We start from the raw sequence: 288,358 nt of genomic DNA, 5'->3' as shown, positions 1-288,358 counted from the left end.
ATATTGAATGGTGAACTATTTTATGATTAAGTAATTGGTTGGATACTCACAGCCAGAGGGTTCTGATCAGAGGCTCTAAGTCTAGGTGAAGGTTATCTCTGAGTGGTGTCCCCTAGGAATCCATGTGGGAACCAGTGTTCTTTAACATCTTTCTTAATGACATAGAAACAGAATCATTTGAGTTGGAAATGACTGTTAAAGGCCATCTAGTTCAACTCCCCGACAGCGAACAGGAACACTTAGAGCTCAGGTTGCTCAGGGCCCCGTCTGGTCTGACTTTGAATATCTCCAGGGACAGGACATCCACCACCCCTCTGGGCAACTTTTTCCAGTGCCTCACCAACCTTATTGCAAAAAGCTACTTCCTTATATGCAGTATAAATCCTTTCTTTGAGTTTGAAACAATTTCCCTTTGTCCTGTCACAACAAACCCTGTTAAAGAGTTAATGCCCAGTTAATAGACAGTGGCATTAACAACTACCTGAAGGGAAGTTGTGGAATGTTGTGTGTTGGCCTCTTCTCCCATGTAACTGGCAATAAGACTAGAGGGAATGACCTCAAGTTGCACTGGGGAGATTCAGGTTGGATGATAGGGAAAAAATTTTCTGAAAGAGTGTTTAGGCACTGGAGTAGGCTCCCTGGAGAAGTGATGGGGCTGCTGTCCCATGGGATCATTCAAGAAACATTTATATGTTGTACTGAGGGACATGGTTTAGTGGGACATATTGGTGATAGGTGAATGGTTGGACTGGATGATCTTGGAGGTCTTTTACAACTTCAGTAATTCTATGATTAATTGAAGCCTCAGTAAGTTTGCAGATGACACCAGGCTGAGTGGTGCAGTTGATACAATGGAAGGAAAGGTTGCCATTTAAAGCAATCTGGACAAGCTTGTGAAGGAGGCCCACAGGATCCTAATGAGGTTCAATAAGACCAAGTGCAAGGTCCTGCAGTTGGGTTATGGCAAGCCTGGGAGAAGAACTTCTTGAAAGCAGCCCTGTGATGAAGGACTTCGGGGTTCTGGTGGAAGAAAAATGGGTCATGAGCCAGCAGTGTGCACTTACAGCCCTATGACCAACTGGGTCTGCATCAAAATAGGAGTGGCCAGCAGAGCAAGGAAGGTGATTGTCTTTTTCTACTCTGCACTTGTGAGGCTCTGTCTGCAGAACTGTCTCCAGGTCTGTGGCACCCAGAACAGGAAAAAAGTGGAGCTTTTGGAGTAGGTACAAAGGAGGGCTTTAGAGATGGTTCGAGTGCTGAAGCACCTCTCCTACAAAGTGAAGCTGAGGGAGCTGGGCTTGTTCTGCATGGAGAAGAAAAATGACTGGGGAGATCTCCTTGTGGCCTTCCAGTACTTAAAGAGAGCTTTTAAGCAGGAGGGAAACCGATGTTTTATACAGTCTGATAATGATAGGACAAGGGGAACTGCTTTAAAGTAAAAGTGAAGAGATTTGGGTGAGATTTTTGGAAGAAATTTTTCATCCAGACAGGTGGTGTGGTGCTGGAACAGGTTGCCCAGAGAAGCTGTGGGTGTCCTGTCCCTGGAGATGCTCAAGGCCAGGTTGGATGAAGCCCTGGGCAGTCTGAGCTGGTGGTTGGGACTGGATGATCTTAAAGGTTCCTTCCAACCCAAGCCATTCTATGATTCTATGGTGCTTATGTGATTTGCAGCAGACTTGCTAGATGGGTTTGTACTGGCCAGCATTTAGGTACTTGACCCAAATACCACAGAGATATTTGCAAAGCAGCTAGCTAAAGTACATATGTGCTTAAACTTAAAGAAATAAAGCTGTCATATATTTGATCAAATATTTTTAGAATTTGCACTTCTGAAGTGCTAGAGCATGGATTCATGATTAAGGTGACTCTTTCACATTTACTTCATTTCCTAAAATGACCCCAAACTAAAATAGAAATAATTCATGGAACCTGCAAGTTAACACTGGAAGGCAAAACCCCGGAATATCAAAATCCTAACAAAACCATGGCTTTTTCATGCAGATTACTTCACAAAGAATTGCTGTCTTCAGAAGACTAAAACATCTCAGCATACCTTTTGTCCCTGAGATGTAGAATAAGAATTCAAGTAATGAGAGAGAAGTCACATAAAAAGAAAAGCCTTTTATTTATTAATTGAACCAAGAGCTTTTTTTCCCCCAAAACCTCCCTGATCTTAAGCAGTTATGAGTCATGTGCAGATGGTTCATTTGTGACACATTTACAGCTGCATCCATCTCTCACATCAAGGTGTCTCCACTTGTATTTCCTATCTAGACACCACCAGCAGCCAGAACTGTGTGGGAGGGTATCCCACACATATGCCTGAGACAGAAATAGAGAGAAAAACAGACTAGACCAATTTATGACAATACAGTTCTAGAGCCTGAACAATTACTGCCACATCCCTCCTGCCATGACTTTGAATCACTGATGAATTTCGGAGGCACAGGTTTTACAATGCTTTGTGCACACCAGCTGTAAATGTCTTTAACTAGCACTGTTTCTGCTGCTCATCTCCTTGGACAGAAATTTGTATGTGCACTCAGATCCAGGAGCACAGAGCCCTGTTGCAGTTCGGGCAGTGTTGCTTTGATCGATGGATCCAAGTGGAAGTCAAGAAGGTAATACTATTAAAAACATTTCAGTTTGGCTAGAAGTACAGTGCCTTCTCAAGTGGCATCTGTGGGCACCTAAAGTTTTTTTTTGCCGTAACAGTTTCCTGGTTTGCACAAGTGCAGACTGTCAGATTCATGAGAACCATGAGTGGGAGCTACTTAGACAGAAGGTGCAGAACAGGAACGCAGTAAAAAGGCTTTCCCAGAAGAATGTGGAGTCTTTGTATTATTTAAATCTCTCTCCAATAATGGCCACTGGTACATGTCAGACATAGCAAGACAAAAAGCTATTGCTATTTTAAATTTGTTACATAACTAAATATTTCCTTTAAAGCTTCCTCCTGGTAGATTAAGCAATTTTATTGTTTTCAAGAAAAAAATGCAAAATAGTATTTGTCATTTCACTTGCCACCTTCCAGAGCTGGTTGCACCTCCAGGGTTCACAAAGAGGGCTCTGGTCACACTGAAGGAATTCCTACGGAAGCTCACAGGAGGCTCAGAATAAGGAACCAGTGACTCAGGAGAAAGGGGAGCAAAATCAGAACTACTAAGTGATCATTCCATTTAATTTTAAGAGCTACATTTAGTCCTACAAATTTCTTGCTTTGTTCATCTGTTCCCTTTCACTTTTCCTAAATATAGATTGGAGACAAGTTATCCATCACTTGCATTGATTTGCTTCTCCTGAAAGGGCTCCTTTAGAGTATCACGTTCCTCCCTAAGCAGCTTTCCCCAAGATAATAAGTAGGAGCTGCTGGGTGATTTATCTTCCTCTTTCTTCTCTTGATGTTCCCTTTGCAGTAGCACTTCCTTTTCCCATCTCTTCTATCTCACCTCGCATTGTATGAGGTCTTGCTGCTAAGGGAGGGGCAGTTTCCTAAGGCAAGCATAGGAATCTCTAACAGTTCATTGGGAACAGATTACTCACTGGTAGAGACAAGTGCAGTTCTCAAATGCAGGAAGCACTTAAGAGCTTGAAGAAAGAACTTCAAAAACATAATTCAAAGTATGAAACTAGATACACATCTATTATTTCAGTCAGTTAGAATATGGGAATTAAACAGTAACTACAGAAAAGAAAAGATGTCTTTAAATACTTTCAAACTGATTCCCTTTCTCCTATTTTTGTCCCATTGAACTATATTTATCTGTAATACAGGAGGTTCATTTTTTCCTTTGGTTATTTAAGAAGGACAAACAGACTTCCACCTTGATAATGTATCAACTAAAGCAGAGCAATACATCATCTTGCATGGAAGCGCAAATAAAATATACTTGAAAATTTAACAAATCAATACCAATGATCAAAATTCTGCCTTTAGGGAGTAGGACAGAAAGACCTTTCTCAGTACAAAGAGGCATATACTTCATTTCACACTTTATTTGTATTTCACACTTAATTTCTTTTCACTGGCCTTATTGACTACAGTTCAAGACATTCAAGAGCATCTACATGTAAAGGGTAAATGAGAGGAGATCTAAACATTGTGGGTAAATGCAGCCTTGTGGACTAGACTCTTCTATTGCAAGAATGCATCTAAACTGTCTAGCCATCATGCAACATCACGTATGTACTAAATACTATGATTACATCCATTTAAATTTAGCACATTTGGAAATAGATATGTAGTTAGCTAGACCATCAACCCAGTTGTCATCTTGAATAGGATGTTATGAATCATTTTCCCATTTGGCTTTAAGAAATACAATCCCTGTTACACAGACACCATGTGACAAATATATTTCAGAGAATAGTTTGAGAAATAGAGAAGGATGGACCAACTTTCTTTCTCTTTCAGTAAGAAAAGAATATTAATTGTCCTTTTGTTATCTCTTTGTTTTAAGAATCCCAAGTAAATCTCCCAGTTTGTTTTCAATACCCATAAAAAGATTTTGGTTTGGAAGCTGAAATGCGCCTCCAAGCACTGAGGAAGTACAGAGTGAGCCTTTGTAATATAAATGATCTCTTAAGAATCTGAGTTCTGTGCCAGAGCTCAAAATAGTTATTACCCAAAGCAGGAACATTTTCTTCCCCAAACAGGAGCACTGAAAAGGACTCACATCCAATCTATGCATGCTATTATACACCAGTTGAATTGATAAACTGAAAAGACTATTTCTATAATCTTCAATTTTTAATTCTACTATGTTGATACCTAAAAGACTTAAGAAGACAAACATAGCAACTGAAGATGGAAAGAGAACTCAGCACAATGCTCCTTTGTGTGCTTTGTCTACAGTATATCAAAAAGACTGCTTCTTATTGAAAAGAAATCGCTCCAATTATCGTTGATGTAGATTTCCATGAAAACACAAGAGGTAAGAACAAACAGAATGATGAGAATAACATGAGTTGAAATTTCTCTCCTTAATGTGCAATCATATTAACAATTGAAATTTTCTAGAGATGAAAAATAAAATGCTGAAACACTGGAAGCCTGAGTTAGTGATCTCAACTAATGGATTGTAATTCATTTTAAACATTGCCATTACTTCAAGATCTCTGCTGTTTGTTATTTAAGTCTGTGAGATTTGCTACTGAGCAGTACAAAGTACTGTATTAGTTATATGGAGGAATGAGACTCTGGCAGTTATTAGCCATATTCTCTTTGCAGATATTTGGGCACTTTTTCCACTTCCACCTAAGTTTTATGAGTTCCCTATATTGATCTTTCAGACTGCAAAGTCATTTTAATGAAGATTTAAGTACTAAACTCATGAAAATCTATGGCTTCAAAGACTTCAGTGTTCTGCTCAAGGAAAATACTTGCTTATAGGTGTACTATCAAGATTGCTTCATGAGACAAAATACCAATTTTGTATGCATGTAAAATTTTCTGCCATTTAAACTGCATTAAAAGGCTAAGATATGTTGGGTGGGAACAGTTGGAAAACAGAGACCTTTAAAATAGCTCTACTACAGAACACTATGCTACCCTATACCATAACATTTCTCATTAGCAAAATAGAACCGAAATAAAAGGGTAAAATTAGCTCCTCTAACAGAAAGAAATTACAACACCAAATGACAACAACAAAAAAAAACAACAGGACAATACATATTTTCCTAGCAAACTTAGTGAAAAGAAATGGGTATATATAATATCAGAGCAGTGATGGCTCTCTAGTTACAATGAAACTGTTCCAATGGCCAACTCCTATTACCCTCTCCAGGGTCAGTAGCAGAGGGCCAGGTAGTATCACATGGTGATCCTGCGAACCACCTGTCACTGGAGAATAGCTTGACCCCATAGTGACCCAGGTTTTCTAAAACAGAAGTATTAAAGAGAGAAATAGTAGATTTCTGTAGTTGCTCATCAGTCAGTCAAAAGGAAATAAAAACCTTTGGCAGATAACATTTTCAGCTATTTCAATACCGAGTCTGATAAAAAAAAATAAATAAATGACTGTAGGTGATTCTAGTTGCATAAGTGAAAATTGTACCTCACCAGGAATGCTATTCTCCCTATCCAGGGTCTCTAGCCAAGTTTCACGACCGCAGAGAGCATGCGACACTTTAATGTGTGCTATCTCTGTACAGGAGATAGCCTAGGGACAGAGGATGCCCTGATGATGGATGCTGATGATGGATTTAGCAAGAGCTATAGACTGACCATCTTTGCAGAAGATTAAGGCCTCTTGCCTATTATAGAAAATGTGTTTGGAAAGGGGGCTGTGGTGGCAGACCTCCCCTGTCTCGATAGCATTATCATAGAGCTGACAGCAGCTGCAGCCCCAGGTAGCAGCCCTGGTTCTAAACGGATCCTATAATCATCAAAATCCAGTTAGACCAACAATATTATCTTGTTTAGAATCATCTGGGCTAAGAGAATTTCATTTTTATTCTTATTTATTATTTCGAGTTTGGTAACAGTAAAAACACCTGAAAACAGATTTATACTAGGAAACATCATGTGGGGCTAGCACAGAGGCAGAACTGGGATTGAAATCTGGCATTTGACAACTTGTCTGTTGGCAAAATGTCACTTTGGTCAAAAATGTGACCACCATGCTTTGGGCAAATGTAAGAAGACATTCAAGCCTTCATAGAAACACTCATCAATAGCTTCAAGACTAATCTACTGCTCACAGTGAGCAGTCTTGCATGGAGACAGTACTGACTGCCCATGTGTATTGAGGTGGATAAATCTGAAGGAACATTAGTAAGATCAAACAGGTAGGTATTTTTCTGCTTCAGTCCAGCTCAATCCATCATCCCTTCGTTCTGTTCTGAGAGCAGATGTAAAATTATGAGGGACTGCAGTTTCCAGCCACAAGCCTTGAACAGCCCTTTTCCAGACTTACCTGACATTTATCATAAACGACTGACCATAAAACATGTTTATAAATCTCTGCTTTTCCCAGTGTAGTTTTTGTGTTATTCTCTTGTGTCTCTTCTCAGTGCTAAGTTCCAAAGCAGCTGGCGATGGAAAGAGTCAAACTAGGCAGCTCTCAAGAAAACCAGAAAGTTATATTTATTCATCAGGTGCAGAGTAAGGGTCTGGCTTCTGTCAGCCCCTGTTTTAGTCCAATGAAGTTCAGAAGCTACAGTAGAGGATAACAAATCTCCACTCCTCATATTTTCTCCTGAGATCAATTTCTTTAGATCTCTGTCCCTTTTCTCTTCTTCACACTATATGGCTTGTTCTTCTGATAAAGATCACAATTCATATATGTGTGTTTTTGTGCATGTACAGAAGTGGAGCAGCAAGAGGAGGCAGGGGTTAGCCAGAGACTTCGAGTCTCTCTCTTCAAAATTCTCCTTTGCTCACTAATAGCAGCCAGGAGACTCTCTGATGTCCCTCATATATAATTAAAGAGATGTGCTAATGACATTTTAAAGTAACAGCAATTGACATTTTTCCCACTTTTGAGTCTGACAGACAAGTCTGGACTTCATTAACCTTTTGCAATTTAATAGTGGTTATGTGATTTAGGAGAGCTGACAAAAAGGCAGGAACCTCCTTCCTTCTGTGTGAATTCTGCAAGCCAACACCATATCCGGATAGCTATGTGTGGTCAGGTATAGCAAAGAGATATTCTCATTAAGCTTCATTAAAAGATCTAGGAAAAGTGAGTTAGGTCATATATAACTGAGTACAAAAATATTTCTGTAAGGTGACCTTTGGCAAACATGAAGTATGCAGAGTCAAAGTTTTAAGAAAAATGGAATTCCTCTAAGACCAAATAATCACAACACGAAAATCAAGTTTGATTAGAACAGATTTCTTTTGGAAAAATGATCTCTAAGTACATTATTTAGATGAGATTTGGTCCTTCTCGGGAAGAGATCTGGCAACATGCTGAGTAGTTCCTAGGGCAGGTGGAGTCACAGATCACGTCATTCAATAGAAGAGCTGAGCAGGTCAGGCTGTACTGTGATATACTCACAGCATCACACAGTTGGACACTGCAGATTTTGTTGGCTCTCAAAGGAAGGCTGGCAGGCCCTGCAAGTTTCGGTCACATTTAGTGACCATAATTATTTTTTACCTTCAGTTTTACTTTCAGTTGTCCTTCTGGCTAGGATTTCTCTTATGCTGAGATGAATGGCAGAGCTGCCTTTGGGATTCAGAGGAGATTTTTGAGTGTGTGTCCCCTGTTCATGGTCCACCGACAGTGCATCAATGCACTGGGCTGCTTTTCTGCTGGAGGAAACTCCTCATGTCTTAAGAATTCTCTTTTGGCTCCCAAGGCTTGGATAAAGATGAGATTTAGCAATTTCTATTTCACTGAAAATCTGAAAAATTCTCGGTTTGCACAAAGATATGTAAAAAGAGTAAGTACCTGTAGCTTTTCTTTTTTTTTGTGAGGGCTGATGATGTAATCATCTTCAGAGCAATAAGCACTAATTTAAATGGGTTTAATTCTGCTATCCTGTTGTTTAGTGTTCTCTGTTTAGGTTGCTCTGTTCAGAGCTCTGAACTGTCAATCAAACAGACAGGAAAATATTGATACAAAGCATCTCTCTATTGCTTTCTTGTCAACTTTTCCGGTTTGGGGCATTTTCCACAACTCTTAATTTTAGTTACCTCACTGACCTTACTGAAGTTATTAAATTGTTCAGGCTGTGAAACACAGTGCATTCATTTTTAATATCACAAAGGAGAAATGATTGATGAGTGTCCCCTAACTCCAAATCAAGCCTTGTGAATAAAACACAGCCTCTCTTGCAAGGTATTTATTATACACATTCAGGCCAAACACAGACCAATTTAAAACTGGCAGTGGAAGACCTCTACCTGCAGTTTCCATTTGTGTAATATTAGTGCTTTTCTTTCCATCAACTGTGAAAACAGGTTTGAAAGCAGATACTGTAATACAATCAGGCCAGGACTTTGCAACCAGAACCCAGCAGGGAAAAAAATATGTTGTAAAATGGGTTTTGTTAAATAAAACTGCATTAGTTGTTAGGGTTTGCATTGTCAAAGGGCTGTAAAGGAGTTACTTTCCACAGGAGTGGGGCACCTGCCTCTGAAATTCCCCACCTAAATAAGAAACACAATCAGCTCTGTGCAAGAGGAAGCTCTGTACAGGTTGGATTACAGTGTTATTTTCAGTGCAATAATATTTCTCATTTCCTTCTGAATTCATCAGTGTTGTGTGGAGTAGATCTGGTGGCCTTGCCTGATATCCAATACGTAATAATTTATATATGTTCCCTAGCTATATGGCTACCAGTAGAACAGTAGGTGCCCATTTTGCTCCGTGCAATTCTTTTCTTCTCACCTGATTCTGTTCACATACACCATTCAACACGGGCTAATAAACCCAGTTTGATTTACTCGACAATTTAAGCTGAACTCTTTCCTACCCTGAAGAGATGCCTATCTGAGAGAGAAGTTTACTACCCAGCACTTGAGGGGTTTATTTAAAACTGATGTAGAAATGATGTCCCATGCCCAGATCAATTACTGGCTGTGCCTCAGATGTGTCTCCTACCAGAGATTCCAGTCTTTTTTGGGAATAAGAGATAAAATTCTAGTTCTTAGACACTTCCTGACCACGTGCAAATTATTTCTACTACCACATCAATCACATTTTATAATGAGAAACCCAAAGTGCCTTTTGTTTGAAACAGGTTGCACGTAAAAATCTGGTTTCTCTTCCTTATTAGTGAGTCGTTGATGGATAGCTGCTGTCTCCAGTGTACCTATAGCTAGAGCTCCTAATAGGAAGTATCTTCACACTTCTCTCTCTCCATTTCTTCAGCTCCTCACTTTATAGCTATTGATTACTTCTAAATGACTCTTTTCTTCTTTGCTTCTTGCTGTCATAGCTGCAGCTTTCCCTGCTTCACTACAGTTACTGTTTAAGCTAGTTGTACTCATGCCATTCCTACACTACTTCTGTTCCATTCAGACAGTTCTTTAATTCTTTCTTGCTATTTTTTAATTGATTATCTTTTACATACAGGTATACAAGAGAAGGCATTCAGCTCACAGGACAAAGAACCCACAGAGAACTCCAGGAAGGCAGAACAGTCCCTCTCTAAAGAAAAAGAATGAAGTCCCACAGCCTGTGATAAACTATGGACATTTGCATTAAGAAGAGGCATTTTCCCTTTGATTTGGAAACAAATCCATGACTTCTTTTATCCCTGGTGCAGATGCCTGTTCCATTTCCACCATGGCTGAGCTATGTAATGGGGAGACACTTCCAGCAGAATGGCTAGTGTTGGGTGCATAATATGAAGCACCTCTTCTTTCCCATTATAGTGTTATCAATCTCAGAATTAAGCATTAATTACTCCCAAAAACTGGGTGCATTTCTTTCCTGAATAACCTGCAGCCCGACTAACAAAGAGTTGCTGTATTTTATGCTGTAACTAGAAAATTATGCTTCATCCTTTAAAGAATACAGATGTTTAATGTGTTTGCCATGCTAAGCACGAAGAGGTCAAAATGTTTTGTGTATGTTTCTATTCTAAGGGAAAACAGAAATTTCAAGTCTCAACACAAAGAAAATGTGTTTCTTCTTTCAGAAAACATCCTTGGACGTGGTAATCATTTTCAGGTTTCATCTTCAGTAAAGACAGGGGAAGCAACAGAACAGTTTTTATATCCACACTTACTTCTTCCAGAGTATTTCAGGTAGTTCAAGCTAATCTGCTCTATCCATATGAAATACCGAAAGTATATTATTTTCAATAAATTTCATCCAACTGAAATTTCTTTTCTCAGCTAGAGTTACCACAAATTACTTTAAATGTTGGAATGGCCATGATCATCTAAGTGGTTTATTGATGACTTTCATGCAGCATGAACCACTTCAGCGACTTGTTCCCAAGTGTTATGTTTCACTGTTTGCAAAAACAATATTTTAGATGTGTAAGGCAATGGGGTAGGTGGCTGCTCATGCTTGTCTGGCTTCTTTCTTGGGGACAAATCTCCACTGGTTTTGAATCCAGGAAGCTTTAATGCGGTACAGACTTATTTTCTTTTGTCGCTACAGAATTCAAACAGTTTTCACACTTACAACACCATATTCACAAGATTTTTTGATATGTTTCACCAGACTAAGTCTTTTCTTCTTCCACAAACTCCAAAATCTCGGATAAAATTCCAGGCAAGGTATCGTAACAGCTAAAAGCAGCCTTCTTTTTATGAAGAAATTGGTCCAAATCAGAATTCTTCCTCTGGAATTCCATAATTCTTACTTCTTTTTCTTGTCCATGACCATTTAAATCTGCGTAAACTGAATGTGAAATACTGAAAACAGGTTTTGATTTTGAGCTCTTTTGTTTTCTTTTTCTTTCCTTTTTTTTTTTTTTTTTTTTTTTTTCTTCAAATAAATATTAGCAAAAATTCACTTTTCCATCTCATATTTGCTAGGAAACTTTTTTCCCCCACAGATGAAGACCATAACAATCCATGTTCTTGCCACCTTCAGTCAAACATCTATCACGTGTTTTACCCAAATTTGCTCATGATGGCTGTCCCTGAAGCTGGAGAACAGCTTCAGGGAGAACAACACTGGAGAAGAAGTTGCACTAATGGGAGCCCAGTGTGACTTTCCAGTGTCATAATTTGTATGAATGAGGTTTGGTGCATAGAACAGGTGAGGCACAGAGGACAGATCGTCCTATGGGCATTGTAGTTGTTTCTCAGAAAGAGGGAAGGGTGGTCAAAGGAACAGAACGTATGTGAGGAATGACTAAATAAACAAAGTCTTTTTGGTTAGGAGGAGGCAATGACAAAGCTCTGTAAAATGGGAAAAGAAGAATCAGCTGTTCACTGTCTACTCCAGCATCAGAGCCAGTGGACAACAAGCAGTGCTAGGAACAGGCAGGTCCCAGCAAAGGGAGAGAGATCATTCTTTACACAAGGGAACAAAGGTAAGCTGTAGATCACCTGGTTCCTGGGAACTGAAAATGTTTAGATTTTACATAGGTTTATAGGGTACTTCATAGCAGAGGATTCCAGTGAGGTCTGTAAAGATACAAAAGCCACATTTTCTTTTAGGAAGACTTCAAGTTGCTGAAAGCCAGATTCTAGGAGAATACATATACTGTCCTCATTTCCTCAGGCATTCACTTTAGTCCACTGTCTGATGCTGGTTTTCACAGTTCACAGAAACATTTAATGTACCGTGATTTTATTTTTCTCCTTCTAATGCCTTTATGAGAGTGTGTATCCACAACCATTTTGTAGAGGGACAAAGATGTCCCTAATTTACAAATCTCAGTTAAAAAAAACTAGAAGAGGTTGTAAAAGTGTGTTCCCAAATCTAACAGTGCCTTGCTTTCTTAATCCAGTTGAGAAAGTATCCAACCCCACCTGGATTCATAACAGATTCCCACACATGTAATCCCTTTGATATTATTATGGCAGGCTCTGTATTTAGGTGCCTTAGTTGTCTTTGTGCCTTTGCTATAAAGAAAGAGGGGAAGATATTATAACTTGAACTGTTATGTTGCATCTCACAAAAATACTAATCAAATGTATGCAACACAGCTTTTGAAAATACCATCCTGACCTATTTAAGATTTGCTTTTATTGCCTTTTACACTTTTGCTCTTTCAAGAGGGAGAAATCAGACCATACCAAGACAAAGTCACCTGCAAGGAAAAATCTGGTTCCAAAATTCTACTTATTCTACTGGCAGCTTGGAAATGGTTAAAAACAGAATATTGCTTGTAGCAATAACAACCAAATTATCAGTTTGTAAAGTTATGAATATGCTAATTATATTTTCAGTTTAGACAATCCATGTTATATCCACTCTCATATTTTTTCAAAGAAAATGATAGTTTGATATTTTCAGTCTATGTTTCGGGAGATTGCAATAGAGGTTTTTTGACAGTCACATATAAAGATTTAAGGCTATAAAGGATATAAAGATTTCAAAGGCTTTTATATTTCTGAATTTTAAGCATTCTCCCATGCTTTTGAATTGTCGTCTGGATAGCAATAGAGATAACAGGAGGCAGAGGGGAGCTGTTTGAGTATCCACCAATTAAAAATACACTGTTGCAGATATGGACTTTACCTGGAATAGCATCATTCTTGTTTCTCTTCTTCACAAAAGCATTGTGACATTTCTTGTTTGTACAGTTTGTAAAGGAACACCAAACAAGTGTGTGTTTTATTAGTATACTTATTCATTTTGTAACGCATGGCAGGAGTTTATCTTGGCACATCCTTGTGAAAATGGTAGGTACTATCATTAACAGTCTGATCCCGCACAAATAATCTACTGTATGGATCGCTCCATAGGAAGAAAATGCTGTAGGAATTGATTTAGTTGAATAAAACAGTAAAGGCTAATTTTCTCTGAATGTTTTAGAATTCATTTCAAACCTTGCAACTGATCATAATGTCATTCCAGCATAGAGACAACTGCCAATGAAGGCATCATATTATGGTGTTCTTATTTATAAATAGAACTGAATCCTTGTTGATTTTGCCCTTTAGACTCTGTTTCCTACTCTCCCCCTCCCTTTTGCTTTCAGCCAAGTGCCTAGGATCACTATAAATCAGATTATGAAAAAGCTGCCTTCTGAGAATTGTAAAGCTGTTTTAAAGTTGAAATGCACTGACACAGGAACAAGTAAAATTATTGCTATTTCTGGTATTATTATAGGGAAATTTCACTACTGTCTCTTCTGAAATGAGAAGAAACACACTTAGTGGGAATATCTTATCAAAATTCATCTCTACATAAAAACCAAATATTACTATATTTAAGGTTAAATTTATCCTTAAGCTAAGCCAGTAAGCTAAGTGGAATTATAGTAGGAATAAATATGGCCCATTAGGTCAAACTCTATTTTGGTTTACACCAATGGAAATTGGAACAATCTGAGTGACTGCAAAAAATAGTAAATTATTAAAGCTAAGCAAGAAAGGCAGTGTTCCCTTCTGTAGAAATAGGATGTTCTTATATCATGATAACGTACTGACAGCACAATCTCATGGTAGTAAAACATTCAAGCCTTATTAAGAAGAATCTTCAATACTTAGTAGAACCGCATATTTTCCACACAAGGAGAAAGGTTTTCACACTTCACGGAGGTGGAATTCACATTAAGAAAATCTCTGAAAATGCTAGAAGAAGAAAATCATCAAAATATTTATTTTTTCCAGAGATATCAATCTTATTGCTATTGTTTGTTTACTTGTTTCCTTGGTTTTCACCCAAATATTTCAAATCAGATGTAATCTTTGCTTGACATCAAAAAGAGCTAAGATGTTATCAATTTTGGCATGACACAAACATCTTTAAAAGTATTAGAAAGAATTATCTGATAAAACCTACTCATTTTCTTACCACTTTTCTTCCTGATAAGATTATTACATAAGTTATAAGATATTCAGTTATCAGTTATAATATAAGGGAAGCAATGTGCAATGCATTCTCTCCTCATATTATACAGCAATTAAGAGAAGTTGTATCTCAGAGGTTATTGAATATGCTGTTTGTTGTTGCAGACTAGAGCTCTCTCCTTCATCTCCCACTCCGTTTTTGCTCCACTACACCAAGAACACAAATTCCTCTTTATAACTCCTAGGACTGATAGCTGTGCTTGTCACTGCCAGATGCTCTGTCCACTCATAAGACCCAGTGTTTTTGCACACTTGTGTAGGTAGCAGCCATTTCCTTCTTCGGGTCTCACGGAGTTGTTCCAGGAGCCCTTATCTGATTCTGTTTTTTATCTTTCCCTAGTCTCAGTTACAAATTCAAAATCAGCAGAATCTCTGTGGTAACACTGTAGGTATGTATGTGTTTGTTTATTTATTTATTCCTACAACAAGCATTGAGATTTAACAAGTATTCTCTCTTCAAATAACTCTGTCAGTCAGTCTGAAATGAAAAAAGAAGGTGTAATCTAAAAATCCCTGAAAGTCAATGCCCAGTGACAGTTTAACTTTTCCTTTAACCTGCACAGAATGCAGGCCAGCGTCCCTAGGACTTAAAAATGTAGAAAACACAGTTTCTAGGCTTAGTCCTTTCTTAAGCTTGTTTATTCCTGTCCCACTTTTCTAGAATGATGAGCAGTCTTCTGTGCAGACCCCAGATAATTCAGAGAAGTTTGCTGTCTCTTACAGCAGTTTGCCCCTTTGTTGGAGGACTACTGAAAAGCTAGAATAAGCTGCGAAGAACACTGGCATGTTCAGGCAGAGTAAACTTTTGATGAATGTGTGTTTTGCTAGCATTCAATTAAAATGTCATGTGCTTTTGTGCATTTCCTCTTTCATTACTTGTGATGTTCACCACAGAGTTAGATGAAGCTTCCCTTTGTCTAATCAGCTCATTCATCTTCGTCAGCTATTTTAGGTATTCAAGAATCTGAAATTGTTCAAGATGTTATTATTAATATGACTCATTAGCATTCTATAGTATTTTCTTGCAAAAATCTGAAAGACACTTTGTAAACATTAATGAGTTTCTGAGCCTACTAACATCCCAATGATCTGTGTGATTCTAGTTGACTTTAGTACACGGATTTAAGAGGTTAAAGTCTTGTCCTAAAGTCAAATATTCACTTTCAGTGCCAGCAGTCAACACCAGGCTACTGATTTATGGCCATCTGGACTGTTTTAAGAATTTTCCAATGTAATGTTACAATTCATTGTTGTGCATCCAGTTGTGATCAATTATGGGAGAATCTCCACATGTTCAGAAGCTTGAGGCTCCATTTAAAAGATCCATAAGAGGTCTTTTTAGATCTACATAACAATTTATACCACATCAGGACATGACTCTAGTTCCTTGCCCAAACTGTTGCGAAGGTTTCAAATTTCAGACTGAATTGGACTCAGTTATCCAGTCCTCTAGGATGAAAGTTAGCAAAAAGCCAGTAAAACAAACAGAAATATGCTTTTTCAGAGTGGTAGCAGCAATGGGCCTTTGGCAATTAAACCATATAGAGTTAATTAAGCAACAGAAATGAACAGGAGATTCTAACTATCATGCTGTACCTAGGGAGTGAATTCTCAAAAGAAAAAAGGACTGCTCTGTGTACTCTGTGTGTGAGGTAACCTTCTTTTAGAGGGTCACCTGAAAGCATCCTGAATGTGATTAAGAATGTGAGGAAGAACTTTTTCTTAAAAAAAAATTCTTATGAGTTTTTAGATAATATGGGGACATCAAAGTTGCTTAGAAATGCCCTCAAGGCCACATCAAAGCCAAAGTGAGGACTGACTTTTCTTGAGAGAGTAATCCGTAAACGAATATAAATATATTTTCATACTGATGCAGATCTGCTGGTGTCAAGCCGTCCAAAAGTGGTAGCTCTCACACTGTACTGTATGTCTGGACAGGCAGTCCCTTACACTCTGGGTGTAAGAGAATGACCTGAACACGCAAAGCATTGCAAGGGCACTGCGGCCCTTTATTGGGTTTTCCAGATGACCAACAAGGCACTGCATTATACAACTCAGATTTGCCACTGGAAGCAGGGTTTGGTTTTGTAAGGAGGATGAATCTCTGTGTAGGTCAAGCATTTTGTTTCACGTCTCAGAAAAATATGATGTGAATCAGGTTACCTTCACTGAAAGGAATCCAACCAGCAGTTCCTTGGTAAATGGAAACAGGGTGGAGCCGTGAATGAATAATCTTCATAAAAGCATAAAAATGTGTCCAAAGAAATGTCTTCAGTTTCATAGTATTCTGTAATTGGAGATCTGAATACCAGCAGCTCAAATTCTAGAAGATTTTTGCACCTTCCCAAAAACTGGTGACATTCTATTTTCTGTCCTACTCTTCCTCTCCATCCTGCAACTTAGACTGCCTACACAACTATGTGAACAGTTAAAAAATTTCTTGCCTTAACATTCATTTGCAAACACAAACACATGCACACACATGTATATTTATTCAGAAAGGTTTGACAGTATACCACATGTTGAGTCATATAAATATGCTCAGCTCTGCCTTATGTGTTAGATACACAGCAGAGAAATTCAGCCATTTGTGGAGGTGGTCTTGATTGCATGTATAAAACTATTTTTCTTATTTATAGAGCAGCAACAAATATCAAACAGTAAAATATGTACTTTCAGTCAGAGAATGGAGGGTATCAAAATCCTGTCCAGATTTCTAGAATCAAAGTCTTTGAAGTCTCCTCTGGAAAATGTATGGAATTTCACTGATCCAACTTAGAAAGCTAAAAGCCCTGTGCTCACTTTGCCAGCACTTGATCCTATAGTTTTAGGGAGTTCAAACCTGTTAACACTCTACCTTACATCCCAGCATTATACTTTCACATAAAGTTACCTTTCATAGAGCTGTATATGGTTTTTATTTCAAAACAGCTTGAAAACAAAATATTTTCTCCTTCTGAAATTATCTCACAGAGCTACTCTGAACTATTAAAATGACCTTGTAAAATGGATTATTTGTTCATCCAGCTCCTTGTCTTATTTGTTCACATTTAATTTCAGTATTAATAGCGCAGTGCACTGCACAATTTCATTTTAATGCAGATTTTTTTCGTAAGTCATCTTTAATACTTAGTTTTAGCTGTAGGACAGCTCCCATTTTCCTTTATGGCATATGTAAAGATCTGTTTCTGTTCAATATTGTCTAGACACCTTTATAATACAATGTTTAAATAGATATTCATGTAAAATATTCAGTTTCTGGACATGCAAAAAGGTTGGTTCATTTTCTACAAGTGAAAATGTAACCAAAATGGCAACTAAGGGGATCAGACCGTGATTCAAATCCCAGTCTGAAATCATAACCCAGAGAAGTAGAATATCAGTGTCTGCTGCTATGTTTGAAAATACCGTTTTTTCTGTAGCATGTCAGGAATCTGGTCAGATGGAATCAAGTGGAATCTGTTTAAAGGAAGTAAAACTATATTCTATTATGAGATTCTCACCAAAAACAACCCTAAAACCCCCAAACCAGACTGACTCGTATGGATTCTCCCACATCTGACCATGAAGATAAAGACAATGAAATGCATTCTGAATATCAGCCTTCCCTAAATTCCTTCAGTGCCCTGGGACCCCCTGAGAGCTGCATGAAGATCCCTCTGCCCTCTGGCTGCACCAACAACCATGGACATGCCCCGTTGCTCTGGCACCTCTGTAGCCATCCTCAGTGCTGAGGATGCTGGTGCTGGTGCTGCTCAGCATGTGGCTCATGTTTGCAGGCTTTGTGCTTTGAATAGTAAAAAACAAATTGTTGAAAACAATGTTTGTGATGGTACTTTAGAGGAAATTCAGATCTGACTTAGCACTACATTATGAATGCTAACAGAATAAAAAAAAAGTAGCTTTAGAGCAAAACTGAATAAGCTTAGGATCAACTGATTAGTTCCAATGTTTCAGGGCTGCTAATGCAAAAGCATTGCTCAGTGAGTGACTTTGACATTGCTCCTATCATTTTGTAGCACCAAATTTATAGCATTTTTTGCATCTATCATGCATCATATTGAATTGCATAGTGATGAATTCAAACAAATGACAACTGCTCTTGGATAAGAATTTAGTCTGAATTCTAATGATACCAAACTTCCAAGTCATATTTTTCCAGACTGGCTATCATAGGGAAATAGCTTTTGAATGCTTTACACTGAACAGCAACAATAATAACCAAACTGTTGCCAGAAATGGTGAGTTAAGTGTGACTCTTGAGTTTAACCTGCCTTCAACATTTCTTCATAATTCATATGTTTACAAAGATATACAAAGTTGAATTTACATTAAAAATAAAATGATTTTTTTTTAATATATCTCGAGAATGTCAAATGAACCACATATAGCTCAGGCAAATACATGACACTGTCATAAAAATTATCACCAATGGTGAGAATTGTGGAGGAATTTCAGTGGCTAGAAATGTTTCTAGCAATTCTGACATTTCCAGTATAACTTATCTGAGAATAAAAGAAAAATAATGAACGACTGTCTCAGGAATAGTATTTGCTGAAAATTATTTCTGCCAGTTCATAAGGAAATAAACTGATTAGCTCATTAGGAAATCAGATATTCATACTGAAACAATAATGAACATATAACAGTTCTGCCTCATAAATGGTAGAGCTAAAACTTCATCGAATTGGATGAATACTTCTCTCAGCATCAATCTATCAGTTCAGTTAGGAAAAAAAAAACAAACCAACAACATGGTACTGTTTTAAAATAAAGCATTTAAAAATCTCCTTAACAACAAATTAGTAAAAAGTGTTTATCTCTTTAAACCCTCATTATACTATACCTAATTGTTTAGCAGATCTAATTATATAAATTTTAATCTCTGCAATCCCAGCAGTATTTCTAGCAAGGTAAAAATTAAAGGTAATTGCCTCAGTAGGTGATGGTGGATCTGTTCTGTAAAAATTATAATGGCCAGAGGAGGTATTTAATGTGTCACGAATGACAAACAGGACACAACTAACTCTCCCATATTTTCCTCTGATCATTGTTTCCAAATGTGACTGCCCAGAGATATAAATACACTTGAGCCAGCAAAATTAGACTAGATATTAGGAAGAAATTCTTTACTGTGAAGGTGGTGAGACACTGTTACAGGGTGTCCAGTGAGGTTGTGGATGCCCCCCCTGGAAGAACTCAAGGTCAGGCTGGATGAGGCTGTGAGCAACCTGGTCTAGTGGGAGGTGTCCCTGCCTATAGCAGCGTGCTGGAACTAGATGGTCTTAGAGGATCCTTCCAGCCCAAAACATTCTATGATTCTATGAAAATGATCAGCTTACACCTAAAAGAATGATCTATCAGTATATGTTGAAATGTTTAAAACATTGTTTAAAAGACATTGTAAGATCCTTTGTTTCCTTTAAAAAGAAATCATATTGCTAAACTTTCATTTGCATAATTATACCCTGAAACCTGTACACGTGGGTATTATATCCACGCATCATTTGTGATCCTTATACAAGAAGATACAAAGGTGTAGACATGGACATACGTAGAAAAGTGGATAATCAGAGTACCATAGGATCACAGAATGGCCTGGGTTGAAAAGGACCACAATGATCATCGAGTTTCAATCCCCCTGCTATGTGCAGGGTTGCCAACCAGCAGACCAGGCTGCCCAGAGCCACATCCAGCCTGGCCTTGAATGCCTCCAGGGATGGGGCATCCACAGCCTCCTTGGGCAACCTGTTCCAGTGCATCACCACCCTCTGTGTGAAAAACTTCCTCCTAAAAGTGTCAGTATGAGCATGCACAGTATGCTAGTATGTATGCTAGTATGTAGCATACACAGTATGCTAGTAGTATGAGCATTCACAGCAGTCTTTTCAGAATGCTAAGCTCTGCTGCCCTAATGCAGCCCAAGAAACACTGAGTTTCCCCAATAGGCTGGCTTCACCGGACACCCTTCTTCATGACCCATTGGGATCTTAGCCACAAACTGAAGGTGAGTTAGGAGCAGTAGAATTAAATATGTGTATAAATAAAAATGAGCATAATTACTTTAGATAGTCCTAGGTGAAGGTTCAAAACTCTGAATTGCTAACAGCAGAGCAGGAGAATAGTCATGCTGTGCTGTGCTATTCCTTGGCCATTGAAGTGGATCACCCTGTTCAGTGTCAGAAAGAGAGTAATGACACACTGATACCATTCATCTGTTTTAAGTTATGCAACTCATGTCTTGCCTCATTACCAAAGCATTTCTGTCTAAATTAACGGTGTAGGTGAGAAGTAAATCAGATTTAATTTGGAAAAATATGTGTAGCAATTAGTTTTGGCCTTGTGAGTATCCTATTTGCATGTTTTTACCTTGCTTGTTTTAATATTTGGGATCGGGGACACTGAGTCTCTCTTCCCCATGAAAATCTGCACTCCAAGTCATCTTAGTATCCAAGCCATTAAGAGGAGTAAATATATAATTAAGGTTTAGGAATAAGCAGATACAGGGGCAAATCTGCACATGGACATTTCACAGCTGGAATTTATTTCTAGACGATCAGATCATGTGATAAATACTACTGAAACTATAAGACCTGATGGTTTTGTCCAGCTAAAAAACTATTTTTCCTAGTGTTTGCTTTTATAATTGGCTATTTTTGCTGTTTGTGTAACTATCTATTGGCTTCAGTACTGCTTCAGTTGTTATTTAGAAATGAGGGCTCTAGAAGGGATAAAGTAAACTGATGTATGTGCGTAAGCCTCGTGTACCAGAGGGCATGAAAAGAAGTACTCAACTAATAAATTCCTATAAACCTGACTGTGTGTGTTATCATTCTATTGTCCTGCATCTTAGGAAGCCGTACCTTTAAAATCACTTTGCCTGAAAAGCTACAATTGCAGAGCCAACTCAAAGAAACTCTTCTGTTTATTTTTCAGTGCTCTTAGCATCCTCTCAGAAACCAGAGGACAGAAGTACTGATCCAGGACAATCATTTCTCCTATATATTTCGTTTATCCAAAAGACAATAGGAAGAAGAATGTTTCTCTTTTGGCAGAAAAACATTCATGATATTTTCTAATGTACACCAAGATCACAGCTAAAATGGCAAGAGCTGGGGGACTCATCAGTGAACCAAATCAGAAACTGCTTGATAAGTTGGTAAATACTTTCTTTGCTAATACCTTCTGCTGTCTTCTCAATTGCTCCAAGCTCGATACCATCAACATCTAGCAAGCCACTCATTAAAGCTCAGTACTGGCAAGGATTTCTGATGACCTCAGCCGAAATACAGCTCAGAGAGAAACCAGAAAGCCTTTAGCTCTCTCTTCAGCCCAAAATAAAGTGACTCTGTTAGTTTTTGATTCAAAAGACTATTAGTAAAAGCATCTCTTTTGTTCAGTTCCTTGAGATTTTTTGACTCCTATTTTTCTTCCTTGTATATATATATATGCACATGCACAAGTCCTTACACATGCATGTAGGCATGTACCCAACTCTGCTAATGCTTGAAATTTGTCAGATTCTTTTCCCTTTATAGTTAGACATTAAAAATTATATCGTGCAAACTTCTCATAGAAGATACTCAACCTTTCAGAAGACAAGACTGTACAGACATGATAATAATGGGAAACCCAGACTTATTTAACTGGTAGGTATTTTTCAAAATCACATTTTTTATCTTATTTTCTGCTGCTTATGTTTGCTTTCTCATTTTTTAAGCATTTTTTTTTAGTCCCTTGTGCTGCCTTTACTTTAGATCATTAAAATTAACACAGTTGTCTTAACTCTCCTTTTAGCTTTCCTGATGGCAGCTCCACAATGCCTGGTTGCAATGATTGCAGACAAGTGCTATTTCTTCAAAGCTACATTATTCTCTGGGAATACGTTTTTTTTTTCTATATGTAATACATGCACATATAAATACATACATATACTGAAAATACATGTAGATACACGTGTTTATGTTTATGCTAACAAACATTTAAATATAGGTATATAGGAATGTGTGTGCATCTGTGTGTGATTGCATGTTTCCATGCACAAAATCTCAATGCTGAGCCTGTTTTGAATGGAGACTGTCCACTGGTCAAGGGACTGAGTTATTTTCCAAGGATTAACAAGCTTAATAGAGTCCTTTGACTGTAAGCGGTAGATCCATTTCAAGCTTCAGAGTATTCTTCTGTGTCTCTAACATGAGTCGTAGTGAGAGACAAACTGAGATGAGAAAGTGAGGTAATTCACGTGCCATTTTGCAGCATCATAAGATATTTTCCTTTTTTGGCTTGTTTTTAGGGAGAGGCAGGCATTCCCTGTCAATCTCATGCAAATAACTCCAATGCATACATACATGAGCAATAACCTTGCTATTTTTGACACTTGAGTAATGCTATCAATGTAACTGAGAACAGAAGTGGAGATGACATGTTGCTAGAAACAAATCCCTACGGCCAAAGGCTCCAATGGGAGATCTGTGTTTGGCGTTCTCATTAAGAAAAATGCTAAGCTCTGCTCCATTCATTTCATCTGCAATGACAGAAACACCTCCCTGTGCTAAGATCAAGCGAATCTATGTAAAGATTAAATAAATCACAGTGGAGTAGGAATACAGTTTCTTTAAATAACATTGGGAACATGTTTAGAAACTGCTGTGCTGCATGAACATAAATTTTCCCTGTACAGTGACCAGGCCAAGATCTCTGCCTAAAGATTCCAGACAAAAATGGGTCTGCAAATATTCTCTGTTATTACTGCAAACATTTGTAAGACTGCCATCACAATATTAGCTGAACACATGCAGTATAAAAGTGATGCTTATCTTCCAAGTGTTGGAGTAAATGCAACACCTATCCTTTCATTCTAGTTGCTTTTTATATACTTTTCCCATGACAGACTCCCACTGTTGGTAGATCCATGAGTCAGATCTATTTCCAAAATCCAAGAACAGTGTTTCACTTGTAACTTCCTGGTAATGCCACTCACAGAGCAGAAGCTGGTATGATTTGATGCACAAACACTGATTGTGCATCAATACATTTAAGTATTATCAGCATATACCAGGAAAGACATTTAGCCGATCATTTTGGTACCTGAGGTGCCAATCATCCCTAACTACCATAAAAACCTGTTTACAGGATGGTGGAACAGCCAACTCGTGCTTAGAATAGGATCCTCAGATGGCAGTGGCAGGGTGGTCTGGACAGAAGTCCTCCTAGCGATGCAGTAGGCTGGAAGGAAGGCCTAGAGAAAGCTGAGTTTTATCCAGTGATCAGAGAGACAAAGAACTGTAGGGGTTGGAAGGGACCTCTAGAAATCATCGAGTTCAAACCCTCCAAAAAGCCTTACTTTAACCTTGCCTGAAAGATCCACCTGCTAAATCATTATCTATTCGTTTCTATACTAAAGCAAGAAATCTGTCTAAAAACACAGTGTGGGAAAAGCTACCTGGCATCACTGAGAATAGTATTTCTCCCAGAGCTGGACAAGTTCTGACATAATCAACAATGCTGTTGCATAAGGACAGATAAAAACAGCAGTAACATTACACACTGATATTTAGTGCATTAGAAACATAAATGGGTGTCAGTCAGTACTTGGAAACAATCTTTCTTTCCATATTAATACTCCTTTATATGATGAAAATCCTACAAGAATCATGAGCAAAAGAAAGAAAACAAATGACCAAGCAAAAATCTCCATGCAAATTTAAAAAAATAATGGGGTACTTGTAATTTATAAGTGGAGCATTTAGCATGCCCTGTTGTTTTCTACAGGTTCAGTTCCAGAATGGTTGTAATCACCTGATCTTAGCAATGAGCAGTGAGTTATTTACAACTTCACTCATGTACATAAGCACAGAAGGCAAGCATTCTTTACAAAAACCAAGATGATTAGGCCACTTTATATCTGATTAAAATTCTAATAACAAGATGTTCACCGATTATTCAAACATCCCAAATCTACAATTTTGCAAGCTTGCACAGCTTCTGTCCCACCAATCTGTGGGGCTGTAGTGCTGACATACCTAGTAACTTGAAGTACCAGGGCACACAGCTACACGCTATGATCATCTGTAGTGAAATATATGAACAGACCAGGGAAGGTGAAACCCATGATCACGAGTGCTAAATAGAGGTCACAAGCCCTTACTTCACTCTTAAGGCACATACTTAACCTCATGTCAGAGAGCATTTCAGGCTTTTGCCTTTCTTTGTTTTTCCTGCATTCTGATGGATGCAGCACAATATTCAGTGGCTCCTGCAAATTGCAGCTCTGCAGTCTCTTTCTCCCTACACAATCTGTATGTAAATTAGCAGTTCAGCAGTATGAAAATCATTGCCAGGCTCGGACCATAACTGGATCATATGGCAGATCTGGATGGCATAACCCTGTGCTTCTTTGTTGAGTGCCTGCTGTTTGCCGAGGAAGGATGCAAGCACATAGTGAAGCAATTTCCAGAAATTTGTGTATGATTAGATTTTGGATACTGAATAATTTATTCCTTGCTTTTGCATGTAAACATTCTTAAAAGCTTTTTGATTAGTTATTTGGGATATATTTAATAAATGGTCTAGACTGACATATCTGGAAAATAACTGAATAACAGATAGATACGGATCTTAACAAAGTAGGCTGCTCCAACTGTGTTTTGAACAAGCACAAACTGTCCTCCCGTGGTCTTCAGAGACAACCAAAAAGCACCCATTGTGAAGAAGCATCTCCTTGGGGAATGGGGTACTGTTCCTTCTTCCAGGCTTTGGCCTTTTTCTAATTATCTCTAATTGTGCCAGTGATCCAACTGAGAGCCTTCTCTGCTAACAGCTGGACTCCACTCCTACATCTGAAGCCTGAAGTTTCGTAGATGAAATAATAATATTGCTAAGCTGGCGATATTTACAGCGCATTCCCCAGTAAGCAAGATAATTTCAAAGCTACCATAGAACTTGGAAAGAACAGGACTCTGCAGCTCACAAGAAAGCTCCGACTATTCGACTTGGTGCGGACTTAAAAAAGAAGTCCAGAACTGCATGTCAGCTTTGTAAAGGTATGGCAGACCGTCTGGCACTCGTCATCTTTCCCTCACCTAGGCCTTTGACACTTCTACTCCCAGCATTAGTCTATAACGAAGCAACATAAGGCAGCAGCCAAGAATAGCTTCAGAAAAACAGCCATTTTTGGAAGCTATTTTAAGATTGCTTTGCAAACCCAAACACTTCAAAGGCAGCATAAACTGTGGTTGTCCTGTGTATCACTGGGAATTAAAAAACATATACCGATGCTTCCCGAAATAGAAATATTTTTATGATGCCCCAATATTTTAGTTTCTATCCTCATCACTTTGATTTCTACTTATTTCATAGGTTATTCTAATGCTCTTAAAAGTGTTTTCAAGCAAAAAAACCTTATAAAAGTGTTTGTTTTTCTTTTTTGGTGGGAGAAAAATAAACTTTTGATACTATGATCACTGACCTTAAGATTTTATTTTAACTTTAGATCTTGATCCCAGTGAAATTGTGTGTGGCAGAGCTCTCAGGTTACCCTTCCAAACCTAATGAAATTCCTTGTGTCTTTGGCATGCTGAATTTCCAGCAAGTCAGTTTGTCTATTATTTTTAAGGAAAGGCTAGGGCAAGGAAATTAATCTTTGAACCCACAGAAAGAAAAGAAATCCTGATTTCTTCAAGAAATAGTTCTCTGTTTTGGCCAATGAACCAAAGAAGAAGAATGAGCACCGCCAATCACTCAGAATCTTGTACTGTAACCAGCTTTTGCTGCAATGCTACAGTTAGATTTTTCAAGCTTGTTTCATTGGAGAAATATTGTATATTATATTTCCTATTGTGGAAATTTTCTTCCTTCATAACTAGACAAAAGTGACAATTCTAGCAATTTCTGATATCAGAGAAAATGAACAATCTCTACGTTTATCAGAGCATATGAAATGAAAATTCAGTTTTCCTCTCCCTTTAATTAATACTAGGTCATGCTGATCTTTTCTTTCAGTGTGGTAAAATCCATGGTGACCATCACTGTGTCTGCTAGAAGCTAATCTGGCATACATTCACTTGCTATTGTCACTTCCCTCTCCAACATACCATCCATTTGGTTACCAGGTAACACGCATTGCTAGGCATTTGCATTAAGCATTGATGCTTGTCATGTTTTTTAAACTTGGTTTTTAAAAATAACCAAGGTCAAAATAGGATTGTGTTATGGCTAGGAATCTTAGATTCATTCTGATGACTTGTCAGGATATCAGTCGTATAAAATCCATCTGTTGACAAAAATATTGCTGTTTAGTAAGCATCAGGCCAAATCGCTGTGGATACAACTGACTTCAGTGTTGTTAGCAAGAAACAATTTGATGGAGTGCCATATCACAACATAAGGCATTATTTTCCTCTTTACTTTAAAAGAATAATGAGCCAAACCCAAGTCCAAGATTCAGTAAGTGAACATCTGAAGTTATTGGAATTGAGCTCATGTATTTTAGAGATGTTCTATGTCCACTAACTCAAAATATCATTTACCTACCAGAATGGAAGTAGCACACTATAAATTCTCTCAAAAAACCATGATCCATAATGATACAAATGCTGGAGTCAATCAGAAATTTTCATTCACAATTTTAAGGGAAATATTCTTTACCTAACATTATATTTCACAATTGCATGTGGGTTTTTTTTTGGGGGGGGTGGGCAACAATAGAAAAATTCAGAATAGAACAAAACAATGAAAACTATATTTGTGGGGTTACATATAGGTATATGTTTTGTTTTATAGTATGGCAATACAGTTCTTATGATGCACTATGAAATCTAATTCACTTTAATTCATCCAAATGGAAGGTTGGAGAGATTTTTTGGGAAGTGGAGTCCATCTAGAGAGTCTCATCATTATGAATGAGACTGTATGTATGAACTGCAACTTACAACTGGCTCTGTAGTAAAATCTTCCAAATTGAGCAATCTGTGTTGATATCAAATCAAAATTTTGACAATGCCTCAAAAAAAAAAAAAAAAAAAAAAAAGTTGTGAAGTATATTTGTTTTTATATTTATTCATAATGCAGAAAATCTACCATGTCTTGTAAAGTATGTATACTAAAATATTATTAATTTTGAAGGGAGACAACAGCAGGTTGTCTTACCTCCAGAAGGCCACAGATGAGCCCATTTCCAGTAATGCAATAAAATCATAGAGTCATAGAATCATAAAAAGGCCTGGGTTGAAAAGGACCACAATGATCATCGAGTTTCAATCCCCCTGCTATGTGCAGGGTTGCCAAACAGTAGACCAGGCTGCCCAGAGCCACATCCAGCCTGGCCTTGAATGCCTCCAGGGATGGGGCATCCACAACCTCCTTGGGCAACCTGTTCCAGTGCATCACCACCCTCTGTGTGAAAAACTTCCTCCTAATATCTAACCTAAACCTCCCCTGTGTCAGTTTAAAACCATTCCCCCTTGTCCTATCACTATCCACCCTTGTAAACAGCCATTTCCCCTCCTGTTCAGATGCTCCCTTTAAATATTGGAAGGCCACAATGAGGTCTCCCCGGAGCCTTCTCTTCTCCAAGCTAAACAAGCCCAGTTCCCTCAACCTTTCCTCATAGGAGAGGTGCTCCAGCCCTCTGATCATCTTACTGGTCTTTCTCTGGACCCGCTCCAAGAGCTCTACATCCTTCCTGTACCGGGTGGCCCCAGGCCCGGACACAGTACTCCAGATGGGGCCTCACAAGAGTTTAGCAGAGAGGGACAATCACCTCTCTTCCCCAGAATGTGGCTAAGTTCTACTCACTAATCAAGAATCTGGGAATCATTATTATTACACTAATTAACAGTCAGTGAAGAAGTGCACCACCTGAAATCCCAAATATTTTTTAGCCTTAACTTTTGAGAGTTAGCCTTAAATGAAGCGCACTCAGAAGTATAATCCTTTATAAAATAATTCTGTGTCTAACATGTAATGGACTACACCTTTAGTTTACTATTCAATCACGTTCGTTCCCAATATCTTTTAATTACTTTCAGGGATTTTATTGTATATCATAAAGACTTAGCAATCTTCTGAACATGTTAATCACTAATGCTTCTATCTGCTTCATCCAGTGCCAACTGGAGGAGTTTCTGTATAACCAATACATGAGTTTTTTTCTTCCAGCGCACTATTTGCATCTCCCAGACAGTAATTTAAAGTGTCAGTTTACTTGCTCAGTGTTAATGGATATATTTGCAAAAACTTCAGCACAAACCAGATAAGACCCAGAGAAATATAAACTACATTGAGTGGCTGATGATGTTTATCCAATGCCACGATATTTGGTGGCGATGAAATTATGCTCAGTGAGTTCATTTTCATATTTGGTGTCTGTCTGTGCCTTCAGAACACTTCTGTACATGAAAGCATGCATGTGTTAAAATAAGAAAACTATTTCCGGAAGTGACAATCATGAAAAGAAGAAGCAGGTGTAAATAAATTATTATTTAAACTCATGGCCTGCTTGAGCAACAACCAGATGGAGCCATTTGTTACCAACCACAACATGAGTGTGTGAGGTGATGGTGGGGACAGTGAAGAAAACACAGTTAAAATGCAGTAAGGCATTCATCTTGAGACACAATCTTCCATAGGTTTCAATGCCCTTTCATTGCATTTATAGATCCTGCAGTGTCCTGTACTGAGAAATGACTCTGAATGGGTGGTATAATAACATTTCCATTCTGTGGTTTCACTGATGGCCTCTCTTTAGCTGCATGTGAAAAAAAAAAGAGTAGTTATTCCAGTTCACAGATTGCTCAAGGGAACGTCAGAATTTTCAGGGTCTTAATTACTGTGCTGCTTCCCTATAGATTTCTCTCGTTATTTCTTCATTTAGATTGCAGTATTTCCCACGGTACTTCTTGTACTTCACTATTATCAAGCACCACAGATGATGTATCAAAGGCAGGTGCTAGGAAACTCCATTTGTCTCCAGACAAATATTTCTGTGTAAACATTTGCATTTCCAGTTTGTAAGGGGAAATTGAGTATTTTGAAGAGTTCCAACATCTATTTTCCTTTGCAAGCTTTCTTCAGACTATACTAATAAATAGCTACACTTACTAGTTATCGGTTATTCCAATGAGTCAATGATAAAGCATGACAAGATTGCAAACAAAAATCTGACGACTTGATCAGTGTCCTAGATATAGAGTATCCCTAGAAGTCACCATTTTGTTAAACTGTTATTTATTATACTGTCAGACAATTCTGGGGACCCGCTGTGCTTCGCACTTCTGTGAAAGCGTTAGGGACAAGGGACAGTTCTGTTTCCAACCATCTTTAGCTATACATAAACAAGGAAATAATATGTGCAGTTTATTTCTCCCTACGTTTAAGGCTTATTTAATCCCTCACACATGTCAATTAATAGAAGATTTAGATCATCCATGATATATTGGCAAGCAAAAAAAACAAACAAACAACGTTCCTACTTAGAATAACTTTGAATGCAATGACTATAAGTAGGTAATTTAGTGTTTTTCCTGTACACAAACTTATTATTTCCTTTGTTTTGTAATATATTTTTTTCCCCCAAGGGATTAAAAATTACATAAAGAAGAAGTAGAGTTGCATTTAATGACAGTGCTGTTCCCTGAGGAAAGTAAACATTCGAAGGCTACAAGTAAAGCTTCAGAACAATGTTTATTTATGAAATGAATGAGCAGTTTTCAAAAGATACGTACATACAGGTCATTTTGGGCATACCAACTTTGCATACAATACCTTCAAAAACAGATTTTAAAAGTATTATGAATTGAATTTGGCATTTGGATGCTACATACGGGTTCTAAAATCTCTCAGCCAGAAATAGATATTAGAAACATACTTAATAATACATAAACAACAGTATGATGACCATAAGAGCCATGACTCAATCAAGAAGATTTACTACATGAAAAAATTTTATGCAACAGAATGCTTAAACAAGGCCTGCAGGATGAAGGCCCTGATCACTGCCTGAATTTTAATGTGTATTTATCTAAATGTAGATTCAGAAAAACTCTCACAGTTTTAAAGGTGCTAAATACTAATTTATTTATTTGTTTTTCTTGGTGTAATGGTTGAATTATGAAATAGTCTAATAGTGCTTGTGTTTACAGTCATCAGCGGTTAGGTCTCTGAAGCTTTCATTGACAATAAAAGAGGCCACAGGTTAGAATTTTTTTAGATATTTTAAAGTAAATACCAAGCCAACTTCAAACTCAGTGCATTTTCTTTGGTAATAGAGACAAATCACCAAGAATATTGTCCCTTTGCACATATGTGTTCTCAGAAGGCTTTAATCACTGAGTGATATCACAAGCAATTAATGTCACTATGGCATGAGTTAAAGAGAATGTTTACCATGAGCTCAGTTGCTATTACCAGTAAATTTCACAGTTTCAACAGTGATTCCTAGTACAGTGTCAAAAGACTATTTCTGATATTTTGACCTCAGAGCTTCAATTGATATTGTTGCATGTTTCATTAAACAGTAAGTCATTCACTTGATGTACTGAATTTTATTACGGGGACAACAGTCCAGTATTCTTTCTCTTACATTCTGAAATCTTGGTTTCCTATGCATTACCTCCTTTCTTTGGAAAAAGAACTAATATTCACTGCAACTAGGAAATAGTATAGCTTCTGAAATCTCTGAAGTGTATCCTCTTGTTGTCAAACAAGAAGGGGAAATGTCCACGGCAAAAGTATCTCCTTTTCTGCAGACTCCCTCCTACATGATTTTCAGCGTTGTTTTTTTTTCTATTTGATCCACAGAACCTGATTTCCAGGCATGCATGAATAATCGCCCTACGTTGTGAAGTGATGGAGTAAAGACATCTTGCATTTTGATCTCCTTGTGTCTTATACAGACACAGCATCTTAAGTGCTATAAATTGAACCTGAATGGGACTTCTCACAAAAATGCTTGCTGCAGAGGGCCTGCTTTGCAGGGGAGCTGGACCTGATGATCTCTGGAGATCCCTTCCAGCCCCTACAATTCTGTGATTCTGTGAAATGAGCCACGAGCACTGACTAACCTCACATCAGCCTTTGCAAATTCAGCTGACTGTCTGCAATCTGACTTCTGGGTTTTAAATTGGGAGAGTAAGAGTCAGAAAAATGTGTTTAACTATTCTCAAGGAGTCACGCAGTCAAAATGGTTAGCTAAAAAACAAACAAACAAAAAGAACCAACCTACATAGAAAAGTCAGCTTTAGACCTGTAACAATAACCAAGATATTAGGACAATTCACTGAAGTAACAAGAACAGCATCAAGAAGGGCACATGTGCAACAGATTCAGCAGTACATTCCCCCACACAGTCACTGGTTATAGAGAACACAGGTTCAGGAGGGAAAAGCTCTGTTTAATGAAATTATTTCCCTTTTTGACAAGTTTACCCATCTAATTGAGCAAGGGAAAACAGTAGATGCGACTTTTTGGATTTCAGCAAAGCTTTCAGTACTGTTTTTCAAAGCATCCTTCTGGAGAAAACATCCAGCTTACATCTAAACGAGTACAGAATATGACGGATGAACAATTGGCTAACAGAACAGGCTCAAAGGATTATAGTAAATATAATAGTAATGTAAATGGGGTTATATCAGGCTGCCAACTAGTCACTGGTGGGGTTCTTCAAGCTTCCAATCTGGGGCGAGTTCTCTTCAATGCTTTAATAAATTATATAGATGCAGGACTTGAATGTTTACCAAGTAGATTTGCTAACAATTCCAAATAAAGAGAAGTTATTGACTCCCTTGGGGGTAGAGAGGCTTTGCATAGAGATCTTGACAACTTGGAGGCTGGGCAGTCACTAACTGCTCAAAGTTTAACAAGAGCAAGTGCTAGATTCTTCATGCGGAATGGGGTAGTCCTGCATATGCATACAAGATGGGGGATGAGAAGCTGGAAAGCAGCCCTGTGAAAAGGGATCTGGGAAGTTCTGGTTAATGGCAAGTTGAGGATGAACCAGGAGTGTGTCCTGACAGTGCAGAAGGCCAACCACACTCCAGTATGTGTCAAGTTCAGCATTGCCATCAGGTGAGGGGAGGGACTGCCCTGCTCTGCTTGCACTGTGTGGCCTCACCTCTAGCACCAGGTGCAAATTTGCGTGCTAAAATGTAAGAGAGAAACCAAAAGAAGGCTACAAAGGTGGTGAAGTGTCTGATGGGCAAGATGTGTGAGGAGCAGCTGAGGTCCCTCAGTTTGCTCAGCTCAGAGAAGAGCAGACTGATAGGAAACCTCATGTTGGCCTGCAGCTCTTCATGAGGGGAGCACAGGGGCAGCTGTGCATGGAACAGGGTCCCCAGGGAAGTGGACATGGCCCCAAGCTGCCAGAGTTCAGGGATCATTTGGACAGTGCTCTCAGATAGAGGGTTTGTTTTTGGGTGGTGCTGTGTGAAGCCAGGAGATGGACTTGATGATCTTTGTGAGTCCCTTCAAACTCAGGATATTCTATGATTCTATACAAAATTAGCCAATAAAAACAATAAAGAGATATCCTGCCAGCATAATGCATTTGTATTTGCATTTAAATGCCCGATTCCTTTTAATACATGTGAGTGGGTTGTGGAGTTTCTTCTTCCATAGATCATGGGGTAAAAGAGAATCAGTCTAGAATTCCTCGATTTGGTGATGGCACCTGGAAGATAATTTGTGTGACTTTTTTTTTTTTTTTTTTTTCTGTTTCAAAGACAAAATAATTTGCTGCTAAACTTGAAGAGATGGATGGGAAGGATGATAATGGAAATGATTCATTACTAGCCTTGAACTTTTACATTATTTGACTAATGAAGTTGACATTTTTATCAGTACCTGCCATTTGACAGATTGCACCTATAGCTGCATGGAAATTACACATGTAAGGGCATAATACTGATAATGGAATTAATCAAAGTATTCCTTCGCAGGCTAGAAGGATTCACTTTCCAAATTAAGCACTATATAATTAAGCCTTTTTTTTTTCCTTGTCATGATATTCTCCATCCATTCTTCAGGTACTTGAGTGTGATACCGGGGACAAAGACTCTGATCCTACGGAGATCTAAAAAATCAAAGTGGTGCTAATATATCTCTTTCTTGAATAAAGAAACAAAACTAAACAAGAATTTTAAAGCAACATTAATGTTTTAGGATATATTTATGAATCATTTAAAATGATTTCAGACCTGATTCACTTTCTTCTCAACATTTCATATATCATAAGCCGTTTTATATATCATAAATTCATATTAATATCTATCAACCATTTCATACATCATAAAAAACTTCAAGTCTTCATGGGGGGCACTTTCTTCTAGTTGACTTTTACAAAATAGTTTAATGTTTGTCAAGATACCCTGCTAATCGTGGTGATCTCAATCCTCAGTTATGTCCAAGGAGTATGCTATATGATTCTAGAGAAGGCATACGTGAGCATGCCAGCATGACTTTAGCAGCTGAAACCTCCATGCTTCCAGTCTCTGCTAATTTAGAGTTGCTAAGAGATGCATGCATTTACATAGCTCATCAAGAACTTCAAGGCACCTGTGACTCATCATGCTATGCACATGTTCTCTGTCCTTCGATGGTGTCTCTAATGCCTATCACAGTGTCCTAAGAGCTTTCCCCTGGTGGAAGCTGTCCCTGTGCTGTGCCTACCTCTATCATTCACTGAACAGCATGCCATGATGCAAGCCAGGCTAAGTATGGTCAGCAGCTCACGCCCCAACTGACAAATTTTTGCACTGATTTTATGTCACTGTCAATAGTGATAAAGTCAATAAACTGGAATAGTTCATTAGGCTGATATTGTAATAAAGAAGCACAAAAGAGTCATAATATATGTAATCTAGGAGTAGAGCCAGATTATGCAGAATTGCTTGTCCAAATACAGCAAAGCATAACAAGTTAGTGTAGGTTAAAGTTTGGCCAGCTCAAGGAGCCTAAAAAATTAAGCATACCTAAAACATATTTACTAAGGGAGATCTTTCTGTAAGAGGGCTGACGCATGTGTGTAATCACTAAGCCTTAAAGAACTTGAGAAAATACATACGCCCATAATAACAGGATACATTTAACGAACATCTGCCAATACAGCATATTCAAAAAGCAATCTTGATTTAATACACAGTTAATGGGGTACTCTCAAAAGCTTAGAAAATCATTAATCATAATGGTGAACTTTTAAGTATATTTAATCAAGGTATTCTTTTGTTCCAGTTTACATGCTTTTCTTGCCCATAAAATTCTCATTTATAGGCATATTTGTTTCTAAACATAAAACTGCTTGGTGGAGTAACCATGCAGGAAAAATGTCATGTTTTCTTCATGTTTAAAACATTTAATTTGCAAAACCTGTGTTAAAAGGAAGCAAGGCAAATAATGCTTCTTATTTAGGAGTTCAGCCACAGACTGATTAATGGCTTGATAGCCCCAGTATGACAAGCAGCGGTGACAGCCTCGTTTACAGTGTCTGTAGTGGATAAGCAGTACCAAATTACACCGAGGACACTCTACTGAAAATCAATTTATTGAATCAAAAGACAAATACACAATCATTTAAACTATGGTTTTACCTTTAAGTCTCATACTGATCCTAAAGCAGTGACACACTCTGGAGCGAGCCTAGAATATAAATGTGCAGTACATAAATTCATACTACATATTGGGCTACAGCTTGATACATCCTCACTAGATAAAGAGGAGGGGAAGAGGGGGCAGTGACTGCTCCCGACTCTTCATGTTCTGAAAGCTGCCCTGCCAGTGCATCTCAGCACTGTGGCTACAGTAATCCTAGCACTTTTGCTGCTCTATGTAGATATATTCCAAGTGGAAATCAGACAATCTGTGCAGTAAGAGAAGGAAAATCTGTGCAGCCCCATCACAGGTGAGTACAGGTGCTGTGAGGTGTTGTGGGTAGTGAAGGTTTCCTCTTTAAAACAGCCCAGTCCCATGAGGCTTGTAGTTCTCAATGCCAGCACCCTGCACATGAGCCAAATTAGATATGTAATGGTTCTTCTGCAGACAAGTGGATGCATTTCTGCTTTGTGTCACACAGAAAATCATGAGTGCTGTTAAATATATTTCTACTTAGAGATTATGTACAAAACAGTAATTGTTCAAACATTAAAACCAATGAAGGCCAATTTCCTAAAGATCTGTGTCTGATACTACAGATTCTAAATTGTAATGTTCACAAAAAATCTTTTCAGTGACTGGGATGTTTATAAGGGCTTTTCTGGGTTGAATTCTCTGGTGCCTAACAGCTCAGAGTGCAGTTTTTTCCATAGTTACAGAATTCTTTTCCACTACCTGATGAAAACCACAAGATTATAAAATTGGAACCAGCTGCTGCCTTAGGGCTTTTCACTCACTAAAGGATTAGTCTGCTAAAAGAAGCCAAATATTATAATGCATATCTGCATTACTCTGAGTGAACCTGCTTAAAATATTCAGATGATGGTGAGAACCATTAGACATATTCAATAATAACTAACAGAAGTAAAGTATTTTCTGGGAAGCATTCTCCTTAGAAAGAGGTTCAAATGTTGCTCCTAATAATGCTAAACAACCAGGATCCTAGAGGTACGAATTTATTCAAGCATCCAAACAGAAGCCCAGTACTATAGACTTTGACTTCAACTAATCCACCTCTGCTTTCAACAAGGATGGACTTTAAAACTACTTCTAGTTTACAGAATTAAAAACAGATCTTTTTGCTCTGCTTCTGAGTCTGCCTCAGGGAGTCAGTCTCTCATGTGTGAAAATAAAGAGATTAAAGCACTTTCCTGCCAGAGAATTGATGAAAATTGTCAATTCATCTTCAGTTAACAGAACAAATAGTTACGCCTTTCAGTGATGGCAGGAATTCCTCTGAATAATGGTCAGTTTCTCTAAATAAGTGGTTTTTTGAGAGGTGTAAATAATAATTCTAGAGTTCACAGGGAGGGCTCTCCCTGGCTCTTCTCACTGGAGTGCACAAGTTCATGACCTAATGGTTTCTTGCTTGGTGGGTCACAAACATTCATCACTCTGAAGGCAACGTGTATCTAGATTGTAGTATCCATAACAAAACTCATTTATTGTCAGAATTATTGTGTTTGCCTACGAAATCAAAGACTCAAGTCAAAGAATCCGTTCTTGTAGTTGAGCCACACTTTACGTAACACATTTTATATTAACGTCTGCCTTTATGAGTAGTGTATTTGGTGTGACAGCCAGGAAAGAATAATGACAGGAAAGCAAAGAAAAAGAGCTATATCCCCCCACAGCTTATTTTTCCACTCTGTATCACAGCTTGTGAGCATCTCAAGCTAACACTGACTTGCCATGCATCTCCTCTGCACTTAAGGAAATAGCAAATATAAACAATGAACAATTAAAGCAACTGTGCACCAGATTAAAAAAAAACATAAACTGAGACATTTGTCTAAGCCATTTGCAAGTAAATTCATACAATAAACAAAATGAAAATAATCACCCAAATCTGCTTTTCATGTCACTAGCAATGTTCAAGGTCTGATTTCCTGCTACTCATGAGCAATTACTTCAATCCACACAAAATGAATGCAGTATTTTTCAAATATGAATTTGTAGCATGTTCCACCTTTTTCAAAGTCACTTTGCAGTGATACAAAAGAGTACTCAGCAGTGAGCAAGAGGGTCCTCATAATACTTCTGCCCACTCAGCTCCGCATATAACAGCTCAGCCTGTCTTCCTGAGGAAAAATCTATGCCTTTACCTTTCAGGTCCATTTTCCTCCCCACAAGCTCCTTCCATCACTTCTAAATCCATTAGCTCATTTCAAACAACTTATCAAGTTTCTTGAAAAACACTGACAGGGGAGGAGAGGGACCCACATTAACATCTATGCTGAGGCTGCAATACACCTTTAATGTTATTTGATTAATTTAGTGGAAACACTGGCCTTCCACTGCATACAGTTCAGAATCACTCTTTGTGCATTAATAACAGCAAAAGAATAGAAGGCAATGAATGGAAGATACTGAAGGTAGTTGTGCAAGACAAGGTGAATTTCAGGAGAGTGAGGTGATAGAGCTTTTGGGATAACCTTTCAACTACAAATGAAGGTGAAAAGAGATAGAGGACACTAAAGAATAAAGCAAGAACCATCCTGAAAACAACTGCTTAACCTGAGAGTTAAGTTCCATGAAGGCTTCCAGTCCTAATCAGAACCTACATTTAAGTCACTATATAAGCTCATAGTCCTTGAGACACTTTCACTGTGGTACCTATGCAGTGTTATTGCATTTTTCCACTGATTTACAAATGACCAACACTGGCATTTGAAGAAGAGGAGATGGGTGTCTGCTTACATGTTTTGTTGTTGTTCCATTTCTTTGTTTTGTTGTCTTGTTTGTTAGTTAGTTAATTTTCTTTTCAGAACAGAAAGAAATGTGTTCCAGACAATTTAGGAAAATGTGAATATGTAAATTTGCACCTCCGAGGGAGGGTTTGTTAAACATAATGTCATCTATCCACTCCACGGGAATTTAATAAACAGTTACAATAATTACAAAAATATATAATGAAATATTTCAGAAGCGATTATAGCATGTAATCTGTTAACTGAGCAGTGGAAAACCTGGGCACTCAACATGTAATTTCAACAAATTAGACTTCACTGACTTACATAACATTCTACGCTATTAATCAAAGCACAAAGAGCCACTATCTTCAAGGTTGCAGAATCTAAAGCAGATCAGCTACACATATTTTTACCATAAGAATCTCTAAAACTCTTACAAAATTATTTCAGAAAATATGTCCCTTACTATTTGTTATTTCTGAAGCTGGCTGTGAACATAGGGCTTCTTGATATGTTCTAGCAAAGCCAGTACGTTAGTAACAAAATGTTAATTTCAAATTATATTTGTTTGGTGAACTTTTATGATCCCAAAGCCCAGCTTCAAATCAGCTCTGTTTCCCGGCTGGCGGTTTTGGAACCAAGAACCATGTTACTCTTAAAGGGCTACTTCATTCAAAGATCAATTAATCAGATCTCAAGTGATCTGCACATTTCTCTAGAGTCCCTCATGCCAGGGCTGATCCCCATATCCTGGTCGATGTTCAGAAATTCACAGTGAAACCCTGGAAACGTGGGAACCATCCACATAAACAGGGTTTTTCTCCAGTTTAGCAGCTGTGAGATAGAAGCCTGAAAGTATTCTCTCTCTCCCAGCTTTCAGGAGCACACAGCAAGGATAAAATGAGGACTGTCCCTCAGGGCTCAGTGTTGGAACCTGTGTTCTTGGATATTTTCATCAACGATATCACTGGTGAGATCAAGTGCACCCTCGGCAAGTATGTGGATCACACCAAGCTATACAGTGCAGTCAACACATTTGAGAGGTGGGATGTCATCCAGAGAGACTTCAGGCACTGTGACCAGGAATATCTCATGAGGTTCAACAAATCCAGGTGCCAGGTTTTGCACCTGGGTTATGGCAACCCCCACTATCAAAACAAGATGGGGGGTGAAAGGATAGAGCAGAATACTGCTGAATAGGGCCTGGGGATACTGATGGGTAGTAACCTGGACATGAGCCAGCAACGTGCCCTCAGAGCTCAGAAAGCCAACCATATCCTGGGCTGCATCAAAAGAAACATGGTCAGCAGGTCAAGGGAGGTGATCCTACCCCTCTACTCTGTGCTGGTGAGGCATTTGAGTGTGGAGTTCTCAGTACAAGGGAGACATCAAGAGAGACCTGTTGGAGCATGTCCAGGGGAGGGCCACAAAAATGATCCAAGGGACTGAACACATCCCCTACAAGGACAGGCTGAGGTCTGGGGCTGCTCAGCCTGGAGAACAGAAGGCTCCAGGACCTAATAGTGGCCTTTCAGTATCAAAAGGGGGACCTGAGGAAAGAAAAGGACAGACTCTTTAGCAGGGTCTGTTGTAATAGGACAATGGGAAATGGTTTCAAACTAGAAGAATCATAAAATCATAGAATGGTTTAGGTTGGAAGGGACCTTCACGATCATCTAGTTACAACCCCTCTGCTATAGGCAGGGACACCACTCTCTAAACCTGGTTGCTTAGAGCCCCATCCAGCCGAGTCTCGAACACCTCCAGGGTGGGGGCATCCACTACCTTGCAGGACGACCTGTTCCAGTGTCTCACCACGCTCATATTAAGGAATTTCTTCCTAATACCTAGTCTAATTTTGCTGGCTCAAGTGTCCTTCTTGTGTTGGAAGCTCCAAAACTGGATGCAGTACACCCAGTGAGGTCTCATGAGAGCAGGGTAGAGGGGCAGAATCATCCTCAACCCACTGGTCACGCTTCTCTTGATGTAACCCAGGGCATGGTTGGTCTTCTGGGCTGAAAGCACATATTCCCCAGCTCACAAGGGAAGATTTAGATTGAATGCAAGAAGAGTTTTTTTACAATAAGGGTGGTGAAGCACTGGAACAGATGAACCAGAGAGGTGGTAAATACCTCACCCCTACAGACATTCAAGGTCAGGCTGGACAGGGCTCTGAACAACCTGATTGAGCTGTAGGAGTTTCTGTTCATTGCAAGGGAGTTGGTCTGGATGACCTTTAAATTCCCCTTCCAACTCAGATGATTACATGATTAAGTGGTTCTTGATAACGCTGGAAGGCTTAAAACCTGACCTGGGCTCACCATGTCTGTGTCCAGGCAAGGCTCACCCTTCAACACCATTTCTGGTATTCCCCTACAGTTTCTAAGGGGAGATGGCAGTTTTGTTAGCAGAGCAGCTGCCACTCAGATTGGAAAGAGTTGTCATAAGCAGCAAATTCTGATTTTCAGACAACTTAAAAAAAAAAATAGTGGTTATTTCCCAAAAACAGTTTACAAATTGAAACCATTGCCTTGTAGCAACTTCATTATTGTCTGTGTGCAATGAGGTTCCACTTGGGCTAAGTGCCCCATCTACACATCACTCAGTACTCCGTTACAGGCATCACAAATGATAGAAAGGCTGTGGGGAGCTGTTGGGGTGAAGGCCGCAGAAAAAAAGCAATTAAGCTACTTTATTACTCTATCAGATTAGTATGAGATCCCACTGGAAAACAATATCTGCACAAACTCTGAAAAATAGCCAAAAGTAATGTGTGGAGCTTCTATCTTGTTAGCTGTGTACGGCAGGCCTGGTGCAGAACAATGTTCAAGGGAACGTGTTAGTCACAATTGAAGAAACATGGACTTAATTTTGGGTCTGGATTTGCCAGAGATATCAAGACATTTCATTAAAAAAGATATTATCCTCAGGTTTTCAGCATCTGAGACCTAAGATGGAATCCACAGGGAACAATCTGAAAACAAAAACAACGATGTGAACAGGAGTATCAAGTCCTAACACTTCATTTGTGAGTAGAATAATTGTTAAACAAATTATCCACCTTTAATGTATCACATTTCCCAGCAGCATAAGTTTATCTGATTTGTCAACCACAGATTCAGCCTAATCTCAGGGAAGCTCACTCACCTTGCTGCTGTTTCTTCAGCTTTTATTACAATGTCATAGCAGAACTGCACTGTTTGTATGTAACCAGTGCTCAGATATCCATAGAATTGCTCAGGTCAACTTCTCTTTTAGGAAAATGAATCTCCCTATAGTTCTCCCAAAGAACCTGTAAGAGTGAAAGATATGGAGGGAGCTCCCCTCTCAGATTCCAGGCCCCGTCTCTCAGCTCTATCTCTATCCTCTTCTGTTAGGCTGCAGGGGAGGAGCGTGGGGATTGCCCTTATAATTAGAAGCTTCATACCTCTCACAACTAATCACAGTCTGATCCTCCTCTCTACAATTGGCTTCTTCTCACTGCAAAATCCTCGGCTCCTGGGTGTTTTATTCTCCCTTGCTAATAAAGAAACGTATTTAGCAAGTAATTTTGCAAGGGTGCTGAACATCCTTCCCTCCAGCTCTTGTCCTTGGCTTTTGTTTCCTTCGGCTTCGACCTGCGCAGGAAAATCTATTATGCCTAAGCTATTATGATAGATCACTTTTAATTAATCCATTATTAAGTCCTGTTTGACACAGAACAGAAAGCAAAAAGTCCCCAAAATTCTCACTCCCAGTTCCTTTCACTGGGAAAAAGAGCTGCCTGTAAAATAAACCCCGAGCAGATACCTCAAGGAGGAGCTTGAGAAGGAGGTGGGCCACATGGGGAGGCAGAGTCCCCCATTCCTATACTTCTGCCTCTGCTGGGATGGAAGAACTGGGCTTCCCCTATAACTGGGAAACACCAGATCATCAGATTGGCAGGATTACATTTTACTTGGCTGCTCTTTTGTCATAAAGTTGGACCAAGCCACTGCAATTTCCAGAAAGCATTGGGGCAGTCTGAACATGGGACATACCCTACCTGGTACTCGTGATCAAAGTTGATTTTTTTCCCAGGCTGTGGCATGGCACGTGGCCAGAATAAGAGATCTCAGTTTAAAAGTCCATGAATAATACTAGAAAAAGTTTTAATTGTCAGAAAGGATTAGCATTCAGTTCGCCTTAAAAATAAAAAACTAACAACTACAAAATTACATTACAAAATATGGTTTGTTTGTTTGTTTGTTTGTTTGTTTGTTTCTTTAAATCAAAACATGAGTTAGAGGAATCCATTGCAGAAGGTTAAAAGAGCACTTCAGAGTTTATGGAAATCATCTCCATCTTACATTACATATAGGAGAGTACTACATTTAAATGCTGCAGGCTGGAGCTCCAGCAGCCATTCAGCAGTCTTCCTGTGTGTTTAACAAAAAATACCAGTCAGTAAATCCTATCTACTTGACAGCATAGGAGAAGATGTCCAAATTTGAAATAAATCAGTTTGTACAACTCTGATTCAGCTATAATCATATTGATATGCCTCTGTTTAGTTCAAATTTGTTTTCTGTTTCTGTTGTGTCTAAAATTGATTTTAGCCCTGACAGCAATTTCTATTTTCTTGTCAAGCTTTGTCCAGAATAAAAAAATTAAATTTCCACTCAGAGAAGAAAGGAACAATGAATCAATTTTTACAAACAGCCAAAAAGAAAAACAACCCTCAAAAGCAATCCAAGTTGTGGCTAATTTGACAATGGCATCTTGCCCATGATCTGTCCTTCCTGGCTATGCTCTTGCTCAGATCCACTGCTGTCTTTGTGATACTCAGCCCTGTAAGTTTCCATTTAGTGTACTGGGGAAGAAAATTTGCCACTATTGCCCCTGTGTCCAGCAGCATGCCATTCCTAGATGTATCTACAAATAGACTTTGAACATTAATGAAATTGCTTTCTCACTGCATCCTATGAAAGAGGTGAAGCCTCTCCAGGATTTCCTTTAGAACCTGAGATGTCAGAGAAAGTGCGTTGGAGTCTGATTCGTGGCAAGAGCAATAGGAAACATATTCTGGTTTTCAGAAATCAGATAAAAGGAAACCAAAACCTGAAAAAGAAAAGGAGGAAAAAGCAACAATCATTCAGAAGCAAGGAAAGATACATCCCATGATTCAGGAAGTCCCTAATCCAGACCAGACGTGGTATGATCTGTGGTGGGCTATGTTATTGCCAGATGCTGTTTTCAATGTGATTTATTTTAAAAGAATATTAGACTTGGCCATGAATCTTCCTTTGTTTGAATTGTTTTATCTGGAGGTTCTGGGTGACAGAAAGTGCACTGGAATGGGCTTTGCTCTTCTATGACAACAGACCCTTTTTCTTTCCACCATTTGTTGGACTCATCGCTATGAAATCAGGAGATAGTTCTACACCACTTGGCATAACATTCTGGCATTGAAAGAACTATGGTGACTGCACTCAAGAAAATGATCATCATTTAGATGGACAGGCCAGTTTTGGTGCTGATGACAACAGCCCTCCAACTGATGGTGTTTTTTAGGAGCAATTCTTGCTCCTACAAGCTGAGGAGTGGCCATAAGCCCAGTCCACTAGAGGACCATTCCCTTATCCACTGAGGGGGAAGCCCTTGGTAATTTTCCACAGTAAAGATCCAGCTTTTGTTTCTGAAAGCTTCTGGGCACAGAGGAGGTCTTTTGCAACCATTCAGAAATTTCTGCTGTTAGGGGAAGGGAAAATCCTAATTGCTTCTGATAGGCAGGTGAGCTGGGAGTTTAAGTACCTGAATGCAGGCAGTGCCCTCACTCCTCACCATGGGGCACCATCCCACAACCAGTGGGCTGAGGAGAATCTGTCAACAATCCAAGACAAAGAACACAATGAACCAGATCCATAGTCAAGTCATGCTTCTGCTCCAGCTGGGAGCAGAATTGACAAAGCAAGCAATGAACCCAAAATCCATCCAGGGCAGAATTGGCATAAGAACTAGAGATAGAGGAGCTGGCATCCTGAGGCAAAGTTGAAATGATGTCCTGGGCCATGGAGCCCAGGGGTGACTGGGCAGGACCAGAAATCCTATTAGTGCGTGCTGGGTTCTGAAAAATGCCAACTGACTCTTCTTTCTTCAAACCAAACCAAACCAAACCAAACGTGAAGGTCACATGATTTCACTGCTGTGGTCAGGATGAACAGCAGTAGAAAAGATAACTCTCTTGTTAGATTGTGATTTGGAATGATCTTTCTTCATAAGACAAGAGGTAATGGTCTTAAGTTGCACCAGGGGAGGTTCAAGTTGGATATTAGGAAAAATTTCTTCTCAGGAAGGATGGTAATGCATTGGAACAGGCTGCTCAGGAAGGTGGTAGAGTCACTTATCCGGAGGTGCTCAAGAAAAGGGTAGATGTAGCACTAAGTGACATGGTCTAGAGCTGTCACAGGCATGGGTTGATGGTTGGACTAGATGATCTTACTGGTCTTTACAATTCTCTAATTGATTCTGTTGCAATTCAGGAGTTAAATACATCTTTCCAAGGGTCTGCTCATCTTCCTCCTCTCGCACCTTCCTCTTCCTCTAAGGAGGCATTACTGGAGGTAATGTTTGGGAAGCTTGGCCTCACTGAGGCCTTGTGAGCTCATCTATTAAAGTAAAGAGAGAAGGAAGAGGTCCAGCATGTTTATGAGTTTATGAGAGCAACCTTTGATGAAAGATGCTTTGAAGAGCATAGCTATAATGAGGGGAAAAATCCTGCAACAGAAAGTTCAGTAGGGAAGAGATTTTTGTTTCATTCCAGCTGTGTCTTTCTTCCATTATCTGACCAGCTGAAACCCAACTCCTCTGAAGTGAATCTTTCCCACACAGTCTGGAAATCACTGGTCATCAATGCATGGCCATACATTTTGATCTTTCTTTTCCGGTAAACAGAGGAAGTTCAAAGTCTTCTCTTCAACTCCCCCACACTGCTGTAAGACCAGAAGCTCCAATGCTATAAAAGAGTGAGGCAAGAACAGTTAGCTTTTGTTTATGAAGAGAAATAGAATAATGTAGATATAGTGAAATAAGTGTCTTTCTTGGCATAATACACTTTGTATGTAAAATTTCTTTCCCAGAATAAAAGTATTTTTACTGTGGACTCACCAGCTCTATACAAAATTTTTGTTCAGGAATAATTCCTCCATTCTGAATGCAGATAAACTGCTTATTGGGGAACAGTGTCTGCATAGTATGTGCGCCAGCACAGCTGGGGAACTATGGGAACTCTCCTATCCTCCCCTCTTCAGACACTTTTCTCCATAAGCAAATCCTTTTAGAGTCTGAGGATGTGTGTTTGAGAAAGAAATAAGAGAATATTTTAAAATCAAAATTACCCAAACCTCAAATATTATAATCTTGTGAAAGTATAGTCTACTTCTATAAGATATGCAGCCCTCCAAACTACTCAACTGCACTGTGAAGAGCAGTAGAGGAGCAGTGGAGCTCCTGAGAACCTGATATTTCATGAGCATCCGAATGCGTGAACTCTTGATTTCCCACTGCTCTGTATCGTGCTTTAGCTACTGTGGTGCCAAAGAAGACAAAGATCCAGTTGAACCTTTCTCATTGATGTGACATATACAGGTAGATCTTCAGCTGTGTAACACCATGTGAACTCCTGATGCCTATCACGGTGACCCTTACAGATTCACATCTAACTTGCTGATGTCCCAGTTTCAGACAAAGTGGAGGTTTCAATACAAATCAGTATTTGCATAGAATACCAATCTTGAAGCTACCACCACTTAGGATGACCAGGAATGGCCCATCTCAAGCTGTGGTACCCATTCAGAAAACTTTGGAAGTTAGGCTGGCAAAAGCTGATTGGCCTTTAATAAAACCCACATATCTCTTCCAGCCTAGTCTGGAAAGCAAATAAAGTGGGGGGAAATTAACAAAGTAAATGAACATTTGAAGTTTAACCTAATTTTTAGTTGGTTTTAATTGAAGAGACAGTGGCAATACTGCCCAATCTCTTTCTTGGATGGCTTTCAAAATAATTAGGAGGTCTTTAAATTAAAAAAAAAAAAAAAAAAAAAAAAAAAAGCAGCTGAGAATTGCTGTGCTGGAAAGCCTTCTTCCCAGCAGAGAAATGTGCAACACTGGAGGCAGAAACTCAGAGCCATAGGGAGAACTGAAGCTTGAGCAACACAATGCAGAGGGCAAAGTGACAGAGGAACCATGATGAAACCCAGGTAAAAGGAGAGACCTTGAAAAGGAGAGCAGCTTTGTAATCCCCCCTACCCAAAATACAGAGGAGCAGCACTGAACGAGAGAGACAGACTTCTTCACATAATCAGGCATGATAAAGGACTTCCCATTAAAAAGCAATAAAGAACAATTAAGCCCTATGGGAAGGCGGAAGAAGCAGTAGGAACAGCAGAAGCCTCGATGGCAGGCAGCTGCCCCATGGAGACGTGGCGATAAAAGCAAGAGCCCATCCTGCAGGGGATCCTGCCCACCTGGGCACCGCAACCTCTGCCGGGGGGCATCACCCTACAGCAAGCCACAGCGCGGACAAGCCGGGGCTGTCAGCCACACGCAATGTGCTGGGTGTTGGTTCTCCGTGGGACTGGGGAGAGGTGGCAGCAGCGTGTGTGTGTGTATCTCGCGAAGGCTCTGTGTTTCTGCTGGGGGGGGAGGGGAGCAGCGTGCATCCCTAGTTGGGCAGGAGATTGGGCTTCGCGTGCGCATCCCCGGCCGGCGGTTAGTGCAGGGCTCTGCGTGTGCACGTGGATGTGCGTTGCACACACACCACCTGCCCGGGAGCTGCCGCGAGCCGTGCGCGCTCTGCTCCCCTCACCCGTGCCGTACGGAGGGGTGTGCGAGTCGCCGGGCGGGGGGGAAGGGAGGGTCGGAAGGGTCCGGGATCTCCCCGCGTGCTCCGGCCGGGAGCGGCCGTGCCCCCCCGCCTCACCGCCGCCGCGCACAGCCGCAGACACGGGCGGCCGCCGGCAGCTCGCATGCAGCCGGGGATTACAGCGGGGCGAGGGCAGCGCGGGCTCGGCTTTTCTCGCCCCCCCGCCCTGCTTCCCTCCCGCTCCCCCCGCTCCGCCCGCCGGCCCCAGCAGCTCGCCGCGCCGCTCGCTCGGCGGCTTCGCGTCTCCGGGGGGTAGGAGGGAGATGCCTTCGCCGTGGTTTTTCCAACCCCAGCCCTCTCCGTGCCGGGGGGGGCGGTGATGTGGAGCCGAGAATGTAGAGCAAAGCCCTCCCCGGGAAGGAGCGACCAAAACAAACGTCTCGCCGTGGCTTTGGCGGCCGCGCAGTGCCCGGGGAAGCCCGAGCAGCCCCTGCCAGCACTGGGGAATCCCTCCTCCAGCCCCCGGCGGTGCCCCGGGCGCCCGCGGAGCAAGGTAAGCGGCAGGGCATCCCTCCTCCCGCCGAGGGCTGCGTTTTGCTTGTATTCTTTTGCATTTTTTTTTTTTTTTCGATTTTTTTTTTTTTTTTTTTTTTTTTTTTTTAAGAACCCGAGTCATCCACGCCTCCCGAACAGCTGCGAGTTGCGAGGGAGGCGAGCGCTGCCCCCGCGGGATGCGTTCCCCCGGGCCGGGGGAAGTGCGGGGAGCCCCGGGGAGCCCCGGGCTGCGGAGCGGGGGGAGCTCGGCGGGGCCGCTCCGGAGCGCGGGTTCTCCCCGGCCGCTCGGGTCAGAGAGAGGATAACGTAGACCTCACTCTGGAGCGCTTTGGAAAGCCTGCCTTGTGTTTTTGTTCCTTCGGCGCTGTTAAAGCAGTGGGAAATGGCATATCGTAGTATTCTGCCTCCTGCCGTGGGTGAGCTTTAAAGATAAAAGGCTCGTCGTTTGTTTCCAATGCTCTGGTGGAGCCGGGGAACCTGATGATAGAAACCCTCGGTGTTCTCAATGGATGGCTGTCATCTGAATTAACCCGAGTGCCGGGTGATTGAAAATCCCCTCTCCCAAAGCTGGAAATACCGGAGCACGGTGCTTGTCTAAAATATACCGGCATACATCCTCTCCATAGATACATCGCATGCTGTCATGGCTTTAAACACCCCAGCATCTTTATAACTGGGCATGTTCGCCGCATGGCTCCTTCAAACCATTCAGTCTACCAGCATTTCAGTGACTGTGTGAAGGTGGACTGTTGTATATCCCCAATGTATGGGCCACATTCATAGCTGGACTTCATTCAATTACATAATGATTAAGATATAAATAAGCAGTGTATGTGCAGTTTCTTGGACATTTTCATTCATCGCAGCTAAGGCCATCTATATAGGATTGCTGCCAAAATTGTCACTTTTTAAATGTTTGGATGAAAAAGGAAGTGTCAGTAGCATCAGGTGGAGGCAACAGTCCTAAGCAAACACACAGGCAGGCAAACCTTGCTGCTTAAAGGACACCTAAGAGAAAGATCTTAGTGACCCCATCCTGTAGCCCTGAATAGGCTGCTTTGGGAGAGAAAGACAGGCAGCAATGCTGGACAGGTTGGGGAGAGAGAAAAGCCTTATCTGCTGATATTTGGTTTTAAAAACAATAAGCTTGCTCAGCTGGCATGTTGTATCCAAGTTCGTGCAGAGCCTCAGGGCTGGGCTACGTGTGAGGAGCTCAGAGTCTGACCTAGCTCAGTGCAGCCTTGTGCCAGGAAGTTGGTAGCGCTGCTTGGAGGTCTGCTTGTCTGCCATCACCCGAGGTGTGCTGTTAGAGCTCTGGAAGTCTTTGCCAGGGAGAGGAGATGCAGCACACGCAGAAAGTTTGTTGTGGGTCCTTAGTGCTGCTTCCTTTCATTCAAACAATTCCTGATGCACAGACCCCTAGCTCAGCCTTACTGCAACTTGCAGCTGCCTTTTTTCATATGGTGCTTCCACATGGAGCCCTCACCACAGCATGCACAGTGCTGTAACCTCCTTTCTCATCTGGACGTTGTCACGAAGCTCAGCAGGGTGGCCTCATTCAGACACACACAGGCAGGAAAAGTGAAAATAACTCCAGCTCAAGATGAAGGAGAAGCAATGTTTGGAGCAGCATGCTTCTTTCTTAGCATCCCCATTGGCTTCAGCATTTTGAAAGGCACTGTTGCCATAAGGATGCCACATCAGATGTACTTATTTATTCATGCTCAGCCTTTTTTCCAAAGTGCAAGTTAATTGGCAAATTTCTGGCTTGCCATTCAAGGCAAGGCGAGGAGTGGAGATTTGCAACAGCTTTCCTTTCAACGTTTGGGATTTTGCCATCAGCTTGCTACTGGGACTTTTAGAAGGAAATCTTGATCTTATGTGACTTCCTTGGGCTTCGTGTCCATACATGTGCAGGTAAACTGTTCTTCAAGGCTCCGCTATATTTAAAGCTACCTGCTGGAGGACACTGCAGCCAGCTCTGGGCTCCGCATGTTGTCCTTACGTAAGCAGTGCTGGGGAGGGGCTGCCTGCTCCCCAGGCTGAGGGGTTGGGGGAGAGGGGCTCGGTCAGCAGGCACAAGGTCTCTATGAAGCAGCAGCTGAGGGGCTGCAGTGCTGGAGGACCTGTCTGCAGACCCTTCCGGAGGGCTCTGCTGCCCGGACCTGCTGCTCCCATAGGCAGCGTTGAGAGGGAAAGTCCAGAGCCAGAAAGGAAAGCACTGAAAGTTTCGAGCTATTCCAGCTCAGCTTTGTCTGGGCAGACATACAGACGTTCTAAGAATTATTATTTTTTGAAATATATTTTGAGGGATTCTTGCATAGTACCTTCTAGGAATTTAATGTCTTGTATTTTGTAGTAAACCTTGGGGACATATGGTTTTAACTCACAGTTTAGCAAGTAGAAGTGAATGTCTACTTCCTAACCATAATTTCAACTGTTAATCAAAATAAACTTTACGATTTTTAATTGCAGAGATCTCTTAAAGATGTACAGTAGTGTTTTGTTACACTGTGCAAACAAATTGCTTGACACATCATAGCCTAACTTTATTCCTGTTGTAAGTGTAGCGTTCAGTAAATCCCAGAGTTACTCTTGCTATATGGAGAGGATTTGGAAGGAATTTCATTATTCTGACTTTTTCTTAAATGGTATATGGCTTTGGATATACGCTGTATGCTGTAATAAATAGACTGCTGTGGTGCCTGAATTCAATTCAAGTAGAATGTATCTATATTCAATCCTGAGATTAAATACTGTAAGTGAGCAGAGAAGCTGAATTCTGGTCTTTTATTGATCAGAACTTGAAAGTTTTTTTTTTATCTCGGGCAGTTCTAGATGTAATGATAGTCCCAGATAGCTTTGTAAGTCACTAAATGCCATGAAAGATTTAGCTATAGTATGCATCAGTCAAGATACTTAAAATCTATTCCGCTTAAAGCTGTCTGTATTCTCTGTTAAAGGTGGAAGTACAGCAAAGGCTATTCTGCTTTTTGTGCATCCTCAAGCTCATTACAGCACACAAAGGAACTTCAGTCTTACATTGACATCTTCCTAGAGTTAGAGTTCACTTATTTACTGAGCAATACATCATCACTTTCTTCCAAGGCTTGAGAGCTGGAGTGAACTAAGTAGTTGTATTGCTGCTTTTTTTCACCAGCACTAAAAATATGATGACATTAGCTATGTAATCAGTACATAATGAATATTATTTGGAATGTGTTTGTTCATGGATTATGGCGACCGCAAGAAACTAATGGAAAAGTCTTAGGCCATTAAAATCTGTGGGGTTTTTAATTTTCTTGTTTTTAATGCAGGAAATCTATATTTAACCATAATGGCAGATCAGCTCTGACTCAGGTGTCTGGCTTCTATATGTTGTAGTTCCCCCTCTGGATGACTGTAAAGAGGAGTAGTAACATCACTGCTGGCAGCAGCAAGAATTAGAACCAACAGTCTATCTGATAATAAATAATATATGTCACACTGGCATAATGCAGCTCCAAGTATTAAGAATAGGCTGTGATAAGCAGCACTTACCATCTTTACAAGGAGCAGTGGCTATCTACCATTTTGCCTCACGTAATACCATGATAGTAGGATCACAGTATATTGTGAAATTGTGCAAGGGCAAATGCAGTTGGAGTCTAAATGAAGGTGCCAAGCAGATCTGTTGTCACATGTGACGCAGGAGGATCCTCAGTGCTGGTCTCCCCGAGAAATCATGCTCTTACGAGATATTCTTTGTGCTGCCATTATATGTGGTTATTACCTATTAGGAAATAAACATCAGCTCTTCAGGTAAAACTGTGTAACAAGGGAGTGAATGCAAAGCTGTACTGATAATTAACTGAACAAAGCTGAAACATAATCTTCTTTGATGACACTGGAGATGAGCTTCTCTCCCTGATTGCCTAACAAGTTAAGAAAGGGAAATCAATTATGGCAGTACAGTCCAAATACATTTACCTCAGAACATTAATAAGACATCTCAAGGCAGTTCATAAAACAGTTTTTTTCCCAGCACCTGATCAATTGTTAACTTTTAGCTATATTTTAAATACATATGCAAGCTTAACAACTCAAATTGAGTCCACAGCGCTGCTTTTCACAGAGGTTTCAGTGGTGTCTTGCCCTCTTAAAGTGTGAGGTTTTGGTTCATCTGTGGAAGTTTATGAGCTTGTCTCAGCTGGCTGTACTCAGATGACTGACGAATCCTACCTTAAATTACTGCCATACGTTCAGTGTGAATTTGAATGTATCAGAGAGATCGTGGGACGGTTTGAGCAGAAAGTGTTGGCAGGCTGCAGCAGCTGGAAAAATCCCGCTAGTGCATTTAAGCAGATGCAAAACAGTGAACTGGACTAATTAGCCTTGAAATAACAAAGCTACGAATGACACTACTGTACGTGCTCTTCCAGTGGTTGCTGAGATTAACAGCACGCGAAGTTGATCTTCCTTGACAGTAGTGCCATCTAGAAAGTCTCGCTTTCTAGAATGTTTCCATTTCGTGCTTTTTCTGCTCTCATTCTTGCTGACATAGAGCAAACTTCTTCAGTGGGTAGGCCTTGTGATTGGATTTTGTACTTAGAACAAGCCTGCCTACCTACAGCTAGTCACTTCAATGCCCATTTAAGCAATTTGTTAAAGCAGTTGCAGTAGTGCTCAGAATCTTCTGCTCCCCATGGAGTAAAGAAGGGATGAAATTGTTTGGCTGCTGATCTCCTTGCTGAACCAAAGATGTCTGGCTTTTGTTCAGTAGTTTTGTGGTTAGGCTACTTACATAGAAGTGGGAAAATGACCTCTTATACCTTTCTCAGGTTAACATGTATTCGCCTCTCATAATGTGAGATTCCCTCCAGGCAAAGGGTTGCTTATACTCTGCAGCTATGGATCCCTTTCTAATGCATCTCACTGGGAGGGTGTTTTCTGTCCACACTGCCATCCTGGGTCTTACTGGTAGCAGCAGTAGCCTATGACATATGAACCAGACAATTAGGTAAATGGGTTGTTACCACCAACCACCTCCTCTAGGAGCATCAGACCTTGCTCAGTTTTTTGTTTTTTTGTTTTTGGTTGAAGGGCTATTCTTTATGTGTCTCCTATAAAAGGAGGCTTCCACTTGTCAAATATTATTCGGGGGAGTTGTCACCATTTTGATCCTGACTGTATACTGAGCCTGGATGGGAATTTAGAGTGCTTCCTTCTGACTGTGTTGATTCTGAGATTCCCGTATCTTTGAATGTCAGTCTTGCATGTTTAACATTAGAAGCCATGAATTAATGGCTCTGATCAAGCAAATTTTTAAGGGGATGCTGTGAAAAAAAAATACATTTTGGCTTGAGAGAGGTAAATAAATACACTTATAGCAGCATTTAAATACAAATTTTCATTTGGTCTTAATTTCAGAATTACAGCAACTACCACTGTTGCATGGTACTGTGCATGATAGCAAGTGCTCGTTTGTTCTGTTCTTATTTCAGTTTAGGGTGTAAAATATCAATACTCTTAGTGTCTTTTGCCCTTAATTTTGATGTTCTGCTTTCCAAAACTTACACTGTTCCACTCATGGTAAGACTAAAAAACACTATGAAATTGAAGTGTCTTCTCTACAGATTTAAAGTCAAATTCCTAGAAACAGCACTCCCATAACCAGACCCCAAACCACCTATACTTTTTTGCAGTATGTAGAACCAAACCACCTTAGATAAAGGTCGGCTGTCAAAGTTCTGCTTTCTGGATGACCACCAGGCAGAACAAGGTGAGAAGTTGTCGCAGGCCTGTGACAACTTTCAGGACTAGATTGAGTTTGTTTTGAGGCACTCTATAGTTTGAGCCGTGAAAATGTTGAAGGACTCTCCCAAATCAAGTCTGTGCTGACATTTGTCTTAATTTTTGATGATAAGAGCTTTTTTTTTTTTTGTGTGTGTGTTGACTTGCTGATGTTATGACCTTGGGGACATGTTGGGACATTTTCACTTGCGTACAAATGAACTTGTCAAAATTGAGTCATCCAGAAATGCAAGCCTTGATTAATTGCTTCCAGATTCATTGCTTCTGTGAAGCACCTGAGATAGGAACATAGGCTGTAGTAGGGTCATTGGATTGAGACAAGCATCTCTTGAATAAATATGCCCTCCTCTCAGTGAAAACTTCAGGCATATCTCTTCTTATCTGTTGTTTAGGTAGATCATGGCCTACCATTTTTCAAGAAGGGATAAAATCTGATGCTTCTCAGTTTGTCTTGTTGCTTCAGACATTGTGTATATAGTATAATATTGTATACTGCATAATATTTTCCTACGTAGAAACCCAGAATAATAGTTCAGTACCTGACTGTGCAAACTTTTATTGGGGAGAACAAAAAGGCATCTGTGAAGTTTTCAGTGCTTTCAGTTAGCTGGCAGCACTGTTATTGATAGGGAGCAATGGAAGATGGAATTTAACAGAAAGATACAAGATTCCAGGCTTCGAGTAGCCCTAAAATAGTTATTTTGGGACATCTGGTTACAACAGTGCCTCTTTGATAGAGCAACAGGAATGTTAAAAACCTCATCCATCATTTTTATGCATGGCAGTGCAATTTGAAAAAAAATAAGCTAGTAAATAAATAAGTTGTGATTCAAAACTCTAACTTATTAACTCATTACTGTATCTTGTATATATCATATCAGTACGTCCTCAAAGAATTGTATGGAAGCACTAATCAAAACTGTAGATCCAAAGGGCTAGCCAGGATATAAATACATAGTGTGACTTAGCCCTGAAGTGAGGATCTTACATAATTGCATTTCTGTAATATCTGGTTGTTTGAAATTAAAGAAAATGATCTGCCATTCGGCCTTGTACTGCTGTGTGACAGCTCATCCACTCTGAAATTTCCAGGGAAGGCTAAATATGCAGTGAAAGACAGTATCTTTGGCAAAAGCAATAACTTAGCTCTTAGCAACCAATTGTAAACATAAATAGTAAAGTGCGGCCATCACAGACAATTACACCCTCATCAAGAGATGCTCTAACATGTACTGCAATGGAAATGCAACTGTTTTTGTAAACTGAGCAGGAACACACCATAATTTTTTGATAAGAATCAGATAGCCACGCTTGTCAAAAGCAAAAACGGTGGAGTATTATTAATAAGGAAAAACAGAGGACTAGAGTTAGTCAGGAATAAAGACTGATGATGATCTTAATTCAGCACCGGGACAGACTGTGAAGCTATTACAGTATATCAGATGCTCTGAAACACAAGGAGGTCACTGAAATTCCTTTGCACTGCCTTCACGAGCATTTTTCATGCAGTGGGAGCAGAAACCAAAAGTCAAAAGAATCCATGAAAAGATGAGTTCTGCTAGTTAGTTAGCTGGATGGATGTATATGCGTGTGGTCCTGTGCTGGAAGAAAAAGTGTAGAATAAGGGTTCATGTGGTATATTTTAGTTGTGATAACATCCATTCATCACTGATACGGTGTCTGAAAGCTCAGTACTTGCCCAACGGGTTAAGGACACACTCAGATGGCCTGTTTTGTTCAGCATCACTTTCTGTCTGTGTTGGCTTTACAGGCAACTGAAGCTGAGCAATAGGTTGTCAAGTCATTCACTGTTCTTCTGAGACCTTAGTCCAGTAAGAAGGGGTGTTCCAAGCCCTGCTCTCAGCTTCTGTGAGGTTCTGCTCAAAAAGAGCACTCGAGGCCCTAAGAATCTTGAGGTAAAATTGCACTGATTGCTGTCAAGTGTTCTGCATTTGGTTTAAAGTTGTCCACATCATCCTTAGTGGAGGCTAGAGCTCCTACAATGCTTTACTGGAGGACAGCTACAGTAAGTAATTAATGATATTAGTGTGTATTAAAATATCAGATAAATCAAAACTACGAAACTTCTGTGACTGCAAAATTTTACAAGTATGTTATCAGTTATGCCCTCCCTCCTTTTCCTGTCTTCTGTCTCCTCACCTATTTCTGTCTGACTTTTCTTATACAAGGTCCTTAAGGAATATATAAAGCCTCTGAGCACAGTGCTCTTCATTAAGTTCAGCTCATCCATCTAAAAGGCACTTCTGTGCTCAAGAGAGTGAGAACAGGGAGCTACCAGACAGACTGATTTCAGTGATTTGAAAAGTTCATCTATAAAAGGCCCCATCTTTTTTGAACATTTCCTGCAGATCTCTGGGACTCATACAGCCAGTATGAAATTCTTCAGATGCCAAAAATAAGTCATCTATGAGGTCTGTTATAAAATAGAAATAGTCATCCTTTTAGACCAGTTAGACATACTAACACCCCAGAGTTTGTTAGCAGGGTTTAGTTTCAGAAAATCTTGCCTTCCATAACCCATAATCCAGTATAGATATAAGAAAAGCCCACAAAGCTAAAGCTGCAATTTCAAATTAGTTCAGGGAAGAACCCAGCTCTTTTAGTCTCTACCATGGCTCTGGTCATGGTCATGGTCTGGCACAAGCCACTGCTTGCAGAGAAACTCGATCACTGGGGGTGATGAGCTGAGGTTCCATCATTGCCCCTTCTGGCCACGTGGCTTTAAGTGGATTCATAGAATCATAGAATCACTCAAGTTGGAAAAGACCTTAAAGATCATTGAGTCCAACCACAACCTAACCATACTACCCCGAATCTAACAGCCCTCCACTAAATCATGTCCCTGAACACCACATCCAAATGGTTTTTAAACACATCCAGGGATGGTGACTCAACCACCTCCCTGCGGAACCTATTCCAGTGCTTAACAACCCTTCCTGTAAAGAACCCTTCCTGATATCCAAGCTAAACTTACCCTGGTGCAACTTGAGGCCATTCCCCCTCATCCTGTCACCTGTCACCAGTGAGAAGAGACCAACCCTGCTCTCACTGTAAGCACATTTCAGGTTTTGGAAGAGAGGTCTCCCCTCAGCCTCCTTTTCCCCAGACTGAACAGCCCCAGTTCCTTCAGTCTCTCCTTATAGGCCATATTCTCCAAGCCCTTCACAAGCCTTGCTGCCCTTCTTCGGACCTGCTCCAGCACCTCAGTGTCCCTTCTGTACTGAGGTGCCCAAAACTGAACACAGTACTCGAGGTGAGGCCTCACCAATGTTGAATACAGGGGCAGGATGACTTCCCTAGTCCTGCTCACCACACCATTCCTGATGAAAGCCAGGATGCCATTGGCCTTCTTGGCCACCTGGGCACACTGCTGGCTCATATTCAGCTGACTGTCCATCAGTACACCAAAGTCCCCTTCCATCAGGCAGCTTTCCAGCCACTTCTCCCCAAGCCTGTAGGGCTGCCTGTTGCTGTGACCAAAACGCAGGACTCAACACTTGACCCGACTGAAACTCATACAGTTTACCTTGGCCCATCGATCCAGCCACTCATCTGAAGGACCTGAACCCTAGTGCAGACACAGCTGTGGACTGTCGAAGCTCAACTTCCTTGCTGCACGTGCAAGCATATGCTCCTGCATATGGATGTGAATCTGAGAAATGCTTAGGATTACTGTCTGACATGTTTCCTTGCACTTCTCTGCCTGCAGCTTATCAATTCTTAATTCTGTGTGATGTGACTCCTATCAGGGTGGGAAATGGAAGTAATGATTACATCATTTGATTTTTTTTTTCTTCAGAGCTTTAGCTATGATCTCAGCAATTTTTTAAAGACTGAATTTGAGGGAAAACACTATTAATTAAGATACCTCAGCTCACCATTAGGAAATTGCAACTCTTCATTTTTTTGAAACAACAGAAAATTGACAAATGTGATGAGGGAAATCAGTGGTTAAGGAACAGTACTCCAGCCTTAAACAAAGCTACTGCCCATTACCTGACATCTCAGTTACACTGAACTTTTTAGATGCATTAGCAAATTATTATTTTCCTCGTGCTGGAGCCAGGCTCTGTTTCCGAAGACAACACACCCCTCTGCCTGGACGTGACTCTCTTTGGAGCAAGGTCATGGACATGTGGGTACAGCTTGGCCAGTGGGTGGAAAAGTCCCAGCGCTTGGGCCAGCTGGCATGGTGACCTGGGTCTGTGTGGTTAAACTCATGTAGACTCCAAAGCAGATGGCTGCATGCAGACTGCTGACTGAGAGCAGACCTTGAAGCATGCTGACTCTCCACCCATCCTTGCAGATTATTTGGGAAAGTCCTAATTGCGCTGTGCCAGGCGGTGCCCTGGCCGTGCAATGGCACAGGCAACTGAGTTCCTCCGCCCGAGGGTTTCATCTGCTCCTGTGGATGTGCCCATCAAATGTGATAAAAATGCTAACGACTCTGAAAAGAAGCAACTGTTTCAATTTGAGCAGCCAAAATTATTGGGTACTTCAGGCATTACTGACCTTCATTTCTCCCTTATAAAGCAAGGACAATAATAGGCTGATATTGATGTTGAGATGGTAAACTCTTGGATGCCTTGGAAGCTCTCAGGTAGGACAGTGAGAGCTCCCTGAGGGAAATACATCACTGTGCACACAGTGCTGGGTTCACAACAGGACGTGCTAAACAACATTAGAGGACAAACAGTGAATGAGAAAGACAGAAAGAAACGGTAAATAATTGCCCATTCATGTAACGCAGAAAGGATTGGTGTGGGGGGAAATCACACCATTAAAGTCTGCATGCATATGGTGTGGGGGAAGAAATCTAACCTTCATTCTGGCTTTCCCTAGGTTCTGAGTAGTAGTCTTCACAGTTTTAACTTTTATTCACTGCAAAGATTTGGTTTTGATTTGGAAGAGTTTTATTCAATATTATTGGTATTTACCTGCAAAGTCATTTAATTAGTGCAAGGAAGGAAACTTAGTTTTACGGAGGGTTGCTCTTAGTATGCATTTGCGGTTATGATTCATGTCCTTCTCTACTGAGTGCTGTGCAGCAGAATGGCTTTGCCTGCCGAGGGCTGGAAGTGTTTCTCACTTTGCCATGGTGGGAAAGGTGCACGGTGGATTTGCATGCAGCCAGAGGCATTAAACCAAAAAATATTTTAAAACCTTCCCAGGATAAAAATTGCAGTAACAGTAACTAAAAGCCAGAATAGTTATTTAATGAAGGGTTAAGGCAACTTTGATTGCATAGTTTTGTTAAAATTAAAGATCTGGTGATTTCTTGTGAAATTCATAACGTGGATTATAAAGTTAAATATGTTTTGCGGTTAAAGTAGAGGCTCTCAATTATACTTTTACTAAAGGCGCAGTTAGAGACAGGCTCTGTGGTTCAGGTTTGTGGGAAAGGCTGCACAGGAAGAAATTTAAAAAGTATATATTAGCAGAACGCAAAAGGAGGTGCGAAGAAATGTACTTAGGAAATAGACTAGATTTTTTTTTAAGTCATATAGTCTATGGGTTGTATATGATGAAATGAGCTCTATAAAAAAGCAAAAATAGCCTTCATTTTTGAAGACTGCATTTGAGGAGAAGCTTTTTTATTTTTGATCTTTCGAAAGTTCTGTATGTCCTGACTGCGAGCATGTACCTTGGTATGTATCTATATACATAGCACCTTGGATCCAGTTTTCTGAACACAGACTAGATGGTGTTTCACTTCTGACTTCCATATGACCACAGTTAGCTAGGATTTTTAAAGCTTTTTTAGAAAAGCCAGACTTCCTCAAGTAGGAAGAGGCAACCGATAATTATACTGTCAGATGAGAAAATGCTTTATCAGCTCTAGACCGGCATTGATGACACTATAATTTTGCACTGTTAAACAAATTTGTGTGGTAACCACACTGCGTAAAAGCTAAAGCAATGTGTACTCTGCCTGTCTTTAGTTTTGTAATCAGAAAAGCAAAGGAGTGCTCAGTTAACCTAAGATTAATCACATCAACCGCTTGACTTCTGCTGTTTTACTCTGTATTGCTAATACTCGAGAACAGATATTAATAAGAAAAGCGAAGATATCTCTGAGATTCAACAATGAATAAATAAGTGAAGCCTTGTAGAAATTGCCTGAAGACTTGACTGATTTCATGGAGAATGACAGAAGCTCTTTACGAATTTCTTTAATTCTTGTGTTTTGTTATGTAAGATGTCCTTAAAGGGAGAAACAGAATTGTGCATTAAAGTCTGAAAACATTTTTTCATAAAAGGTTGTGAGTACTTCTTCCATGTAGAAATACCCTCTTACAGCTGCTTAGTGTTTATGTGATGGTCTCTGTCAGAAGGTGGATAAATGCATCACGGACCACCAGAAGATGCTTAAGTGACAAGACATGATAAAGATCTGAGTCCCCTCATCTATTAGGGTACATGAAAACATGCTATGTTTTGACTCTGAATGAATTTCATTTATGGGGCTCATTGATGTTGCCCCATAGCTTTCAGTGCAGTGGCAGCAAGTCCCCGGGTTCATGGTTCTTGGAGTGTAGGAAGACACCTGTGCTGCAGCTCCAAAGTCCCCCCACCCCCTACACATCTTCTCTTTGCAACTAAGGCAACGAGGAGGAGGGTAAAATCAGAGAAAAAAACAGCCTAAGGGGAAGAAAGCTAAAAACACAGCAGAAAGGGATGCATATTATATAATCCTACTGATGCCAAGGCTTTGGTTTTGATACAACATTTATCTTTGCAAGTGAACTTATCACAGTATTTTTTTTATGAATGAAGGTAAATGTTACAGGCTTAAACCCTTGTGTAAATAGACAGAGAGGTGCACTTGGTAATCAAGAGAGATTTACATTGCAGTGCTGGAGGTAGACTGGCAGAAGGAAGAATCTTTTGGCCCTTATGTGTTTTAAGTAAGTTCAGCTTGACAGTGGAACTGCAAGCAGGGTAGTGGATAAGGATTGTTAGGCTGATGTGCTACAAGATTCCATTACTTGTTGCTAATTTCATATATATTTTTTTTAAAGAACAAAACCACACAAACCTATTTAGCTCACTGGTACAATCTGCTATCATTCTGCTTGTACAGCATCTAAGACTTTTGCTGTGTTTTAAATATGGGTGGCTACTTTGATTTAGTACTTTTTAGCTACTTTGAGTATAGAAATGGGGGGGGGGGGGATGTTGTTATTCTTCTGACTTCATAAATTGAGCTGTAAATACATGCATTTTCCTGCTGCATTTCTGTGTTTTTGGCTGTTCCCAGTACAGAGGTTAACAACACAGAGCATTATGTTGTCCCGCTCCAATTTATAGGAGGGAGATGAGGTTCTTTTAATATCTGTATACCTGGCGTGAGATTAAGAAACAACGGTTCGTATGTTGGTCCAACCAGTTTATTACAAAACCTAATCAGGGAGATGGGGAAGGGAAGGAGGGCGATAGAAAAGATAGGAAAGCAGCAAGAATTGCGTAAATCGGGGATAGTCACCAGCAGGATCCACCAGCGGTCCCGTTGCACGGCGTTTTGAAGGTCCGAGGCAGACACAGCGGGGGGGCGGGGAGCAGCAGCGTGGCCGGCCTTGGGCAGCAAGCAGGTAGCCGAGGCAGTCGCGGAGCCAATCCTTGAGGAAGCAGCAGCGCTCAGGCAGCAGGCACAGGAGAGTCCGTCAGTATGCAGGTGTCACTTCGTGAGGAGTCTGATAGTCATGAAGCCTATGTTCTTCTTCATGAGGAATCTGTTGCCAGAAACCTCTCCTCATGGTTTTCGGTTCCTCTTTTTATCCTCCTTGTTCTCCTGCCTACGTGACAAGGATGGGCCTTGAGCAAGAGTCATTGAGTACCCCCTGAGATGGCAGTCGTCCTGAGGTAAGTGCACACAAAGGAGCACTTCTCAGCTATTTAGCTGCAGCTCATCTCGCTCTCCTTGCCCCTGGCCTTGTCCATCTGCATCCCCCAGACAAAGGATTTCACAACCCTTGCTCGGGACTTGCCTGGACTTGAACAAGTCCATCTGTGTCCCCAGCAAGCTTTGAGACACAGACGTTAACAGAATAATCTCCTACATATGTACTTTACAGAAAACATATCTATAAATGTAAACATTACTCCACTGGGAAACTTTCTAGGGAACTTTCCTTTTCCCTGATGTTTTCGGACTTGGAAGTCAGTTAATACCATTTCTCTGCTAATATCACACAGGGCTGAGCCTTACTATTAGTTTTTCTGTTCGTAGAGGATACCTTTTGAAGTTACTTATAACAAGGCCTAGCAATCTTAGTTTTATACTAGAAACTTTGTCAACCCTGTCATAAGTATGTAAATATCACATTGAAATAATTCTGTGATTTTTCCCAAGTACTTTTGGAAGAGGATTATTTTGGATCCTTACTGCTCTAATGAGGATCTGATCTTTGTGACCTTCTAATTTCCTTTCAGATTTTCACCTTCCTTTCATGGTGAGTTTGTACCCATTGGTTCTTGTGCCATCACACTCCTTTAATAGAAACAGTCCTTTTCCCTTTCTGGTGTTCACTCCTGATGTATTTACAGATAACAATCCCTCATAACAACCTTCATACTTATTCTGCAAAGAGGATCAAATTCTTGTTGTCATCAAATACTTTTTTAAAGCTGCAATTATTGCACTTTAAAAGGAGAAGCAGACTGTTGAGCTGCTGAGTTGCAGAGAACGGGAGGAGACATCAATTCATGGAAATTCCTAAGGAGTACCTTCCTGCTTTGTAAGAGAAGCTGATCAAAGCATTCTTAATATTCTTCCCTTTGGGCCATGATACCATTGCTAGGTTATTATTTAAGCACCGTGTCAGATAATCAACCTTAGTAGGAGTGGTGGGTGTGGGTGGGTTTCCTTCCTGTTTCATACTGACTTTCCAGATTTGGTGATGAACAGCTGCACTTCAGAGTTCTTTGCAGCACTGTGTACAGTAAGTGCGGATTAACTTGAACATGACTAAAACTGAGATTACTGGTGGCTGTCATGCAATCATGTCACTTTAGCAGCTTAACAGGTGAACGAGTGGGATAGAAAAGAGCCTTTCTGAGCCTTTCTAGTGGTTGGTGACCCTGCCCATGGCAGGGGGTTGAAACGAGATGATCTTTGAGGTCCTTTTCAGTCCAGGCCATTCTACGGTTCTGTGATTCTATGATTCTATGATTCTGTGATGAGCTATGAAACAGCATGCACAAAGTCCTTGCCTATGCAACCCATATTACTGTTCAGTTAGGTTCCGAAAAGTTAGGATTCTTTAGACCAAATAGGTCGGGAAATCAGCAGTGTGTGGAGATAAAACATTTGACTTGCCAGGATGGAAATTATTTGGTGTGTAATTTTTGACCATGAAAAAATATGGTAAGTAAAGTTTTGGAGGTTGGAAAGGGAAGCAGTTTCATTCAGTTTCAGACTGCATCTCCCAAATTTGATTTTCAGTAAAAAAGAAGGGAGGCCCCACATCTTTTTTTTTCCTTACAGATATTCCTAAAGTCTTTCTAGTAGCCTACCTCACAAATTAATTGTTAAGTAATCACATTTAGCTGACATTGCTGTATCAGAAACTGATAGAACAAATTCTCTGTACAAACTTCTGATTTTAACAGAAGCAAATTTCTGTTATTTTTTTTCTTTTCCTAAACATAGTGGTCTTACCCATACCAGTTGTTCCAGTGGTTCCGTATACTATCACAAAGGAGTCTCACTGTAAAAAGAGCACACTGCCATCATTGTATTTTCATCTGCACATGAAAGTGTGGAAGGAGAAATAGTGAGCATTTGGGGGAATATTTTCTGCCTTGCAATATTCTAATTTTTTGTCTTTTTCAGCTGCAGGAATGGATCAGTCCATCTGAAGAGGACTCTATCCAAACCTTTGCAGTCTCCAAGCGCATTCTCCTAAAGACTGGCATTACAACTGCACCCTTTTCACAATGGCTGAGAAGGCACCACCAGGGATCAACAAAAAGTCTTCAAGGTCGACCCTTTCCCTTCCTCCAGAACCAGTGGAGATCATTAGGAGCAAAGCTTGCTCGCGGAGAGTTAAAATAAATGTAGGTGGGATCAACCATGAAGTGCTGTGGAGGACTTTGGACAGACTTCCGAGGACACGATTAGGAAAGCTCAGAGACTGCAATACTCATGAATCTCTGCTGGAAGTATGTGATGACTATAATCTAAATGAAAATGAGTATTTTTTTGATCGACACCCAGGGGCTTTCACTTCCATTTTGAATTTCTACAGGACAGGGAAACTACATATGATGGAAGAAATGTGTGCTCTTTCTTTTGGCCAGGAGCTTGATTACTGGGGGATTGATGAGATATATTTAGAGTCTTGCTGCCAGGCAAGATACCATCAAAAGAAAGAACAGATGAATGAGGAGCTGAGGAGAGAGGCAGAGACAATGCGAGAGAGAGAAGGGGAAGAGTTTGACAATACCTGCTGCCCAGAGAAGAGGAAGAAGCTCTGGGACTTGCTGGAGAAGCCCAACTCATCTGTGGCAGCAAAGGTAAGATAAACAGTATGTTTAATGCACAGAAGGAGAAAATTACGTCATCGCTCATGTGTCTGGCGTGTGTTTCACTAAAATATTTAGAGAAAAGAAGGATCTAAACATCTATATACCATGAAGTAAATACACCCAAGTCTGTTCTAAAGCCCACTGAAATCAGCAGAAGGATTCCTGTTGACTTCAGTTGATTTCAGGCAAATGCTGCATTTGTTGTATGTGAACAGAAACATCTGTGCAATTGTTAATGGACTTCACGTTAACTCTAAGATAAAAATGTGTCCAGAGAACACCAATTACTTCTTAGAAATGCACTTGGTTATGAGAAACATGTTCTATTAAGCCCACATTTATCCATGACAGTGTTGATATCTGTTTCATTACAGGCATTGTAATGTAATTGTAGATGTGATATCCATGACTCAAAAGGTGTGCTAGATGTTAAGATAATCAAAGAGCAGCATCAACAGCTGTAGTCTGTCATGGTTTTATATTGGGCGAGGATTGCAGTGTTTTCTCTTATACTGTGTTTTATCAGTCAAGAGTTAATTTATTGAAGTATTAAAGCATAGGTATATAAGCACATGTGTATGTATGTATGCATGTATATTTGTACATGCAAATATATATATTTTATATATATATACATACATAATATGCATGTTATATATTCAGTCAGGTGAGGAAACGTTCTCTTGAAGCCCTGTTCCAGTACTGCTGTCTTTAAACAGGCAAACCGCTGAAAGTGACAAACAGTGGAAAAGTTTCCCTTTGCAGGACTGTGTACACACACGGTGAGATTTTGGTGCTGCTATTTAGAAGAGAGATTGCCTTGCTTCTTCATGGACTTCATTGTTCACTTTGTGACGTGGGGTACTGTTAAATGTGAGGAAAACTGTGGAAGCTTGTCTCCAGTTTGAACCACTCCAGACTAAAAACATTCAGGATATAGGTGTTTGTGTTATGCTTAACTGTGGCTTTGTTTTCTTATGTCATTAATTTTTTATTGGATGCAACTCCATTGGACTAAGGTAAGCATTAAAGTATGTTGGTGGAACGGACAAAAAACAGAGCCATGGCAAGGATATTTTCTTGCAATAGCAATTTCTTAGCATTGAGATGCAATACACAACATTTTTATTTTAGTTTTTCATCGTGGACTGCGTAACTGCTAAGCAAGAACTGATTTTTTTCAAAATTTCATTTATTCAGACAGAATATAAGGTTCATAACCAGATTAAAAGCTAATAGGAGAAGAAAAAAAAAAGTGTGTATTCAGTATATTTTGCAGTGTGATAAGAATACATTTTCTGCTGTGTAGATCCATATTCCAGGCCATATGTTCCTCTCCTGGAAGAGGAGCAGAGGGGAAGCAGATGGGCATAAGGTGTGCCAGGAAGGGTTGAGGGAGGCCGCGTTGCGCTCTGTGATCCCCTGGTACAAGTTAGCCTCCATCAGCACCCCCAGGGTTCTCTGACACAGCTGCTGCACAGCCTGCAGGAGTCAGGGACCAGCTTCTCAGGCCCACTGTTTAGAAGACTCCTGAGGTGACCTGTAGCAGACCTCCCTCCTTCCCAGATGGCTGTAAGCATAAAATAAGAAGCAGCAGCATGGTGGTCATGAATCTGGCTTCTCACTGGTGAGCAAGGGGGACTGAGTTCCTGATGGGGTCACAAAGCTGGAGGAAATTGTGCCTGAGGGGGGACATTCGCCCACCATGGAACAGCCACAGCTGCATCCTCACCATAAGTGCAGGCAGGCTTTGGGGGAGAGGAAATGGAGTGTGTATTTGTAGAACCTATTTTCATTTATTTTTTTTTTTTAACATATAGAAGAAAGCTCAGGACTTCAGACATTAATTTAATTAGTGCTTCCCTAAGACTGTTTTGAGTTAGGAGTCAGCACAGCAAGATGGAATTGATGAATAGAACAAAACTAAAATAGTGATTGTTAGGTTCTTTGTCTGTGATTAACATTTAGCCACTCTTCTGGTTGGTAGATAAATGCAGAAATACAGGACAGTCAAACTTGCATGAGCTACTGACCCAGCTCTTCATGGATCACCATTCCTCATCATGATTTTGCTGTTAGTCCAACTGAGCTTTTAAGAAAATCCCCCTTTGGTTGCTTAGGCCAGATTTGTCCTCTGGTTTTGAAACCAGAAATGAAAGTGGCTGTTTCTTTCTTTTCCCAAGATGATTAAATATGTATTGTTTACCTTTTTATTTCCCTTTTCCCTCATCTGCTTTGATTGAATGTTAATGTTCTACACTTCCTTGCTACAGGGATTTTCACATTGCACTTGTGTACATGTTGGAATGGGTAACTGGCTTGCATTATTACAATTGCCTTCTGTCTAAGTTAATGCCATCTTATGTGATTCCTGTGACTCTAGCAGCTGGAAGTCACCCTGTTATATGCAGTCCATTTCTCTTTCTGGCAATTCTCGGTCTATAAACACATGCACGAGCCAAAATGATAGTCAGTTACACCCGTGACATCTGAAGGAAGGCTGTAGAAGCTTGGCTGAATGATATGGTTACACAGCATAAAAGGAGAGCAAAAGCTGTCACAGCATATTCGGACTTGTGGAACACAAACAAACAATCAGAGCTGCATGTAAACAAGATATGCTGGAGTCAGTCGGATGTGCTCTTTCTGGAGCCATTGCAGGCTGTGTGAGGCTCTGGCCACAGTTCTTATCTCAAGTGTCTGGATAATGTCATTTTCAGATTTCTCATCTATTATTTCATTATGTGGTAAATTGCTGGTTTGTCCCAAAACAGGAGGCTGAACTATTTTCTTTGCTCTGTAGGAGCAAAAACAACCAGCCCCCATCCTGTGAATCCTGTATTGGGCCATGACCTCTACATCCCAGGGACAAGGGCTTCTCTCCCCTAGTACTGCCATCCCAACAGAGCATCTAGGAGGTCTGCTGGGCATAGAGCAGCATGTCTGGTTCAGGACTGAGATGGTTCCTAGGAAGGGAGAGATGCTGGCATTTTTAAACTGGAATGTTGGGAAAAAAGTAGGAAATATTACCATGGAGCCTAGAATTCAATGATAACTGTCTAACTTCTGATGAAACAGATGAAAATGGGGCAATGTACATAGCTGTATGAGAGGTGCCTGGCTTGTCATTCAGGTACTGTGTAGTGCCTAAGCAGTTGACAACAGCAGATTACTTTTTAATCTCTTTCATGTAAAAGATTAGGAATGTGAGGTGAACACTCATGTGTGGTTTGGATATGTGGGTGTGCCTTGTTACCTCTGGGATTCTGCTAAGATCCCTTCTGGGTCTGATCCAAAGCTTACTGAATTAAGGAGGAGTCCCAGTTTGGAGTGGGTATCATAAATTGTGCTTCTGTAAAGGTCAGTGAAGGCTTGCCATTGACTTCACTTACAGCAAGATGAAACACAGCAAGATTGGAGCATAGAAACAGGTGTTATTTTACAGAATTTATGACAACAAATGGGAAATAATGGTTATGTGTGGCAAGTAATGAAAGCTGTAGATAGTAAGAAAGTAAGAAAGGAGCATTATAGATCAAATTCTGTTGTTCAACACAGGTACACTTTACTGTGTGAGTTTTTTATTTTAGTAAGTGTGAGCGTGCACTTCATCTCCATCAACAGTTTCCTCTAGGTATGGCAATTCTCACATAGTCCTCTCTCCAGCAAAGCCTTCCATGATTTCAGTAGAAGTTTTGAGCAGGAAAGGCAAGATTTGTCTCTATTTTCCTGCATTCTCATTCATAAGCTTTTCAAATAGGATTAAGAAAGAGTTTTGTGAGAGTCTGGCATTTGCCTGCAGAGTAGCGCCTGAGATTTTTGACCAGTGTGCAACAAGTATTTTGTGAAAACTGAAGAAGGTTATCTTACCTATTTGTAGTGCAGCAAAAAGAAAACAAAAACATATTCTGAGACATTAAGGCAAAGAAATCTGAAGTGGAATAGACCCTCTCCCTCCCAAGGTCCATGGTACATCCATTTTTCTTCACCAGTGTCTTAAGCACCGTGGAGATTTTCTTTGGGAAGTTTTTTTTAGAAAAAAAGAGAACGACCCATAACTTTGTCTTTTAGTTACAGCTACTAGGCATAAAAGAGCTTCCTTAGAGAAGAAGCAGCTCTGAACAATCCGTCTGTAGTCTGAAAGTACTCAAGAGACACCAGAATGAGTATTGATTTAAGTTGGGTGTGAACTGACCTCAGTTGAATTGCATAGGTGGGTACAGTTCAGCACCCGGCTGAACTGGGATATTAAGGATGAATCTAGCTGAGGTCAAGTCTTTTCAATGATGTATGTATTATAGTAGTCTGTTCAGCTTACTTAAGATCCAGAGGGCTTTACTTCGGAGCAACTGTGAATGATCAGAGGACTGGAGCACCTCTTCTACGAGGAAAGTTTGAGGGAACTGGGATTGTTTAGCTTAGAGAAGACGAGGCTCCAGGGAGACCAGATTGTGGCCTTCCAGTACTTGAAGGGAGCATTGAACAGGAAGGGGAACGGCTGTTTATGAGGGTGTATAGCGATAGGACAAGGGGAATGGTTTTAAACTGAGACAGGGGAGGTTTAGTTTAGATATTAGGAGGCTGCATTTCCCCCTCAGGGTGTTGACGCACTGGAACAGGTTGCCCAAGGAGGTTGTGGATGCCCCATCCCTGGAGGCATTCAAGGCCAGGCTGGATGTGGCTCTGGGCAGCCTGGTGTGATGGTTGGCAACCCTGCACATGGCAGGGGGATTGAAACTAGATGATCATGGTGGTCCTTTTCAACCCAAGGCCATTCTGTGATTCTATGATGATTCTACACGTACTGCTTCACAGTGTTAGCACATGAACTCCTATTTCCATTCTTCTTTGTAGAATTCAAGAGCTTGATTCTTTTCTCACGTTTGTTTTATATCAAATCCTAAAATAAGTAAATATCAAATAAATCCTAAATAAATATGGAATGTGTAAAGTGCAGATGAGATACTATGAATATAGTTAGTGAGGTCAGAAATAAGTAGAATATCTAGGAAAAGTACGGAGCTTATTTCCACCTAGATATTTGACACTGTTTCAATCAGATGTATATGCAGGAGTATTTTAAATTACTTGCAGTGGGATTATCAATAAATAACAGTATCATTTTCCATTTTTCTATGTTTCAGTGTTTTCTATCACAGTTTGGCCCTTTGAATATAACTGCAGAGTAATTGCTTGGGATTGACTCTACTGATCTTTAATGTGCAAGTAATTCTTTCTTAAAACTCAGTATGAATATTAACTGATCAAATACAAAAGGTTGTATAAATAAGTTAAGTCATTAAAAAAATTACTAGTCAGTCACACTCTTATCCCTGATTTTCACATAACCCCTGTTGATGTACATACACAGAAGGGAAAAATATTGGCAGTTGTACCTCTGCTGCATGGGGTTTACCTTCTTTAAAGTTATGTGAAAAGTGGTGGGATTTAAAGTTTATTCTGTTTCTCTCTCTGCATGGCTCATTTGTGCTTATTTTACGATGTTTTATTTACTTATTTATTTACTCTGTATTGCTGGCTGTAGCAAGTATTCCTCCTTTGTGAAAAGCACAATAATTTATCAGCTAACTAGTGAATTGTGAACTGCAGAAGGTGTAATTATCCTAAGCCTGACTGGAAATAGTGAGGAGTTTGTGTGCTGCATTTAGTAACTAACACTCTATGAATAAATAAATAAATAAATAAATAAATAAATTTTATTTATAATATTAATTGCATTTATAAAATATACATATATATATATTTGTTTGGATTTAATTGAAAATAAGAAGAAGCATTAAGTAGAGAGGATTCACAGAATCACAGAATCACAGAATTGTAGGGGTTGGAAGGGACCTCCAGAGATCATTGAGTCCAACCCCCCTGCCAAAGCAGGTTCCCTACAGCAGGTCGCACAGGTAGGCATCCAGGCAGGTCTTGAACATCTCCAGAGAAGGAGACTCCACCACCTCCCTGGGCAGCCTGTTCCAGTGCTTCGTCACCCTCACTGTAAAGAAGTTCTTGCGCATGTTTGTGCGGAACTTCCTATGCTGCAGTTTCCAGCCGTTTCCCCTTGTCCTGTCTCCACTCACCACTGAGAACAGCCTGGCCTCGCCATTCTGCCCCCCACACCTTAGATATTTATAGACCTGGATCAGGTCCCCTCTCAGTCTTCTCTTCCCAAGGCTGAACAGACCCAGTTCACTCAGCCTTTCCTCATAGGAGAGATGCTCCAGGCCCTTCACCATCTTCGTGGCCCTCCGCTGGACTCTTTCCAAGAGATCCCTGTCTTTTTTGTACTGGGGAGCCCAGAACTGGACGCAGTACTCCAGAGGCCTCACCAGGGCAGAGTAGAGGGGGAGGATCACCTCCCTCGACCTGCTGGACACGCTCTTTTTAATGCACCCCAGTAAGCCATTGGCCTTTTTGGCTACAAGGGCACACTGCTGGCTCATGGCCAACCTGTCATCCACCAGGACACCCAGGTCCCTTTCCGCAGAGCTCCCCTCCAGCAGGTCATCCCCCAGCCTGTACTGGTGCATGGAATTATTCCTCCCCAGATGCAAGACTCTACACTTGCTTTTGTTAAACCTCATCCGGTTTTTTTCTGCCCAGCTCTCCAGCCTATCCAGGTCTTGCTGAACGGCAACACAGCCTTCAGGCGTGTCAGCCAATCCTCCCAATTTCGTATCATCAGCAAACTTGCTGAGGGTGGCCATTATCCCCTCATCAAGGTCATTGATGAAGATGTTGAACAAGACCGGACCCAGCACAGACCCCTGAGGAACACCGCTAGTTACAGGCCTCCAACCGGACTCTGCACCACCAACAACGACCCTCTGTGCTCTGCCAGTCAGCCAGTTCTCAACCCACCTCACTGTCCATTCAGGCCACTGACATTTATTTGGCTGCCTCATGCTTTATGTCTCAGCTTGTCACACTGACTTGTTGAGGGAGGGCACTCCCAATATATGTCTGGGACCTGATTCTTATTTTCCATGACTGTTTTACCTGTATTTTGCACCAGCTCTTATTCCTATTCAGACATTTTAGAGCAGCTTAAGAATGATCTTGGGATAACAGAGAATTAGCAGAGTCATTATATGACTTCAGAACAGAGCTGAGTGCCATAGAAAACATTTCTGCATTCCACTGCAGCTCCTTACAAATTAACTCCTAGTCCGTCTTGCTGAGTTCACTCAGGGGCAGACCCAAATGAAGGGCACACTACTGGTCTTTTTAGGTTGATGAACAAATCAAAAATGCTCAGAGGACCTCAGGAAAACTTTAAACTGGTTGGATGAATTGCAAAGTGTTACCACAAATGAGAAGAGTCTGTTCACAGGTGAATGTTTGCACTGGGTATATAAGATAGTGTTCAAAAGAAAGGAATATATTTTCTTATGTTTGCATCCTTTGTTTTGTGAACAAAACACTTTTTCTGTATATGTCCTTTTTTTTTGCTTTAGATGAAAATATTTCTTTTCATCTAGATTTTGCTGTGTTTCTCTTCTTTGACAGCTCATATTTTGTGTGCTTTCCAGTGTATTTGAAGACCAAGGTTGATGATGGCAGAGAATTAAGACTGTCACTTTTAGAGCGTGAGGAATAGCTTTTGTACTACTTTAATTCCCACAAGTATTTATATTGTATGCCTCATAGCATGATAGCATTTGCTGAAGAGGAGTGGTATTTTCTGCTGACATGTAGATTGAACTTCTATTTGACTTCTGGTTTCAATTTATTTTATGGGGACCCTGTTTTACAAGCCTTTATCTGAATGTGCTAACAGGAATGCTACAGTTTGCTTTGTCACACCCAATACTTTAAAAACAAATGGCTGCTGAAACTTAGCTGTGGAAAAAAAATAGGATGGTCGCTGGTCTCCATCTCACCATAATTTCTGGACAGGATACTTATTACCTCTCTTTGCTTTTAAGGGGAAGTATTTTTTTGTGTCAAACAATGAAGTCATTCAATGTGATGTGGGACAAAGAGATTGTATTTGATCCTAGTCATTCATATTTAATAACTAAAGTGTTTTAATGTTTTGAAATATAAGTTAATATATTGTTTTTTCAATACTTGTCATATCAAGCAACACAGTAGACTGGCAGTAGTTAATTGATTTTGTTTTAAGAGCTTGTGTATGCTTACTGCTGAATTGGTCATTAAAAGATTATTTACCTTCTTTACTTCCTCTGTGAAGTATCATGTAACTCATGATTCAGCATTTTTGGTCAGCCTAAGTGTTATGGGAACAGAACTACCATCTGATTCATCCTGCTGCAGACGTTTAATTCCTCAGTTACATGAGGGTTTCCCCTGGCTGCCTGATCTGTGTGTTATGCTGAGAGGTCTTGCTGCAAAGTAGAACTTATTAAAAACTGCTGTTAGGTTAAAATGAGTGAAATGTCCTTTGAACTGACTTGTTTATTATTGACATGTGAATCTCAGTAAATCAGATACTTAAATTATGGAAGCAGTGCCAGGAGCAAAGATGTAGTGAGGTCATATTCAGATAGTCTACCACTGGCTTCATGCTCCAAAGAGTATCCCCATTCATTGCATGAACAGAGGAAAAACATCTTTCCTCCTTGAATATTGGATGCTGGTTTCATTGATGCACGAGAAGAAAAATTAATGAGGATCCATGATGAGCCATATTAAAGTGGGGAGGATCTAGTCAGAGATTGTCTAGGCAAATTTAACACATACCAGTCCATGGGCCTTGATGGGATGCACCCATGAGTACTGAGGGACTTGGCAGAAGTGACTGCCAAACTTATCTCTGTCGTCTTTGAAAGTTTATGGAGAAAGGGAGAGGTGTCTGAAGGCTAGAGGAAAGCCATTGTCACTCCAGTCTTCAAGAAGGAGAGGAAGGAGTAGCTGGGAAACTACAAGCCTATCAGCCTCACCTTCATCCCTGGAAAGGTGGTGGAAAAGTTTATTCTTGAAGCAAGTGGAAGAAGGTTATCAGGAGTAGTCAGCATGGATTCACCAAGGTAAAATCTAGCTTGACGATCTTGTAGCCTTCTATGATTTCATAGCTGGCTGGGTAGCTGAAGGGAGATCAGTGGATGTTTTCTACCTTGATTTCAGCAAGGCTTTTGTTTCCCATGACATCCTCATAAGTAAGCTTAGAAAGTGCAGGATAGATGAGTGGTCAGTGAGGTGGATTGAGAAGTGATGGACTGTCAGAGCTCAGAGTCCCACACCTGGGGAGGAGTAACTGCATGCATCAGTACAGGGGCTGATCTACTCGAAAGAAGCTCTGCAGAGAAGGACCTGCATGTTCTGGTGGACAACAGGTTGGCCATGAGCCAGCAGTTTGCCCTTGTATGTGGCCAAGAAGGCCAGTTGTGTCAGAATGCGTTACAAAGAGCTTGGCCAGCAGGTTGAAGGAGGCGATCCTTCCCCTCTATTCTGCCCTGGTGAGGCCACATCTGGTGTGCTACGTCCAGTCTGGGCCCCTCAGTTCAAGAAAGATGGGGAACTGACTTCTAGAAGAAGTCCGGGGGCGGGGGGGGGGGGCACAAAGATTATTAGGGGCCTAGAGCATCTTCTTTATGTGGAAAGACTGAGAGATCTAAAGGGCAAATGTCAAGTGGATGCGACCATACACTTCAGTGGTGGCCAATGACAGAACAAGGTGCAATGGGCAAAAGCTGGAACATAGGAAGTTCCGTACAAACATGAGGAAGAACTTTATTACTTTGAGGGCAACAGAACACTGGAACACACTAAAACTGATTTTCAACTCCTTCTTATATCCTGCTTTTGCTGTTTGTTACCCTAGATTGAGTCTAATTCAAAATTAATATTTTTTAATATTTGTAGAGCAGTGTTTCTGGTTAGGGTGGTCATATTTTGGGCATTATGCTGTGCCCCTGGCAAGCTGTCTTTTCAGCTGTGACATGTCATTTAAGCTGTGTCGTGCCCAAGTGAACAGACCAGACTGCTGTGCCTTTCACTTACTGAGAGGCAGCTCGTATGTCCTAAAAATGTTGTATTTCCGTTCTGTGTTTTCATAAGCCTCTGGCATTGCATTGTCTTCTCACATTTAAGATATTTGGAAACAGATAGATGTCAGGGAGACATATACTCATAAATTAAATGACACTAAGGTGATGTTATTTGAAGGATTATCTGGACCAAATCCTTTGGAAGCAAAGGGCTCCACTTGCTGACTAGATGAACAAGCTCTTTCTTTGGTAAAGTTGAGAGTATAACAGATCTATAAGCTATCCTGCAAACTGGCCGTTCTGTGTGTCTTATTGTTCCAAGATGCAGAAGAGCAAAAAACAGTTCCTAGGTGAGGAAACCAAAGAGATTCCTGGGTGTTACATGTTTCTGGAAAACAAAAATAACAACAACAAAATGACAGTGTTTATCATGACATATGGCAGACTCATAAATCTTCTACTTGATGAAGATACATGAGTATTTCATGCATAGCACTGAACCCCAAGTCCTTTGAGGGAGCACTGAAAACAAGCATGTGTCACTGGCACAGCTGTTTCAAAGTGACTTTGAGATCCAAACAGTATCCCTATAGAGTCTTTTTATGAGGACACCACTGTCTGCTCTTTAAATGCATGGGTAATTCTCTCTTTGAGAAGGCATGCAATGTGGCCATTTTTTCAGGTGAAATAAGAATGTGTATTCCATTTAAGTTTATTTGATTTGCACTATTAGGAACCCAGAAAAAAAAAACAAAAACACAACAACCCTACATCCTGTTAACTGTACAATATCTTGTCCATGCATTCTTGTGTTCCACATGCCAAGACAGGTCTTCTTCTGATTTAGAGCACCAATGGAAGAGAAAACTGTCTATAAAAAGCACATTTAGTTACTGAAATGGTAAATACAAACAGAGTAGCTCTTATTTCCAGAATCTGTGTTAGGGGTTGCTGGAACTCTTGGTCATGCATTTCCTAAGTGTAATTACGTACAGTTAGGGTGACAAATCTAATTTTGTAACACACAATATTGCACAATGATTAAATGTGTGAGATGATGGAGGCACGCAGGACAGTGGTTTTCTACTTACAAGCTGTCTGAATTGTATTTGCTAATTTTCAAGTCATCTTGCAGTTACTTGCTACAAAAATTCATGCAGAATTGATTTTAAAACATAGAGAAAAGCAGGAGCCAGAACATGGGATGTAAACGTGAAGCCTGAGGAAATGTTTGTCTGGATGACTAGGTGAACTCTTTGATGCCAGGAGAGTCTTGCCTGATATATGAGGCTCAGATTCATTCCTCACTGAGAACAGTTTATGCCTGGTGGTTGCAGGAAATGGTATTGTATTCCACTAAGCTCTTGCCTAAAAACTGGCAATTCACTGGGCTAATAAAAAAAACCTTCTAGGATTAGCTCAGTTTTTCTGTTCTAGTCTCTCAAGGCAAGTTAAATAAAAATCCAACAGGACTGAAATTCTTCACACACACAGAATTTTGAAGGAAGATCCTTTTTCTCCAAGGAGCTCTGCTGCAATGTGTTGGAGCACATGTGTTACTCAGGGGTCAGTGTTTTCACTCATTGAGTCCTTCCTTATGCAACCACCAAAGATAGAGACTGCTTTAGATAGCTCAGGTATGGCACATACCAGAACTGTCCCAAAGGTGCCCATGTTGTAGTGGCAGCTTTAGGCATCTCTGGTCACCTGCAGTAGACCCATTGGAAGGGATGACTACTGGCTTATTTGATGACAGTCAGCCCAGCATGCTTTGATTTATGGTATTGCTAAAGGTATTTTTAGTGAATTCCTAGATAGTCCCACTTTTCAAACTTCTTCCATCAATCACGTTTCTGTCACAGACAGCAGTGGCATCAGGTTTTGTTTCCAACTCACCTTCACATTGTTTATTTCCTGAGCCCTGTAATCTCTTTCTGAATTGCTTGTGTTTAGCTTTTGGGAAGATTTATTTTATTTTATTTTATTTTTTGAGAACAGTGGATACTGCTAAATTATTTAAGGTAGATCATTTGCAGACTGCAAGAGATCATCTCAGAAATGTTACAGGTTTGTTCTGAGGAAGAACTGTGAAATCATTTCCATTTCTATTCTCAAAACTGTTCTATTGCATTTAGTATCTTTATTATATATATTTTGGGTATAAATTCTTTTGCGAATTTAAAAGCCCTTGGAAGAAAAAACTATTTGAGAAAAATCTTAGTCTACATCTGTATGCAAATACATTTTGTCAGATTATAGCATAGGAAAACTTGGCCAGTGCCCCTAAATTCTGCCCAAACACTGGTGTTGACTTCAAAGACACATAGGTACAAAAAGGCAAAACTTTTGATGTAAAAAGAGTATACAAGTATATGGCCAGTCCATTTGATGTAAAATGAGTATACAAGTATATGGCCAGTCCTCTGTGACTGGCCTAGAGCCTCTTTTATAATTCAAGGAGAGCAATGAATGACTTAGACATTCCTTAGTACTGAGGCTGTTTGGTAGTTGGGGTTGTAGCTGCTCTGGTAGTTAGGAGGCCTTTGGGCTGTTGTGGTACGGTGTAACTGTAAGAATGGCAAGCACTTGCAATATTGTGGCTAGAATTATATCTACCTGCTTCAGGATCATATCGTATGAATCCAAATTCTGTGCTGTTTTACAGTCCATTACATGATTGCAGCTGTTCGAAGCTCAGTTTGCTTTGTTTGGCTGTGCTGACCTGAGGTCAGGAGAGTGGCACTGTGGTGGTTCCACGGTGTCTGGTTCCTCCAGACATAAGCTGTGAGGCTGAAGGTCCTGCAGATGAACTCAATGAGTACTTTGTGTGTTGAGAAGAACAAGAATGCTTCTGCAGATGGGATAAGAAATCTGGATTGATGTTCTTTTATTTTAAGAAATGAAGCCTGAAGGCTTGAAGAAGAAAAAAAGAATGATGTGTGGTTTCATGCTAGAGTGAAGTTCATTATGAAGGACAGAATCTGAGAAAAAATACCAGTTATTTTTGACAAGAAATAGAATGAGAAATCCCTGCATTTCTACTGTTTATTCTTTCAAAGGTCAATAAATGATATGGGAAACGGAGCTGAACAGAGCTTACTAATCATTTTAGAAGGCATACAAGCTAAATCCTGTGAGCTGCATGCTAAGTAATAGGTTTACTTTGTGTGTTGAAAATGTTTTTCTCAGATGACTTTAAAAAAGTGGATTTGTCAAAATAGTAAAACAAAGGAAAAGAATTTAAATTGATTTATAAGGCCACAGTAGTGGTCAGATAGGAAATTGAAGCAAGGTCAGTGTAAACACTCATACTTGGTCAGCTCGTAGCTGCAGCAGTTAGGGGATAGTTTGGATGCAGTTTTGGTAAAAAGGGACCATTGACCTCTTAGCTGGATGTTAGGACATCTCAATAACTGCTCAGAATTGAAATATTTTCACCAAAAATTCCACTTCACCTACTGTGGTAGTGAATGTGTGTCCTGCTCCCATTTTAGCCTCTTACACGGAGTTGTTTTCATAAATCTCAGCCAGACATTAAAATGAAGCTGTGAAATTCTGACAAAACAGTAAATGGCAGGGAGATTGGAGGGGGGATATATCCTGCATGGAAAACAACATGTTTAGCTAAATAAAAACATCCAGAAGCAAGTTTCGAACAACTCAAAGTCTGCTCCGGTGTGATCTTGGTCAAGTCACCTACACTTGTTATGGTTCAATTTGGCCATTTCTAAGTGGGAAAATTCAACCAAAGGCATACAGATACGACTAATTCCTTAATTTCTTGACACTTTTTTTTTTTTTTAATGGTGTTATATTTTAAAACTGTTTCTGCTAGCCAGCTCTTAGCCCTCAGGTTGATCTTTGCACATGCTTCAGTGAACCTGATGTGCTCAGGATTTTAGGTGGTGATGTTCTCTGCCCAGCATTGAAATGTACATGGATTTCATTGTAGGCTACATCAGAACGTTAACCCAACACGGTGAAATGGTGAATAATTCCTCCTAGTTTTCAGAACCTTTTTTAGTCTATTCAGATATAATCAACACAGCTTTTTGCAACCAGGTATGCATACTTTTGCATGAGATAAGTATGTTTAAAAGTTTAACCAGAATGGATAATTGGAGGTGAGAGGCCCTGGACTGAAGGGTGTTCTGTGTGATGAGTGTGCTATAGAGAGGATGGAGGAGGGTTGGATGCACTCGTTAGGGAGTCTTCTCAGTGTTTGTTAACACCAGCAGGGACTGAATAGCGTGACAACTATAACCACAATATTATGTCACTGATGTTGGTAATGTCTGTGCGGAGGATATTTCTCTTTTATTTCTGAAAGCAAATGAATTTCCTTTGAAGAGAGCTGATGTGTCTGACTCACAGGTTTTCTTTCCTCTTGGGCTGATTTCTGTCACTATGTGAAAATAAAAGTTTTAGTTTATGGGGTATGAAATTGAAAATGTGAGCCAAATGTTAGAAGTATCCATTATCGCACTGAATCCCTGCTAATGTGTCTGATATTTACTTTCCAGCGATGCCCCATTCACATTAATCTAAGTTCATCATTTATAGTTCCAGCATCATCTTTTTCCTTCCTGATTTCATTTAGAGACCAAAACCTAGCTTTAGCTAGGGCTGGCTTCCAGAAAAAAGGCTGTGTGTGAAAGAGGAGTGGCCAGCAGAGCACAACTGCCCACTGAGTGGAAGTATCCTCTCTCCTTCCTTCCCTCTCTCCCTCCCTCCAGGCTGCCCCAGGCACTGTGTGGGCACAGTTGCCTTCTGCTTGTTCAGTTAGGCTGAAAGTTGGCACACTGCAGGAGAGCTTACCTCCATCACTACATGCAGCAGGCAGAGCTGGAATTCTCTTTCATGCCTTTTTCCCTTTTTAACTGGGAAGATGGGGGAAAACAACAACAACAACAAAAAAAACCTAAGAAAGCTCTGATTTTTTTTCCCAAATTCCAGTTATGTAGACAGGGATGCTGTCCATCATGAGCTGGAATTACTTTAACTGTTCTTTTAACACTTTTCTAAGGTGGAGCTTCCCCTACAGAGGGATGTCCCATCAGTCTCCTAAGTTGCTCGTAGCAGGAAAGCCAATGCCCACTGGCTCTGGTGGACATTGCTGTAACAGGATCCAGTGCTTAAGAAAAAAAGAAAATAAATTTTTCAGTGAATGAAGAAGCCTGATATATTTATCCAATGATGTAAAATATTTTATCATTCACTGTTTGGTGAGTTGTCACAGATAAGGTAGATTTCCTGGGCTTAAGGATGCTATTTTGAAACACAGTTGTTAAAGGAGATTTACAGTACTCAGAAAAAATGGAGTGAGATAAAATATCAAAAAGAAGAAGTAAAACACAGAGTTGGCTTGTATCTAAGAGCAAAGGCAGCTTTTCTTCTCTTTCTACGCAAAGTCATGGTAGCCATTATGTCACTGAATATTGTTTCATTTGCACAACAGCCTATAATATCCAGATGAGTTCTCTGACCACAAAAAACCCTCCAGCCCTCCAGGCCAACATCCTGAGAAATACAGAGAGCCCCAGTTCAGCCTCAGTGCATCAGAAAGATACTGTCTGGGGGCTGAGCATGAAGTCTTCATGGGGAGGTAGCCAAGCTGCAGCTATGTTGGGGGTGAGCTGCCCTGGGGCTGAAGCATGGAATCTGAATTGGCCACACTAAGGATAAACCTGTATCTGCAGCAAAATAGGTGTGGTTGGAATAGCACACATCATTTGGATATCTGTGCCTGTGTCCATTTTGGTAACTCGGTTTCTGAGCTATAGGGCTTACATATAGGGATTTCATATGGTGAGTATGCAAAAAAAATGCAATAGTCATTCTAAGTCATTGGATATTTTCCCCAAGGCTAGAAGAAGTTGACAGAAAAGATCAAATACAAGGTAGGGAGTAAGATAAAAATAATGATCAACTAAATATGTGTAAGTCCTAATGGTTACTAATATATACATACATTGTGTCTAAAAGTAATTACTCAATTCTTAAAAATCCCTAGCTAGATATCTTACATAGTTTTTTAGTTCTGTTGTCAGGCCTTTTAATCAAGAAAGTGGCCATATGATTTCTTAGAAAGGTTCTCCAGTTTGCCATCTCTTAATTTGTAGCACAAACATTCCAGCATGCTGACATCTATCTAATGAGAGGTCTGACAGCTAACCTGCTTGTGAGTAGGCTTCTGTAAAAGCAAAGCAGTGTTTTCTCCACATACATAGCACAGGATTTTAAACTAAACAGGAGACAACAGTTTCCTCATGTTTGCTGACAGCTCATGTATTTGTGTTAGGCATGGGCATATCACAGTTACAGTGCTAGTCTTATATAATTTAGCTGTAAGATAGGCAGTTTGTCCTCCTGTATTATTGCTAATTAAATAATGATTTCATTTGAAAATGTTGGCAGAGATTTTCAGTCTTACAAGACTCCTGGACTCAGATGCATTGGTTCTATTCATTTTAATGGGAAACAAAATATTTTAACTGTTACGTTGTGAGTCTATCTGCATAATGGTGTACATGCTGGTTTATCCTAGAGTCTTTTGACATGTTTAGTTCACAGCTATTTTTTAAAAAGAAAATTTATGGATTGCAGTATGCTTATAGTATTTAACTGCTGCTTATCAGAGTAACCATTTGCTTTTGATCAGATTTCTACAGTGTAGCTTGAAAAGTGGATTGATATTTAATTTGAAGTCGATGAAAAAGACTTGGTAGGTAGGAAAAGGAAAGGAATGCTAAGAGCACAGATGTAAGATGAGAAGGTCTTCAGATACATTCAGATTTTCCTTCAGATAGTTACCCATTGCCATTGATTTGTAATTTTCTTCCAGTCTCTTAACTTCAAAATTCCTTATTTTCAGTTAGCAGAATGAAGCATCTCTGAGAGGCTGAAACCTGCATACTCCTCCAGTGTGCTTTGGACAACCTGACCCTGTCCTCGTGCAGCTCCATGCTGTTCTCTCGGGTTCTGTCACTGTCAACAGAAAGCAGAGTTCAGCCCTGTCCCTCACTCCCCTCTGAGCTCCTCCCTCCTTTGCAGAAGAACCTCAGCTTTTAGGAGTGTCTGACATTGGTCTGACCTCCACTGTGGCCATTTGAGCTGCTTCCATGCAGATGGATTTTAGTGGCACCCAGTCTGGCATGTGTGGTTGTGTGTGGGAATCTTGGCACTTCTTTTCTAAGGGGAGTCAGAGCTCACCATATCTCTCAGTGTGTCATGGATTTGTATTTTAAGTGTGAGATTAGACAACAGTGTAAGAATTTCCAACATTACTGTCTCTCAGTTGCTTTCTAGCCACTGTACCGATAATGTAATAGCACTGGACCCATAAAGCAGCTGTAGTATTCAGGTATGATTGCCCGAGACTAGCTTTTTGCAAGTTATAAAAACAAATGTGTGTAACAAAGCTGAAGCGGTGGCACTCTCACTCTGAGGACAGAGGGGAAGTAGTGAGATTGTATCAGACATTTTGCTTCCCCTGCTCACCAGATGTTTCCAGAAATGCTTCCTCTCACCTGAGGTTCCAAGTGGCCAATTAAGGTATTATTGTCACTACCACCCTTCAGAAATGTGCAAAGCTGCCAGCTTTTCCTTTCTCAGGCAAAAAGATCATTATAATAAAACATAAGCCCTACAGAATTAACATAAGCCAACTAGTTTTGAGAATGAAAATATGTCCTGCTGTTAAGAGAAGAAGCTTCCAAGGTATAGAAGATCCCAAATGCATTTGCTGAGTTGCTGAGAATGTTTTTACTATGCAACAGACAGCTGTGAATTGAGAAGATGCTGAAGCAATTTAACATTTTGTATAGAGGCTGATGCACCTTCAGTGCACACAGAAAGCAAGTCATGTGTACTGTTAGGTCAAGATGGGTTATAAAATAACAAAAGTAAACCTGCTAAGAAGTGAGCTTATGAGGTTGATCTTTTTATTATGACTGTTATTTTTCAAAATTTGAGATGTTGAAATGGAATGCTAAGTAGGAACTCCTAAGCTGATTTCATCTGGTCTGTCCCAGGACTGGCAGCTGAATTGGTGCAGTTCTGGTGCTACCCTTGTATTTATTCACCTCAGTGAGTGATAGGGCTTATTAATTTGGATGCCGGACTGCATTAAGGCACCTGTAATGTTGCTGTGTGTTGTGAACCAACCAGTACACCTAGTGGTTCTTGGATGATTTCAGCAGCAGGCTCCACTGGATCAGGTCTGTGTCTTTCTTTGTGTCAACCATTTGGTCAACATCTTTTGAAAGGGAATAACCAACGTGTGCTGTGTTTGAGCAAGGTAAGAGTTCAAGCTATTGATTATTTAGGTAAGACAACAATACTGACATTTACAATGGCAAATAACTCATCAGGCCTATCTGCAACTGCTGTCTGAACTTCTGGGTGCTCAGCAAAGCCTGACATTTTCTTAGGTAATATATACATATCTTCTGTGAACGGAATTAACTTTCTTAGTTTTCTCTTCACTTGTATGAGTTTCTAAATCTTGAATAACATCTAGATGTTTTCTGAAACTTATTAAAAAAAAAAAAAAAGGAGAAATGCTCTGTGGCTCAGAAGAAGTAGAGCTGAGCATGTCCACAGAGAGAAGTGATGCAGTCGGTAATCTGGGATAGAATCTTCACTTAACATTGCACTTATGTATTTATTTATATTGCAAACAGCTGAACTGAAGATAATTAAAGAATGTAACAAAAAACAACACTGGCAAAGTTGTTATTAAGTCAGATATGTGCAAACAGACACACCAATGTATGTGAAAATGCCGTGCAAATTATATAACCCCAAACCTATAAGGCACACAAAGTGAAATGTCTGATTTTCTGTAAGAATTTTCGGCAGATTAGTTTCGGAGATTTGATGGAAGGAAACTCATCAACCTCTAATATCAGACTATTAAGTATATGTGAATGGCAGATTGTGTCCCACCACAGGAAGAAACGTTCCATACGTTAGGAGTGAAGAGCTCACTATATCAGGATGAACACAGAATCACAGACACAGAAAAAATGAAAACCTATAGCTGTATGACACACTGCTTGTGAAAACTAAAGGAAATCCAAGAGATTGGAAAGGTTAGAAAAAAAAACAACACCATACAATACATCTGACACAAAGAACAGATGTTTAAAACTCCTAAATGAACCCTTCAAAACATATGCGCAGAAAAACTATTAGTAGTGAGTGCATTGTTTGGAAATTCATCACTGTTTTAATATTGGAAATAAAAAGAAACAAGTATATAAATAATTTCATCATGAAGATTCAACATAGCTGAGGAAATGTGTTGGAGTCGACTTTAAAGGAGTATATATAGTGGGAAAAAGAAAATAAAGACATGCAATTACATAAGCAACTATAAGAACAAATAGTGCTACAGCGTGGAATGGTAGAACATTGGAGGTTTTTGTTTCAAATAAATGAGCCGTCAGAGAGTGGAACTCATGTCAAAGCAAGGAAAACAGAACATAAAAACAAGGATAGATCCCTTGAATGCTGCTGCATACAGGGAGAATGGTTTCACCTCCAGCTCTGGAATTCCTCAGTCCCAAGTATTGTGTTTGGGAGAACACAGAGAGAAATCTCACAGAGCCACAGCATAGCTGCAGTTGGCAGGGACCTCTGGGTCCTTCTGGCCCTGCCCCAGGTCCAGCAGGGTCACCCAGGGCTTCTGGAGATCTCTAAGGAGAAGACTCCAAAACCTCTCCAGGCAACCTGTGCAGTGCTCGGTCTCTCGCACAACACGGAAGTGCTTCTGGTGTTCAGAAGAACCTCTTGTGTTCCAGTTTGTGCCCATTGCCTCTTGTCCTGTGACTGAGTGCTGCTGAACAGGACCTGGCTCCATCCTTCCCCTAAGCTCTTCCCTTTTACTCTCCCTGTAAAGAGCTATGTGAGCCTTCACTCCGGCACAGCATGATGCTCGTATGGGAATGCTCATCAACCCCTTTCATGCCCTGCTGCCTTGGTCTGCTAGGACTTTTCTGACTGAGAGGGCATTACTGAGCATGTTTGAGATATTTCAAGGTCAGATGGCCTCTGAGCTGAGTTTTGTGTTTGTTTACTTGTTTCAGGTTAACAGTGCTATTTTGGCTTCTCAACTTTGTTTATTGAATCCCTGTCCTTGTACTGTTCTTACCCAAACAGTTGATCAAACAAAGTGCAACTGTAGGGACTTTTTGTCAATCCTGGGTCTGAAGGTCTGAAGGAGAAGCAGTTACTCCGTGCAGTTTCCAGATGAAGTTAATTAGCAGAAATGTGGTTATAAAAAGACACCCAAGGGAAATGTCAAGAGAAATGTGCCGCCTCCCCAAATCACAGTAGCTGGGCTTATTTGGAGGCTGGTGATAAAGCACAGCTGGGGCCCTTTCCTAACAATGTGGAAGACAATGCCGCTTTTCTCCCTGACAGCTGGTTAGCATCTTTGCTACGTCATTGGATCTACATAAGAAACCATTGCTTTTTCTTGCCTAAGCCAGGTTTTGATCTTTTGAGTCTGTTGTGTTTCCTTTTTTTGTGCCTTGAAAGCATTTAGCTACTAGGCTTTCCCAGGGTCATAAAATATTTGCACTGGGAAATACAGGAGAATGTTTTTCTTTTGAATGCTAGTGTGAATAATTGACAAATAGCAAAGAAATGAGCCCTCATTAATCATAACAGTCCTTGTGGAAAGCAAATGTTGAGCTGGCAAATGTTAGGGTACGTCTTACATTGGATCTGCTTTCAGGAAAGGCTGATGTGAAAATCTTCCCCCTCATATCGTGCTCCTTGTGTCCTACGGATGCTGATTTCATTAGGGGTTAGCTAAAAACCAACACTCATTTGGAAGGCAATTACCCCTCTGCTTGCATCCCTGCAGTTCCTCAGACAGATGTGCGACAATAAAAGCTGACAGCCATAGAGAATGAGTTCACAACTAGAGAAAATATTAGTCCAGTGGTTTCCTTCCTCACTCTTTGTATCATGATGCACACCCACACTTTTCAATACCCTTTCATCAATGGAATTTATATTTTTTGTATTGGGTTTAGAATAAATTCTGTAAGTAGAAATATGGCAATTCTTGAAATACCGTGAGTGAAGCTTGTGTTTTCTGTATCTTGACTTTTGCATTTAAAATCTTCATTCTTCACAACAATTTCATAAAAAAAAAAAAAAAATCTATTCCAACACTACAGAGCTACTGAAATATGGCTGTTGTGGGACTTCGTTATATACGCAATTAGTGAAGCACTGTGTGATTGGGAAATCTGCTGAAGAAAAATAATATCTTAATTGTCTTTCAGAATCAAACATCTTCAGAGCACATTTTAGTTGCTGTGTAGAGATTTTTATAGGGGTTATTAGGGAATATTTATTACCCAGTAGACCTAAGTATTACAGTGTGATGAAATGCAACAGAAATTGAGGTATCAGACAAAAAAGAATAGGCTTTTTTCTATATCTTAAGGCATTTAAGAAAGCCACTTGACATAATGTGCAGTGGTTTGGTTTCTCAAACAATAGGAAATAAGGCGTGAGGGAAAATGACACAGTGTCTGGCTCTTTAGGCTAACAACTCTAGCAAATATAAAGGGACTCAAAAGAACATTTCAAGCGTTCGCATGTCATGTGATAGGAAGTAATCCCATTCACCAGTGTTTTACAATGGCACAATGCCTAGAGGCACTGTACAAAGCCAAAAGGCCTTATATATAATTTTGGTTGACAAAAGAGCTGTCAGAGGCAGGAAAGTTTTCCTATGAGGAGCCCAGAAGCGAATGGTGGGGGGTTAAGCCTAGAAGTCTGAGCACCGTGACAGCAGGGCCGTTAGACAATATTTGTGGAAATTCTTTGCGGAGAGAGTGGTGAGGTGCTGTAACAGGCTGCCGAGAGAGGCTGTGGGTGCTCCATTCCTGAAGGTGTTCAAAAGCAGGTTGGATGAGTCCCTGGGCAACTTGATTTCTAGTGCCAGATCTTGAGGTTGGTGGCCCTGTCTGTGGCAGGGGGGTTGGAACTCTAGTATCTAGTGACCTGTCTGGTAGACGAGGGAAAGGCTGTTGATGTGGTCTACCTAGACTTCAGCAAAGCCTTTGACACTGTCTCCCACAGCATTCTCCTGCAGAAGCTGGCAGCCCTTGACTTGGACAGGTACGCTCTTGGCTGGATAAAGAACCTGGTGATTCTGTGATTCTCTATGATTCTGTGATGCTCGGGGTCCCTTCCAACCCAAGCCAATCTGTGGTTCTTTGATTCTGTGTACTTCCATTTTTGTGTATGTCATGACCTCTCTCTTTTTTTAGATTTGAAGGGCCTTATCCTACAGTCAGTAGCTGGGAAAATATTCTGGAAAATTGTCTCATAGTAAGACCCTTTATACTTCTTTCATTATGGTATTTCAAATGTTTGGTTTTTGAAGGACCTGGAGTGCTGTCTTTTTATACATGTGTGTATAAAAGTTTGTGCTTCTGTATATAAATATGTATATACTCAGCTATAATTCTTGTCAGCAGTTTCCAGCCCTTATCTTACAGTAAGAAAAAGAAAACGTAAGCTCTTCCTTAAGAGATGTTTTTTACATAAACTCCAGCATGTCCTGTTTTGTAATGTTCCTCCTCAAGTGCTCTACAGCTGGAGGTTACTCTGGACTGAACTATTGTTACTGCAGCTTCATCTGAAACAGCAGACCGTGCAAGGAGAGTTTCTTTCAAAGTTTGTTCTTAGTAAAAGTGGAGTGGAGGAAGTAAGGGTGAACCATTTAAACTGGCCCCAAAATTTTTTACATTAATTGAATTTTACTCGGGTATCTAAATCTTGTTCTTGCCTTTAATATTGAGATTCTCCATTTCTTGTTGAAAATGTGGTCTTAGCTGGATTACTTTGGAACATCAATGAAGAAAAATCTGCAGCAGCTGGAACTCAGCCCTCCTGTCAGCCAGAGTCCTGTTGTTGAGGGCTGAACTGGCTTCCCAGCCCTGCAAAGGGAACTCTATAGAAGGGCTGAGGGTTCACCTTGTCTTCAGCACTCAAAACAAGCTGCCTTCGTCAGGAGTCTGGTTGTTTTCAGAGCCATCCCATAGCCAGAGAAATAGGAGCTCAGTGGGACTGAGAACAGCCTTGGGCATCAAGCCCTCATCTGCCAACTGTGAAAGGAGCTGAATACTCAGGCAGGTGCCTTGGTTCAGAGGCATGGACCTAGTGTGGCATGCATAAGGATTTAAGCTATTTTCTGGTGCTGCAACATCAAATACAGCCCCCAAAAGCTTAACAGAAGCAGAGCTGGCTTTAACAGAGGTAAGTGAAAGGGAGGACAATTAAGGTTTTGGTTCCTGCTCAACATCGACTGTGCTTGGGGGACCACTCAGTTTTCTTGTCCAGTGAGGCAGCAGCATCAGCAGTTTGCATAGGTTCTCCCATCCTCCTCTACTTGGATGGAAGCTGCAGCTTTTCCAAAATACCAAGAGAAAAAAGCTGGATTTGGCACAAAGCTTTTAAGTTCCTTTGGAAAGGCCATCTTCAAGTTGTGTCAAAATAAATGAGTTAAATTTGTCTCAGTGGATATCCGTCATCTAATAGGCTACAATGCCTTGCTTAAGTGCACAGCAATAAGCAAAGTACATTCCAAAGAAACTTGGCCAAATACTGAAAGCCAGCAAAAATAACACGCTGTGGAATTTTTGGATTTGTGTTGTTCTGTTTTAAATTTAAGAACAGGTTTGCAACTGGTCACACAGAGGCATGCTCCTTTCCAAGAGCAGCTGCACTGTATTATACCAGCAACACAGTAAGTTTGTGACAGGCACACAACGTATCACTTCTTAGACACTGTCGTAGTTGGTTTCTGAAATTGTAAGAATTAACATAAAAATTTATTATGACACTACAGAATTTATTATGTCTGCAGAAGAAAAAGGGAATATCTTGTTCTTTCCATCAAGTTTTTTTTCTCATGTATTTTTGTATGTGCTTTTTGTACACTGAAATTTAGCATTCAAATTTCACTTATGTTAGAATCAGTTCAGTTCATAGTTCCGTACAGAAACACTAGATTTTGTAATTCATCTGCCTCTAAGGTAAGAGTGTTTCAAATTTCAAACAACTAAGTCAAAGCATGCTGAGTTGTTCTAGGAGAATACTGCTGGTTAATGGTCTCCCACACAATCACAGGTACAGAAATGCAAAGTACATCAAAAGGTTTATCACGTTTTTGGAGAAAATTAAAATGGATTCAAAGACACTGCGATAAAGGGATAATACAAATGTTATGTATAAGGAAAAAAAACATCCCCAGTGCACCCTCAGAAATATGAGTGTCCTGAATCCCTGTAAAATTTTTGGCATTTTACTCTGGTCATTTTTGGAGCTCTTGGAGTGGGTGAGAGGAGGGCCACTAAGATGATCAGAGGGCTAGAGCACCCATGTCCTACCTAGAAGTATCTAGGAGTGTACAGCAAGGTTCTCTGTGCCCTCAGATGGTTTTGATTCAGTGACAGAGAATCTGAAATTAAACTGCTCTATTTAATTGATTTTTTCTGGTCAGTTTTGTTTTGTCTGAGTATCTTGCTAGCTGTTACCACAGCACTGGGAAAGGAGCAGAAGCTTATAGCATTGGCTGTCTGGGAGTCTGCTCACAGGAATAATAAGGTAGCTCAGAGCCTGTTGAAATGCTGGTGGGATAATCAGCAAATCACTTTGACTGCTTCAAGCTCGTGCCAAGTGTTTCATATTTACATCATATTCGTCTGTGGAGAATTGATCTGGTACTCCAGAAGGGTGGAAACTGCTTCAGAATCTGTTACACTGGGTCCCAAACTGCCAATACTGTGGATTTCACTCTTCCAGGAATGAAAGCATATGTGCTCATTTTTAATTCAGACCCTGTAAATATGTCTTCTGCTGTAAGAATAATTTGCTAGTCTGCATAAACTTTTCAACTACTGTTTCTATTAAGCAACACAGGAACAGACAGCGTTCTGTATTTTTCTCAAGTGAATTACATTGCTGTAACGTTATTAGCCATGGGATAGTTCAGTTCAGATGTATTCTCAGCACTTAGAATGTGCTGTGTATTGAACTAGGAGTATAAGGAAGTGTAAGAAACAATTCTATTCCAACTAGAAAGCCCTGGTCTGCTTCTGATGCTGAGACCTAACCTGAGAAAAAAATACTGTTTAAAGGGAAACAGCAAAACAGTAGGCAAAGATCAAAGGACATCTCACAGAAGGAAAGAATGGAAATTGGTTTAACATCAGAAGCAGCTCAGAAATTACATATTTTTATATTTGTGAATAAAACTCAGAAATCATTTCATTTTACCAGTTGTCTTATTCACAGCTGTTCTGACTAGATAAAGGGCTGGGCATGGAACTCAAGCCTTTGGCTCTAATATTACAACAAGCCCTTGTTCAAAGATGTGTCTGAATCAAAAAGCACTCTTCATTGTGGACTAAATTTCCCATTATGGCTGAAAACTATTGAGCTAGATTTTGACTTGTACTGAAATGGATCAAATTCAGTCCAAGTTGTTAATTTGGAGGAAATTAGAAATTCTTGCCAAGGTTTTGTGTAGTAAAAACTAATTAGCCCTGCAGGGCTTTGCCTTGTTAATTTTACTGAAAAGCCATTGTCATGAGCACACACATGCTCAGCCATGCACAAACATGCGCATACGAGGTTGTAGATGTGCACGGAGGTGATGCACAATTGCTGTCATATCTATTTAATTAATAATTTCCTGGAGAAACAGGAACATCTGTACCTGCTTCACAGTGTCTTCATATTGACTGAAAAGTAAGGGAGGAATAACACAGACTGCGGGAAAGTAGGGCTTTCCTCATCCAGAATTGGCCTCATAATGGAGCCTTGCTGTATTCTGGCTTTTAGATTGTTTCTGCTTATACGCTCTCTGGGATAACAGCTGTTTTTCCTTTTGTAAGATGTGATTCAACCTCTTAGGAATTTCTGGAAACTTTCTTACATGCATTATATACACTTGTATGAGTTTAGCACAGAAGTCAGAGCAAATCAAAAGAGCAAGTAGCTTTCAGAAGGCTCATTAGTTACTCTTACGAGCATTTGAGGGATATCATCGTTATGGATTTGTCACAATCCAAACCTGAGTGACTGTGATAGATCTTGAACGTAGGATATCAGATTTCCAGACAGATAGGCAGACATTTCAGGTAGGTGAGCAGGTACTTTGATTTTGCAGGTTGATGGGAAGTAGGCATCTGAAAGAAATGAAGATATTTTCCATTACATTTTAATATTGCCTCACATCCCTTTTTATACCATGAGCTCATAATGAGAGCTCAGTTCCAAAAGGACACAGGGCAGCTGGGGGCAGTGAGGTGGGATCCAATCACGATGACACCGACTGCTTTGGATTAGATGCTTCCATCCTGCCTCTCTGAGTTTACTGTGATACAAAGCAGAGACAGAATGCACTGTGCTGCAACAAGCAAAGCTGCCATGAAAATATAGATCTGAGTGTTAGAAATTAGAATTTTCACTGCTGAAGAGCCACACAAACCATTTACTGAGAACTGCAGTTATTTACTGAGAGCTGCTGTTGCCTCCCCCCATTAAATTTGCTACTGATAGGCTGCAAAGGCTCTGTGCTCTGAGCTTGCTTTGAAGAAAACTGAAGGAACACAGCAAAGCATTCAAAAGTTCAGGCAAATCAGAAAATCTATCAGTCGACATCTAACAAAACACCTCTCAGCGTTTCGTTACCCATTACCTAGCTGACTACTGGAAAGCATATCTGGCAGGGGCTGGAGCAGCTCTCACTCAGAACAGTGTGTGTAGAGAGAATCAGAGTGCTGGGGCTTACCAGCACAGCATGTGCCTTAGCCCATCAATGACGTCTGAGAACCACATCCACGCGTCTGTTTCAGCTAATAGTATTATAAGACTCCAGAGAAGTTAAACAGCAGGTTGACAGATACATTAAATACCTGTATGATATGGTTGGTTACTTGTGTCTCCTCTAGAATTTGTCTTTTCAGCACCTATGTTTTGAGTTCATTAAAAAATGAGTCAAATGCCAAGACTGAAGTTTCTGAGACTTGCATTTATTCAAAATAGTCCTCATCCTTTCTCTATGTATGCAGAGATTATAGGTTTAAACTCCCACAGCGCTCCCAGGATAATGACATAAAGCATAAATGTGGACTATCTAATTTTAGTCACGTGGTGGTAAATTTTGCTGCATAAATGCGGCATATCATCTCTCTTTGAGGAGAAAACAAAACATTTGAATACTTTACTCACATTAACCTCTTTGCTAATGCAGAACATCAACTGCTGCTTGGAAAAGTCTTCTTTAGCTCAGCTTCTTTTCACAAGAATTGATTGGTGGTTATAGACCATACATCCTGAGCAAAGATACGTCCAAGCAAAAGGGATGAAAAAAATAATTTATTGTATTTTTCCACCTCTGCTGTTCAGTACTGTCCACATGTTCTGAAATACTTGAGCAGTCATAGAGCATACACTTTACTACCACCTTTATGTATATATTTATTGCTATTCCTTTTTCTTCACCTGAGATGGGATAACAAGAGAGGGGAGGTACGCTACAGCTTGCAGCATATCTGCTGTAATCACCTTTCCGAGGAAGAAAGAAGTGGCTGTCTGAAGCAAGACAAACACCACTGTATTAACAACAGCAAATTTGGTACCTTATATAATCATGAAAAACCATAATTATGCCTATCTCAGGAATGTGTGTACCTGTATCACCCATCTTGTTTTCTGTAATTTTACAAATGTTTGGCCTTGAACTGTATTAGTAAAAGTGCTATTCTGCCATCTGCATTCATATCTGATTGCACTGACATCAGTGAACTGGTCATGAAATAGAACAAGAACGAAGTAAAATTTGGCCCTTTATATAAATAAGAATAAAAAGATGCTTAAAACAGCTTGTGTAATTATCTTTGAAAGTGGATCCTTTCTTAGACTCATTGAAGGATTATAGTGTATTTTAGAGAGATTTTGGGGTACAGTGAATGTCTGTTCAGATAAGGTGATTTCCTTGCTGAATTAAGCTGAGCAGAGGACTCAGAAGACATGCACACTATAAGTGGCTGTAATCTGCTTTGATAGGTTTAGAAAGTCAACAGCCAAAAATAATACAAGAGGTCATTAAACAGCAGTGTGCAAGGTTTGGTGTCACCAAGATGTCTCATGCCATGTGCTGAATGTCCTGAAGTATTCACTGTACCTAGGTCATGAAACCCAAGAGAGGGTATTGACAACCAAGTAAAGCTTGTAAGATCTGTGTGGAGAGGCTTAGGCACGCTATGAGATTATGTTTGTCAGTTGAAAGAGCAATGTCAAAGCCCTCACATGCATAATTAAATTTTTTGAAGCAGTACAGTGATTTCACAGACTCTCATAGAGTAAGACTGAATCCTAAAGAGTATATTTAAGATTGTTCCAGAATACCTTGAAAATTGGATACTCGAAATCGAGCTGGCAACTTTCTTAGTGTTCCTGCAGATCCTTATCCTATTGGTTTCTGCTTTCAAATGCAGAACGTGAACACGAACAGTATATCACAAAGAGCATCAGATTTTGATAGTGACAATTATGTTTTCTCCCATGAATCAGTGTCTCAAGAGAAACAGAGGATGATTTGGTTCTCAATTTGTCAATTTTTTAAGACTTCTAGGTAGATGTCTTTTGTGCATTTTGAAGCGTGCTCTGTGTAGGAAAGGCATAGCCTTCCTTCGCACTGGAGAGGGAGAGTTTAGAAAGAGACATCCCATGAACCAGCATCTCCCTGTGGCACAGGGCGAATGACCATCCAACTGAGGGGCCTCAGAAAGTTGCCCACTCAAGACAAGTTTCCTGTTTTATATTACATAATTGTAAAACAGAACATGCATGTGTATAAAACAGGACATGTTAAGATCACAAGAAATTGTAGTTCTTCATACAATGAAAATGCATAGCTTTTTCCTGTAATACAGAAGAGTGTATACAGAAAAAGAGTGTTATGAAGTGAAGGCCCAAGGCTAAAACCATTTCTGCCATTTATTCTCTGTCTGTGTCAAGGTCAATGATACATAAAGGTGGATATAAAATGATCTATGAGCTGCAGTGGGTTTTATTTTTTTATTTCCATATATTTTGACAGCCACTCATTGAATGGAAATTGAAATATTTTCCTATTCTGTAAAGCATGTTTTCTTTAAAACTTACTCAGTGTTTATGAGAAGCTCAGAGTTGGGTGATAGAAGCCATGTGAGTAGATGAAACACTCCATGTTACAAGAGGTAGACAAATGTGTTTCTTTCTGTTCTTTCTGTTGGCTTTTTTCTTTCTTCTTTTTTTTTTTTTTTTTGTGCTGTTGTTTTGGATGTTTGTTTTGTTGGTGGTGGTGGTGGTTTTTTTTGCTTGTGATTAGATTCATGGCCATATCTTGTTTATTGTAATGTTTTCTTGATTTTTTTAATGTTTGTATTGAATATGTCTATATACAAACAGGTGTAGCAGAACGAAAAGTTTATTTAAGAAAAAAATGCAAAAGCAAACAAATGTACTGTAAGCTAATCATCAACTTGGACGTAGCAGAATCATTACAGTTCACAGGAGAAAGGCATTAAGGTTGGCTAGACTAATACAGCTTTGAAGTAAATTTTAATCAACTGGGTGGATCTTAAATTGCGTATTTCCTGCTCAAGCTCCATTTACACACAACAGTCTGTGGTTTTCTCCTTTTTGCCCTCATTATGGGTTATAGATGTGGTCATGACAGCCTTGATAGAATTTAATGGAAATTTCTGAAAAATAATTTCAAGGTTTTGGAATTTTTTGTACATTACAATAAATTACTCTTGCCTCTGTGCTCTCTTCTTCCTTTTACAAACCTTTAAGGAGTCATAAACTCATAGAGATCTTGCTACAAAAACTATGACACTAACGTAAATCTCAGGTGCGTTCATTTTTAGGACAGTGATAGACCTGCAGCTCTGGTGTGGCTGGAGGCTGGCACTGGAGTGGCTGACCTCAGGAGTCTCTTCATCATGCTGTAGGCTGGTGAGCCATTTGACATTAGCACATTCTCAGTGACCTCTGAGTATGTAGGGCACTCTTGAGGTCCGTGGCAGGCTTTGTGATTTCAGAAATGTTCTTCAAGCTTTTCAAAGTTGCAGGGGGAAATGTCTTAGAGAACAGGATGACCTTTGCCCAAGGCAAAGCTATTCTTTCAGTCTCTTCCAGAGGTGTGTTTTTTGCTTGGCTCTGGATTGGAGTTTGCTTTGTTTTGCAGACGTGAGGATATACTTAAAGGAGAAAGCATGATGAATTAAGGATCTCCGCATAATCTCTTTACTTTTCTCACATAATGGTACATTTTGATAGGACGGAGGTACTGCTTTTCTCTTAGCAGATATAAACTGCTCCAGAAAAATATTTGCCTTCCTTCAGGCATCTCTGAGAAATACATTGCAAATGAAAAACAGCTCCCTTCTGTGTTCCTAACTGTATGATACAAATCCACCATCAGGAAATGGAGGTGTGAGTACCTAAATTTTATTCTCAACACTCATATATTTCAGGTATAAATTCTGCCTTGCAGAGACGTCTGTCTTCTCTAAATTAAGCAGTTTTTCAGGCTTCTAGAGCACTCCTTCACAAGTATCACAGATTTTATGCATGTTAGTTTTTGTTTACTCGCTGTAAATGACAGATTAGCATTTAAATGCTTTTGTCGCAGTTATATCTGTTTTGTATGTCAAACCAAACAAGCCATTATGTCTCCCTCAAAATAACACTTGCTGTTTTTTGCAATGATTTCCTGCCATTTTCCCCATTCTGCAGGAGCGGCTGAGCAGGGAACATTTCACAGTACATATTGAAATTTAAAGTTCTTCTGCAATCTATCATTCATGGCAAATTAAGTCTAGCACACACTCTGAAAGCAGTTGCATTCACAGAGGAACCATGGAGGCATACTCCGCATAGCAGGGATTTGTCACTGTAATCTTCCCTCATTCTCTTCTCATTTGCTGTCTTACCATCTCCTCGTTCTTTCCTCTCTCTCCAGGTTATACTGACCTTCATCAGCCCACTCTCATCTTTCTTCTGGCACTGCAACTCCTCCCTGCCCCTATCCAAGAGTTCCCATGCCATTTTGGTTTTTTTCTCCCAAGCCTTTACTCAATTGGGATTATTCTTTCCATAATTTCCTTGTCTTGTATCCTGTCTCTGTCTAGTTTCCTTTCCTCCTGTCTGCGCAGTATCTCTGTCACATCAGTAGGCAGTCAGAGGTTATCCAATGTTTCTGTCTCTGGATTTCTAAACTTGCCCCTGGCATGGGGGGAATATTAGGTTGGATGTCTAACGGTGACAGGAGTCCTTACAAGGATCCGTCTGTGACCTATTCCCATCATGGAGGTACATGAGCAATCTGACCTTGCAGGCTGCCTTTATATGCTGGGCACAGTCTCACAGATTTTGGGTAGTACATTGTAGCCAGCACAAGTAATTCTTGGCACTTTTTACTTCTATATAAAAGAAGCTGCTGCCTCATATGCAGCATTCCTCTGGCAACATCATACAATTCTAAAACAACTACATGACGTTTTAAACCACTTGACAGCGCTTTAGATCTAACCTCCAGCAGGAATTTGAAAAACACTTGCTTAACAAGAGTGTGTGATGGAGATGTATATTTAAAATCGGGATCGACAGCACTGCAATGAATTCTGCAGCGGCTTCTCACAGGGTCCTGTGTGAGAGCTGTGTGTGGTTCTGGTCCTTGTGGATGTGTCAGCCCTCCAGCTTCCTCTGGGTTTGCATTTGAAGGAACCATCAAAACATAGAAGGGATGTCAAAGCTGAAAGTCTCCCAACCTCCACTTGATTTGGCAACAAAGAAAGGACTGCTGTGCAATTCTCATAGTGTTTAATAGTCTTCAGAAGGAGCTTTCAAGGTCAGAAGGTCAGAAAAAGGCTTTAAGAATGGTCTTCTATTATTATTATTGGATACAAATGTAAGATTCTGATTAGGTGGAACAGAGATTCAAACACCATCACAGATCTATTTTTAAGTGCAGCTCTCATTCATTAGCCTAATTTGCTACTCAGTGCAAATCCTCATCATCTGTGCAGAGCTTCAGGTTTACTTCATGTCTTCTCCAAACCTGGCCCAAGTCTGATGCTATATGCACACTCCTACAGCATGGCTGCACATGGCAGGTGAACTCTGTCACATCTTATCACTGCATCCTCCCTGCAGAGGCTTTGCTCGTACAGTGGGTTCAGCCTCAGTTCTCTGCCCACCCTCCTCTGGTCCCAGTGCTGTTGGTCCCATAGGAAAGAGTGGGTTGCAGCACCCCTGAGCACGCATGCAGCTGACATGAGCATGCAGGGAGAAGGGAGATGCTGCATGAAAAAATAATGACAACACCAACCCAATTGTGGCACAACACATTAGATGCTCTGACTTGACAGCTTAAAAGTGCTTCTCATGATTGTGCCTTTCCTCTGAAAGAGTGTCCTGCACACGTGTCCTTCTGTCGTGGGATTTCCCCATTCTGGCTTTCCCTTGTCTCACAGACCAGAAGTACTTTCCTGTTGAAGCCTGTGATGTTTTTCAGTGAAAAGTTTCTAAGCCTGCTGCTGGAGACAGAGAGTTAGCAAATCCATTTATCTGTGACTCCAACCCCACCACTTAGCACCAGCCTACCCAGGAGCTACATGTGAACATGTAAAACTATCCCAAAAACTATCCCGAAAAGGATCCCTGCTTTGCCAAGCATAGCAGGAAGACACTGAGGCCTGGCACTGCTAAGCATGTCTGTGGAGCCAACAAAATTTGATGCGTTTATAGCTTTGAGTCTCTGGTCATAAGCATGAAAGTTGCTTACTTAAATTCAAGCCCTCAAACTGAAACACCAGTGTTGGCCTCTGACAGCTGCTATTGGTATTACAACAGGATATTATCCATTACTATTTCAAAGAATATATATTCACAGCGCCTTTCTTGACTCTTGCACTCATTGTTTGCCCATAGCACATTGTTCATTCTCTTGTAAGTCAGTTTCCAGGTTTGTGTTTGCTGCAAAATGGCCCATTTCATTCCCAGGTGCTTGGTATCCGTGACTCCCTTGCAGGCTTGCACTCTCACAATTTAGTAGCAGGCTGTTCACAGTAAATGCAAGGAAGAAGTATCCGCTGTGGTTTTATTCCCATGTGCCAAGTAGTTCATAACAATAGGAGTGCTCTAAGTGCCTGAGTGAACATGAGATAAAAGATGCTGGAAAGATGCAGAATATCATCACATGGGTTTGAGGGACAGCAGTGTATCCCCCAGTAACCCATAGGCACTTGCTCACACCAGTAGACATACTGAATTCACTATTTGTATGAGTCGATGCTTGCCAGCATCAGCACTGAGCAATTTGAGTCAGTGCTTTCTGATATTTCTCAATGACCTCTGGGATCTGGGATGGAGGTAAGTGTGGAGATGTCTCTTGATGAATTTTTTTTTTTTGCCTATTAATTGCCTGCCTGCCCTCTCGCAGGTTCCTAGGCTTGCCACGTTCCCAAATGTGCTCAATGGGTTTCTGTTGGTGAAAGTTCGTGCTGTTTTGTTTGGCTTCATCCATCACAGAGTACCCAGCTGTCTCAGTGGTTTGGAAAAGGGCTTTTGCTCTGTTTCAAAATAGTTAGACCTAATTTAGTAAGTCCCCTGTTGTGATTAAGTAAAAAACTGGCTCTGAACATGATAGTTTTGAGCCATGATCCATGCTCAGATTCAGGAAGAAATCTAAGTTTATTGCTGGCTTTGTAGGAACAGTGATGGGTTCCTGCTCTTAAGCAGATACATTACTGTCTATTTTGTATGTAAATAAATGATATGAAGCTCACAGGCTTGATGTGACAGGTCATAATCTCGAGTAATTAGACTTGAAAATTTTGAAAATTAGAGGCTTCTGGGAAAGAAGAATACTTGCTGTGGAAAAGTCATACTTGAAATATGGAAAATACACAGCATAAGTGCTTTCGTGCAGTCAGCTTTCACCCAATCTCATAATCCTTGCATTTGTGTGATGCTTAAAGCACTGCAGAGTTTTCAGAGGTTCAGTTAGTTCTCTCAGGAATATATGCTTTATTAGAGATTAGAAAAATCTTGGCAAAATATTCAGTGCTTTTTTCTTCTGACAAGAAATTGGGATGAAAAAACTTGTATCTATGCAAATGTATATATATAGATACACATATATATCTATATGTAAATCCATATAATACAGATCTAAAATATTTATAAATTCAAATGGTATATGTGTCAATATTAAGTATACATTTACTAATTTAAGTATATATTTGAATTATATGTATATTAAGTATAATTAAATATAATATAATATTAAATATAATATGTAATGATATAATTAAACAAATATAATATCAAATAAAATATATTTAATAATTTAAATATATATTTATGCCTTTACTCAGGAAACCGCACATCCAACATGCTCATCATTCCTGCTCTATGGCTGGTGAAGACTTAGCTCAGGACAGACCAGCACTCTCCATGCCATCCTATCTATAGGTGCCTTTGCCCTCACAGCCTGCACAAACCTTACAGGGTTTTTCTCCTACTAGCCTGCTTCCAGGCTTGGGGAAAAGGGGCATCAGCCAAAGATTGATTGATTGATTGATTGATTGATTGATTTTGCTGCAGGTAGAGTATGTTTTTGAGAGAGCAGATTGGAGGATTTGCGTCTAGTTGAACTGACTAGGGAGCTGACACCTATTATTACCAGAATTCTGGTTATCAGTACTGCTTCTTCTGGGAGTTTTGCTTAGTAGGCAGTTTACATCATAAGATGATTTACATGATGTTACAAACCTAATGATGTAAATAAATACCCATTGGTTATCAGTGCAGATAAACCCAAATGACAGCACTGGCTGTGGGTGCCTTGTCTTCCACCTGCCTGTTGGGTGATGCCCACCTCATTATGACAGAGACCCAAACCCCTGCACTGTTGGTCTCTATCTTGGAGCAAGGACACTGGATTTCAGCACTGTAGAACCCAGCTGAAGGTACTTCAATGCACACTGGGGCCCTACAGCCCCAGAGGGTGGTAGAAGAGACCTTCCAAATGGGGATGGAGCTCCATACGCACCACTAATAAAGTGACTTACAAATTTTAATTTAATTTAAATTGTAAGTTTTAAATATGATTCGCATGAAAAGGCCTTTCAGAATTTACAACTACCCTAGTAAACAATGCAGTAAAAGTGAAAGATGTGTTTTAGGATAGTAATCGCATAATGCCCGTATAAAAATAGCAATTTTCAGCATTTCTAAGTGCCACATACTTCTCCAGTCATAAAATGTCCCTTCTGTAACTATCAACTAAATTCTCTTGCTAAACTAAAGCTTTATCGCGTCATCAGAAATCTGCTCCATCTCCCTTAGTCTTTCTCCAACCTGCTTTAAATATGTGCTCATTTCCTCTTTATATGCAACAGACAACTGCAATCTAATTTGGAAGGGTATTTTCTATTAGAGAAAAATAATCAAATATACGTTTTAAAAGGTCTGCAACATAAGCAGATATTTTTAAACCTCATTAAACCAAACATTCAAATGCTTCTGTAATTCATTTCCCAACTTCTGCTCGAAGTATCTGCTCAAAGTAACCCGTTTAAATGCTGTAGCGCTGATCTTTCAGATTTGTGAGAACCATTGAGCAGCCAAGCAAAAGCAGACAATATTAAGGAATGGACTTTACCATGCTATTGTTTCAAGATTTATTTGCAATAAAAGTCTGAATTGGAACATGTAGCTGATTGTCATTTTGTCATTGTGTTAGGTACATGATATCACAATCCGGAGGCACTGGGACATTAGGACATCAAATTTAAATTTATTTGGGCTTAATTAGGTATATTTTACGCAGGCATGGAAGCAATTAGTGTTGCAAAAGAAACAAACTAACAGAAGCCAGTATTTTAACCAGCCAGCAAGTGGGCAGGGGCATGGGGGATGGCTCCAGCCCTCCCAGTTCAGAAAACCAAAGAGCATTTCTTCTTCCCCTACCGTCCATGATGGCGAAATGGGAGACTGTCTTGACCCAATTATTCAAGTGATAGGAGAGGGAGGGATAACAGGGAGAAAAAAAAAATCATTGGTAAAACTTTTGTGTTGCAATAATTTGGTCTTATCATAGTTCTTTATGGTAAGCATTTGTTAATGAATCTTCACAGTGGTGTAAGTGCTATGTTATTGTCAAAGCTTGCTGAAATATTTGAAGGAAAAAGGGAAAATGCAAAATGTCAAGATATATATTTTTTAAAAGTTCTAAAGTAAAAAAAATGCTTCAAATGGTCATTTGTATTCTAAATATAGCTCTCAAGTTCAATAGTGAAGTTCAGTAAATTCTGTAAAAAATAAAAGTTATTGAAGTGCCACTGAAAATTCTGCAAAAGCTTCAAAAAAGTTTCGGAATTGCAAAGTATGGCAGAAGACAATGAAAAAAGAGAAGCAGAATTACCTACTGCCTGGAGTTTTAAAGGAAGAAACATCAGTCTCCAAAGCTGCTTAGTATTTGAGGGAAATTAACAAAATCTTTTCAAAAGTAAGACATCTATATCTTTGTGATGTCACTGGCATTTTTCTGAATGCTGAACTCCCATTTATTGTATAAAAATAATCAATGGCTGGTTTGGGGTGGCCCTTTACTGTCAAGTTCAGCTTGTCTGTATTTTTAAGTGAAAAGAAAACTCAGCACTTATGTCCTTTTTAATTTCATTTCTAATTAGCTTCTCCTGTACACCCAGGAGATGAGAGTTGTCAAAACTGAAAGAAAAAAAAAAAAACAACCAAGTAATACAGAAGTGTATAAAGGGGAAGAAAGTGTAACTGCTTACTTAACATATCTCATGTTTTTATTGTAAAAGGCAATATCTTACGATGTCAGAAGCTGAAGGAAGTCTCTCTGCTCCCACCATGCCCACAAAGGCAACATGTGCATCTCATCTATAATGCGAATATTGATATTGATTTGATTCTGCATTTGATACTAGATTTATCTAAGGATTTTCTCATTCAGCGCAAGCCTATCCCTAGGAAAGGAATTATATGTGTACAGACGTACACATTAATGTGTACTGTGAGAGTGGTGGGAAGTGAGTCCCTAATTTCATTTATCCCTACATAGAATAATAGAATCATAGAATCACAAGATTGGAAAGGACCTACAAGACCATCTAGTCCAACCATCCTCCCATTACCATTGCTACACAAGCACTAAACCACATCTCGCAGCTCCTCATCCAGATGCCTCTTGAACACTGCCAGGGACGGCGACTCCACCACCTCCCTGGGCAGCCATTCCAGTGCCTGACCACCCTCTGAGAGAAAAGGTTCTTCCTTATTCTAACCTAAACCTCCTCTGGTACAACTTGCGGCCATTTCCTTGGGTCCTGTTTGTTGCCTGGGAGAAGAAGCCAAGCCCTTCCTCATCACAACCTCCCTTCAGGAAGTCATAGAGTGCAATGAGGTCTCCCCTGAAACGAGGTCGCCCCTGAGTCTCCTCTTTCCTGAACAATCCCAGCTCCCTCATCTGCTCCTCATAAGACTTGCTTCAGACTCCTCACCAGTTTTTTTTGCCCTTCTCTGGACACGTTCCAAGGCCTCAATGTCTTGTCACATGTATGGGCCAGACATGGCACGACCACCATGCATTTCCCAGTGTCTTGGGGCAATGGAATATAGCTGACATCAGGCAGATGGACAGGTGATCCCTTCCCAAATAGCCCCAGATAGTGGGTTTCCCAGCACAAGGTAAAGAGAAACATTTTCCTCAACTCTGGTGGAAGCTAAATCAAATTGATGGCCTCCTATAATCCTGAGTGATCCTATGATTCTATAATCTTAAGGTAACGTTATATTTTAGTCTCTAATAACTAGGAATCTGTAGTGAGGTTCTATTCTTAGTGACAACTGTATTTCCCCAAATACACATGAATGGCACTCATCCAAGTATATATAAAGAGCTTAATTATCTTCTGAAAAAAACACACTTTCTGGGGTTTTCTTGCAATCATTGTGACAGGCAAAAACATTTTGAGTCATTTTGCCTTGTCTTAGTATAAACAGCAGCATCAGGTGTTGCGTAAGTAAGGCACAGTCCCCAGGCTGGGGGCACAACAGATGGCTAAATAAAGGTCTGATTTCCACTCAGCTTGCTTTGAAATACAAAACTGTAGACCTAAGTTTTCAGCTAAGCCTAGAGAGAACAGCAAGGCTAGTTACTATGGTTGTGTTGCAGTCATAATTGCTGCAAATGCAAATGACCAGTTAGATGTATAGCTGGCCATTGGGTAGTCCAGTTGCTATTACTGTGTATGAAATTGCAGCCATTATATAAGATAACATACTCCCTTCTCATAGCTGATCTTTTCACCCTGCACATGCTTTCAGCTAATGCGAGAAATATATTGCATAAAAATATTTTACAGGGGTTTTGATTTGAAACATTTAACTTCATCTCTAAATGGTGCACCGTACCAAATAGCATCATTTGCTGAAATAATGCTTTGAAAATATCCATTACATTGCATAATGCCAAGCTGAAGTGGTGGATGTTCTCTCTTGCCTAATTTGTGGTTGCGTAAGCTGTGATTTGCTCTGTGCACTTCATGGAAATTTAACTGAAAGTGTGCATTTGGGGAAGTGTAGGAGCTCCTGCATATGATACACTCAAGGAGTAAACCAAAGGATCTGTGGACTCTTGAGAGGAGTTCGAGGAAATCCAGAAGTCGTGCTGTATACAGAGGTGCCACATCTTCACAGTTCATTGCAGATCTTGTGATATTTGATGTGAAAATCTCGGAAACAAGTGAGTTTAGTATCTTTGCTGTAATTTTTAAGTGCTTTTCTAGCTAATTTTTGATTGAATTATTTTGTCTTCCCAATCTTTTTCAAAATGTGCTAAAATAAGGAATAGGATAGGCAAGGGGCAGTGGATGCAAGCTGGAACACAGAAGATTACACATAAATATGAGAAAAAACTTCTTTACGGTGAGGGTGACAGAACACTGGAACAGGCTGCCCAGAGGGGTTGTGGACTCACTTCTCTGGAGACATTCAAAACCCACCTGCATGTGTGTGACCTAATGTAGGTGTTCCTGCTTCCTGCTCTGACAGGGGAATTGGACTAGATGATCCTTCGAGGTCCCATCCAATCCCTGACATTCTGTGATTCTGTGATTCTGTGATAAGAGGAGGGGTGACCTGAGGGACATCAGTTGAAGTTTCTTGTATACTGTATATTGAATAATGCAAAGTGCACACAGAAACAATGTGCTTTAAGATACCTACTGATTTTGAGTCGTTCTTTCCTGGTTAGTAATTTTAGAAGCTGGAGAATTTTGTCTGAGGCTGGCTTCCTCTGCAATACTTGCCCCATCTTTTGCTTTCTCCAAATGGAAGCTGTCTTTGGTGAGCTGAGATAATTGCTGACTTTCTTGCTTTCTGTTTGGGGGTTGATAACGGTACAAGTTTGGATTGAAGGTCTTTGCTCACTCATTCATTGTAAACCCTTCAGCCTAGATTCCAGAAACAGTTTGTTGACTCACATTTAGTTGCACGCAGCAGGACTGCCAAAAGCTCAAGGAACTTAGTCTTCGGAGAAGAGCAGGAGTCTCTCCCTGCTCTTGGCTCTTGCTGAGTTGCAAACTGCTCTGGACTGAAGAGTTACCACCTCTTACTGAGGGTCTCCTTGGTGCTTAGCGGCCCTCTAAGAGCTCTCACAGCCTTCCGAGTTTCAGACACTTGGAACAGAAATATTTACAAGCACCATCCTTGGACACCTATTTTCTTATTTCCTTTTCATTCCATGGATCTACGAGGAACTTAGAAACAGGAGAAAGAGATTTGCATTTACGTCCAGGCTGCTTTACCTGTTATCCATATGATAAGGCTGCTTCATAGGGTCTGGGAATGTAGTATGGTCATGGTAAGGAATTCATAATGCTGACTTAGTGACAGAAAGTGATGAGAATTAGCAATGAGAATTAGGCCCATTTTGTTCAGATTGTGACTTTGTTGAACTCAGCTTTTTATGAGCATTGTTTCTTCCTTCGATGGCTTCCAAGCTTGGAAAATCCAGTTCTCATATAAACCACTTAAAGCCTATTATTGTTTTGAAAAGGACTTGCAGACTTTCATGAATAAATTTGTGGAACATTAGTTCAAAGTGATTTGCATGACAAAAAAAAAAAAACACGACACTTCTACTGAGTAAATTTTTTGCAGAAAAGCCAGAGTGGAAAGGGGTGGTTGGTACCATTAAATTAAATAGCAGTCACCTGCACTTCCTTCCCTGTTTTTCTCCAATAATAAGCTCCAGTTTATTGACACTTTTATAAATTAAAATGTAAATATTCCCTGATGGCGCTATTAAGGATATATCAGATAAAAGACACAGCAAGCCTAAAACTACTCACATTATGGAAAACAAAAGCATGAATGCAGTGTAAGTGCTCACATTTTGCATTTGAAACTATCAGTGTTATGGTCAGGGATGTAGTTGAAGAGTTACTTCCTTGCAGATATACGATATGAGTGTATATGTTTCAGTCGGAGATGAGCGCTGGCACATGTTGCCCAAAGAAGCTGCAGGTGTTGCATTCCTGGTGCTCAAGGACAGGTTGGATGAGGCTCTAGATACCTGGTCTAGTAATGGGTGGCAACCTTGCCCATGGCAGGGGACTGGAACTAGTTAATGTACAGTAAAGATCAGAAAAAGTATTTTTGATCTGGCTTACTGTTGGAGGAAGCAATCAAAGGTAGATTAACTTACAGAGCTTAGATCAGCATTGAACTAAAATGTGTTAAATGTAAACCCAGACTAACAAGTTCAGGAACTACAAGGAGTGGAAATCTAGTAAGTCAGTGCTAATATTCTCACAAAGCAAGGTCATCAGGGCCTAGAGACCATTGAATTTAACAAAATCCATTTAAATCACTGTCTCCGTGAGGCTTTGGATCCAGCTCACAGAGCAAGAAAGGCATTTAAGTCTGAGGCTGACGAAGCATTTTGAACATTCAAGATTTAAAAAGAGGAGAAGAGATGGAATTCTCATCTGCTTTTACTGTTGTTTTTTTCCCTTTTAATAAAAAATCTATATCCATTTGATTCTTCCTGCATTTATTTTACAGGTATCCCCTTGCAGTTCCCCACCCACAGCCAGCCAGCCAGAGCCCCCAGGACCAGGCTTTCCCACACACAACCCACATCTCAAATAACTCTTTCTTTTCTCATTTTCATTATAGACTGAGAGAGAGAGAAAAAAAAAGATATTCTGAGGCTTGATCCAGTTATTATCATGTTTATTTTTCTCTCTCCTTGATGCTGTGAATAGTCTTACAGGCAGAGACAAGCTGGAGTGGTTGCCAATAGTGTGAGAAACTCCTCCAGAGATAATGAGGCACCAGAAATGTGAAAGGGCTGTAATGAAATTTCCCAAGCACCAGCCAGATGGGCGCTCTGATTTACCTGACCTAGGAGTTAGCGATTAATGCACTGTCTTACATGTTCTCTGAAGCAAGAGAGAACACCGACCCACCTTTCATATTTTGATCCCTGTACAGTAGTGAGAATCCATGGGTCATTTTGGTTTGGCTCCACGCTGTTGCTAGGTGATGTTTACCCCTCTTAATTTTGTCAGGTGGGCAGTTGTTCAGGATGTGCAGATAGCCATACATGACAGAAATAGAGCTGCGTGTGGGAACCTGTTGCAGTACATGTCTGCTGGTACCGCTTTTGTAGCTCCAGCCAACAGTGCGACTGCCAGTCATTTTGTTTCAAATCCTGCTGTGTTCAAAGCCAAGTGAAGTTTTCCAGTTTTCCTTACAAAGAAAAAGCACTATAGCTAGAGGTGGACTACGTTGTATTCTTTGATGTGTGTCCACACTTGAGTATGCAGACAGTTAAAATGTGTGCCAGTTCCAGCAACTTAGAAAGGTATGTGAATTATATGCTGGTGTTTTAGGAGTTTGCACTTAAAACCATTCATCTGACTGTTAAATATATTCACTTTGGCATTAGTTTTGTTTGTTTCTGAGTGCTGTACTTCTGTTGTACTCCTTGGGAGCAGCCTCCCTTGATCGCTTTTTGAGATGTGCAGCAATTAGTAGCTGGAGCTCAGCAAAAGCAAGACCTGTTCTGGGAGAAAAACTAAAAAGAAAACCTTGGTGTCATTTATAATTTTTCTTTCAGACATTTCTCACGTAATCTGTCTTGTTGGTTCTCAAAGAGTGAATTCTGTTTTGTGTAAAATTCTCTGAATGTGGCCTGGCAGAGTCTTACATCAAATACCATTTTCTGTTATTACTCAAAGCAGTGTTCATGAAGTAGAAAACCTCACTTTAAAGTAAATGGCATTTTTCAAGCACGATAAGGCCTTTATTTCCACTTTGAGTCCAGCTATTTAAATCACTTTTGTCTGATTGGTGATAAATATGTCTGGATGATTCTGTAGAAAGGCAGGGGTGTTCCAAAATGGTGCTATTGAGAAGCACAGAAATTGGCCGTGCTGCACAGGAGTCCCAGTATAAACCTTAACTAATAAATAATAAATCTTAACACTCCACCCTTTCAGGTTTTTTTCTATGACACCCACACATTTTGCACAGATGGAGGGACGTGACAGCGCATGGAATTAAGAAAGCAAAAGCTTTTTTGTTAAATTTTTAATCCACTTCTCACACATTTCCATAGTTCCTTGATTTACAGTTTAATTCAACATGAATGAACTATCCAATCTGCTAACAAGCATCTGTTCAAAGCATGTGTTGGCTTCCAGCCACATGTTGGACCCTCTGATATTTCTTTTATTATTCCTTAAACAGACAGGCCTGCAGCAAGCAGTGTTTACCATAAGACCATCACATCTTCTGGGCATTACTGTAGAAGCGGGCTTTGCTCTTGTTTCTTTAGGTTACTAACAGCACCATCTTTACTTAAAACAATTGTCGTTTCTCACTAAGCAGGGAATGCTACTGGGAGAATGCCTTTGCTCATTTTGTGAAATGTCTGGAATAGTAAAGGCCAAAATAATGGATAAAAAAGATAATCAAGTTAAACTATGCTCAGCCATTTATAACATGTAGATAATTAGGAGCAATATGGCTTCTCGGGTTGCTAGAGTTAGGGTAGTATGGTTAGGCTCAGGTTGGACTTGATGATCTTGAAGGTCTTTTCCAACCTGAGCAATTCTATGATTCTGTGATTTTCACAGTCTTCACACTTCACACCTTCTCTTTACCTATATCTGCCTTTCTCTACATAAGACATCTCCAACTACTTCTCATGTTGGATATTAGGAAGGACTTCTTCTCAGGAAGAGTGGTAAAGCATTGAAACAGGCTGCTTGGGAAGGTGGTGAAGTCATCATCCCTGGAGGTGTTCAAGAAACGTGTGGATGTGGCCAGTGGGGATGGGTTCGCTGTTGGACTGGATGGTCTTAAAGGTCTTTGTCAACCTTAATGATTCTCTCAGCTATAAAACAATTTAACTGGTATCACTTCTGACAAAAAGCAGTGCTGACTACATATAAAAATTCCATCAGATGAAGAAGAGAAGCAAGGAGGATTCCAAAGAAAAGGAAGAAATGCAGGGCTTTTAACAGAAAGAAAAAAAAAAGAAAAAGAAAAAAAGAAAAAGCTGGCAGAACAGTTTTGTCACCTCTGCTTAAGGACTTGCAAAAGTCTCTTAGGGCTTTCACTTCCTTCTGCTTCTCTCCTGTGCCTCAGCTGTGAAGGAGCTGGGACAGGATGAGCACACTGCTTTGCTACTGTCTTAAAGCTATCATTGGCTGCATTGTTATTTTGCAGGGAAGTTCTTTTATAGTTGATTTCTGGACATTGAATTCTAACTCGTATAATTTGTTTATTAATGCATTTTTCTGCGTTGATTCTTGATTTCTGGAGTCAGCCAAGTGGTACTTTAAATGCATTCATTCTTCTAAACAAACCAGAAGTATTTGCTTGTTTAGTTTTTCTCTTCTAGTTTATATTTGTCAATGGTAGGGACATGGAGCACATAATTGAACTATTGAGATAACTACTTTTGTTTTGGGGGATGCTCTTTATTTTCTGAAATACAGAATACCACTTAATGCTCAGTCTTTCTGTCTCATACACCTTTTATTTCACTTACAACTCTTTGCAACTTGGTTCTGGGCCCAGTTTCAGCTGTGCAGATTCAGTGTAATGGCTTTGAAGTAAAAATATTACTGCTTTGCTTTTACACGGATATATGTGAGATTATAAACTAGTAAGGAAATATTTCTGTTTTGCAGAGTTTAAACCTAAAGACGAGATTGTCTTCCTTGTAGAAGTGCCTATAAAGGTATTTTGAGAACATTTCAAAGCATACGCTGTTCTGATCTGTGAGTGTAAAGGGTTCAGTGCTGCCTGAAATGTAAGGGCTTCAATTGCACAGGATTATGGATGTACTGAAAACGTCATTTAAAACTTCACTTCTCTGCTTTGCAGGATGTTTTCTGGACACTCGCTGTTGCTTAATTTTTGGTACAACTTCGGCTAGCTGAAGGCTGCAAAGCCTTTCCCTTCCTTCAGTGACACAAACCCTGATCTTTCACAGTATTTTGAGGCTTTTTCTCAGGAGAGTAAAGCTAAGCTATGATGTGGCACAGGAATTTAACCAGCACAAGATGGATATGACTGCCGGAGAATAAGGACTTGGAGCTGCCAGCCTGGAGGAACAGTACCAACATATGTGTAATCCATGCAGGTTGCTCCTTTATTGGTAATTCTCTGGATTTCCACAGGACAGCTGGTATCTCCTCCTGCAATTCATTGTAGTGAATGTGACGACACCGCTAAGAGGTATTAGATAAATTATCAGCAAGTAAAGTAGCTTGGTTGCATTTAATCTGCACAGAAATTAGAAACCTATTTTGAGAACAGTTTCCGTGCTCTGATGTGGAATATTAGCCAGACAAACTGAGCAGAGTGCCACTTTATCATCCAGGTGGGTGTAATCTCCTAGTTTTGCATCTATCGTAGCCAAGGACTGCCCGTCCCCTGCCCCCACCGTGTGACTGTCATATGTTGAGGCTGAGGAGCAGCAGAAGGATTTTGTGCTCGTGATCTGTCTCGTGGCAGTGGTAACGCTGTCTCAAGGATCAGCAATGGTTTTCGGTTAGGAAATAGCAGCTAGTGCCAAAGCTTTGATACTTTTCCATCTAGCGAACCATTGTGGAACTGCCTCAACTCCAGGTGTCCAGCATTAAATTATTTTGAGCATTCTTTTGACGCATGTGCCCTCCAAGTCTGTGCTCTTAGCTTTTCTTTTTTCTTTCTGCGGCCAACAACCAATTATGTAATTATTCCATGTAATTTGTCATTTCCTAGTTCTCCCTTCTTTCAGTCCCCGTCTTCTCTGCTCTCTTTCTCTGCTTCATTTTCTGGCTCACCTTCATAACCTCATCTATTATGCGCTTCTCCTTTCCACACGATGTGGATCCTGCTGGGAATTCACCTTTCCTTCAAGTCAGGAAAATCAGATTACACAGTCTCCCACATATTAAGTGAGTTTTCATCTCTTCCTCTTCCCTTTGGGGTTGCCACGGCTAATGTTGTTCCTTGTCAGGAAGTTTTATCTGGCTCTTACTCTAAATGTTTCCTTTCTTAGCTACACACTATGATTTCTAGTGTCACTCCAAGAAAATTCATCTCCAGAGTCATGTATTTATAAAGTACTACAGGGTTCCCCGCTCAGCCTGCTTTTAGCCAGCTCCACGTTTCCTCTCTACTCTCTCCCCGTGAGTCAGCGCTTTCCACCTCCTCTTTCCACATGTCTCTCTGTGACATCAAACATTTCTGGCAGCCAGCAGAGCTCAGTGCTGCCTTCCTGGGACAGCCCTGTGTTGAGGACATGTAAAGGAAACACCATGGGGACAGCAGGTCATTTCCTTTGCACCCATCCTCTCTGCCCCCAACACAATTTTGCATTGCAGAATCATGTCTGAGCTACCACCAATGGTGTCTGCAGGCCCTGTAGCCCCCCTACTTTCTCCCCAGCTGAATTGTAGGGCTCCTCATTTTGTTCATATTTCTAATCATTTGACAACCCCTTTGTATTTTACTTTATTATCAGCACTTGAATATTCCTCATTGTTTTGCACTGCATACAAATTTCTTTACTATAACTATTTCCTTCCTCTAGTGTGGGTACATAGCAATAGCCATGCCTTGCAATGGTTCCTGTCATCCTCTCATGGCTTGAAATGTCATCATTCATCATTTCCTTGTGTTTATGCTAGATTTCAGTCTTCCAATCCTTCCAGGATAATTTGCATCAGTTAGGAAAGTAAGACTTCTTTTGAGAGACCCTAACATACATCACTAAAACTGAAGCAGCATCTGCCTTGCTTCCTTCCTTCATTCCTTTTATTAATCTCCCTGACAAAATACTGAAGTCTGTACAAGATTTTTCATCATAATCACGTACTGCGTCTTTCTTAAGGTACTGTCATCCTCTAAACAAAGACTTTATTTTCCTTTCCTACAGTCAGTTGATGTATACCTAAATAGCATAAGAAGTAATTTCCCAGGAAACACTTGCTTCAACCAGTGTAATCTGGTGTAATCGCAGATGACAGCCAGTATGCCTTAAAGGAGTCTGCTGCAGCAGAGTCCAAATTCTGTGTCAGCCTTACATACGGGTGCTTTTAGTAGTTAAGATGGGAAGGAGTGTCCTATCTTGGCACCCCCGCTGATCTGCACTGCCCTTACCATTAGATTTCTTACGAGCTCTTACTTGCACGTCCCCATTAAAGGGAATGAATGCTGTGAAGATGCTTGTGAATTGTCTCGGGGTCAGCCTTCACTTCTGATGAGCATCCACTGATCCCTGATCTTCAGTAAGGAAAAACTGCAAATGCTCTTTCAGTGTTAGCACAGTAAAGCAGAAAAATCCAGGAAGGGCAGGTTTTAATTCTGTTTTCTTGAAGGAGATTTTTGCATTCATGTTATCTTGCTTGTGCTTCTTAAGCAGTCTGGGTGAGGAAATTATTTAATTTTCAAAAACACAAGGCAGAATCATTGAATCAAAGAAGTACAGGGCTTGGAAGGGACCACTAAACACCATTGAGCCCCCCTGCTAAAGCAGGTACTCTACAATAGGTCGCACAGATAGGCGTTCAGGCAGGTCTTGAATATTTCCATAAGAGACTCCACAACCTCTCTAGGCAGCCTGTTCCAGTGTTCCACCACCCTTACCATAAAGAAGTTCTTCTGCATGTTAGAAGAAATTTCTGTATTCAAGTTTAAGGCCATTACTCCTTGTCCCTGTCACTACACACCACCTCATCCATTTGCCTCCCACCTCCCTTTAGATATTTATAAACATTTATCAGATCTCCTCTCAGTCTTCTTTTCCCCAGGCTAAACAGACCTAGATTACTCAGCCTTTCCTCATAAGGGAGGTGCTCCAGGTCCTTAATGATCTTTCTGGCCCTCTGCTGGACTCCTTATAGGAAATCTCTTTTGAACTGGGGAGCCCAGAACTGGACGCAGTACTCCAGATGTGGCCTCATCCAGGCAGAGTAGAGGGGCAGGATTTCCTCCTTCAACCTGCTGGCAATGCTCTTTTTAATGCACCCCAGCATCCCATTGGCCTTCTTGGCCACAAGGGCACACTGCTGGCTCGTGGCCAACCTGTTGCCCACCAGGACGTCCAGGTCCTTCTCTGCATAGCTCCTCTCCAGCAGCTCATCCCCCAACCTGTACCAATGCATGCAGTTATTCTTCCCCATGTGAAAGACCCTACACTTGCTCCTGTTAAACCTCATCAGGTTCCTCCCTGCCCAACTCCAGCTCTTGTTGAATGATAACACAGCCTTCAGGTGTGTCAGTCAACCCTCCCAGCTTTGTTTGAATGAAACAGAAATCTTAGAAGTATGGTTTTCTGTTTCCTTTTGGTTGCTGGAGCAAGGACAAGAATAAGGCAATTCAGATTCAGTAGTCACCTCTAAAGAATAATCTTTATAAAATAATGAAATGTCCTTTGGAAGTATCACTGATTATAGAGAACATTGGTGTATTATCAACACTGTTTTTCTCCTAAAGCTGAAAGATATAATCATACCAGACACTAGGAAGGAAAGATCAACTGTGCCTCAGCTGAATACAGGACAGCAAGATGCCTACTCTTCAGAGGATTAAAGATAGAAGAAATAAGTTAGCACCATTTTTCTGGTCACAGTGTGGTTAGAAGTATTCTGAGATGGCAATAGCCAGAAACTACACTGCAAAATAGTTTTTAAATGAAGGTTCTGAATGTTTTTCTTTAGACTTGGTGAATATAATGTTCTAGCATTAGGTAGGAGACAGATGACAGAAGCATTTGTATATCTTAAAAATGATTGCCAGAGATTCAAATTTCGGCCTTTTCAGCCCAGTGCCTCATCCTTTCCTCATTTCTTACTGCTCTTTTCAGTTGATCCACCCTCAGATCTACCTTCGGCAGTCAAGAAGTACCTGGCATTAAGTAGATATTAATTAATACTAAACTACAGTGAGAAGCTGTAGGATTACATTTCATAGTTACGTGAAAATTAACCTGAGCATGATTAATGGCACTACGGTAAATACCAGAGACACAATAGTGACTGTCTGTCAATATTGGATACATTCGCTATTTATGTACAGAAAAGTGGGGATGCAATTAATTTAAGAGACTGTTAATAGAATATTTGTATCTAATTAATTCTTCAGGGTGCAGTCTGTGAAAATTGATTTCATTGTGTCATGGATTGCCATGTTGGCCAGGTGCTTGACACTGTGGGTAGTGCTGTTTTTTGAACATATCAGTCTGTCATCAGATCTGGTGGCTGAACAGAAACTTGCAGGAGCAGTAATTACCATTGCAGATGATTTTACTTGAAAAGAGGCATTTTGCAGCCATAGGCACTGTAAAGCAGAGCACCCGGAATCATTAAGTATGGCTCCAGGTGCTTGCTGCCTCCATTGTGAGGACAGCATTTGTCTGGGAGGGCAGAAAGAAGTAATTTATTGTGTTGTAGTTGTTGTTATATCTCCTCTCATTTTTGCATGCAGTGCTTGAAATATGCTGCTGAACCTCACTGTCAATGAAAACAGACCAGAGGATGTCAAGGAGGCTACTTTGTTAGCTTCACAGTAGCTTACCATAGTATGAAATTCTTGATAGATGCATGATGAGAAAACTTTCATGGCAAATGTCATAAACACTCCCTAGCACAAGAGGTAGTTTCCTTTTGCTCCGACTGGGTGTTCTATGGGATATCCTGCTGCCCTCCTGAAGGACTGTAATCCTTCAACACTCTTCAGTTCAGGGAACACTTAATCCATGGCCAGTTGTGCCCTTGTGTTCTAGTTATCTCTGTGAAGGCTGACCTGGGTCCCAGTTGCCAGATTGTCCCAGAGAAGAATAATGAACAGGAGCCTGATTGCCTTTTTGGGAAGGCTTTCTGATTGTGCTAATAATTTCCTCAAAAATGATTTCCTTAACCCTTTTGCAGGGGTGAATCATGTTAACCTCATTACAGAATTAAATACACTCAAGAAACACATTCATTTCCCCTTTCTCTGAAGGAAAAATTTGTCAGTACATTCAACTGTGAGAATGTTCATTAAGGAATTACACTGCGTGTGCAGGCCTTGGTTTAATTACATCCAATAGAACTCCAACTCAGATACTGAAACAGATAAATACTTCACAGGAAGAAGATGAAGCAGTGCAAGGTACTGAATCATCTGGAGTGCAAGAGATCACATTTCTGAGCATGAAAGGAGACTTGTTGTCTGGAACTGGAACTGGAACTGGCAGCAGTTGCCTTTATCAGAATTTTAATGCCTCCTTCCCAGGACATTTTCCTCAAAGAATTATGGACATCTTAGCAGTTCTATAGGTCATTTTTTGACTCTTTTCCTTAAATGTGCCCACAAAAGTAGTGAAAAATCAGAGAAATCAAGCACCATATTTGGGGTTAATTTGGTTCTTTTAGATGGTTCTGCCATGGGAAGGAAACAATTTCAAATTGATCAAAGAATTGGAGAACCATTTTGAAATCTCTTTGTTTTCCCCTCCCTTTCTCTTGCCCATCCTTGTATGTTGTTAAATAAAAACCTCTCATTTCAGTCCAAACGTGGATTAGGAATGAGCCAAAGGAAACAGGTGTGCAGGCTTTTCCCTCACTGTCAGACAAAAGCCAGTGGCCACCTTGCTCAGTAGGTGCTTGCCTGCATCAGCAGGAGCATCACATGGCGGGGCTGTTTCACAAATGACTTAGGCACAGAAATAGCAGGCAGGTCACTGAAGGACTCACCGGCGACAGATCACTTAATCAGACTTTACGAGTCGTCTGTCGGAGCAATCCCTTCCTCCAATGCAGCCCCACAGCTTCGGCAGGCAGTGCCCCCATGCTCCAGGCTGCTGATCCGCGGATTGAGCAGTGCAGCCGGTGCGGGACAGAGATTACTGGGCAGGAGGGAGCCTGCCTAGATTATGAGGCATGGGGACCGTGCTGCTGTGATGTGTGTCTTTCCATCATTCCCATCTCCTCTGCAATCCAGGAATACTTCAAGATAATCCTCAGAAACATCTATGCTGACAGAAACGTGTTTCTTTTTTACTTCACTGCAGAAACTCATTACAGTAGGAAAATAGACTGGATGCTTGAGTGGTCGTTAGCATTAAACAATAGTTTGATTGTGACCTTCTCTATTGGACCCACCAGTGCAATAGGGAGTCCTGTTCCCATAAAATACAGCCAAGAATTGGACAGTCTGATTCTGTTTACTGAGATTCTGCACTCAGAAATGTGACGTGGCTGTGTAAAGTTGTACTGACTATTCGTGTGATGTTTATTCACTTAGCTGGATGCAGGGATTTTTGCAGTGGTATGCTGGAAAGGATCCATGTGCATCTAAAGATGCTCTGCATATGATAACACCAAGAAAATTGGCAATCTCGATTGGGCCAATAAAATGCAGTCAGTACATGAGCAGGAACAATTGGATTCACGTGGATTCACGTGTTTTTGCAGCGAATTATTATTTTATGCAATAATGTTCTGTTATCTGCATTACTTTCCACATGCATTATTTATAGTTTTGCACAGTGAATGCATTTATTCCTGGATCAGCTCCCACTTCTGTGATATCTGCTACCCTAGCTAACACTGGGAGTTAGTTTTCAGTGGAAATGCTTGTAAAAGAATGCTCATGGAATTAAAAAGAAAAAAAAATCCTGTTTGAATATATTTATCTTGACATAAAGGCGATTTGCTGAAGCTTTGATGTTGCAAAGATATGTGTAATCAGACAATTCAGAAGGAGAAGCAGTGTCTCATGACAGAGGCCAAGTACAGCTTAGCCCCAGCTGTGTCTCTGTGATGTTCAGGTGTGTTCATCCTTCCACATCGTTTCTACACTAGCAGAAAACACCCAGCAGATGAGGGACTTAGGTCTCCAAAAGAATCCTTCCACATGTGTAAATTGACCATATTATGCCTACAAATAACTTTCTGGCATCGAAGCTTTTTTGTGCATAGGAGCAGTCAAACAGGCTGAATAGCAAACTTCAGCTAAGAAATATTTGGACCACATACTTTGCAAGCTATCCCTCACCCAGCTTCATAATATTAATCTGAGCAGTATGCTGGGGAATCTCAAGAGTCTTCAGCTCAGCAGCTAATCTTAAATGCCAACTATTTCCAAAATACCAAAGGGAGGAATATCACAGTAGGAATAGTACACTAAATTTTCATTAATGAGGGCATCTGTCAGCCGCTTGTTGTCCCTCATTAAGCTGTCCTGATTTGAAGCAGCTATAAAAGAAGTGTGAAGGATGCCAAGTCATATAAATATTATGTTAGCTAGAATGAAGGGCACCATTCCCTGAGATCCTGCTTTATGAGGCAGGGCATTGGATCAGTACCCCAGAAGCAGCACTCACTATTTTTTTCCATCTTTCTCCCCATTCTAAAGGCAGCCTGGCTAAGGAACACGTTCAAGAACTTAGCTTTATATAGGGGCATGTCTGGCACCTGGGCACAATAATTGTGGAAGGAGCTACATAGAAGATGAGAGGAGGAAGGCCCAAGCTAGGTCTGATCTCCTTCTTTCAAGCCTAACCATCACCTCGGGCGTGAGATAGCAATGACCCCTCAGCTCCTAGAAACAATTTTCTGTGAAATGCCATTGAACAGTAAAACACAATGCTTCTTGTCTGCCAGAGTAGCTCTGCTTACTTCTCATCACTTGACTTTTTTGGCAAATGGCTTTGCTGAAGAATATTCACTGAACTTGAGGTCTTAAGCCAATCTGGGACAGCATCACCAGATGACAAATTCCAAATTTGTCTCTTGGCTTTACTCATTGTGATTCCAAATCTACAATATGTCCATGCTGCCAAAAACCATCAACTTATTGTATCGTCTCTTCATCCATGTGAAAAAACTCATGTGTGGAACAGCTAAACTTTCCAGTGAACTGCCTCAGATCAGCCTCATGAAAGAGTTCTTCGGAAACAAATTGTTTATCAATTGCTTCAGATAACGAGAGCAACTGAAAAATAGCAATCTGTTCAGCAATGAAATAAATAAGCTATTTTTCTGAAGCACATTTTTGTGTACATAGCACTCTAGAGCTGTCTGTAAACAGGAGGCTGCAAATTTTGATCATTACGGTTCATTTCAATTTCTTCTTTTAATTATTGTTCGAGGATTTCTTCATTAAGGGACATGGGCTTAGAATTTCACGCTTAGTTAACCACCACTTAACCCTCCTGACACTGTCTGCTTGTATCCCATTAAGTGAAATTTTTGCTAATACTGTTTTGGTTAAGCAGTTGTCATTACCATTCACTATCATTAAGCTAAACAGGTTCTCAGAGACGTATCCTAATAACGCACCATACTGATTACGCACATCCTGATTAAGAGAAGCATGCGCTATTACACTTATTTGTCTGCCCTGGGAGGAAAGGACTTTACATTTCAGAGTGTATCTGATCTTACTTAATGCTATATTCAAGGCATTCATGGATCTGGTGAAAATTTGCTGTGTGCAGCCCTTATTTTCTGCATTATATGATGTTGGATTTATCTTTCCCTAATAAAAAAACACAGGTAGTTTGCCTCATTTCAAGCTTGAAACTCATCTGTGCTATCGGAATTGTCCTGTGGATGGAAATCATGTCCTTAAGGATGCTTTAAAATGTAACCCATATCCTTAACCAATTAATTATGATTTAAATATTGTTGCTTCGTTGTAATTGGTTGCACTGCTTAATTCCCTCGTTTTTAATGGACAAATCAATAGGAATTACCCTTCTCAATGGATACTGTATAGTGCCCCTATTAGATATTTCCAGTTCAGAATGTGTCCACATTTATCTCTAACAGCATTTGTGATGTGTAACAGAGTAATAACTTCTTGATTACACCTTCTAAATAAAACTATGCAATGAAAAGTGCTGGAGTTATCTTGCTAAAATGTGTATCTGCTCTTTTCCTAACATGAGATGATAAAATGGATCCTTCTGTAGTCTAGGGATTACACTCAATTGATCTGATCACAGATTTTATTTGACAAGAAGTCAGTTATGAGTGCTCCGTCCTGAATTCTGCACAGTGCACACAAGTGGATATGTGGAACAGGCATCCCCGTAACAAGTGCAAGGGTCTTTAGAAATGGGAAGAGTCAATGCCATTTGCTTCACTACCTGCAGGCAGGTAGATTTCTCTGAATTATTCCTCGAAATGGCAGGTTATTCTGAAGCTCTGTCTTTTCATCCTTCTGTGGCATAAACCTCTGACTTGGCTCATGTATCTTTCCTGGCCCCATAAAGCAACTGAATGAATCAGCTGTGCTTCAAGTCATTTTTACAATGGTTTATCACTGTGTGCATGGCTTGGCTGTGAATTGCTTATTTCAAGCAAGTCATGAAATACGAAGTGGCAGTGCTGAATGCCAGGCTTACTTTGCATCTTTGCCTCAGAGCTATATGTGTTTGAGTGAGCAATATACAGCACATTTCCCAAACTAAAACCTCCTTTGGTCCATATATGTGTGATCACCTGAGACAAACAATGGCTGAAACCCCTTCAGAATGGGAGCGGTGAAAGCCACCCTCAAATACTGACTCAAATATTTGTGCTCTGTCCATTGCCCTGGAATTACTGGCACTTGAGCCACCACCAGCAATTAGAAGTAGTTGGCAGTCTCTTGGTCAGTGTGAGTACATGAAGCCAGTACCTGACACAGATTTTCAGTTCTGCTGTACTGCAGGAACAGAGCTGTTGGCTGCAGAGAAGCTGAATGTGGAGCTGGTTGCCTGATGGTGTGTGATGTGCTGGCTTACTGCTGCCGAAAAAGACAATCCCACTTCTCTCACTCTCTCCCCCTGTTGTTCTTATTCCTGCTCACAGCCACACTGTCCCACTCCACATAATTCCATTAAAGCCACACTGTTTCATTATAGTCCTCATCAGAACTTTCAGAGAGCCTGGAAGAAACTGCTCATTTTATTTTGCGCTGTTCTTCTGGTTTCCTCTTCAAATAATGAGTGGAATCAGCTTACAGCGAGGCCAAGTAAGCACTAGAACTTCTATAAGAGGAACAGCAGATGCTTGCAGTCAGAAGGAGATGTGGATAAGGAATGGACTAGGATTCCTCTTTTGTGACAACAAGTTGTTAAATCAGTTTATTTGGTGTGTCTCTAGTGAAGAAAAAAAAAGTGTATAAAAAAAATGCAGAAGTTGACAGTGTCTATCTCGTTCCCATGGGAAGAGCTACCCAATTCAGAAATGGAGCTGAAACATATTTATCTCTCCCCTGCTGCAAGGATACATTGGGTATAATGATTTGCAAGAATAATCTTCAGCTTGAGAAGAGAGTGAGTGGGAGCAATATTTCATCTTATGTCCCAGGTGAGCTGTTTACTACTGCTTTGCAGAAACTTTTGACAATACAGTATAGCTTACAGAAACAGCTGGGTCATATTTTTGTTCACTCTCTAGTAAAATGGCATGTTCCTGTACATCAGCTTGCTTGTGATGGCTCATTTTTTCAGACCTTAATTGGAAGCGTCATTTAATTGATGGGTTTTGCCTTGTCAACAAACACTAATTGAAAAAGATCTGGTTCTGTGCAGTAGTGAGCTGGGTATGTGCTAATTAAACTGCCATCATGATATGGTTTACTGACTGCTTCATATGAGACTGACTACTGCACTTCCTAATTCACACACAGTTCAGTGAGAAATACTTAGCTCTGCAACTTACTGTCAATGAGAATTCAGCTTTATCTGTAGGAACCCTGACATATCCAGCATGTAAAAAGTAAAAATGGAGAAACAGATATTTCAGGCAGGGTGGGGACTCTGTGGATGCTTTCAGTTACACAACAGCTGGGGAGGGATCCCCATGAGTTTCCTTTTGAGGGCTGGGTGAAGGGGGGACACAAGATGCGAGGTGAAGGTGCTTGTACACTGAGTTAAGAAGACTGAGTTTCCCATTGTCCCAGTGTTGTGCACCAGGGAACGAGTCAGAGGAGCTAGTGATGCTGGATGAGGAACCCTTGTGCAACGAGATGATGTGCTTGGGGTGGTGGGGAAGAGGACGCTAGCTCAGGAGACACCTTATCCTGAAAGGATGGTTGTAGTGAGGTGGGGGTCAGCCTCTTTTCCTGGGTAACTACTGATAGAACAAGAAGTAATGGCTGTAAGTTGAGCCAGTGGAGGTTCATGTTGGATTTTAGGGAAAATTTATTCTAAAGAGTGGTGAGGCACTGGAACAGGCTGCCCAGGGAAAGATGTAGATGTGTAGTTAAGAACATGGTTCAGTGGATGATATTGGTGGTAGGTGGACAGCTGGACTAGATGATCTTAGTAGTGTTTTCCAACCTTAATGATTCTATGACTGTGAAATGCCTGCTGCCCCAGAGCTGGTATCTCAGTGGGCCTGTCAGCTCTGCTTGCTGTAGATGCCTCCATGTGGGAGAGTATTGGTGCTCTGCTGCAATGGCCAGGACTGCGTATGTTGCAAGGTTGCTAGAGCTGCGACCAGTTAAATGTTTCACACTCATGCATTATGACCAATGTATTAGAAATCCTCCTGAGCGTGTTACAGCCTATAAGTCCTCACTCCAGTCATTTCAACCCACTCTCAGGCTGCTACAGCATCCCAAATTTTCAAGTGCTCTGCATCCTAATACTGAGTGGCAAACTGATACATTTCCATTCCTGAACTTATTAAAAACAGCAGTTGTCACGGTTTACTAGCAAAACTTTAGTGTTAACTCAGAGTCGTGGAAAAGTGCCCAAATAGCCTACGCTCTGCATTCTGTACAGTCTCAGAGTAGTTATCAGTAATTGCATCTCCACCCCCTCCCTATTACATATACTCCATGTACCATCCAATTCTTCACATTTATTATTCAGGGCACTTTTTGTTGGAGATTATTGCAGCTAACTTACCAAGAAAAAGGACAGTGGATGGTTTTAAAATACAGTGTTCTCTCTTGGTTGTGGTGTCTTTCTGCAAGCATACTTTGTGCATCCTGGTGTTGATTGCTACTTCCCCATTCCATCAACACTTCCAAAAGGAAGGCTGTTGTCATGAGGTGATATTTATAGACTGATCCTATTCCCAGGTATGTCTTTGACGGATAATTTTCAACTTCGTTTGTACCTAAGCTCTTGTTACGTGGCAGGAAAACATTGCAATAAAATGCAGTTCAGTTTATATAACAAATCAAATTACTTTTTCTCGCAGATAGGCACTATATGGGAAACTATATGTGACCTCTGATGCTGTCTGTACAAACAGGAACATCTGCTTCTATCAGCTTAGAATATTTATGACATGAGACTAACAGAAGCACTCGGGGTGCAGGATCTCGTGGTTCAGAGTGGTCTGAAATCCAAAGTAAAAATGACAGACTGATGTTTACCTCTGAGCCAAGATATTCTCTCTTTTCTTTAAAATATTTCTTTTCATTCTCCTAGAACTCACGTCTGAAATAGACCAGGGCTAGGGCTTTTTTAAACTCTTATTCAGCTTCTGATTGAGAGAATGGTAACTGTAATAAAGAACATGTCTGTTTAAGAACAATTTAGTGAAATAAGGGGAATGGATTTTCTTTTTGGGAAATTTTCCAAAATTTGCATTTCACTCCTAGAGATGTCGCAACACTAATGCTGTGAATGTAAAGTGGAATTATGGATTGAGATATTTGCCATCTGAGGCTAATGTTTTCCTTAATCCCCCACTGTTAAAGATTACTTAACATTACAATCCGTAGCACCTCTGTGTCTGCTGAAGTAAAAGACAGCTGCACAAGCAGTGGTATAAAAACTGCAACTGCCTCATGATTTAGCAGCTGTATTAAAATTGCAACTGTACAGCGATCTGGTAGAAGACCCACATGTCCCTGTCACTTAGGAATTTGACTGGATACTCTCATCTCCAGTTTGAAATGTCTGTCATAGAGTCAGCTGGAGATCTGCACCACCACAGAATGGATCTGTTAATCTAATCCAATAAACTAAATTGTTGAAATGACCCTGCAGAAAGTGACTTTGAGTATCATCTGCTCCTTCTAGCCTGTTCACGGTCTAGTCACATACATAGACTGGGCAGAGAGTATCTGGAGTCACAGGCATTAAGGTTTTGTTAGCGTTTCGACCTTAGGGATTGAACCTACCAAAGTCAGGTTGTTATTTTGTTAAATACCATTGGATCTCATAAGAACAGACTCTTGCTTACCTCAGAGAGCTGGCAGAACGTAAGTAACTCTGCCCTTACATTAATGAGGAATTTAATGGGGAGTTTGATGGGTAGTTTCTGTAACATCAGTGGTATTTAAAGTACCATAATTCATTCCCCTTGATAAAAATCTCACAATGTGGCACAAAATAGATAAAGCAGAAAACATGTAGGAGAAAAAAAAAAACCAAAAACTTCTGATCTCTTCCCATAGCTGAGAAACTGGAACACAACAATGGCAACACCTCTAACATTGACTCATGAATTCCAAAGCCTCTTGAATCCCCCAAGGAGATGGCTTTAGTTACTAATAGATGCTGTGGCTGTCCATTTTTAGGAGTCTGGGTACTCAGCTTAGGCCAATAAGCAGACTCCAAAACTTTGTTTCATCTTAAAACATCTGAAAAATCTCTTTACAGTGAGAGTGAAATAGGAGCACTGAAGCAGGCTGCAATGAGCCCTGGAACAGGCTGCCCGGATTGGTTGTGGAGTCCCGTACTCTGGAAACATTCAAGAGACTGGATGTCTACCATGTGATCTGCTGTAGGGAACCTGGTTTAGCAGGGGGTTGTGCTAGATGATCTCTAGAGGTCCTTTGCAATCCTTATAATTTTCTGTGTCTGTGATTCTGTAAATCCAAAGTGTTCTCATTTTAAACAGGGTAATTTGGAGCACATCTGTAGGAAATCCTGGCATCAGTCACATTTCTTTCTGGAGTTTTGGTGTCAAAGGCAGGGATGTCTCTCTGCAGACAAACTGAAGTTCAGGGATCTCCCCTGAGAAGAGGGGTCTCTGTCTCTCTGCAAAGACTTCGTGTTCTCTTTCAGAAGTGCAGAGAGCACTACATCCACGTCAGCTCTCCAGGTGGGTTGCTCTGTGGTGCAGAATACATGGGTCCAAGTGCTTTTCACATGAAAGAGGTCTTGAACTCAGGTCCCCCCCTTCCCGGGCAGGTTCCCTACCTGCAATCCATCAATACAGAAGAGAGTACAACCTATGCTTCTGGTTGCTTTTCAGCACAAGCCAGCCATTTGAAGACTGAGAAGAGAAAAGTACCATCAGTGCTGGGTGATTTATTGCCTGCAGACGAGCTGAGGGGTAATAAGGTGTGAGATACCTATGTGTCACTCCATGTCTGCACCACTTCAGCTACTGCTCACAATGAGGGAGTACTGTGTGCAAGAAGGGAAAGTGACTGACAATTATCTTCACCTGCAACATCCATGAAGTGAAACTTCCTGCAGTGCAGTTTTGGAATTTGATAACTGAAACCTCTGTAAATCCTGTTTTGGTTGGACTTGATGATCTTGAAGGTTTTTTTCCAACCTTAGCAATTCTATGATTCTATGGCTAATGCCCTTGCATTCTTCTCTAAACTGGTCCTGAGTTGCAATAGCTATGACGGATGTATGGGATATAAGTTAATACTAAGATGAATCCCTCCTCTTGCTAATGCTGGTATGAACATCCACAAAAAAATGGGGCAATGATCCACCTTTTAAATTTTCCTTTATTTAAAAATTTTCCTTTATTTTAATTTTCCATTTAAGACTGGAAAAAACTAAAATACTAATTTTATTCTGCAGTGTAATTCTGTGGGGAGATTAAGTGACTGGTAAGATGCAAACAATAAGTCTCTGGATTCTCTTTCCTTTCATTGCATTTGCTATTAGCTTTATAACCATGTCTTTACTGTGATGACATTTTATATTAAAGGAAGCTTTTGGATTATAAATTAGATTTAGCTAGTAAAAGCCATGCCATGTCTTTTATTGCATTTTTCATTTGTTGTTATTATTTTATGAGAATTCAGACTGACTACAAGCTCCCAGCAACTGTGGATCTCTCCCTCACACTCACATGTTCAGTATTGTTAGGAAAGCAAGTCAGGGGATAAATGAATGATCATCTGTGGAAGGTATAGGAAAGTTCATTGGGTCTCACATCTTATAATTAAATTAAAAGCCTTGGAGAAAACATCAGCCTGGGGCTGTCTTTTATAGTGATTCCAGAACAAAATTGCCATCACAGGAAGCAGGATTACCCTGCTTTTTGCAAATTAGCTCATACCGTTTCTGTTAAAAGTAATCACTGAACTGAATAAATACAAAATAGTTGCAGCTGCCTCTGTGGTGGCTGTTTACCTCTCAACCAGACACAGCTCTGAATTAAAGTTTCTGTTGGAAGCAGTCATCTAGTTTGAGAGCACCCGAAATCTACCTTCATTGCTAGTTCTTCCTGCAGCCCATCTGTTTCAGGTGGGCAGGTAGCACTGGATTCTGACCTTCCTCATTGTAATTCTCTTGGTGCAGAAAAATGACCATAAGAAAGAATGCAAAAGTGAGAATCACTTCTGTAACTCCTCCAAGTATTAGGGCCCATCAGGCTGAGCTTTTATCCTGGGAGACATCATCCCATTGACAAACTGCCTGCTGAGTAAAGGGGCAGAGCTTTGCACACCATCACACAGTATGTGATCACATTGAGCTCCTGGATAAACTCCAGAAAGGTTTTAATTGCAAGGAAACCTTGCAAAATAGAGCAGAGAAAAATGTGAGAGCAACAACTGAGAAATACAGGACAAAACAATACCTTTAATGCACAGTTGTCCAGCAAAGTTCAAAGTGTTCAAGGCCGTGATGGATGGGACCCTAACCAGCTTGATCTGGTGAGTGGCAACCCAGCCCACAGCAAGGGGATGATCTTTGAGGGCCCTTCCAACCCAAGCCTTTCTCTGATTCTATGATTCTATGAAAGTTACACATAAATATGTGTCATGTATGGATTACTAACATGTATTTATTAGTTCAAGTACTGACACATAGGAAAAATAGCATGAGCTTGTTATTTATCTCTTTAACATACAAGGAACCAGGATAAGTGCTCCACTGTGATTCTTCAGAATAACTGCATTGCCTCTGGGCAATAAAGCAGCTTGAGGAAGATCTGCCCCTGGCAGAACTGTTCTTCTGAGTCCTCCACGCAATGCAGCTACACACTGAGAACAGGGAGATGATGCCAGGGCAATATGCATAGGGCTGCATGCATTAGCTGTGGTTGTACCCACAAGGCAGTTGCAAGGGTGAAAGAAGGCAACCAAGACTTCTCTAATTTCTAGATGAATGAGCAAATACTGCACAGTGATCTGTACAGCAGAAGCCTCCAAAGCTGATGTGAACACAGGCATCTATATAAAAGGTACTTTAAAAGAGAACCTTTGTTTTTCTTCCATTTCCTGTTGATGCTATACAGACCAGCATTTACTTTTAATAAATGACTCCAGGTATCTTTCTCCTTTTCATTTGATTTTCATGCTAAAATGGCTTCAGGCTACATTATTTCTTTTTATGAGTTATTTGTGATCAACAGCACACAAGCAGAAGAAAAGACACCGCTGCATGCTTTGTCAGGGTTTGCTGGATCAGGGCTGTATTGCCAGTATATTAAAGCAGTGTCCAGTATTTCAGCTTATTGGCAGAAGTAACTATTTCTTACACAGTATAACTGAGAGTTTTTTGTGCCTAAAAATCTAGCAAATTGTATCAAAAAAGCCAGCACCAAATGTCACTGTTACTTTGCTGAGATCTATCTTAGCCACTTCTAGATGTCGTTATTTCTGTATGTATTAGAATTAAATAGTTCAGAGGCTCAAAGTGCAGGTTATCAGAGGGAAAGATAAAAAACATGAGTTTACAGTGGAGATCTTAGCGTAATTTTTTGTCTTTTTCAAGCAATTATAAATGGCAGATGTCATCTTGGCATGAAATATTAGGCTTCCCAGTTTCCAAAGACAACCTTCTTGTTAGCATTGCAATAAGTCAAGCTGACAGAGTTTTTTAACAATACTTAAAGTAATCCTTTGGAGAATAAGTATGTAGCATAGATGTCAATATGTATTTTTCAAAGCACTGATTTTGCTGGCAACCCAGAAGAGTTCCAGTGCTCAAAGGATTAAATAACTTTTCAATTAGCTTTTGTTTTCCTTGTGATAACCATTTCATAAATTATTGATTTGTTTTCAGTTCCTCAGAATTGAAAATTTTCAAGGCCACATCATCAGTTTCTCTTAGACTGTCCGACAGCCCACCACTGCCCATAAAAGAATAGTCATAGTATTGTCTATGTTCCTATAAGAAGAAAGCTTTTGCAAGGCTATTTTTAGGACCTGATGCAGAAAACCTGAATAAAGCAGTACGTATGTATATTTGTATGTAGGTGCTGTTTACATACATACACAGTATGAAAATGACAGAAGCTGTCATTTTAGCCTGCTCAGTTGTTATATTCTGCTTTCACTGGGATCATAACTTTCTGCAGTCCGAAACAGGAGGTCAAACAAAAAGCCATTACATAGGCTTCAGAAATTCTACGTACATTACTCTGGCATGAACAGAATTTAGCTTTTGTTCTTTCTATTTTCCCAGTTTAGGTAGAATTATTATCTTTTAATACTAAGGCAATGTTAGAAGAAGAGTAATAAAAGCTTACTTCCTGAAAACTGGTTTCTTATGCAAAGGGCTTGCCCATGATGAAATTTGTCTATTTCAGTCTCTAAGCATAGGCATTCACATAGTATCAGTCTAATGTCGTTGACGCTTTTTTCTTCAGCATAAATATTTAAAGCAGTTCCTTTAATATTAACCCTCAGATTCTACAAACTAAAATAAATTCTCATTCATTTTCATAGAGCTCTGCTTGTTGCATTATGTAAACAATTGGTCATATGTATCTGTGCATTGCCATTAAAATTCCAGTCTCACTGATACAGCAGTAGGTCGTTACATTACCTCTAAAGGCACCAACAGCAGAAGAAAATGTGAGCAAATTGCCGTATTAATTAGACTTAAGTAAGGAAAATGAATGTACAGCTCCCTCTAATTTTGATGAACTTACCTTTGTTTGTTCTGTTGCACAGCAAATATTATTCACAATCTGTTGTTATGAGCTCTTAAAAATCCTCTTCCACGTTGTTATTCCCAAAACCAGCAGTTTGTTGTTATCATTTTTCCCCCTAGGGAATATATTTGTGAAGGCTTGCGTACCAAGAAGCAGTCCAGCTGATTATGTTGTGAACAATTGTTCTAAAACTTGAAGGATCAGATTTTGAGATCCAAACCTGTAAGCGCTGGAGCACAAATATGATGAAATCATGAAAGGAAACCCATTAAATACTTCTATCCTTTGAAAACGATTGGAAGCACACATTTTTCCCTTATAAAACAATCCTTACAGTTCTTTGAATTGCTTTGTAATTTAAATCAACAATACTTTATGAAGGCTTTCAGAGGAGCCTGCGATATCTTCCTTAATCTAAAGAGGATTTTGCTTTATAGTTGTGATTAGATTTATTCTCTAATTCTTTAATTCTTTAAGGTTCCCGTCCAGCTCAAATGATTCTATGATTCCAATGCATGATTCTCTGATTTAACAAGAATAAAGAAGATGTTCAAATAATATTAGTGATGAAGGGGTTCAGAAAACACTTGTTCAGAGGTAGAAACCGGTGTAACAAATTATGAAGAACTCATCTGATTCCCTGGCTCCCAGATCAATTGAATCCAAATAAAGGATGTCCGAGGGCTTCAGGGACCTTTTTGATCCTCTCAATGTACATATTTTAATGTCGGTGCATTCACTTGGTATGATTTCTCTTTTTAACAAAATTGTGAGAGTTCTGTAGCCAACTGAATTATTTCTTTCTGAAACAGATAAATAAGATGACTTGCACTTAGATAAAAGCTTTAAAGGATAACTTCATCCTTGAATATTTTGTTTCACCAAGAAATTTAATCTAAATATATCATTTACTTGAAATCTTCTCTTTAATGCAGAAATGTTGCGTCCAAACTGTAAAGTAGATGGTGATATACTCAAGAATATGATTGAACAAGAAGAGTTTAAGAAGACATGTCCTTAGGGTAGCCTGTGGGATGGATTGTAGATCTCTCCAAACTAAATGTATGGCAATAAAGGCTCTTATATAGCAACTCAAACTACCCAACTCATATTTCAAAATCATGGACATAGATATGTTTGTCATGACGCTAGCTCTGTTGCTGAAACAACTGGTCACAAACTGGTTGGAATCTCAACCACCTTGTCTCCACAAGACAACCTGTTTTGAGCTGGATGACATGATCTGGGGGATCCTTTCCAACCTTAGTGGCTATGTGATTCCATGGAAAGAAATAAAAAGCCTGCTCAACACATGTAAACCATCTTTAGATATATTTCTAAAGCTAACGTGAAAGTCTCCTTTCTAATCCAAGAAGCCACTCTACATACTGGCAGTGTTTTCTGAACCCATAAGAGCATACTAATTGTAAGAAAAAGGTGAGGGGTCTTAAACAAAGAATAATGTAAAAATTAGCCAAGAAGACCTAGATTTATCTTGTTCTCACAGAATTATTCAATCCTTTCTGCTTTAGGGTATTAGTTCTTTGGAGACAAAATCATGTATTTGATTTTTTCTTGTTTTGTAGGAAAACTAGCCCGTACTTCCATACTTGCTACAAGTGTTAGTTGACTTTGATATCTGGCAGTAAGATGTCTGGACATATCATTGTAGTCTGATTATTGTTTACCTTTGTGCTGTTCTTGCTGGCATTGACTGTATAAACTAAACAGTATGGAATATTGAATGTTACAACATTCCACTTGAATTTAACTGATTCTTTACCTACATAAGCATTTGTTTGGCAAAAAGTATAAAGAAAACAACTGATCTCAATATCTCACACCTTTTGTAAGCTTGCCGAAATAAACAACTTTCCCCAGCCTTCCCTTCACCCTGAGGTCTGGGTCTTCAAGTATTTTGAATTATGAGACTTTTAAAATTGCAACTGTTTTTTTTTCATACATCTCAATTTCCATATCAGCTCCTTCATTATCTCTGGTCTTACATCTAAAGTAGCACTAATCAGCATTATCAATGTCCTCCACTCTTTTCATTCCTATTCTGATTGCTGTTTTTTCGTCATCTTCAGCTTCTTGTCATTTATTCTGAAATACCTTTTAACAGTTTTTTAATTGATAATATTAATGTATATTTCTCATAATCACAGTGAGCTCAAAGGCATTATATTCCAGCTTGTATCCCTGTCTCAGATATAAACACTTAATAGTTTAATGAGGCAGTCAATAAATGAGGCAGGTGAGAGTCTATTTCATGCAGCTCAGTTTTCTGATACCTGTGCTTTGCAAGGATATCTTCATCTGCCATGCAAACTTGTGTGGGTCTGCTGATGTGGGAAAGAGCTAACTGTGGGGAGGGGTGCCCTGCAGCCAGCCTGGCTGGTTCAGTCTGGCCAGATGGGGCTCAAGCAGGGAAATCAAGAATATAATTGTGTCCACATGTGCTCCAGTTTAGGACTAAAATTACCTTCTTTATTGCAGCCTTCCTTTGGGTAACAGTCTCCCATTTTTAATGCCAAAGTAACCCACCGTAACGACGTACTTAAACACCAGCTTTTAAGTAAAATGAATGATGAAGAATCTACACTTAAGAACAAATAAGCATAATGTGTTCATAAGCCATAACAAATGAATTAAGGTCGGGATGGTATTAACAGTGTTTGCAGAAATATGCTTCCTGTAACTCAAGTGTAGCAGATGCATTAGTGGCAAAACAGCTCCCTTATTATTCTGTAGACTTTTCACAAAGATGAATCTGAACTGTTGATTTCATCTATCCTGTAAAAATGTCACTCTAACACCTACAGTTTTCACTCATCCAAGGTGCTGTATCAGAGATGATGGACAGAGTGAAAAGGAAACCAAGGACATCTGAAAGAAAGCCCTCCCCTGTAAATACGTGTTGACTAGTATGGAAGTGAAATAAGCCACATTTCATCCCAGTAAGTACTTCTGGTTGGCAGACCAAGCCAAACTTCTCCCACGTTGTTTCTTGTAATTACTAAAGAGGACTGGGGCAGAAGCAACAATAATGACAGCAAAAGGCTTGCTGTTATCCGTGGCAGAAGATCAGATGAGACAAGGAGACCTGTCCCAGCCACATGAGGAGGACAATCAGGACAGATCCTGTATGGGGGCTGCAGAGAGCTTCTGCTGGTAAGAGGCAATGCCAGGGACTACTGGCCACATTCCTGTTACCAGTGAGCAGCTCCATATCTGCAGGAGCCCACTGTAGTGCTAAAGATGTATGGCATCCTCTGGCATGCACAGGGAAAAGGCAATCGAGGGATGATTTAATTCCCTGTATCCCACTTGGCAGCTTTAACTTGGAGCTTCATAAACCAAAAAATGGTTTATCATTCCCAAAACCCAATATAGGAATCCTGCAGCTTTTTAGTCTTGTAAGAAATGTCATTAAAGACCATTATTTTTGAGTGGTTCAATTTGTTCTGTTTTTCATATCAATATGAAAGCTGTCGTAAAAAGCTTATATCTGAAACCTATACAGTGCATTCTTGGTGGTAAAAAGCTTTCAGTGACTTGCAATGTTTATATCCATAATTCCATTTTTGACTGAATGTTTTGGTGGTACATTTGAAAAAAATAAGAACTTTAAAAAAATTCTAGGGAAATGTAGCCTTGCATCAGACTGGATGATGGTAAGTGGTAAAACTGAGTGTGCTTGAGAGCATAGAAGTCCTTCACTGCTCCAACACTATTATTGCTATTTTTAAAAAGAAAAGAAAAATTAAAAAGTAATTACTTTTCTCCCAAATTGCTCAGAAAAAGATAGGCCAGCAACAAAATTTGAACTCAGACACGATGTTATGAGAGCTTTTTTTTTCTTCTCTAATGAATAGTTACAATAAGAGATTATGAAAGTACAAAAACATCTTTGCTGCCATGATCCATGTTTGTCGGCAGGACAACAGTGATTTCTGAGAGCATTTCAGGTGTGCTTTGGAACAGATTTTCTGCTTCCACATACACATGTAAATTCTAGCTTTGCAATGAGCCCGACTGGTTTCAAGGTGAACTACCGTCTCATTTATGACTGTCTTGAATGCCGTTTTTACTGCATGTTAAGAGCTGTGAATGTATGTTTATTAATGTGATCGGTACATTCAGTGAGCTGATGAGAGAAAGGCGACCCTAACGTTATGGGTAATATGCCTGAATAGGTAGAAGACATCATGAATTACTGTGGGATAATTTTATTCAGTGTAGAAGGCACTGATCCTTTATTTTCCTGGAAGATGATGAATGAAGTTTGTACAGCTTTCAAGAAGCTCAATGAAGCTACTTAGCAGGTGTTTATCTTTGCGTCATACTGTGATAAAGCAGAAGAGACATGAAGAGAGTGCTTAGCACATCCCCTGGGCACAGAATCAAATACGCCTGCTTTGCTTCTGACCAACTTATGATCTTTCTTGCTCCTGTGGTAGCACTTTCACAGCACTCCTGGGAAATCTGTTCTGATTTTTCTGCGTGGCCCTTGCTGAAATTGAAGGCTGTTACATGTTGTCATCTCCACCGTAGTGGTGATCAAAGCGGTCTTTCTTCATTTGTCTGATGTAAATTGTATCATATGGCCCCTCAGCCTTATCTCAGTCCAAGCAATTACTCCATATTTCTTCAGAGGTCATGGTTTTTAGACACCCAATCATCAGCTTTGCTCCCTCCTGGGTTTTCTCCAATTGTTTGTGATGGCATCCAGAGCTCGGTGCTGTAAGAGCACTGACTGACTTGAGAAATCATGGCCTCTGCAGAGCTGAATGTAATGGAAAGATTTTGGAGACACAGCATGAAGATGCTCCTTTGAAAGCGAACTTAATGTGTTAGGTGTCATTGGCTCTACATGCACTAACATTTGAATCATACATACAAAAGAATCAGCAGCAAATGGGGAAGGGCCACAAAACTGAGAGCAAGTTATGTTCGTGTATTAGAGAAGGCAGACTGAGGAAATGTGTGTCAGGAGCAGATTAGTCATACTCTAAGTGTTAAGAAATTGCTTTGGTTGTTTTTTTTTCAGTAGAGATTATGATGTCAACCAGAAAAAGAAAGACTTGGAAAGTCAAAAGGGCCCCCAAAACACCAAAAAACAAAAAACATGCTGATGTGTGAGATAGTAAAAACCTAAATGAGGGATTTGCATGGATGGATGAAGACGTATTAGTGAATGCAGATCTAAAGAAAGCAAAGAAAAGTTAAGGGACAGAAAAAGAGTTGAAAGAAACTCTGTTAGTTCTGGCAAATGGGAAATCAGCAGGATTGTTGGGAGAGTGAGAGCAGTTGCAGACTGAAAGTGAAAGCCAATTCACTTAGAAGAAGCCCTCAGAAAGTCAGCATGATATCTTCCCAGGTCTTTGCACAGTTAACCAGTTTTCTTGAACAATTTCTCCAGGCCCTCTGGAGCAGTCAATCCAATGGCTCACACCCAGCCCAAACTTTCTACCTGTTGAGGCTTGTTTACAAACAACTTTACACAGTATTTACAGTGCTTCTGAATTACATTTAACTGATGTTTCTTCCATACCGCTGCATGTTAGTAGCAGTGTTGCCAAGTTCTGTAACAGACTTGCTAGCTAGCGTACAGTCGAGCTGCCACCCACACTGGAAAGCCTCCAAACATTTCAGTAAACATGGGAAAGTGTTGGCAGTCCTCTTTTAAAAGAAGCCTTAAAATGATCTCCTGCTTCTCTAAGGAGGCAGTGTACCCAATATGTGTATAAGCGTAGATTATGTATGAAGGAAGTCCAAGCAGGGGAGCCATCTCTTACTGAGAGTTGCTTAGAACTGGACTTGGAATTGCATTTCTGATTTTTAAAAAAAGGATCTTTCCATTCTTCAGTGAAACTTCTGGGATCTCTGAGCAGAAAGGCTTCATACTAGGACTGTGAAGATTAGTAGGGAACAAGTCAGGGCTAGACTGGATTCAAGCCAATTCTTGAACTGTATTCTGGGTTTATAAGGGCCTCCTTCCCACTTCCTGATTACTTACTAATTTTTTGCCATTGCTGACATCTGTCAAATGACACTGTGTCATTTGACAGATGTCAGCTTCTGGAACTAACAAAAGCTCCAAGGTATGCAAACAGGAATTTATCTGAGCCAAAAGACCCAGGGTAAGTCATTGCACACAGACCTCAAGACACAGAACTTTCTAGAGATGGAAGTCTTAGGAAGTTTGAAGCCCTGCTAGACACTGTTAGGGGTCAAAAGGGAGAAGCAGAAATCCACAGCACCAAAGAATCAGTAATTGGAGCCTTATGGTAAATTAGCACATTTTAAATGTGATGAATGAAATTGCTTTATCTGTTTCAAATTTACAGACCTTCAACCTCAGAAGGCCAAAACTGCCTCATAGACATCTTAGGAGGCAAAGTCTAGAAACTCCAGCAGAGACAGGGAGTGCTGGATGCTTTCATATACTTTCTGATGGATGTTGCAGTCCAGGTCCCAGTCTAACATCCACCTTACTCATGTCCATTATTTTCATGTTAATGGAATTTGTCCTATAACTGAAAAGATCAGAAGCTGTCTCTGAATACCTTTCTCCTGCACCTCTAATCCGCATCATCAATCATTTTAAAATAAATTACATCCAAACAAATGAAAGAGGCTTCCTGAGTGGAAGATTTTTTTTCTTTTTACTGGGCTAAGGACAAGTCCAAACCAACAGGAAATGATTAAATTATGTTAAATCACTACAGAACCCTGCCATAATAATTGTGGCATTAAGCTCTGGGAGATTTAGAATATATGTTCTCTGAAAACAGCAGAATCTCTTCATTTTAAAGAAGAGTCCACAGTTATAACATTCAGTTCATTTTAGGAGAAGGAAATTGTGTTCAAAATGCAGTCATCCTGAAATTGTTAGCATAATACATTATTACTTGTAACATATTCCAATGTTTTTGTGGGAGAAGATGGCAAATCTCTCAGAGTAGTAGGCTAGTAACTCATAAACAGAAAGAATGTTGCAAAACACAAACAATCAGTTTATTCCTCTAATGTGTAGCTGGCTTCTCATAGGATAACCTGGTCTGTTATGCATGTAATTTCATAGTTTATTTACATTAGCTAATAACAGCTGGTTATTTAAGCAACAAACTCACCCAAAACCGCAAACCCACCCTGTGCTTATTTAGCAAGCTCCCCATCTGGATTTCTCTTGATCTGTGAAAGTTTAGTTTATTTCAGGGTTCTCAGCTAAGTGTGGGAGGTTAGCTGAAATCCTCTGTAAAAGCCCTTTAATTTTACTTGAAGTGCATGAGGAACACTCCTGTGCCTGACAGCATCAGCAACAGAGGAGGCAGCAAAAGGCAGGAGGAGGAAGCTGCCCTGCTGAATTTATCATCTGGGCAAATGAGTACTGTTCAACTGAGTTGGAAGAATCATGGCTATTTCAGCTGCCTAGGGATCATGCGGTCTACCAAAACATTAAAAAATTAATTATCAATGTTCTGTTTCAAATCAGTTGAGTGCAGAGATTCAAATCCATGCGTCTCTTGTGACAATACAGTGCTGCATAGGAAGGGTGAGCCATGAAAGCTGGTTGAAAGGAAACCTTTCCTTACACATCCCTCAGCTTTTTGGTGACAAGTTGTCATGACAGTGCCAGAGCAACAGAGTGCAGGAGGGTTTCTTTTGAGTCAGATCATTGAGTATCACTTGGAGATCTAACTCTGGTAATGGTCCAGCAAAAACTGCAACAGAAAGCAGACTACCCCAACATATGTTTTTGTTGCCCCCCACTTTGCCGTTTTTTTTCTGTTACATTAGAACATTCTGTTATATTTAGAACAGTGTCAAACTTGACCTGCTATTTCCTCCATTGAAAGAGCTGTCTGAAGAGAATTGTTGCTTGTCATTGTGAAATAAAGTCCATCTGCACCTTTGGGACATCTGGTTTTATAAGCTGCTACAGGAGAGCAGTTAAGTAGTGGTCATTTGGTTTCTGTTGCCGCCAGATTTTGCAGTCACTTTTTAAAGTCTTGACAGTTTGCTGAAATTTAACCATACAAAACACGATTAAGTGATTCAGCACTGTTTTTCAGTTGCAAGTCAACATCTTAGGGCTGGTCAGCATCTGGGATTTTTCCAAATCACGTCCTCTAAAGTTGACAGTTATTACTTATGGATTACGTCATTAGTGCTATGGTCATTCTGTTGGACCCATGTCTTTAATTTTGATTTTTGTGGACAGCATGAAATTACTGCAGTATAGGCCATTGAATGAATCTCATGCTTTTTACGTGAAGAATCTCCAAAGCTTGTGTACAGTTTTAGAGAGTACATAACTTTAAAGATATTTCTTTACCTTTGCTTTTCTTTCCTATATCGATTTTTTCTACCATTCTGATGGGTTATATCCATTTTATTTCAATGGCATTAACTTAATAGAAAGTTGATGATATTAACTAGTTAGTGGCATTAACTTAATAGAAAGATGTAGTGTCATCATGATGTCTGAAATCCCTCTGAGATACCCCTAAGCTCCCCAGTGTGTTCCATTATCTTTGTTATTGTTGATAAAGCTTTCTGTGTGTGGGGAAAAAATCTGCTCTGCATATTATCAGTATTTATCAGCAAACAGTGGTCCAGCACCAGCATATCCCAACTCAGATAATTTGTAATTCAGACCAGAATTCCTAGAACTCAGACTTCTCTGATCATGTTAAATCCTTTTTGTTCATTTGTAAGTGTTTTCACTGTGCATGTGCCTGGGAAGTTGCCTGATACCCAGTCTTACAATGTGGAGTTGTGTGCGACTGGCATGTCTTCACCAAGGCTAGCTTTCACCTAACAGCAGTCTTAGCAGTGTGCAGTGTGCTTTTGGGATGAGAAACTGTGGTCTTCAAAGGTCATCATAGAATCATCGTATCACAGGGTTGAGAAGGACCTCAAAGATCATCAAGTTTCAACCCCCCGCTATGTGCAGGGTCGCCAACCACCAGACCAGGTTGACCAGAGTCGCGTCCAGCCTGGCCTTGAATGCCTCCAGGGATGAGGCATCCACAACCTCCTTGGGCAACACGTTCCAGTGGAACATTGGAACAGTGGTCATTTTGTTTGCAAACAATGACCAAACCGGCGTGCATTTTGGGGAGGGAACTTCTTATAGAAAGTGAACTCTTTCTCAATGCTTATCTCACACTGGGTTCTCTCCAGGTAAGCCATTGGGTTCTGAGTAAGGTCTGAGGTGGAAGCCTTTAAATGACAGTCCTGTTGACCGCCCCATATGTGCCATTTTGCTGTTATCATTGTTATCCTTAATGGAAGCATCCTTGGTGAAATCTGAGCTTCCCAGACAAAGTGTACAGGACAGCTTTTTGCAAAGCAAAATCACATAGAGTTAAATGAAATGCTTTTGCCTAGAAAGCCTTGGAATTTGTCTTGGCGTGCATTCGTGCAACTGCATCTGAACTTCTGATTGTTATCTCTTAAATCCTAAGCTGCATCTCACATTTGGGTTTGTAAATTTGCAAAATTCAGCAACACTAGAGTGAACTAGGTACAGCATGTTCTGCCTATGCTGCCCCTGAGTGGTGACACTGCCAGCTGGAGTAGTCATAGAGTTGGCAGGGCTTGACCTGATACAACAGTAGGTATGCCTCCAAATCTCATGTTTAAATATGGTGGGTGCTCAGAAATAACTCTGGTATTGTCACTAGATGATAACCTGGTAGTTGTTTTGCAGAGCAGCTGGCAGTGTAGTATAGGGAAAGAGTGCAAACTCCTTAGGCACACTATGGGATATGAAAAAAGACTTTTTTTGGCTGTGAAACCTCCTCTTAGCAATGTCGGAAGTAAAAGCCCAGATTATTTTTAATGTACCTTTTTCTAGAGCATGGGGAAAAAAGCCATCTTGCTGGAAAACATCACATTAATCCTCTTCTCAGCTTCTGGCTTGTGCTGTGGCCAGTAGCCTTTATTAGTATTTACTTATAGCCAGACAGAAGGTGTCTATCCTCTACTTTATTTGTAGCTGAATAACAAGGCCTTTCTCTCAGATGCCTACATTATTGATTATTGATTAGTCTCTGACTGCTGTGAATCTGCCCTCAGCATGAAAAGCCCTGCTTTCAAATCAATTTAAAAAGTATACACTGGAAACAAGAACAGGGAACAAAACTCTGTTTATTTCATGCTTTTCTGCATGTTCACAAGAGTGTTCGTACGCCACAGATATACTTACACAAGCCTATGCCTATGACTTTCTTGCATCAGATCAGTTCCTGTGCTGCATCGCTGGGAAAAAGTGGCTTATTAACATGAAATGGTTCTACTCTTCACTGGGATACTGGCACATACCATCCCATTGTTGCTGGTTCTCTTCCCATTCAGAAAACAAACTCCGGTCTTAGAGTCAAATTGTGGAGCTCTGACGCAGGCAAAATTTCATGTTGTTGCTATTATTTATTAATAATAATAAATTAATAATGAATCATTATTTATGTATTGGCTGATTTCTGTTTAGAACGTGGCAATGAATCTGCAAGTTTCTTATATGCAAAATATGAAAAGTTGTGGTCTCTGCTGAGTTTTACAGGGTGAATTAGCTCTTTCATAAGGAATTTAGGGAAGCAGATGAGACAGGAAACTGTCAGAAGATTGCCCAGCTGAGGAAAACTTGAATAACTTCCTTTAATTATGTCTTTGTGGAGAAAGCCCCCAAAGCATGCTACTTAGGTGTGAAAAAATAATCCAATTAAAACTTTCCTTTTCGTATGTGGTAGATGTTTTTAAAAAAATGAGAAAAACTCATATTCTGCACAATTCTAATTTGAGAAAAATAATGCTTTGCCTTATAGCTCTGTCAAAATTTCATGCAAGGTTAGAGGCCAATTATTCTGATTAAAAAATACCAGTTTACCAGTTTCAGAGTCACTTTGATTGTCATGTCTCTAAGATTTCTGTTTTTGCATTGGGATGTTAGTTTTAATAAAAAAATAATAGTGAATCACTTGTTTAGTTTCCTCTCTTCTGTAGAATAGTTTTCACATGTTCTTCACTTAGGGAAACACTATATTCTCTGATCTCCTATTCCTCCTATTTTTCCTGTTTACTACCATCTGCTTTCTATTGAGCTCCAATAAGACTGCAACCCTGGTTCTGAAATAAACTGGTAGGTAAAAATTAGAATTTCAGTCTGATTCTTGGTAAATACCCCAATAAAGGGGGCCTTGCAGAACTTGATCTGATTGACTGCTTTTCATGGTGTTCCTGAAACAGATACCTATGAGTCTTTGGAAAGAAGGCAGTTTACTTTTAGTTGCCTATTCAGTGTTTTTTTTTCCATCATCAGGCACTGTTATTAGCTCATTTTTTAATCAGCTCTTCTTTTCTGAACATCCAGAATGGCTTATCGTACTGTCATTCTCTCTCAATATGAGGCATTTGAGCAATCAGTTGTATGATGTGAGGACACAATGCCATTTGAACTTTACCTAGTTCTGACCTGAACTAGGTAACATCAGGACCTCACTGACCTGAAAAGTAACTGGCCCAAAGAGGACCAAGACTGTATGAGAGTTTGTGCCTCACTGATATTGTTTGTTTTCTGTTCTCTGGACATCTTAGGATTTCTGGTTGCTTCTTTCTAGACAGTGGTATCCACATACCAGACATCTTCTTTCTACCATGGCATTAATTAGCATTAATTAATTAATTAATTAATTGGCATTGTTCTTCAGCCAAGAAGCCGAAGGGCAAGGCTGAAGAGTCCCACTGGCAAAATTCTAGGTGTCATTGCTTATTTGTCTCGTATGAGGAGAGGAATCTCAAAGCTTTGCACTGCCACCCCCGTATGCCATCCCTTTGAGAGAGAAGTAATTATGCTGAGAAATTAGATCAAAATAAAATTCCCTTGTGCACAATTTAATCCCGAGTTTTTGCCAGGAGTGTGACAAGGAAATGGTAAGCATCAGGTGATATATATTTTTAATTCTGTTTAGGATTTCTTCTAATTTGTGAAGAAAATGGCTATTTACTGATTGCTCTTGCTTTCTGATCCACAGGGGATTCTTCCATTTTTCATTCTTACCATTCTTTCATGCTCAATAGCAGCATTAGCTAGTCAAAGTGCAGATTTCAAGACTGCTACATCATTATGTAACCCTCTATAGCTCATGGTGAACTCCAGTTCTTAAGAGCATCAATGCACGTGTACCAGCTCAGTCTCTCTTAACATGTGACCTTCGCATGGGCTTATTAGAATCATAGAGTCACCAAGGTTGGAAAAGACCTTTAAGATCATCCAGTCCAACCATCCATCTCCCACCAATATTTCCCCACTAAACCGTGTCCCTCAGTACAACATCTAAATGTTTCTTGAACACCTCCAGGATCGGTGACTCCACCACCTCCCAGCGCAGCCCATTCCAGCACCTGACCACTTGTTTGAAGAAGAAATTTTTCCTAATATTCAACTTGAACATCCTCTGGCACAACTTAAGGCCATTCCCTCTATTCCTATTGCTAGTTACATGGGACAAGAGGCCAACCCCCACCTCGCCACAACCTCCCTTCAGGTAGTTGCAGAGTGCTATAACGTCTCACCTGAACCTCCTCTTCTCCAGAATAAACAATCCAAGTCTCATTGCCCTTCTCTGGACGCGCTCCAGGGCCTCAATGTCTTTCTTGTAGTGAGGGGCCCAAAACTGAACACAGTACTCGAGGTGAATCATCATCAGTGCCGAGTACAGAGGGAGGATCATCTCCCTGCTCCTGCTGGTTATACTATTCTGATACAAACCAGGATGCCACTGCCTTCTTGGCTACCTAGGCAAACTGCTGCATGTTTACCTAAACATCAACCAAAAAGCCAAGTCCATTTCCTCAAAACAGTCTTCCACCCAACTGCCACATGCCCGTAGCATTGCCTGGGGTTGTTGTAGCCAGCTCATCAATAAAGATATTAAACAGGACACGCACAGCCCCTGGGCATCACCACTTGTGACCAGTCTCCTGCTGGATTAAACTCCATTCAACACCACTCTCTGGGCCTGTCCACCCAGCCATGTTTTTTACCAGCAAAGAATGTGTTTGTCCAAGTTGTGGGCTGCCTGCTTCTCCAGGAGAATAGCATCAAAGGCTTTGCTGAAGTCTAGGTAGACTGTATCAACTACCTTTTCCTCATTCACCAGATGAATCACTCAATCATAGAAGGAGATCTGGTTGGTCAGGCAGGACCTGCCTTTCACGAACCCGTGCTGGCTGGACGTTATCCCCTTAACCGTTAGGTTAAGTACAGACTTAAATTCCTCTGAAACTAGACACAATCACATGTTGAAATGCTTTGCTAAAGCAGAGCAGCCTGCACTGGGTCCTGTTTACAGGCTGTTGGAACAGACTGTGCCTGGCTATTGAGCATCACAGAGGAGGATATGCACAGACGTAAATCCATCTGCAAAATTTGGAGGATGATTAAACATTGTCTCCCCATAATGAGCCAGCTTTGTACTTAATGATGATAGCGGTGAAAACAAACCTAACAGACCATTTCATCTGTTAATTTTTTACAGCTCATTGGAATTGATTTTAAGACCCTGTCATGTCTAACAAAAATGATGTCCAAAAATGCAAATTTATAGCTAAAAAGTATGCGAGAATGACTGAAGCAAAGAAGATGCTGGTGAAAAAAGTTTTGAGAGGATATGGCTTCTACAGTGGGATTCAAGGAGGAAAGTTAGCATATGGCACCTGAAATTTATTTTATATAATGGATTGCTCAAAGGCACATATGTTTACTCTTTGAGAGAGAAAGCTGGCTGGTGTCTCTTCTGAACTTCAAGGTTTTTATTGTTATTCTTAATTATGCTTTTTCTCTGATGCCCTAATGAAAATGAAAAAGTAAATCATACCTCAGAATTTTAACAAAGTCATAAAATGCCTCACTGTGTCCTTGAATTTATTTTTTTCTAATTGTTAGATGATCCCCAAAATAATTATACTGTAGATTTATTTTTATAGCCTGAAGCTCTGTTCTAGGTCAGTTTCACCTTAGAATTTGATGCAGATGCTTTAGGAAAACTTTTAAGAGGCACTGTTACCATCAAATTATTAAAGATTTCATTTGCTACAGTGGACTATTTTATTCTCTGATGCAGCTCTGGGAGGTTAGTGTAGCTACAGAACAGATAAACTTGATAAAGGACATCTGAATAATAGCATGCTGGAATTTTGGTATTTATATGACTCCTCTGAATATTGGAGAAAAATGTTAAAAATAATATTAGCAATATTTATGAGATAGTTTCATTTCTCTACGTGGCACTATCCATGGGTTCTCAAAGTAATCTCGAGCAAGGGACATTTTCTAAATCTCCATTGTTTTCAAATATCACATATGTTAAATGCACTACTTTTTTAATGATTTCATTAATGTCCTAATTTATTATTCAATTTCTAAGTCTCTTAACAGTTCCCTGACTTATTTTGATAGTAACTATCTTTATGTTTTGCAATATGGGACCCTTTGATCTGTCTTCAGATAGTAAAATGCTTTCTCTGCTCAATTCAGAGGAAACAGCTGCTTTCTTTTCCTAGGCCTGGGGCTTGGATAATATTTAGTAACTTGTTAAATAATATTATCTAAATATTTAATCAATTATATAGCTTAGATCTGTGCACCATTTATACAGCAGACTATCACAAGCATTGGGCAGAGGGAACTAAGCAACTTAAGTATGAATAGCATTTTCCTTGAGTTTTCCAGTCCTCCAAAGTAGCCCATGTGATTTTACATGTAATGGAGTTATGTCTGCAGGATATCCAGAACGCAACACAGCAAAAGAAATTTCATGGTTTCATGTGTCAGAAAAGCTTCATCTCCCCCCAGAGAAATGGTGGCTGGGTACTCATGTGGCAATCAGTCACCTTCCACACCTTCCAACAACACACATGACATTTTAGGACAATTTCTATGAAATCTTTTACACTCATTTTAGTAGTACATGAATCAGGCAAGTCTGTGCATTTATTCCGTTGCTTCAGAAAAGTCTCAGCTGGCAAATCTACCTCTGAAAGAGTGTGAGCAAACTGCCACCCCCTAATTTTTATCCCCCTCTGTGCAATGATTAAGCACATCAGTGTGTGTTGCTCTCGCTCAGAAGAGAGCAAGGTGACATTTCCTCTGGGTACCTACTTGTGCAGAAGGGAGCTGCCTTTGTTTGTCTCATAATCCTTTGGGATACACCAGGACAGTTTCTGAGGGAAACTGCTGAGACTAGCTTTGGTTGATGTAGCCTTGTCAGGTAACGTTACATAATATTTAAGACAACAACAACAAAACACACATATACAGGGGGGAAAAAAAAAAGCCTCTGCAACTGAGGAACTGAAACAATCCCTTCTGAATGATTTAAAATTGTGCATTTACTATTGCGCTTTATGAGAAATGAGCAACTGTAAGAGAATCCTGGAGCTAGAATGGAAAAGCATTGACATCCGAAAGAGAGGTCCAAAGATGGTGAAGGATCTGGAGGAGAAGAGGTATGAGGAGCAGCTGAGGTCCCTGGGTTTGCTCAGCGCAGAGCAGAGGAGCTGAGGGGAGGACTGATGGCAGCTGCAGCTCCTCACAGGCAGCGCTGAGCTCTGCCCTCTGTGACAGCAACAGGGCCCGAGAGAACAGCATGGAGCTGTGTGAGGGGAAGGGCAGTGGGGGTTAGGGAAAGGGTCTGTGGGCATGGAACAGGCTGCCCTGGGCGGTGGGAATGGCCCCGAGCTGCCGGAGTTCAAGGGGCGTTTGGACAGTGCTCTCAAACAGGATTTGGTTTTGGGTGGTGCTGTGTGGAGCCAGGAGATGGACCCAGCAATCCTGATGTGCCCCTTCCAGCTTGGGTTATTCTATGATTAAGCCCAGGATAATACCACATAACTCTTTCATGCCAATGAAAGTACCAAGTACCATGTAGTGCTGAAATACAAATTCTTCATAATATTTATGCCTATAATTTTAAATGACCTCTGAAAATTTTGCTTAGGTTTACAGTCACCTAGGCTGCAGCTGTTTCATGTTTAATCACTGGCAGGAATAATAGTAGCTTTCAGAAAGTGGAAAAATATTTACTAAACTGCTTAATTCCACCAATTTCTGTGTAAAAACACAGAAATAATCCATCTTTCCTTCCACCTACCTAAGCAAGTATGCTTTACTGATTGCTGAATATTTTTGTCCGATAATAAGCAATGTTGTTATTCTGGCTGATGCAGTACTTCCTCCTATATGGCTTACTTTAGTTTGGGTTGCAATTAATATTTCTTTTTTTTCTTTTTTGTGGATAACCTTGGAAAGAGCTTATGTTTTACCTGTGTTAAAAGGGTACTAATCTGTGGCACAGAGTCTAAAAAGAAACCGTATACTGTTAGCATGCAGGATTCAGGTCTCTAATGAGTAATAATTTGCAAGCGTATATAAATGTGAATCCAAGAGATGGGAAAGAAAAATGAAAAACCAACAACTATGTTATGTGCTGGATTTCTGTGTATAATTGTTTAATTGTATAATTCACAAAAAGAGCAGTCACTAAAGCACACAATAAATAATATGAGTAAGAGTAATCATAAAATTGTATAATTCTTGTGTTCACATTTGACTTGGAATTTTTCAGCAGTGCAGGCTCAGAGTGCCATGTTCTTTAGTTCTGGCTAATTTCTACTCTTGAAAGCTCCTTTTAATTTCAGAGTGGAAAGCTAAATGATGCAGAGTTCAAGTCTTTACAAAAGATATGTGGTATATACGCTTCTGCAAAGATCTGAGTAGCCTAGGCTGGAATTGCTCAGGTACTGTAGTATGTTAAGACCTAGACCAAAGTTAGCCCTTGTTTCTGGGATTTCTGCCAGCTAGTTTTGTCCCTTGATTTCTATGCCAGTGTTTGAGAAAATGCTGATAGTCTTCATTTTCAGCTGATATCAGTGATGCCCTTGTCTAGATATGGCTATTTTGACATATTCCTGATCAGAAATAAATGTAACTTCTAATCTACTAGACCAGTCTGTGTGCACTGTGAGACAGCCTTCATTTTGTTCTTACGCAGAAGTAGCTGTTCCTCAGCCAGCTGATCGCAAGCATTTCATTCATTTTTTTGGTCACATCCTTGCTCATTAAATTATAGGTTGACAGGGACAGAAACAGGAGGTAATGGCAGTCAATATTAACATGTAACATGTGGAAGAGGCGCAGTAAAGCGTGAAATCTATACACAGAGGGAGTTTGAGATCTGGACTCCCAGAGAGTTTGAGATCTGCACTCCCAAGAAAGTTGGATAGGCCTTTAAGTACACCATTCACACTATGTATATACACACTTTTCTTTTTCACTTTTTCACTTTTTCACTTTTTCACTTTTTTCTTTTTCTCATCAGCGCAGTGTTTTTCATTTAGTGGTACATAACAAAGCAATGGTAATATTCGTTATGATTAATAGCTATGTATAGGTGCATGCTGACTAGGAAGTTAAAAGGAAAACCATGGATTTTTTATGTTTATTCATCAGTAAAATAGATTGTGAAAGACCCCCTGTATTCAGTAGCCCAACTCTTATTTCTGCCTTAATACTCGTAATTTCATCTTGGACCTGGACTGAGGAGACCTGCATTGCAGTCCTAATTCTTTCAGTGCCTACCTGAAGTGACTTTCAGCACATTGTTTCATTTTCTAGTCTCACTTATTCTCTGCGGAACAGGAGAGTTGATGCTGCCATGCTTTGTTAAATAGTTGCAAATCTACCATGAAACGTGTACTCTAAATTACAGAATTGCATTTCTATTGTACAGAGCTGTTTCTCACAGGCAGAAGACACAGAGATGTTACTCTTGTCTTTCTTAGGATTGAAGCTGGGGTCTTTGCTTGTTTTTAAAACTAAGCATCTTATTAGGGTTTCCCATCAGTGCATACTCACATTCATAAAGTATTTTCATTCACATCCTCATCCTTAATGTTATATATAAATAAAATGGCATCCCTTAGATGTTGTTTCAGTGCAATTGTATTTTCTGTTCCCTGCCCTCCTTTCAAGACTCAGGCTTTGTTCTGCATGAAATACCTTGGAATACATGTTAAAGTCCCAGGTATCTGTTTGGTCTCTTCCACACACTCTGAAGAGATGAGAGGAAGGTCAGCAGCAATTGGGAGTGGGCATTTCCTCAGCGTAGTCTCATCAGAGATCCCTTCTTAAGGTTTGCAGTGCAGGCTCCAAGATGCCAGAATGATGGCATGAGAAAAGCCACAAAGGCTGATGAAGTGGCGATCTAAGCAAAGACTCTTTTTGAGGTGAATCAGACTGGAAATTGATTCCAGTGGTATATTGAAATTTGGGTTCCTCTTTGCTGAAGAATATGAAATGTGGGATTCTAAAGTTTTTTCTTCATTTAATTTTAATTAAAATGCACCTCAGTGTAGATGCTGAAAGAAAAGTTCAGCTGTCACAGTGAAAGGAGTCAAGGGGACCCTGAGCAGCTAACTCCCGGCTGATCATGCGCCCAAGATGAACGGAACTTGCCCTACTGTCAGCCTTTCTAAAAGCATGGGCTCCCAACCATGTGAAGGCAGAGAAGAGCAGGCATAAGTTACCACACTTGTGCATTTCAAATAAGTAGAGAGTATCAAGAATGCGTGACTGTACCAGGACCATCAGAGCCCGTCTGATGTTATTATATACGCAAATAGGGCATTAGGGTCAAATCTTCTGCACGGAAATAATCCAAGGGTCTGGGTATCATATTCTTTTAGTCTCTGCAATCTGAAAGAAATAAAAAAGCAACTAAAAGGATTACAAATAAATCTCACTGGCCTCTTTACTCTAAAGCCCGTTTGTCTGGTCATGTATTAGTATTCAGAATTCCAGTAACAATTCCTGGCAAACTATTTCACTTGACTAGATCAGTGAATAAAGTTGATTAATTGCCAGAACTGCTAAGTTTAGCACAAGCCACGTCTTACTTCCTCTTTTTTTTTTTGAGTATATTCCATGGCTAAAAGCGGATTTCATAAATCCTACACTGAGATTAATCATGTGTTGTGTTCAAAGACAAAACAGAGCCCCAAAATTACAATTGGGGAAAAAAATGTGTCCTGTATTTATATATTTATTAAACTTTATGGTACTATGCATTAGAAAAAGTTCACGACTAAATAAGACCTGCTTTCATTGAAATAAGTCTTGCTTTTTTCTCACTATTTGAAAAGTTTACATAAGGTGTTTATATATGTGCCTGAATCAAGACTAAGTTCCATCTAATAATGTGTGTTGACTGAACTTTCAGGAATCTGAACAGAAAAGCATACCAAGCCTAAGGATGAATCCCTCACAAAATCTCAAATAGTCTTGGACAAATAGTATACATATGATATTTACACATGGAACAGTTTTGGCTCATGATATTTTGGGGGATAGATTTTTTTTTCTGCCAAAGCATTTTTCATCTTATTTTCTTTTCTCTTTTCTCAGGGAGTTATCTCTGGCTTCAGGCAGCTATTTGTCTTACAGGGAAACACTAATGGCCCTGAGAAAGGGATTTTATTTATTTATTTATTTTTGTTGTTGATATTATTGTCCCTTCAGTCTTTCTTGTTTCATATTCTAACTGTTGTCTCTGTGTGGTCCTACCCTCAATCCTCTAATCCCTCCAAATCATTATTAGATATGTTTTCATGCTAAAATAACAAGAGTTAATGCAATTTTCTAACCCAATGTCATGACCATTCTTCACTGTTCTGCTGATAAAACAAAATGGAAATGGTCAGTGAAAGATTTGGCACAAGTACTGAGTTTCTGAAATAGTTACATCTTTCATTTTTATTTGTGAAGACATTGTATACTGTTAAATACAAACACATGAATACGTTCAGTTGCATACATACTCCACATATACCGTCTTATCTCTTTATGTAGCAACTGATGGACAAGAGTTCAAATCCTCTTCTTCCTTCCATGCATCCTTAGATCAGTGTCCTGATGCTGTCTTAGGCAAGGGCTGTCTTGATTATGGAGTAAGCAGGGGTAAACAATGAAAGGGAGTGGGGTTTACAGCAGGGAGCTCAGGCTTTCAGTGATATTAGAACTTAACTCCAGCAGGGAAGTGTGACATGAATAACTTACCCAGTACCCTATTCAATTTGAATATTGTAATTGCTCACAACTGTTGGTATAGTAGCTGCAGTAAGCTTCTCAGTTTACTGTTCTCAGATAGAAGGAAAATCATATTTCTATCCTAAATATATGCAAAATCTAAAAAGTTCATAAATATACGGTAAGATAAAATGATTAAAAGCAGTGAGATAAAAGGGATTTGACATGGTTATTCTTGGTCATTGATGGAGAAAACTATACATGGTATGTCAACTGAATTCATTGTACTGCTTCTTTATAGTCTTAGAAACATGAAAGAGCAAAGCAATGCCAAAATAAAATATTTCTCAAACTAGAAACAAGAATTGTTTGGATTTAAGAGCTATTAGCCATAACAATTCTGGTAGAAAATGATGATACATCTCAAAACTAGATGTATTCTAGTCTCTTTCTGAGCAGGAATAAAATCAGCAAGAGCAACTCATTTTGTCATCAAGTAGTTCTTCATAGCACATACCTTCCTAAAAAATGATGTTGCTTTTCCTTGCATCCTTTCTCTAGGTATAATCATCCTTCAAGTGCGTGTTGGACTTGTTTATTTTCCTGTTTCCTCCTATTGTTTCAGCTCTATATCAGAGACCTATCTTGTCATAATGATAAGATTTCCAACTTTCAGCTGAAGATCACTGGAAGTCTCATTTTCTTTTATGTAAGTAATTAAATTAAATAGAGAGGCTAGAAGGAGAGATAAAACCCAATCTCAAAGTACATTAATAATTCTGTAGGAGATATACAAAGCTCATACTGAAGTCTGCAAGAGATTTGTCTCAAAGAAAGCTTTGAGACTCACTATTTATCTAATATGTGGTAGCTTACGAGTGGAGATGAATAACAGAAAGCACAACCCTTGTTTCAGAGGCCTGACGGTGTCTTGAAGTCGGGACAGCTGCCCCCCGGTGCCCGTGTGTCTCTGGGATCTGCGGGTTGTGAATTCCTGTCTCTTGCCCTCTATGTGGAGCAGTCCTGTGGCAAGGCGTGCTCTTTGTGCCTGGAGATGTAAGGTTGTGCATGGAAGGCATGGACTGGGTGTTACACGCAGCCCACAGTGCAATGTCTGTTCACGGACAGCGGTTGTGATGACAGGAAAATGGAAATGCTCTGCACAGAACAGATTCAGTATTTCTGTGAACTTGACCCTGGCCTTTTGTTCTGAGTTTCCTTCACTGGATTCAAAACAACAGAATAAAAGAGAAAGAGCAAGTACTGCGCACCGGAAACCAATGGACATGTAAGTTCAGTGTGAAATATGCTGATAGAAATCTGGAGGTGTTATATGTCATCATGACACACTGCTATAAAAAGGCTCAGTGGTGCAGAGGGGTGGTCAGATCATTAACATTTGAGGACTTACTAAGGAGGATCCTTAATCTTGTGACACTCTGCGTCATAATGTTGGTAAAGGAAATGTTTGCTCCAGAATTAAAGCAATTTTTGCATTTATAGGATGTTGTATAGTCTTTCAACATAGTTGTATACTGTTGTGTGCCCTTACATAGTTGTATGCTCACTGACATGTCATATGGATAGGCTGCTCTGGAAGTAACGCCTACTTTTTATTTCCATGGAAACTACAATGGAAACACAGAGCACGGGAATGCTATTTGATAGAGCAAATTCTCAGCTGCAAAACTTTAATTTTTTCAACCTAGGAACCATTAGCTATGCATTGTCACCAGCAATGAACAAGATCCTGCATGCTACATTCATTAAAATCTACACCAGAGGTGACCCACTGTTGCTGTTGCCGCTGCTGAAACACATCACCCAAACATCACCTCATTATGTTAACATCCACTGTTTGGTCTCCATAATCACTCAGCAAGCACCAGTGGATGCCAGTGGGTGCCATTATTCCGCATGGAGGAGTTCAGCGACACACCTTTGCTTTAATGTCAGACACCATTTTGTCAGACTGCACCTCTGCTGCCATCTGTCAACAACAAAAAAAAATATAATGAAATATTGGTGGGAAGGTTCAACTTCTACTGCCATACCACCAAGATCCACCTCTGATGTGTTGAGCCAAAATTATAAGCTAGGAGGCATTACTTTCTGAATGACTCTCATATGATCAAGTGAGTTGCACAAGATGTGACCAGATATTTGTATGGAGCGGTACCAGAGAGCTATTTCAAGGAACAGTACTAGTCAGTGTAGTTCAGGAAGGTGAACAAGAGCTGCTATGGTAGGAGTAACTGGCAGTCAGCAATAAGAAAAAAGCTTTTGCTTACAGGGCCGAATCCCTTCCTGCTGCCTGTTGCAGGAGGTCATCGGGAGCAGTAGTTTTTTCTTTCCCCATTTCATGTTGCTTCAACATGAGGAGGGAATTTCTGCCATTTTGACACTGCAACAGGAAGACAGAGAGATCTGTAAGCTCATCTCACCTCCTGAGTGAGCTGACGTTGTCCCCTAGACAAGAGGCCAAGAATTACCATGGAAACTCTTGCAGCAAACTCTTGTGTCAAAGCAAATATCTCCATGTTAGTTAACAGAGATTTATTAAGATGCTGATTGAAAGAGCAGCGCACTTTGTTCCCCTTCTGAGGTCACTTAGCTAATCTGCCCACTAAATCTATGTGCTGCACATGTTGCTGTCTGCTGACCTTGGAAGTTTTTAAAAAAGAGGGATCACAGAGGAATTTAGAAACGGCACAACATACTCTTAGTGGTGGCCCCTGCCTTCACAATAGCTATGAAGAGCGGGAGACCCCAGTGATGAAAACAGATTCACATCAGAGAGTAGTTTCTGAGACAGGAGCAGCTGCTTGTGTCATGCCATCTATAGGGGTCTGTCTGTTTGGGCTGTAACAGTGATGTGCTCCCCAGAAAGGACTTCAGGACTTCTGGACAAAGTCTGTACCTGTGCATTCATCAAGGTCATGGCCAAAAGAGTTCATTGTCTTTGTTCATTATCTTTTTCTTCTTTTTTCTTTTTCTTTTTTTTTTTTTTTTTTTTTTTTTTTTTAAACAGCACTCAGTTCTTCTCTCCATTGTGATTGATATGTTGATTCTTACCCAATGGACATCGCTTCCTATTTTGGTGCAATCAGCAGTTTTAATTAGCACACTACTAAGTCTTGTGCTGCATTTATTAATGATAGTTTTACAAGATGCCTTGTTTTTAATCCGGGGATCATCTTTCTCTCTCCTCTTGTTATTTTTTTCCAGACATTTTGCTTATAAACAATTTGGCAGTAGTAGAGTAACATATGTTTTTGCATGAATAATTTAGTAGTTATACTAAATCACTACCATTCCGTAGATGTCAGTTTGAATATGCTGAATATAGTGGATACTGATTAGTATGGAGAAACTCAGGTAGAAAACACTGTGAGAATGAGTTTAACTCAGGAAATATTTCACATGCAAAATGTTCTCTGTTTTCATATTCACAAGCATGAATAAATATATTGCTTATTTTTGAATGATTCCATGTAAATTATTGCACAACAGCAGAGCAGAAGAGGATTTGAATTTCCAAGTAGTACAGATAGGAAATTTGCCAAAACATGGTTTCATACAGCTCAAAATACACATGTATTTGCCAAGTAGTTTGAAATGCAAACATGTTTAGGCTGTCGAAAAGCAAACACATCTCAACAGAAGGACAGATAATATCCCTTTTGCTCTTTAAGACCCCATGATTAAAGTAGTTGAACAAGATGTGGGAAAGCTGCATTTAGATTCTTCTGTTGCCTGCACTGATTTGGAGTATAATTCTGTCACCTCATTGGAGTGCCTTAACTATCAGAGTAAAAAAGCCCAATGTGTGTTTCCATCGATATTTACAACTCCGAAGCTGATTTTTATAAATACTAAAACATCAGCTGTCGAGTGAGAGAACACTTTCATGGTGGCTAGCTGCTTTTCCAGCAGATACAGATTCAAAGCCCTTCAGCAAAGCAGGGCCCTCAGGCTGGAGCTCAGTCCCAGGAGCATCACAGCTCTTCTGGAGAAGGAACACAGAGGCAGCCTGTTCTTCACTCCCTTTTGTTTCTCCTACGCATGCCACAAAACAAAATGTTTTGTTGCAGATTAAAGAGATGTTCTGATGTTCTGATGCAAAAGTAATCTGATAAGCAAATCTTTTTGTTTTACCTTGCCAGAACAAAGCAGAGAAAACAAAAAGATATCACTCAGATCATTCTAACTGGAAGAAAGAAAAACATACTTTTTTTGGCACTCGCATCATTGGTTTTAATGGGACAGCTGAGCCTGAATCTGTGTTGTTGCTGCTTGGTATGGAGCAACAATCATCCCTTCTCCTTCTACCCAGTGAATAAGCAAAAAAAACAAACGTGTAGAAATTAAGCTGCCACCACCGTGCTGGTGTTGCCTCCAACATGGGATGCAGAGAAAAGCCAGGCAGTGGCTGAAAAATGTAAAGGGCAGAGCGAGCGCTGAGGAGAACAGCTCGTGCAAGGTTGTATATAAGTTAAGCTGCTGCGTGGGACGATGTGCCTGAGGTCCTCAGAGCTGCAGCACTGCATGGTGTGACACAAGTAACTGCTTTTGACTTCACGTGTTTTCCTCAGTGCTAGTGTGCCAGAAAGATAGACAGCCTGGGCTTCGGCTGCTCACCCAACTGTCACTGTCTGGCATTTATTAAGAAGCCACGTTGACGAGAGGTGTACTTGCATGATCAATCTCTGCAGCTCCAGTGGAAATATTTATCCTGCACATACGCTTTCCCGAGAGTATGAGCAGATCAGCCTTGCCCCTAGAGACTACATAAAGAAAAATATGCTAATCAAACATATACAGAATGCCACATGTTATATAGATGCTGAAGAGATTGTATTTATTATGAGGGTATGTTTTGATCGCCTTGTTACAAAATGCCAACAGTCTAGCATTGTTTGGCCTAGAAAAAAAAATTTTTTCTTTGCTGCCTGTCTGGAATTAACAGAATGTCCACTTCTATTTAACAATACTGTTTCATTGCAAAGAACTTAAGAGATACTGTGCCTTGCACAAAAACCAAAACAAACAAACAAAGAAAAACTTCACTACTGCACAGACTCATCAAAAGGGAATTGCTGGAGTGATGGAAGAGGGTATTTCCATCCCATTTGATGCTTTTAATTGCTGTTCTTATGAATGGCCTGAATCTTTCATACCTGAGTTGCAGCGCAGAGCAGTTATTTTTAGCAGCTATAGCCCAAAGCTACTATTGCTGATTTACAGTGGCATATCCACAAATACACATTCCGTTCTGTGGTTTCAGGCTCAGTAGGTAAATGAAATGCATTACCTGATACAGCATCTTTAGTAGCAATTAACAAATATTAGGCAAATATTAACAGAAAGGAGCCAGAAGGAAGATAAATGCAGCCAAATAAATCCCCTCCTTTTGTTCAAGGACTCTGTAGATATCTAAAACCACAAAAGAAGAGATTATTTTTAAAGACAATGTAGCGGAAAGCTCTTTGAGATTTATCTTTCTACTAAATATATACCCAAAAAATGCCATCATGATTTATTTATTTTTAAAGAAAAAGGATTTTGCTGTTTGCAAATGGAGGTTAACTTTTGTTTAGAAAAACAAATTGCTTCTGCTTACATTGGATATTTTTGTGGTTTTCAGTATAAAGCAAAGGGTGAAAAAATACAGAATTAACTTCTCTGTTACAGAGTGCATTTTCATTAGGGTGAACAATGGAGGCTCTTGGTGGATTGTGATGAACAGCTTTATATTGAAGGACAAGTTGCATTTATCCCAAGGCAATTCAGGGATTTAAAACGGGCAGCAGGGCCTTTGTCTTTGGTAGGAGCCTTCCTGTGAATAACTCTGTGATTCATAGCCAAATTATAGCAGCTTCCTGCTATCACAGCCATTCTGATAGCAAGGTTCAAGATAGGTTGTCTTCAAATGTTAAGTGACACCAGTGGGCTTGTATCCATTTTTTCCATTTATTAGAACTGGATTAAATAAATAAGAAAAAGACATATTTTTGATCCACATAAGGATTCTTTACCAGAAGTAAAGTTTAAAGCACAGAGATACTGTTTAGAATACTGTTCCTTCAAATTAAGAATGATAGATGATCTAGAAGAGCTCTCGAATCAGGGATACAGATCTTACAGATGTGCAAATGCAGATAAGCAGTTAAAAGCATATCAAGTGTTATGGTTGATACAGGTATTTTGAGATCCTTCAGTGCAAATTACTGTACCCTCTGTACATGATGACACACATGATGATGGTGCTAGGAGCTGATGAGCCAAAGCCCAGCCTCCATAGCTGGGCTTAGAAATTGCTTTGAGATGAATAAAATAAGAAATTGTAGAATGATATTCACAGTGCTTCTAAATGTTTATCTCATAGTAGCCTGGAAAGCCACATCAGGATTGAGATTATTTTCACAAATGTAGAAAAAAATGGTCTGCACCTGAGATTCTATGGCTTCTTTTTAATTAACCCACTGTTTTTTCAGGTTAATTTGTGTAGTTTCTGAGGGCAGCTTAACACTTGACTAATAATTGGTTCAGTCAGTTATTTTTACAAATTGTTCTTTAATTAAAAGCATGCTCTGTTTGCCTTGGAATATACAGAGGGCACGTATGATGCTGCAGCCTGTTTGCTCAGTAGATTGGCAGAAGCTTTAATCTTCCAGTTTGCTTAGAAGAAAATGGGATTACTACTATTATATGCCATTATATATATATATTCTAAGACCAGCTGAGTTTAAAGTCCAGAGTATTAAGCCTATTTTAATTCGGCTAAGGCTTCGATACAGTAAGTTGAAATTTCTCAAATCTCCTTCCTTTCCACTACGAGATATACTGAAAAGAAGAAAAGACTCCAGATTCTTTATTCTTTGCCTGGACTTGGACACCACTGAGTGTTTTGAGATGAGAATAGCATTTAATTCTGATTCCAATCAGATGAACACTGTGGGAAGTCATTTGCTTCTTTCTAAACTTCTTGGCAGTAACCAAGGGCATTCCTATAGTGCAAGGACAAGATGAGAAAACACAAAACCCCACTAGAGAGTTGCTGAATTGCTTCAAGTGGAGAATTTATTTCAGGCACCGCTTCAGCCTGGCACTTGAGCACATAGTTTTGCAGCAGCTTCAGATGGAAGTGTAATATGATGCTGTGGTCCAGTCTTCTGCAGAGTATTCACATGGTCCTTTCCACTTGGCATTTGTCTCTGCACTGGCATGGATTATTCTTCTGAGCTGCTTCAGTGGATGAACATGGAGGGACAAAAAGACCACAGAGGTCTACAAACCTTTGAAGGAAAGTGCAACTGCTATGGATGTCAGTATCAGTACAATAGCTGCACTAGAGGATATGCCAGATGGAAAACACTGAGTTCCTGTAGAAAAAAAAAAAAAGGAGGCAGGAGGGGTGAAAAGATTTGGTGTCTTCTAGGGGACCAATATTAATTCCCCTTGCGAGTAAAAATGATTCAATAATCGTTTATTTGAACTACCCAAACTGGGTAAAGTTTCCTGCTTTTACATCTTTCTACCCAATACTGAGTAAGTGGAAATGAGTATATCTACTTCTGCAACCACTTGTTGCCTAAGAGCATCTGAGGTTGTAGGTTGTGTGAAAGTATCTGCTGGAGACTCCTCTGCCAGCACCAAGAAACAGATGCAGATGTAGAAAAGACAACAAGTTACATAACTTAACTTCTGACTTTTATTGCTTGTTCTTAGTGACTATCTTAGCAACATTAGACTATAGCCTTCTCATATTAAGCAACAATATATATTTTTTTCCAGTGTTGTCTTTAGGAAGAAAATAATGAAATCTTCCAGCACAAATAGATGAAGAAGACACAGGGTGAGAAAAAAAAGGCATGCAGGCATGCGTTTTTTTACAAAAAGATGTGACGAATAGGAAACACTAGTAAGCAAGAGAAACTAAGTGAGTGATTAGCAGGAAAGCAGGCAGGTAGTTATGGTGTATTAGGGGCTCAGAGTAATGTGGGAATGTCTGGCTGCCAGGTTGTACTGGACAAGAAAGAAGGAGCTGGTTTTTGCACTTAGAGCCCCATGCATAGAAGCGTGGGACTGTTTGCAATGGCAGACAAAAGGAACCTAGCGTAGATAAGATTCCTAGCTTGATTTGATACCCAATGCACACTGTTCATCAGTAGGAAGTGGTACAGACCCAATCCTTGTGGTCCTCTTGAGAGCTCTTCCTCTGTGCATTGTCTATGCAGGATAACTAATCAATACAAACTGTTCTGAAAGTGGTGAGTGCTATGTGCTCTATGGGTATTTGAACCCACTTTGTTACACCAAGACACTCTAGTCTTACTACAGTTGATCCATAAATCTGCATCAGCCATCTGTCTGCCATTTCTGACTGCCTGGACTGCCTAGCATCCAGAAAATTAAAGATCCCTGCACGAAGAGCTCAGGCAGTCAGTATTGTCCCTTCCCTTCATAGTGGAGGATTGGTATCCATGTCCATGTCACTATGCACCATGAATATTCCACACCCCACAGCATCAAGGCATTGCCATTAAACTGAAGTGGTTTTGATGCTGAAATGACACGAATTTTTTTTTTGTTTTTCAGCGTAGATAAGGTAATTGCAAATGGTCCCTTGTTACCCTTAAACTAATTCCTCCATCAGAGATGACAGCATTCACAGGCAAGTTGGGAATTGCTGGGCCTAGATCTGGAGCCAACATGCATCTGCAGCAGTCAATGTCATTTGAGGATGTTTAGGATTAAGACCTCTTTCATTGCTCAGGCTCATTCTGTGCCATTCGTGGAAGTGCAGCTCAATCTGCATATCATCTGTATGCAATAAACTGTATGTTTGGACTAAATTATTAGGGCATCTCACTGAAAAGTGAAATCTGTATCAGATTTCATACAGAAATAGAGCTTTAATAGTGCGTGGTAAACTAGACTGAGCTGCAGGAAGGTGGACATGATTTCATCTTCACAGCTACGCAGGGTCCTATTCAAACCCCAGAAGTTAGAAGTTACTAGACATTAAATTTGGTGAAATTTGGAACCTCTATCACAAATTCTGTGCTCTGGGGGAAGTCTTGTTGGAATCAGAGGAACCATGCATGGATTCATACTCTACCTAGGAGGAACAAAGGCATCAGAATCTGACCTCCTGCTTCAGTCATTGTGTTGTAGAGGAAAACTATCTCATGTCTTAAAATATCCTATCAAAAGGTACGCATAATGAAATACATGAAAACTGAAATAGGGTTGAAATAAGCAATTTTGTCAACAACATTTAGAATGCAACATTTTGCATTCTTGGTACAATTCCCACAGCACTCTGGAAATGCCTTGTTTGAGTGAAATGATTATTTTTTAGAGTTAATGAAATCTTTGATTTAAGGCACCATTTGAATTAAACATCAGGATTTATTCTTTTTTTAATCTGGACACGCAGAAAAAAAACCCAAAACCCTGCATTTTTTCTTTCTAGGAACAATCTGGTACTTCTATCTTCAAAGCTGTTATTTACATACCAACAGCTTTGTTCAGTTCCTCTGTTCTTTGGCCAAGTGTGAGATTACAGTGAAAAACCAGGGAAGGGGGTGGCAACTCAGTCGAGTCAGATCAAGAGGCAGCAATGGAGTAAACAGGGCTATTAGGAGGAATAAGCAACGATAGTAGAAAGAGAACAATTACATAATTTTGTATTTTGTTTAATTTAATTTCACGTTTCTCTGTTAGATGTAAAATCTTCCCAGAAGTTGGAAAATTATTTTTTCCTGGTCCGTTTCCATTTGGCAAGTACACCATTTGGTTTATGTTTCCCTCCCATATGTTGAATGATAATGAAATAAATAGATCCATCACTGCTTTCTGTGTAGGAAAAACTTCTGTACATTATTCTCATAAAAAGTCTTTGTTGCCCCATGGTGGCATCAGGGTTCGTAATAGCTTGCCTAAAAAAAAATGTAATGAAATAAAAATTGAGTATGCCCTGTTTTACTATCAGCTGTTCAGGTACCAGACTAGCATTTGCTCTGTGTTGGTATCATTTTAAAGGTGTTGAATCAGGCTCAGAAATGAATTAAGATGGAAGAAAACTGGGAAGAAAACACAGAAAAATTGAAAGTGTAGTTTTAAAAAAGTAGTCAGAGTCACGCCCATTGTTTTAAATATTACAGATGGAATACGATTCCACTACTTCCATTGGGAAACAAAAAGTAATTTTCCATACATTAGGGCTAAGCATTCTAAGACAGGTAATGGATTTAGAAGCGAACCTCCCTTGGTAATGAAACCTACTTAAGGAATAATAACATTATGACAGAAAACCCTACCTGATGAAAGAAAAAGGTGAAAGTAGATGTCAAATCAAAATAGAAGACTAAAAAAAAAGTGAATAGTGATGAACTGTAAGGTTATTCTTTTATCATACATTTGTCTTGCCCTTTGACTTTCCTTGAGTGAAGGAAATGTACTCACACATTACTTAGGGCTGCTGGCCACTACTTTCATAGAACGAATCACAGAATGGTCTGGGTTGAAAAGGGCCACAATGATCATGTAGTTTCAAGCCCCCCTGCTTTGTACAGGGTCACCAGCCACTAGACCAGGCTGCCCGGAGCCACATCCAGCCTGGCCTTGAATGCCTGCAGGGATTTGGTGCAATTGTCCAGATGTAGTTTGCCTAATGCAGGGGTAAGCTAAGTAGCAACGATGCTACCTAGTACTTGCTCCAGGTCAGATACTGGGCATGCGAAAGGACTGAGGGAAATTTGTTGCCTTTGGGAAAAATAATGTATTTTGAATTTCTGTGCATATGTGAGCTATTCTCTACTTTTTGAAGCAAGCTTGCCTCAAAGACACAAAAGACACAAAAGTTGCCATTATGTTCTTGTGCTCTTCCCCCCCCTCCCCCCCTTATGCTTTCTCATTCTTTACCCAGTCATGGTACTAGCTAGTCTAGTACTAGCTGTCACTCAGGTGATTCATTGATTCTTCTGTGCCTCTCAAAGTTCTTTGCACAAGTGAGTAAGAACCTTTTCCAAGATAGGCGGTATTTAAGTCTGTTCTCTAAAGGAGGGCAGAGTCTGAAAGAGAACACAACACATGAGTACAAGAACTGTTTCAGCTATCACTGAAGTGCAGATGTCTCTGAGACTGGATGCAGCTTTGAAGTAGGCACCACCACTCTACAGTGTGTCAGGATGAAGAGGGAATATATTGATGCTCTGAAAAGAGAACTTCACAGGAGCTAAATGTAATTACTCAGATGGATGTCAGCTAGTGCACCTGGACTTGCTCACTGTTAGCAAAACCTAAATCCTAAAGAGCAATTCAGAATAAATATTCTGTGGCAGTATATAAATTCTCAGAACTGTTTGCATATTTTGTATTTTCATCTTCACTTTCAGGATGATACTTGCTCTTATCTCTCTCACCTAGTGATCAAATACTCTATAACTTTGTCAGAAGTCTGCAGTAAGTTAAACTGAGACACAACGATAGTAAACACTTTTATCCTTTTACTTCTGACATTTCAATACTGGAAAATATAATGGATCAATTGATATTTGTTGACAAAAAATATCAGTTGGTTAATGTTGACATTTTTCCAGCTGAGAATACAGTCTACTGATCTGAAGCATATCACATTGCTGATAAAATTCTGTCTCCTTCTTCTTGGATCTTGGACAGAGATGCCATTCCTGCTCAGATTAGGAGGTAGGGCTGGCTACTCACATTGGTGCAGATGGACCAAAATGTTGCATGCAGCTCATCCTCCAAGCTGGCTAGAAGGATGCCAGCAGTAGATCTGAAGCCAGTGTAGACCTATGTTGTGCTGACAATAGTTTACTGATAATAATAATCCCAGACAAGTAATAAACTTGTCTGGGAAGGGACTAGCTGGCATCTCTCATGTTGGACATGCTCTATATCTACAATGCTGAATTTTCACTTTCTGGACAGGCAGTAGTATCTCATGCCTCTATTGGCTGATCATCTTCATTGCCAGAAGAACCTTCTGAATGGACAGGGTCTTCTCAGCTGCACAAAGGAAGGGCGTTCTCAACTGATAGTTGATTGAGAAAATACCTGAGAGCATTGCCTGGTGGAGGAAAAAGTCGGGACAACAGCTCAAGGAGCTGTTGGAGAGAGTCCAGAGGAGGGCCACGAAGATGATCAGGGCACTGGAGCACCTTCCCTACGAGGACAGGCTGAGGGAGCTGGGCTTATTCAGCCTGGAGAAAAGAAGGCTGAGGATGACCTCATTGCAGCCTTTCAGTATCTAAAGGGAGCCTACAAACAGGAGGGTAATCAACTCTTTGAAAGAGCTGATAACTGCAGGACAAGGGGAAATGGTTTTAAGTTGAGGGAGGGAAGATTTAGGTTGGATATCAGGGGAAAATTTTGGATGGGGCCCTGGGCAGCCTGGTCTGGTATTGAAGGCAGAGTTTGGTGGCCCTGCATGTGGCAGGGGGGTTGGAGATTCGTGATCCTTGAAGTCCCTTCCAACCCTGGCCATTGTGTGATTGTGTGATTCTGTGAAGCTCTAATGCAGCCTGTCACATAAATCTTCAGCATGTGTGCTGATGTCCACTCATTTGAGGACTGATTTTCAGAGCCAGTTATCATCATCAGCTGCCAATAACTTTAGTGAGACAGTTAAGCCTCTAAAATCCAGGAGTTCAAATTCAAGCAGAAGAAATAGCTTGTTCCAGATATAGCCTCGAATATGACTGTGATTCAACCTGATACATAGCAAAGGAATATTGAGATGCAGATGAATTTGTGAAATTCTATTGCTGTATTTATGAAACTTAAGCCAGTGGCTTATTAAAAGAAGTAGAAGATCTCATCTGATACAATGATTTGTGAGCTAAAGCACAGGAAGTCAACTAATGTAAAAATCTTACAACCCTGAAAGTCAATTGAAGGCATTTTTGAGGAAGAAGTGGCTATATTAGCAAGGGCAGCATTATCTCTAATGCACACATTTCCTCCATAATTGAAGTCATTAAAGGACAGATATTTGGACATGTACTGGAGCATCAGATTGGATTTTTAGCCTTTTAAAGTTTTGCCTTTATATATTTTCTTAGGATCAATCTGAAACAATTGACTTAGGGTAAAATATCTTGCTGTGGCTTTTCCCCTACACGGCATCTATAAGTAGAGTTCCAAACTATTTTACTTTCATCGTGTTTGCTCTTGCTGCCCTGGGACTGGATATCTAAATGGGAAGGAAATTACAACAGTTGAGAGGGAAATCTGTCATGTTTAGAGAAGGTTCTGAAAACTTTGTCAAAAAGAGCTCCAACTTCTGCTTGTGTTTGATGAAATTTGTTTGCTATATTTCATCAGCAGGCACTGGGGAATGTACTTTGTAAACAAATCATGCTATAAATTCCGGATACTGAGATGTATAAAAGCAGTTGCATGTCTTCTCACTGTTTTAAAAGTAGATATCTCAATTATTTGGATTTAGATATTAGATAACACCAGTCTTTGTATGTGATAGTTGAATTTAATTTTCTGGCATATTATGAAGAAGTGAGCCTGCTGTCTAGCCCAGAAAACTAAGGAAGATCAATGAACCTGAATCAAACTAATTCATTAAATTGGATGAGTTAATGTGTTTCTTGTGGACCTTGAAAGTAAATCAATTCCTATATAGCATGGCATGTTTTCATTTCAGTGTTGTTTTGCACACAGGTGGACTCCCATAACACTGAACTAAATTCATGTTGTGATGGCCCAAATACATTCTCAGTTATGGCAGCCTCAGTCTGCCAAATTGTATTCACAATTTCTAGAGTTACTTCACTTTTAAATCTGAGTCTCTAAAACACAATGGCTTTTGGTCATTAGTTCTTTTTTATCCATCTTTGACCCACTTCTGACCTCGTAGCAGTTATTCATTGTGTCTTACACTGCTTATATTTGGATTAATTTGATTTATAAGAAAGAAAAATGGAAAATATAAGAAAAGACATTTAGTGGAGATGGCCCAACTAACACTGAGGTCAGTCTCTTTAATTTTACTGAGTTTGGTCAGTATATTTCCAATTTATTTATGTATTTATTTTTAGTGAAATGAATGCGTTTACTCTTCTGTTAATTCATAGAGCTTTCTATCTGAAAATAATAAAACCTGATCTCCGTATATTTAGCCTAACTAGTAATATAGGACCCAACCTTATGTTTCTGTATAGGTATTAATGAGGATTTAACATTTCGGGCTGATGATGTAACATTATGGACGCTGCACTGCTTTCTATCTTAAACGCAGCGTCTCTGAGTGCTATTGATTCTTTTTTTTTTTTTGAAGAAGCTCTCAGCCTGCTCGGTTTCAAGGACAAAACTAAGCTCAAGTATGAGGCTGTTCAAAGTCCAAATGAGAATGTGTTTTCAAGAAGTTACTGTGGAAAGTAATATCTAATGATTAAATTAAGCATTTTTCTTGTTTTCAGCCAATCATTTCTTCATTGTTGACTGTGAGATGCTCAGCATCAGGAATTGATGCTCAGCTCAGGCAATCTGATACATTTTCATATTTTTATTATTTCAGTCTATTTGAATCAGATGCTACAAAGTATCAGATAAACATGAAGTATTCATATTTATTATTCACACTCATGCTGAAAATAAGAAAAATCTGTTGTTTGCATTGGTCTCCTTAACGTTTTGTGCATACCAGCTATTGCAACAGCATAGTTACAAACCTTGTGTTCTCCTGTGTGTTCAGCTGCCTTAAGCATCTCTCAGTCATATCAGCTGGGTATGTGGTTTATGTCTGATGCAGATGTTTGTTCTGAGTGAGCTTAGTACCAGCCCAAACAGCTGTGAGATCCTCTTTCTGTAACGGACTGAACAAAATGAAAGGCCTCACATAATGCTGATTACAGGAAAACCTAGGCTCCAGATCTGTATTTTAAACCCTTGGTTCATTTCTGGCAATATTCTGTGAGATAAGTACAGGATTCAGCCCACTTCAGCAAATTAAAAGCAAAGTCTAAATCATTTGTTTATGGTCTTTTGGTAGTCAGAAGCAAGAGATGGGAGACCCCAGAAGAACACTGTCTCAACCCCAACAGGTATCTCAAAGGGATGTCCTTCTCCTCTGACTACAAGCATGGCCTTGAGGACTAGCCAGTGCTATCTGCTTCACTTCAGACAGCTGAAATGTGTTGGGATTAATCCCTCTCTTTATGATTAAGATGTCTCTCACATGACTTGATAAAAGATGGATAAATAAGATCTGATAAAGAGAACTACCTGCTGGCAGCTGGTAGTTTTGTGAGTCCCAAACCTATACACAGAGAACAAGACTGTGTTCCCCGTCATTGCATTGGAAAGCTTTCTATTTCTAATGGATTTACTTCCTAAAGAAAATCACTGTACACTGGAAAGACTGTTTTGAATTTCTTATCTATGAAAATTAAATTACATGGAATTTGCTATATAGAGTTTATGCCTTTTAATAAGCTCATCTCAATAAAATATATGGCAACCAAAGACAGCTCATGTAAGATACAGAGTAATTAGTCATTTATGTAACCCATCACTGTTCAAACTAAATCAGCTTCTATATAAATGTCTAGACAGCACGTTAGTGCTATGTCCAGCAAATCCAAAAGTATATAACTGAGAAAGATAAATGATCTTTGCCTTCTAAACTTCGTGATAGCACTTGTCATACTCTTCATTGTCATTTGTATTTCACATACAAATAAACTGTTCAGATTCCAAATGTTTCAACTTGTTGCCAGAATATATATATGAGGTTATATTCATAGAATCATTAAGGTTGAAAAAGGCCTCTAAGATCATCCAGTCCAACTGTCTGCTTACCGCCAATATTGCCACTAAACCATGACCCTAAGTACCACATCTACACCTTTCTTGAACACTTCCAGGGACAGTGTCTCATCACCTCCGTGAGCAGCCTCTTTCAGTATCCGACCACTTTTTCAGAGAATAAATTTTTCCTAATATCCAACCTGAAACTCCCCTGGTTCAACTTAAGGCCATTTCTTCTTGTCCTATCACTAGTTACCTGGGAGAAGAGTTTGACCCCCACCTTGCCACAACCTCTTTTCAGATCGCTATAAGGTTTCAGAGCTGTAAGTTTTCCTCTGAGCCTCCTGTTCTCTAATTTAAACGATCTCAGTTCCCTCAGTCACTCCTCATAAGACTTGTGCTCCAGGCTCCTCATCAGGTTTGTTGCCCTTCTCTGGTCATGCTCCATGGCCTTAATGTCTTATAGTGAAGTACCCAAAACTGGAAACAGTACTTAAGGTGAAGTTTCACCAGTACCCAGTACAGAGGGAGGATCATCTCCCTACTCCTGCTGGCTACACTATTTCAGATAAAAGTCAGGATGCCACTGCCTGCCCTTCTTGTCTACCTGGGCACACTACTGGCTCATTTTTAACTGGGCATTGACCTACACCCTCAGATTCTTTACCTCCACACTGTCTTCCAGTGTAGTGCAGAGTAGTCCGGTGACCACTCTGCCCCAAGCTTGTAGTGTTTCCTGGGGTTTTTGTAACCAAAGTGCAGGATCTAGCACTTGGTCTTGTTGAACTTTATCTCATTGGCCTCAGTTCATCAATCCAGCCTATCCGGACTTAATATCATAAATCACATTGAAATCAGTATTTGCACTTAGAGAGATTTCTGCTATTCTTCAGCATGTTAAAAATAAAACTTTATTTACAGTATCAGTATTTCAGATATATTTCAAATTAGCTCATGGTATATTTCATAGAAGACTGCTCTATGGGTGAGGCAATTGATTCAATATACCATTTCATTATGTAAGTGGACAATCAGATAACTTGTGCCAGAAGTCTTAGGTCAACACCAAATTCTTGCTTTAAGCAGCCATCTCTTGAGGGGCTGGCATGCACACTGTGAAGTAACTTTTGAATTTTGCTACAGAGAAAGCAAGGTAGCTGAAGAAGGCCTACCTGAAGGGGATGTGCATGTGAGTGTCAGAATCCAGACTGCCTGTCTGTGTTGCACAGCAAGGACAGCTTCATTTGGGGCCCAGGATTGGGCACTTGCAGGCTCTTTTCTCCTGCCTCTCAACATCGGTTATTTACATGAAAAGATTGGCAGTACATAGTTAGCATTGACCAGGATCCTATCCTGATTCATCTGTATTGCTGTGGATATTGTAGCATTAAACAAATGAAAAATTTCCAGTTAGAGTTGTTCAGAGTCCATGTACTAGACAGATCAACATAATGGATAGAAATCTCAGATCTTTTCATTCTGACAGAATTCTTGATTCTTTTCGTCTTCATCTGAAGGAAAGATTTATTCCAGCCAAAATAAATGCTCTTTCTTGTGCTTGTCATGGAAGTCTGTGGGAAAACAAGCTGAGGTCACTAGAGTCTAAAGACAAAAGTACTGATTTTACTGAAGATCTCACTAATTATGGCCCTTGCAAAGGATGTAGGAGACTGCAGTTCTGTCCTCTGCCCTGCCTCTTGCCCAATGTATTTCACTTCTCACTGTCTATCTAATAAGCAGCAGTTACCCTAATTTATTCTCCTCAAGAATCCTTTGGGAAACCGTTTAAATGTGTAGTATTTTTTTTCAGCAGAGAAACAAACAGAACATAACCCAAGAAAGCATCTGGCAAATGGTAAATATTAAAAAAATATGATCATAATGCAGAGAAGAGATAGCTGCACATCTGTAATTTTCCTCTGCAAATTCCACACAGGCCCGTGCTTTGCAGAATAGTAATCTACCCTCCTGTGTCCTGCTGTGAATAATTAAAATTCATATCGAATGGTTTCTAAAATGCTTCTAAAACTCAGAGGGAATAATGGCAGCTTCATGTCAGTATCTACATATTATACATCTGTCTGTCTTTTGGGGATACAGAGGTCATAAATATTCTGTGAGGATGTCATCACTGCACTGGTGGTCTGAAGTATGAATCTGGATCCAAACTCTATTCTTCAGTCCCATCTCTGTTCTTTCTCCACAGAGATCTGGAGAAAAAAAGATGGTTATTTATTGTGTTACCACTTGTACATCCTATTCCTATTCTGGAAGCTTTTCTAATTTATTTCACAGGCAGAATTTCCTCTTAAGTTATTTGTTTGCCTATGCAGAGACCAAAAAACACACGAGAGGTTGAAACTGTTGTTGTAAATGTGTCAGTTATTTGCTTGCTGAAACAATGTGCTTTTGCTCACTCATTCAGAAAAATACAGAGAGATCTGAAAATTTGGGGAAAAGTTACAAGTCTAAGCTCTCTTATATATTAGTGGCTACATAAGAATAACTAGTACTGCCAAGGACCATTGGTTTTTTAGATTTGATGAACCTTCAAGGGAAAGTTACGTGTTTAGGGTGAAAGGAAAATGGATTAATTAGAACATCGGCCTTCATTTGTCAGCACTAGAACAGAACATCAGTTATATGTTGCATTTGAGAAACATCTCCTGGTGAAACAGTTTCATCAGCGCTCTTAGGAGTAACTTAAACAGAGATCTTTGCAGCAACAAAGCAGCGCTCACCAGCACAGCTTGCTAGCTGTGAGAGTTGTTGCACTGATTTCACAATAGAATGCTCTTGTTCCTCTTTTTTTCTGCAGCAGAAAAAGGGCAATACTCTAGTTTCTTGGCTGTTGACTATACAAAGCTGTGTATTGATTTACTTCCAGAGCTATATTGATCTTATAGGGTAATAGAGCCTCATGTAACTTATAGGTCTAATAAGCTACCAGTGTATTTAGGAAAACACAATGTTTTCAGAAAGATATAAGAGAAAAGCAGCTAGGCTAAAGTACCAAGGCTGGAATTGATTCTTAAGGTTATCGTTTAAAACTAGGGAAGTATGGGACTCAAGCAATAGTTCTACTAATGCTTTGTGAAATTCAGGAAGCAAGGTTAGCATGAGTCCTCAGCTGCTGTAAGTTATTTAAAGAAAAAACAAATTATTTTGTTATACTGAATTTATGTTAGAAAGGTAAAATATATTTTACTTTTGAAATAATGAATTTCTTAGAAGTAAGTGGTAAAATGCACAGGGGTGGATATATCAATTGAGATAATCTGAGTTAATGAATCCAGTGAATTCACCTGGATGAGGCTTGCATCTGCATATATCGGAGATCATACTGGGGAGCTAAAGATACATACTGAAATGGATATATGAACTATACATCTCTTGTTTTTTTCCTGATGAACAAACCACTTAATTCTCCACCTCTACGCACTATGAACTAAATAAGACAATTAGGTCTTAATTAATTACGTTTATTAAAAGACATAAAATACTTTGTTCAAATACCTCATTTTATATTTTTAATGAAAAATAGTTCAGTAGTTTTTGTCAAATTAGTCCAGCTAATAGAATGATCTCAGCAAGGGGATCCTCTTGGACTGTGAAAGCTGAGATGTGCAGTGCGTGGCACAGGGGAGGTTACCGCAGATTGTATACTTTTGTATTCAAGACAACTCTGGACAAAAGAAATGGGATTCTTTCCTTAGTTCCTGCTCCTTCCATTGCCTTTGTGGGTAAGTCACATCAGCCAGACCTTGTGCAGTCACTTAATATATTTCTTGGTATATTAATGCCATTTGTGCCTACCCTGAGAGCAGTATGGTTCTAATTTGGCAAGTCATGGGCAATGCCAGCCACAGGTGAACTTGCAAGCTGCTCTCAGACTATACGTTAACCACTGAACAAATGTTGCCTGTGCTGAAAAGTGCATCTGGGACATCTCCAAATGAAAGCTTAGAACTCTTAATTTTAATCTCTCTTTGACTTGGTTCCATATCTGTGAGCTAGTGCTGATACTTATTCCCTCAACTTACAGGGCAATAATATAAATTTAATTTGCAAAATACCTAGAGTTTTTTTGTATAGCACAGAACAGCTCAGGAGAACATCTATCATATTCAGGAGAGAGCTTCTCTACTGAAGTGTACACAATATGTTGAATAAGGAGAAGACAGAACATAAAGTGCTGTATAATGCATGCACTGAATGAGATAGTAAGCATATGGAAAAAGTCATATGTGCTCTACTTATGAAAAACTATTATAATACTTGAGGGAAAAGGGTAAATTAAGGACAAATTTTGAGTAGAAGCCATTAATTCCATTAATTCTAATATTGCTTAAGCTATATGTGCAAGATATCTTCAAACGTTTGAAATTATTTCAGTGAAATAGGGTGTGTGAATTGCAGATATATCCAGCTTCTATATTTCATTTTCTCTAACCTAGTTCATATTCCTTGCTGCCACTCCAGCTCTCCCACTTTAAGGTAGTTGTATTGTAGCTTGGGTGTAGGTGACCAGTAATTAACTATGGACAATATTTCTGCTCATTCACTGGACTGTGATCTCCCTGCCTGCACCCAATTAACCAACTCCCATGAATCCAGAGAGCATAGTAAAGCTGTATTATAATTCTTGAGTCATTAAAAAATCCCATGAAATTTTTATAAGACTAAGTTAATCCTTTTGTCCTGGAAAAATTCCAGTTTGGGTTAATTACTTGAACTGTGTAAAAAAATGGACAAATATATTCATTGTACCTTTTGCTTAAAATGTCAAGGAACACATTGGAGAGCATATACAGAAGTACATTTTTGAGTGATTCATCTAGGTCTCTAAGCTAGGTATATAATAGTAAGAGTTTTAAAAAAATATTGTACAATTTGTCAAAAGAAAAGTTATCTGATATTAATTAGTTGGCTTCTCTGCACTCTGGGTTTTTATCTGAAAGATATATTTCTTTCCTTGCTCTGTAATAGCTCTGTGGTGTTGGTCATATTGTTCAAACTGGTTATGCTTATCTACATTAAATCTGGAAATATTTCTGTCCCAGAGAAAGCGACACTTACATGGGAGTCTTATCAAGAATAATTTAACAGTTTTGCCTTCATCCTCCTTTATTCTATAAGCAATCTTAAAAATAATGCACATTAATTCTTTGCTATTTGTGCAACTCCTTGCATCTCAATAGATCAACTAGCTTTAAAGAATTCCTAGCTTTAAGCAATGCATCAATTCAAAATTGAGCCACTGACCTTTTAAGATCCCATAGAAGGCCCTCCTTCATTTTCTAAGCATGAGCTGTGTGTGAGCTTGGACAAGCCATTCATTTCTATACAGAGCATGAGACGAGTTTCAGGTTGAGGACTGCAAAGAAGAAATAATTTGCAGTATGCAATCAAGAGTTTTATTGATTTTACAAAAGCCAGAAAATCCACTTTATTCTTAGTGCTTTCTATTGGCATTTTATTAGTTAACCACTTGGAGATATACAGACATTTATAGAATTCTTTTCTAATGTAACATTGGCCAATGCTGTGTAATCAGTGCACTGTGTTGTGCCTTTTTTATGTTCCTACAGACACAGAAGTGGACATGTTTTATAAATGAGGAAAAAATAAATAAAATATTGATCCAGACAATTACTTCCTTTATTTACAACGTGAGCTCTTCATCTCATTTGCTTACAGTGATGGTAGGCATAAATTACTAGAATTGACCAGTCTAAAATGAGTTTTGTGGAAGTCACTGCTCTGTGTAATTGTGGGGTTCCATCTAATTATGTATTTCCTAGCAGTGCTTGACTGAAGCTTAGAGTAACAGTATGGTTTTTCATCGAATGTCTATATAAGTGCATAATAACAAGCACAGACATTTTTTCTTTTATATATAAATATATTTATCTATATATATATGTAACAATGATTGTCTTTATCCTAAACAATATTGCAATTTCAAAAAAATGCATTATCCTTACCTGCCGTTTAGTTTTATCTCTATATCCTGCACCCTGCATTGTTACTTTTTTCTAAAGGATTCTATTATCCGAGAATTAGGAATCCTGCTGTCATTTTCACTGCTACTGCAAAATCATTTTCAGTTTTATAAGGATTATTATATGGAAATTGTAACAGACGATATGTTACACAAAATGTTTTTCACTGCTTTTCTTGTTGTTGGAACTGAGGAAGAAAATGAAGGCTGATCTCTCTGAGAAGAAACTGTATTCTATCAGGTACTCTTTCTTCAAACAAGGATTAAATTTTATTTCTTTTTTATTTAGAAAACAAGAGCAACACTGTAATTTTGACTGGATGTGTGTAAAAATACAGACACAAATTTAAGGAGAAAATCCCTACTGTCATAAATGTATATCAATAGGCTGCAGTGTTCACAAGAGTTCTCCAAAATTCTTATGAAATTCTTCCTGATCAGTATAACAGAAGTTATATGGACCAGAAACAGGATTAAGGCATAAAATTTGTGTATGGATTCTGCAGAAAGGGAGGATGGACCACATCTTCTGTACAAATGTAAAGCAGCAATTTCACAAGAGAATTTATATACATATATAGTGAGTGTACCACCAATTGCCATCCAGTTTGTAAAGAAATGTATCATCTTTACTAGCAGGACTTTTTTGTTAAGATTTTCCTTTATGTCCACATTTAAATGCTTCTGGATTCAATGCAACCCATTGCACTTTCCAGTTTCATTTGCTGTTGTTTTTGGTCATTACTTAGTACAGCCTGTTCAGTGGGGAACTCTTTCTGACCACCTGGTATAGATTGTTCAACCTCAGAATTCAGCTGAATTCAGGTACTGATCAGAAACAGCAAAATGGCCTAGGCAGTAGTGAGGTATACGGAGTAAAAATCTGTGGCTAAGGTGTGATTCTCTTATCTCCATTTCTGCCTCTGTCCTCTTATCTCCATAACAGAAATCCAGCCAACTCATATACCCAGTGTTCTACAGCATAGTGCCCTGGTGAGAGCTGCCCTAGCACGAATATTCAGGAATTATTATTATATTGCTCTGGGAATGTAGCCACTGAGTCAGTGACATTAGTGGTTTAAGAAAAGATGTAGAAAAAAACAGGTTTCCAGTTACTGAAAGGAAATCTTCCTCTTCAAGCCAAAAATGAGACTCGGGAAACCTTAATTCAAAGTGCTTCAAACTTGAATTGCATTTTCCTGACAGATTGCCAAGAAACATTTGACCTCTGTGAAAGCCTCTTCCAAGAGCTAAGTGAAAAATGCATTCTTGTAAATATCATTGAAATTGTTCTCAGGTTCTTCTGATGCTCTCAGCCATTAGTCCCTTCGAGAAAATGGTTTTTAGATTCGTTTTCTCTCCTACAGACATAACAGGTTTTCAGCCTCTGAAGATGTTATGAGCTGTCTTTATAAATCTTTTTAAAATAACTTGGCAGGAGTTATAACATAAAATTTCATGTGGCTGGAGAAAAGTATGCCAGACCATCCTATATTAAGAGAATATGGGTCTAAGTATGAAATATCAAGGTTAAATTGCACCTGAGATTGTTCTTCCATGTGTAGTATTTACCAGGGTCAAATGTCTAAGAATATTTTGCACACTGCCTGTCAAATTCTTCTTATACTGTGATCCTCAGGTGCAAAGGAGAAGTGGAAAGGAGAAGTGGAAGGGCATGAGGGTGTCCCCCTATGGGAAGCAAATGGTAGCTGTGAAAAGTCATTTGTATTTTGGGACTACTCAAGATATGCAGAAAGCCGGGTTTAAATTTAGAAGTTACAAAAATGTGTGAAAGACAGTATTATTTTTGTTTTCTGTCCACATCTTTGGGGTTTTGAATCCCGACGTACTTCTGTCTGTCTGCTAGGGTGAGCATTTCTGGGAAGCTGTACGTCTTAATATTCCTCTGAAAAGAGGTAAATCAAGTAGGATTTTAGGAAGATAGGTATTCCTTCCAAACCAGGATTCAAAGAAACTCCATATTGGGATATAATTAAATATACTTGAGAGAAAATAGAAAATAGAAAGTGATGTATATCTCCTTAGCCTGATTTTATTGACATGATTCTGAGAAATGAGACGAGATCTGTATATTCACTTTATCAGAACTGAGACTTTGATGTGTGTATGTCTATTTACATGTACACACATACACTGATACCCATGAGCTTATTTCTATACAAATTACCACAGCACAGAATATCTTAAACAGAAAGTCTTCTACTTTCCCAGCTTAGCTATCTTCACCAAATGATGGCCTTACAAATGTTCACTTCGTAATTCATATATTCTGTTTTGCATGCATCTACCTAATGGTTGTAGGATGGCATCCTGTGGGAGGGACCCCATGTGGAGCAGGGGCAGAGAGTGATGGCAGAGATAAAGTGTCGTGAGCTGACTACAATCTTCATACCCCATTCCTCTGTGCAGCCTGGGGGGTGAGGTAGAAAAGAGTGAATGGGGAGAAGGTGCTCTTAGTTTTCTTCTAGTTCTCACTGCTCTAGTGCATTAGTAATAAGTAATAAATTACATTAATCTACCTTATTATGAATCTGTTTTGCCTATGATGGTGAGTGTTGAGTGATCTCCCTGTGCTTATCTCAACACTGCATCAAGATTTTCATTGTATTTTCACTGTAGTTTCTCCTACAGTTCTTCTGAAAAGGGAGAGTGAGAGAGCAGTATGGTGGTGCTTAGCTCTGTATTGGTGTTAGACCATCGTAAAGTTCCAATTACTTCACAAATCATCTAGGAATTTGAGCTGGAGACTCTCACGTGCCAGGGAAATACCCTGCTTGCTGTTGGAGAACTTGAGTTACTGAGTATTATAATGTCAGCCTGGGTTGCATAGCTACATCTTCCTTGGTGTTAGAAAGACAATTGAATCTTGCTGTGAAAGCAGTACAGAATTTCCCTACTTTCTTTAGTTTCAAAGTAAATGGTCCCAAATTATTACAGTTTTCAAATATTCTTTTCAAATTGTCAGAGAAAACACAGTGAAAAATGATTGTCTGCATCAACTCAAATGAAAATTTGCAGTTGTGTTTATTTTTATTCAGCTGTGCGCTTTTGACTCACACGGTCCTAGTTTCCAAGGATACTTAATGCCAAGAGCTCCTAAATATGAGATACAATTTTAGCCCAGAAGAGGTTGAGTAAGTCCCTTCATTTCATTTTTCCATGCCCTTCTGTTTCTTTTCTTTCTTTTTTTTTTTTTTTCTTAGGCAGTAAAACATTCCAGCACTGATCTTAACTCTGGTACTGTAGGTCCCTGCCTTACAAAATGATTTGTGACTTTTGCTCTCCCCTTTAGATAGCTTACCTTAGGAACAAGATATGCCACATGCCACCTTCACAACAGCTTATCCAGCCCACCAGCTGACAGGCTGACAACTGGAACTGTCTAACTCTGCCAAAAGGAGAGTTAATCCTCTGGAGAAGTTTAGAGGAGACATACAGTGATGTAACTCTTTTCTTGCAGATCTTTGCTTGCATTATGAATTATCCATCTTAAATACATGGAAGGTTTTAGGCAGATTCAGTGGCGCTGAGATATGGATCGTGGCGCAGTGAGGAACTCCTTGCCCTTATTCTGTTACTTTAGATGAATGCTTACATTTGTAGCAGGGTTTATGTCGGTTTGAAGCAAATCCCCATAACATCTCTCTTAGTATGTTCTTGTTTAATTAGCAGTACAATTCTGGATTTTAAATTTCTTTTAAAGGAAGCTAAAGTGGGAGATTTCCACCAGGTGCTCATTAATGCATGTCAGTTCTGGGTCTGAAACAAGAACCGGCCTTTTAACAGCTTTGAGCTAGAACAAGGTGGGGAATCCCAGTCTCAGGAGCAAAATCTGCTTCAAAGTAAATTCTTCTAACTACTTGTGAAAAGAATGTTGAAGTCTCAGCACTGAATCTTTTAATCTATCAGTCCATTCCTATCATGCCAAATTATTTGCTAATGAGATATAAACACTGTGCTCATTTGGACTTGAGGTATTGACCAGCTATAGAATTTGCATTTTAAGCAAACTGCAGGTCACTAAGTTTTAACCCCCAAAAAGTTTAGATCAAAGTAGATGATCTCTCTGATGATCAAAAACCCCAGAGAACTGCAAACCTGTCCTTAGGAAAATGTTTCATAACTTGGTTGCACTGTTCAGTAATGCCTATTACAAAGATTCAAATAATTTCCTAATTATTCTTGTGTGTGTGCTGCTTTCCCACAGCTGAACAATGTATTTTCCGTGTTCTTTTTTCATCTGATACGAATTATCTCTTCCTCCACTGAAAAATAACCACATACTACATCGTTTCCTGCACTACTTGCTACTTAGTACTCCAGTTCTCCTCTTATCTTGTGCTGGATTTTTCTGATACACAGCCATCATCGCTAACTATTGTGACCCCATCTTTTATTTCTGTGTCAGTTGATGTCCATATTAATTTTTCAAACAACCAGTGTTGCTGCCATGGTCATCCACTGCTGTATTAGCAGCCTATCAATACCTGAAGGGAACCTACACCCAGGAGGGGAGTAAACTCTTCATAAGGGCTGACAATAGCAGGACTAGGGGAAATGGATCCAAGTTGAAGGAGGGAAGATTTAGGTTGGATGTTAGGGGGAAGTTCTTTACGAGGAGAGTGGTTAGGCCCTGGAACGGGCTGCCCAGGGAGGTTGTGGATGCCCCGTCCTTGGACGTGTTCAAGGCCAGGTTGGACGGGGTCCTGGGCAACCTGATCTAAATGTGTATGTTTGGTGGCCCTGCTAGGCAGGGGGGTTGGAACTACATGATCCTTGAGGTCCCTTCCAACCCGGGTGATTCTGTGATTCTGTGATTCTGTAATGTTCAGTCTTTTCCAGTCTTCGTTTATCTTTAAAATTGCAACAGTTAGGCTTGTATCTCAAATCTTTCTACAAGGTCAACTGGGTGAAAGTTTTTCAGGGTTGCATCTTGGAAATTATTTATTTCCTGTACATACTGTCTGCTGTGCTTCCCTAATGTTCTGTAAAGCACTTCACTGTGCTGTTAGAATACCTCATTCTGCTGCTTTGTGAAAAGAGAAGAAAGTATGTTCACACTTCTTGTCAAATCATTATACACCATCTATGCCCATTTGGGTCTATTCCAGTCCTAAATTTCCTCTGTTCCTCTTTTTATTTTTCATCACTTATCAATACATTTTTTCTACACATTACAATAACATCCTCCATCAAGTTCTTGTTATTTGTGAGGTTTTTGAGTTTTGTTTTCCATTCTACCCTGTTCTGTTCCAAATGTTATATGCAATTTGACACTCAATTTGTGCTTTCAGAAATTGTCCTTTTCTAGCCCTTCAGGTTTCATTTAAGTCTCATCCAAGTTCTCAACTTCTAGAATAACAAAGTTCTTATTACATTTCAGTGCATCAGCAAATAATTTTACTGAAAGCATAAGAATTCATATTTTACACTTTGTATTTGATATCCTACTAAACACTATGCTGTCTATACTTGATGGAAGGTAATTTCTGAAGAATCAGAAGGGAGGAATGTTAAATTTCTTTTGCTTTCCTACTGAATTCCTGTGTTTGTCAAACAACTGATGCATGTTTCACATAAATCTTTTTTTTCTTTTTGTAGTTCTTTTTGTAGTTATTTTGGCTGTTGAAGAAGAGGCGTTTGAATAAAACACTTCTTTTTTTTTAAAGATGTCCATTTTCAGATGATCCTTCCCTGTTTTCAGAAAGGTAGGGAATAAAAGGAATATCTGTTGAAATCAACAAGTCAAGAAATTTTTCTCCTAAAATAAATCACTGCCCTGAAGTGAATATTCTCAGTACCACTTCAAACTGGTGCTACTTGCATAGCCACAAGTAATGCTTGGCCTTGCCCCTGTACAACTGGTTCAGCAAAAAGTGTACAAGGCATCCAGTGGTATCTCCAAAAAACATGAATGACAATGGAATTGGGAAGGACTGGCTGATGGAGACCTGGCGGAATAGTGTCCTTTCCTGCATCAGAAGACTGTTTCTCTGCTCCAGAGCCTATCCCTAGCTGCCTTCAGCATGTAAGAAGTGGTCAATGAAAGCTACCTTTGCACCAGCCTTCACACCTTTGCAGTGAGTCCAAGGTATTGAATGAGAACAGATGTGCAAGCTCATTATTATGTTATCTGAAGCAGATGTCACACTTGTCATGCAGTGTAACATATTCCCTTACTGTCTAGCAAATGCAATAGAAAATACGGAGTGAGCATCAGTGTTTTAAGGAGCTACATATCATTCTTCATTTTCAATATCTCCGGTACGCATGTCAGTAGTCAAAGGTATGAATGTAGCTAGCATTTTTTAAGTCAGTTCTATGCTGACAAAACAGAAGCAACCATATTCGCTGGAATAAGAAGAACATAATCACTGAAATTCGTAACTGTTTAAATAGACAAACTCAAATCAAAAGTAGGAAAAGACCAAATACCTGTTATTGTTGATAATAGATATCTTCTTATTAATCATCTAATTACTTAAAGTACAGAAACTGTCGTCCTAAATTTAAGCTAACGGACTCCTAATGCAATTAATGCAAAGAGATACCAAAGATCTTAATTAATCAAGAGCTAGATCCTTCATATGATATCTGAGAAACTTTAAATGTAGTTTCAAAATAGCCTCAACTATCCCAGTTCAAGGTCTCTTCATGACAAAATGTATTATTCCCAGTTAAAGCAGTTAGTTCAATTTATACAAGAGATTGACATAGCTATGTATTTATATCAAGCTGACAAAACTAAGCCCAAAGAAAGTACTTAAGCTTTGGAAATAGAAAACTCAATAGCAGTGAGTCTAACGGGGTAAGCGTAGTAAATGCATGTATTTTTTAATGTTCACCTGCCACTCACTTAGTTTTGCATTTTGTCAGCCTACCATAAAGAAAGTTATTGAAATGATAAATAAGATGAAATGGAGCAGGAAATGCAGACTTTAACACAATTTCTTCTAATTGAAGTAGGTTTTCCCTGAGGGAGGACCGTGCCATTTAATCAGATTTTTTCCTGACATTACATTTTACAAAACTGGAGTTTTATGGAGATTCATGTCATGAATAACAAATGTGCTGTTTTGTACTTATATTTCCATGAAATGTTAAAAATCTTACACTAAAGCTTATATAATTCAGCCATTTTCAACTACATCAATATGCTACCTAATGACCATTTCAAGCATACTGTTTCGTGCAGGATTTCTATAATGAACTTTAGAGGAAACCTGCGAGAAAGAATTATTTGTGAGACCAGCAATGAGGGTTTAAACGAGCCCAGAGCTTTTGTTAGATATTAAGAGGCACACCAGTGCATTTTTTGAATGCTGGCTGTAGCATGGCCTCTTGTAGGAACCTGTAGGAGTATGACGAGGGCACTGACTGAGGGCACTGAAGTGAGAAGGGCCAAAGCAGTGGTGGCAGTGGCATGGGCTAGCCTGCAGGCCTGCTGCCCATCTCCAGCCAGCCCTGCCTGTTTGCAGGATCTGCCAACGCTTCTGCTTTGCCCTTTGCTTCCTTCCAGTTTCCTCCTCATGTTCCTAAAATCCTGCAGTAATTGCCTGTTGTGAAAACCCTCACCATCTAGTGCAGTATGCACTCAGCCAGGCTATGTCAGGTTGTACTCAAGCTAAAGGGTCAGCAGCCCAATATTTTGGATCATTCTGGCAGAATCAGAGGTTGAAAAAGAGTGAGGCAGTGCCATCAACTTCAAGCAGGATGGGATACAGGCATGTATGCATGCACAAATAGAACAGGGATAACCACTACTTTATAAAATACAAACTTTCTGTCAAGAAAGGATGTCTTCAAAACTTTGCTATAAGATGTTGCCACTGAACACTTTTCCAATGTTGCTCACTTTTCACACTGGATTTTTTTCTAGAAATGGAATGGAATTACATGAAGATTGCTCTTTTTCCCTCAATAGAAAATGCACCACTTCTGGCAGAAATAAACAGCAGCGCATGGGCTTGAGTGAGCATTGTTCTGCCATCTCTAACCCTCAGTGTCTAGAGATGAGACCTGAAGGTTGAACTTCAGTGCTACTTAAAGTCAGGTCAATAGGTTACGGCCATTCCTAACCTCACGTCATATTCTTCATTGATAGCAGAACCAGAGAAGCAGCACCTGAGTGGGATGCAATCTGCAGATCTGGGGGACATGCTCTGCTGGGTCCTTTTTGAGGGTATTGCTGAGCAGCTGCAACCCCTGCTGCCTCTCGTGGCTCAGCCTGCCTACCAATATGCTCCTCACAGTACACGTGTTTCTATAGACTGGATGTACTCCAAAATCTGGGGATTAAGTTTACACACAGGTTATCCAGAGGACAGCAGCTTACATGAATCTTGATTCATTTGATTTCCATATGTCTCAGAAGTAAAGTCTTGCTTTGGAGATTCACTTTGGGAAGAAGTGAGGGAAATCCATAGCTGCAAATATAATCTCATACAAGATACATCACTGGTGGGGGATGAGAGACTTATTTTACACAGTACAAAAGTCATCTAATATGCTTCGTGTCAAAAATCTGTCTCTTGTCAATATCTTTTTCTGTTTTCTTGCAACACCCCAACACCTGACAGTGATACTTTTGAGAGCTGTAAGGGGCACACCAGCTGCTTTTCTGACCATCTCTGGTGGCAGCAGCAGTGACAGAAGCCACTGCAAGGGGGCCTTTGGGAGCTGGCCCCACTCCCACACTGTCTGGGAGCATCTGGCATGGGGAAGACATCCAGCAAGCATCACATTTAGTTCTTCACGTATAACACTGACAGGGGACACTGAGAGCCCCATGAAACCCAGGACCGTTCACTAAATAGATATGGTGGTATGTTTCATTTTTCCATAAATTTCTCTTGCTTTTATCCTCCTCTGCCTGCTATGGAGAACTTCATCTGTAGATCTCACAGGCAAAGTTTCATCCTAATTATACTAATGGTAAGGAGCAGGCATTTGAAGGTGAGCCATGTTTTTAAACCATGTGGATTATGTTGCTGTACACAAAGATACAGTAACTGAATCTACTGAAAAGAATTCATTATAGATGAATCTGAAAATAAAAGTCAGTGATGGAAAGTAAATATGATTTGGGAGTGCCTGAGTTGGCTGCACTTGGCTGTCACCTATATTGTTTCTCTTTGCTTTTGAGGCAAGAGGCAGGCCGCTGGGGATGGATCTGAAAAGTGTGTTAAGTTTTATTTGTCTGGTTTGTAGGAGACATCAGTGGGCACAGACATAAAATAGACATACAGTGTAAATAATTTACAGTGTTTATATAAATTATTGCCAGATTTCACTTTGAAGAAAGATTATCTTAGCAGAAGTCAGAGAATTATTCCTACCACAAAATAATGATTGCTGAGTTTCAGAATGAAGACAATCGAAGGCAATAGTTGTGAATGACTGCTTTTCTTATAGGACAATCCTGTGCTTTCTCTCTCCTGTACAGATGTCAGGGCCTCCAGGCATGATGCAGCCCAGTTTTGCCAAGGCAGGCAGTGGCTGCACTGATGGACTGCCCTGAATGTTGCACAGAGAACTGCACTCTTTCTTTATTACTGTATCATTTAAAAAAAAACTTATCCACAAAGTAGCAGTTTTAAATACCTCCAGAGTTATCAGACTGTCTGCAACACTATCAGTTATGCTTTCGCAGTAATTAGTTAAGAAATCTGTTTCTTATAAGGGTGCATTTATACAAGATCTAAGAGCCCATTTCTGCTGAAATTCCACAGATGAACTGTTTTTCAGTAACACAAAATAGAGTTAATTCCATGCTAGGACAGGATATAGCCCAGAGCAAGCATTTGAACTAATGTTCCTGAATATATCCTGATCCAGTGATATTGTTGTTCTCCTGGCATAAATGTAATTCTTTGTATTCAGTTTTTAAAATTCTGTGGTACAAGGACTTGACCCTTTGTTTCTAGTGTCCCACAGGAATGCTCAGACAGCTCTGTTATGAAGTGTGTTTCTTGCAGTAGCATCTGCTGGAGCTACTCCATGTTTAAATAATTAAGCAGTTACTAGGGCACAGCAAGAGATAGTGAGTCTGTAATCTAGTAGTCAAGAATCCCAACAGAGCTGCTAAAATGGAAATGTCTGGCAGAAACTGGGAGCTGATGGAGGTCCAGTCAGGATGATCTTCCACTGCAGAGGAGAATTCTAACCTCTACGTTATCTTGAGATTTGAATTTTCTCTAAAGAGATTTTATTTTTAATCCCGATGGGATGGAGAAAATGTAAAATCAGAAACTCCTGAAGGACAAAAAATGATTTTCCACCATGCATTTGGAGTAATTATAACAAAATTATAAGGGAAGAGAAAATTCATATGTCAGTGCTTCACATTTTTTGTTCAAAAGAGATAATTGCTTGCCATTCCAGTATTTCACAGAGCCCACTGTTAATTATCAACAGTGATTGTACATCACACACTCATTTGATCTGACTTTGCTGATGGAGTGATGCTAATGGCAAGATCAGGCCAAAAGTTTGTGAACTGCTACCAGTTTTCTGCTTCAGGCTGGCAATTTAGGGGACATAATGCAGACAACTTAAGCTAGAAGTAAGTTGCAGTCCCTGAACAGTGACTTAGTTGTGGTAGCTTCTGTAATCTGCTTTAGGTAGACACTTTGGTACTCAGCTCTCATTCAGATCCCCCTCCCAGAAGATGGAGAGCAGGAAGAGGAGCAGGGATTGTCAACTCATTGACAGAGTTTTCTTTAATAGACCCAGTTCAACAACTAAATCAAAATATCATTCCTTTTCTTAATGTAGTGCTGTCTGCTAATAATTTCTCCATTAACTAGGAATACAGAGTGATAGGCTATGTGCTGTGCTGCATGTTAATAAGACTTCTATCTTTACAAGCAGGTTTACAGTACTGCTTCAAAGTGTGGCAGTAGTTTCCTCACGGTAGCTACCATTATATGAGGTGTCCTCTCTGAAAAGTTATGAGAGACTCTCCTGAACACACTCTTATTGGTGACTGAGAGGATCTAGGCCTTGAAGTAATCTTGATGTCCAACCTTAAAATCAGCAGATATGCAAAATGAAGATAATAACACTTCAGCTTGTCTGCAGAGCAGAAATTATCACTAACCCCTGTGAAGAAGACAGCTTCTTCAAAACCACTCTGTTCTGGTCAGAATTCATTCTGCCACGTACATGCTGCATAGTCATCCAAGGCTGAATAACTCATGCAGTGACTATGGGGCATAACAGCTGAGAGAAGAAGTGAATGGAAGGAATCAGCAACAAAACACGAATTCAGAGGCAATGCGCAGCCTGAAAGTACAGTGTCAAACAAGTCCAAGGTTTAGTTCTGGGAGCTTCAGTGGAAAAAGGGAAAAAAAAAACAAAAAATTTTTTAGAAAGCTGAATAAAACTACATCTGCAGTATTTCTAGTGCTGTTGGGAAAAATGTAGTTTGAAAAATCTCTATGTTAGTGTCCTTCAGATGACCTGCAGCATATCAGAATGTTCCTGTTGTGATTGCTCTGCAGCCAGAAGCATCAGCAAGTGTGAGGATGGTGGCCAGAGCCCAACCTCCCTGCTCCACAGAGGACATGTCAAGTGAGTTGCTCACATAGCTCTGGGCAGCAGCACTCACCAGCTGGGTGGTCAGTGCCGTGAGGGCACACTTTGCAGCTTTTCAGAGCTAAAGCTGAAGTTGCAAGTACATTGCTATCAGCACCCTTGGAGGGATGCTTCATCTAGGCAGAAAGCCTTCATCAAGACAAGCTGGTGTTACTACAGGTCCCTCTTACCCACAGCTCCCTGGTTAGCCAGACTTTAAAACTGTCTGTTACAATTGTCTGAAGCAGGAATAGTGGAAGTTTTATGTCTGGTTCAATCATGTAAGCTAGATAGCCTTTGACAACTTCGGGAAAGATTAAATTTAGATACAGCGAGTTAAAATAGAAAAACACAACAAAACCAAACTGCTTCTTGAGAGCCTCTGAAAATTTCTTATGGAGAGGGGTTATTCATTTGTTCTCAGTTATTTTAGATATTTGCTGATCTTTTTTTAAAAAATTGCATGCCATGCTATTTAAACAGCAACCTTTAAGCCGTTTAAAGGAGGAGAGTGCAAAGCACTGGATTAATCTGCTTACAGCCCATATGGCCAGATGTTCCAAGGACTGTAGAGGAGCACAGGTCACAGTTAACCCATGCTCAAATGGCTTTCTCAGCAAGAGGTCTTTATTCCACTTGATGAATCACACTGGATGACATTTTTGTTTTTGAAATTGATTTCAATATCTACTCTGTCAGAAAGTAATATCAAAATGTGGTATGCTATTCATGAGCACATCCTTGGATGACCCACCAAGATAGCTGGGGAGTTGTCCCTTGAATTATTACATTACTAAAAGTCATGGGGGAATCTTGGCAAGAATGCATATTATACTCAGATGTTGAGCAGGAAAATAGATTTCTGCTCCTCTATGGAAGAGCAGGGTACACAATACTGAATTTCAATCTAATGAAAAGAGACAGAAGGTTATGAGTCAGGAAGAATGTTATTACAAATTAAAATGGAAGGCTTCACAAGCTGATAAATAGAGCAAAATAAATAATATTTTAAGCGTTGGCTTATTTAAAAATGGTGCCAAGCATTCACCCCAGCCAATTCTTGCTAATTCTTTTTTCTTCCTAACAGGATTGGCCCTCTGTGTCTGGTTATACAAAATCACCTTTTTAACAAGTGACATCCATGCTGTTTGTATAATCTCATTTGTGCTGTTCTCCACAGCCTCTGTCAAAATATTGATGACAGACTCTTCTGTAGTATAGAACAAATGGTCTTGCTCTTTCTGTGGTCTTGTTCTTTATGGTTGGGATAGAAGCAGGCTATAAAAATTAGTATGCCATTAACTTAAGGGTGGCATAACGCTAATACTTTTGGGATAGCCTTTTAAAAGGAATAGCAAATCAATACAAAGTTATTATTTCTCAACCTACTGGACTTTATAGCATCCCGTATAAAATAGATCAACATTTCAGTCTGCTGTTACGGGAATATCGCAATTTCCAAGTCAGCCAGGGGCACGGAGATGACATCCATGCTGCAGCTGTGGCTCTCTGCACAAGTTAGGTGATATGGACATTTTGGGTGCAAAATTGCTTTTATGGCTCAGACAGTCTGCAGTGGAATAGAAACAACTCAATTGTTGTGGGGTAAAACCACTGTGTTTATTGCTTATCAGTGCAAAGTCCACAATAAATGGCACTACCATGTTGTTACAAAGTCAGTGGGATTTATGAGAACTGATAATAATTACTGTGGTGGCCAAATGAATCCAAAGAGAGGATGAGTAACCAATCAGCTGTGCCCAAGGAAAGCTAGCAAACATTTATTTAAATCAACACATTCACGATCAATAAAGAGTTAATTCTCACTTTCTTTTATGTAGTGTAGGCACCATAGTGCTCATTTTAATCAACCTGAGAAGCATCCATTCAAAATGTTAGATTCCTGGATATCTTTTTAGTCCTTGAATGAGCATTTTCAAATTTCTGACAAAGTGGCAACGAGCACTGGTGAAGTGCTGTCTAAGGATAAACTCATTTAGCAGGGAAACAGAGAGAACTCACAGCATAGGCAGCCTGTGATCACTGGTTAACAAGGTTATGTGAAAATAGATAAACAAGCTTTGAAAATCAGGATCAGAAAAGCCAAGACACTGGGAACAGTTTTAACCATTGAATACAAGACAGAGGTTGTGATAATGAATCAAGACCAAAAAAAATAATAGTAATAAATTGTAAGCTTTCAGGTAATTTTCTGAGGGAAATGGGATTATGATTAAGTGATCTGCTTTACTTCAACATAGTAGGAACGGTAAAGTAGTCATGCCATGCAGTATTTTCTGAGAAAAGAGTACAAATCGCGATGCAGTTTTCATGCATTTTGTCTACCACAGAAATTTCAGATAGAATATTTTTCCATGCAAAAATATAAATTTCACAAAATTGAAAGAACCCAAACTAACTGTTTTTAACCTTTTTTTAAAACCATTTAAAATTAAAATGTTTGGTTTTTTTAAAAATTTTTACTCAATGTTTGTTTTTTTTTTTTTAATTTTACTCAATGAATTGCTGAGAAGTAGAAATGAAAACGGTTTAATTCTCTCAAATCTTTCAAGTGACACTGCTATACTTAGCACAACAACTGCAGAGTCACTATGCAACAGACAAGGGCATAATTAGGACATTGACCCTATCATTGCTGAAATTACTAGATTTTTACAGTGAAATTAATTTGTCTGCAGATAACTTCTAGAAACAAATTTATATAAAAACAGAGCATTCAGGATGCGCATAGCATTTTCAAGATGGAAGACATGAGTGCACTTGAAGACACGACAAAATGTTCCTGATATCCAAAGGAAGCAGATTTGGACACCATCTCTTCATTGTCAGGGTGTTGTAACACACGTCTAACTGACCGAACCATTACTAGCTAAATGGTGCTGGCATAGTGGCTCTCATTTGAGGAGACTCAAAATTTGACTTCTATTATTTTTCTCTCAATCTTAACAAAATGTGTATGTTTGTATGTATGTTCTTTTCCCACTAGTGAAAAAAATTAATGTGTTCATGTCTATGATAGCAATTCAAAGGCCAAGCAAAATGGAAGATTTTATATAGTTAATTTATGAATTCAACCTAGAATTACATTGTAGCTTATTATACTCAAGAGCAGAGCAAAATATTTAAAGAAGTCTAGGCCCCTTTCTGATACTTTATTTCATTACAGAATATCCTTTTTCTTTGGCTGTTGATATAAATCTTTTTCATGCGAAGTAATTGCAATTGAATCTCTTCAAATTTCTTCTGTAATGGTGCTCCAGTAAGTGCAGAGAGTGCAGAATGGTAAACTGTACTGTACTTAATATGCACTTTTCATGATGTAAACACCATTTACAGGAACATTTCTAAGATTGCACGAAGTGAACTTCATCATTAAAAACTTTCTGTCTACAGAATTTTTGTACTTGGTGGAACAATATTTATTATTTGTATTATGTTGCTAAGTGAGACAAACATGATATCATTCTTTGTAACAGCTGACTGAATCGAAAAATTGATCCCTGTTCCAAGAAAGGTAATCTTCCTGCCTCTGTTCTTTTATTCTCTCCATGATCCTTCAGTCATAAGCTGCAGTATGAGATAAGAAATTAATGAAAGATTGAAAAAAATCTTTTGGAAATAGTAAGAACATAGGAAAACTGGACCAGGTTTTGGAAAAAAAAAAAAAAAAAACAGATAAATGAGAAAATTCCATTTGATATTAGTGTTTCATTAAAAGATTGTTCTTATCATTGTCACTATAACATAATGTATTGCTAAATGAACTGCAGAAATTACTATCATATGACCACTGGACAGGATAAACAAATATCAAGAAACAGTGGCCATCTTAGTCACATACTTTTCAATTATAGAAGCTCCTAAATGCTGAAAAGAAAGTCATATAAAGCCATGAGGAAAAAAAAAAAAGAAAAGAGGATTTTTGCACTCAATAGCTTATCCTTTTTCCACACTATTCTGGTTGATCTAGTAAAAGATATCCTATCTCCCCACAAAAGCTGTGCCATGCATCTGTAGACTGTCACAGCAACAGTAGCTCCCCTGCTTCGTCATGTAATGCATTAATGATTTCAGAACTGTAACACCTCAGGATAAACTGTCATAAGACAACAAGTGATTTAACACTGTGGAATAGCAGGTAGAGGGAGGTCCTTTTTATTGCTAGGAATTCTAATAGCAGTAATATTCAAGTCACAAATCATTAACTGGATGGAAGGCCCCTTGGGCTTAACGGATGGTAGGACTGCTGCTCCCTGAATTTGCTCTACTCAGCAGGAATCACTGTTTCATTCCAAAGCTCATTACATTGAACTTCCATTTTGTCTGCCTTAAAAAAAAAAAGGCAATGTTGTGAGAACCAAAGGGGAGGCAGGGCTGAGGGATTTGGCTTTTGATCTTTGGAGGAAGCAGATGTTAAGTTTCTGATTGAAGCCTAATACCCCCTTCCAACAGCTGTGAATGCTGGGACACATTCCCAATGCACTGCAAATCTGCTGAAAGACACTGTCTTCCCAAGCTTGCCTTTTGCGTTCATAGAATCAGAATCATAGAATGGCTCAGGCTCAAGGATCATCATGTTCTACCTCCTCTGCCACAGGCTGGACTGCTAATCTCCATATCTAATAACAGACCAGACTGCCCAGTTCCTCATCCAACCTGGTCTTGAACACCTCCAGGGATGAGGCATCCACAACCTCTCTGGGCAGCCTGTTCCAGCACCTCACCACTCTCTTGATAAAGAACTTCTCCCTGACATCAACCTAAATCTCCCCTCCTTCAATTTAAAACCATTTCCCCTTGTCCTGTTGTTATCTACCCTTTCAAGGAAACTCTGTAGGTGTAAGGTGTTATCTTTGCAGTCGTTTTCGTATTGATTCAGACAAACTTCTTGTGTATTTCAGTGAACAGAGGGCTCGTGCATTGATACCAGAGTGCTTTCTCTAAGAAAAAAATCTTAGAAAATGAAGAGTATACATTTTCCAAGCTGTGTATTAACAAATGTATGAACTGTATTCCCAATGTGCTCGTCATATTTTAGAAGGAGCAAAATCCTCTCTGCTGAAGATGCTTCCCCAAAATGGTTTCAGAGAACAATATTAAAAGAATGCCTCTCTCCAGGATAAAACAGATCTTTCCTGTTGTAATTAGATAGTCCATGATGGTGTAGCTTTCATAGCAACTTTGTAGATTGAACTTTTTTTTTGCTCCTGCAGGTCTTTATGATGCAAACTGAAAGAAACCTGTAATTTTCTGACTCTTTATTGGACCTAAGATGGTCAGGACCATTTCTGAATCACCCATGCGACTTGAAATAGAAAAGATTGATTATTGCTTCTTACCAGCACTGGCTAACGGCATTTGCAGAGCAGTCAGATGGCTGTGGCATGAAAGCATATTGAAAAATCAGTTACAGAAGCAAATGCATTATAATAATCGTTACTTGTTTCTTTGCTCAAAACAAGTTATTACAATTAATAGAGATGGCATAGATCCATAGATATTTTGCAGCAAGTTGCTTACAGTTCTTACTTCTGCATAGGCTGGTATAATCAGACTTCAGTACCAGTTTAAAATGCACATGATTATCACCTCTACCTCATTTTCCTATTATTGCTACTATCTGAAGTAAATTAAATAACAATTTTTAAAAATTTAAAAACTAAAGTAGCATTAGAAAAGTTGAGTGTGATATCCAAAAATGCTTTAGGTCTCTGAGTAGAAGTGTGTATTCTTAATACGGAGTTCTTATTTTACACAGTTGGGCTTCTTTTGATCCATTTAGGTCCTACAGCAGCTCAGAGGACTGCGACAGGGATTCTCTTAAGCCAGAGCAATGTGTATGGCGAATTTAACTTCATGGAGCTGCAGTTGGAATCTGACTTCAAGCTGAATATTTGTACTTTTAGATTCATTCCTGAATTAGGTAGTCAGCTGTTTCTTTATTCCAAACCTCCTACCTCCTGCATCTTGCCTTATTTCTCCAGAACACATTCTCTCAGGAGTTTGCTTCCCACGTGTTCTGTGCCTACATACAAAGCCTCTCTGTTTCTGAAGGTGTGCTTGCCCTCATCTGTGAACAGATGGATTTTCACACAAAGCTGGAAATCGGCAGGATTTATAGATTCTTCACTACATCTTGACTTTATGCCACAGCTATATCTGTCAAAACCCATCACAGAAGTACTTCAGAGACTGCTTTCTATTCTATTTATCAAGTACTTCAGCCCATCGCTGACAAAAGAAGAGAATAAGAGTTTGTTATTCAATCATAAAGAATAGGTATTCCTAGTGTAGCTCAGATAAAATGCCACTGGTTGTGTTATTAGAGCAGACAATTTAGACCAAATTGAGTTCTTGTATTTGTGTTGAGGTTATGATTGATGTAGCACACTCATATCTTGCAAACTTAACATCCCTCAGAACACATATATACTCAGAAGGAAGCATTATATTTTATTAGGAGCATAGTGATTATGATAAAAAAAGGTTTTGTATGCTAATACAATTGCACCTAAAATGTTTGTTGTAACATCTGGTAGATGTGTAAGAAAGAAAAGAAAAAGAAAAGCATTTCATGACACTTGTACTTTCTGTCTCTAAAAAGACCTTTTCAAAAGAAAGGGAAATTAATAATTTACCTCTAGTTAGGAGAAATAGAAATTTCTAGAAATTGGCTCATAATTCAAAATTCAGTTGTAGTTTAGGATTTTTGGTAGTTCATAATTCTTTTGGTCAGATCATTATCAAAAATACAGCTTTTGAGTTTGTTTCTGACCACAGTACAATAACATTACAACTTTTCAATTGGTCCATCCCTTTTCAGAAGTAAAAATGCTTCTGAACTTCATTGTCTTACTCTCAGGGAGTACATTATACTATATAGTGTATATATATATATATATATATATATATATACACTATATAGTATATTACAATACTACATTATCTTACTCTCAGGGAACTAAAGGAACAGGTATACCTGTGCAGTGTACACAGTTAACCAGGAAAGTTAAAATATGAATTATTTTATGCAGAAAACTATATCAGATAGATAAGAAATAAAGTAGATATGTTTTTATATTATTTGATGTACTGGGCGAGTTAAAATTAAGATTAAGGTAAAAGTAAATATGGAAAGTAGGTAAATACAGAAAAAGTAATAGTAGAAAAGATAGCATTGTTCTTGACACGGATTTTTTTTCCAGACTGCACCAGCAAATTGGTTGTATGAGATAAAAATATTCCATGTAAATTCACGTGTAGTATATATATAACATAAAGAAAATATTAATCTACCTATGCCACAGAACAATGTACAGATCCTGTAGGCAGGATTGCACTGCTGTAAGTATGGCAATCCCCCACAGATCTTGAGATCTTGGGAGAGTAGCTGGGATACCGGGTTGCAGTCTTGTGTACACATACAGTAATAAACGTATTCTTTGGATTTGTTCCCCATCCTTCCTCAGTAAATAAGGAACTGTTTCTTAGATTTTATCCATATCTTCATCAGAGCAACATGTGTTCCTCTATCTTCTGTCCTAATGCTTTATGTAGGAAGTACTAAGATACCGCTAGTTGACCAGGATATGGGAGCTGCCATTTGGCATCTCAACTAGCTCTACACTTCCCTGAACAAACTGCCCTGGGGTACAATGTAGAAGCCTGCCAGCAGGAGTCCCAGAGTTTATTTGTTATGCAGAGAGTGTCCAGGCAAAGCTGCTAGTGTCTGCTGTTATTGCTACCATAAACACTCTGTGGAGATGGGTCAGATTACTGAGAAAAATACACATAAAAGGATGGAGAAATTCTCCCCCACTTGGAATAAAGAGGCCATGCAGTTCAAAAGCTGGTGGCCAGAGCTTTGTTTTCAGCAGAATCCTGCACACTGAAGATCTCCTTGTTACACTTTTCCTATTAAAAGATGTTTATTGCTTGTTATTCAGGAAAGCTAATGACTAAGAAGTTTAAAATAGTAGTGCTTTAGCAATTGCATTTGTTTTTTGTTCTCATTAATATTGTATTACATAGGGGAACATGTAACTTCTGCCTTTCCCTTGTAACATATAACTACTCTTTCTGGTAGGGCACCATAAAGCACATTGCATAACTTTGTTATATTCATATCAAATGTGGACTCTGAGTCTAAGCAGCAAGACTGAAAGCCATGGAAAGATTCTACACTAAAGAATTTACATACATTATATCCATGATTCATGCTGCTCCCAGGAGAAAGTCCCATTCAGTACACCAGTCAGGAAAGGACACTGTCAGAGCCTCAGGAAAATTGCTATATTTAGATCTCTAAATTATAGGATGCTGCTATTAGCATGAACTTCGTTATCATTAACATTATGATTAATAGTGGAAGTTAGAACTGCTGAAGAATTTAACTTACTCATCAAGAAGTGTTTTCCCAGTTTCAGCAACTGGATGTGTAAGAGAGCTTGCCTACAGAACATTCTGTGTCGTGACATGGCATTTGTAGTATAATTATAACACTAGAGCCTCCACCAAAGTGAGGTAAGTTATTCCCCTTTCGCCTTACCTGAGGCATTTTGTAGGCTGTACTTTAAGATGTGGATTTTTTATTTTTATTTTATTTTATTGAGCTTTGTGCTGCACACTCTTTTCCTGTCTGCAAAATCTTTGAGCATCTATGATGACACTATGACGTGCTCATTGCACCACAGGACTCCGTTCCTTCACAGCCCCTTAGGCATTATTATAAAACAAAATGTCTCATCAGTCGTGTTTTATACCAAGATCTATATGCCTACCTCATATTTTGTACTTCAGCTCATGGATTTCTGTTTCTGGTACTGCTTTCAAAATCAAAGAGAAAATTTTTCAGGGTCATGGACAAGATGTGAGGAAATGAGCTTTATCCTCGTGGGACATGATTCTGTGCCAAAAATTAGTGATTTGACCTATTGTTATCTTGCCATTTGAAGGAAGGGGAAAAAAAAAAATTTAAAAAATTTAAAAAAAGCTATTTGAAAATCTGCAGGGTCTGGCAGATATTTGTCCACATCATTATTTAATAGCCAGGAGCATAACAAAAATGTCTTTTCATTTAAGCAACATTTATCAGCTGGTGCTTGGTGACTGCCTTGGGCTCCAAAAATTCTGAGTAGCTCATGTTTAATCAAGAGCATTATGCATTATGAAAACAGCTTGTATTTTTAAAGTTAACTTTATCCTGCTCTAAGAAAAGGGCATTGTCCTGCAAAAGTGTGGCCTGATGTATTTCCTTTGTGCATCCCACTGACAAAAAAAACTTCTAGAAATTACCGAGGGAGAAGTTTAAAGCCTTTATCCCTTAAACGCAGTCCTGTGTAAGAAGAAGAGTGTCTCCTGTTCTTAATTCAGAAACGCCACCTCTGCAGCAGCAGGATCATTTCTATTTAAAAAGCCACTTAGGCCAGTTTGTAACAGAGAAATATTTCTTGTCCAGTCCATCCAAATTGCAGTCCTTTTAGCACTGGCTATCTTCAAGAAAAACTAGCCCTGCTGTTTTGCTTAATCTGAGTTATGTGCAAAGCAATGGAGATCTTGAGAAACAGAAATAACTCTCAACACATCAGTCTGCATGTTATTATTATAGAAGTTCCTCCTTTTTAGTCTTCAACGCTGAGCAGGTCCCATGGCAAGGCAGAGTAGGGCTGTGGGGAGCTGGAAGCCAGCCGTTCCTTGGCCTTGCTGGGCCAGGGACTGATGAGCCCAAAGGTTGACATGGGCTCCTGAGCCCTGGTCAGGGTAGGAGAGTCCTGTGGGTGGGCAGGGACAGGGATGGCTGGGGGTACCAATGGGCAGATTTATTCAACCTCTGTGATAAAGAAGAAAGTATTAAATCGGCACAATCTGAAGTAAACAGAAAAGTTTCACTGTGAAACAAGTGAAACAAAGCAAAAAGCAATGCATGTTTTTAACAGTCACAGATAGTAAGAATTTTTATGCATATTTTTAACAGTCACAGATATTAAGAATTTGTATCAAACTGCATTTCCTGCAGCCATTGATATTGAGCAGCTATACACATAGTATTTGTGCAAGAAAGGTATTCGTGCACTGCTTTCCTGCCTAGATTTGGCTAAAGCTCAGCTATGTACTGTTGCTTTTGTAGCCAGCAGTTTGGATTTTTCTTTAAATAAAGTGTCTGTCAGGAGACCATCAGTGAAATTATACGAAGCAGGAAAAGACATGTTGGGGAACACATTAAGAGTGATGATGTGAGCCTCAGCTGCCTTGGACACGGCGATGGCATTTGTACCTGAGGACAAGTGACATACAATAATGTTATAACAGCCAGAGTTTCAGAGATGAATTGCACTCTCTGACAGGGTATAAATGACCAGAGATCCAGGGCAGTTGTAGTTTCAGGTCACATTTGCTTTGGTTAATATGGAACTAGACACTTCTGCTGTAACCTAGTCTTAAAGCAAAGAGCTGGATATTAAGAGCTTTCATTTTCTATACAAGTGCACATTAATGCATGGGCTTGTTCAAAAGAAGTGAGCAGTAACCATTTTCAGAGAATTTCCAGCGGAAAGTTCCTCATAGAGCAGCTGTTGAAATCCATTTCATGGGCACGGACTGGGCTTGTCAAAATATTTTGACAGGAATGAATCTCAATGTTTTGGTTCAGTTTTACCTTATTTTATTTTAATTCAAATCACACCTGTCTCTTTTATTTCAGCATACCTGTCTCTTAAGCAGTTCATAGTATTAGTAAAATAAATGCTTTGCGAAGGAAATCATAAACATCATCATTTTACAAATGAGGTACTCACAACAAGGTAACAAGACTTGCTGAGGGTTTAAAGTTTTGAAACAAGACCAAGTAATGTTTCATTTCAAAAGTCAGATCATTTACTTTTATTCAGATTCTGGACAGCATGAAATGGCAGTGTATCAGAAGAAATGCACCCTAAGGATGCAGTTCAGCCCTTTCATAATATCTGTCTTCAAGAGAAGGCCAGAAAAGCTTAATCCAGCCATTTCTAATACCCTTATGGTAGCTAACTCTCACTGTGTCAGTGAGATGTTTTCAGTGATAAATGAACCACACTAAAAAAAGTCGTGAACCTGGGTCTCTTTCTCTCTAACAAATGGCAGAGCTGCCAAGCTTCCAGCCTGAGTTTATTTTATCAACATTTCCAATTTCTCTTTCAGTCAAAATAAGACTGTGGGACCATCTGAGCAGATAATTGTGTAACTGTGAAAGTTCAGAGCACGCGGAACAAAACAAAATATGTTTTCCCTCATTTATGCAGACTAAACATATTGTCAAGGTTCTGAAGCAGACAGTCCAAATTTTTCACAAAACACTGCAGTTTCCCAAGCAGCCTGATAGTGGAAGAATTGCACCAAAATACTGTCCTCTCTGTAAGTGCTCATCAGAGGGAAGACTGCTGAATATTTCCAGTGTGTAATTAAGTGCAGACATCTGAAAAAAAATATTTTGCATATTCTAGTATTGCTAGCTGAAGCAACTTGAAATCACTGGTGAGCTTCCCATAATTATAATAATTTAAAAATAATTATGTATCTGAGGAATCCATTCTGGATCCTATTGCTTCCATTCTTTTCACAGAGGACTCCATTCAGTTGCCTACATAGAGACATCTATTATTATTTGAGATGCCCTGGGCTGTATACAAGGCATTTGCATGAGACTCACAGAAGTGACAATGCAACAGCAGCTGTTGCTCTTCTGTAGGGGGCCCAGTTGGGATCCTGTAGGGTGTTCAGAATGATACTAGGGAACTCTGTAGAGGTCACTGAATCATAGTCTGACTGTCACATTTCCAAGTTGTTCTTCATAATTGTGAAGGTTAAAAGCCTGTGAAAGCTGAGCTGCAGCTTCGCATCAGATATTTTGAGATGTTTGATAATCCCTGCTGTTCAAAGTAGCAGTTTCAAGAATATTATGACCAAAAGCTGACTTCTCTGAAAAGCTTTCTCCATAGTATACATTTGCTTTTAAATCCTTGTTTTTAAATGAGAGAGAACAATTTAATAGATATGTTTCTGAATTGGGGCTTAAAATTGGTGGGTTTGAAATCCAGACCTGCTAAGAAATTTTTCTGAATCTGCATTTTAAGTGTTCACTTCTTGTATGTTTTGACTTCTGATTGCCCAGAACAAAATCCCCTATTCTAAATTCCAGAGCTGCTTAGGTCTCTTACCTTCAAGAGCAAGATGAAAGTGTTTTGTGCCTGTGAAAATCAGTGGAGGACTGAAAACATGTTTTACGTTTTCAGGTTCTAAAATACCATGTCTTCAGAATGTCAGTCTGTCAGATTACTCTTGGTTTTTGCAGTTTCCATTGAATTACATTTCAACCTTCAGAAAAAAAAACACAAATCCATGGTGGGTTTACCAACTCATTCACCTCCATGCTCCATTATGCCTCTGGTATTCTGATAAAATACGTATTTCAAGGGAGGAGATATTCTTGGTAGTTTTCCATTATCTTTTGATAATAATTCACATGGGAAAGAAAATGAGTTCTTACTTTGTAGCTTTTGCTAATCCAACCCAGAGCATCCAGGGGAGGGCAGAAAGGGCTTCAAGATCTTTGTTTTCCATTTTGTTTATTCTGATATTGTAATCATACTCAAGCTTAAACCAAAACTGAAATGAACACTTAGTGATTTGGTGTTCTTTTCCTTGCTGGTCTTCAATATTCTCAATGCTAAGCTCTGCTACACAATGAAATACAGATCATGTTTACTAACTAAGAGGCCAGTAAAGAGCAAGCTTTTTGGTTGAGTCTGTTACAGAGCTCCTACAGTGCACCTCTTTCATGGCACGTGTATCACAATAGATACTTCCTACAAATTGCAGTCACTCAGTCAGCCTCTGGCTCATAAGATTAGAAAAAAATGAAAAAAAAAATGGGAATTTTAAATCAAGTTATATTATAGTGGCATAATTAGTTGCAGAGAGAAGAGGAAGCCTTGTTAATTCTATTATTCCTTCTCAAGTAGCTAATATAAGTCAGCATAGTCTTTTCCTCAGTATAGCAGATAATCATTATTCTTAATGTAGTGAAATTGGCCTCATTTTAAACACTCATGGGCTTTGACTTCGATGAAAAGATAAGATAATAGTGACAAAAGTAATATTCCTTAAAGGATGTTTAGGAAATTCTGTTAATATGGGGGCAATCTTTTCAAGGCTAAAATATGCCACATATTCAGCTTACAGCCTTCAGTCACAAAACTAATGAACTAACATTAGCACTTCTCTAAGCAATATTCTCTTTCATCTCTGGAGAACTTAGAAAGTTGATATAGATTTTTTACTAAGCCAAGCATCTTAGAAACCAAAATACCAATACATTCATTGGGACTTTATGAATATGTAACTATATGTTTTGATTTAGTAGCTGTAGGTTTTTCAATTTCACGTTTAAAAGAATTACAGCAAAGTGAAAGAAGTCATTCTGAATTAAGAAGACATTTTGCTCAGCATGAAAAGAAGAATATTATTGTGCATTTGCTATTATTTTAAAAAGTAACTTCTAAATTAAATTGGTTTCTTTTAAAATGTCAGAAAATAAAGTTTTCACTAAATGAAAATTTAAATTTTTGCAAAATAGGTACAACTTACCTGAATATTTCAGGAGTCACAATGCTGCATTTTTTGGCAAATAAGAAAACAAGCACAGGCATTTAGGCACGGAAGGGTGTATACTACTGCCCCGTGATGTTTACAAAATGTGTGAATGTTAATTTCCACATAACAATTGCACCTTAGATGGATACCTTTGAAAATTTACTTAGTAAGTCTTCTTTCATTTTCTGCTTCTTTATACGTCTATACTAAGGTCACTTAAAGTCCATCCCAGCCATATGATAAAGAAGCTTTAAAAAAAAAAAATGTTTTCACAATGCATTAGAGATAATCTGAGTGTGAATCCTAGAGGCTCTAAAGAGATCAAACAAAATAGGTCTTTTTATTTTAACTAATACATTATTCTCTTGTGGAGTAGTTACAGAGATACAAAAAGAGACATTATTTTGAAATTTTATGAATTGTGTTAACCAGAACAAAATATACTTGAGGTCTGCTTTGAGAACTTGAGGCAAATGCTTCATCTTTCACTTGGCCTTCATGTGATGCTGTACACTGGGGTTTTTTTTAATGTTGGTGCTTGATTAGTGCAGTACCCTTAATCTCACAGCGTTTTATAAGAGAAAGAGCAGATTTAAAGCTTAAGGGTTTCAGTAGTTCCAAACGTAAATAATGCTAAGCATACGTAGGTCTCTCCAAAAGTAATGTCTTCTATTTATTTCTGCGGAAACTACAACAGATGCAAAGAGCACTGTAGCACTATTTGATAGAGCAAATTCTCAGGTAAAAATACTATTTTTCAGCGCCATCACCACCGTTAGCTACGCATTTTTGCCAGCAATGTAGAAGAGCCTTCATGTGACACTCATAAAAATTTCCACCAGTGGAGGTGGTCCACTGTAGCTGTTGCTATTGCTGAAATGCGCCACTCACACCTCACTGTATTCGCATTCACTGTTGAGTCTCCATAAACATTCAGCAAGTGTCGAGGAATGTCAGCGGGTGCTGTTTTTTCCTCATGGAGGAGTTCAGTGACACACCACTGCTCCATCTGTACTTCCATGCCAGACGCCATTTTGTCAGGCTGCCCCTCTGCTGCCATCGGTCACACGGCAGCGACATGTAATGGAGTATTGGTGGGAAGGTGCATCATCTACTGCCGTACCACCAACAACTGCTGTGGGCCAACATAATAAAACAGGAAGCATTACTGTCGGAGAAGCCCTTGTGTAACAAAACATTATGCACATCTCCATCTGTCTGTCCTTTCTATGCAAGTTCCTTTTCCAAAAAGAAACTTACAGATTTATTGTAACAAACATTGTGAATTATGCCTAATTATATACCTATTAATGCCACACCATGATAATTCCCTTTAAATAACAAGTGTCAAAAATGCTTGGAATTAATAACTTCTTTTTTCTTCTAGAAATAGTGTTGATAGCTAAAAAACATCAGACAAAATTGTCTTACTTCTAGTGTTCCCTCGCCAGAAGAATTTAATGTCAGCACTAATACTAATTGCCTTTCACCCCTGTGCTCTCTAAATGAATCATAATCTCTTGCAACAGAACAGATTGCCTGGATATGTTTGGGTCCTCAGCAGCTGGTGGTGACTGGGAAGGCCTGGGGAGTTGCCTGGGGAGGCTCCATTGGTGAGTGAGGAGGCTGGGAGTGAGAAGGGGCAGAACCCACACAGCCCCCAGAACAGAAACCTGGCCAGGCTGCATGGCTGGGGGCAACCCATGCTGCAGTTTCTCCCTGGTGTTCCTGGGGCTTCTTGACCCTTCTGATCCTCTGCAAAAAAGCCAAAGACCAGAACATGTGCCACTCTGAAGTGTTAAGTTTGGTTATTTGAGGAAATAGCCACTCATTTTAGTTGATATTGATCAAAACAAAGAACTATTGTAGTCTAAAATACGCATGTGCTAAAATTGCAGGTGGGCAATGTGGGACATTTTGCTATCATAAAGAATGATTTTCCAAAAGCCCCACACTCCATTCTTTTGCCTCCAAGAAATTGTTTCCATACATCTCCTGCATCTCATGAGATAAAAAAATATGTACTTAAAAGTTAAGCTACTGAGGTTTTACCTTCAGTTGTCCTGCTGCTTTTTGGAAAGGTTGACAGAAGAGGCTGGTAAATCTGAATAAGGTTAACCAGAATGGACTGAAATGTGCCACGTTGTCTGACACAACTAGATTCTCATCTTGTGCAACCTGAAAGTACAATGTAGGCTTACTGAAGTCTGGGTAAAAAAAAATGGCTATTTTCATCTTAAATTTTGAAGTCATCAGATAAGAGATTGTTCTGTTAAGGTCATCCTGGAAAACCTTTACCTATCATATTTTTATGATACGGTGAGAACAAGCACTTGCAATATAGGTATTTCAGGATCACTGTTATTTGGCTGGTCTAAACATCCAGAGAATCACAAGTTCCACCACAGAAGTTGCTTCTTAAATCAGTAGAATTTGCTCTTTTCTCATCCATATTTCAGTAACTATTGCTCCACCATGATAAATTCTTGTTGTGGAATATCTGTCACTGTAGATTGCATCTGTCCAGTCTTTAGAGGTGCAGTGTAATGCCATAGATCTTTCCAGATGGTGAGATACTAGTCTTCTCCTAAAAAAACATTGAGTACCTTTCTACACAGTCATTTGTAAGTGAATTAGTGATATGCAATAAATTTTAAGTACATTTGCTGCATTTCTATATTGATTATAATAGAATCAGTTTTGAAGCCTACATGGTCTGAAGCCAGAAATCACCTCACATGCCCTCATAGCACAAGATTATGATCTGCCAAAAGCTCAGCTACATAGACGAGCAGGTCTCATCCCCAGGGTGTGCTGTTGCATGGCCATGCAGATGCAAGGGTCTGGGCAGGAATTTGAGTGGTTCAGTCAGAATTCGGCCAGCAGCTATGAGGGGGAATAGTTGCTGTCTCCTTAAATCTCAAGGCTTTTCTCCTTGTAAGTACCATGGAAAAGGCGTTGTATGACCAGTGTGAGTTATTTTATCTTTGCCCATAATGTTAGACTAGCAATCTGCCTTGCTCTCAAAACGAAACACATTCAAGAATAAGATGGAATTGCTCACTGTTTAGAGACATCTGGCATTTTCTTATGGAAGGTGGACTAAGCATTAGGAAAGGAGTAAGCCCTGTTTAATAAGAGAAATGTCAAAAAGCCTATGTACCTGTAATTGATACTGAAAAGTAGAAGACAAACCTAGGTGATTTCTTTAACTTAATACTGTTCAAGGGCACTTCTCTTTATTCCTCCCGTTCCAGAAGTCAAAGGCTTCTTGCATCAATTATAAGAAAAGCTAATGAATGGAGAAAGCATGAAGTCAGAGCAGGACAGGGAAGCTATTTAAAAGTGCTTGTCTTAATCCCTTCCTTCACTCTTTCTCTTCTCTCCCCTCCCTCCTGCTCCTCAGCCTCTAATAACTCTGGATATTATTTTCTTCCACAAATTTTGCATTTTAATCTTCTCTCTATTGGCTCTCTATATGTTTTCAGACTGAATTCATTGTTGTATTGAAATACCTTACTATCTTGCATTAAACACTGTATCTAAAAGCTGACAAGTAGTGTTTGTTCCCCTATCCTTTCTCCCGAGATAGAAATGAGCCACATGTGAGTTTTTTGAAAACTCACATACACTAAATAAGAGACATTGTTAATAGCCATGTAAGAAAGCAAAGTGAAAGAAATGTACTTTTTTATGTAGGCTTGAAGGTGTCTGGTATTCTTTTATCCAAATATATCAGTGTCCCAACTCCATTCTTCATGGAGATAAGCTTTAGCCACATCATTCCTTTCCTCCAAGAAAGAAGAGTTATCAGCTGAATACACTGTTGTATTTTTGTCAATCTTGTGAATACTCCATTTCAGCCAGGAGATGCTTTACCGATGAAGACCCTTCACTTGGGTCTACGCTGTACAGAGAACAGTGTAAAGCACAGTGGCCAGGCTTGACAAGTGTGCAGTGGCCCAGATGCATCCTTCAGTGCTAAAGCTTGTTATGGACGTATCAGGAGGTTTCATAGTCAGAGCCTACGAGGAACAAAGGCCTGGAAGCTGAATTTGGACAGTAAACCATATGCATGGCACTTCGTTCTGTTCTGCACAAATACTTGTACTGATGCAACAAGCTGGAAAAACTGAGCCTGAAACACACTGAAGTATGTTTTTGCTGACAGACTTTCACTGTTTTAAGTACAGCAGATTTAAAATGCACTCTTAAATGTCACCAGTGAATGTTATAGAGGTCTGCATCGGCCATTCCCTTAACATATGCATTGTTTTTGCCTTAAGTCTTTGGTTTCCACGTTGCATTTAGCATTTCTTTTTTCTTGCCGTATTCCTGTGCTGCATCATTAGCAGACTGAATCTCAAGTATTCATTAGTTCCCAGACTGCCGACTAGCCAAGGCCATACTTATGTCCTCATCTAATGGATTGGAAAACAATTACTTTGTTCTGTTTTTCTTTATTTTTACTGCTTTTCAGTTAAGTAAAGGGGATCAGATCATAAAAGAGAAAACTAAATGAAAGTCTCATCTATCTCAGTTCAAGTTTTATGTCAACCTAATTGCCATACTAAAAACATAATGCAGCATTTCAGTGTTATGAAAAGGCTATAGTCTCTCAACAAACTGCTGCTTCTTTTCTTTATCATGGGTAGTTATTTCAAATTACCCATATGGATCCATCATTAATTGGAGGAAAAAAAGGAGCACTGAGCTAATTTCCCCAATATTTTCATTTTTTTTTATTATGTGTCTCTCAAATTCTTTTATTTTTAATGTAAGCATTTTTTGTGCATGAGACTCAGACTTTGTTCATACTTTACAAATTTCATGTACTCTCACTTTTATGTTCTTTAATCGTATGTGAAGAGTTTGGATTAGTTCTATTAATCCTCTTTGTAATGTTAAGTACTCAAATTAGGTATTTTCATATATATTCACTTCCAGTAAATGTAAGCTATCCTCTTCAATCTGTTAATTGAAACCTAAATATTTGAAGCCAGTTACTATTCTAACCATACTATAACTTACCCAGTTAAAACGAATTATGGCACTGCATGGATAATGAATACAGTACAGTGTTACTTTACATGGCTCTACTTTTCCATAGGAATGTGATCTTTAACAAGCTAAAAACACAACTTGCTCGCTTCCTTCCCTTATCTTCAGGATGAATTCATGTGTATTTTTTTCAAGAAATTCGGTAAGCTTATCTTAAAATAAGCTAGCCTTTTAGGATACAAGAAGATTCAACCTGTGACTGTCAGGCTTTAATTCAAAGTTGGTGGGTTTCTTCCAAACACACAGGTGAGAAACAAAAGAAACAGAAAGTAGAACATGGAAAGGTTCCCAAGAACTGAATGTGACAATTCATTTTGACTCTGATAGGGTGTGTTGATATATATACCTTTAGATTATACCTTTAGATATGCAGGGGTGAACTACATTTCTCTTCCTGGCAGCAGGACATAGGAGGAACTAGAGGTACTGCAAGCCACAAGGACTTTGCTACTTCTCTCCATTTTCACCCGTGTTGCTGCTACTCTCTAGCACCTGGGCTAGAGCACATGAGCTGAAAGAGAGGGGAAATTATATACAAAATCAATTATATCTTGTCTTACTATTGAACAGTAAAGCAAATAGGGATGAAAAATATTCAGTTTCTCTAGACCTTGTTCTGCTACAGTCTTCTCTATGACCTTTGACAAGTCTCTTGCTGCAGCATCCTGCCTTTTTGGCAGCATTTGAAAAGAAGTAGTCCTACAATCATGCCCAGTCTTGTGCAGCATGGTCATAAGTAGAGGGCTTCAAACACAAGCTCTAAGCTGTTTATTATACCACTTGACTTTGGGAAGCCTTTGAGCTCTCAGTAAGCACTTCCTTTACTTCTAGGCAATATCCTACAGAAAGCAATGTACTTGAGATTATTTTTATTTTACTAATTTTTAATACCACATTAAAGTTATATGAAGAACTTCTATTCAGTCCCGTACCTGTTGCAGTCTCACCACATTTGACGCAATCTTTTTAAAGCCCTTTAATAAGTCATACTGAAGCATTTATTAAGGTGATTTAAAGGTAATGAGTAACTAACTTTAGATAGAAAATCTGAGGCAGTGTGTTCTGAAAAATCTGAAAGGGATTGAAAAGATCATTGTAAAGGATAACTAAATAAGGAGAGCACAAGAACCTTGAAAAATCTGAACTTTCATGGAGGGAAAGTGAAATTTTCCAGTATTGGGAAGGTGAATAATTCTGAAGCAAATGTTCTGTTTTGTTTTGTTTTGTTCCCAATGGGAAATGTTTTCTTATGTTCTTCCCTGTGGGTAAAACACTGTCATATTTATTTCAGCTTAGTTATTGCTATTGGAATTATGTTATTTGTAATGCAGAAAGTGTTCTTGGTACAATAATTAGCTTTCAGGGAAAATAGCTTACACCTTTTCAGAGCATATGTAATTAGAACGAAGGAAATAGATTCCACACTACTGCTGCCGTTTCATTACCGAGTAATCATTTTTATCTCAGCACACTAGTCTTAGGAAAATGGCTGTCTGTGGTCAGATATGCTAACATCCTCACATTTACATTAGAGTTTTTTAATAGCATGCTTTTTGAGATGGGAAAATAAATGCAACTGAGTTTTGGGTACCTTGGCTTACTGAGAGATTGGCTGAGTTTAGAAAATCAGAGCATTTTGTCAGTTTGTAGATAGGATCACTAACACAGATTTCAACAAGGAGCACACATTTGGTGCTTTATATGTCTTTTTGTCAAAGGAGATGCTTCTTGTTAGACAGAATAAAAGCTGACTGGCAACTTAGCTGTGGGATGCAAAAGCACTGTTCTCAGTCTTGGAAGTGCATCCCAGCTCTGTCCTGACTAATTATCAGAATGAGTCTGTGATGCCATGTATCACAAATCTCCTATGTTTTGATTTCCACCAGAAGAAAATTCTGGTTGTTCTCTCAGTCAGGGCTGGCAGAGAGGCAGAACTGCAGGGCACATTGCAGCACTTTTATCCTGAAGTTCAGACCTTACTTTGCTGTTCTTAAGCTCTGGTCTGTCTTGTTTGTTTAGAGAGAGCTTAGTGCTGCAGTTCACATAGGGTCATTCTGCCCACGTGCAGTCTCTCCAAGGAGACTTTCAAGTAGAAAAACAGCAGGAGAGTTTAGGTATCTCCAGATAATTCTTTAAGCACTGTACTTTTAAAACACTTTTGGGCTTCAGTACAAATATCTATCTAAATCCAGTTGCAGGTACTTTCTTTTGGCTCTGGCCACGTGCTCCAACTCACCTTTAATATCACTTTCATACTCAGTACAACTGATTAAAATTCTTGAATTTCACTCCAGAAAAATCCTTACATCCCATTGATTCCAAGGACTCTCCTGTACCTCCCTTACAGCATACATGCTTGAATTATTATTGCATTGATACACCATTAGTAGTGAAGCCCAATAGCAAAGATTAGGTTAGACAGAAAAGACAAATAACACTTCAGGAGATAGCTATGAGGCTTATGGTCTTCATGAGGTGAGCATAATTTAAAGAGGGTGAGAGGAACATTTGCACTTTGTTTGGAACCTTTTTTCATACACTGAGGTCTTTCTACTTAAAGGGTCCTCTCCTCTTTGCTTGTAATGCTGAATGTCTGCTGTGCACTAATATTATATAAAATAGAATTCAGTGTTTCTGATCCATAGAACTCTTAATCTTGTGCAAAATAGTTAGCTCCACAGGATAGAAAACTTTTAACTTTTTGTGTACTAAAAAGCATAGTGTGAACATGCGAGCGTGCAATGAATAGGAAGCTCATTTCTACTAGAAGATAGATAATTGTGGAGAGATTTGATTTGTGCTATTTTTCTAAATAATGTAAAGGATTCAGATACCTTGTTCACACAGTTGCTGATTCACTTGTAAAAAGTCAGGGGCTAATCTCAGCTGCTTGTCCTATAGCAACTGTAGCGTCAGCTTTCACCAGAACTAATGTGTGTTACTGGTTCCATCATCCAGCTGCTAGATTCTCATTTCTCTGTTGTTGTCACCTTGAGGAATACCTGCCTGCCAAGGAGCAAAGGGGCAATTGATAACTGGGACCAACAGTAAGATATTTTTTAATATCTTAAAAGTAAGTTACAAGTGCTGCTTTCAAAGAAGTTGGAACAATAGATATTTTCTTATCTGCAATGAAAATGGCAAGCTTGTAGCATTTTCTAGCAGATGAGAAAAAGTCTGAAAATCACTGGGGTTAGAAGCAATGTTTCACATATTTTTTAAAGCTAAGATGATAGCATAATTTAGCTAAAGAAGCAAATCTGATTGCACAAAGTAGCTGAGAATCCTTTATACCCACAAAGCGAATGAAAGCAGTGCTTTCTCGGAATAGCACATTTATCACCACCTTCACTAAATAATATTCAACAGTCTAAATCTTGTGTGCAAAACCAGCCCAGAGCCTTGAGTTTCACTTAAGAAATGAAGAGGAAACCTATTAATGAACCAATTCACGTGATCTTGCAGTATTCGTCTTTTATTTTTTGCAGGCAGTTAGGTCAGTTGTTGCATGGTAGCACCTGCCAATAGAAGACTGTGGAGGTGGATAATAAGGCTGTTAAGGACCTTACTAAAGAAGCAGATTAAAATTCTAAATTTCTTTTTAGGCTCCAGATAGGCCAGCAGTAGAAAGCTTCTAAATGAAATTTCTGGACACTGAGGACTCTGATTCCTTCCACAAGCAAGGGTAATTGAAGCAAAAGCAAGAAAGTGTTACTATTATAATAAGAGCAGCAGATAGCCTATTGTACTGAAAAAGACATAAGAACTTCTAGTTTGAACCATGAACAAGCTGTGCTTGTGAACCCCTGACCTTCACCAGCAGCAACAGCCCTCACACAACCGTGGAAGCACTATCCAGGAGGACGATGTGTGGGAGGATGAAGGCTCCACAGCCTATATCCAAGAGGATAAAGTCTGTAAACAGACTTGGAATCTCAGTACTTTCAGAGTTAGCCACAAAACTATACACTCTGACAAGTGAAATCTCCCCATCATTTACTTCCCAAATATGCCTCCAGAGTAAGTGGTTCATTTAAAAAAGATATCGAGGCTCTGGAACATATTCAAAGAAGGGCAGTGAAGCTGGTGAGGAGTCTGGAACACAAGCCGTGTGAGGAGCAGCTGAGGGAGCTGAGATTGTTTATTCTGGAGAAGAGGGGGCTCAGGTGTGACCTTATTGCTGTCTACAACTGCCTGAAGGGAAGTTTGTGGTGAGCTGGGGGCTGGCCTCTTCTCTTATATAACTAGTGATAGGACCAGAGGGAACGGTCTCAAGTTGCGCCAGGGGAAATTCAGTTTGGATTTCAGGAAATAATTCTCCAAAAGAGTGGCCAGGTGCTGGAACAGGCTGCTCATGGACGTGGTGGAGTCACCATACATGGAGGTGTTCAAGAAGCATTTAGATGTTGTAATGAGATACATGGTTTAGTGGGGAGATATTGGTGATAGGTGAACAGTTGGACGGGATGATATTAGAGATCTTTTCCAACCTTAGTGATTTGATGATTCTATGATTCTATTTCTGCCACATACTTTAAAGATCTATTATGAGCTTTTTAATGTTAATGATTGGGAAGTACTTAAGCACTATCAGGATGGAAGACAAAGATGGAATAGAAAGGACTTTCTTTGCTGCAGTTTCCATCTCTTGAGTAGTAGAATTTATCTTCTGACATATGTCTACCATACCAGAAAATGAGAGGAATGCTTTTTCTGGACTCAAAACTCAGTCCCAGACTCTGATCCTTGTTAATGGCTGAACATTATCCATCAATTGTGTGAGTTATATCTTGAGATAAGAAATAACAGAAATCAGATCTGGGGAGAAAGAGGGGATATTTTATTCTAGGGATGATGTACATTTATAAATGATAACTTAAAATTTATACGCTTTCTGGGGAAATTGATGTTGGCTGATCCTCTTTTGAGAAAAGCAGTGACTCATCAGAAGTTCAGAGGTTATCACTTAGTACAGAACTTGGCCCATTATCAGTTGGAAAATCAACATAATGTGCTGATTTACCGCTAGCGCCTTAGAATTAAGCGTGGCCAGGCATGTATTTTAGCAACGTATCTTGATTCTTGAAAAATATTTTAAATGAAACCTCAATTACTTGAATTGAATAACTGAATTCAGAACAAGGATTTTAAAAATGCAGTTTATTGGCGAAGATCGCGTGATGTTTTCTTAACCATTTTCTTAGCCATTCCATCAGAATGGAATAAGGATAGACGTAGGATAGCAGGAATAAGGATGCCTGCCAATCCAAGAAGCATGAAAAATGAGATGCCATTTTGCACACAAATCAATAAGCTAAGTAGGAAATCTCAGTTCTCCCAAACTGCCTGTGAATCTAGCTGCTAATTGACTGAATTAATCTCTGATCCTATTTCCACAAAATTATATGCTTAGATTAGGGAGAGACTGGCAGAATATTGCTTTAATGAACCTCTCTCAGCCACGAACAGTTAACTGACCATTAATTTTCAGAAGGAAAGGAACAGGCTCTGCACTTACAGAGAGAGGAAAAAAACTGGCAACAAAGGAGGCTTTTAAAGAATTGCTAAAAATGTGATTAAATGCACTGACGAACATCATAACTTTTACCCATCTGTGCATGTACTAACATTCCTTCCCTGAAATCTACCTTTGTTCATGAATTCTTCACAGATTTGCTTTCTGAAGGTATTAATGTTACCTGACTTTTTTTCTTTGTATTCTAAATACGAGATCTGTCAATGAAAAATACTCTGAGCAATACTTCAGTTGAGAAAATGTAGCAATAGGTATGAAATAGAGAACTGTTAATGTGAAAGAAAGGTGAGTATAAGGATGAGAATAGTTTACATTTGCTTGAAAATATGTATATGCTAAAAATGAACTGGGATTTCCTCTTCTTTCTATATACGTAGATGAATGCTGTCATCTTACAGTATTTGTCTATGGAGTTACAGAGGACACAGAGAGGAAACTACTATAGGAAGGCAAAGGACAGTTAAGGGTAATTGTAATAGGATTTCTATATATAGTAAGGATGTGAAGCCACTTTTAGCACTTACTCATTCTTTCCTAAAACAGGATGACAAACTGTCTGATGTTTCTTCAAGAGCATTTTAGAAGAGAACCATTTTTTAGCATTATTAGATTATTACTTAATACAATGCCATGCATTTGGTACCAGGCTATTAAAACAAACTTGGAACATAGATATGAGGATGAATTAAAGAAGTACAAGAAATGGAGCCTAAAGGAATAGAGGCAGAGCTAGAACTAGATCTAAAGAAGTCAAATAAGATTTCTGTATGAATTTATTTTTTATCACATTTGGAACTTGAGTGACTTAGGTATTTAAGTCACCTTAAACCTTCACCTGATTAACGTATATAATTCTAAAAAGATTTTAGAGGTTATGGCCTAATCATTAACTGCTAGATGTAATGAATATCTAGGGCTGGGTTATGATATCAGAAAACTTACCATGGAAGGTTTCTGCACCAGCAAAGGGACTAGGTAATTTTCATTTGTCATTTGTGTAGTTCAGGAATACACATGGAGTTCTATACAATGAAGGAAAAGGTCAACTGCTGGTCTGAAGAGGCTAAAACTGTAATGAAGTATAGAACCTGAAAGCCATCATGCACAGGATAATAGTGCTTGGGACAAGATTTTCAGTCATGTCAGTGAACAGAATATATAGCTTAGTGGCTCCTTTTTTTCTACACAAACACATACAAAATTGAATCAACTGATGTGCTTATAAGTAATAGTCAGCATTGTCAATAGTCAGACAGAGGGAACTGTCAAAGAGAGTACTCAAAAGATACTAGAGGTGAACGTTTGCCATTATATCCTATTATACAGGATGATGTCTTCAGAACTACTGAAACTCCTTTATTGAATTATTATCTGCTAAATCATGAGTAAATCATGAGTTATCCCAGGATTTGCTGAATGCAGTTCACAGTAAACATGGAGTCCTCTCTCTGTTTTAGATATCTATCCCTTTGGTACCTAACAGGCTGATCCAGATCCTGCTGAAATGAAATTCCCAATTGGAAAGACTGTGGCCAAAAGTCAATGGGAATTTTGTCAGAGGGCCACATTTCGTCCACTGACTCCTAGTGGAATTGGCCATAACCTCATTCTGTAAGTTAAAAAAGTAGCTTACAATTTATCAATTAATTTCTTGCTGCAGCTGTGCTTCGTGCAAGCCTGAAGGAAACAAAAGTCTGACCTCAACATCTATATGTGCTATTGAGCGACAAAGCTACTCCATAAAAAAGCACCTTTTATTGGCTGTGCATGTTTATCCTTTCCATAGCACAACTTCAGTACTGTTAGTTTTGCATTATTCATTTGTGCTTTTGAATCTCAGTCTATGTGACATAGGACAATACATTTGATTTGCCTGGGCTGTCAAGGCAGAATATGCTTAGTGACAGATAAGTCACATAAAATGCTTCTTCTGGGGTCTGTAGCAAGAAGCTGAACAGCTAACTGGCATTGCGCTGATTTGAGCTGTGCGTGCACAGTGCTGGTACACAGAGATTCAGTCATCAGGCAAGGGCTTAAGGATAAATTCTCAATCAGGACTGCTCATTTTGGCTTTTAATCACAAGTGGAAACAGAATTAAAGCAACAACAACAAAAAAGTTTTGAAAAACAATTAACTTTCATTTGTTAATTCTCTGACGTAAATAAAATGTCAAGTTTTTGTGGTCTCCAGCTTTTGCTCTGTAGCCTTACTAAGTCAACATCCAAATTCAAATTTTTAATGTCAGAAAGAAAGCTTTTCTAAACAAGTGTCCTTGGCCAAATGTTAATGGCGTGGTTCAGGAAGCAGTCCAAATAGCCACCAACCCTATGAGGAAGCTTTCTGATTCATTAGCGTTTGCTGTTCAGATCAGGGAAAGGGGAAAAATCTCATAGGTTTCATGCAAACTTCTCCTCATACGGCTTAGACTCAGCTTTCTTGAGGATAATCCCTTGAAAAAAAAAAAAATCCTATTTTTTTTTTTTTGCCACTCCCTTCCTATGAGGGAACTCTGCAGTATGTTGTCTAATGAGAGAGTTGCTTTTCATACCTGAAACGTGTGATAGAGCACAAAAGTATGAGATATCTCCTGTTCATGAAAGGTGCAACTAGAGGAAGAAGGGACAAGGTGTTTTCTCTGGAGTATGGGAAACAAAGTCAGAAGAGGCAGGAGGAATGACAGCTGTGACAAGCCTATCTTCAGAAGTTCTAATTGGTATGATGGAATTGCTATATCACACTTTCTAATAAAGTCTGGAAATAAACGTGAGCATAATGACACAGATTTCAAAGTGAAAAAAGCATTACACTTTCTAAATATGTTTTTCACCTCAGAACTGTATCACTTAGAATTCGCTTTTCAATCATCCACATCAACATACGTGTTCAGCGACAAATTGTCCCAGTACAGTGACTGCAACTGCAAGTGTAACTTCCTTGCCCAAGTGAATTTATTGCGTTGGGAAGGAATCAGACTGATGGATCTCAAAGTGCTCTGTTTATCCATGGAACAAGTGACAAGCTTCTCTTCTTTGTACCCGTCTTCACATTCTCAATAGGAGCAGTCCTGAAATTCCACCTAGAGCAATGATAAATACAAGGTCAGAAATGTACTGAAATTTGTCCAGTGGCAATATCCTATTCAAGCAACTTTATATCTTTCATATCAGATGATTAATGGCCTTAGGGCTTTAGGTATGTGCTGTAGAATGACAGTTCTACGATGTAAATTTGTTCTAATGTTCAGAAAATTAAGCATATGCTGAAGCCAATGGCAGGAAAGCTCATGTATAAGTCCATGGGGAAATATACTCCACCAATGATAGTTCAGAAAGGACATTTAATTATTTATCTACCCAAAAGTTGCAAAAAGGAGTGAATACAGGGGTAAGCAAGGAGCTTTCAGCCCCGCTTCAAACACGGGATACTTCAATTAAACCCTAAGTTTCTCTAGCAAGTCATGTTTGTACCTCAAAGAAAAATTGCCTAGCGTTTTCTCTTCAGATCTGCATCTGTTCCCAGCTCGTGCCCCTCTCTGCCCTTCAGAAAACACGGTCAAACCCCACTCTGTAGCTGTTATCTGCTGGCATTAACCACTGCTGCTGGACAGCAGGGCTGAAAAGGAAGAGCTTTCTGTGGCTGTGCACAAGTCTAGAGCCCAATTCCTTCCTGTCATGCCTGCACCTCACTGCATAGGCATTCTGAGCAGTTCCCCAAGACCCTTCCCACATGTCTGCATACTACAAATGTTTGCATTCAGTTGATTTCCTCATAGTTGGTGACTTTCTAAGTGTCCTTATGACTATTGCTTCAAAATCTTTTGAAGCTTGGCTATTACTGATTTTCTTCTGCCATATCGATAAAACTTATGAGAAATCAGCATTTCAGAGTTTATTTTATTATCTGTGTTGTCACTTAACAAAAGAAAAATTATGGTCTTCATGTACAATTTATGGTAATTTTGCTGTGGCTTTGTTCTTCCTGTGCTAAAGTCAATTTCTGCCTTATCCAGCAAGTCATAAGGTGTGACTTTCAGTATTTCATAGTAACATGCTGTCCTTGTACATGGAACATAAAGCTGCTCTTCAGAGTAGAATATTTTCAGCACTGAAATAAAAACAAAAATTATCGTAACTGCTTTCCAAGTGTTATATCATTTACTTCTGACCTACTCGTGTCCTTTTATCCATTTGCTGGGGGAACTTTGAAAAGTAGTAGAAAATATTGTAGCACAGAAATTTCTGCTTTTAACCCGGCTAGTTGAGAACTAATGCCGCTGAAGACAGTAGCATAGGATTAGGTTTACCGAAGCATTAATCCTCCAAAGTTGCTGTGAATGTGGGTTGCTGGCAGTGCATCTTCAGTGTTATGCTTCATAGTTCTACATGCAAATCACTGCTGGTAGGAAAAAAATATGGCTTTTCTGACTAATGGCTTCAAAAATTGAGCCTAGAACTTAAGCATTAAGAACAAGTATTTCTAGCCCAGTGACTTCTAGTGATAGACTGTGCAATCTGCATTAACGCATTGAAGCTGCAACCCAAGCCAGCACCAAGGGCAGGTATCTGCCGCATGTTCTTCAGCTTCACTGTGGTAACTGTGAGAATGCCTCTAGTTCGAATCTGATCTGGTACTGCCATGGAAAAGAGAAAAAATGTTAAAATGGGCAACTTTAACCATTCCGCCGTCTGCTGGAGGAGCAACATAACAGAGCACAAGCAATCCAGGAAATTTCTGAGCAGCCTTGGCTGCAGTGATTTGGTGACAGCAGAGTTCAGGATCCTGAGAAGAGAGATCAGTGTAAATAGCAGAACCACAACTCAGTATGTCATGATAGACACTTTGTATGTATATATAAATATATAAAATATATGAATAAACAGCCTGTATTCTTGTCACGTATCATCAAGGAAGGATGAGATGAGAGACAGCCTTGAAGATAGAAGGTGTCAAGTAGAGCTAGTTGATTATTCAAGTTAAAACCAGGAAATTCCACTTAAATATAAGAAAGCCTTTTTCTTTTCTTTTTTTTTCTTTTTTTCTTTTTTTTTCTCTTTCACTGTGAAAATGGTCAAACAGTGGAACAAATTTCCCAGAAAGACCTTGAAATCTCTGATGCTGGAAACAGGTAAAATCTCACTGGACACAGCTTGGAGCAACATGCTTTAGTTGACCAGGTCATGTTGCCTGTTCTGAGTGAAGGTTGAACTAATGATGATAACCCAGAGGTCCTTTCCAGCCTTAATGGTTCTGTAAAATCCTGATTCTAACAGAGCTCGATGAGCTTATTTTTTGCAAGGAGGTGACAATGGAAGTGACTGAACACATCTAGCATGAGGATACTCCACTGAATAATATGAAATCCCTTTGTAACTATAAAGATTAATTATATATTTCCCACATAGATCCTCTACAAGCTAAAAAAAGGTTAATATACTGTATTATTTGATCTTAACTTTTTTTTTAATAGATGATATGCAGATTATAAGGACATCTCATGGACATCAGAATTCAGATTCATTACACCCAAATTTCACACCCTTAATTCTGATGGATCCATTTAAAAGTGTTGTCACAGTTGTGTCCTCCTAAATTTAGTGTAGAGGAAAGACAGACACTCTTTTACAGTGTCTGTGGTGGTACCTCTACATGTGAGCATGTTCAAATGCCTGGAATGTGACAAACAGTAAAGAACTAGTAAAGTATCTCCAAGCTTCATTCAGTATTCTTATTCAATATCCTTATTTTGACAACATTATCTAGATAACTGTACTTAGCAATCAGTCGTGAGACTTTTATTTTGCTTTTTCTGTGTGGGAATGTGGTAAAGTCTAGTAATAATCTTCTTCTTTCCTCTTTCTGTCTATCCTGTTAATGCTTGGCCTTGGTAAAAGGGTATAAAGCAGAGTATGATTTTACATTAAAAACATTTCCATGTAATTGAATTTGCAGCAAATGGACTGCGTTGGAAGAACTCCACTCCATCTTCCTCACAAAGAGAACTGTAGAAAGGAGATCAAGTTGGTGAACCAAATCAGAAAATATTGTGAATTGACTTTTTTAAATAAAAAACACAACAGAACCCCAGAAGGAAGTGATCTGGTTATTTTATCATTTTGAATGAACACAGAATCACACTGTGTGTATTTATTACGTATCTGTCCAAAATCTAACATGGAAGATAAGCATGTTCATTGTTGTTCTCAGCTGTTCTTTCTTGCCGTTTTCCCATAGGTGGGGCTTTTGCAGATGTCAGTGGGGGCTGAGAACACTGATGTAACTGCCAGTACAGGTCTGAGCAGTGCTAGCAAATGTACTTTGGCAAAGCAGTATGCAGTAAAAAAGAAACGTAACAGAACACAATGCATAAAAGACAAAGAAAAAAACACTGTTTTCCAGTAGAGAATTTCCAGCCCAGTTAAAATGTCTGCTGTGTGATCTTAATTACTTTAAAAAGCACTAGCAATCCAAATTAAGCTCCAAGAATATGTTTGACTCAGGCTTCCAGAGCTGACATAAATTCATTAAATCTTCTAAATCAATCCGCTTTGTCATTTTTGGCACATCTGCAATTTTTTGTATAATAAAACATTGCATGAAGGGCTTAGTAAATTGAATTTAGCACCATGCCAGCAGTGTAGCCCAAAACACCAAATGATCCTACATGAAACCTTCTTCTTTTAGACTTGAAAATATTTAATGGGACTCTATTTTGTAGACACTTTGTAGAAGTGTGTGTACATACACATATGTGTTTATATTTAAAATACATGTATTTATGTGTTTGTGTGCTGCATTGGAAATGTGGGTGAAGATAAGCTTTGTTCTTCTCTTCAAACACACACACAAAAGGAAATGGTGGAAAAAAAATGAACTCAAGCCCAGTTTGGGCTTTTGGAGATAAGCTGGAATCATACTGGAAGGATACTTACAAGGAGAGCAAAAAGAGTTCATCTCACTGCATGGAAGAGAAATTAGTTAGAAATGCATTTTCACCATCTGCTGCTCTCATGAAATCTAGGGATTTGTAAACAACAGTTTTGTGTAAGAGTAAATCTGAGATTTGGTGACTGTGCTGCAGATTCTGTAATCTTGAGACAATGTTCTGATGTTTTAGATGTACATTTTGTACATTTTAGATTACTCTAAGTATCTAAAAGACAACTAGAAGTAGTCTGAGCGGATATCTTTGTCCTCCTTATCTGTACGGTACATGAATATACGAACAGCTGTGCACATCTGGAATGTAATCTTGGTAAAAGAGGGAAATGATGAATCAGCCTCTTGCTTGTGATTCAAACTCCCCCTACCATGGCAAAATACTAACACTTGGAGTTGTAAGCAGATGTCTTCAAATTAAGCCCACAATGAGGGAAAGTATTTGACTGTTAGTAGGGACCACCATAAAATCTGGTATGAGATGTGGTTCACTGTACGTGAAGTTCCTGCTTCTATACTAGTTGATCATCTGCATGTACTCTGGAAAGATGCTGCCCATTGTCCTGAACTGCATTATTCTATGTGTTACAAAATGCAAATGCTTTCAGAAGTCCCCCTTTTTTTTTTTTTTTCCATGTACCATATCTATGGTAATGCTGGGAGCAACTGCAGCGGTTCCCAGTTGTATCTTAACTGAGAAGGAAGCTCTTGTATTCCCAGGAACTATTTATGCATCATAACCACTTGGCAGCAGTTAAACATTCTACCGTTTAAGAACCCTTGGACCAAGCAAAGTCATGTAACATACTTTTAACCGTAAACAATACATAATATTTTTATTGTTGTTTTATTCATGACCAGGCAGTGTGTGTTTGCATCCAAGAACCGTTTTAAAACTAGGAAAATCATTCTTAAAAATGTGTTAAGAAAAAGCAGTATGAATAATTCATAAATCCAAATTTCTGATCTTACTGGAACTTCCGTTGGTCTGGAACTGGTTTTATTCTTATTATCGAGTCTTGATTTTTAAAACCAGCAAACCCTGCTCAATAGGTGCTCAAGAGCCCTTCCTTCTCCAAGTGAGTTCACTTCACAGCTGTGCAGATTTGGAAAAAAGAAGATTCTTTGTGGAAGGCCCTGTGCCTTGACCTTGCAGAGTCATAGGTAGCCCAGATCACTTGGGATTTGGTGAATGTTCCACAGAGAAACTAGCAGGGGAAATCTGCTTAAGTGGCCATGAATATTTAATAAACTCAATTCAAATGGCATCTGTCAATCCGACAAGCTTCATGAGCATCTCAGTTTGGCATTCAGTTAACTTTATGTATCTGAGATATGGACCAGATACCAAAGCCCTTGCTTCACTGTTCAACACTATAAATAACCATGCATGCAAGCAATTGCTTAAGCTTTCAGCAATAACATACATGCCCCTATGTATATATATGTATATATACACCCTATATATATGTATATATGCACGTATATATTTGACTTCTTGTCTATCACCATTATATCAGCTGTTCTCACGTTTCAACTTAGTGTTCTGCAGATCAGCTGTAGAAGTCATTAATAAGGCATTTGTTTTGAAAGGATTTAGAAGTTCCTTTCCTGATCACATTAAGGTCAATTTAAGGTCTCTGCTTTTGTAGATGCAGTAGTTAAGATAGATACCCCCCACAGAAATATAAGTTATGAAGATTGTCGTTTCATACAGATTTCTGAAGGGGAGGCTTCTGAATTGCTAAACAAGAATTTTAACGATCTAACAAAATATAGTGAATGAAAAGATGGTGCAGTGAAAATAACTACTAATGCCAGTTTTCCAGCTGGGCAGGCTAGTGGAGAGCAGAGGAAAAAGATGATTTGCAGTTTGTTAATAGGCTTTTCTTCAAGTGGGATTCTTACAGCTTCTTTCTACCAGGGAAGATGCATAAAATAAATACATTCATGCTTTTGTGTTTTTTGCAGAATTTCTGCAAACAGGTGCCTTTCAGGATACGAGGAATGAACAGCCAGCAGAGACCATATGTATATAATCATACGCAAGTCTAATAAAAATAAATTAATCAGTTGTATATTTTTAACCAAGTAAAGAACACTTAATGCTGCATGCTGCTCAGAATCCACTATGCTGTGGCCAGCACACCCTGAGTGTGTGCATGGTAGGACATTAACAATTGCACCCCATCCCTTATCTTGTGTAAGAATGAGAGGGGACAGGGTTTTAGAAGTTGTTTTTGTGCTGTGATTTAAATGGGAACTGACTTTTGAAAGATCAAAATCTGAATGCCAGACATAATTAACTGATTGTCATAAGGGATGATGTAGGGAACCTGCTTTGGCAGGGGGGTTGGACTCGATGATCTCTGGAGGTCCCTTCCAACCCCTACAATTCTGTGATTCTGTGATTCTGTGATAAGACCAATGCAGAGTTGGCAGCTATCACACTTGGGAGTTTATGTAGAATTTTGATACAAGGGGGTAATTATAGCCAGGAAAAATGAGGCAGTAGATATTCCATGGCCCTCCACCAGGAGCTCTTTGCATTTGATTCTCTTGAAAATTAAACAGCTGGGATCCAGTAAGGCTTAGTCTTGCCATCTAGTTTTCAATTTCAGGACCTAGCTGGAAGTTCTGAAAATTCATGGGTTATCAAAAATTAAGGCAAAAATTATGCCGAACAAAAAATACATTTCATAAGTTTATTCCCACAAAACTTCTGACCCATTGAATAATAAAATGACTACATTTTCTATAAGGTATCTATCTGTGTATTTGCTGCTTCTTTTCTAGCTTGTGTTATCTAAATAGTATTTCAAGAAAGAAAAAAAAAAAAATCTCTATTTAAGCTAGATATCTCCCTTACAGAAGTTCAGTCTTGCAGTCCCTTACAGTTCAGTCACTGATTTTAAAATTTTATTGCTGCCCATCATAATTCTACCAAGACACTCTAAAAAGTTCTTTTAGAAAATATGTGGAACCAGGTGTCCAAAATTCATTCACAGCAAGCACGCTACAGTTTAATCTCTCATCACCATTGGACCAAAGCTTATGTTTTTTAAATAATAATATGCTAATTCCAACGTCTGGTACCAAGAGGTTAATATGATGTCACTGCATTAGTAATTATCACTAAGACTGGCTTACACATTAATGGAAAATTGATGAAACTGTTTAGAAAATGTAACGTCCTCTGAAAAAAACATACAGTTCATTCTTAAACTAAATCTGATAAGCGAATAATTTAAGTCATTTGTCAAAATCAAAAGCAAATGGAAACTTCAAAATAAATATGGCTTTTCTTTTCAGCCTCAGAGTTAGAAACTAAATGAATTTTATTGAAAGAACAGTTCTTTGTACTGGGGAGGGGATTCTGGCTTTTTCTGTTTGATAGGACATTTCAGAGCAGTCATGCTTTCCTTTGATATGAAGAAAAATACTTAATCTTTTCAACCCAACTTCCAGATCTGGTGTGCTTTTTAGTGACCCTACTGATGTTGCTTATGTTTAACACTTAAAAGTGATTTTATTCACATGTTTTCATGTCCATGTTGATGCTCGTCATATTGGAAGGCTGACTGTAAGTGAAAAGATGAGAAGATGAAAGTGCATCTGTTACATTCTCTGCTGGCACCATATTACTGTTTGGATCTCTGATTTCCACTGAGAGAGTTTTGGAAGCTGCATTCCTCTTTTACGATTTCTCATGCCTTTAGGGGAATTTCTTACCCAAACCGTGCAGCTCTGAAACAAGTCTCCTGCTGACAAAAATCCATAGAAATTGCTTTTTATCTTGTCGAGTTACATATAGGATGCTTCCCCAACAGATGCATTAAATATGCACAGTAACATCACGCTGTTGCTATATGAATGCTTTCTCTCATAAATCAGATTCAGTGTCAGATTCTAGCTACAATATGTACATTTGAAAACATGTTTGTGATAGTGATGGAAGTGTCTGTTCTGGGTGAGCCTGAGCGTCAAGACAACCATGACTCACATGAGTCTCCGTTTTAGAGGTGCAAGGAGGGCTCTGTGCAGGGGCAGATGTCACAGGCAAGTGTCCTTGTTTCTGCTTATAGATTTCAGTGTTTTGTTCATACTGCTCTTCTGGAGTATATTATCAACAAAATTGGTTTCATTTCAGAGGGCGATGATCACCTGCCTGCAGAAAAAGCCTGGAAGTGAACTGAGACTTGAAAATGAGACAAGGTTTGTCACTGGAGCATATATGCATCCACTGACTGATGTTAGGGGTGGTGGAGGATGGTATATTTCCCCAAGTCACTGCGAGTTAATATTCCTACATGTCAAACTAGATTGTTCCTATATGTCAAACTAGATTGTTCTGAAATATTACCATTATAAGAGAAATTGAGGTATTATAGGGTCTGTTAGAGGTAAGATAAACAAGAGCTCAAAGATGAGGAATGTTTTCTTAGATGCTGACAAATGCAATTCACAACTGAAGATTTTAAAGATTTAAATTTTAAAGAGCACCTCAATTATTCCTATGCTGCATCTTGTATGACAGCAAAGGCAGTATTGCTACTTATTTGCTTTCAGGCTAACATCAACTTTTCTATCAGAATGTCAAACATTGTGCTGAAAACAACAAATCACCTTCTTCTCATTTCTTATCCTTCAGAGGATCACGGAACAATTATAGGAGCATGTACTTCCATGACTGCTAAGATAAATCATTTTGCAGAAAACAAACCACAGCCATGGTGCTGTCGCCATTTTACTATTACTAGCCGTGAAATATATCAATGTCTCTTTGCTTATAGAGTAAAAAAGGTATTTTCCTACTAACAATAGGTTTCTCATTACATTATTTACAAAAATATAGTTGCCTATCAAGGGTAAAGAATAAAGCAGAAGCCATTGCAATCTGCAAGATCAAAAATAATCCTTTTGGAAGAACATAGCTGTATGTTTCATCTCAGATGTATCATTATAAAAGTATACACAAAATATTGCATATATGTATTCTTTATACACAGTGGATGGATCCAGCTTATCCGAGGTATAATTTACTGGGGCCTAAATTATACTGTCCTTTTCAAGTACTGCATGATTCTCTATAAATGACTAAAGTCACATGGTTTTGTCATAGATATTCCACAGTAAAAAACATACAAAAATATTAAATTATTAGTTCTAATGGACTAGTAACCTATTTTTGTATTTATGACTTTCTCATGCAATGCTATCCAGCATCATAAAGATAGTGTAAATTACAGAATACCAATGCCTTTGCAGTAAATTCTTTTTTCCCTGGTGGTTGTTTTGGTTTGCTTTCTTTGTTTGTTGATCTTTTTTTCTAATCTGGCTTTCAAGAAGTGGAAATAGGCCTCTGTATAATTTCTGCTCAGACACAAGCAGTTGTAATTACTCCAGGACCTCCATTCCAAGTCTTTACAATTGTCAGCTGCTGACAGCTAAAAAAAAAATGTATTATGAAATTGTCACATAGGAAAGTTACATCCTAAGGCAGAGCTGGAGTATTAAATATTTGTGCTATACTCAAGGGTTCTTTGAAGATGACTTTTATTGTCCACACCTTTGCTGCTAATAGCCAGGTTGTATCTGTATTATGTAAAAAAAATATTTTCAGATTTATTTCTTATCTTAAGCTTGATGAAGCAGTAAAAACTCTGCTATACAACTAGAGTTTCCTCTGGGGTTTCTGTGGCTTGACAGCCAGTTGAACAGTCAGGAAGACTCAGCAGACACTTGGGTCTTTCTATTGCAGCTATTCAACACTGATTTCCACTTCTGCAATCAGCTCCCTATTGTCCATACATTTGTGGAACACCTGTGTCTAATCATAAGTCATATCAGGGCAAGGTGTTATATTTCCTTCTATTACTTCGTATTCTGCTTGACTTCCAGAAATGGCCACACTGTGAGGAGGTGGAACCAGGGTACAGGACTCATGGAATTTAGACACCAGCCTTCTACAGTTCTCATCACAGTGCATTCAGAGCATGAATGTGGACTAAAACCAACTCACCTATGGCTCCATTTAACAGTCAAAGAAATAGCCACAGTGTGTGAGAATGTGAACATGCAGAACTCAGTAACACTTTGTGCTTCCTTGGTGCAGTGCTTTCTCCAACTGGGGAAGGTCTGTTTCCAACAGAAATCTTGATCCCAATAGCCAGAATTCTTTTTTGTTTTTTTTTTTTGTTTTTTTTTTTTTTAAGTTATAATAATAATAAAAAAACCTTTCTGCTTTGGGCACAGCTATCACCGAAACTAGGCAACATTTTGCTCCTCCAGGGTAGTATGCCTATGCAGTGTAATTAGTATAAACTGCAGTCAAATTCTAACAGTTTCTCAGGGAATTTCAGCCAAGGGAGCAAGATGGAACAACCTGAAGATAAAATGCTCTGATGCAGTTCAGAGCTCAGCACACACTCCGATGAGAGATGTTGTCTCTCTGCTGAACTGATGCAAGTTCTCAAGTGTTAAGATAATAGCAAAGTAGAACTAAGAAGCTGGGTCTTAATATTAAACTGATGGATATTGCCACAAAAGGTTAAAGCAAAAAAAAAACAATAAAAACCTATCGCATTCTCAGACAACTGCTGAAATTCAAAAAATGATTCTTTATGAAATTATATAAATTATTTTATATATACTTTTCTGATATAATCAAATATAATTTTTAAATGGCTGTTGTCTTCAAACAGGTTTCATAATAAGTATACATGCATATCTTAAATATTTCTCAAATGATGAGAAAAATCCAAATACTTGAATAGAATCACATCACTGATTTGCAGTTGGGTGTGAATGTTTCAGATCATTTACAGTATTACTCTTCATGGCTATAGATACTGAAATAATATTATCTTAGTCATTTATGAAGCAGAGAAGATAATTCATCTCTCCCATCTTGGAATTTTCCTGAGGCATTGAGTAAAAATTGAATGCTCCATACTGTTCTCTAAGTCGGTTCAGAGAGCCTTCCCATGCGATAAAGACTGCTGTAATAAAGTTATTAAATTTTTAGATGAACGTCTACATAATCCCATCAGTTCCTCTTTTGTCCTTTTTAAATCCTACAGTACATTTCCATAAGGATGATTTTCAAAGTTGCTTAGCAGCCAGAGCTCTTGCTAAAGCTTCCAGGGGCTTTGGTTGGACAGAAAATCAGCAGGCTATGCCAAGAGCATAAAATAAGTATTTTTATATTCATATATACTCATTCTATGGGAAACAAATGGTTCACTAAATATATGTTTTGAGTACAGGAATACTGTGTCCTTGTCAACAGCTGCATGATAAAACAGAGACATCTACTGGTTAAAATACAGAACAGGATGAAGATTTTAAGTCTTTGGAGGAACACTAGAATAAGGCTTGACAGACTTCCTTCCTTTACTTCCTCACTCTACTACCGAGGCTTAAAATTTGGTTTTCTTCAAATATTCAGTCTTCTTTTCCTTTGGGATCATCAAATTCCAAATAAAGCTTACCAACATACTCAAACTTGTGCACTCCATCCAGTTCAAGGCAATAGCAAAATTTCCTTTGATTTCCTGAGAATAAAACCAGAGCCCATGGTACAAGTAGAACATGAATGTTTGAAGCCTAACATATTTATAAAACCTGTTTTCTCTGGAGAACACTGAACACTTTAGACTTATTTCTGGTCAGACCCCAGGAGAAAATGGACATTTCTGGAACACCCTATTCAGCACCTGCCCAAATTGTTCCTGCTAAAGCTAAGCATAAATTTTTACCTTAATGGAAGGCTTGTGTAACTTAAAGACATATTCCCATCTCATATGTGTTTAGTCTGAGTTCACTACAGATGAGCAGTCTATAGCATAATTATCTAATAAAGCCTCTGTATATCATAGAAGATAATCAAAAAAGCACAATTATTACTTGATACTAACTTCCTGTGGCTTCGTTTAAATACAGGTTATACAGGGAAAGAATCTGCACAGTTTAGGAAGTAATTCAGCCTTTTGTGTGCTATTCATAGTCACTTGGAGTGCCAGGTTCTACCATCTCTGTGTGTCATCCAGTTTGGTGTAATGGCTGTCTTGGCATGGTTCTGTAAGTCTTTTCTGAGACTGGAGCACTTAGTGCATTGCTTAACATCCAACACCACCAAAGAACTGTTCTTAATATAATGCCTACCTTTGCAAATTTTATCTGTGTAGCCACAATAGGAGATAAAACTCCTGACAGCATAGCTTTCAAAGTCACTGGAGGAAATAAGCTTTCTTAACCGTATCAATGACAAACTTGAAAATGAGGGTAAGAAAATCTACTCAAAATACGTAGCTCTGTTCTCAGATTCATCCCATCAATTTTCTCATGATAGCTCTACCAGCAGTGTGTTCCCATGGGTAAAAGATCCAAAATAGCACAGCATCTCAAGCTTCATTCTGAGTAAAGTTTGGCTATCCTCTACAGTTTGTAGTTTACAAAGTTTACAAAGACTCTGACTCCTGCTCCTAATTATTCGGAATTCCAGTAGATGCTGAATTTGTAAGATTAGAAATTAATAAACGCTAAATTCAGTGTCAGTAACAGCAGTAAGATCTGACTAAACCCCATTTAGATTATTTCAATCTGGATGTGCAAGATGAACATTTACTACACTATCAGATGACCTCTGAATGTGTGCCTGGCTTAGGCTTGTCTTAATGTATTCTGTTTCCACCAAACTGCCTAACAGTCCAGAGTGCCATCTTACCTATCAGTGGTAAAACCTGTACTTCCTGAGGTACATCCATTCAAACAAGCCATCAAGCAATCATCAAGCAATGAGAATAAGGCCAAAGTGTTACAAAAGATCCATCATCAAGGCTCCCTAAATGATTTATGGTAGGCAGATTCTTACCCAACTATTTTAATAATCTTTTCAGCTGCTCTGGATTATGGTAAGGAAAATGAGAATTTGAATTCAATGAAGTTATTCAGCAGACTGCTTTCTATTACATTATTCCAAAAGTATTCACTCAAGTTCTCCATTTGATTTGAGATTATACTGATACTTAAGCTTACTTAAGATATTTAAATATTTTTTCTAAGTAACACAAATTCTTTTGTTTGACATCTTCACTGGTTTTATTGTTCTTAAAGGTTTGTTTAGAACTCATCAGTTATATTCCACCTCAGTCTGCAGTGTAGTCATAGTCTCTGAATGCTAGCTTTTACTTTATATTTACATTATACTTTGGCTTTACTAACTACTGGATTTCTTCTCCAGTTTCTCAAGTGGTCAGTTTTGTGTCCCAATAACGTATCTTTGTGGAGTTGTAAGGGTTGGTTAAATTTTTGTGTTACATCTACATCTGACCGAATCACAGAATAACAGAATCATAGAATGGCTTGGGTTGGAAGGGACCTCAAGGATCATGAATCTCTAACCCCCTGCCACATGCAGGGCCACCAACCTCCCCATTTAATACCAGACCAGGCTGCCAAGGGCCCCATCCAGTCTGGCCTTGAACATCTCTAGGGACGGGACATCTATAGTCTCGCTGGGCAGCCTGTTCCAGCACCTCACCACTCTCTCTGTAAAGAACGTCCCCCTCAACTAGTTTTTGTTATTGAATGGATTAAGATTGGAATTTTATTTAAGCTGCTGCATGTTTTGCCAAACCCTAGAACTAAACTTTCTTAATATTATATTTATCCTCCTCTGTTTCATTTAAGAAAACATTCTAGAATTTAAAACTTAATATAGACAAGAGAAATACTTCAAAATGTCAGTAGGATATTGAACAGTTAAGCAGCTCCTTCTTTCAAATGAAAATTAGGTATGGAATATCAAGTGATTATTTGGTGACTGCACTCTTAGTATGCTTTCATAAGATGGTTGCGTACTTAGAATAAGAAAACATGCTGTAAAACAAATTAAAGCATATTAAATATCTTTTTAAATAAAGCACACTGAAAATGTGTCAATTATCTTTTCTATCTGTATGTACCAATATATTAATGGTTGTGTATTATGTAATTATTTATATTAACACAAGTATAAAATAAAAATATAGTGATTCTAAAGTTAAATCAGTGTTCTTTTTAGATACATTTATAGTCAATTTTATTAATTTAATGAGCTAAAAATCCCATGGTGAATTGAGTCCTTTAAGTCGTAAATTGAAAACATATGGACGACAATTTCTCCCAATAAAATTAATTCTTTTCAGGACATGCAAAAAAATGGAAAGCTGGTAAACAGGTGTGTCTACTGTATTCCAGTAGATCTCTTACCTATTTATTTAGTTAGTTCCTTCTTTATTTTTTCGTTTGTTTATATTACTTCAGGCCATAGTCCCAAAGTCTTTGAGGCATGAAATGTATCTAACTAACAAAGTAATGTGTGCTACAATATGATAGCATCCTAAAATTTGATATATGAAGAGTACATGTATTTCTGTTGAAGCTACAGTTATTATTTTTAATGCAGTAAACATGACCTTATCTAATAATGAGAAGTATATTGTGTATATTGTCTGTAGAAGTCTAAAACGGTTATAGGGAAATGGGAGAAAGAAAGGGTAATAGCTTTACAGATAGATAAAAAATGAAAAAAGCTATGTAGGCCTTCAACTACACATGAGGAAGAAACAGACTGGATTCTTTTCCCTAACAATTTCACTAATTCTGCAAGTGTGGGAAATATTGGCATGTGCTTCATACAAAATATAGATTGATGTAGGCATTTTACATAGAGCTGCAATTCTGACATATATATATAGAAGTCATGAAGCCAAGTTAGAAAAACTGTTTTAGAAGCGTGAGTAAAGATTATGTCTGACTTCTGTGCCTGTCGTAATTTCAAATAAGGCTGAGTAGTAAATCTCTCTGATAGATAACAGAAGTCCTCAGGTGGGAGGTCATCTTTTCTCACTGAATTATATTGCTAGAAGGCAGTTCAAGTCAATTATAGAAAGGCAGTAGAATGAGAATAGTGTAACAATAATCTCAACCTGGTTGTCGGCAAATTAGACTGAAGTGTATGCTCCAGGTTAATAATTTGAGGTCTCAACTGTAAACAATTTCTATTAAAACTAAATGGTAAATACAAACAGTGAGAACCAAGAGAATGAAATTCCATTTTTTACAGTATCTCTTTTTGAAAAGTTACACTCAGCTTTCTATTTTAAGTTGATGGTTTGCATCAAAATGAGTAGTACAAAATAAATCTGTATGCTGGATCTGAAGATTCCTCCCATTATAGGGATTGAAAAACCTATAATAACAGTTCTTAAGGCTAAATTATTAATTGTGGGTTCTGTTGTTGTTGGTTTGTTGCCAAGGTGTTATTAATAATTAAATAAGCAATTAAAAATTAAAGCATTGTACCAGCATTATCTTTATTTTCTCCTATATAATATTTATAAATATTATATTTTCCATACCTTCTCGTATTTAAGGTCATAGAATAAAACGCTTCAGCGCTGCATGTCGGTGCACGGCAGTTTGCAGCCCGCAGTGCCCGCTGCCTGTGCTCAGCACCACGGCTGGGGACAGCTCCTCTTCCAACCTCGCTGCGCTCCCTTGGGTTGGCTGCGGAGCGCGCGCTTCTTGGGCCCTTTGTTTTTGTGGGTTCTTTCTTGGCTTTGTTGTTGATGATGATGATGATGACGATGCTGTTTGTTTGCTTGCTTGCTTGCTTGCTTGTCTTAAATGACAATCTTGATAACGGAGGCAATGCTTCGTGCATGCAAGGAGTTCAAAACAGATTTCACAGATTAGTCTGCCAGGAAGAGGTTGTAGAACTGTAAGCCCTTCATCATGATGAAAATTCTGAAGTTTAGTACACTCGTGGAAGTATTTATCATCTGCTCAGAAAATTAGACAGCTAGTACAAAACATAACCTCAGCATAAGAAGCATACCAACTGTGATCATCAAAAGGTTAAGAACACTTGTGAATAAAGATAGGTAGGGGCTTTATTAAAGACATTTCATCTATTGTTTGATGCATCTGGATGCCTTTCCTTACACATAGGCAAATTGTTTCATCTAAAAATAATATTTGGGGTGGTAAAATGGAACCACCAAAAAGCTCTGCAGACAGAATTATTCTATAAATAATGCCTTTTATATGACTATTGAAGTTATTTTGTGTGTGTGTGTATGCCTTTTTTCTGTGCTGTGGAGTTAAATCTTTCCTATTCTTACACACAAGATATGTCATGATATAACTGATTTCATCTGTGTACCTGAGATGGCCTTTTGCTGTTCAACAAAAAATATTAGAACTGGCTTGATATGGCTTTTAATCTATGTTAGCAAATATGACAATTGGTGTGAGGTTTCTCTCCATTTGTGCTGAACTGAATATGTATTATTCTTCCCAATGTAGACAGCCTTCATCTGTGATTACCAATTGTCTCTCATCTTTGCCAGTCTAACAGGTTCTCCACTTATCATCCTAATCCCATGCTCACAGTTATTTATAGCAGGTTTCATCAGGCCTGTGCTGGCTACTGAAGACACAGCTAACAATGAAGACTCATAAACCATTGCCTAGCAGTGGTGTCTAGTACAATCTCTCTGGTCTCCAAGATCTTTGTCACCAATTTTAGTTACATGTTTAGTAAATATATCCTGCAAACTAAACATGGATTTCTATTATATAGCTAACATAGCACTAGTTTTCTGGTTAACTTCATTGGTCCCCGTATTCGGATTCATAAAGGCTCAATCTTTATGATGCTCCCAGAGCTCTTATTTTGCCATATTATCTATCCACTAGAAGACTGCGTTATACAAAACCACTTCCTTACTCAGCCATAATCAAATGCTCAAACCCATATTTTACTAAATCTTGATGCTGAAAGTGGTGGTGGTGCAAACACCAAAGTAACCCTTAAGGGAATAGTAAGTCATTAATAAGATGCAGTTTGCCCACCACATAGTGCAGGAGAGATGTATTCTAAGACTGTTACATTAATAACACAAACACAAAAAGTAGCAATGTAGCTGTAGCAGAATGAAGGAGAAATGCATTTTACTACTGTTAATTTAAAGCAGAAGTACAGGATCGTTCTTGGGTGGAACTACCACTGAACTTCTGAGGATGTGATAGGAAACTTATACGGAGCTAGTCATGAAATCTTCAATGAAAATCTCCCATACACCTACCCTAAGTTTTAAAGGTGACATTCATCCCAATGCAAAGAGACAAAAAGAAAAGGCTGTACATCACTTAGTCCCCAGATAAGTACAACACCAAGAGCTTAGCCTTCACACATAGTAGCTGATGTCAGGCTTAATGAATATCCTTAAAAGATCAATGCAGAACATTTTGATGGATTCATTAAAAATATTAATAATAATGATCCAGAGAAAAGTGGAAATGAAAGGTCAGAATTCTAAATAATATCATCAAGGAAAGAGATGAAGAGCAGCAGAGGGAAGCTGGTCAGTGATTACACATGCTGTCAGAGCCATTATCAGATATGTTCTTCAAAGGGCAATTGTGATAGAGCTGTAAGTTGAATTAAATCTGTGGTGTTCTGTTAAATTATTCCCCTGTTCTCCATCTTATTTTTCAAAAATTAAACGCTATTCTGTGTGGACTCTTAGATCTATTCTAGGCATCTGCAATCAGAAGTTATGCCAGAAAGGTAAAAAGAGATGAAAGGTGTACTCTGAAACAGTAGAGATGCACAAACAGTGCTGTCTTATGACATATTTTTTTTTGCAGTCTGGCCAGGAACAGCAGTGGCAGCTGCTGAAGGCAGTGCCATGTTGCTGAACTGAAAGGTGTTGTTATTGGCTGGTAAAATGTCCTTGTATTTACTCAGTTTGTACAAACATAAAAAGTTCTGGTACTTAGCACTGCTGAAATAAAGAACAAAGCCCTTTCCCCCTTAATATCTACAGACTCATGTTCAACCTTGAAATTCCTTGTAGTATAATGTTTATAGTTAGAAGGTGGCTCCATGTGTAGTGTTGTCTTTGCTGCTTCCATCAAAATCTTGTTTGGATAGTGCCAGTTACCGAGGACCAGACACACACACATTCAGGTAGAGCTCCTATGGTAGAGCTACCTCTACCTATGGTAGAGGTAGAGATTAGGTAGAGCTCCTGTGGAGTGAAACTTTTCATTCCATTGCAAACTCAATACCATCATCTTGAGATGTGAAAAAAATAGAGTGAGAGAGAAGGAAAAAGGGAAAGAGTGTGTGTGAGAGAGTAAGAGCTTCACTTTTCAGAATTATACCATTCTTTCATTTTGTGGTGAGTGGAGTCAAGCTGGATGCAAGCAGGGATCTCTGTTACAAGCCAAGGACACTTATACAAGACGCAAGTGTGGTTGGTATCTCTGAACAGCCTAGACCAACTTCAGCTATCTGCACAAATGTAGATCTAGATACTCCTTTCACAAGCAGACACATCTGAGAATGTGTAGGTAATTGCAGCTAAGTGCTCAGAAAACTCGGTGAGTTCTCCACAAATGGCTGTCTACTTATAAAAGTCTTTAAGGAGCAGAACAATGACTATTTTGCCTGTTTTCCTTTTTCTAAAACCCAAGATAAAGATACTGCCAGAACACTTTATATGAAGACAGTGCCATAAATTTAAGTGCAGAAGAGGGAGAATATGTAGAAGCCTGATAAATTTCAGTGCCTGTAGAGACTGAGATTTGAAAAGTAGTGAAACTATTGCTGTCTGTTATTGAATAGCCTAGATCTTATCCTAGATCCTAACCTGGAATAAAATTAAGGAAACAATGCTGCTAATACCTAATTACAGTTTGAAACCTATGCTAATTATATATATTGCCTTGGCTGTTAGATATGACTCAAGTGATTATTTTTTCCTGAGCAGCTGTGCTTTAGTGTGAACCTAATGTATACTTTTTCTCTGCTTTATATAACAATTACATTGTTATACTGGTTATGTCAGAAGCCTTTTCAAAATGTCAGTAGTTGCAGAACTGCAAGGAGCAATTTGAAGCCTATTCTATTATACCTGTATTTTCTGCCTCAGCTTGTATGCTCATTCTGTACAGAAATCCTTACAGTGCTTGCAATAATGAGCAATGAGATGAAAAAGTGTATTGGTTGGATGCACAAGAAAAAATGCCTTTCATGGGTTTGATGACAACTTAATACTGGAAAACCACAACGTTTTCAGGAGACTGTTACCCTGCCACCCAAAAATCTGAAATGACATATCTGCAGCAGATTGCATCATTAGTTCAAGGAATGTTTTACTATTCATTTAATCAGCAGGAGATTCAAATGCCTCATACGCAGCACATAAGAAAGGACTGTCAACACATCCATTATTTTGGAAACATTTTTATGTTTATAAAATATAATTCATAAGGAAATACTTTTAAGGAGTTGAATTTGTAATGTGTTTTTTGTGGGTGGTTTTTTTTGCTTTCTGTTTTTTAGAACTGCAGCTAAATGACATAAACTGCCAGAATATCTCATTAAAACAGAATAGGGTTTATTTCCTGAAGTACAGATAAAAAAATAATGTCCAGAATTGTATCAATAAGATTTGATTATGGACTGTTTGAAGTGGACAGCATTCTCCAAGCATTTCAGTCCAGAATACATTTCCAGAATCATGTCCAGAATCAGAACACAGGAAGTTTTGCTAGTAAAGGCTCAATTAGAGAGAGGGTGTTTTTACTCTTTGGATGAGCATAGGTAGCTAGCAGATTGATACAGTTTTGGGTAATTTCAGTGCTTCTATAAGTTACTCCTGTGTGTACTATGGGGGATTTACCAGTGTAACACTATTTGCAAGTGCTCTTTATGTAGACTCACAAAAGGGAATCACTTTTTTTCCCATTCTTCTCATAGTTGCTATTGTTCTTTCTATTGATCTTCTGCTACTCTTTGTCTAAGGAATTGTAAAATTTAATCAATTGCAATAATTATAACATACTGCGTGTGAATGATGCACAACTTCAATTACACAGCAGAGTCCCAGACAAATAAAAGTTTGAGATTATTACAGTAGAAGAAGCCAAAATACTTTCTTTTGCTGTAATTTTTTCTCCCCAGTGACACATTCATAATTATAGGTGATATCTAGGGAAGTGATTGTCCTCCTGTACTTGGCTTTTGTGAGGCCCCATCCGGCGTACTGCCTCCAGGCCTGGAGGCCCCAGCTCAAAAAAGGTGTGGAGCTATTGGAGCAGGTCCAGAGGAGTATCATGAGGATGATCAGAGGACTGGAGCATCTCTCCTTCAAAGACAGACTGAGGGAGCAGGGCTTGTACAGACTGCAGAAGAGAAGGCACCAGTACCTAAAAGGGATCATGGGGAGGGACTCTTTATCAGGGAGTACAGTGACAGGACAAGGACTAATATAGCTGTTATATTATAGCTGAATAATAAAGCTGTAGAACACAGAAGAGAGGAGATTTAGATAAGATATTAGGTGGAATTTTTCACTCAGAGGTGCTGAGGCACCAGAGAAGTGGTGGATGCCTTTTTCTTGGAGATGTTCAAGGCCAGGTTGGATGAGGCCCTAGGCACTCTGATCCAATGGAAGCTGCCCCATATTCACAGCAGGAGTGTTGGAACTAATGATCTTTAAGGTCCTCTTTAACCCAAACCATTCTGTGATTCTATGACATGTATAAAACATTAAAAAATCTCAGACTTGCTAATTTGTGCATTTTATTAAATTCAGATTTGCATGTTACAAGCATATGATGTGTGGCTTCAGCAAACAGTTTATTATTGTCAGAAAAAAAAACATGGGTGATAACTCTGGACATGAAAATTATATATTCAACATCTATAAAGTGACCTGTCTTATATGGAATTTTAACACTGTCACACAGTGGGAGAAGGGATGCTATATAGTGAATCACCATTTTCCTAGGATCTTTTATACGCTGGTGAATACCCAGGCATAAAATAAATTTCTTATAACAGACTTTGAAACACTAGTGTTTCCTAATTAAAATCAGTTTGATGACAGACAGACATATTCTCATGATTTTATTTGCCAAGAACTGTGCGTGTCAAGTAATTGTGTCCCTGGATTATGCAGTTTTTTCTATATTATTATTATTTACATGCTGACGCAGGCCAAAATGAGGAGACTGTTGGTTTCAGTGGCAGAAATTGAAAGCTCAACAATTCTGTGCCATGTTTATTATGTGTTTAGTTGCTCTTTGAGTTTTGACAGCATTATTATATTACTAAGTAGGCTAGAGAACTCAAGCATGCGTTACTTTGCAGTAATTTTGTAGAATCATAGAATCATGGAATCACCAAGGTCGGAAAAGACCTAAAAGCTCATCCAGTCCAACCGTTCACCTATTCCCACTAACTCCCACTAAACCATGTCCCTCAACACAACATCCAGCCTTTCCTTGAACACCCCCAGGCTCGGTGACTCCACCACCTCCCTGGGCAGTCCATTCCAGTGCCTGACCACCCTTTCTGAAAAGTAATACTTCCTAATGTCCAGCCTGAATCTCCCCTGCCGTAGCTTGAAGCCATTCCCTCTGGTCCTATCACTAATGACACGAGAGAAGAGGCCGACCCCCAGCTCACTACAACCTCCCTTCAGGAAGTTATAGAGAGCAATGAGGTCTCCCCTGAGCCTCCTCTTCTAGAACCTAGTATACTCTAGTTAAGCTTCAAACCTTTTTGCAGTGAAATCTGATACAGTCAGATTTCACAGACTGGAAAGCAGTTATTGCTCTGCAGTAGTGTTTTTTTTTGTCTGCTGTGCCCTAGCTACAGGCCATCACCCATGACATTATTCAGCCCTGCCTAGGTATTTGAGTGTTATTGCCTTCATTCTGTTCTGTCATCTCAGCAAACACTTTTCCAGTGTTGGTCTTTTTTCTGTTGTGGGCAGCAGTTATAAAGGGGTGTATACCCCCTGCACAGCACAGATTGACCAGAGTACTTCTGCATGAGCTGTACGAAGAATGTAGACAGTCAGCCCACAACTCACTTGGTAGGAAGAGTAAGCAAGTATTACTCTGCTAAGAAATAAAACTCAAAAAAAAAAAAAAAAATATGGCAGAAGCAGCACTAGTAGGGAAAAATACCCATCTGTTTGGAATATTTCTACATACGAAAGGTGCTACCTGTTCTGTTTAAGCTGGAAAAAGGCCAAAGACAGAATGTAAGTACAAGATGGTGCCAAATACAGGCCCTCATATTGTGAGCAGTTCTGCTTGTGATTAGAGAGCTGACTTTATGCTTACTAACCCACAGCTGAAATAGGCTTAGTGCTGTTTTTTCAGAGGAATGGTGAAGTGGTATTTTCATCTCTAGAGCTGTTATCACTGCTGTGACCAATCTCTTCTTATATACAATACATCTGTATACTACCCAGTTGTATTTCACTCTTCTTGGATATCACAGCAATTTTATAGTGTATGCTTGCAAGCACATCAAATATCATGAATGGATTTCACAGTACCATTTCTGACAAACGAGAGCAAATGCTTTTAAGAATGAGATTAAACTAAGCTTTAAAACAGAAAATAATTTTTAAAATAGTTTGTTTCCACGTTTTTAATGAAAACACAGACATAGTTAGGACTTTTAATCAAAGCAATAATGTATTTTTTCCAAGTTGCCAACATTACCTGGAGTATGAATAACTAAACTTTGTAGTAAAATTTTATGCTCTCTGATAGATCGATTTCTTTTCTCATGATGTCAGTTTTGTAAGTGAGAATGAGCAGCAACTTTGGGCAACATGAAAGGGGATCATGCATGAGAGGTGTGATTCTTATCAAAATCAATGCCAATAATTTTATGGAACCTATCTCTTGAGAAAGAACCCAAAGCATTGTTTATAGAATTATTTTTATTTACCTACTTTCACTTTTTAGTGATTACAAGAAGCAAGGCATAATTTCATAATACTGCATATTTTGTAATGTTCTAACTCTCTCTACCTATTTCTACCTTCAATTCTTTTAGCACCTAAAATGTATGCAGACATTGCAACTGGGCAGACCTGTTCCCCAGAGCATTGCCTCTTGTTTTCTTAATTTCAGCTTCTGCCCCATAAATTTATGCATGCTTGGAAGGTCTCTGCACATATTAAATGGACAGTTTACACACTGTATTACCCAATCATTTCTCTGCATTGCCCTAAGTTCTGTATAGTTACATTTAATTCAGAAAACTCATAGATTTATATTCTGCACATTAACAGGAACCTTATATTCTTTACTCAATAATTTGCAGTAATATATCTTACTTTCTTATGTAATTTAAAAAATAATAGGACCACTTGGCTTGCCTTTCTGAAAGCCTTACTACAAACAGTAAAACAATCAGGTTTTGACCATGTTTAGGTGATTCCGGTGTTTTCCCTTTGTGCAAAAAGCAAAATGTTAAAATAAAGAATGCAGGAGTCAAAACAGCTTCCTTCAATCTGAGTTTGACACTTACATATTTAAAATATTTTAAGCAGACCCTGACAAATGCACTTGCATCAGTCTAACCAAAACATTTATTTTATTTTACAGATTTTGGCCATTGTGTCCATTCTCTTCATCGTATTGTCCACTATTGCTTTGTCTCTTAACACATTGCCAGAGCTTCAAGAAATAGATGAATTTGGGCAGCCAAATGACAACCCTCAGCTAGCACATGTTGAAGCTGTGTGTATTGCTTGGTTTACCATGGAGTACCTTCTGCGCTTTCTGTCCTCACCAAACAAGTGGAAGTTCTTCAAGGGGCCGTTAAATGTCATTGACTTACTGGCTATCTTGCCATACTATGTCACCATTTTCCTCACGGAGTCCAATAAGAGTGTACTGCAGTTCCAAAATGTCCGACGCGTGGTTCAGATATTTCGTATTATGAGGATCCTAAGGATTCTTAAACTTGCCAGACATTCAACAGGCCTTCAGTCTTTGGGCTTTACTCTCAGACGGAGTTACAATGAATTAGGCTTGTTGATACTATTTTTAGCCATGGGGATAATGATATTTTCGAGTCTTGTATTCTTTGCTGAAAAAGATGAAGACGCCACCAAATTTACCAGTATCCCTGCATCGTTCTGGTGGGCAACGATCACTATGACTACTGTAGGATATGGTGACATTTATCCTAAGACTCTGTTAGGTAAAATCGTAGGAGGACTTTGCTGTATTGCTGGAGTGCTGGTTATAGCCCTGCCTATACCAATTATTGTGAACAATTTCTCAGAGTTTTACAAGGAGCAGAAAAGACAGGAGAAGGCAATTAAGAGGAGAGAAGCGCTTGAGCGAGCTAAAAGAAATGGCAGCATTGTTTCCATGAACCTGAAAGATGCCTTTGCGCGCAGCATGGAAATGATAGATGTAGCAGTAGATTCAGGTAAGCCTGGTGAAGCAGCCAACTCAAAGGAGACACCCGATGACAACCATCTGTCACCGAGCCGGTGGAAATGGGCCAGAAGGACAATGTCTGAAACAAGTTCAAACAAGTCTTACGAAAACAAATACCAAGAAGTTAGCCAACAAGACTCCCATGAGCAATTAAACAATGCCGCAGCATCCTCCAGCCCACAGCACCTCAGTGCTCAGAAGCTGGAGATGCTATATAATGAAATTACTAAAACTCAGTCTCAGCCTAATCTTAATGCTGGTTACCAAGACCAGTCCGCAAAGCCACCTACATATGAAGAAGAAATAGAAATGGAAGAAGTTACAGGGCAGAGAGACCAGTTGCCGGCTGGACCAACAGACATCATCACGGACATAAGAAGCACATCTAGTATCGACAGCTTTGCCAGCTGTGCCACCGACTTCACAGAAACAGAGAGGTCTCCACTTTCTCTCTTTCCTGGCTCTCACTTGCAGATGAGGTTCCCAAGTGATTCTGCCAACCCAGAAGACAACCAAAGAGTAAGGAGTTCTCAGTTTATGCCATTCACAAAAGACAGAATGTTTTCTCCAACTGATATCACCTTTGACTATACTCCAATCGACAGAGCTGTTATCAGTGATGGCAGTGGGACCCAGACTGTTTTGCATGGCCATTTACATTTTGACACTGCCATGGAAAGCCCCAAAAGTTCTCTGAAAGGTAGCAATCCATTAAAATCCAGATCCCTTAAAGTTAATTTTAAAGACAATAGAGGAGGTGCTCCTCAAACTCCACCCAGCACTGCAAGGCCGCTGCCCGTGATGGCAGGAGCAGACTTTCCCCAGGCCACCCCTCAGCACATCAGCACCATTCTCTTGGAGGAAAATTCACCCCAAGGTGAACGACCTATACTTGGTGCAGATGCAGCAGGACTTTGTCAGGGACCTTCCAAAAAATCATCCCCTCTGTTTCCCAAACAAAAGATTTTCACTTTCCCTTCAAAAGAGAGGAGGAGCTTCACTGAGATAGACACTGGAGAAGAAGAAGAGTTTATGGAGTTACATGGTATAAAACATGAGAAACAACAGGATATTAAAACAAATTGCTGTGGGGACAAACACAGCGATGGCAACCATTTAACAGAGGAGCCACAGGTCAGCTCTTCACCCAAAAGCATGAGTCACAACTGTACTCAAGACATTTACCATGCTGCGGGTGAGGGGAAGAAAGACAGTAACCAAGAAGGCCACAAAATGGAAAACCATTTATTTGCCCCAGAAATTCATACAAGTCCAGGAGAAACTGGTTACTGTCCCACACGTGAAACTAGCATGTGACTAGTTACAAAAGCAATAAAAATACTTTTTCTTAAACCACAGTTAGTAATGCCTATGAACTAAAACATGGAAAGCCTCAAAAAAAAAAGAAAAAAAAAAGTGCATAAAATGTTATTTTTGCATGGCATGAAGAGTTCTTTAGTTTAAATACTGTTTCATTAAAAAAAAAAAAAAAAAAAAAAAAGACTGCTTTTTGTAAGAAACTAAAAAAAAAAAAAAACACAGGAAAAAAATGACTCGAGAACAGTGAATAAAATAAAGAGAGCTCTGCTAAGAGCCAGTGTTCTGCAACATCTGACATTTTCGATCCTTTCACTTATGATTGTAGACAGGTTTTGAACTCTTTAACTTTTTGGTTCTCTTGGTTACAAAGAATTTTAGAATTTGCACATGAAAGGATGAAATGTCAGTGCATGCATTGATAACGATGTGAAACAAGGTGCTTTGGTCTTGCAAAATGCATATATTTGTAAATAGTTGGGGTTGGGGGAAAAGCTACTGGTAAAAAGGATTTGTGGGAAAAGAATTTCCTGGGACACAGGTACTTCCTTCACAGCGTGCTGCCTGGAGGTTTTGTACAGACTTATGTTGCAAAATTGCAACTTCTACTTAAAGCATCTCACCTATCTTGCTTTCTGTTAAAAAGCTCATGAATATATCTGTTAATTAAGGGACTACATTATCTTAGTTTGTCTGTGCTGTAAATCGTAGTTTTTTGGGTTTGTTTTTTTTTTTATTTGCATAACTTTTGTGATTGCATTTGTCAGTTTAATTAATGATCCTTGAGGAAAAACAAAGATTTAATGACCAGAACTTGAGGCATTTGATATTTTTATAGAATACTGCCAACATTTCAAAACTAAGAAAAAAAAATGTTCCATTTTAAATTTAAACAGCAACAACATAGAATTCTTTCTGTGGCAATAAATAGTGCCAAATGGCTACCTTCATCTCAATCTCTCAATATATTTTATATTACAAGAAATATTATTCCCATTCTTTTTTCCGCTGATTTAAAATATTCGCTTCTATGATCTTTGAGAACCCTTGATAATTCTTCTTCCCCTCTATCTCCAAATCCCCTTCTTTACACACCACACCCATACTTCGCTGATGGCAGTGCTATTGAAGCAGTTTTCGTGTGAAGACATAAGGCACAAATTTGGGCTGACAGATGGTATTACCTGACGCACCAACTTTGCCTCAACCCATTCTCCAGTGGCTGTTCCAAAATCTCAGTATATGCTTTTCTCTATGCATAATGAAGGGAAATGTCAATGCTTCCACTGACATCAACCAAACAGCTTTGCTTTCTCTGGTATTCTCCAGCTCTATTAAAGAAAAGTGCTGAACCAAAGCCTTCATTACAAACAGTCTGAAAAAAAAAGCTACTAGTTTTTTATCCAGCACCAATAGCTTCCTATGCTATAGTCATAATAATGATAATAAAAATCCATAGATTGTTTCATTTCCTAACCCATAAAAAGTTCATTCAATTCATTAATCCTAATCATAAGCAAAAATGCAGCTACACTAATGTGCCCTATGAAATGCTCTTTTTTTTTAGGAAATCAGAATGCATGTCTTTTTGCTTGCTGTCCTCTAATTTCTTCTGAAATTGGATGCTCCCAACAGCTTTGTCAGTGCAGTAAGTCCAGCCTCACAGCTAATAAATAGGCAGAAGGCCTGGCAGAGCAGTCCAATGAGCATCAAGTCCCTGCTGTTCTATGGGCTTATTGCCTGAGTCTGAGCCTCTCGCTTCCCTATGCACAAAAGGAAGATAACTGCTTCTCTCAGGTCAGGATTATTACAATGAACCTTGTAAAGGCTGTGAGACAACAAGGATGAGAGCCTTAAAAGCACTTTAGACCAACCAAAAGCTGGTTGATCACATCAGGCTTCTACTTCCCAGTGAGGAGCTCAGCTAAATTATACTAACATGCAATTTTCTGTTATGTAAATTGGTGTAAATCAGCACCTAATACATTTGATGTAAAAGAGCAAGCATTTTATTGCAACATTGTCCTCTGCTTGACTTGGCTAGGCTGATGTCACAGCCTGCTCCACAGAAAAGAGGTAAGTTTGAAAAGCACTGATGGCTGGACCAAATCATGACTATACCACAAATTCTTTGCTTAAGTAATCAAGTTTTGTAAGATTAGATCTCCATACAAACGATAAGTTTTCTCCTCACTCATTTGAAACTGGGAATATAATGGTATTTCTTCAGAACAATGTCTGGTCATTAATTCTCAAAATAAAAACGATATATATATTTTTTAATTAGTTGCAGTTCATTGCAACTTGTTGCTGCATTCAATTTTAACTATTTATATGGCATCCTGCTTAATCATGTTGTGTCTCACTGTCCCAAAACTTAGCTCTTAAGTATTTTAAAGTTGTTAATCTTCTATATTTATTTTTATGTTTTCTCGCTAGATATTTTCAGTGACAAAAACTAAATGCCAGTCAATTTTTATATGCCTAAAGTGTTGGTCTGTATTTTCTATGTGCAGTTTTAATGAAATCACATGGGCCTGTTCGATCTGCCTTTACATCCTAGTGGATAAGGAAGACCAAATTGAGTCCAAATGGGACCTGATCCCACGCTCTGGATCTACAGAAAAATCCCATTCGAGATGACAGTATTGTTCTGGCAAGGCTGAGGTCTGTGTCCTGTGTCTAATGTGTGCTTTTTCTCCCTGCTGACCCTTATACTTTTGGAAAGCCCTCTTGGATCAGTGTCATTTCTGGAAAGGGAGGATTCCAGCCATAGGCAACTTATTTCAGGAGCAAAGATTTAATTCTTTATGCTCTCCTGAACTAAACCAGTACTTTATGCAAACTTGAGTCCCTATGGAAAGTTTAACCGTGGTAAAATCAAAACCTCAGTCCTTGTGCAGATGAATTCCCCTGAAACCAATGAACGTCTGCCAGGAAAAGGGACTGACTGTAAACAAGGACAGTAAGACTCTCTCTTGAGTACGATCAACAGGAGCTTTAACTACGTAAGCCAGTTGAGAAGACCAGGCCCTTATTGACTGCCATATTTAAAACATTTTCAGAGAAGCACAGTTATTTTGAAATTATACAAGCAAAAGAAATGCAATTCTCTTTATTAACAGATGTTGTATTTTTTTGAAAGCTTTAAAGCAAGAGGATCAAGCTTTAGAAGTGCTTTTGTTGTAATTTCATTGATTCGTTACATACTTTTGACTATGCTGAATATTATTTCCAGAGTCAGGGGGTAGGACATTTGGTATTTCCAGTCTTGGCTGCATACGTGGGATACAGTCCTGCATACCTAGCTCACTAATAACTCCTGATCAAAATACTTACTTGACTAGTTGCAGGACTGGATCTGGATGTGCTGCACTACAGCATGTGCAAGAAGTGCAGTCCAGGACCTCTTCATTCATCAAGAATATCAATTGCTATGTAGCAAATTATGCAAACTACCTGAGTATATTTTTCTGCTTTTCTAAAATTTCAAAGCCATTTCAGACCTATTATCCATTTGCCACACTAAGGGGAGGGTATTTTCAGTCCCGGAGTCAGCCTCCAACAGTTGTGGAATTTTCAAACAACTTAAGGAGTCCTGAGACAAAGTTACTCCCCTGTGCGTCTGAGAGAGGAGTCTGACTCTTCATATCGTTGGAAAAAGAAGATTGTTCAGGGAGACAGCTTCGCAATCAGTCTATTTTTTACATTTTATACTAACTGCAGAATCCTGAATCAAAGTTGTAATTAATTTTCAATGATGAAACCAAATGAACACGTTTAAATGATGCTCACAGAGTAATCAGAACAGTTTTTGAGTAAATAGTAACATGAATTCAAATGGAGGGTGGGGGGAATCATGTATCGCACAAATTGCAAAGTGAGTTCATACAGGAAAGCTGTTTACAGGGGAAGCATATAAAGAATGTAACATGGTGTAGAAAGTTATTGCACTAGGGAATTTATACAAAATACGTTTTTTAAACAAAAACACAAAAGGCCTTTTAATGCTTCAATGTCTAGAATATAGGAGCTTCTGTGCTAATGCAGAAATCTAATGCACTGTGTCCTCGCCTCAAAATTGGTCTCAAAATCCAAACATTAGTGATGTCAAAGAGGTGATATCTGATCTAACACTAGAGCAACTTAAAGAGCTGTTTCTTTGTAGCACAAGGTTATGCAGCCAAAAGCATGTACAGGAAATCGCATTTTTGCCTTTAACGTGTACAAATCACAGTGACAATTGGCTTCTTGATATTTCCATAACACCTGGCCATATTTTTGTGTTCCTTGCTCACTTCTCTAAGCGATAAACAACTTGTTCATTTAAAACTAGGTTTCTTCCTCTGCGTATATCCTGAGCTTAGATCTGTTTCAAACAAGGTTTACCTTCAAATTACCTAATTAACTCCTTCACTCTCATCCCTAAAGCACAGTTCAGTACAAATGCTACTTGTCTTTTTCAACTCCTACTGCAAACACAGTCAGTCTAGTAAAAAATGTCCAGGGCCTACCTAACCATTTTTTTTCATTCGTATGATTTTGGGGTCAATTCATGCCCCCCCCCCCCCCCCCCCCCACACACACACACAAAAAAAAACTTTTAAAAGTAAAAAAGAAGCAAGGAGTATATATACATATTTTCAAATTAGCACAGATCAAGCAGGAAAAGCATTTACAGCAAAGAGGGAAGAAAGACAGAAAACCGTAAGTAAACAAGGCATGCTTTAATACGCTATATAGAGATATAATTAAACATACATTGATCATACTTATTGAAACAAAAGTGCCAGCAAAAGTTAATTTCAGACCTACCCCATCTTAAATTGTAACATGCAATAAACAGGTTTCTACTGAAATTTTCAGTGATGTTGTTACCCAGTTGCTTAACGGAAACATCTGATCTGTAATTGCTTTTCAAAAGACTGAAAAAGAAGATACTCTGCGTACTTATTTGATGTTTGGATCTGTTCCCGCTGCCCTCCAAGCACAAACCTGCTGCTCTGCTTGGGAGCCATCAGAAAACAAACACAATGATAGATGTGTCTTGTTCTTCAGGGAAGTATTTTTGTGCTCTGATGCAAATGGCCAGATAGCTAGTAACTCTTGGAGTCCATTTATTGCATTTGAACTGAAGGACAGGCAGAACGGTATCCTTTCATTTCTGTTACTGTTGCAGCCAAACCCTCTCACATCTTTACAAGTTTTCCAGCTTTAAAACGCTCTGTCTTCTTTGGTGCGCCCCTCATCCTGCCAGACGTTTCAACGCATTTGTTCAGTGCTTTTGAAGAGCTTGCTTTGCTAAAAGCAGTTTTTAATTCTCTATTACATTGATAGCCATCAGTATTTTTGCCTTTTATCCAATGCATTCTTATTAATAATGATATTCAGTTTAAACTCTGGCTGAAATGCTTTCATACTGCGAAACAGATCAGGTGTTCTGGGAACCAAATCCCTTGCAGTTCTATGAGCAGATTTTTGCTGGCGGTTTCCTCACTAAAGAAAGGTCAGATGACTGGCAAGCATAGACAGAACTGTATGCATCATGCAGTGGTTTCTTGCTCAGTAATCATATTCCATGTTACTTGACAGATGGAGTAAAACAGACATCCTTGTATTTCTTCCATTTAAGTAATTTTTTTTAATGTTTATTTTTTAAAAAATGTTAAATATTTAAGTATTACCTTTTAGCTGCAATGGAGATCTCTTCCAAAACAGCAGCAGTACCTCATAAGCCCATATTATTATTGATTGCTATGTAGTTTTCTTTTATGACACCTAGCACAAACCCAGGTGGATCTCACTGTAGAACAATGAAGTAGCACAAGAATATTATTGACCTATTTAATTAATAGCTAAAAAACATTTAATTTGAAAGATAAGATTATCTTAATTATATCTGTGAACCAAACTGGGTGGTGATGTCACTATGCTAGACATCAACTGTAGGCCTGTGATTAATGTAAAGCCTGAATCTAAGAGCAGTCTGGGTAATTAATTCCATTTTATCACTTTAGTTAATAAATTTTTACCTCAAATATACATATGGTATGAATAAAAACAAATGTCTGTGCAAACAGCTAAGCAGTGATGGAAGATCAGAAGCCTTAGTATTTTTTCCCATCTACCATGCCTCGGTATCTTTCCATTTAGATGTCAGTTGGAATTGATTTAAGCTGCAAGCCTAGAGAGGTTCAATGGTGTGCTTAGTTGCTCTGATCTCTAGGCCATATCTTGTAAAAGGTATTTGAAGAAACAGTCTATTTCTTATTCTATTGCTTTTATGATTGCAAGGTTAAGGGCATATGTTCTATATTGATATTTTGGCTCTATGTTTTGCTCAGATAGCATCTCTCAGTGGAGGTTCAAAATACAAAACATATATGCCTACTCTTGAAGTCCTTAAGCAGAAAGCCAATGGGAATTCTGCCTGTATAAAACTGAAGGAAGGAGCAATATATTATAGCTTTAGGCAAAAGGAAGTTTCTAACACATACTGCAAAATGAAAAAAAGAAATCCGTCTGCTAGGATGCAGACTTTTGGATTTATACCTCCGAATTTTCAAAGTTATGCAGTTTTACCTATGTAACTCTCAAAAGTCAAAGGAGCCATGCTGATAAGCTGAAACATGGAGGGACTGGTGTACAAAGAACCTGAGAGTTGAACACACAGCCTATTGCTTTAAGATCACTGTAAATATCAATTAAATATGTACTAATTCACGTTTATAAGTTATTACGGTGTTAGTTTCATAGATCCAGTAGCATGACTATTAATTAGTTCTGTTGAGTTGATGAACTTTACTTTGTATTCCTCTGTGAATGCTCTGAATGCTGCAAACAAAAAACAAAAAAAAACAAAAAAAAAGCACAACAGTATTTTTCAAGTTCTCTTGGCGCAATAGCAGTGTCTTCACTACTGTTCAATTTTACAGAATTAGCAACATTTCATCATAAACTGCTATATTGACGACGTACCTTTCTTTTAATGAACTGTCACTAGGAGATAAAAGCATATGTGATAAGTCTTGTCTAATCTCATTCATCTGCCTTTACAAAATGCCCCAGACGTTTTGTGGGAGAATATGCTGCTTTTGCTTCACGCATTGTTTGTATTTGGGGGTGGGGCAGGAAAATAATAGGGCATTTTGCAATGGTAATTGCATCAAACACGTTTTTTTTTTTTTTCATTATTATTGTATTTGTTAGAAACATTTGGATTTAATTTCTTTTCGTAGATAACTGTTTGTCAATAGCTTTATTTTTTCAGCTCACCATCTGATCCCAGTGGAATAATAACTTCTCATATTTAGTGGTATTTGTATCAATGTCTCCATATCAGCTGCATTTTAACTTCATAACAAAGGAAATGTGGTTATTATTTTTGTCATACTAGATTTTGCTGATCAACTAAGTATTTCTGCACCAATCTACATATTAATATGCATGTTGTAGTCTGTACAATTGTTCAACATCAAAATATGTTTAATTTATGTCAAATGTCTGTAAAATAAATGCATTGTTCTCCATTTCAGTCTGATAGAATAAGCAGGATAGTAAATAAATGTGTAAATGAATCATCTGTGTCTCATTTCAGTTTTCTGCATGAAACCACTTTACATTGAGCATTGCATATATACCGAAACAATAATTCATAGTGTCTTTAGATTTCATTACTTGACTTTCCTATACAAGGATCTCTGGCAGACAGTGTATATAGAAAATAATTTGGCTATGCAAATAAAGTCAGAATCCACCGTTTATTAAAAAAAAAAAAAAAAAAAAAAAAAACCTAGAGTGCTTCCAAGCCTTTTCTCTCTCTTCAGCATTACTGCTAATTACTGATTGCACTGACAAAGATACATGATCTCAGATTGTTTTATGAGGGTGAGTAAACATTCCTGCAGAAGCATGGAAGCAGCTGGTTCCAGATATTCAAGTCTCAGCACCTCTGCCTAATATTCAGAGGTGGTAGATAAATCAGGATCTTGTACATCTTACCAGAAACAAACATCCGAGCTTGGACCCCAGTAATTTTTGCCTAAGTAGACCTTTTTTCTTTTCTTTCTTTTTTTTTTTTTTAATACAGCTCAAAAACTGTGAGAGAATGTATAAACTGTATTTGGAATAAGGCTTTTATTCCTTCAAGATGAGCCAACTAATCTTTTTTTCTACAGGCAAAGTTTTGCTGCAAGTGGAACTTTAACAGAGTATTGGTAGGGTTCACAAAATAAGGAATGTGATTTTTCATCTTTAAAATAGCTCATTTTTAATTTCTACATCTGAGCCGTATTATAAGGAAATAAAGACGCAGGACTTTGGTGAGCATGATGACTGTAGTTACTATGGGAGAGCTTAGAGGTACATTTCAGCTTCATACTGATTTTGTTTTATGTACCTCATAACACAATTCACTGCACTGCAGAATTTAAACTCAGCTTATAATCTAGGGGTTCTTTCTCTGAATGTGTAGTACTACACATAAATCTAAATTTGTTCCATCCTAGTTTCCTCTCTCCTTTAAAAACAAACATCACATCCTTCTGATTGCTTCTTCCAGTCTCTTCTTTGTAATATTGACCTGAATAACTGCATTCGAAAGAGAGGATTTTGAGTTTCATCTATTACTCCATAAACAAGCTGTGTGCCACCCACACATCTATCCGTACCTTAAAGTATTTCAAAAAACACAGGTCAAGGTGCACATTCCAGCTCCAAAATTCCACTCCACAGAACATCTTCAGTCTTCTGTAAGTCCTCTGATCCTGCAAATTTTGACTGCATGACAAGGAAACTAAGCCACAAAGGAAAAAACAGAGCAAAAATATTTTCAAATAATCACTGACTCTGGACAATCAGGGAACCTTTTTCTGTGTCCTCCTCTCTCTCGCTTCTTGTTTACAGAGCTCATTTCAAAAGATGAAAATGAATTAACAAATAAAAAAACCCTGGCACCCTAGTATCTCATCTCAACTCTACAGCAGACTAAGAAAGAAATGGACTTAATGCTATCAAGAAAAGGCAAGTACAGAAAATGCACCACTTTACTGGAGCAATCTGATTTGTGGCTGAACTCAAACACAGATGGAATGCAAGCAAACTATTTTATGCTAGACTACAAACGTGAATTGTCGTAAGGTTGTTTACATGGGTGGATAATGAGAGGACAAGGGGGAATGGTTTTAAACTGAGACAGAGGAGGTTTAGGTTAGATATTAGGAGGAAGTTTTTCACATAGATAGTGGTGTCACACTGGAACAGGTTGCCCAAGGAGGCTGTGGATGCCCCATCCCTGGAGGCATTCAAGGCCAGGCTGGATGCGGCTCTGGGCAGCCTGGTCTGCTGGTTGGTGACCCTGCACATAGCAGGGGGTTGAAACTGGATGATCATTGTGGTCCTCTTCAATCCAGGCCATTCTATGAATTATGTCCTAAGGGAAGAAGTATTAGCAGACCTGGAATAGAGCAGGTGGTAAAGACAAAGTACTGAGATGCCAGAAGGTGAGGGTAAAAGTACCCCTCTGCAGTGTATACAGTAGTGCTGTTTATCTTGCTCCACAGCTTCTGCTCTGAACAGTTTTTCTTGTATTCCCACACAGCAGGGAGATCTCAAGCTTTCCTAATATAAACATTAGGGAAGAAAACAACCTAAACTATCAAGACATCACCACATTAAACCTTAATTTACTGTAGAGGCTTAAACTATGTTTCTACTGTCTCTATCAATGCAAAATTTCATTGAATGTAAAAAAAACTATAATGTCTGTTCATATGTTTTTAGTCTCTAAGAACCACATCCACTCCTGGATCTTTATAAAAAGACTGAAATGGAAAAAAAAAAAAAAAAAAAAAGAAAAGAAAAAAAGAAAGAAAGAAAAAAAAAAAAAAAAAAGAAGACTACATTGTACTATGTAGTATGCAGTGGGTTGGGTGCTTTTTAAAGCTTTCACAGCACTTCATTGATCACAAGCCTCGATTGCCTGCATAAGCAAATGGGGAGGAAAAGTGGCCACAAAAAACTTAATTACCTGTCTGTGGTGACATCCAGTCAGTTTCCAGGCCAGACAAAAAAGAAAACAGTTTTCTGAAAAACGCCTGCATTCTTGACTGTTTAAACTATGGTTTTCTTCAAATAAAATGCTCACTTCCTTGGTTATATTCAAGAGTATATTCAGTTAACAGAGCTGACTCATTTTCAGATGACAGCTAATAAATCCCCAAGTAAAATAACTCAAACTACTGTTCAAACAGCATTTTTCAGTTCTTGAAGGTTCTCATCCACACACTGAAATACAAGCAGGCATCTATAGGCAACACAGATTCCACAATTGTAATCACATTCATAAACAACCAGGACATTTCCAAATCAGTTTCACATAAATAAGCAGCCACTTTTCAGTATGTCAGCACTGTTTTCTCCTCAGTTGCACAGTGTAATGATACCAAGGTTACAGAACATAAAGTTACTTTCTTTTCGTCAGCTCATGGTGAAAACACAGACTCTCCTCAATGAATGCCCCTCTTTTCCAGCTGAACTGGGGGTTAGCTGGGCTTGGAAAGGGCTGAGCCTATCCCATGTTCTCATTTGCACAGAGTACATAACGGGACGTGTGACTTTGGTTCCTACAGCCAGAAATCTGCAGCGCAGGGCCACATCCAGAGGGAAGCAAAGCCTGGCTTTCAGCACAGAACTGCCACATGGGCAGCTTCCAATGCTTGCTTTTAAAACCAGAACTGAATTCTACTCTGTTCTCCCAAAGCCACCATCTTTAGATACTCGACATTGTACAGGAAGCACCGGTTAATCTGAAATCCAAGTCAAACAAGTCGATGCTATGAAAACAAGAGCTGCCTTAGCCACACTAACATTCTTCATATTTTAGTAACTGTGTGTTAATAAAACCCTCCTTCCGAGCATGACAGTGCTGAACACTCTGAGCCGACGAAGCCTGAGGACCCCGCGTTAATGGAAGGTTTGATCAGAGAACCTGAACGATTCAATCTTGACTCATGTACAAAATCATTTACATAATTTGTTCCTTTGGGCTTTTATGAAAAAGAAGGCACAAACAAGAAGGCTACATTCCCCTACAAAAAATAGATAACTGCATTATTTACTCATGGTGACTCATTCATCAGAAGACTTTATGACTTTGTCTTAATGAGGATTTTAGCTGGTATTAATTGCTGCAGGTGAACCAAGATGTAGTTAAACACACAGATTTTTTCTTCCTAATGAAGACAAGACCACAAGGAGCAGGGTCAGAGAGACAAAAATATTTGCTAATCACCAACGTGCCTTCAAATGCATTCAGCCATATCCTAAAAAACCTAAAAAGCATTTAATCATATTGAACTACTACAACTACAAAGCATATCATATTTTACTGCAGAAAATAAAGACAAGGCAATCATGAACACCGACAAAAGGAATAAATTTTAAAATTATAATAAATAAGCATGATTTAGTATTTCTCAGTTTTCATCCTCAGATTTTCTACAGATATTAGCATGCTTGTCACACCATAAATCTGCACAGTGACAATACACTGCTAATCTCTATGAAATTATCATTTAAATATTTCTTCTGGAAAAAAAAATCAGGTTGAGTAATTCTACTATTCACTGTTATTTAAACTATTAAGGAAACTGTTATTTTTAATTCACAAATCTACCTGTTTTTATCATTTGCTATCTTACATAATGCTTTTCAAATGCAAATTTTCAAACACAACTTGTAGTGGTTCATAATCTCTTCCACTTCACTTTGTTTCTACTTGATGGGAAGATGTGAACTATTGACTGTGAAGTATCAGTACAGTATCTATGTCCATATTATGAAAGTTAAAAAGCCTCTTAAGAGATCACTACAACTTAGAGATTATTACAAGTTAGTGCATTTATGAAGAAAAAGAGCTCAAAGTGAACTTGACTCTGATTAGATGCCAGATAATCCACAACGAACATCACGAATGCCTTAAATTCAGGGAATGTTTCACAGTTTGCGTGTTCTTAAGCATATATGAATCTAAGCACCATAAAGACATCGACTCATTAGCTCAGCCCATCAAGAAGCTACTTGCATTGTACCATCTTTTCAACTGTAATGTTTTCATGTTGTCAATTTAATGATTTACTAGGACAGAGTGAAAAGCAAGTGTAACGACCATTCTTAGAAAGGAGCACTGTCTCCAGTTGTCCAGTCCCTCAGCAGCATGATAGAAATATCTCATCTTTGTGACTTAACTTCCAGTAGGAAGTCTGGTGACCACCTGAGCAGGTACCTCCACACACTCACACAAGGACACACACCCCACACACTGCACATATACAGCCTGGCACTGTCTTAACACAGTGGTGTGCAAATCAGAACTGTGTAACACCTCTCACGTGGTACAATGTAGCTGCAACCTAAAAGGATTTTGCACAGCGGACAGAAAAAATTCTTCCTGACTTCTCCTCAGGACCACATAAGAGAGCCCTGTTTGATCACTTAGAATCATAGAATCACCGAGGTTGGAAAAGACCTAAAAGCTCATCCAGTCCAACCATTCACCTATTCCCAATAGCTCCCACTAAACCATGTCCCTCAACACAACATCCAGCCTTTCCTTGAACACCCCCAGGCTCGGTGACTCCACCACCTCCCTGGGCAGTCCATTCCAGTGCCTGACCACCCTTTCTGAAAAGTAGTACTTCCTCATGTCCAGCCTGAATCTCCCCTGCCGTAGCTTGAAGCCATTCCCTCTGGTCCTTCCAGCACTTCCAACATGTTCCATAAGTATATTTACCTTAGCAAAGACTGAGAAAAAGGAGGCATCAACACTTCAGTCTGCAGCTACCCTAGTTTTCTGCAAGAAATGTTTCACTTTAGTATTTCCCCACAGTTAAAACTGAAAAGGAACTTCGGATAATCAGCATGTCTGCTTAGAGTTTCTAATCGTAACTCCTGCAGAAATAAATCACAGGGATTGTCAGAAATGTATTCAGAATTCTGAGTGAATAAAAATGTAATTTTGCAATTAGAAGAAGAGTATTGTTACAAAATATTTTGACATTCATTGTGATAAATCTGATCAGGGCAAACTATTTACTTACTGTGTACATGCTCAGAAGCACTGCCTGTCAAAATAGCTACAAAAATCAGATAAGATCTACTAACCTCTTGTTATTTACATTTTAAACGAGCATAAACTATTCTCCTTTGGTTTGAAAGCTGAGGTTGGTGACAGCACTATATTCAGTCTCACTCATACAATTGAATCTCAGATCGTGTGTTCAACAAATCAGCAAAACAAGAGAATATTTTTTCCAAGACCTTTTTTAACAGCATGTAGAGTTTCAAAGCTATTTGTCCCTAGCACCCAGACTCTAAAGGAGTAAACATACAAATTATGGCTTCTAAATTAAGTAAAGTTTCCAAAGGGTCTCCAGAGAAATGGTGTTACCTACGCAAAAACTGCATCCCAGGGATAACTCCACAGAAAGCAGTGCAAAGTCTCAGTCATTGAGCACACCACAGAGATTGGCACCTGACTGGTAATTCAGGGACTCATTCTGAATACCTTTCCCAAATAATCTTCATTTAGATAAAATGTAATCTGTAAAGACCACTTAAATTCATCCAAGCATTGACACACCATGAATTTGCTTAATTGCTTTAAATGCCTTACCCTGATGGTAAAGTCAAAATGTAACAAGAATTTCCATTGGTAACGTGATGGACTGGTTCTCACCACTATCTAGCATGCCAGGTCATCTTTTCTTCTTTCTTTTCCTTCTTTTTTTTTTTCCCCCCCTGCTAATGGGATCATTCATGCATTGTAGTAAAGGTTGGTTTGATACAGGACAATGCAAATGCTCCAGTGGGCTGGTCATTGAATCACTGGTGACAATGTAGTCAGCTATCTTGCTTCAACTCTTATTTGACTGTATAGTGTAGCTTTTCAGCCAGAGCAAAATAAATAGCTACAAATTTCTTTTCTGCACATGAATTCACCTCAGCAAAAGGGACAAGACTCCATTAAACGCATTATATTGAATACCTCCATACATTTATATTTAAATTGTGCCATATTAGCTAAGAATAATGCAAGTTCTGTTCTTGTACATACATATTAGCTTAACAAGCTGTTAAGATGTCTAATATTTGCAGCACACAGTGTGAGCGTTAGAAATCAAATGAATTACAATGTTAATAATACAACATGAGAAATCCAGCCTTTCACTTACTTCTCATTCCCCTTTCACTCTATCCACAGAATGCACCTATTTGCAAATGAAGCAGAAGAAATCTATAAAACAGAGTCAATTAACCCAAGTCAGGAAAGGCAAAATGTTGAATACCTGTCTGACAACGAGGTGCCAGGAAATTCCACCCATTTTCTCTCATACTTTCTCTATTTCGTTACCAGCTGGCTCTCCCTTTAGCCCTGAACAGAGTCCCATAAGGAATCTTGAGCCTCTGAACAGAACATCCAGCCACATAGGGGCCACTTTCTCAGCAAAGCCCAAATCATCTGCACCCACTGCAGGGACCAAATACAACTGCAGAGCTGTAACTATTTTCTACTGCAGACCAACCTAACCCATGATTACTTTTCTCCTCTCATAAATTTACTGCCTGCATCTAATTACTTCTGTTCGATTCCCTACACAATACCCATAAATCTGTGAAATTTCTGTAGGATATTATCCCTTCATAATCTTGGCATAATCATTAAGTAGAATCCTACACTGAATGGAAACTTACTGTCAGTAATTTCTAGAAAGAGGCGATTTTCCATGGTCTGTTATTTTTGACAGCATTACATCAGAACTCTGCTCTGATTCTTTATTTCTATGTATATATGGTGGATAATTTCAATAACATTCTTTTAACTGAAATTCAAGGCTTTGTTACTTTGATTTTTCCATCACTCCATATTGAACAATTATTAGCATTGAAATAAGTTAATGAGGTATATTACAGTAGAGAAGTATTTTTGCTGATTAAATGACTATCAAGAGTAACAAAACGCATCTCTCTCACCTTTGTTCCAAAATAACAGTATTTAACACTATATAAGTGTTATCATAACTAAATGGATGTTTCATGGCTGTGAGGATTTTAATATACTTTATTCTGAAGCATAGTGACTCAGTCTAGTGGCTCAGAGCTGCAAGTAGGATAAAACAAGAACCTGTGATGGAATTTTCAGAAGTGGTAACAAATGAAGCAAGAAGCTTTGTCATGCAACAAAATGTAGTACAATATTCCTGAAAATGCTCCACACCTTTAGAATGTGCATTTTGGACAGAAAGGAAAGGTTAAGAGGTAAATTAGACTAAGTCTACAAAGAATTTACAGAATGGCTCAGGCTCAGGCTGGAAGGGACCTCAAGGATCACGAAGTTCCAATTCCCCCGCATCAGGCAGGGCCACCAACCTCCCCATTCAATACCAGACCAGGCTGCCCAGGGTCCCATCCAATCTGGCCTTGAACACCTCCAGGGATGGGGCAACCTCTCTGGGCAGCCTGTTCCAGCACCTCACCACTCTCATAGTAAAGAACTTCCCCCTGACATCCAACCTAAATCTTCCCTCCCTCAACTTAAAGCCATTTCCCTTTGTCCTGTTATTATCTACCCTTTCAAAGAGTTGACACCCCTATTGTAAATGACTTCTGTAAGTGAAAGGGGCCTTTGAATTTTCAGTGTGTACCTTATTATTTTCACCCCACTAGCTTTTCTGGTAAGTATTTTTGATTAGGACTCTTGATTCTGGTTGATTCTGGATATCTAAGATCAATTTACAGAGAAATTTATAAAAGGAAGGCCTTCAGAACACGAAGGACACATGGACACTCACACCCAGGACTGCCTCTTCGCAACCCCTCTCCATCTTGTTCCCAGCACGCTTCACCCACCCATTGCTGCGTTCAGGCTGATGTCTGTCAGTGATCACACCTTGCTCACTTCTGCTGCAGGTACCACAGCACACTGAACTGAGAGCCCCTCCACCCAGGAAAGGCAGAAGCAGTTTTAGTAAGACAGGATGGACTGCGCTGATCAGGCATAAACAAGAGTACCAACCAGCTGAACATTTTCATATAACCCTTTTATTTTTTTTAACACTTGTGCTTTTTCACAGCTGTCCCTTCTTCATATCGTCAAAATTCCTATTTTCTGTTTGCCTCGTAATCATAGAATATCAGAAGTCAGAAGTGTTCTAAGGATCGTCGAGTCCAAATCCTGCCCCACTCAGGACCACCCAAAAAGCAGACCGTACGTCTGAGAGCACCATGCGGACACTTGAATTCCAGCAGCTTGGTGCTTGGGAAGCCTGTTCCACCACACTCTGGTGAAGAATCTTTTCCTCATATCCAACCTGAACCTCCCCTCCGGGGGGCTCTCCTAAGAAGTCCCACAGCCAGCTCTGTGCAGACCCCAGACATTCTTCCCCCGCGCCCTGGCAGCAACTGCTCCGGTTGCGAAAGGCGCCCCCCCTCACACGGACCACGGCGCAGCACAGCCGCCACCAACGACCCCAACGGCCCCCGGAGGGCAGCGTGACGTCACCGCCAAACTACCCTCCCGCCTCCAGGATGGCTCACACAGCTTCTCTCGCCGGCGGAAGTGACGACACGAGGGCCGCGCTGATTGGCCGAGACACCGGAAAGGGGCGGAGATAGGGCGGCAGTACCGTTGGTAGGGGCGGGGGGGGAGCAGTGGCGCCCAGATTGAAAATGTCGGAGGCGAGGAGGGAGCAGGAAGGTGGTTTGGTTCCGTTCGTGCCTTCAGCGTTGGCGGAGGCTGTGGCTGCGGACTGGGTGCTGGAATTCAGCTGCTGCTGCCTGTGCCGGCATTTCGTGGAGGAGTGCGGGTCCGAGTTCAGGCGGTGGAGGGACGTGGCACAGGGTGAGGAACCGGGCCTGGGTTATGCTGTAATAATCTCCATCAGAAGACAGTCGTGGTTGTGGAGAATTTTTCAGTTGTAGCTAAACGAGATCGAAGAGGGACGTCAACTAGCCTTTTAGTGTGATGGACGGGTGTCTTCTAGATGCTCGTGTGAATGTAAGGGAAAGTCATCCTGCCCCTGCACTCAGCATGGGTGAGGCCTCACCTCGAGTACGGTGTTCAGTTTTGGGCACCCCAGTACAGAAAGGACACTGAGGTGCTGGAGCAGGCCCAAAGAAGGGCAACAAGGCTTGTGAAGGGCTTGGAGAATATGGCCTGTGAGGAGAGACTGAAGGAACTGGGGCTGTTCAGTCTGGGGAAAAGGAGGCTGAGGGGGGACCTTACTGCTCTCTTCCAATATCTGAAAGGTGACCACAGAGAGAGCGGGGTTGGTCTCTTCTCACTGGTGACAGGACAAGGGGAAATGGCCTCAAGTTGTGCCAGGGTAAGTTTAGGTTGGATATCGGGAAATGCTTCTTTACAGAAAAGGTTGTTAAGCACTGGAATAGGCTCCCCTGGGAGGTGGTTGAGTAAATAGTCAAGTAAATATGTTTTTATCTCAGATAAACAAAGGGAAATGGCCTCAAGTTGCACCAGGGGAGGTTTAAGTTGGATATCAAGAAATTTTTTTTACAGAAAACTAAGCACTGGAATGAGCTCCCCAGGGAGGTGGTGGAGTCGCTATCCCTGGATGTGTTCAAAAACTGTTTGGATGTGGTGTTCAGGGACATGATTTAGCGGAGGGTTATTAGAGTTATCATAGAGTCATAAAATCACAAGGTTGAGAATGACCTATAAGATCATCTAGTCCAACCATCTCCTCAACACCATTGCTACCACAAGCACTGAACCATATCACACAGCATGTCGTCCAGACGCCTCTTGAACACTGCAGTTAGGGTAACGTGGTTAGGTTGTAGCTGGACTTGATGATCTTTAAGGTCTTTTCCAACCTGAGCAATTTTGTGATTCTATGTGAATTTGAATGTTGCTGTCATCTTCATTCTAGAGAGCTTGAATATGTAATATGAATGCTTAGATGCCATCTTCAGTCACAGAAGCTGAGACCACAGATACCGATGGTTCAGGGTTGCTTACAAAGTTGAAGTAGGTTTAGTGGAAAGACGAATTTGTTGTTTGCTTCTTTTTTAAAAAAAAAAAAAAATACAGTTTACAGTAATTTACATATGTGTAGTCCTTGAGCTTATTTTTTGATAGAATGCTAGGAGCATCTCAAGGGATTACAGCCCAGCAAATAGACATGGAATAAAGCCTGATGGATTTGAGTGGAAAAGCATGGACATAAAATGAGGAATATTTTAAGAGTGACATTAGTTATTGTCTAGATACCAGACTTGATGAGTTTCCAGTGATTTTTTTTTTTTTTTTTTTTTTTTTTTAATATCTGTTGGCAATCATTTTCCTGAAGATACAGTGTTAGAGCTTATGGAGATTTTTTGTGGTTCATTTTCTTGACCAAAGTAAATGTGGTAGTGTAACTTAATTAAAACTTTATAAAGCACTGAATACCACAGCATGCAGTATAAATACTGTGGGGACTATTAAGGGGAGTTGATAAAGTTAAGAAATTTAAAGATAATTAAAAATAGCAGATGTAGGGTGTGCTAGATTAAATTATTTATTGTGGTTGACCTTGGGACTGTGGCTAATTATTATGAAGCCTCCTCAAGAGAGGAGGGAAGTAGAGATGCTTGCCAACACAGATGCAAGTTAGAATATCTCTCCCAAGAAGAATGGGAAGACTTTAGAAGACTGTATTGGTAGAAACAATTCATTTATTTGTGCAGAGGGCAAAGTTAGGTAGAACTAGGAACTAATAGCAAACTTGGAATGTGAGAGTTCATCTACAGAAAGAGCAGCATGCTGTGAGATTACTAAGTCAAGAGTATATTAATCTATGAAAAAAGCTAATTGCACCTATAAGATTGCATTAGAAAAGGCTTTTCTTGTGGGAATGCAAAACATCTGCATAGATCAAAATAAGATTTTACAGAAGTGGTGATTGGCTTTTAGTCAACTGAAAAAGAAGCAAGTGCAAAAGTTTAGTACAAATAAAACAAAAAGAGGAGATATTTTATTAGGAGATAATGTTTGTTTATAGCTCAGCATGCTGCCAGGTGGAAATTGGTGGGATACCTTGCTATTTAGCCTGGAGTTCAAAGGCAGCTTGGCAGGGGTATGTGCCTTGCCTACCTTATCCTGCTTCGGCAGGTCTGTTAGCAGAACTGTCTTGTTCAAGTATCTGCATGGCAAGGAGCAGGACTTCCAGAATCTCTCATGGAAACCAAGAAATATATTTAAGTGGCTGTACAGAGGGAAACAGCTTCTGCTTGAGGATACTTTGAACAAATGAGTTAATAGTAAACTGTTCTAGAATGCTTCTCTAAGCCTGTTCATCTGCATTACCTGTGAATGACTGGTGCTGTGGACCTGTTATCTATGCTGCGTAAGCAAGGTTTCTTTTCCTTTAGCTGTGAAGGAATTTAGAGTTGTGTAATGAAGACTTTGTGAAACAAACTAAAGCAGAGAATTTTTTATGTAAAATCTCATCCTTGAACTAAAGTGCCAGAGTAGGTGCAACCTAGAGGTATGTGGAGGAACAGAGAAAGCTTAAATGATCTCAAGCTACTTGCCATGTGCATCGTTTAGCTGCAGCTTTCTTTCAACTCAAGAAATTTCCAAACTCTGGCTCCATCTTCAGGATACAAGGGTAGCACCCACCTCCAATAGCGAGCTCATTATCCAGGCTCATTCTGACACTGAACTCCCTTGTTTGCTAGGGGAGATGCCTAAATTTGAGGCTATAACTACTGGTGCTGTGTCGCTATTCTAAGCAATATGCTTTATCTTATTTGTAACTTATCTAAAGCTCTTGTATAACTGTTTTCAGAAACAGAACTGCAGATGTGTTCTTTGAAACCCAAGTGACAATCTAATATCAAGAATTATATTGGGTATGAATTCAGGCTTTTTAATTAGTTTGTAAATGCATACTTTTCCATTGTTCCCTAGGAGATGACCATACAGTAATAAGCAAGTAAGCTGAGCACTTCCAAGTAAAAACAATGGTGTTGTGTCAGTGAAAACCCTGTGTGGGTGGGTTCCCATGCTGCACAATCCTGGTTCTTGCTGGGCTGACACTGGGAAATGTACACAAGCATGACCTGGACTAGGGTGCTTAGTCTTCAGCCATCTTGGACAAGTTGACCTGTTCTTCCAGGCTGGATATTGCTCTGGGCAGCCTGGTCTGGTGGTTGGTGACCCTGCACATAGCAGGGGAGGTTGAAACCAAATGATTTTTGAGGTCCTTTTCAACCCAGGCCATTCAGCAGTTCTATGATATGATTCTCCTAACCTTGTAAACCCACAATATAAATCCTTATTTCTGACTAGGCTGCTCTTGCTTTTACTGCTTTTACTGCTTTTGATCTGTCAGTTGTCACAGCAACACTGTATGTTAGCAGTTGATGTACTCATGTTGTGCTTCTGTTGCAGGGAAATCTTTTCTTGAAGCAGTTACCTGTCTCCATAGTACGCTACTGAGTAAAATAGCGTCTTACTTAAGATGACGTGGTGGTGTTCTGAGTTAATGAACACGAGCCTGTGATCGTTTTGCAACTTCTGAGTTACTGTTACAAACTGCTTCAGAGGAGTAAATTTGAATTTAAATATGATTTAAGTTCTTATATTACAGAAGAATAAGTGATAATCCCCTGAATTTAATTTGTTAGGGATCTGAGGAAGGGTTTTTAGTCTGATATTATTGTGTAGTACAATTGTAGCCACACTGTGGCAGTGCTGGAGCAAGACTGACTTTTTCTTTTCCAGCTGTTTCTAATGGCTTCTCCAAAGTAACAACACATCAGAAAAAAATGGTGTACCTCTGTCAGCTTTTGATAAGAATTGCAGATGGAAAAAGACTTGGTAAGTACTGTAGTTTATTGGTTCTGTTCTTTTCCCCTCCCATTAGCTGTTGAAGTAGATTTGTGGTGTGTGTGTGTATATATGTAGAGAGAGGTGTATTAGGCTTTTGCACAGCTTCTGCTATATGCATAAAATGACTGAATTCTCCACTGTTGGGTTGTTTGTTTCACATACATTTGCTCTATATGCTGGACAGGTATTATTACTCTGTGCTAACTGTGTGGTGTTGGAACGGTTACATGTTGTTCAAGTTGTAGGTCATCTTTTCTCAATAGTATCAGTGGAAGAAATATAGTGGGGGGGAAAAATGCCTAACCCTTAGTGAGCAATATCTGCAAGTGCAGCAAAGTGCTCTCCACACTTCACACATTTAAATCTAGAGATTAAGGCAGACTGTGCATGTGTGAACTTAGATGAGAAGAGTGATTTTCTTTTTACAGAGGGCTGCAAGACTTCCAGCCGGCAGCAAATCTTTGGCATTGTTGTTCACTGTCTTCTGTTTGGCTGAGGTCACAATGGTTTGGCCAAGCTGATTCTTTGTCCATGTTCAAGTTTTTGGGGTACTTAAGTTCTCTGCTGCCAGCTTTTTTAGGAACTTTAAAAGCAGCCTTGCAGCCATGAGCAAGGAGGAACAAAGATGTATTTTAGCTTAGCAGTACCACAAAGGCTTGTTTTCATACAATTAAAACTTGTATTATCAGGTAATAACATTTTTCTTTATTCAGTTCAACTTTAAATTTAGCATATGATGAGTTATTTTATATGTAATGATAGAAATTTCTCTGATAATACTTTAACATTGTTATTGTATGTGTCATTACGGAATATGACTTCAATGTGTTTTTATCTATCACAGTGTAGGGGACCTGTGTGGAGAGGAAGACTACATGAGCTTTGTAGTTAGTATACCAGATGTAGTCGCATGATGTATCTGGATAGCTGATGTATTTTATGGCAGCTTTCCTAATTCTTTCTTTGATTAAAATAAGGCCCAGTACATATTGGAAAAGGATAGTTTGTTTCAGATGCCAACTTTTGAGTTAAATGCTTTGGTATTACCTTAAAATAAACTCAGCGTGAAGTGCCGTGTTAACTGAAGCAATAATTAGGAAAACACTGAAGTGTGACTTCTTTCTTTTGTGTGCATGTATATATACACATCATACTACTTAAATTTTAATAATTCATGTTGTAGCTGTTTTCAAATACTTCTGCTTTTTCAGTCTTGCTTATGTAGCTGTTACCAAGTGCTTTTGCTTTTTTAGTCATGCTTAAATTATTTGCTTTCTATCTGAAAAATACTTACTATAAGGAATAAGAAAACACTGACAGAAATTATCCAATGGTGCCTTTTAAAGTAAAAATATACATGAGGCTGTAGTTGATTGAATACTTTAAGCTAAGCTGGCATTGCCACAGACAAAAGCTGACTTGTGCACTTGCTAGCATCTGGTGCATCTGTTACATTGGTGCACTCACTCATGCCCAGTGATCAGACTGGGAAACTGTAGAGTGCAGAGGGAGTGGTTATCCTGCTGGGCTGGATTTCTGTCAGAACCGGTCACTTTGATGCTGTGTGCTGGGCATTTGCACAAACCTTATTGTTGGCACAGTGACATGAGAGGATGCTTCTACTCTTCTAGTGACAGCCTTCTGTTACGCTGTCTGAATTTCCCTTGGTTTGACCTGTTGAAGAAAGGAAAGAGAATTCCTTCTGATCTTGAAAAACACCTGGAGAGAGAAACTAAAATTACTTGAGGAAAAATGAATTGAGTTTTTTCTTTGTATATATGACTTCATTGTGAATAAATAATGAATATACTTTATTTTCTATTTCTTTTCCCTCTAAGAATGCCAATTTGAAAACGATACAAGAATTTCACCTTTGGAGTCTGCTCTGTCATTTTGGACTTTACTTGAAAGAGAAGAAAGTAAACTAAATACACTTCATGAAGAAATTCGTCGCTTGATTCAAATTCAGGTCTGTGTGACTTATTCAGAACTCTTCAGCATGTAACTATTCATGCTGTTAAAACAGAACTTGAGCTATGAACAGGCTGAAGTTAATTTTAAGTTTCTTCTCTTCTTAACTATAGAGCTGTACAAGGGATCTTTTTTTGGTTCTGGTTTTCTCCACTTTGAAATACTGAAAAGCCTGTCAATTTGAAAAAATCAGATATCAGCTGAGTACTTCAAAACATTGCATCTTTATCTTTACAATGTATTTTGAGTAGCTTTAATTTTACATGAGGTTTCTTGTCTTAAAAAAAAAAAAAAAAAAAAAAAAAAAAAAGAAGAAAGTTCTCCATATTAGAGAGCTTTGGATTTCAGAGAGAAATATGTAGAAACTGACCTGTTCCTAGTAGGTATTTCTTTTTTGTTGGGTTTGTTTTTTTGAGAAGTGTATTTTAAGATGGTGTTACAGTTGGAAAGATTATTGCGGTGGAATGGAAAAAGTGACAAACAGAGAGAGAGAAAGCTCACCCATGTCCAAAGATCTAGGCTCACAGGGTGGGGGGGAACTTCACAAAGGAGGGATCTCCAGGAAAATCTCCTTCTCTAGTGGCAGTCAGCCCTTAAATGTGGTCTAGAGTGGAGCCGGGATCCACCGCTTCCAGTGACACAGGTGAATTGCCTTCACCAGTGCTCCCATGGCTGATCCAGTCCTTTCCTCAGGTGATCAATCAGTGGCTCAGGCCATGGCTCAACAGTTCCCATGCAGATTGAAATCTTTTTGTAAACAAATTCTTAACCTGCTCTGAATTATTTTTTTTAGAATTCAGACTTTCTTTGTACTTTGTATTTTTTACTGTACTGTTCCAAAACACTTGAACAGCTCTGTTTTTGCTGTTCTTCCCTAGCATGCAATAAAGATGAGTGTATGCATGCTGTTGAGCTGGAGTTAGAGAAGATAGGATAGTTCACAGTCAGACTTCTCAATAAATGATTTTTTTTTTTTTTTATTTAGAAGTGCCTACAAAATATCTGTGCTTAAACAAGGGATAATCCCAATTGTTTTGGGATTTGGTGGTGGTTTTTTTTTTTCCTTGAATAATCATCTAAAATATACATGTGTTGTAATATTACAAGTGGGCATCATTGAATTACTGAATTGAACGTGTCTTACACTTAATAAAAATGTCAAATGATCACATTACTGAGATGCATTTGTTGCACTTTAATTGCACTTTTTTTTAAGGGAAAGTTGTCAGCTGTTGTACTGTGTAAGATCTTCTCTCTGAAGGACTTTCTACTTCTTAGTAGGTAAAGGAAACTTCGCATCAATTAAGATCCTTTTAATTCTCTGGTTTTAAGCCTTTATTCATGACACTTAATATTTCCAGAACTAGCTCTAATTAGGTAATTATTAGTCATCTTGAGATGCTTCAAAATCCAGGGCTATATATTTACAAAGCTGCAGGAGTGTGACTTGTTTTCTATAGAATTTCAGATCAAATGTTTCAGCATACCTTGAAGATGTAACTTTTGATTGTAGGTTGTAGCAGTCTATATGGAAAAAGGATATTATAAGCAGGCTGCTGAAGTTCTTGATAGGCTATTCACAGACACAGAATCACATAAGGTAAGAACTTGCTTCATTTACGCTTGTTTTTGTTTGCTTGCATTAGAGGAAAAGAGAGAAGAACAGTTTCCCAAAGGTAGCAAATACTACCTGCATAGCTTCATCCTTTGTGCAGTCACTTCCACAGATGTGGCAGCTGTCAGTACAAAAGAATATTTGGACATAGGGGAACAATAGGAATAACAGGTGACTTGTGGGAGTGAAGCAACTCCTCCTAGATGCAGATATTCTCTACTGTGGGTAGCAACACTCCAAACGACATCTTTCCCACTCTGATTCTGGGAAAGTGATACTGCAGGTTTTTTTTCCAAGCTAAAGACCGTATAAGCATGCTGGTAGAGAAATGAAAGAGTCCACTGCTCTAATTGGGCTGCTGACCTTTTCTGAGCCACTGCAGTGTGCTTTATCTGGCTTCTCCATTGATTAATTAGCATTGTAGAGGTTGAAACATCAGAAGGAAAGAAAGGTCATTGGCATCCGTAACATAGAGGGAATGTTTTTATGCCTCTATCTGGAACTGCTAACATCTGTGTATGATTACCTCTTGGTTTGATGTTCACTGCTTCATGAAGATGTGAATCTTATGTGCATATCAGTTCAAAATAATAGGTAATGCACACACCTGAATTTGCTGAAAACAGTAAGTGTACTAGAAGTGATGATTTCAGCAACCTATAGACTACTGCGGTAATGGGGATGGCTTCTAGGAGGTTGAAAAACATGGAGGGGGGGAAGAAAAGAAAAAATAGATTGTATATAGGCTTATGGGATTTAACTTTTATTTTGAGTGAGTGTAGTGCTTATGCAGGTCCTTCTTTACTTGTATTCCATTACTTAGCTGAAAAAACTTTTGACAACCTCCTGTTTTCCACCCCTTATCCCCCCACCTTGTAATATCTATGTGTCATAAACTGCTGAAACAGGAGGATCTCTGGTATTTTATGGAGACAGAAAGTGATGCTTTTTAGTATGCTACACTGAGGAAAACAGTGTAGAGAGGAAAAAGTGGAAGAAGACCAACACTGCAGACAAAAAGAAAAAAGAGTGATAGCAGTTCTAGATCTTCCTCTGGTATATCAGCATAAATGCCTATAAATACCTTATAAATAGTAGTATGTGTATAATTTACTCTTCAGAAACCTTTCTTTCAGAAGATTGAGCTGTTTTGGAAATGTAGGTTGTAGTAATAGTATTCGAGTTCATAAACAAGTGCAGCCTGAATAAATACGTTACTTATTGTCTGTATTGGTCTCTGTAGGATTCAGGGTGGTTTGTGGATGAGTGTGAGGTGATTAATTACAGGTGATTTTGTCTTTAATGCTACTATGCTAAATAGCCCTCTTCCTGATTACTGTAGACTCCTTTCTGTAGCAGTTTGTGTAAGGAGCAAATAAGAAAAGAAACCCAATAATGAGAGCTCTTCTGGGCAAACGTTCTGCTCCATTGACTGTACTGCTTTCAGTCTTATTTGAAAAGGAAATGAAAATGTGCATCTCTGGAAAGTTGTACTTACTGCTCATTGAACATATAATCAGAGTATGCTCCAGGTGTTCAGTTTAGCCCACTGTAGAATCCTTTCAAACTGTATCATGAATTTGTTTAGGTATATTCAGAGAACTGCATAATCATCTGGTTTAGCTTTGTCTATCTCCTGTTTATCATAGATGCTAAGATAACTGCAAGACAAATTTTTAGTTTGTCATATATAGCTGTGCTTTTTTTTTTTTTTTTTTTTTTTAGCCTTTAAGGATGAAGCTGGCAGCCATAGTCAAAAGCAAGGATCCATATGTTCCCCTTCTCCAGAGCTTCAGTTACAATCTTTTGTTAAGTAAAGTCAAGTCTTACGTTGAACTTTTCCTGAAAGAAAATGGAACTAACTTCTTACTACAGGTAAGTGAAAGCTATTTTGGAAACTCTTTTTTCAAAAGAGGTACGTGATGATAAGATGAAATAGATGCATACTTTCAAGGAAGCTGTTTAGACTGTATTCAGTTATTACCTTAGATGAAAGAGAAGCCTTATCTTTTTATGAAACATTTTATTAATTAAAAAAAATTAAGGTTGAATGTTTAAGAGAATGTAGGAATAAAACTCTTCTAAAATACTTCAAATTTGTCGTCCATAGTTGTCTTGATTAGCAAAGTAATTTGGAGGGTAAAAAGGCTGGGGCTGCCACTAGGACCTGTTCTAATCCTGGACAGATAATACAATTGTTTTGCCTTATTTAGGTCCTAGGAATTATAGTAAAACGGAAAGATCAAGACCTCTTAATTTGTTTAAAAGTTTGGAATGTCAGTGGATTTAGAGATGAAAGGCTATTGCTGCTTCTTCCTGTAAGATTTTCTTTATTCACAAACGATCTTGCTCAAAAATGATTTAAAGTTGGCAAGAACAGCATTCCTCCAGCAGTTCATCTTCAGGAGGATTGTAAAGAATTTCTCATATGTTTACTTGCTGTAGAAGAGTATTGAGTTGCTCAATTACAAAAGCACAAACATCTAAAGGTAATAAGAGGTAAACTTTAAAGTAAACAAGCTAGAAGTTCCTTTAGGGTTTTCATTTTATTATCAGAAATGGACTAGGCAATCTCTCAAATGTATTCAGAGTAATACAAGCAATACTTTCAAAGTCTTGCTGTGCTTTCAGTTCTCAAGTTTATTTTTTCAAAGCTGTATCTTTGAGCCTAAGAGACAGACTCGGGGATGCTAGGGAAGGCTCCAGAACTCCACAGTAACATACCTAGACCTTCTTTCTGTGTACACATCCTTCCTAGTGTCTGTGCCATTGTGGTCGTCTTCTCAAGTCTTCTTAATTTTCCCTGAATTACCTGGGATATGAAGGAGGCTAGAGGAGTGAAGATTACACTTGGCTGAACAATATGAGTAACTGTTTTCCAGCACTGTACAACAGAAAAATACCCTAACGTTAACTATTTGTGTCTGTCTGCTTTTTGGTGCTTCATGAGGAAATTCAAAAAGGTCTGTTACTAGGCTGTCTTGTGGGCTGCTGTTTCCAGCTTACTGTCAAGCTTGGAATCTGCAAATTTGCAGCTACTACTGTTAATTTTTTTTTTTTTTTTAACCTGTAAGTTTCTTGAAATTAAACTAAGAAGAGTGTGCAGATACTGCAATGCTGAAAAAAGACCAGCCAGCTAAGGTCACTCAGGAAATAGTTTTAAATTTTACTGTGTAATAACTTCTAGTATTCTTTCAAAATAATTAGACTTAGGGACAAATCTGAAAGCTACTGTTACTTTTTAAAGTATGTTTATTTAACTTCATGTGGTCTTCTCTGCTAATTTATTTGTTTAGAAACTCATCCTCACTTCTTGACTGTGGTTGAGGATTGTGAAATATACAGAAGACAGACCTTTTGAAAATTAACAAAAAAACATTCTTGGGAATATAGAGAGGTTCTACAGGTTACTGTGAAGGAAAAGTTAAGATTTCCAGAGAATTGAAAGTTGGTCTGACAAGAAATTACAGGAGGCAAAAGCATACTTTGAAAGAGTGAATAATTGAAAGCAACAGGCTAAGGAGAAAGTTTACATCAGGCTTGCAGTGAATTTGTTGACTGACTTGTTTTGACTAATAATATTTAAGCATTGTGAAGCAGATGCTTTGGATTGGATAGATGGTGTTAGATAGAATGCAGTTTGCTGTGCTTAGTACTGATGGTGCACAACTAGGATTTTTAGGTCATTTGACCTGCAAGTGTGCCTCTAAGATAGTAGAGAAGAAAGTCAGCACCAAAGTGACCTGAATGACATCATGTGCACTAAGCTTGTTGGTTTTGTTTAGGTGTTATTTATTATAGCAAGTAGATGAGAGGAACCTGGTAATGAGAGGAGTAAGCATGAATCTTACAATGCCTTGAAGTCTGTAGCGTTCCTTTCTCCACTTGGGAAATGAGGAGAAATCATCTTAGTTTGTGGCTAAAAGGCTTTAGGCAGTATGTTAAATGTCTTTTTCTGAATGTGGGAAAATTATTTTGCAAGCTAAAAGTCTGAGATGCATCTTTTGAAAGTTTGTAGGTATTTTTGATCTTGATACACTCTGAAGTGAGTAGAATTATATGAACTTGTGAGGGCTGTCAGTTTCTGGTTTGTGCTCTAAAAAGGTAAATTTTAGAGTATCTTGCTAAGATTGAGGCTGCAAATACAATGTTTCACGCTATCTGTATGTTCTGTTACTGTGCAAACATTCGTTGTATTTCTCTGTGTATGTCCAGATGTTACTTGTACCTATTACTAAACCTTGATTTACTGGCTGGTGAATGTTTTATGGATCTCAACTTGCCTCATTACAATTGTTTTTAAACTAATTATTGGTAATACCTCTTGAAGGGTCTGCAAAATATGCACTGTTAGAACTAATGCAGGCTACACTGCCATTATTTAAGTTCTGGCTGATTATAATTGTGAAACATGAATTCCGTTTCTCACAGGCAGCTACAAAGCAAGTGGAATCTAAAGGAGGGGAACTAAGCGTGTTGCAAAACAAAACCTTGAATGTCAAAGAAGAGAGAGAAAATCAAGAGAGAGAAAATCATTTGGAAGCAAAACAAAGGTTTGTATTTAGCAATATATTACTGAGGGATATGCTTGGATAGTAATTTGAAATTTGTTGAACTACAAGTAGGTAGAAGGAAGGACATTTAAATTCCGAATCGCTTTCCAACAGAAAATGAACTACAAATGCATTCTCTATTTTTAAGTATTGGCTTTTCTGTGGTTGTTACTCTTGGCATTTACATCAAATACTTTGATATTAAGTACTTATTCAAAATACACATTTCTCAGTTTAAACAGCTGTCAGTCTTGTATAACAACAAAAATATTGAAATACTTCAAATATTTTCTTTTCAAAGGAGCTCAATCAAGACTAGTTCTTAATTTCAGGCTATAGGTTGTGTGGAAAAGAAGGCAGGGAAAAAGAATTTCTCTTTTTCAACTAAATGTAGGATTCACATGTTTAACAGTTCTAGTGTTAAGGTAAATATGTAGCTTTTTTGATAAAGCATAAAGCATGACTAGCAATATGAAGTTTCAAAACAATTAGATTCTTTTCTAAGAAATACTGGGGGACCTCAAAGCCTGGTTTTCTTTTTCTTTTTCCCCCTTTCCCTCTGACTTGAATTTGAACAAGGTAATATTCTAGGTTTATCACCATTTGTTCTTCCATGGAGAATGAACTGTGGGCTTTAGTCACGGTAGAGTTTCTTTCTGCAGATTTATACCTAGAATTCTTAGCATCATTTTGTTGAGAAAATGACTGGCGCAGATGGAGTGTACAGCCAGACACATAAGGTATTTTTGGAAGGAGAGGTCCTGACACAATTATATCTGAAAGAGATATGGGAATATTTGTCAAAAACTGACAGTAACAATTCTTATTTTGTAGAAAGAGTAAGATATTAAAAAAAAAAAAAAAAAAAAAGTAGGTACTTAAATTTTAAGAAGTTACTTCATGGAGTAAGTTCCATGTTTTTCGAGGTCTTCAGTATTAACTAGTGGTAGTTCTGGGTATAAAGGGATTTATGCAATTAGTGTTGGTCTACTGCTGTTTTTGTAGAGAAGTCTTTGGTTTTTATTTCATTTAAGTCTTGTTGATTCACTTGAATGACAAGTTGCTGTTTAGGAAATTATTTTTATTTAAGACTTACAGAAGAGCTGTGGAGTACTACAGATTGGCTAACTGGAGACATAACATCCCTAATAAGGTTTTTAAAAAAAAAAAAAAAAAAACTTTTAGGAATTGGCTTTAGACTTAGATATTTAATGGTTTTTCTTGTATTTTTTTTTCTTGCATTTTTATTGTTGTTCTGTGTTCTTTGCAGGCCTTTTTCAAAAGAGAGATGCAGAACAAGCAATGTTCAGAGTGAGTGTTAGCTATTTTTTTTTTTTTTTTTTTACACTTTGAAAACAAAGTCACAGCAGACATTTTTCCAGACCATTTGTTGGCTCAGTGACTGCTGTCCGATGTGACTGGTTTCACGTAAGAATGATTATGGTGAAAACTCTTAATTACTGTATGCAGTTTCTACACAAATTCATGCTTGGTGGTTGCCTCATTTAGAAAACTGAAATGATTTAAAGTTCCCTGGTAACTCATTTTGCAAAATCATTCACGTCGTTTTTTTTTTCTGGTATGCTTTGTTTCTTGTTAGCTTGTTCTACTAGGATTCTGGTATTCTGTAGGGAACATAGCTGCCAGACTAGTTAAAAGACTTATCTCTTTGGCTTATGACCTAGATAAGTGAAGGAAGGAGCTAAAGAGGCTGGCTGACTGACTGGAGGAACAAATGATAGTGTAAAATGCAGTTAGGATGCTTCTGAATAGTCCTGGTTCCAGTTTTAAAAAACTTTAAATCATGGATTATGTAACATAAGTTCTGAAAATCATTAGCACCTTGTTACCAAAGAGGGAATGGGTATACAAAGTAGCGATCAGAAATATAGAAACTAATTACAATTCTCTCTACCTGAACTGAGAGAGTTAGGGTAAAAATATTTTTTTTACAGGTGTGAAATAAGTTTCTTTATTATGTACAGTATTTACCTAATTGCTTAAAATAACTCTTGTGAGGTCTGTTGCATATGAAGTACAGTCACTTTCCTTGACAAACTATATAGTCCTTGGACTAAGATGTGATTTGTGTGTATGAACATATTTTTAAATACACTCATACAGTAACACTGAAATTTTCTCACTCTTCCTAAGCATACTGAAACAGTACACTGTGTCTCAGAATTGTTAAAATGGAGAACTACTACTTCACTGTTGACTGCTTATTGGTCGGATATATATTTGTTGTTTTCTAGGGCTGAAGGTCTTGAAAAATGTAGAAGAACATGGAAATGATTTGCCTTGTGGCCGAAGAAGACAGGTTTGTAATGCTTTCTAATCCAAATGGTGTTGGAATGAGTTCGTAGTGCAGTAGAATCTTTTTCCAGCTGTAATAGACTGAACTTTGACAATGCCTGCAATTAAGCTTCTTCATGTTATTCAAGCTGCGCTGTAGTCTAAGTTTGCATTCCTATCTTTTTTTTTTTTTAAAAAAAAAAAGCATTTCTGTTGCAGTCTCTATTAATATTATTGCTCATGAGACTTAAATTTGTTGATATATGTTACTAAAGCTAAGCCTGACTCTTCTTAAACATGTTTTTTTTTGTAAAGTAGTAAATGTACGAGTTTTATAAACAATGATGGAAGTATTTGAGTTAAAGAATCCGTTATGTCTCTTGCTCATAAGGCTTTGAACATCAAAGGATGTCTTCCAATATGGAAGCTTAATGGAGACTTTGTAATTTTGTAATTCATAGAATCACAGAATCATGGAAAGCTCAGGTTAGAAAAGACTTCAAAGATCATAAAGTCCAACCACAGCCTAACCATACTACTCTAACTCTATCAACCCTCCACTAAATCATGTCCCTGAGCACCACATCCAAACATTTTCTAAGCACATCCAGGGATGGTGATTCAACCATCTCCCTGGGGCGCCCATTCCAGTGCTTAACTTTCTGTAAAGATGCTTTTTTCTGATATCCAACCTAAACCTCCCCTGGTGCAACTTGAGGCCGTTTCCCTTTGTTCATCTGAGGTAAAAACATATTTACTTGAGAAACTATTTTAATTATTGTAAATGAAGTGAGAGGCTTTTCATAATTTACGTTTCAAATAGTCCTTGAAATTCCCTTCATGGATAAGCCTACTTCTTTGCATTACTTGCAAATAGTTGTTAAATCCAGTAATGCTGTAATTCCACAGATGAAAAGTACAGGTAGAAGTGAATTTGAAGTTGATTTTTCTTCTAGGAATGAACTACAAACTGATCTTGTGTATAGCCATTTTTTCTTAGGATAAAGTGATAAAGCATTTGAGTTAAATTAATACTAAATTGATTCCTCTGAAAAGTATCTCTTTAGAAATAATATGGAGTCTTTCTACTGACAATTTGCAATGTTATCATATGTCCAATTTTAGTGCAAGTTATTTCATTCTTCTGTTCATTTTGACACGTCATTTTTCATACAGGAATGGGGAATATGCTTATACTGTTTTTTTCAGACTCCTTTGTGAGGAGAGTTGTGCTTATTCCTTGCTTTCTTAAGGATTTTTAGTGGCTTAATCTTCAATTGTATGCTTTTCTCAAGATGGTTGAGGTCCTAATGGGAACTATTGAAGAATGATACTGCCATATGTTTTTAGAGGTTGCTGGAGGCCCCTGCTACATGAAAACACAACTTTTCATTTTCTCACGAATCTTAGGAATACTTAAGTCACTGTAAGATTCCTTAGCAGTTTGAAATACAGCTAATGCCCTTTTTTTAAAAAAAAAAAAAAAAAAAAACTATTTTCACATAATTTGTCTGTTGTACTCAAAAGCATGATTTTTTTTCCTACATAATACTTAAATATTGTCAGCTAGTTGCTGACAAGCATGCATTCATCAATCTTGTTAGCAATATCAAGTTTGAAACTAATTGGACAACAGACACAGAATTAATGGCAGCTCTATAGTCAGCTACAGACCTAGGGCTTGTGGACAAATCTCACTAGGAAAAAAACCACACTATTCTTTACTATTATGAATGCAGCATTATTAGAAACATGAAGTTATAGAAACTTACAGAAAAGGACAACTTGTTCTAGATTTTATTTTTTCAAAATTGTTTCTCTCAACAACTTTAAAATATATATATAGGCATTTGCTTTCTGCCTGATACTTACGTCTGTTAACATCAGCAAGGGCTCTTAGATTGTATAGAAAGTAATGATAATGGCTTTATTAATGATAACTGCACTTCTGCTTAGTTGTTTGCATTATATAAGGTTGTCCCCATGCTTGAAAGAATGCTATGGATTGTGAGTGTCAGAGCTGTTGACTTCTAAAACTTCCTTTTCCATCCAGTTCCTCTTTCAATGTTGGCATTGTTTGCTCTTGTTTTGTAAATAGCATTTCATTGCAGTGATTCAGTGCCTGTTTTCAGCCTTTCATTGCTGTTTTCAGTTAGCTGTAAACAACAGTCTGATGGAAGGAAATGTGTTTTTTTTTTCCTAAAATAAACTCCTATGGTCTGCAAGCGTCAAAGAATTTAGGGAGCCCTTTGTTCTCAACTTATCTTGTATATGCATGGCCAGTCCTTTATGTTGTCTAAAATGAGTCCGAAAAAAAATTTTGTCTGAAAAATCTGGGTTTTCATAATTTAGTCTAAATTACATAGAGAAAAATCAACATATCTAAACTTCAGTGGAAAAATTGCAGAACAAAGTAGAGTCCCAGGATGCACAAAGGGAAACAAATTACTAGCATAAAACTGACTGAAGAAATGTCAAGATCTGGTATACTGAGTACATGTGCATGATCTATCCAGCTAGAAGTGATCTGCAACTTAGAGGAGGATGCTGTACATATTCTAGTACTCCTCCCCTGAATTAATATAGGTTGTTTTGAACTATTCCACATCTATTCTTGTTTTTATTTTCTGTTAATGTCTTTTTTTTTTTTTTTCTTTCAGTTTTTCCTAGCGCTAAAAACCGTTTTGGTATTTTTAGATAATGCTGTAAGCATAATAGTAAAGAATCACTTTTCCCATCCTGTAAGGAGTATGTAAGCATAGTCCTGTGAAAAGTTGCAGTTTCTCCAGGTCCTGCTTACTACAGAACTGTTTAAGGATATTTGGAGCATCTGCCTCCTACAGCAGTTCCTGCCTGAGGTTGCTGGAGCCCAGCCTGGTGCACCCAGGGATGTGGGGTTTCTGCACAAGCTGAAGCATATAGGTGCTGTGTTCCTATGCAGTTCAAGCAGTAGTAAAGCTGAGTCTTCTGTCCCAGATGCAGGCATTGATGTGGCCAGTCACACAGATCACCTCAGGCACAGCCATCAGCAATGCTCACATAGGGAAGACCCACACAAAAGCCCCTTCTTCAGCTGGCAGAGTAGTTTACTTGTGAAAGTGCACACACTGGTGACTTCCCCCAACTACTTGTATGGCCCTTCTGTCAGCCTTGTACACCTGCCTGAGTCCTGTTATGTGCTTCATGGATCGTTTGTTTTTCTTGCTGGAACAGACTGATGCACCAAACACAGCACTTGTGCACTTGTCCTACTGGTGTTTCACACTTGAGTTGCATCTCTTCATGAAAAAGGCAAACCATGCTCTGTGCTATGTGCTTTTCTGGCTGTCCTTTAAAAAGCTTTACTTAATCTCTCAGGAAGGTAAAAATGATAAAACTCATGGCTTGAGATGAAGACAGTTTAATAAGTAAAGCAAAGCTGCACGCAAGCAAAGCAAAATTGGGAATTCATTAACTACTTGTTAGCAGATGTCTGGTTATTTCCAGGAAAGCAGATGTCATCAGGTCTAGCTGTTTTTTAGGAAGAAAATGATACTATCTCCTTTTCTTTCTTTTGCTCAGTTTTTATTGCTGAGCATGGCATCATAAGGTATGGTCATTTAAGGTATGGTCATTTGGGGTCACCTGTCCTGGCTGTGTTCCCTCCCATCTTCTTGTGCATTCTCATGCTTTGTTCACTAGAGGGCAGCATGAGAAGCAGGAAAGACCAACATTGATGTGTTATTAATACTGTTTTTGTCACGAATCCTAAGCATAGCACCATATCATCTACTACAAATAAAGCCAACTCTGTCCCACAAAATCAATACTGTTGCACAACCTACTCTTCACCAAACCTAGTAGATAAGCAGAATACAGTGAACAGGAATAGCAATTTAAATTCTTCAGGAAAGGGGGCTCTAGAAAATACGTATTTGTAAAAGCATCCAACTCTTTGCTAATTAAATTGTGCTGACTGTGGGACTGTTAGTTGCACGTGCTTGGTGACTAATGAGACCTGCAGATGCCAGAGACATTAACTATTTTTCTTCTAAGTATCTAAGTAAGCACTGCAATCATTGAGTCACACTCATGCTTTTGATCACTAGTCTGTGTAAACTTCATAGTGCTCTTCTGAGGTGAACTATTGACTGCTTTTGCTTTTTCAGTGCAACTCCAAAATATGACACTGGTGAAATGCAAAAATAAGAGACCTTCATGGTTAGTTTTTTTAGGACTTATGGTCATGATATGTACAAACACATGCAGATTGGATCATCGTGTATTTTGTGGAAGTCCATTAACTAGAATTAGACTTTTAGTGTGGAAGGCAATGGTACTTGCAGAAATGCCAGTGTGAGGTCAGTGAAAATTGACCTTTTGTATTCTTTTGTAACGTCTGCGGTTCATGAGACCATCAGGAGCAGCAGGATTCCTCCAGTGAAAGAAAGACAAATTAAGAGAGATTGATTAAATGGAACATCTACAGAATTCTCTATACATCTCAACTCAATCTCATTAATGTTTTTGAGTTAATGCTTTTTTCTGTAAGTTTGTTTTTTGTTTCTTCAAAATTTATTTCCCAAAATCTGGAAAGCATGTTGGGAAATGCCATTTCAAACAGAAATTAATTCTTACTTTTTAGATGTATTTTTTCCTAACCAGTTCTCCCACAGGGGGATTCTGTTATCTTTGTAGAAATGATATACAGTTTGATTTGCCTGAGGGGATGTACACTGGTATGATTGTGTCTTTGTTTTGGCTGAGATAAGAGTTAAATTTATTCACAGTAGCAGAATGATGCATGTTTTGGATTCAGAAAAATAGTACTGATAACGTACTGATGCTTTGATTGTTGCTAAGCAGTACTTACTCTAAGTAAGGACTTCTTGGATTCTCACACCTCCCTGCCAGAATGGAGCTGGGAGGAGATAGAACCAGGACAGGTGACCTGAACTGGCCCCAAGGATATTCCTTGTATGACATCATGCTGAATAATAGAACTGGGGAATTGGCTGAGGGGACAGCCACTGCTTGATCTGTATGGGCGTTGGTCCTTGAATACCAAGTAATTGCCTGTGCATCACTTGTTTTCGTGTGTATATGTGTAAAACTATTATTTTTTTTCCCTTCCATTTCTGCCTTATTATAAACTGCTTTTGTCATAATCCAGAAATTCGACTGTTTTCCAGTTCTCCAAGTTACTTTAGGGGCAAGGGGGTAAATGGCTTTATGGTACTTAGCTGCTTGCCAGGTTAAACCACAACAAAAGCAGGTGGAGACATGTGGAGGATCATATTGTGGCAGAATATATTTTTTTCTAAATAATTTCATTAAAGTTGTGAATTGATATTTTGGAGCGAAAAAATGACTATATATAATTAGAGTAAAAATGCACAGGTTAAAAATAGCACATTGTGTATGATCTATGATCTTTTTATTACATGCATGCTTTTTTCTAATAAAGCTACAATTAAAATAATATCATATTTTTAAAAAATCAAGGTCTAGACTTTAGTTTTCTTTTATGTCCACTCCTAAAATTGTATTGAGATGTTTGTATTGAGAACTGAGGAATAACTGCTACACTGGAGAACTTCAGCAGAAGGAATTGCTCACAAATATGTAACTGCAAGTAATTTTCTCTCCTTTTATGAGACAAAGGGCCTCCCTTACAGATTAAGAAGCTTGGAGATAGTGACAGTGAGATATAAGCAGCAGGCTCAATAAATGATCAAAAATCACAGAATTGCAGGGGTTGGAAAGGACCTCTAGTGACCATCGAGTTCAACCCCCCTGGCTGAAGCATGTACCGTACAATAGGTCACACAGGTAGGCATCCAGCTGGGCCTTGACATAGACATTCTCATAGAAGGAGACTCCACCACCTTTTTGGGCAGTAACTGGTGCTCTGTCACCCTTACCATGAAGAAGTTCTTCTGCATGTTAGTATGGAACATCCTATGTTCAAGCTTTATGCCTTTGCTCCTTGTCCTATTGCTGTGCACCACTGAGAAGAGTGTGGCCTCCTCCATTTGCTTCTCACCAAAAGGGAGATTTAAGTATTTAGCTGTTAGCTGAGAATAGGGCTGCTCTATCAGCCTATGTATGATTTTGCTTCTATCAGCATTTTAACTGTTGGGATTTTTTTCCTTAACCACACTAAAATTTCACTGTTGTTGATAAGCAGCATCTTGATTCTCAGTTTTGAGGCTAATGTATCGCAAAATACTTTCTCTTGTGACGTGCTAGGATCAAGCTAAAGTTTCTTGCAGCTTAGTTAGCCGTAAAATAAAATTCTGCAAGGCACTTCTGGAACAAAGCCAAACTTTACCCACTGTCTTCTTTCCTTTTGTAACATGAAATTTGAAGCATTTTTTTTTTTTTTAAGTGATGCCTGCTACTGCCTTGTAATGCTTCTGTTGTAACCTTTTGTGTTGTACTTAGTGTCAAGTCATCGTGCTTAAAGGAAGTCAAAATGAGCCTATTGACAGCTAACATATCTGTATTGCGTAATGACCAGGCAACTATGGAAATACCTGCTTTCATGTTTACTGTACGTTTAGTTCTTACACCAGTATCTTTCTCCGTTCATATATCCTGTATTTTCTCTATTCTTCCCCTAGCCATGGACTTATGAAGAAGATAAGAAACTGAAATCAGGAGTAAGGGAGTTTGGAGTGGGCAATTGGACTAAAATTCTGATCCATGGTGACTTCAACAACCGAACTAGTGTCATGTTGAAAGATCGGTGGAGAACACTGTGCAAGATCAAATAAGGATACTTTGGACATAGCATTGGATTATTCTTGTGCTTTCTCTACATAAGGAGCCAGTCTAGCTGTTCAGAATGATGAATTTATAGTCTCAAGAGTGTCCAAAAACATTGTCTGAAAACATGAAAAAGGTGTAATAAAGTCTGGCCTTCTGTCTGCATGCAAGAGGTAGGTTAATTTATGCAACGTGGAAAGGCTTAGGGTGATTACATAGGTAGGAGTCTTAAGTGGCAACATATTGACTTTATAGTTGCTCTTAATAAAAGTGCTCTGTGTTTTTGAAGGGTTTTATCAGTGCAAGGTTTTATATGCAGTCAGATAGAACTCTATTATTTTGTTTTCTATTATAGCCTATACTAATCTGATTTACTTCACTTTGAACTTTTGGTCTGACTTGTCATCTCTTTCAGCAAGTTATACAAAAAATAAGTACGTGTCATCATTGCTAATTTAACAAATTACATTTTTAACTTCAGAAAAAAAGGAATGTCCACATACATTTATATTTACAAGTAGTAAAAGTGCTACATGTGTACTGGAGACAAAAATGGGAACTTCTTTTATTTTTGAATCAAGCTTAAGTTCTAGGAAATAACTTTGACATTATTTATGTTGGCATAATAACAGTTCTTATAACAGTTCTTAACATCTCTTGATTGTCTTATGCCACCTACCTTGTCTTGGGAAGTTGCATTATTCTAGACCAGCAGAAAAGGGAAAGCTCCTTTCCTGAGCAGCCCAGACAGGACTCAGCAGTGTTAGCACAGGCCATGAAACATGTTTCATCTGTGCTCTGTTGTCTCTGCACTGTTAGCAAGCAAAGACACCCTCTTCTGGTTAGCTACCCACAGTTGATCACTGTAAACGTTCTGCTCGTGAGAGGCTCTGAGATGTTTCAGATTGTATGGAAGACAATCCCAGAACCTCAAAAAACACACATGCTTTCCACTATTGTACTGGTGTGAATCTAGATACCAGGTATTGTAGCATTCTTACAGGGCTTCTTGCATTAAGATTAAATAGTGATGTACCATTACAAAGGTTTGTCCTGTTCTGAATGCATACAGGACCTAAAACAGATCACCTTCCTAATTCCTGCCAACTGATGCAGTGTTTCTTCTTACAGCTGTGGCAAGCAGTTGCTGTAAGGTTCCACAGAGATATGCCATGTCTTAACAGTAAACTTTCTCAGCCTTAATGCATCATTTTTTTTCTGTAAACGTGGTGAATCTCAGAAGCTTGATAAAATACAGTTTACGTATTTCAGCAAAGAATACTAGAATAGTTGTAAATCGGCAATTCAAAACAAAACTCAAATCACAGCACGTGTGTGTTAAGTGAGAAAGCCTGCAGTATGTAGTTACTTCAATGCCATGACAATAATTCAACACGAATAAGTAACAAAACAAGGATTAGAGCTATGTACATAGCAGCCTTGCCTGTGTTCTAATCTTGCTCATTTCTATATTAATCATTGCACATCTAGCAGGTTTAACTAGTAGTAAGTGATTTTTCTGACTGTCAGCTAAAACTCTAGTTATGATTGTTCATTCCTGTATGTAAGATTGTTGTTGTTGTAGCTTGCTAATTGCTGTAATACAATCCTACTCAAGGCAGTTTACAATAAATTACTGTTCATTAAGAAAATGAGTCTCCTCAAGACTTAGTTTATTTATGGAAGTCTTGTTTAGGTTTGTCTGCCATAAAATTCACACTGTATGCTAGTGATGTGAAGTTCTTAGCAAGGCTACTTCATTAACAACACTGACAAGTCTCACATTTTTATGAGGGTGGCTAAGCAGGGAAGCTGTAAGGTAGAGAAAGAAATACTTACGCATTCATACTGTAAACCACTGTCCAGATGATACTGGGAAGGAACAAAGGATCTAAACTGAAGTCTGGTTTTAGCTCTCAAACTTTCATTTTTATTCACCCATTACAACTTAATGATGACAGTAACTATTTCCAGACTTGAGAATGTTTGGCTGGCTCACTACTGAATAGGATCAATGCCTGTACACAGGAGTATAGCCTGTAAAGATCAAAAACCTTAGGAAAAGAAGCTACTACAGTTAGAAACGTTTCCTCTTTAATCACAAAAGAGAAATGCGGAATTTGCTTTCAGCACTCTAATACAATTGTCAGTCTTAGTGTTTACTATTAAGACAAAAAGAGTACCCAAAAATGCTTGTTCCAGAGGCTTAACCGCTTTAGAGTTCATTCAGTCTCCACAAAATACAGACAAAGATGTAGGTTTCTTGGCACTTCTGCTAATTTTCTCAATTCTTTTTTCCTGATGCTGTTTAAAGGTCTTTTGAACTCTTACGTAAAAATAAAACTGTGCACAAGGGGACACGAGCACTGCTCCAGTTGCCGAATCTTCTTCCAGGTTCCTTGGCACCGAGAGTTGCCAACTGCTTCCCAGTGTAAGATTTTACCTCTGAAACGTGACAGTAAATGAGGAATAAAAAACTGGTGCATTTACAAGCAACCAAAAAAAGTATACTTGTGTATCATTAACAAAAGACTAGAATTAAGATTTTAATTAGTTCATCTTGGTCTTAAAATGCTTTTGCTGTCATGATACCTGCGAATATTCCAGAGCAGGCACTGTATTTCTTAGTATACAGGATGATTGGTTGAGTAAATGGTTATGTATGTATTGCGTAGCATCTTAATAAATGTACAGTTATATAGACATATGTACAAAAGATATACACTAAATAAAAAATCTATTGCAAATTGTAAACGTCTTATTTCAATATCAGCATTCTAGAAACTATATATAGTTTAAAGCTGAAATCTGATTTGGATTATGGTGGGAAGTACATTTTTCTAAGTAAAAGATCTCATACTTTTAAGAAGATCTGCACTACAGAAGTTGTGTTGTCCCTTTACAACAGTAAATAAAGCACTGAGACTTAATTCATGTATTGAAATTATTCACTGATTTCATCTGTGTTTGAAATGCATTAGTTCAAAGCCATCTCTATGTGAACTGGAAGGGTGTCTCTGAGCTCTGCGTGTGATACAAGCTGTTTCTTTTTTTAAGGCGTAATCAACACAGCTTTTAAAGAGGCCTTGAAAGGTCTAAAATTCTGTACTAGGTTCCAATACAGAGGAGACAGCAAAGGAAGGTTTTCTTTACCCATCTGCATTATGGCCATCTCCGGAACAGCGGTGTGTGTCAGTGTTCATAGCTGGAGGCTGGCAAGCTACACAAACAGTATGTCCTTCTCGGAGGTACTGCATCCATCGAGCATACGGCCGAGTCTCCAAAGCACAGTAATGGGAAAGTGATTCTGTTTTAAATTCTACACAGTATCTGCTCAGAAGGGAGAGAGTTAAATTAGCTACAATAGATAAAGCATGAGCTAGAAAGAAAATTGAAATGTACTTACATATATTTCATTCAGGTGGAATTTATGAAGTGCAAGTTTGATGGCTGACAGCTAAAAAGTTTGTTTCTGACCCTCACCTAATTAATGGATTCTTAAAAACATTAAGCAAATTGTTTCTCACATTCCATTCCCCTGTCCAGTACTTTATGTATTATCTCACTTTCTGGTTGTGTTCCATATTCTTAAATTACGTTGGAGAACGTATCTCAATAACCTGTATTTTTTTTTTCATGACTGCTAGAAGAATAAATGGAAAAGAGGCTTCAAGAGTGCATATAAGCTTTATTGTTCTGGGCAAAGCATTATGAGCATTATGGAACCAGTGATAACACTCTGCTAGTGTCCAAAAGAGGTCTTCACTGCTTTTCATTTTTTGTTAAAAACAAGGACTTAAGACAGATTGCATTTAGCCTGTTTTGTTTGCTCAGAGATCTAATTTCGTGGGCTTAAACTTGTGGATATATTCAGTTTTGGTTTAGCCTTATTTGTGGATTTGCTTTGAGAAGCATCTATCCTCAAATTTGCTGTGACCACAATACCTAATTCAGGACAACTAGCAAGTAACAAAAAAACATCTAGAAAATGCAAATGACCTGCAGGAGACAAAAACAAGCTGTAGTCTGTTGAATTATGGCAAATTTAATTAAGTTTTTCTCTGTAGACAGATATTGGCTATGAAACAAGATGACCCACATGCATATGATAAATAGATTACCCAGTTTCTTTGTCAGAGGGCCAGGGGGATGATGCTGCTCTCAGTTTTCTTTCTTTACCATATTCAGAGGCAGTTATGAAAGCGGGAACTGGGGAAGAAAACAGGCAGCAAGACACAGCTGAGTCATATTTCAATTAGTGTGACAGTGGATACATGAATCAGGAACTTGTGGATGGTGATGCTGACAAACTTATTGAAAAAGTGATAAAGGATTGGCAACATTGGACCTCACAGCTAAGTTCCCTCTGTATAATGTACCTAGAAATGGCTGCCATCTAGTCCACAAGGACACAGGATGGGCTGGAATATTACAATGATCTCTGTTTCCTGTTTCATAATGAACTTATGTTCTAACTTTGCAGAGAGATAACTTGAGAGTTAATGTGGGGCTTAAATCAAGAAACTGAAGAAATGTGTGCAGCTCAGTTGTCTATTTAATAGAAATTAGTCAAAAGCAAGCAGCAACTTGACAGCAGAAAATAAGGATGGAGGTGTTCAGGTTGGATGGGGTCCTGGGCAAACTGATCCAGTGGGTGGTAACCCTGCTCGCAGCAGTGGGCTTGGAACCAGATGATGTTTTAGATCCCTTCCAACCTAAGCCACTCTGTGATTAAGTTGCATTTTCAATCAAATAATCCAGATAAAGAGAGAATACCGTGTTCATGTCCACAGTCCTGCCCCTGGTAAGTCAGGTATTCCAAGCAGCCAGCCTTCTCCTCCAGAGCAGGACAAGGTTCCCCAGCATTTGTAGGTTCCTGTTGCACATAGCGCCTACGTATTCGCAGACTGGGTTTACATTGTTCAGCGCAGCCACTCCAATGACTCCACTCCCCCACAATGCATGGATGAGCTGAAAAGCAGTAGTAAACACACAGCTAATAGTTAAGACTTCTGTTTGATCCTAATTGCTCTCCAAATCTAAAGTAATAAGACAAAGCCATGTTTGTTTTTTTTTTAACATGCAATTTTGATTTTGTTTATTCTCAAAATATTGCAGTGATGTGTGTATCACATTTGTGTGTTTGTGTATACACAGATGCAGACAATTAAACATAATAAAATATTTAGAAATGTAATCTCGGGTCCTTTTCTTCTGATTTCCAGTTAGAGAACAGTCCACTGAATATGTGAATTTTAGTCCTCATGGATCACAGACTTTCTACAAATTTGACCCAAATGGGTTCCAAAACGCTATGAGGAAACTGCCATTATTTTGCAAGGGAACTCTGAATCATAAGAAACTACAATTCCCTCACGGTTTTGTATTCTGTGCTATTTTTCTGATGTCTGTTGAAACCGTTAGCTCACTTAGGGATTTTGACACCTTTTTTATTAGAAACCATGCAGGTCTATATATCACCGAATCATAGGGGCTGGAACGGACCTCTGCAGATCACTTTGTCTGTGTCCCTGCTAAAGCAGGACCCGTGGAGTAGGTTGCATAGGAAAGTGTGAGCAAACAACCTGCTGTTATATGAGCACTTGGTATAAGAAGCAAGCCTGACATAGAGATTGCCACCAATTTGTATCAATCCAAACCAGAACAAGCAAACACGTGTATCTCTAACTTTCAGAAAGTGTAGACAGTTGATGGAAGACGGATTATTGCAGATAGTAAAAATAGACCATTTTTACCTTTCCAAATATATCAGCTTTAGAAGGGAAATCACTGAATAGTGGACAGTGATGGAAGCCCAGGCTAATTCCCAAATACACTCAGTGACGGACTGTGAGGTCACCGATGAAGGGGTTGTGACATCAGCACGATGTGACCTCGCTGTATAAATTCAGGTACTGTCAGACCAGTGTGGACTTGTGTCCAGACTCCAGCTGAGCGCATCTGTGAGACCTGGAGTGCTGAATGAGGCCTTGGTTGGGTTGTACTCTTGGGCTGCTGGCAGTTCTTGGTGCCCATCCCACAGCATCACCAGTGTTACCCCAGCTCTGCCTGGTTCAGGCAGCCAGGTGCCCACAGGGTGCTCTTGCAGCAGCAGAGGTAAGCGCTGGGAGGACACAGCCCTGAGGTGGCCAGCGGGGAGTAAGGGCCATGGGAATTTGCTGCAGAGGGACAGGGGCATCACTGCTGCCTGCCCCAGAGACAGAGTGACCATGGGCTGCTCCCCTCTTCAGTTTGTGATGCCTGCCGCCCACTGCAGCACAAGTGAGGTGGCAGCTTCCTGACTTCAATTCTCCCCAGCCCACCACACGGCCTGGGGCCACAGAGGTGCCATTGGACTGGACCTGCCCCTTCTATGCGCACAGTCCCACAGATGCTGCCTACATGACCCCTATCTGAAGAAGCTTTGCTACAGCTCTGCGCTCTGGTGGGCAAAGAAGAAGCTGAGATGTGTCATATGCAGGCACTAGTTAAGGGCCATCCAATATTCGGTGAGGTCAGACAATGATTACATTGAATGTCCTGTCCTGCAGCCTGCAACACACTCTATGTCACTGATAAAGATGTTTAAGTGCACCAGTCCTAACATAGAGCCCTGGGGTACACCACACATCACCTTCCATCTGGACATAGAGACATTTACCACAGCCCTCTGGCTGCAACCATCCAACCAATTATTTATCCACTGAACAGCCCTCTCTTCAAATCCATCTCTCTCCAATATAGTGACAAGGATGTGGCGTCAGACCATGTCAAAGGCCTTGCAGAAATCCAAGCAGATAACATCAGTTGCCCTTCCATTGTCCATGATGCCAGGATGTCCAGTGAGGCTGTGGATGCCCTCTTTCTAGAGGCGTTCAAGGTCAGGCTGGTTGGGGCTTTGAGCAACCTGGTGTAGTGGGAGGTGTCCCTGCCTACAGCAGGGGCTGGAACTAGATGGTCTTAAAGGACCATTGCAGCCCAAACCATTCTATGATTCTGTGATCTCCTCAGACACAGAGGTGACATTGAAAGGTCTGTAGTCCCCGGGTCTTCTTTTCCTCCTTTCTTAAAAATGGGGGAGATGTTTCCCCTTTTCCAGTCACTGGGGACTTTACCTGACACCCAAGAGTTTTCAAATATGACAGGGAATATGCCCAGGTGTTCAGAGACTCCGCACTGGCACCCTACTGACACCATGAAAAATGCAACACCGTGAATTACTGTCCAAGCTTTTGTGAATATCTATAGTGCATTAACAGCCCATCTATCTATAGCTCTCAAGCTGCTCCTCAGCCTCATGATGGGCCTACTTATTCAGTTTCCATTTCTAAGGTGTAGATAAGGTGTAGATTTCTGTATTTGAGTGAAAACCATCAGGACCTGACATGATGGTGAAAACAAACAGCAGACAAATCTCTTGTTCTTGTCATTAAAAGAAGATATAAAGCACAGTGACTGATATTTTGTATCGTATCTTAGGAACTTTCTTTTTCTCTGCTAAATCATAAATGTATTTGCGAAAGCTGATAATCCACCCTACTGGCCCTCACTTCCCTTAAAGTAACACAATGATGTCATCAAATAATGTAAAGACTGAGCCGTGATTTCATGTTTGTTGCTTTTCACAGCCTTTTCAGCAGAGACAGAAATGACAGACTAAGCATCTGCTGGTTTTGGTACTGTCTCAAAACTGAGAAACACTCAAGATCTACCATATTTGTTACCCTCTAGTCATTTCCTTATTTTATATTCTGTGCTGTGTCTACCAACAGTGGTGTAATCCTTGTAGCTCTCATTTACGTTAAGCATGATAAACCATCTATACTTCTCCCTTCTCTTGAATTTTCCATTTATATTCTGGCAAAACAGTACCCCTGTCTTAACCTAGCTGGTGTAAACACAGACAATGTGTCAGCTATCTTCCATGTAGACGCAGATATCTTCACTAGAATAAAATGTTTTGCAGTCTGATTGCCAGAAAAGAGGTGATGGGCGCGTTGTTCCTGAGAATGAAGCTCTGAGACAAGCAAATCTTCATTTGTCCATTAACATCCCAGAACAAAACACAACAATCACGTCACATCTTCATGAGACTGAATTTCCCTTAACTTCACCTCCATGAACCCCAAGTTTTAAAAACTCTGTGGCTCAACAACTTCATTTTTAGTAGTCAAAGAGAATACTGTAGCTCTTCAAAATGGCTCTGAGCACTGATCCCCCAGGGATTGGATGAATGTAACACTAAAGGTGCTTACTGACAGAACAAGTGCAACTCCTCCAAGGAGAAACTCTACGTCCACACAGCCATGGCAGGCAGAGCAGTAAAAGTAAGAGAAATGGCTCAAGCATTGGTGTCCATCAAGAAGATCCTCTGAGGACAAGCAGTAGTTTCTCTACATGAAGAGCACTTACCCTGTGTCCTCCCAGGACATTTAACCTGAGCATCAGCCCACTGCCAGCAGCTTTTCCTGGGAGCTATGTGGAAAGGTGACCCAGGCTGAGCAGACGTATTCCTCTGGGCCATTTCCCTTCTTGCAAGCGCATCTGTCTGGTACCTGCACACCATGGTCCTGGGTGAGCCAGGAAAGGCTGTGTCTCCTGCTTACCTCAGCCGTGAAGTACTGTGTACCGATCCATGCTGCTTCCCTCAACATCATTAGCTGCTTTTTGTCCTCTGATAAGCTTATTTTTTTTCAATTTAATTATAATTAACGTCATGTAATTGAAATACTATCAGAAATAGTTTTATAAAAACCTGAACATGTCTGTCTTAATATTACAGTTTCTTATTGATTTGGAAATTTCCCAGTTCTTCAGTGTTTCCACTGCACTTTGCAAATAGACTTAAAATTATTTTTTGTGCAGTATGAATCACACTTTGCTTTCTCAGTCTTTGCCTCTTAAAGGCAGGTCTTCAGCATGGTACCTTGGGAATAGCACAAAATATATTTTATAATCAGTGGTTGGGATATCTTACACTGGTTCTGAATTGTTTGGAATCTCGTCTCTCATTAACTACACCTAAATGAAGCTTCTGCCTTTTCCACTAACATGCAATGGGAATATACCACATGTTTTGGATCACATTTTTTCCTAAATTTCCTGATTACAACTTAAATCCCCACAGGAAGCTTTACAGCTTAACCATTAGTTATGTTCTTTTATCAGTGTTGCAGGAAACCGACGGGACCAACACAGTCATTCAGAAAAACACTGCATGCCCTCTGGGATGCTGCCAGTATGAGACACTGGGAAGAAGCAATTAAGCGCAATAACCTCTGGTGTTTGTGACTGGTTTTGTATGACAGAAATCTCTGGGTTTCCTCTCTCACCAATTCTCTAATTTCTCAGAGCACTACAGATATCATAAAGCAGGTAAAACCCCTGACAGAGGCTACCTGGCAGATGTCCATACCACACTATTAGAGTTCCCCCGCACTCCTCTCTCATTTTGCACCAGACCAACCTGCCCACTTTATGGGTGACTCGACAGCCACGGGCAGGCAAGTGGCCAGGGATGCTGCACCTCACCTTTAATGAGCTTGATACTGCTAACTGAAAGAGAACCAAAGAGCATCCCTGGGGACTCAACCACTGGTTGTCCACCCAGATTAATCACTGGCATCTCCTGGCATTTGCTGCTACTTACTGATAAACACTTTCCCCAACATCCGGGGTATGATTAGTAGAACAATGAAGGAAGCTGGGATGGGAAAAACTGCATCAGACATTGATTCAGCAGGCACTGCGCTCCAGCACCTCTAGAGCCCTCAGGTTGTACCCCAAAGCACATCACAGACACAATGTGTCTTTTTATTTAACTGTACAAGCACTGATGTTGATGCCTCCCACAGGTTAACACCACCAAGAGTGCAGGATATAACCATCATCTAGCCTGGCTTCCTTATCTGCTGACTCTGTTCCAAGCTAGCTATTAATGACCTGCAGAAGTAAGAATTTCCATGTAATTTTAATCCCACATTAGCACCCTCACATGCAGATAACATCATGGCTGCATCACATTTTCCACACAGAAAACTCCCAAAGGGATTTAGCAGCTGCATAACAAATAAAGGGATGACTTTATGTCTTCCTGGAATTAAACCAAGCTGACAGTGAAATACTGGTCATCTGTAGCAATATATGGCAATTTTATGATCATAAAGATTTAGAACAAGAAGTCTGAATTGCCTCAGTCATGTGAAATAATAAGAAAACTGGGTTGCTAGAATGGAATTCAGCCAGAGGGATAATAATCATGTCACTTGCAGTCAATACCCAGAGATCATTAAGGGATAGTATATCAATTTTGTGCCTCATTGGAAAGATGTCAAGTTCTCCAGCACAACAGAGAAATTGGTCCCAGAGCTGACATATAAGGAATGGTGCCATCTCTTGAAATAAAATAAAATAAAATAAAATAAAATAAAATAAAATAAAATAAAATAAAATAAAATAAAATAAGTAAAATAAAATCAAATAAATTATCAGAGACCCAGATCTACGTCTTCATGGTCTCTGTTTATGCTTTCACTGGTCCAGTTTAGTCAACCCAACACTGACAGATGATCACTCACTGAAAGAGGACTAATGAGAATGAGGACTAATTTGGAAGAGAAGGATACAAGATAAAGTAACGTGAAGGATGGGATGTGCTCAGGTACCTACCAAAATGTGCATGCTAATGAAGCATTTGGGGCTTCAAAGATACGCACAAAAAATTGCTTTGCTGTCCTATGAAACATAACTTGAGTGCTCAGGACTTTTTAATATATGTATATATTAAGGACTGCAAATCATACATTTTTTTTCTGAGTTGCACTCTATTTAATTTCCTCTCATCTCTGGAACAAAAGGGATTACAGTATCTTCACTGAGTCACTGTAAAACACACATCATAGCATATACAGGTCTGTGGATTTTCTTAGAATAATCATTTCCATACAAGTGACATGGTCATTCTTTTTTCAAGCTTTCTCATTGGACAGTATTTACAAAAAGTCTTTGTTCATTGCTAGAACTGTAAGGAAATTTTTAAAAAAAGTGTAAGGAAATTTACTTAAAAACTGTTGGACATAGGTTTGGCAGCCCCAGACTCCTGCTGAGCTATTCTATTTATGAAGTACCAGGCATAGAATGACTTTTAGGCATGAGAAAATTCAACCGTAGTGTTGGCAGAACTCCCTGCCTTCCATTGGTTTCTAATGTTTTGGAGTATTGCTTTTGCACAATTCCTTGATCAAATATATTTAATGATGCAGGTATTTTACACTTTCCCCAAATACATTGTCCTGTAAAGTATTTGCAAACTGATGAAATGTCATTTCTGCTGACGTCATAAGTAGAGAACAGGATGACAAAAAAACTGTAGCACAAGAACAGCTGGCCACCTTTCTCCACGTTTCTGTTTGAAATTGTTTTATCTCTGCATTCAGAACAGCATTTCAGAGTGAACTAAGCCACAGGCACCCTTGGTTTCCATCAACTGAACTAAGAAAGGCATCATGGTGAATCTTCAAAATCCAACAGGAACAAAAACTACTTTAAACATGTAGACCATCCTTGTTCACACTGAAGAGTCCCACTTCATTAGAATTTTTGTTCACACCAGACATATTGCTGCTTGCAATAAAAAGTATCTCTCCATTTACCTTCGAAGTAACTGTTTCCAGTGATCCATTTTGCAGTTTAGGGATGCACAAGCTATAGGACTGCCTGGCTGGGCTGCCAAAATGCTATCCTCCCATACCGCACTCACAAATGTCCTGCTGCCCATGGCTGCACTAATACTGGTGCTCGTTGAGCCAGGCAGCAAGGGATTTACACCAGTCAGAAAAAGACACAGCAACAAACAGCATCAGCTTCTGAAGCTGGCCCACCAGCGGCCTCCACTCTGGTGCAGGCAGACAGGCAGGCAGAGACAGACAGACAGACTCTGCGAGGCCCTCTGAAGTCTCACTAAGACTTCGCCTTCCCGCCCAGATCCAAAGTACCCACAGTCCCCATGGGGCATGGATCACAGTGTGAGGCCACCGCCACTGGGCTCAAGACAAAGAATACCAGATCGCTAATAACAAGGTACCTGTTCAGAGTTGCGGAAGGAAAACTGTCCGACCAGAACCTTTCATGCACATCTCCTTCAGAGCTCTGGTGTCAGCTCTTCTGCTCAGACAGCCGTGCCCGCTCCCCATGCCAGGCAGCCACAGGCCGGCTCAGGTCCCGCAGGGCAGCCACCATGGCGCCGAGCCCGCTGATACGCCCCAACTGGCAGCACCGTGCTGCCCAGGCGATGGCCTGACGGATGCAGGCTGGCACACCTCCAGCCAGCTCGGAAGGGCCGCCGTGCTGCCTGAGGCCTCGCTCTGTGCCAGAACACGAGGGCAGCGTCCTGCTTGGCGGCGGAGCAGAAGCAGACCATCTACGCTCATGGGCAGCACTGCCCAGGCAGCCCAGCCTCCCCTCGCCAGCTCCTGCCCCCATAAACGGGGCCTCTCTCAGGGGTTCCCCAAGATGTTTGCTGTTTGTTTGGCTGCACGTGAGGAATCAGCTCAGCAACCCAGCAGTCCTGTGTCCCCACTCTAATGGCTGTGCACTGGGGATGAGCGTGAGCAAGAAGTGCTGCGTTTCAGAGGGAAAAACAACGTCTGACAGCAGAGCTCAGGCAGAGCTGACCCACAAACCTGACCAGCACGCAGCGTGGCAGCCCTGCAACAAGTCTTCAGTGCCTCCTCATCGAGCACCTGCCTGCTCCTGGCCGTGCCCTCGCCCCTGGGCTGCTGACAGCAGGAACCGACGTGTCCCTTGCAGCCCGAAGAGGCTGCCTCACACCCAGGAGAGCTCCCAGCCAGCGGAGCCCCAGCGGCAACGAGCAGCCCACTCACGGCCACTCTCGGAGTGATCCCACCCGGGGCACGGGACGGGGCCGGCCCGCGGCACTTACCCGGGCACGCTTGGCTGTGGTCGTGGCAGCAGTCCCGGGTGCGCCGGCATCCTCCGTCGCAGTAGCAGCTCCCGTAGCCCCCGTCCTCCCGCCAGCCGCTGCTGACACACGCGGCGTCCCGGCCCTGGCAGCACCGCTCCGAGCAGCTCCCGTCGGCCCCGGCCCATAGCCGCCACAGCAGCCCCAGGCACAGCGCTCCGCTCAGCGCCGCGCCGCCCATAGCCCCGACGGCCTCCACCGAGACCCGGCGGCGCGGGGCGGGCTGGGCAGGCGGGCGGGCGGGCGGCGGGGCGGGGGGGTGGCGGCCGGGGAGGCTCTGCCCGGCCCTTCCCTGCCCGGCTCTCCCTGCCCCGGCAGCCGCGGGCTCTGTGCAAAGTGGAGGCATGTGAGAGGTGTGGGGCTGGAGCGCGTGTTGCTGGAGGTGACCCTCCAGCGCGATAGTGACCTGCACAGCGATGTGCCGCACTGAGTCGTCCTGAATAGCCATGACCCTGCATGCAGTAATCATCGTCACAGAATCATAGAATGGCTTGAAAGGGACCTTAAAGTCCACCGCACGGTTCCACCCCCCTGCCATGGGCTGGTTGCCATCCACCAGCTCAGGTTGCCCGGAACCCCATTCACCTGGCCCTAAACGCCTCCAGGGATAGGGCTTTTACACCTCCTCAAGGCAGTCTGTGCTAGGGCCTCATCAATCCCTGAGTGAAGAATTTCTTCTAAAGCCACTCTCTTTCACTGTAAAGCCATTATTCCTTAGGCTATCACTACACTTGCTGATAAAAGAGTCCTTCCCCATCTTTCCTGTGGACTCCTTTGAAGTACTGAAAGGCCCCAAGGAGGTCTCTCTAGAGCTTTCTCTCCAGGCTGAAGAAGCCCAGCACCCACAGACTGTCTTCATAGGAGAGGTGCTGAAGCCCTCTGATCATCCTCAAGACCCTCTTACAAACCCACTCCAACAGCTCCACATCTTTCTCATGCCAGGGGCCACAGGTCTGGAGACAGTACTTCAGATGGGGCCTCACAGGGGCAGAGTAAAGGGGAATAATCACCTCCCTTACCCTGCTGGCTACCCCTCTTTTGATGCAGCTCAGGATACTGCTGGCCTTCCGGGCTGCAAGTACACTCTGCTGGCTCACGTCAAGCTTTTCATCTACCAGGACCCCCAAGTCCTTCTCTATCTCTAGGCTCCTCTGTATCCCCTCCTCACCCAGACTGGATACATGTTTGGGATCACCCAGACCTGGGTGCAGCACCTTACACTTCACCTTGCTGAACTGCATGTTGTTCCCTGTGGGTGGTATCCCTTCCCTCCAGCATGTCAGTATCACAGAACTATGGAATAGCTGAGGGTGGAAGGGATCTCTAGAGGTCAGATGATCAAGCCCATTGCTCAAACAGTGTCACTTAGAGCAGGTTGCCCAGGAAATCATGTCATGTTCGCCAAGCGATGTCCCTCAAAGCCACATGTGGGTGATGACACCCACACTGCGCACAGCAGTGACCCTCATAGCAATGTCCCTCATAGCTGTGTTCTATACACTGCACACACAGTGATGACCTTTGCAGTGGTGTCCCCAGCTGGACTGATAAATGCTGCAATGTCCCACACAGCTGTAGCCCACTTTGTCCCACTCACATAGAATCATAGAATCACAAGGTTGGAAATGACCTACAAGATCATCTAGTCCAACCTTCTCCTCATCACCATTGCCACCACTAGTACATGTCCCACCATGTCCCATACAGCAGTGACACGGACCACAGGGACCTACAGTAGCAACCCACAGTGTTCTCCACAGCAGTGTCCTGCACAATGTCTTTCACAGCAATGTCCCACATTGTACTTACTCCCACAGCTATGTCCCTCACAGCAGTGCCTACACCCTGATGACTCACAGCAGCATCCCACATAGTGATGTCCCACACAGTGACATCCCACACAGCTATGTCCCACACAGCAGTATTCTGCACAGTAGTGACTCATGCAGTCGTGACCTGCACAGCTGCCCCTGAGCATCCTGTCCACTTCCACGCAGCCAGGATGACCTGAGGGCACCGGACATGCTTTATTGTTACACGCACTTCTCATTTCAGGGCACATCCCACACAGCCAGGAGCATTTGATTCTGGTATGTTTTCCTTTTTCAGACACCAGAACAGACAAAGTAAGCTGTATTTGCAGGTGCACAAGGAAAGGGAGATAGATCCCAAATAACTTCCTGAAACATGAATATTTGGGTTCTGGTTTTCAGTTATCTCCAGCCCTGAGAGGTCTCTAGGATTAATGGGATCTGATCTTTTTAGCCAAAAATCAAATCCCAAAAGCAAGTGGTGATGTGAGTGTGAAATTATGTTAGCTTTGCACACTTCCATTTGCAGGTATTTAGCTACTAAGGCTAGAGACATCTGGTCTCCCAAAGCTGCGCAGAGGCAGGAGGTAACAGTCTGTTATATTATCTGCTACATGTGGGTACTTGGACCCCCCTGAGACAGCTCAGGCCAGCCAGAGTTTAATTTCTTCTAGCAGTCACAACACCAATGTTAAAGTGTTATTTAAAGCCCAGAGGGCTGGGTCTGTGCTGCTCTCCAGTGTGCCACTAATGAAGTCACTGGACTTCTGCCAGCCTAAAAGTTGACCCTACGAACAGAGTTAAGTTGGGGGAGTTCCTGTGGTGGGTGAGAGGAGAACAAGATGTGCAGCCTGCCGTCCTTAAAGGCGGTGTATGAGCAGGAAGGCCTCACTGTATTTTCTTTTCTGTTATGGGATTCCTGTGGTTCACCTAAAAGGCAAATATTAGCAAATTGATGTAGAAACTGCCTCTATAAGCAGATTAATTGTGTGCAGAAGACTTACACTAAAGAGATAATTCAGTAAAATTTGGATGAGTTGGGAACAGAGTAAAGAGCAACTTTATCTTACAGCATATGTTTATAGAAGAAAAAAAAATCCACCAAAATTCTGCTTGTGCAGTGGTCTATTGCAAGAAGAAAGGAATGAAAGTGTTAAAATTTCTACTAGGTGCAGTAAAGCATTGCACCTAGAAAGAGGAATCCTAATTATGGCAGAGAAAAATACTCACTTTACAGTAGCAAATACCTTGCTTTTTCCCTGTCCTAGTTCCCTGCTATTAGGGGCAGTGCTGGGCAGCTTCTGAGTGAAAACAACAATGTGTTCTGGGGCACTGAAGCAGTGCTGAAACCCCTACTTGTAATTCCAGCAAAACAGGCAGAGATTTCTTTCTCTTGACATGAGGGGGTCCACAGAAAGGAGGTGTTCCTCATACCCTGCCACTGGTTATCTTTTTGCCATGGAGACATCTTTAATTATAAGGAAAAGCAGTTTTGGAAAGGCAGACATAAACAGGATGTGTAGGCAAGCCTAGGGAACGAGCAGAGCCTTTGCTCTGTCCTCATCATAAGCCATGGAGAAGCACTGTTCTGCACATGCTCTTGGTGCCAAAATAATTTGCCTTGCTCCCAGAGGTGAGGAGGAATCTCAGAATTGTGCTGTAGCTCTCTCAAAACAAGACATTGCTGCTAGCTATGCTGCTACCCTCTCAAGCTCAAGTTGCCAGCCATTTTTGTATTTTTTTTATAATTTCTGCCCTATTTTAGTTTTTGCTCTTCAAAAGGGAAGTTCCAAAACTACAATATAACTGCAGAACTGTGTGGTAAGAGGGCAGAAAAAAACAAGACTGTGAAACAGCTTTTCAAGTAGTTTCTCTAATATGTAAATGGTTCCAATGAACCTCATTCCATTGTTTTCGTACTTCCAAGCAAATTGTTCCCATTGCCTTAAATGGAGTTCTCCTTAGTTTTTAATACCACAAGGACAAAACTGAGCCAAATGAGTCCCAACAGTAAATTAGGAAGAGAACTAGTCTCAATTATTTACCATACTTACCAACTCTCCTCTTTACCATGGTACTTATACTCTGAAAGAAGAAATGTGAAGCAGAGCCACACTCTGTTTATTCCCATTGAGCACCTCTACCTGTAACATCAGAGAGAAGACTGACAACACCTGCAACTGGGAAAGGCTTGAGTCTGGGAACAAAATTATATTTGATAATAAAATAACTTTCTTTTATTTTTCACGTTTAGCTTACCGCCACTGTGCCTTTGAAGGCCCGATATAGGGACTATTCAGTGTAACTTCAAAGTCCTTTTCAGATATATTATCTGTCAGCCCATAGCATTCCTCATGCCCACACCTCCTCACAAGCAAACTCTCTGGAAAGTCCTGACTTGCACAAACGGAGCTCATTTTTGTTTGCTGCTAAGAGGTTAATCTGAAGGCAACTAAATGTGAAGACTTCAAAGATCTTGCAGGGCATTTCTTTTTCTTTTAGACTTGTGTTTGCACACAGTTCTTTATTTATTTTATAGAAATGCCCTTCTGAAAGCAACCTGCTTCAATTTTAAATCGGGACTACGCAATGAATGATGTGACCACAAAGGCTGTGGGCTGTCTCTGTTCTGCAGAGATATGGTGCTTGGGAACACCAGTCAGCCTCACACTGGCTTCAGAGGCCTTTGTTCCCATTGTTCTGGAAAAGCAGACTTTCTCCTGATAAGAATTAATCCCCACTCAGGTGAATAGCCAAAGCATGGTATTGCTGACATTGCTTAAAGCAACAGACCATTTCATAGGTAAGAAAAATGAGGAGCAATTTGTCTTTGCTAACAACTAGTCACTGTAGGAACACTGCAGATGACATAAAAGAAAGCTTTTATGGTTTCATAGTCCATATTGTTAGATATTCAGTGACTAGCTTGAGCTGTTGTACACTGAACTGCTATAAGAGTGCATGCTAAGTACCTGGGGAAAAGTCATCTGCTGTAGA

The 288,358-nt window shown here is 39.4% G+C and overlaps 3 protein-coding genes across 5 annotated transcripts; 2 read left to right on the top strand and 1 right to left on the bottom strand.

Moving 5' to 3' along the window:
• Positions 1-62,905: 62,905 nt before the first annotated feature.
• On the top strand, positions 62,906-232,494 carry KCNB2 (potassium voltage-gated channel subfamily B member 2; the record flags this gene model as incomplete). Its single annotated transcript, XM_079533111.1, has 2 exons — positions 62,906-63,484; positions 230,332-232,494. The coding sequence occupies 2 exons, from the start codon at positions 62,906-62,908 to the stop codon at positions 232,492-232,494; spliced, it is 2,742 nt and encodes a 913-aa protein (XP_079389237.1).
• A 16,725-nt stretch (positions 232,495-249,219) lies between these two features.
• On the top strand, positions 249,220-270,579 carry TERF1 (telomeric repeat binding factor 1; the record flags this gene model as incomplete). Of its 3 annotated transcripts, XM_079533197.1 has the most annotated exons (10): positions 249,220-249,391; positions 253,280-253,375; positions 255,226-255,356; positions 256,872-256,958; positions 258,699-258,848; positions 261,405-261,526; positions 262,617-262,679; positions 262,797-262,837; positions 263,782-263,846; positions 270,427-270,579. In XM_079533197.1, the coding sequence occupies 10 exons, from the start codon at positions 249,220-249,222 to the stop codon at positions 270,577-270,579; spliced, it is 1,080 nt and encodes a 359-aa protein (XP_079389323.1). The 3 variants fall into 3 exon arrangements, with proteins under 3 accessions (XP_079389323.1, XP_079389324.1, XP_079389325.1); XM_079533198.1 differs by lacking the exon at positions 262,617-262,679; XM_079533199.1 differs by lacking the exons at positions 256,872-256,958; positions 258,699-258,848.
• Positions 270,580-272,898: 2,319 nt separating this feature from the next.
• SBSPON (somatomedin B and thrombospondin type 1 domain containing) lies at positions 272,899-283,927 on the bottom strand (the record flags this gene model as incomplete). The annotated part of the gene is made up of 5 exons (XM_079533511.1): positions 283,512-283,927; positions 275,348-275,542; positions 274,693-274,780; positions 273,725-273,901; positions 272,899-273,016 (listed from the first exon to the last, which is right to left on the bottom strand). The coding sequence occupies exons 1-5, from the start codon at positions 283,894-283,896 to the stop codon at positions 272,899-272,901; spliced, it is 963 nt and encodes a 320-aa protein (XP_079389637.1). The 5' UTR covers positions 283,897-283,927.
• Between the last annotated feature and the right edge of the window lie 4,431 nt (positions 283,928-288,358).

This window comes from Tetrao urogallus (assembly GCF_951394365.1).
Source record: "Tetrao urogallus genome assembly, chromosome: 3".
Taxonomy (NCBI): domain Eukaryota; kingdom Metazoa; phylum Chordata; class Aves; order Galliformes; family Phasianidae; genus Tetrao; species Tetrao urogallus.
This window is presented reverse-complemented; position numbering and strand designations above follow the sequence as displayed.